The sequence below is a fragment of the Pristiophorus japonicus genome, chromosome 17, assembly GCF_044704955.1.
Source record: "Pristiophorus japonicus isolate sPriJap1 chromosome 17, sPriJap1.hap1, whole genome shotgun sequence".
Taxonomy (NCBI): domain Eukaryota; kingdom Metazoa; phylum Chordata; class Chondrichthyes; family Pristiophoridae; genus Pristiophorus; species Pristiophorus japonicus.
In genome coordinates, this window is record NC_091993.1 from 112,673,836 (window position 1) to 112,962,193 (window position 288,358).

Consider the following 288,358-nt stretch of genomic DNA (forward strand, 5'->3'; position numbering starts at 1 on the left):
CATCTTTCAGATGAGCTGTTAAACCGATGCTCCATCTGCCCTTTCAGGTGGATGTAAAAGATCCCATGGCACTATTTTGAAGAAGAGTAGGGGAGTTATCCCTGGTGTCCCGGCCAATATTTATCCCTCAATCAACATAACAAAACAACAGATTATTGCTGTTTCTGGGAGTATGCTGTGCTCAAATTGGCTGCTGCATTTCCTACATTATGACAGTGACTACACTCCAAAAAGTACTTCATTAGCTGTAAAGCACTTTGAGATGTCCGGTGGTTGTGAAAGGCGCTATATAAATGCAAATCTTTCTTTCTTTCTTTCTCCCTAAAGGATATCGCACATGGAAGCCACCTGGGCCAGATTGTTTTGTGGACATCGGCTAACATTTGTTAGAGGACAACAAAAAACTCACCCGGAGCCCCAGTCTTGTTCTTTCTGCACTTGGCAGGGCTCTGGAGAGATCTAATTCCCTACACCCAACATCAGAGCTGAGGATCTGGGTCTATAGTTCAATGTTTTTTCAATAAAATATTATTTTTAAATGTGTGCAGTTCCCTGGTATATAAAGGAAGGTGAGTTCCTGATCTTAGTCAAAACAGAGTCCACTCAGTTCCCTGTAATAGGAATGGAAATATTGAATGGAAACTTACATCAGGCCACCCTTATGAGCATCCTGCTTCGCTGCAAGGTAGCATTACCAGAGGGTTGGGATTGAGACGTTAGGTCAAAATGGAAACAGAGCACGAACTATTTGAAGGCATCGTGAAAGCCATTATCCACAGCACCAAGGTTGCAGAACATGATATTAATGTATGACTCAGACAGCCAGGTAAAGAATTCCCGGTTACAGACTCTCAAGAATCTATTGAGCAAATCGCGAGGCAAAGGAAGGAGATGCCATGGATCTACTTGTGTCAATTAGTATCTCTATGATGCATTGCATTTACCTGTCTCTGTGATTGATTGGGTAGCCTTGTAATGCAAGGCAGTGGCTTCCCAGGACTTTCCATGTGATACCTGTTTGTGTGTATCTCTAACCTTTACACTGGGAATCCATAACATTTGAAAAATGAACAGAATCACAGAATGGTTACAGCACAGTAGGAGGCCATTCAGCCCATCTAGCCAGAGCCAGTTCTCTGCAAGAGCACCTCAGCTAGTCCCACTCCCCGACCCTTCCCCCGTAGCCCTGCATTTTTTTTCCGTCAGGTACTTATCCAATTCCCTTTTGAAAGTCACAATTGAGTCTGCCTCCACCACCCTTTCAGGTCGTGCATTCCAGATCCTAACCACTCGCTGCGAAAAAAAGGTTTTCCTCATGTTGCCTTTGGTTCTTCTGCCAACCACCTTAAATCTGTGTCCTCTGGTTCTCGACCCTTCCGTAACTGGGAACAGTTTCTCTCTACCTACTCTGCCCAGACCCCTCATGATTTTGAACACCTCAATCAAATCTCCTCACAACCTTCTCCGCTCTAAGGAGAACAACCCCAGCTTCTCCACTCTATCCACATAACTGAAGTCCCTCATCCCTGGAACCATTCTTGTAAATCGTTTCTGCTCCCTCTCTAAGGCCTTCACATCCTTCCTAAAGTGCGGTGCCCAGAATTGGCCATAATACTGCAGAAGTTGATTATAACTTCCTTGCTTTTGTACTCTATGGGGCCAGAATTGCCCCTTTTCTGCGCCCCGTTTGCGCCCCGAGCCAGTGCGCAACAGGCGATGACATCATCGCGTGCACGACGACCTCTCACTGCCCAGCGCCGACCCCTTTGCGGCCCGCAGGGGAAATTGCCCCGCGGGCCGCAAGACTGGTGCGGGCCGATGTCAGCGCCTTAAAGGGGAGGCCGTGTGCGCCCCGGACCACAATTCTATCTTGTGGGCCGCATCTTGGGTCGGCCCGACAGTGGCGGCTCTCGTCTCGACCAGGCCGTCATCGTGCAGCCCGGCACTCCCGTTTTGGGTGCCAGGCCGCTGGCCCAGTCGAGCACGCCCCTGGTAGCACAGTGGCGGCCACCAAAGGGCCTGCAGACTGCACAGCGGCCCTCCCCTTTAACTGAAGGGGAGGGCCGTTGTAATGTGCCAGCGCTATGCGGAGCCTCCGCGTAGTGCTGACCCCTTCAGCGTGGCGCCGAACTCAACACACGCTGATGCCCCGGGAGCGCCCCTCCAATGAGACAGAACACCTGAGACAGTGCTCTGCCTCGTTTGAGGGGCGCAAAGCCCAATTGCATGTCGGAGGCGGGACTTCCGGCCCGGGCGGTAAAGGCTCCGGGTCCAGAAGTTTACTGCCCCCAAGTGGGGCGCAGGGCAATTTCGGCCCCTGTGCCTTTAATTATAAAGCCCAGGATCCCGTATGCTTTTTTAACTGCTTTCTCAACCTGCCCTGTCACTTTCAACGATTTGTGCACACATACCCTCATGATACTATAAAGCGAGTAATCCACCGTATTTAGTTTTTCTCCCCTTAATTTACCCTGTAAAATGTACTTTATGTTGGCACAAGGGACAGGGAGCAACCTACTCTTGTACCTTAGTCAGTGTTGCTGTTAAACATGCATGCTGGAGGGATCCAGGGTAAGTCACTCTTGGCTTGTCCCCCCTTTCGGTGTCTACAACCTGACCTCTTCTGGAGAGAATGGAGTTGCTAGTGCTGTATGTTTGTAAAGTCCGGTATTAAAAAAGCAGTCCTCATTGCATACTGTGCTGAAGTCACTTGCTGAGGTAACAGGTTGAGGTAAGCAATCATGAAAGAACATTGGGACAAGATCTGGTAAAATCAGCTATCGTTGCTTCCAATGGGAAGCCTCGCTCAACTAGAGCCCAAGTCAAAAACAGGCCGAGAACTTTGTAACACTTCCACACTTGCACTCCTGCATAGTGAAGCTGTCCAGTGAGATTACAGGTTTGCTGAATGTAGCTTACTTGATTTGGAATCCGTTGATGCCATCAACCAATCATATCATCATCAGATACATGAATGATGAACCCACAGTTAGTTTGACAAACCCTTTGGGTTTTTTGATTGAAAAATCAAGGTCCCTAATGCAGGACACCAAGACCAGGAGAGATGATGCTTGTCAGTTGATGCCAAGCTTGGGTTTTAACATCCTGTAGGTTTAGAAGGAAGGTAAGCCTGAGGGAGGTAAAGAGTTGTGGGCTAGAAATTCGGTGCATTTGCGCCTCCCATTAGCCTCCCCGGGGGGCGCTATCGGGGCGCTAATACCTTACCGCCCAGACGCAACGCTGACAATGACTCATAGAAACATAGAAACATAGAAAATAGGTGCAGGAGCAGGCCATTCAGCCCTTCTAGCCTGCACCGCCATTCAATGAGTTCATGGCTGAACATGAAACTTCAGTACCCCCTTCCTGCTTTCACGCCATACCCCTTGATCCCCCTAGTAGTAAGGACTTCATCTAACTCCCTTTTGAATATATTTAGTGAATTGGCCTCAACTACTTTCTGTGGTAGAGAATTCCACAGGTTCACCACTCTCTGGGTGAAGAAGTTTCTCCTCATCTCGGTCCTAAATGGCTTACCCCTTATCCTTCGACTGTGACCCCTGGTTCGGGACTTCCCCAACATTGGGAACATTCTTCCTGCATCCAACCTGTCCAAACCCGTCAGAATTTTAAATGTTTCTATGAGGTCCCCTCTCACTCTTCTGAACTCCAGTGAATACAAGCCCAGTTGATCCAATCTTTCTTGATAGGTCAGTCCCACCATCCCGGGAATCAGTCTGGTGAATCTTCGCTGCACTCCCTCAATAGCAAGAATGTCCTTCCTCAGGTTAGGAGACCAAAACTGTACACAATACTCCAGGTGTGGCCTCAACAAGGCCCTGTACAACTGTAGCAACACCTCCCTGCCCCTGTACTCAAATCCCCTCGCTATGAAGGCCAACATGCCATATTGGGCGGGGGTTTAGCAGCGGCGCTATGGCGTTGCGCCCCGATATTCTGTGCCCGGAGATCGTGATGTCATCGCCGTGCGTATCGCCCCATTCACGCCCCGCCTACAGCAGCGGTGGGCGATGACACCGACAGCTGCAGGGGGCGCGTTCCGGCTGGCCGGCCACTACCGGGGTGAAAATTGAAAGAGAAGTGGCCGAGTGAAAAACAAATGTGCCTTTTCGTTGCCGTTCCAGATGCGATTTCTTCGCGGGGTCGTGGCTGCGATCGCTCAGCCTGGCATTCTGCTTGAGTGTTGGGCTGATCGCGTGGCACCCCCCCCTTCCTCGTGGTCCAGGAAGGTCCTTTTTACTTTTGCAGAGTCGGCAGCGTGGGCCTTTCCATTTAATTGAGGGAAGTGCCCTCACAAGTTCCGGGTTTATGTGCATGCTCATCACATGTGGAGACCCGTAACTTGCCGGGCATTTACGACCATGTATTATATAAGTGGAGCTGACTCCCAAAAAATGAACTAATGTTTTGTTATCATTCACAAGGATATGAATCACTTCCGAATGCTTCCTGCTGAATTCCTCTGCCTCTGATCACCATCCCTTCCTTCCTAACCACTCTGTCTCTGACTGCTCTCTCCATTCATTTGCCTGCTCCATGAGAACTCTTTACTAAGTGCTGGCCCTGGTCCCTCTACTCTCATTCAAAGGAAACAGATAAGAACATAACATATTTCTCCTGTGCACTTGAAGTGCTGTAACCTGCAGGGCTACGGACCAAGAGCTGGAAAGTGGAATTAGGTTGGATAGCTGTTTGTCGGCCGGCACGGACATGATAGGTCGAAATGGCCTCCACCCGTGCTGTAAATTTCTCTGAATCTATAATAAGAACATAAGAAATAGGAGCTGGAGTAGGCTATTTGGTCCTTCGAGCCTGCTCTGCCATTCATCAAGATCATGGCTGATCTTCTACCTCAACTCCACCTTCCTGCACTGTCCCCATATCCCTTAATTCCCTTTGTTCCCAAAATTTATCGACCTCTGTCTTGAATATACTTGACAACTGAGCATCCACAGCTCTCTGGGGTGGAAAATTCCAAAGATTTGTGGCCCTTTGAGTGAAGAAATTACCTCTCATCTCAGTCATAAATGGCCGACCCCTTATTCTGAGCCTATGACCCCCGTGTTCTAGATTACACAGTCAGAGGAAACATTTTCTCAGCATTAAGAATTTTATATCTTTCACTGCTTGCCTTTCATTGAGAGAAGAGGGAACTTAGCAAAAGTGGGGTTATCCCAAGTCCCCAATGCTAGGAAATCACTTTATAATGGTATAGGTTGGTGCATGTATTGAAAGATGAGAAAAAAACTTGCATTTATATTGCGCCTTTCATGACCTTTACACTAATCAAGTACTTTAGAAGTGTAATCACTGTTGTCATGTAGCAAACGTATTTAAATGCAATTACAATACTCTATTGATGCCTGTTGTAATTGGAAGAAACAAGAGGGATGACATTTCTCCTGTTGGTAATTTTAATAAAAATTTGGTGTGACCCCCTTGGGCTTTGAGGTCAACATGTCGCTAATTAACCGTGAACCAACCTGCAGAGAATGACAGATAATCTATTAAAGATGAGGAACTAATTCTGCTTGGCTCCTGGAGTCAATGAACATCTTGGATAGATGTAGCAGGTCACTCTATTGGTAGAAGGAATAGTCAGAGCTTCTATTTTGCCAACTGAACAGTTTTGATCTTGGGTATGTGGTCGGAAGTGCTGCTAAGACTAAAATTAGTTGCCAGTTTTGCATATTGGGAAGGGAAATTGGAAAATGAGTAGCCCTGGCTCGCTCTTTTGCGAATATTATCAACCAGTTCCAAAAAGATCTCACGGATGCCTGAGGCAAAGAAGCTCGCTCACACACCAGAAACGGAGCTGTGAATAGGATGAACAGAGAAAATCCGCAGATGTGGAAAAATAATATTGTAAACGGGAAAGCAATAATAAAATTAATTGGCTTTGTTTTCAAGATGCTTCGAAAGATTTGTTTTGGCTATTGTTGCAGACTGACCTTTCCAGCATTTAATTCCCTGTTTATTCAGTGTTAATCTCCAGCTGTTATCGGCCTTAATTAATGCACGCACAAGTTCTCTGTTAAGATCTGATGTCTCTGCTCCAGACCCTACATTCTGGGCATTGTCGTAGTCTCAATGTTGGAGCAGCTTTATTGTGAAGAAAAGACTTGTAGTTTCAGTTACACGGTGTCCACAGGTCATGATCATGTTCTTCCTGTAAACACAGTCTTTTTTTCTTCTCTTATATGTACTTAAGTGAGAGCAAACCAAGCTCGGACTGGAAACAATTAACTTGTTTCCGTACTTTTCCTATTACTTTCTCACTCATTTAGGCACAAATATTTACATCCAAGGCTGTGTGCTGACATTTATCATCACAGGCGGTCCCTCGAACGAGGATGACTTGCTTCCAGAAGAGTTCGCAGATGTTTCAATGAAGGACCCGATGTTCCAGTCCTGAACTCCAATTGAGGGGGTGGAAGGTGCCTGTGCGTGGATTTTTTTAATGTGTGGTGACCGTTGCACACCAGCCACCACACGGGCTTGACAGAGCTAGGTCTTGGTCCAGTGGCAAGGATTTACCAAGACAACTGGAGACCAGCTCTGCTGCACGGACCTAGTGCACACACATATCGCAGTGTGGGCTGGCCCGTGCTGCCCCTGGGCCTTCATCTCTCCTGGGCCCCAAACTCTCGTTTGCCGCACCTCCGTTCCAGAGTCCGGCGCTCCAGCTCTATTTATAACCCCGACCTGCGGTAGTATTCACGCACAGGTCGGGGCAGCCCAGGTCGTGCTGCTATGATTTGGGAGATGTCTGACATTTATAACATACCTGCCTCTCCCTTTTAGTTCAGCTATTCCTCTCTGCTTTTCTTATTCTCTAATTGCTAACGTTTTTCTTTGAGCCTGTTGTATTTCAGCCTCTGATTGTTGTTTGTGTTTCCTTTGCTTTTCTCAGTCCCTGTTTGCTGGAGAGACTTTGAAAGTGCAGGTAGATAAAGTCATAAAAAGACCAGTAGCCTTTCTGAGTTTTATAAATGGCACAGGGGTCGATTTTTGAGGCCTGCGGCCTGGCGGAATTGGAGAGGTAGCACCACGAAAACGGTGGTGAATGACTTGCCGTCCCGTTCCCTGGGCCGCTGCCACTCCAGGTCTCCCCCCGCGCCCTCCTCCTCCAGAGGTCGGACCCCCACCCACCGGAACATCACCACCTGCAACCTCCCCTCCCAGTTACATACCGCCCTGAGTTGGGAATATATCGTCGCTTCATCATCGCTGGGTCAAAATCCTGGAACTCCCTCCCTAACAGCCCTGTGGAAGTACTTTCACCACACGGACTGCAGCGGTTCAAGGCGGCGGCTCACCACCGCCTTCTTGAGGGCAATCAGGGATGGGCAATAAATACTGGCCTTGCCAGCGACGCCCACATCCCATGAACGAATATAAAAATAGCAACCTATCTTCTAGCTTGCAGGCTGGTATGCGCGATTGTGCAGCGGACCTGAGCGTGGGAGGGATGGCTCACTTTCCACCTGCTAGTTGTTGGCCAAATGATAACTGGGCCCAGTGCCCAAAAATGGACTGGCTCTCGGCGGGGCTTTTGGGCTGCAGGCCAGTGTGCTTCACTGATTGGACGCCCGATAGTGACAATCCACCCCAAACACGTTCGAGCCCAGCGAGGGGCAGCGTTCGAGCCCAGTGGGGGGGGGGGCTGGGCGGCGCAGCATTTAATGTTGGTAGGGGCGTGGCCCAGGAGTGGCGCAGCATGTGACATCAGAGGGCTCGTGGCCCAGGAACGGTGCAACATATAACAACAGAGGAGTCGGCGCCCAGGTGAGGCACGACGGAGCTTGGTCTCCAATCGCCTTGGTCAATCCTCTCCACTGGACCAAAGCCTAGTTCTGTGAAGCCCGTGCGGTGGCTGGTGTGCAACAGTCGCCACATGTTAAAAAAAATCCACGCACAGGCATCTTCCACCCTTTAAGATGTAGCTCATTGTAACACCTGTGAGCCCATCTTTTTTTTTTGGTGCGAAGAGCTTCATCCTCGCCACGAGGGACTCCCTGTACTACACTAGAGTACACGAACAAATGAAAGGCAGACTTGCATTTATATAGCGCCTTTCACAATCTCAGGTTGTACAGCCAATGCAGTACTTATTTTGAAGTGCACTCACTGTCATAATGTAGCAAACGCAGCAGCCAATTTGATCACAGCAAGATCCCACAAACAGTAAAATGATAACGACAAGCCGATCTGTTTTAGTGATGTTGCTCGTGGGATAAATATTGGCCAGGACACCGGGGATAACTCCCCTGCACTTCTTGAAAATACTGCCGAGGGATCTTTTACGTCCACCTGGTTTAACGTCTCACCCAAAAGATGGCACCTCTGACGGTGCAGCACTCCTTCAGTACTGCACTGCAGTGCCCGCCGAGATCTTGTGCCCAAGTTGCTGCAGTTGGAATTGAAACAAAGACTGACATTTATATAGCGCCTTTCACAACCACCGGGCGTGCCAAAGCGTTTTACGTCCACCTGAGAGGGCAGACGGAATAATAAGGAAAGAGAAGATAGATTATGAAAGTAAACTAGCAAGAAATATAAAAACAGAAAGTAAGAGTTTCTACAGGTATATAAAAAGGGAAAGAGTGGCTAAAGTAAATGTAGGTCCCTAAGAGGATGAGACTGGGCAATTAAAAATGGGGAACAGAGAAATGGCAGAGACGTTGAACAAATATTTTGTATTGGTCTTCACGGTAGAAGACACTAAAAACGTCCCAGTACTGGATAATCAAGGGGCTATAGGAAGGGAGGAACTTAAAACAATCACTATCACAAAAGAAGTAGTACTCGGCAAAATAATGGGACTAAAGGTGGACAAATCCCCTGGACCTGATGGCTTGCATCTTAGGGCCTTAAAAGAAGTGGCTGCAGAGATAGTGGATGCATTGGTTGTAATTTACCAAAATTCCTTGGATTCTGGGGAGGTCCCAGCGGATTGGAAAACAGCAAATGTAACACCCCTGTTTAAAAAAGGAGGCAGACAGAAAGCAGGAAACTACAGACCAGTTAGCCTAACATCCGTCGTTGGGAAAATGCTGGTCTATTATTAATGAAGCAGTAGCAGGACATTTCGAAAAGCATAATTCAATCAAGCAGAGTCAGCATCGTTTTATGAAAGGGAAATCATGTTTGACAAATTTGCTGGAATTCTTTGAGGATGTAACGAGCAGGTGGATAAAGGGGAACCAGTGAATGTGGTGTATTTGGATTTCCAGAAGGCATTCGATAAGGTGCCACATAAAAGGTTACTGCACAAGATAAAAGTTCATGGGATTAGGTGTAATATATTAGCATGGATAGAGGATTGGCTAACTAATAGAAAACAGAGAGTCAGGGATAAATGGGTCATTTTCCAGTTGGCAAACAGTAAATAATGGGGTGCCGCAGGGATCGGTGCTGGGGCCTCAACTATTTACAATCTACCTTAATGACTTGGATGAAGGGACCAAATGTAATATAGCCAAGTTTGTTGCTGATACAAAGATGCAAATTGTGAGGACACAAAAAATCTGCAAAGGGATATAGACAGGCTAAATGAGTGGGGAAAAAGTTGGCAGATGGAGTATAATGTCGGAAAATGTGAGGTTATCCACGTTGGCAGAAAGAATAGAAAAGGAAATTATTTTTTAAATGGAGAAAAATTTCAAAGTGCTGCAGTACACAGGAACCTGGGGGTCCTTGTGCATAGAACACAAAAAGTTAGTATGCAGGTACAGCAAGTAATCAGGAAGGCAAATGGAATGTTGGCCTTTATTGCAAGGGGTTGGAGTATAAAAGCAGAGAAGTCCTGCTACAACTGTACAGGATATTAGTGAGGCAACAACTAGAGTACTGTGTACAGTTTTGGTCTCCGTACTTAAGAAAGGATAAACTTGCATTGGAGACAGTTCAGAGAAGGTTCACTAGGTTGATTCCGGAGATTAGGGGGTTGACTTATGAGGATAGGTTGAGTAGGTTGGGTGTATACTCATTGGAGTTCAAAAGAATGAGAGGTGATCTTATCGATACATATAAGATAATGAGGGGGCTTGACAAGGTGGATTTCCACTCATATGGGAACCTATGAGGGGGCATAGGCTCAGAATAAGGGGACTGTCCATTTAAAACTGAGTTGAAGAAGAATTTCTTCTCTGAGAAGGTTGTAAATCTGTGGAATTCTCTGCCCCGGAGAGCTGTGGAAGCTGGGTCATTGAATATATTTAAGACGAAGATAGACAGATTTTTAAGTGATAAGGGAATAAAGGGTTATGGGGAGCGGGCAGGAAGAGCTGAGTCCATGATCAGATCAGCCATGATCTTATTAAATGGCAGAGCAGCTTGAGGGGCTGCATGGCCTACTCCTGCTCCTATTTCTTATGTTCTTATGTTCTTATGACGGGGCCTCAGTTTACCGTCTCATTCGAAAGACAGCACTCTGACAGTGCAGCACTCCCTCAGTATTGCATGGGAGTGCCAGCCTAGATGTTTGTGCTCAAGTCTCTGAAGTGGGACTTGAAGCCCCCAACCTTCTGACTCGGAGGTGAGGGTGCGACTGAGTTATGCTTGACATCTAAGAGGTATTTATAAATTTGTACAAAACATTGGTTAGTCCACAGTTAAGTGTATTGGGTGCAGTTTTGGGCATTACAATATAGAAAGTACATTAAAGCGTTTCAGTATGAGCACGATGTAGAATCACCACGAAGGCACCAGTGATGGGAAGCTATAGTTACGTAGAAAACGACTTTATCCACTGGTTGGATATTTAACGACAAAGGGTTACCAATTTAAAATTGTCACTAAGGGAATGATGGGAGGGCTTTGAGAAATGTTTTTATGCCCAGGATTGTTGGAGAGTGCAATCCTTCGCCACAAGGACTGGTTGAGGCAGGGACCATTGCATCATATAAAGGGAAATTGGATAAATATTTGAAGCCGAGGAAGACACATGGCCATGGAGAGAGGGAGAAAGGGCAGAGCAATGGCTTCAGCCAAGAGGAGACACAAATTCTCTATTTTCTCTCAGGATTTCAGTGGCTATTTTTAAAAGTACCGTCGGCAGATAAAATCAGCTGTTGGGTAGGCAGGATTTGGTGATTCTCTATCCACTTCCATACTTTACCAAATAGCAGAATTGCCATTTAGATTTGGAAGTTAAAATCACACCGGCAAAATTGGGAACAGAAAAGGCAGGTACCTCATGACATTCCTTGAAGTGCCGTCATCGACAGGGCTATGGACCACGAGCTGGAACGTGGGATTAGGCTCTTTGTCGGCTGGCACAAACATGATGGGCCAAATGCCCTCCTTCTGTGCTGTAATTTTTTATGATACTATGATTCTAAGACACTTCCAAAAAAGAGTGACATGTAGGATCCTGGTAATATATTATATTTATTAATATATCATTAGCATACACTAGTACTTATCAGTTAAATAACAATTGAATGTATTTCACACTGGAGTGCAACAAAACATTAATTTATTACTTTAATAATTATATACTTCATAACCATGAACATGAAAAAACCCTACCCTATTCCTGTGTTGTCAGTATAACTTCCAGTGAGATGATGCAGCTGTGCATTCAATGCACTTGTGTCACTAAAGGTCGGGGAATGACACAGGAATGGGTTTTGTTTTTCAGAACGAGAGGCAACAGTTTGTTCTACAGGTGGACAGCGAATGACTATGGCGCTTAATTCAGGACCTTCAGAATAGCAGTCACGTTATGTTAAAGGGATGCAGACTGCACCTCAGTTAAGCCATATTCCATTCTTTAAAATGTAGTCTAATTCACCGAACCCAATAACTTAATGGAAAATAAATCGCCCCGTGTTACTTCTTTGTGTCCAGTTGGATGTGTAAAAAAAAATTAAAGCATTTAAACTGCTTTTCTGCAATCATCCTTAATTGCTCTTTTATAGTGGCTCAGAGGATTAAGGCACGATTGTGTTGTATCCATGTTGCTGACCCATACAAACTAAGAAAGTCTCAAGAGTTCGATTCCCACTCTGTCTCTAAGTGAGCTGAGCACATTTGGGGCACTGCATTCAGCTTCAGTGCTTGGGCTAAGGAGTGAAAAACATCAGCCGGGGTTACTGGTCCTTATTGCTATCCACTGACTCCTACTGGAAAGTGCACTTGGGTATCTGTTGTCTCTGCTTCTCTTGCAATGGCACTACATTCTCTGGTACTTATGTCTGCGTGCAGCACAGTGCTTTATCTGACACCCTTAGACTCTTTGGTAAGACTTCACGTCGCAAGTGACCTCAAGCTGGAGTTTTTCTCATGTTTCTGAACACGTCCTAAAAAGACATTAGCATTAAAAGTGGGAGCCCCTACTTTTAGAATTCCTTCACAGAGAGGAGGGGCGCTGACTGCAGCCGGGCTGCTGGCATGGTGAACCGAGCACAATAGTACGTATTCTCGCGTGTGCCGAATCAAGACATTCCACGCGGGTATGAGAAGATGTGTCCAATCGTATTGTGTTTGAAATAAGAAATAGTACACTACAACCGAGAAAAAGATGCACGCTTTAACTAATAACTGGTGTCTGCACACTTATGCCCTTTTCCACATCACTTAGTGTATCAGAAGCCAGTGCAAAGCACTTTACAATACACATTTGCCAAGTTATTTGTTCTGAAAGCTCTTGTGGCTTCGAGTGCAAATCACTTGCTTTTGATCTTCAGTACTTCTCAATTTGTTCATAGAATAGTATGGTCCCCAACACTATTATCAAACATTGTTCCAAACATGACCTACAGGGAGAAGAAAAAAAGAGTGAAGGATTTAAGTATACAATGCTAATTGTCGCGTGATCCTCTTCATTCAACTGGTGCACAATGGATATTCAGTTACGCTCCTTTCTTTGTGAAGGAGACGGAAAAGACGCAGATTATTAACTTTATCTCAAAACTATCATTTAATCATGCAATACGGTCCCAATATCTAAATGCAGTACCAACTGGCAGTCTGTGTCAACGCCCCACTAGCTAATAACTGAACTTACTCTCCGTCTGTATAAATATTCCAATAATACAAAGCATATGGGATCCTACATTTTATAAAATAGGGGCGTAGAGTTCAAAAGTAAAGAGCAAATACTAAATCTATACAAATCGTTGGTTATGAATCTCCTGAACATCATGTGACTGGCTAAGCCACTCACAATGCAGCAGCTCTACTACTATTTGGAGCATAACTTTAAATCAAGTGCCCCCCATTAGATAAAGGCACTAGAACCCACACATTTCCAAATAAAACTTTAAAGGAAATGTAGTTCAACTTAAAATTTGGTTGCCAGGGGTGATGATGGAATTACTGGTTATGACATAGTTGGAATACTGTATCCACTGATAGTCACCCTACTTTAGGAAGGAGGCAAAGTTCATGGAGACAGAAGATTCACTAAGATAGTACCAGGCTTTAGTAATGTAAAAAAAACCCCAGAGAAACTGGTAAAAAAGGTTCAAGGTTAAAATGAGATCTTCCGAGGTATTCAAAATTATAAGTGGCTTTAATAAGGTAAATAGGGAAAATAGTTCCACCTACCAGTGAGTCAGGAACTAACAGGTAGAAATTTAAGATCATCACCAAAATAATAAAAGGAGAAGTTAAAATAATTTTATTTTTAAACAGAGGGTTGCTCGAAGAATGAGAGGTGCTCTCATTAAAATGTACAAAATTCTTACAGGGCTCAACAGAGTAGGTGCAGGGAGTATGTTTCCCCTGACTGGGGAGTCTAGAACCAGGGGTCACAGTCTCAGAATAAGGGGTCTGCCATTTAGGACTGAGATGAGAAGAAATTTTTTCACTGAGGGTGGCGTATGTTTGGGATTCTCTACCCCCAGAGGGCTGTGGAGGCTCCGTCATTGAGTATATTCGAGACAGAGATCGCTAGATTTTTGGATATTAAGGGAATCAAGGGATATGGGGATAGTGCAGGCAAGTGGAGTTGAGGTAGAAGATCAGCCATGATCTTATTGAATAGCGGAGCAGGCTCGAGAGGGCCAAATGGCCTACTCCTACTCCTAATTTTTATGTTCTTACATCAGAAACAGTGGTGGAAGCAGAATCTATATTGCTTTATGTTATGTATTGATGCTTGGGGTCACTAGACACCAGGGGGCGCCACTGGCGGAGGTCTTTGGGCTGTACGCACGTGTGCCCGGGCCCTGGTATATAAGAGTGAGTACCATGTCATGTGCGCACTTTGGGCATGAATAAGGTTGAACCAGGTTCGCACCGGAGTGAGCTTACAGTAACGAGTCTTTCGAATCATTATGTACATTACACTTTTAAAATATAGTGAATAAATATTTTTTTAAATGCAAAATTGAGAAGGATGTTGGGAAAGGGCAGCGGAATGGCACTGAGTGGATAGCTACCTTGGAGAGTTAGTGCAAACGTGTTGTGTTAAATGGCTGCCTTCTCTGCTCTAAATGATTATATCTAACTCTTCTAAACCTGACTTGAAAGTGCTTGATGAAGACACCAACTTCCTGAAGGAAACATGCTCTATTCCCCAGCACTAACAGCCTTCAACTTGAGTTCACACATAAAGAAGAATGTTAATCTCCTATTATAGCTTACTCCCAGGACACCTAACCTGTGGAACTCCATCCCTCCCTCAATCTTCCCTTCCTCCTACAATCTGCCAGCTTTGAAAACTGAGTCCTGGCATCGCCTCATTACATCCTGATTTATGTTGTCTTCTCTCCTGTTATCAACCTCGCTGTTCTCTACCATGGGTCCTGCCCTTCATCTGGCTTTCTGAATAACAACAAAACAATCTCTGCGATTGGAATAAGACAATTAAATATTATCAGTTTACTGAAGATATCCAATTATATACAGTCTTCTGTAAATTGAACCTGAACAGCTAACTGGAGTCAAGCCAGGCACAGTGCATTGGTCAACTAATGCATTGGCCATGAGGTGGCAGGATATGGATTCTCATATGTTACATAAGAACATAAGAAGTAGGAGCAGGAGTAGGCTATATGGCCCCTCGAGCCTGCTCCGCCATTTAATACGATCATGGCTGATCCAATCATGGAGTCAGGTCCACTTCCCTGCCCGCTTCCCATAACCCCCTATTCCCTTATCGGTTAAGAAACTGCCTATCTTTGTCTTAAATTTATTCAATGTCCCAGCTTTCACAGCTCTGAGGTGTAAATTCCACAGATTTACAACCCTCTAAGAGAAGAAATTCCTCCTCATCTCTGTTTTAAATGGGCGGCCCCTTATTCTAAGATTATGCCCTCTAGTTCTAGTCTCCCCCATCAGTGGAAACATCCTCTCTGCATCCACCTTGTCAAGCCCCCTCATAATATTATACATTTCGATAAGATCACGTCTCATTCTTCTGAATTCCAATGAGTAGAGGCCCAACCTACTCAACCTTTCCTCATAAGTCAACCCCCTCATCTCTGATATCAACCTAGTTGATGGTGAGTTTCGAATCTCAGCAAGGCTGCTTGGGGTCACAGTTGAGAAAGAAAGAACATACATTTATATAGCGCCTTTCATGCCTTCAAGATGTCCCAAAGTGCTTCAAGGCCAATGAATTATTTTTGAAGTCTAGTCGCTGATGTTATGTTGGCAAATGCGGCAGCCAATTAGCGAGGTCCCGCAAACAGTGAATGGGATAAATTATTAATCTGTTTTTGGTGGTGTTGGTTGAGAGAGGAATATTGAACAGGACACTGGGCGAACACTTTTTCCTTTTTCGAATAGCGTCATTGGATCTTTTAGGTCTACCTGAACAGACATATGGGGGCCTTGGCTTACTGTCTCATCCGAAAGACGGCACATCCGACAGTGCAGCACTGAAGTGTCAGCCTAGGATGTGTCCTTGAGTCCCAGAGTGGTGCTTGAAACCCCCAATTTCTGACTTGGAGACGAGGGTTCTGCTGATCGAGAAAGCTGACCTTTGAAGTACTTTCTGCGAGAGTAGCAGAAATCAGGCAGTGAGTCAATCTGTACAGCTCTTAACAGCCAGTGTTGAAGCTGCATTAACATTGGTCACCTGCCTGCCCTAGCAACTCAGGAATGCTACTTGGCACTGAGAATGGAAAAACAAAATGTGGCTTAAAATGAATAGCTGGTATGGCAGGGAAAGAAAAACAATGACATATTAATGGCAAGCTTGGCTCAGTTGTTGAATGTTAACTTGTCTGGTCCCTGAGCCAGAAGGTTAAGGGTTCAAGACCACACTCCAGGCTGACCCTTCAGAAGAAGCCCTTGTTAGAGGTGCTGTCTTTCAGAAGAGCTATTAAACCAAGCGCCTGGCTGTCTGTCCAGGAGGATGTTAAAGATCCCATGGCATTTTTGCTGTGTGCAAATCGGCTGCTGCGTGTTCACATATAACAGAAGTGAGCACATTTTAAAAGTACAGGTACAACGTCTCAAATCCGGCAACCTCGGGATCGAGACCGACCCAGTTTTCGGATTTTTCTGGATTGCAGACAAGAAAACAATAAAATGTCCGAAGAGCGTACATATGTTACCAAGACAGACAAAGTACTAATGGTGGCGTGGGTCAGGTCGGGTTGGGCCAGGTCGAGGGTCATTCAGCAAGGCTAGGAACGATCACACTCCACTTAAAACATAGCGGCGAAGCCGATAATTAGTCCGGCCCGCCGGCTTTGGACACTAATTCCGGATTTTATTTAACTGAATATCAACTGGGATTTTCTCAAAAATGTCCTTTTTCGGGACAATTCCAATTTTCGGACAGTCGGATTTGAGAAGCTATACCTGTATTTCATTCATTGGAGGTGAAGCATTCTGGGATGTCACGAGGATGCGGTAAAGTGCCATTAGAAATGCAAATTCTTGAACAGAAACAACCATTTTTTATTTCTAAAGTCAACTACCACGGCATCAGTAATAAGTTATTGGTGTTGAAACAGCTGGCACTTTGCTTTCTTTCACCACTAGATGGTTCCACAGTTTCAGAATAACCATTGAAGAATAATGCTATCGAGAAGGAGAATGTTTAGTGAGGCTGTACCTGACAACACAGAAGGGACTTTGGATAATTGTCTAATTGCCACTAGTGGGTTATAGAATGATAGAATCGTAGAATGATTGTAGCACGGAAGAAGGCCATTCGGCCCGTCGAACCCGTGCCAGTTCCCTGCAAGAGCACCTCAGCTAGTCCCACTCGCTCAGCCTTTTCCCGTAACCCTGCAAATCTTTTTTGTTCAGGTACTTATCCAACTCCCTTCAGGCAGTGCATTCCAGGTCCTAACCACTCGCTGCGTAAAACAGTTTTTCTTCATGTCGTCTTTGATTCTTCTGCTAATCACCTTAAATCTGCGCCCTCTGGTTCTCGACCCTTCTGCCAATGGGAACAGTTTCTCTCTATCTACTCTGTCTAGACCCCTCATGATTTTGAACACCTCTATCAAATCTCCTCTCAACCTTCTCTGCTCTAAGGAGAACAACCCCAGCTTCTCCAGTCTATCCACGTATCTGAAGTCCCTCATCCCCGGAATCAGTCTCATAAATCTTTTCTGCACCCTCTCCAAGGGTTTACGTATTGGACTGTGGTAAAAGTTCGTCCAGTGGATTATTGCAGCTGTTTGAAATACTGCAATACAATTAGTGCAGAGAAGTAAGTAAACCATTAATATCTTAGCTCATTTGAAACTGCTCTACATTAAATTGCAAATCTTGGTGACAGAATGCTGGCCCTGCATCAACATATAATTATATTAATTGTTTGTCTTTGCAAGGTTTGCTATGAACAGATTTCGCAAACAAATAAGAATTGATCTTAAAACAAGTGTGCTCTAAGTTAATTTCTTGCCTCCCATTTTCTCTCTAACGTTCCTCCCTTACTGCTCCTGATAATGGGGACTCTTGGATAGTTCAGTGTCACCCCAACTGCCCCCAGTATGTCCCCCATGTGACCATTCTTTGCATGACCCTAGAGAATAGGGCAGCTTATTCAATGTGCGTGGTGGTGGCGTTGAGTTCGCTGCAAACGGTGATTACAAATGGGAATATTGGTCAATGTTAACCTCCTGAGCTATTCCGCCCACATTGCCACATTAGCTGAGAGCAGCTGATTCAGCAAAATAAACGTGATTATCATCCTGGTCTGCATGTGCTCATTGCAAACCATGTGAGCTGCGTATAGAATCAGAAAATTACGAATTGATTCAGCTCATTGTGTATGATGCTTCCCCTATAAGAGCTATATACTATAATCCCATTTCATAGAAATCATAGCAATTTACGGTTCAGAAGGAGGCTGTTCAGCCCATCATGTCCGTGCCGACCAAATAAGAGCTATCCAGCCAAATCCCACTTTCCAGCTCTTGATCTCTAGTCCTGTAGGTGCAGGCTCAAAGGGCCGAATGGCCTGCTCCTGCACCTATTTTCTATGTTTCATTTTCTATGTTATGGCACTTAAAGTGCATATCCAAGTAATTTTAAATGCAATGTGGGTTCCTGTCTCTATCATCCTTTCAGGCAGTGAGTTCCAGACCCCCACCACTCTCTGGGTGAAAAAAGTTCTCCTCAACTCCTCTCTAATCCTTCTGCAAATTACTTCAAATCTTTGCCCCCTGGTTATTGACCTCTCTGCTGAGGGAAATAGGTCCTTCCTATCCACTCTATCTAGACTCCTCATAATTTTACACACTTCAATTAATTCTCCTATCAGCCTCCTCTGTTCCAAAAGGATATTCAATTATTGGAGTCAATGCAGAGAAGTGGTACACGATTTATCCCAGAACTTCTAAGAAGATTGTATGAGGAAAGATTAACATCCCTGGATGTTTCCTCTCTAGAAAATGAATGGATATGGCAGAAGTGTTTAAAATTATGAAAGGTTAGGACAAATGAGCTTTTCTGTCGTGCACAGAATTTAAGCATAAGGGGTCAAAGTTGCAAATTAAGGACAACAAAAGAAAATAGGAATTGCAGGAGGAACATTTTCATTAAAAGGGTGGGAAGAATTGAATATATTTAAGGTGGAGATAGACAGATTTATGAACGTTAAGGGAGTTGTGGGGAGCAGGCAGGGAAGTAGAGTTAAGGCCAGGATCCGATCAGCATATTGAATGGCAGAGCAGGCTCGAGGGGCCAAATGGCCTACTCCTGCTCCTATTTCTTATGTTCTTATGTTCATGTAAGTATGTGGAATTGATTACTAGAACAAGAAACTTTAATGGGTTTCAAGACGGAACTAGACAGGTTCATGTCAACAAATGGGATTTAGGGTTATTCAAAATGAGCCAAGGAAATATTGTGTGTAGGTGGTCTCGATGCACTCCTGGCGGCCTCCCACATTCTACCCTACGTAAACTTGAGGTGATCCAAAGCTCGGCTGCCTGTGTCCTAACTCACTCCAAGCCCCATTCACCCATCACTCCTGTGCTCGTTGACCTACATTGGCTCCCGGTTAAGCAACGCCTTGATTTCAAAATTCTCATCCTTGTTTTCAAATCCCTCCATGGCCTCACCCCTGCTTATCTCTGTAATCTCTTCCAGCCCCACAAACCTGTGAGATGTCTGCACTCCTCTAATTCTGCCCTCTTGAGCATACGTGATTATAATCGCTCAACCATTGGTGGCCATACCTTCTGTTGCCTAGGCCCTAAGCTCTGGAACTCCCTGCCTAAACCTCTCTGCCTCTCTACCTCTCTTTCCTCCTTCAAGACGCTCCTTAAAACCTACCTCTTTGACCAAGCTTTTGGTCACCTGCCCTGATTTCTCCTTATGCGATTCGGTGTCAAATTTTTTATCCCATAATACTCCTGTGAAGCGCCATGGGAAGTTTCACTACTTTAAAGGTGCTATATAAATACCAGTTGCTGTTGTTGAAACAGTTAGTGTATTTATTCCCCCGCTCTTTGTCTGCCATTTAATATATTTCTTCTTCAAGTGTTATTTCCCTCTTAAATGTACTCATTGACTTTACCTCAATAGCCTCTTGTGGTAAAATTCTTCGGTATAGTTTTTGTCGAAGTAATATAGCAATATTCTACACGGGTTTTAAAAATCAATACAGTGTCAATGGGAGTGTTGATAGACATGAAGAAATCCTTGGCTATAAACTAGCAAAACAAATCCCAAGTTGTGTAATTTTTCCAATTTGAGAATTAGTTGACCTGTTGAAGACATAGGGGTTGATTTTTCCCTCCCATTGGGTACGACTGACAGGGAGGGTCTAGGCCATAGTGTCCAATCATGAAGACATGTTTTGTCATACATATCTCAGCTAATGTAAAAAGGGGACATGATTCTTTCAAGATTTTGAGTTTGGCTCAGGTTTGATATTTGGGCTGGAAAGACCCAGCAAGAATCCTTTCCTTGTGCAGGGCCTGGCAGTGACTTGACATTGCATGTTTGGCAGTCAGCCAAATTTGCTTAAAGCTGGATAATTGTATTTTGTTACCTAATTAAAATTTGTCATGGCAGCCCAGCCTGTTGGCCTATGTGCACGAGTGCCCTCAGCTATTATTATACTCTGAAGTTTGTGTAATGCCAGAAGATTAGCAATCAAAACTCAAATATTAAAATGTTGTAACTGAGAGTGTTTATACACAACAAAACATTTAGACTACTCTACCGACTCTACTCTGTAGGAGTATATGATGGTTTGTAGGCATTTAGAATTTGATCATGTGTCAATGGCAGCAGGACCGTGGTACTCCCACAGCAAACAACGCACCATCGTATCAATTAGACAACCTTCCAGCCTCCGGCAATGCCCCGATCGCAGGCTTTGGGGATCATGAGATCGGGGGTTGGAGACATGGAAAATAAGCATCGCTTTCTACTGGACCTGTATCAGAGACTGGTGGTACAGAGATGTAGTCTAAAGCGGGGCTGGAGGAGAGGGGAAGTAGCACTCGAAGGATGCAAGTCTCTGCTATTTTCCCGCAGACCAAACACCAGAGCGTTTGCCAGTTAGTGAAGTGAGTGGGAAAAAAGTGAATTTGGTAATTCGGGGGACGTGAAAGTCGGAGCTTGAAATATGAATTCGTGAATGCACTGTGAAATTGCACATGTCCAACGGACCATTTATCCTGAAGGGGTTCTGCGGTGCTGGGTGCTGTCCTGCCGCTGTTGCTCATATTGCAAGGGAAAGTTGACTTTTCAACAGCTGTGCAGGCGCAACCTTTTAAAAGTTACCATTTTCTTTGGTGCTGTCCCCTCCCCCTGACGTTAACAAGACTGCTTTGGCCCTCTGCACATTTTGCCCGACTCTGCCCCCAGCCTCGGTGTTTGCACTGGAATGTTGCGGCCACGCGGTAGCGGAGTGGCTGGAAACGCCATCTTGCTGGGTGCGCATGTCTCCCGCGGCAGCTGGCAACATCACATGTCACGGGCGAAAAATTCGGTTGGATAGCGCCACCCCCCCCCCCACCGCGAGCGGCCCGAAAGGGTTAACGCCAGCGAGCGTCGACAGTAGGCAACTTTGGTGTGTCGGTACCTGCGGCGTTGAGGAGTATCGCCCGGGAGCGGAGCGCCGGTGTGCAACGCCCCCCGGTAGCGACACGGAAGCAAACTTCGGTTTGCTCGCCACCCTTAGCGACCCGCGGTGATCTCACCAGAGAAAGCCTGGCGTGCAGAGCTGTCCCGGGCGCTATGGGAATGCATAGAAACATAGAAAATATGAGCAGTAGTAGGCCGTTTGGCCCTTCAAGTCTGCACCGCCATTCAATATGATCCTGGCTGATCCTCTATCTCAAAAACCATATTCCCACTTTTCCCCATACCCCTTGATGTCTTTTGTTTCTCGAAATCTATCTAGCACCCTCTTAAATATATTCAGTGGGTGGCCTCCACAGCTTTCTGTAGTAGAGAATTCCACAGGTTCACCACCCTCTGCGTGAAAACATTTCTCCTCATCTTGTATCAGGTAAGGTTGATTTTTGGAATTTTTTTGTTGGGATTTAACTTTATTTGGGGTGAGTAATGAATAGGGAATGTGTTTTGTGAATTTTGTTGTGATGTTTTTTTTGCTGGGAGACCTCTCTCAGGGCACTACGAAGTTGGCTCTTTAGTGCGGGATCTTCAGTTGCTCACCTGGCCTAGCGCCCTGAGAGAAGTGTGGAATGTCTCCCTTCGCACTCCGCTCCGCTCACAGGGCGCTGAAACTGAATTTTGGTGGGCCCACACTAAAAATCTTCCGGCGCTAAATTTAGTGCCCGGGCAATATTAGCGCCTTAGGAGCCCTTCAGTGGAATTTCTAGCCCCATGTGTTTGCTGCGCATGCCACAGGAGAGTTGGTGGCAAGCTCTTATTATAAGTGGAGAGTAAATGGTCAATGTTTAGGGGGGTTGTAGGGATTGGGAGTGAGGTACACTAGGATCATTTGCTCTGTTCTACCTTCCCGGGGAATGGAGGGATTGACAGTACACGATCGTCAGGTGCAGCTGGCTTCAATGGTTCTTACCTGTTCCAAATCCTGATCGTTATCATTTTCATCACTTGACATGTCCTCATTCATATAGATCGCTGCAGCCCCGGAGACCTAGAGAATATCAAAAGAGAACAACCTTTAAAATTACTGGTGAAACCTTGGCCAGAAAATTTGGGTCCAAAAGTACCTGGTGGTCCCGGGGGAACGTATAATTACGGTCCGAGGCCTAGTTGCGCAGCCCAGTGCAGAGGCCCACACATCCCAGGAACATAAGTGCAACCTGTGATCACATGGGCCTGGACCACCAATAAACATGGAGTATTTTCATTGATAATAATGGTGAGTTCCGAGCTCCCATTATTATCAATGCAAATATCCCCAAAACACATAAACACAACACAATAAATAAAAAAAAACCTCACATGTTTAAAATTAATTGAAACTGAAAAAAAAATTTTTTTGATTTTTTTAAAAATATGTTTTAAAAATAAATTTACCTTAATGGACAGGATAAATTTAATATAATTAAATTTTTCGATGTTTTAAAATGCTTACGCTGGTAAAACTAGGCTATACGCTTGCTTTTACCAGGCGTAACAGTTTGAAGGACATTCGCTGGGCAGGAGTTGGGCAAATAGCCCAAATCTCCACCTGTGTACGTCTTACTCCCGGAGATGTGGACATTTTGACTGATCAATGATATCGTTCTTGGCACATGACTGAGAACCGGCATTTGCGAGACCACTTCAGGTGCGTGCGCACATCGTATGCACCCAGAGAGACCACAATTCATGACCGATTATGACTAACTATTGAATTACATTTGGTAAGACAGTTTGTTGGAGGTAGCTAAATAGATACGTGGGCTGATTTATATTGTACGTTGTCCATATCATCATAGGTGGTCCCTCGAAGCGAGGATGACTTGCTTCCACGACAAAAAAGGATGAGTTCACAGGTGTTTCAATGAAGGATCTATTATTCCAGATCCGAACTACATCGTGAAGGGTGGACGATGCCTGTGCTTGTATTTTTTTTTAACATGTGGTGGCCAGGCTTGACAGAGCTAGATCTTGGTCCAGCGGCAAGGATTACCCAAGACTAACTGGTGACCAGCTTTGCTGCACAGACCGAGCGCGCACGCATATCGCAGTGTGGGCTGGCTCGTGCTATCCCTTGGCCCTCGCCTCTTCTGGGCCGCAGATTCACGCCTCTCCTGGGCTCCAGTCATGATGACATTGCTAAACAATGTGCTATGGCTGCTGGTGCTGTGGAATCCTTTTCAATTGCCTCAAGGCACAGATGTCAGAGACCTGTAAGCAATGGAACAACTGCGCACTAGCTACATTCTGCTCGTGGCTTTTTTGGACCGTGATACTTTCTACAATTTTGGGGGAAGTCTGCACACAAAGCAGAATTCATGTTGCCACCTCAGCAAGCCCATTGCCATCAAAATTAGGTGGCCAGCGCTACTTACCATGTTTGCCATTTGCAATGCAGAAGAAAAAAATATCTCCTAACATGGGCCTCCCTAAAACCAGAGGCACTAACATTGCCTCATTTACCTTACAGAGTTGCCACTAGAAGTGCAATAAATGTAAATGCTTAGTCCAATGCTAATTTCCATTGAGCTGTGGGTTTCAAAGTGCTCCATTGTTCTGGAACAGTAGATAGATTATCCAGTGCTTTGTAAAGCAGGGCATGTGTTCAAATCCCTCCAAGGCCTCGCCCCCCTCCCTATCTCTGTAAGCCCTAAGTGGAGGAAGAGCATCCGGGAGGGTGCTGAGCTCCTCGAGTCTCGTCGCCGAGAGCATGCAGAAAACAAGCGCAGGCAGCGGAAGGAGCATACGGCAAACCAGACTCCCCACCCACCCTTTCCTTCAACCCACCTGTGACAGAGACTGTAATTCCCGTATTGGACTGTTCAGTCACCTGAGAATGCACTTTTAGAGTGGAAGCAAGTCTTCCTCGATTTCGAAGGACTGCCTATGATGATGAAGCTCCTGCAGCCCTACAACCCTCTCAGAACTCTGCGTTCCTCCAATTCTGGCCCTTTGTGCATCCCCGAATTCCTTCGCCCCACCACTGATGGCCGTGTCTTCAGCTCTCTGGGCCGCAAGATCTGGAATTCCTTCCCTAAATCTCTACGTCTCTCTACCTCTCTCCCTTCCTTTAAAACAGTCCTTAGAATCGAGCTGTCTGACCAACGTTTTGCTCACCCGTCCTAATGTCTCCTTCTTTGGTTCAGTGTCAGTTTGTGTCTGATTACGCTCCTGCAAAGCGCCTCGGGACATTTTACTATGTTAAAGGTGCTTTATAAATGCAAAATGCTGTTGTTGACTTGTGTTTGATATCTATATACAGAATTTTACGTTAATTCTATGAAAAATTCTGTAAAAACCTTTGCTGCAGTACTCTGACTTACATTTACCCTTCTCTTGGACTGTTATACATATATTTGTTAATGATTTCACCTTGACACTCGCAGTCTGGCAAATATTACTTCAGTTACCTGATAAGAGGCTGGTACAATTCAAGAGTCGCTGGGTCAGAAGGGCAGTATAAATGTTCAGAAATGTACGAGTGTACACAGTGTGGCACTTCAACATCAAACAGAGGAGTAATATTCCAGAAACACATTGCTTTAAATGGGAAAATACTTCTGTTTACTTTATTAGGAAAGCAATTAGGAAAGCAAATGTTAGCAAATGTTAGCTTTTGCTACAAAGGGATTAGAGTAAAGAAGTCTCACTACAATTATACAGGGCATTAGTGAGGCCACACCTGGAGTATTGTGTACAGTTCTGGCCTCCCTACATAAGGTAAGATATACTTGCCTTCGACAGAGTGCAACAAAGGTTCCCTAGACTGGTTCCTGGGATGAGGGGATTGCCCTATGAGGAGAGATTGAGTAGACTAGGTCTATATTCCCTAGAGTTTAGAAGAATGAGAGGTGATCCAATTGAAACATATAGGATTCTTACATGGCAGGCGATCCCCAGGTGGGCAGAGAAAATGTTTCAAGGACACCCTCAAAGCCTCCTTGATAAAGTGCAACTTCCCCAATGACACTTGGAAGTCCCTGGCCAAAGACTGCCCTAAGTGGAGGAAGAGCATCCGGGAGGGTGCTGAGCACCTCGAGTGTCATCACCGAGAGCATGCAGAAAACAAGCGCAGGCAAACCAGACTCCCCACCCACCCTTTCCTTCAACCACTGTCTGTCCCACCTGTGACAGAGACTGTAATTCCCGCATTGGACTGTACAGCCACCTGAGAACTCACTTTTATAGACTGGAAGCAAGTCGATTTCGAGGGACTGCCTATGATAATAGGATTCTTAAGAGGCTTGACAGGGTTAATGCTGAGAAAATGTTTCCCCTGGCTGGGGAATCTAGAACACGGAGTCACAGTATCAGAATGGACTGAGATGAGGAGAAATGTCTTCACTCAAAGGGTTTGAAGTTATTTTTGTGGGAGCGAGAGGATCAGGCGTGCTCCTCCGAGCCCCCGGGCCACTGCTGTACGAGATTCCCTCAAGCCCCCCCCGAGACCACCCCCTCTCCGGACCTACCTTTTAACGGGCCTGGGGAACAATATAGCCAACATTGAGCCAGTGGCCTGCCACGCGGCACACGTTTTCTGCCTGCAGCCCACCAGTTGCATATTAATGAGGACTGCCCCTCAAAACGGACCGGGTCTTCTGTTGGGGCTGGCGGGCAGCCAGTTGGCATTCTCCACCGGGTGCCCAAACTCCGCTCCGGGGGCAGGGGAAAGGGGGGGTATCCAACTCCAAATCTCCTTCCCTGTTTTATGCCCCTGCTGAGTCTGTCATGTGTGATTAAAAGCAATATCTGACTGATCGAACGATGCATCGAAAAACAGGAAAGTGCTGGAAATACGCAGGGCAGGATCTGGGTTTTTTTTTCCAGATGTTGATGGATCTGCTGTGCAACTCCCAACGTTTTTTTGTTTTCATTTCACATTTCTAGCATTTGAAGTTTAAAAAAAAAATCTCGATTTATGGATGTGTTCCTCTCTGTGCAAACACACTGTCACCAGGACACTGCCGTACAAATACCGAATCAGGACACACAGGCAGATATTGAGTGGCTATATTTTGAGTGCCACTGCCAGTGCAGAATGTAATTTGGACCTTGAGATTCTGACTGAGGCTAATTATTATTTTGCAACGTATATTGACTGAGGAAAACGATTGTAGCAGTTAATCTATTTTCAAGGTGGGCCATATGCATCAGAAAAGTGACTGCACTTCAGAAGTAATTCAGTGGCTTTTCAATGTCCAAGGTTGTGAAAGGTGTTATAATCTTTCTTTCAAATCAGTATAATGCTGGTTAATGGAGATTCAATGCAAATATGTGTGATCAATCCAATTGCACTTTCTTTGCACAGGGGCACATAAACATGAACTTGTTATTTTGCCTTTCAGCAGTAGGTGGCGGTCCAGTTTGGAAGCCTGTGTTGAGGCTGCTCTGTGACCCACGATGGGTTCACAAGATGAGTACAGATGAAGGAGGCCATCTTGGGTCTTATGAGCTACAATCCTAGCATAGCATGGTCCAATAGGTTCTTGAATGAAGACTTTCATCTCCCCTATTGTTGCTGGAAGTCTAATTATTCCTTATCAATTATTAAGTGCCAGTTGTGGCTCAGTGGATAGCACACCTACCTCTTGAGAGTTCAAGTCCCACTTCAGAGACTGAAAAATCAAAAAATCTAGGCTGACACACCAGTGCTGCACTGTTGGAGGTGCTGTCTTTCGGACGAGATGTTAAACCGAGACGTTAAACTGCTCTCTCAGGTAGAAGTAAAAGATCCCATGACACTATTTCGAAGAAGAGCAGGGGAGTTATCCCTGGTGTCATGGCCAATATTTATCCCTCAATCAACATAACAAAAACAGATCATTATCACATTGCTGCTTGCTGTGTGCAAATTGGCTGCTACATTTCCTAAAGTTAAACAGTGACTACACTAAAGCACTTTGTGATGTCCTGTGGTCATGAAAGGTGCTATATAAATCAAAGTCTTTCTCTCTTCTTTCTATGTGTAAAGAAATTCTTCCTGACTGCAGTTTTCAGTCGTCAACTTGAGGCTATGCTACCTTTTCCTACCAGCATGGTTTCTTTTGAAGTAGTGTTTTTCTGTAACAATTTAATATCTTAGTTGCCTGCTTTCAGCACTAGAGAGCCTCAATTACTCTAATTTACCATTAGGGCTCAATCATCTGACACTGGGCTTCAGTCTCGTGACTCTTCTCTCGATTGCTTCCCGGGCTTGAGTATTTCTCTTGTTTCTCGGTGAGCAAAACTGGAAACAGTTCTCAAAGGGCACAAGCCCAGTCAGAACACTGCTCAGTTTTAGCAGGACCTCCTCTAACTGATACTGTACTAATTTGCCAATACACATCCTGTCGCATGGTAGCAGTTGATGATTCTGCTATTCTCAATGACACCTCCTCTGAACCCATCTTGTGCTTCTTTTCTTGTCCCACTACCATCTCCTTTACCGTGTACGATCATACCTGTCGTCATTGAATCTCTCCTGCCTTCCACCCTATCACAGACCTTTCCTTTCCTCCCCTCCCCCCTTTCCTTGTCCCTGCACTTGCTTAAAAACTTGTTACATCTCTAAATTTTCCCAGTTCTGACAAAAGCTCGTGGACCTGAAACGTTAACTCTGTTTTTCTCTCTCTGTTATGTATGCAAACCTCACCAATGTGTAAGAATTGCCACCAGGAAGCACACCTATGAGAGACCTAAGGAGACCTAAAGGAGACCTGTGCACCCTGGGGCAAGCAGGTATAAAAGGTGATTCACCATGCTGCTTCCTCACTTTTGAGTTACATTAAGGAGACCAAGGTCACAATGGTTTGAGCTTACAACACAGTCTTGTGGAGTTATCCTGAACAGGTGCTGCCTGACCTGCTGAGTATTTCCAGCATTTTTCTGAGTTTCTGCCAAAATACTTCCCTTATTGCTGCTCCATGTGCTGGGTATCAAGTCTACCAACAGCTTCAGCTATCTCTCAACCTCAGCGTTAGTTAGCACTACACTGCTTGTAGAGTAGATAGGCTATCCACATTTTCTTACAATGCACAGCACTTTTAAAATTGAGAATGCTGGAAATAATCAGCGGGTCTCAGAAAGGGCTGGCTTATGAGGAAAGGTTGAGCAGGTTGGAGGTTAGAGGGATGAAAGAGGATCTTATTGAAACATATAAGATTCTGAGGGGGTTTGACGGGGTAAATGCTGAGAGGATGTTTCCTCTCGTGGGGGAATCGAGAACTAGGGGACATAGTTTCAGAATAAGGGGTCACCCATTTAAGGCGGAGATGAGGAGGAATTTCTTCTCTCAGAGGGTCGTGAATCTTTGGAATTCTCTACCCCAGATAACTGTGGAGGTTGAGTCATTGTAATATATTCAAGGTGGAGATAGACAGATTTTTGAACTACAGGGGAGTCAAGCATTATGGGGAACGGGCGGGAAAGTGGAGTTGAGGCCAAGATCAGATCAGCCATGATCTTATTGAATGGCGGAGCAGGCTCGAGGGGCCAAATGTCCTACTCCTGCTCCTATTTCTTATGTTCTTACGTTCTTAGATCAGGCAGCATGTGTGGAGAGAGAAACAGACCTGAAACGTTAACTCTGTTTCTCTCTTCACAGATGCTGCCTGACCTGCTGAGTATTTCCAGCTTTTATTTCAGATTCCCAGCATCCGCAGTGTTTTGCTTCTGTTTTAAAATTACCCTGTCCGTTTACACGTTTGACCTAACTCCATGTGGAGCTTCCTGGCTCCCCAGCTTGTCTTGAACTTTCTTTGCCACCCCCCCCGCCCTAGTGTGGTGTCATCCACAAACACTTTAGCACTTTGTGTTGAGTGCCTGAGTTCAGGTCACTGATGTAATCTCAGGGTGAGATTTCCACACACATACCGTTTGCAGTGTTTGTTTTGCACTGGTACACTGTGTGAAATACACAGCTGTGTACAATTTGTCAGTGGCATTCGATGAGATAGTTTTAATGACATTGTGTAGCTCTGCGCTCCAGTATAATGTGCCAGAATGTCGAATTCCATTCACAACACAATAACATTTGTTTATTCCTCGCCAAGTCTGGTACTATGTTAATGTTTTCAGACACTGCTCAGTGTATTGGATTTTTAGGTTTGGTAATGGATAGATTTGTTCTTGGTATAAATTGTTCAGTTTTATATTTTATTTAAATAGTGCAAACACTTTCAGTTCATTTCTTAACCTTTGACTTTTTAAATTAGTTTTAAAGTTATGTTGTCTATAATTGCTAATTTTAGTTAACATTTTTCCATCTGATTGCTGTTACTTTTTTCCTTGCTCTCTCTTTTTAAAAAAATGTCCTACCCTCTCCGGACCCTGGTACACCACATACCAAATTCTCCGCCAGGTGGTCTGGTCCCAGAGCTGTGACAGTGTCTCACTGACTAGGAACGAGGAAGCGTTTAGTCCCCGCCACCTTACAGATCTGTAATCAAGACCTGCACAGACCACTTCCATCCATAGCCTTTTACAAAGAACTTGCTCACATTTATGCCATGCTGATTTAGAAAGAAAAGAAAGACTTGCATTTATATAGCGCCTTCCACGACCACCGCACATCTCAAAGCATTTTACAGCCAATTAAGTACTTCTGGAATGTAGTCACTGTTGTAATGTGGGAAACGCGGCAGCCAATTTGCGCACAGCAAGCTCCCACAAACACCAACGTGATAACGACTAAATAATCTGAGGGATAAACATTGGGCAGGACACCGGGCAGAACTCCCCTGCTCTTCTTTGAAATAGTGCCATGGGATCTTTTACGTCCACCTGAGAGAGCAGACAGGGCTTCGGTTTAACGTCCCATCCGAAAGGCGACACCTCCGACAGTGCGGTGCTCCCTCAGCACTGCACTGGGGTGTCAGCCTAGATCTATGTGCTCAAGTCTCTGGAGTGGGACTTGAACCCACAACCTTCTGACTCAGAGGCGAGGGTGCTACCCGCTGAGCCATGGCTAACACTGTTACACTTTTGTGAAAACAGTAAAAAAAAATTACGATACACTTTAGTAAGAAAAAGAGAATTGCAATAGTGTTTACTCTGACGAACTTGGTGCTAGATTCTGCTTCATAAACAGTTCTTAATGAAAAATCTTCACAAAGTGAAAGTACAAAGGGAAACAATTGGGATTATCTGCTATAGATAAGTGATACCTGGTGAATTTGAGGCAGTAAGCTAATCGGATGAGCAGCATAAACTGAATCCACTGAATTTAGCTCTTGTTGTTCAAGGCATTATCTGATCTGCTGGATTGAATTAGGTGTGACTTTGTTACAAGTAACCGTTGTACAACAATAGCTTGTATTTATATAGCGCCTTTAACGTAGTGAACGTCCCAAGGCGCCTCACAGGAGTGTTATAAGACAAAAAAAATAAATTTGACGCTGAGCCACATAAGAAATTAGGGCAGGTGACTAAAAAAGAGGTGGGTTTTAAGGAGGAAAGAGAGGTAGAGAGGCGGAGCGGTTTAGGCAGGGAGTTCCAGAGCTTAGGGCCCAGGCAACAGAAGGCACGGCAATGGTTGAGTGATTCTAATCAGGGATGCTCTAGAGGGCAGAATTTGAGGAGCACAGACATCTCGTAATCTGTTTATTACTGCGCAAGGATCAAAGCAGTCGTTCATATTTTTAAAAGTAAATGTGGATGCTTAAATATAAAAAGTTCTTTACTTTTTCCTTGGCTGCATCCTGTCTGTTTTCGCTCGCCTTGGCCAACGTATACAGGACTGCGTCGTGCACTGAGATGAAGAGACAACTGCGCTCCAGCCCACCCTCGTCAAACATTCCACCATTCTCGATGTCTTCGTACACTTGATCTGTTGTACGGAAAAAAAACCACACACACACAATTATAAATGGACATCGGGACTATTTCAAAAGCTGTAAAACGAATCCCTCCTGCCTTCAAAAAAATCGACTTTTCTTTTTGACCTTTCCTTATCCACGCCCTCTTGCTGCACAGGTTTGCGGAGAGTGACACTGCTACCTTTTCAGTGGCAGGTGCCACTCTACGATTAACCAACAAGGCCACTGGGCCTAGTGATGCCAATTGGCCGAGGTGGTGAGAAGTAATTCTATCAGATCCAGGCCATGGGAAGTCGTGGTGACTGACAATCTGGAATATTAATCGGACCGAATTTAGTGGAACAATTTGCCGGGGCTGTGGGAAACGTGCAGGGGAGTGGGACTAATTGGTTAGCTCTTTCAAAGAGCCGGGCAAAGCACCATGGGCTGAATGGCCTCCTTCTGTGCTGTATCATTGAACGATTCTAGGATTTCAGCTCAACTGTGGTAGAGCAGAACTAAACTAAAGCTCGGGTAAATTTAGAATCCACTTTTAAATGGTGGGATTCTCAATTAGACTTTCAATTAGACTTTCAATTCAGCTGGCTAGAAATTTGGAGGTGAGCCACGTTTAGTTCTGGCTAGAGGAGAGTAGATTGAATTTCGATGAATTGAGTTGAAATGAACCCAGATCAATATCTTTTATCAGGCAGTTGCACGGGCCCTGAACCTAAGTCGACAGGGTTGTGAAACGAAAGGGTGTCATGCTTCTCAGCGACCCAGCTTCTTTTGCAACTGTAGGCTCATTGTCGATGTTATGTATGTATGTAAACCTCACCAAAATGTAAGACTTGCCACCAGGGGGCACACCTGTGGGAGACCTAAGGGTCACCTGTGCACCCTGGGGCAAGCAGGTATAAAAGGTGGTTCACCATGCTGCTACCGCACTCTGGAGTCTGAATAAAGAGACCAAGGTCACAACAGTTTGAGCTTACAATACAGTCTTGTGGAGTTATTCTGAACATAACAGCCGATGTAACAGGGAAAGGATCCAAGCGGATCGGCATTGTTGCCACAATCACCAGCAATGATTTGATATTTAAAAAGCAAGTTCACAGTTACTGCAAAAGCCTGGAGCCCGTGTGATGCTAACATGATAATGGAATGAATTGTGGCCTCAGGAAGAACATAATATTCACAGCTCTGACCTTCATTGGCCCCTCGTCGCCATGTTGTTTTTAGTGATTGTACCCGCCACTTTTACAAATTGACTGTTGTCGATGAATGAGCTCGGATATAAAGTGGGCAGTTGCCTCGACAATTACCGATTTCACTGCCCAGCCTCTTGTCTTGAGAAGAACTCACTTCAAAAAAGCAAACAGCTGTGACGTGATGAAAGATTGAAAGATATTGAAAGATTGAACAGGCTTGGGATTCTTTGCTCAAGAGAAGAGAAGATTGAGGGCTGACCTGATAGAGATCTCTAGGATCATGAACGGGTTCGATAGGGTAGACGTAGAGAAAATATTTCAACATACAGGGGAGACCAGAACTAGGGGCCATAAATGTAAGATAGCCACCAATAGGGAATTCAGGAGAACCTTCTTTACCCAGAGAGCGGTGAGAATGTGGAACTCGCTGCCACAGGGAGCAGTCGAGGCGACTAGCAGAGATGCATTTAAGGGGAAACTGGATAAACATAGGAGGGAGACAGGAATAGAAGTGTATGTTGATGGGGTTAGATGAAGAAAGGTGGCAGGAAGGATCGTATGGAGCATAAACACCGGCATAGACCAGTTGGGCCGAATGGCCTGTTTCTGTACTGTAACTACCATGTAAAATCCATGGTGTTCCAAGTAATAACAGATACAGCTCTAAATACAGAGACAATCAGCCTCACCTTACAAGTATACAGGTTTTTAAAAAGTTATTATTTGATTTATTTTTGTACTCATCAAGAGATGAGATGTCAGGGCTGGGATGATTACTCTAAGTCAGTATGAAGCACTCCAAGGTTAGGTGTAACACTGCCTCGAGGCAGTGTAAGGCTTTTTGTTCTACAAAGCAATGCACCTTGATTCTTGTTTCAGGCAGGTAACTCTACTGTAACAGTGTGACAGTTCCACGTCAGGAGCTGTTACAACATAATTAACTAGAGAGGACCAATACAATTCTGATGTGAACTTGTTCTCACTGGACTGAATTGACACAGGTCGTCTACAGCCAACAATGGCTTGGAAATATATCGCTGTTCCTTCATCGTCGCTGGGTCAAAATCCTGGAACTCCCTCCCTAACAGCACTGTGGGAGCACCTTCACCACACGGACTGCAGCGGTTCAAGAATGTGGCACACCACCACCTTCTGAAGGGCAATTAGGGATGGGCAATAAATGCTGGCTTTGCCAGCGACGCCCACATCCTGTGAACGAATAAACAAAAATTTAAAAAACACCACTCAGGCTCGATTTACAAAACCTTCTTTACCAAGAGCTCTAGCCACAAGCTTTTGATGCTCCTGAGACTGTACTAAGAGTTTGTTCATAAGCAAGTCTTTTCCAAATGGGGAAATTAAAAAAAAAATTGTTAATGGGATGTGGGCATCGCTGGCAAGGCCAGCACTTTTTGCCCATCCCTAATTGCCCTTGAGAAGGTGGTGGTGAGCCGCTTTCTTGAACCGCTGCAATCCGTGTGGTGAAGATGTTCCCACAGTGCTGTTAGGGAGGGAGTTCCAGGATTTTGTCCCAGTGACGACAAAGGAACAACGATATATTTCCAAGTCGGGATGGTGTGTAACTTGGAGGGTTAACTTGAAGTTGATGGTGTTCACATAAGCCTGTTGCCCTCGTCTTTATAGATAGCAGAGGTCGCGAGTTTGGGAGGTACTGGCGAAGGAGTCTTGGCGAGTTGCTGCAGTGCATCTTGTAGATGGTACACACTGCAGCCACGGGGAGGGAGTGAATGTTGAAGGTGGTGGATGGGGTGCCAATCAAGTGGGCTGCTTTGTCCTGGATGGTATCGAGCTTTTTGAGTATTGTTGGAGCTGCATTCATCCAGGCAAGTGGAGAGTATTCCATCACCTTTCTGACTGTGCCTTGTGAATCTGTGAATATAGCTTAAAGAGCCAGATTATAGTGATGGAGTGGCATGGCATTTCAGGTGTAGCAAGACGCATATATTTGCTACGTAATATATAAGTACGTAATCATTACTCCATTATCAATATTTATTAAGTAATACAAGTATAAACGAGGCAATAAAACGCACTCAGGCTAACACTGTGGTCAAAGGTGTTTAATCAAAGTGCAGAACCCATTTATTGCTGAAGTGTCCTCTGATAACCAGTAGTTACTGCTATTATATAATGTTTAAAATCAAAATCCGCTAACATGTCATAAATCCATTGGTATGAAAAGGTCGAGGGCTGGAAATTGCCCTCGGTTAATGGAATAATGATGACATATTTATACATCACGTAGCAAATATATGCGCCTTGCTACACTGGAAATATCATGTCTTTGGAGCGCTGTTCGAGGCAGTGTGGGGGCGGATTTGCGTCGGGAGCGGGGCGTTGTCCATTGCGCCGAAGCGTAGTAACGTCCCTCCCCTTCACTTAAAGGGGAGGGATGCTTCAAGGCCAAGTGAGACCTCCTTGGCGCCCACTGGGCCAGCAGGGAGGGGTTCAGCCGGGCCAGCGGTCCGACAGCCAAGCAGGGATGCCGGGCTGCCTGCTGGCCACAGCACCCAACCACTGGCAGCTTCCCGCCTCGCCATGCTCCCATGGGGGACAATTTCCCCCTCGCCGGCAGCACGGAAACATGGGGCATGGCGGAAACCCGTTACCTCTCCCTGGCCCGGGGGCAATTGCGGATGTGTCGCATCATCCACCTGCCCCCAGTCAGAAAGGCCTTACTGCTGTGGGCTTTTAAACACGGCGAGATTTCAGCCCCCAAATGCCATGACACTGAACAATGACTCGGTTCTTATATTGTGATTGGCCCACGATTAAATCGTATGCCACAATTGGGTATGCAGCATCTACTTTTTAAAACAAGTAAAAATTAACACTATTTCCTGCGTGTTCAATAGGTCAGTTCTGTTTTAATCGACCAGAGTTTATTTTGCTTCAGATAAGGCCAAATTTCAAATCTGTGTTACAAGGTATGGTGAAAGCATACTATAACAGTTAGCTATTTTTATCCACTTTGACATTAAACCGAGGCCCCGTCTGCTCTCTCAGGTGGACATAAAAGATCCCATGGCACTATTTCGAAGAATTAGGGGAGTTATTCCGATATTTATCCCTCAATCAATATCACTAAAGCAGATTATCTGGTCATTATCACATTGCTGTTTGTGGAAGCTTGCTGTGTGCAAATTGACTGCCGCGTTTCCCACATTACAACAGTGACTACATTCCAAAAGGTACTTCACTGCCTGTAAAGTGTTTTGGGACGTCCGATGGTCGTGAAAGGCGTACGATACGATAAGGAGTAGCAAAGTGGCACAGTATATTGATGCATTTGGTTTCATTTAATTTGCTCTCAGGATGTGGGCGACATTGGCAAGGCCACATTTATTGGCCATCCTTGAGCTGGTGGACAGCCTTCTTCTTCAATTGCGATTATTTCTGCAACTGAGTGACTGGCTAGGTGACTCCAGAGGGCATTGGGAGTCAACCACAAAGTGTGAGACTGGAGTCACGTATGGGCCAGACCGGGCAGAGGTGGCAAGTTCCCTTCCCTGAAGGACATTAGTGAAGCAGTTGGGATTTGATGTCAATCCGCAGCTTTCGTGACCATTTTTTTTGATGTAGTGGTGCCTGCCCACAGATGATTTGATTTACATAATTCAATTTCACAATTTGTCATGGTGAGATTTAAATTCATGACATTCTGAGTTGCTCGACCAATATCATAACCATTACGCTACCGATAAATGGTCCCTGCTGCCCACGTTGCAAGTTCCCAGTCTGGCCCATACGTGACTCCAGGTCTAACCTATGCTGAGTGGAGGTCAACTGTTTCTCTATTGGGAAGGAAGAAAGACAGGAAGGACGTTCTACTTCCACAATGTTAGATGCAGGAAGAATATACCCGATGTTGGGGAAGTCCAGAACCAGGGGACACAGTCTAAGGATGAGGGGTAAGCCATTTAGGACTGAGATGAGGAGAAACTTCTTCACTCAGAGAATTGTGAACCTGTGGAATTCTCTACCGCAGAGAGTTGTTGATACCAGTTCATTGGATATATTCAAGAGGGAGTTAGATATGGCCCTTATGGCTAAAGGGATCAAGGGGTATGGAGAGAAAGCAGGAAAGGGGTACTGAGGTAATGATCAGCCATGATCATATTGACTACCGAGCACAAGACAGTTTCCTTCCTCAATAACAGCAACAACTTGTAGTTATATAGCACCTTTAACATCGTTAAACATCCCAAGACGCTTCACAGGAGCGTTATGACAAAAACTTTGACACCGAGCCACATAAGGAGAAATTAAGGCAGGTGACCAAAAGCTTGATCGAAGAGGTGGGATTTAAGGAGCGTTTTAAAGGAGGAAAGGGAGGCGGAGAGGCAGAGAGGTTTAGGCAGGGAATTCCAGAGCTTAGGGCCTAGGCAACAGAAGGCACGGCCACCAATGGTTGAGTGATTATAATATAGGATGCTCAGGAGGGCAGAATTAGAGGAGCGCAGATATCTCGGGGTGTTGTGGGGCTGGAGGCGATTATGAGATAGGGAAGGGGCGAGGCCATGGGGGGACTTGAAAACAAGGATAAGAATTTTGAAATCAAGGTGTTGCTTAACCGGGAGCCAATGTAGGTCAGCGAGCACAGGCGTGATGGGTGAGCGGGACTTGGTGCACTTTCGGACACAGGCAGCTGAGTTTTGGATCATCTCTAGTTTACATAGGGTAGAATGTGGGAGGCCGGCCAGACATGCGTTGCAGGCTAGAGAAGACCTTCGGTCCATCTAGCCCACCTATCCACAGTATTCCCTTGGTTCATTTCGAATAACCCTCAAATCCCATTTGTTGTCATGAACCTGTCTAGTTCCTTCTTGAAACTCATTGAAGTTTCTTGTTCTGGTGACTGGGAGACAATGAAGATCAGCGAGCACAGGGGTGATGGGTGAACGGTACTTGGTGCGAGTTAGGACACAGGCTGTTGAGTTTTGGATGACCTCAAGTTTACGTAGGATAGAGTGTGGAGAAGCGGCTGGCTTCGAATCAAAAGGCCAAGGTCAGGAACTCACTGTGTAGGGAGCGGTGGCCCTGAAGTCACAGCTTATCACTCCATGTCATACTGGTGCAGTTGAGAGTGCTGTACTGAGCTTGGGTTTAGTCATATTGTTGGAGAAGAGTGGAGGGAAGGTCTACCCATGTTATAACTCAACTGGGAGTGGTTGCCAACGAGGCTGGATACCAGAATGGAAATGTAAAGGACATTCACACCTTGATGAGCACACACCAAACCTGCCAGATGTTAAACAATGCTATGTCTTCATTAACATTTTAGCTGGTGACATTTTAAATGTAGATGATCTCACCCCGTATACCGGTCAGATAAATATTTACACCAATCTTCTTGTAGCTTGAACACATCTGTGCAAACAAAAAGTCACCAAAAATATCAGAAGAGCAAATTCTGCAGAAAGCTAATAAACAGGTCAACACATGAAACGCAAGTTGAAGTGAATTTTGTTTTTGGCGCCCAGCTTAATTTGCATTTTATGTCATCATTTTATCTTTTCGCCTTATTCCCCCCTCAACCAATCCCCCAAAAAAACATTAAACTGGTCATGCATCGCATTCTCTTTGTGAGGTCTTGCTGTGCACATTATGGCTGCTATGCAACTGGACGTCAAAATAACTGGTTGTATGTGAAGTGCTTTGAGGTGTCAAATATAAATGACCACCTGTTTGCCTTTTATATTGCGTTCAAAGTTCGATATTTTTAAAGTTTGTTGTTTTAAAGAAAAAAAACTGTGGAATAAATTGAAAAGCCTTACAGGATGTTTTTTTTTGGCACGGGATCACCAAAAACACAAAAAATATGATTCGCTAAATGGACAGTCTGTCTGAGGAAATAGTTTTCACTGCTCTCCATTAAGCATTGTCATTGGCCAATAACCTCCAGTGAAAGATGTCAACAAGCAGCATGACAGGAGCCACTTTCCACTGCACCAACCACAGCACCCATTTTATTTTTGTAATTTCCTCTATCCTCATGCTGATTTTTCTTGTATATATAACTGTGTTTACATAAGTTTGAGCACAACCAGTAAAAGTCTGGAGAGATTCTTGGAGTTAAGAGAGGGTGGAAAGGAAGATTGCTACCTGGGGTGGGGGAGGGAGGGGGCGGAAGGGGTTGTACTTTGGGGCAGAATCCAGGATCATTAAATTCCATTGGGACGGGTGCAGATTTTCTGCCCACCTGCCATTCACATAAGAACATGAGAATTACGAGCAGGAGTGGGCCACATGCCCCCTCGAGCCTGCTCCATCATTCAATAGGACTATGGCTGATCTTCTACATCAACTCCACTTTCATGCACTGTCCCCATATCCCTTGATTCCCTTGGTGTACAAAAATCTACCTATCTCCATCTTGAATATACACAACAACTGAGCATCCACAACCCTCTGGGGTAGAGAATTCCAAAAATTCTCAACACTCTAAGTGAAGAAATTTAAGCACATAAGAAACAGGAACAGGAGTAGGCCATACGGCCCCTCGAGCCTGCTCCGCCATTCAATAAGATCATGGCTGATCTGATCATGGACTCAGCTCCACTTCCCCGCCCGCTCCCCATAACCCCTTATCCCCTTATCATTTAAGAAACTGTCTATTTCTGTCAAATTTATTCAATGTCCCAGCTTCCACAGTTCTCTGAGGCAACGAATTCCACAGATTTACAACTCTCTGAGAGAAGAAATTCTCCTCATCTCAGTTTTAAATGGGCGGCCCCCTATTCTAAGATTATGCCTTCTAGTGTTAGTCTCCCCCATCAGTGGAAACATCCTCTCTGCATCCACCTTGTCAAGCCCCCTCATAATCTTATACGTTTCTATAAGATCACCTCTCATTCTTCTGAATTCCAATGAGTAGAGGCCCAACCTACTGAACCTTTCCTCATAAGTCAACCCCCTCATCTCTGCAATCAAGCTAGTGAACCTTCTCTGAACTGCCTCCAAAGCAAGTATATCCTTTCTTAAATATGGAAACCAAAACTGGATGCAGTATTCCAGGTGTGGCCTCACCAATACCCTGTATAATTGTAGCACGACTTCCCTGCTTTTATACTCCATCCCCTTTGCAATAAAGGCCAAGATTCCATTGGCCTTTCTGATCACTTGCTGTACCTGCATACTATCCTTTTGTGTTTCATGCACAAGTACCCCCAGGTCCCGCTGTACTGCAGTACTTTGCAAACTTTCTCCATTTAAATAACAGCTTGCTCTTTGATTTTTTTTTCTGCCAAAGTGCATGCCCTCACACTTTCCAACATTATACTCCACCTGCCAAATTTTTGCCCACTCACTTAGCCTGTCTACGTCCTTTTGCAGATTTTTTGTGTCCTCCTCACACATTGCTTTTCCTCCCATCTTTGTATCGTCAGCAAACTTGACTACATTACACTCAGTCCCAGCACTGATCCCTGCAGCACCCCACTAGTTACTGATTGCCAACCAGAAAATGAACCATTTATCCCGACTCTCTGTTTTCTGTTAGTTAACCAATCCTCTATCCATGCTAATGTATTACCACCAACCCCGTGATCTTTTATCTTGTGCAGTAACCTTTTATGTGGCACCTTGTCAAATGCCTTCTGGAAGTCCAAATACACCACATCCACTCATTCCCCTTTCTCCTCAGCTCAGCCCTAAATGGCCGACCCTTTATCCTGAGACTGTGCCCCCTAGTTCTAGACTCTTCAACCAGGGGAAACAGCCTCTCAGCATCTACCCTGTCAGGCCCGCTAAGAATTTTTTATGTTTCAATGAGATCATGAGATTAATGGGGTGTAAATGGGGAGTTCCCAGGTTTCACCACCCATTGGTAGGCCTCAATTACAACTCACGCTCACTGATAGCGGGCGTGGGTCCCATTGAGGCCTTTACCAGAGTAAGGGAAACAATCCGGGAGGGGATCACCTACCTTTAGCCTGGAAGCATAATGGCTGTGCTAGGAGCTGAAGAAATTTTTATTTAAGTTTTGTCTTCAGCTCAGAGATGGCCTTAGGGCACCTGAAGAAAAGTATCTGTGGATCAGTCTTGGGCGTATTGACGTGGGCACTGCTGAAATGCCCTTGCAGATGTGATCCATCCATTGCAGCCATGCAAACGACCGCATCCTTGCCAGTAGGGTTGGAGTGGATGGCTTTGGGCAAGGACGGGCAGGGCTTTCATTCTGCTCGACTTCCGCCAGTGGAGCAGACACTTACGAATTTCAGGGCCTAAATGTTATCGCACCGGTACATGTACTGCAACAAATGATAGGGTTAACTCTGAGCGACCAGAGTGGAAGCAGGGTCGGAGATAGCTCGACAACATTATAGCCATGATTCTCTAAACCACCTTCTCGTCGATCCTGGAATTAGCCCTTATATTTAGAATTTTAGAATTTTAGCTATGAGGAAAGATTGGATAGACTGGGATTGTTTACCTCTGGAACAGAGGAAGTTGAGGGGAGACCTGATTGAGGTGTAAAAAATTATGAGGGGCCTAGATAGAGTGGATAGGAAGGACCTATTTCCCTGACACTTAGGGTCAACAACCAGATTTAAAGTAATTGGTAGAAGATTTAGAGGGGATTTGAGGAGAACTTTTTTCACCCAGAGCATGGTGTGGGTTTCGAACTCACTGCCTAAAAGGGTGGGTAGAAACCCACACCACATTTAAAAAGTACTTGGATAGGAACTTGAAGTGCTGTAACCTACAAGGCTACAGACCAAGAACTGGAAAGTGGGATTAGGCTGGATCGCTCTTCGTTGGCCGGCATGGACACGATGGGTCGAATGGCCTCCTTCTGTTCTGTAAGTTTATATGATTCTATGATTGATAGCTTCAGTTCCCTCTGAGAATAATTTGTTTATTTGGTAGGCTGTGAATTTTTAAAACATTTCTTCCTCCACTTTACCCTATCGTTCTTTCTAACCTTTCCCATTTCCTTGTTGGGTGCCCTATTCTCTTTTCCTTATCGTTACACTGGTCAACTTCCCTGTCCAACACAGAGGTTCCTGCAGTCATGGGAGCAGAGTGATGGGATATGACACGCTGGCGTTTCAGTCGAATAAGGTTACTATTTACCTTTCCGAGTACTTTGATTCCCATAAGATCCACAAAACAAACTCCGCTCATGTCCAAGATAAGAGTGTGAATGTCAATGATGGGATGTGCAAGTTTAATGGGATCTTCGGCATTCTCCAGATCTAGTGTGGATTTCTCCATTCTCTCGTGTAACCCATTGGGAGTGTTGACTGTGATGTAAGATATTCGAGGAGCGTCATCCACTGAGTTATTGTTACAGTCCATGGCGGTTTCAGCCTCCACCTCTTTCACCAGCTCCTGCAGAGACACTTGCTGTAAACGACAGAAGGAAAAGGAGGAAGAGTTTAATGAAACGGAAAAAAAACCACCCAGAAAATGCAGGCAACACACAGCAGACCAGTCAGCGCCTGTGGAGAGAACAGATCAGTTAATGTCTCGGGCATTCATCACAACTGAAAAATTGACGATGAACAAACATTTTAATGTAATCGGAACAAAGGGGAGGAAGAGGGGAGGGGAGAACTGGATTCACGAAGTATCAGTGGCTTTAAAGGAAAACAGGAGATTGTTAGATGACTGTAAACTTATCTGATCGGTTTCTGCTGTGTTTAAAGTTTTTTTTTCTTTTTAAGAGTTAAATAACACTTCTTGATGATGTCATTTTATTTTCCAGTGCTGAGGCACTCATTAAAAAGATTGATGCGAGAGCGATATTTCGAACAGTTAATGTGTACTTTTACAAATTTTGAGCATCTTTACATATCCGGACACTTGTTCCTATTAATGGTGATGAAGGGGATAGTAGACCTGAATTATACTGCACACACTGCATCATTAAAGAAAGCAGTGCTCTATGCTTGTACACATGATGTCACTTCCCTAAGTTCAGTTACTCCTGAATAACACTACAGAGTTGGCATTGCTTTGCTAAGGTTGGAAATTGCTTTGCTAAGGTTGAACTCTGCAGTTCAACCGGCCTTTACTGTTGAACATCGGAGCAGGAGTAGGCCATTCAGCCCCTCGAGCCTGCTCCGCCATTCAATGAGATCATGGCTAATCTGTACCTCAACTCCATTCACCAGGATGCCCAAATTTTAGTCCACCACAATTCCTAGTTTATCACTATTTAAAAAGTACTCTGATTTATCTTTGTGTCCAAAATGGACAACCTCCCACTTCGCCCACAGTGAACTCCATCTGCCATAGTTCTTGGCCACTCACTGAATCAGCAGGAACATGTTCTGGAGAAGGATAGATCAGGAATCTGTTAAATTGTGTAGCTGTGTTATAGTGTCAACTGTGGCTCAGTGGGTGGCACACTTGCCTCTGAGTCAGAAGGTTGTGGGCTCAAAGCCCACTCCAGAGACTTGAGCACATAAATCTAGGTTGACATTGCAGTGCTAAGAAGGTAAGACTGTAAGAGAAGGGATAACCAAGATAAGAGTGCACTGTCGGAGGTGCCGTCTTTCAAATGAGCTATTAAACCGAGGCCCCGTCTGCTCTCTCAGGTGGACATAAAAGATCCCATGGCACCATTTTGAAGAAGAGCAGGGGAGTTATCCTTGGTGTCCTGGCCAATATTTATCCCCCAATCAACATCACAAAGAAAAACAGATTATCTGGTCATTGTTGTTTGTGGGAGCTTGCTTGTGCGCAAATTAGCTGCCGTGTTTTCCAATATTACAACAGGGACCACACTTCAAAAGTATTTCAGTGGCTGTAAAGTGCTTTGAGACATTCAGTGGCCGTGAAAGGCGCTATATAAATCCAAGTCTTTATTTTTTTTTTAGGCTGCTCTGCCTTATCCACCTTCCGAGATGACAGGTCGATCAGAGAGCTATTCTCCATTCGTTTGCTCTCTGACTGCTTAACAGTGGGCCCAAAATTCTCCCAGCTCGGCTCCCTGTAGACAGGTGCCCCACCGAAGACTCAGTGATGTCTAGACCCTATCCAGCGGGCAGTCGCAAAGGTATGAAGGCAGAGTTACGTAAAGTGGACTGGGAAAATACACTAAAGTGTAAGAGGGTTGATGAGCAGTGGCAGACATTTAAGGAGATATTTCACAACTTTCAATAAAAATATATTCCAGTAAGAAGGAAAGACTTTAAGAGAAGGGAATAACATCCGTGGCTAACTAAGGAAGTAAAGGATGGCATCAAACTGAAAACAATGGCATACAAAGTCGGCAAGATTAATGGGAGGACAGAGGATTGGGAATTTTTTTTAAACCGGCAAAGAACGACTAAAAAAATAATAGAGGGAAGATAGATTATGAAAGTAAACTAGCAAGAAATATAAAAACAGATAGTAAGAGTTTCTACAGGTATATAAAAAGGAAAAGAGTGGCTAAAGTAAATGTTGGTCCCTTAGAGGATGAGACTGGGGAATTAATAATGGGGAACAGGGAAATGGCAGAGATTTTGAACAAATATTTTGTATCGGTCTTCTCGGTAGAAAACACTAAAAACATCCCAATAGTGGATAATCAAGAGGCTATATGGAGGGAGGAACTTAAAGCAATCACTATTACTAAAGAAAAAGTAATCGGTAAAATAATGGGACTAAAGGTGGACAAGTCCCTTGGACCTGATGGCTTGCATCCTAGGGTCTTAAAAGAAATGGCTGCAGAGATAGTGGATGCATTGGTTGTAATCTACCAAAGTTCCCTAGATTCTGGAGAGGTCCCAGCGGATTGGAAAACGGCAAATGTAACACCCCTATTTAAAAAAAGGAGGCAGACAGAAAGCAGGAAACTATAGACCAGTTAGCCTAACATCTGTTGTTGGGAAAATGCTGGAGTCTATTATTAAGGAGGCAGTAGCAGGACATTTATAAAAGCATAACACAGTCAAGCAGAGTCAGCATGGTTTTATGAAAGGGAAATCATGTTTGATAAATTTTCTGGAGTTCTTTCAGAATGTAACGAGCAAGGTGGATAAAGAGGAACCAGTGGATGTGGTGTATTTGGATTTCCAGAAGGCATTCGTTAAGGTGCTACATAAAAGGTTACTGCACAAGATGAAAGCTCAAGGGGTTATGGGTAATATATTAACATGGATAGTGGACTGGATAACTAACAGAAAACAGAGAGTCGGGATAAATGGCTCATTTTCTGGTTGGCAAACGGTAACTAGTGGGGTGCCGCAGGGATCGGTGCTGGGGCCTCAACTATTTACATTCTATATTAATGACTTGGATGAAGGGACTAATTGTAATGGAGCCAAGCTTGCTGATGATACAAAGATGGGTGGGAAAGCAAGTTGCGAGGAAACATAGAAACATAGAAACATAGAAAATAGGTGCAGGAGTAGGCCATTTGGCCTTCGAGCCTGCATCACGATTCAATGAGTTCATGGCTGACCATGCAACTTCAGTACCCCATTCCTGCTTTCTCGCCATACCCCTTGATCTCCCTAGTAGTAAGGACTACATCTAACTCCTTTTTGAATATATTTAGTGAATTGGCCTCAGCAACTTTCTGTGGTAGAGAATTCCACAGGTTCACCACTCTCTGGGTCAAGAAGTTTCTCCTCATCTCGGTGCTAAATGGCTTACCCCTTATCCTTAGACTGTGACCCCTGATTCTGGACTTCCCCAACAGTGGGAACATTCTTCCTGCATCTAACCTGTCTAAACCTGTCAGAATTTTAAACGTTTCTATGAGATCCCCTCTCACTCTTCTGAACTCCAGTGAATACAAGCTCAGTTGATCCAGTCTTTCTTGATATGTCAGTCCTGCCATCCCCGGAATCAGTCTGGTGAATCTTCGCTGCACTCCCTCAATAGCAAGAATGTCATTCCTCAAGTTAGGAGACCAAAACTGTACACAATACTCCAGGTGTGGCCCCACAAAGGCCCTGTACAACTATAGTAACACATCCCTGCCCCTGTACTCAAATCCCCTCGCTATGAAGGCCAACATGCCATTTGCTTTCTTAACCGCCTGCTGTACCTGCATGCCAACCTTCAATGACTGATGTACCATGACACCCAGGTCTCGTTGCACCTCCTCTTTTCCTAATCTGTCACCATTCAGATAATAGTCTGTCTCTCTGTTTTTACCACCAAAGTGGATAACCTCACATTTATCCACATTATACTTCATCTGCCATGCATTTGCCCACTCACCTAACCTATCCAAGTCACTCTGCAGCCTCATAGCATCCTCCTCGCAGCTCACACTGCCACCCAACTTAGTGTCATCCGCAAATTTGGAGATACTACATTTAATCCCCTCATCTAAATCATTAATGTACAATGTAAACAGCTGGGGCCCCAGCACAGAACCTTGCGGTACCCCACTAGTCACTGCCTGCCATTCTGAAAAGTACCCATTTACTCCTACTCTTTGCTTCCTGTCTGACAACCAGTTCTCAATCCACGTCAGCACACTACCCCCAATCCCATGTGCTTTAACTTTGCACACTAATCTCTTGTGTGGGACCTTGTCGAAAGCCTTCTGAAAGTCCAAATACACCACATCAACTGGTTTTCCCTTGTCCACTTTACTGGAAACATCCTCAAAAAATTCCAGAAGATTTGTCAAGCATGATTTCCCTTTCACAAATCCATGCTGACTTGGACCTATCATGTCACCTCTTTCCAAATGCGCTGCTATGACAACCTTAATAATTGATTCCATCATTTTACCCACTACTGATGTCAGGCTGACCGGCCTATAATTCCCTGTTTTTTCTCTCCCTCCTTTTTTAAAAAGGAGGACACAAAGAATCTGCAAAGGGATATTGACAGGCTAAGTGAGTGGGCAAACATTTGGCAGATGGAGTAAAATGTGGGAAAGTGTGAGTTTATCCACTTTGGCAGGAAAAAGAAAAAATAAAATTATTATTTAAATGGAGAAAGATTACAAAATGCTGCAGTACAGAGGGACCTGGGGGTCCTTGTGCACAAAACACAATAGGTTAGTATGCAGGTACAGCAAGTAATCAGGAAGGCCAATGGAATGTTGGCCTTTATTGCAAGGGGGATAGAGTATAAAAGCAGGTAAGTCCTGCTGCAACTGTACAGGATATTGGTGAGGTCACACCGAGAGTACGGCGTACAGTTTTGGTCTCCTTATTTAAGGAGGGATATACTTGCATTGAAGGCAGTTCGGAGAAGGTTCACCAGGTTAATTCCTGAGATGAGGGGGTTGACTTATGAAGAAAGGTTGAACAGGTTGGGCCTATACTCATTGGAGTTTAGAAAAATGAGAGGTGATCTTATTGAAACATATAAGATTCTGAGGGGGTTCGACAAGGTAGATTCAGAGAGGATGTTTCCACGCTTGGGGTAATCTAAAACTAGGGGGCATAGTTTCAGAATAAGAGGTCGCCCATTTAGAACTGAGATGAGGAGGAATTTCTTCTCTCGGAGGGTCGTAAATCTGTGGAATTCTCTGCCCCAGAGAGCTGTGGAGGCCGAGTCATTGAATGCATTTAAGGTGGAGATAGGTAGATTTTTGAAAGATAAGGGAGTGAAGGGTTATGAGGAGTGGGTAGGGATTAGGGCAGGTGACCAAAAGCTTGGTCAAAGAGGTAGGTTTTAAGCAGCATCTTGAAGAAGGAAAGAGAGGTAGAGAGGCAGAGAGGTTTAGGCAGGGAGTTCCAGAGCTTGGGGCTTAGGCAACAAAAGGCACGGCCACCAATGGTTGAGCGATTATAACCAGGAATGCTTGAAGAGGGCAGAATTAGAGGAGTGCAGACATCTCGGGGGGTTGTGGGGCTGGAGGAGATTACAGAGATAGCGAGGGGCGAGGCCATGGAGGGATTTGAAAATAAGGATGAGAATTTTGAAATCGAGGCTTTGCTTAACCGGAAGCCAATGTAGGTCAACGAGCACAGGGGTGATGGGTGAGCGGGACTTGGTGCCAAGGCCTGAAGATGTTAAAACGTCATCAACGTCAGACCTCAGCATCCTGTGTTCAGATACGGGTCAGCCTGCTGTGTTTTTCCTGTATTTGCAGCTGTTTTTCTATAGTGTGGAAAGAGTTAGTCACACCGGCACTTACAGGAATCCGGAATTTGAGTACTTCATTGTGCTTGGCAGCTGTCTATTGGTGCAACCTCAGCAGTTCATACCTTGTTGCAGAGATTACTCGGCCTCCTGATATCTATTTCTTGTTCCTCCTTTTTTGCAGCTTTGAGGTACTTCTTCTTGGCTAATAAAACCTTCACTGGGTCAAGTCCCGACTGTAAGAGAGAAAGAATCATCGAGCTGTGTCTTGGCAAGAAGAGACATTGTATGCTTCATTACAGAGGCTATCTTGTTAATGCCAGCTATTCCTTACACACAAACACATGAACACACACACACATGCACTAACATCACTAAAGCAGATTATGCGGCTTAGCTGGGCGCTAATTGGTTGACACATTTCCTATATTACAATAGTGGCTGCACTTCAAAAATACTTGATTGGCTGTGAAGCACTTTGGAATGTCCTAAGGTTGTGAAAGGCGCTATATAAATGCAAGTTGCTCTTTCTTTTCCTTTCATATTTATGTACTGTTCTCTCGTTGATATTATTTTTTCCATGGATTACACAACCAGTTAATGCTTCCTTTCTTTGCTGTGCGTGATGATAAAGCAGGGAAGCCCATTTTATGATCACCTCCCATCTTTTGGCAACAGTGAATTAAGGAATGGTCTCCCATGGTTACGGTCACAGCCAGCCGGAGGATTTTATGTTTTGTAATGTTAGGGTGTTTGTGTCAAGTATGGGATAACATCAGGGCCAATGATTTACAGTGAGTGAATAAGTCGACTATCATTCTTATTGCTAAGTATTCAAGGATTTTAACTAGTGCTTTGGGAATCGAATTTCACAACTCTGTCCATTCATTTTGTGAAACCCATAAATGAGTGCCACTTCCTGCTCCCTCAAGTGGGGAATTGTGGGTTCCACAGGGGACGAACGCAAGGGGTCGTGGGGTCATAAGCATCTAAAATAGAAGAAAAATATAAACTCAAATGCTCTTTAAGATGCCCCAGGTTTCTTGCAAGTAACCTGAAGAAATCCTAAAGGACGAATTCAAAATCCTGTAGGATTGAATGAATTGCGTAGGATCGCCAATCATAATCATAGAATCATAGAATGGTTACAGCACAGAAGGAGGCCATTCTGCCCGTCGAGCCCGTGCTGGCTCTCTGTAAGAGCACTTCAGCTAGTCCCATTCCCCCGCCCTTTCCCCGTTGTCCTGCAGTTTTTTTTCCTTCAGGTACTTATCCAATTTTCTTTTGAAAGCCATGATTAAATCTGCCTCCACCACCCTTTCAGGCAGCACAGTCCTGATCCTAAATACTCGCTGCGCGAAAAGATTTGAAAACAGTGGACACTAATGTTTAGAAAACGCCACAGGGCAACATCTAAAGGATCGAGGAAGCATCTCCAGATGGTATTAATATTAGGGTAGGGTAAACTGTCATGCTAAGGAAAGGGAGCATCGCATAGGATAGAAGATTAGTTAGGGATCGTGCAGTTTTGCTTGATTCACTATTGGAGGTACCAGGGTGCACCTTACAATCCTCTCGAGATCGAGTAGGTTGGGGAGAGTCCACGAGAACTGTGAATGTGTGACGAGCATTACCATAGACAATTTATATGATGTTTACAATGCTTTCTGTGTATTTAGAAGGTTAATGCTCCTATGTTTTGAATTGTTGTAACTTAGATCACCACAAATTCAACATTAAAATGGATGGAGATAATTTACCTTTTTAATCACTTTCTCCCTGAAAAACTCCACATTTGCAAAATACAGCGGGGAGCAGTAAGTTATGATTTTTATTCCACTGATTTCTTTTGCCTGGAAGAGAAATGCAATGATTATTCAGTTACTAATTAAGGAATGTTGTTGGACAACAAACAGTTCAATGATTCAGTCATAAATGCTGTACTTATTAATGGTATATACTTGGGAGAATAAATAGCATTTCTGGTTGTAATGTATTTGCTTCATGGATTCTTTACTTAAGAATTCATAGCAACACATTGCTAGTAAGAACTAGTTGGTTTATTAACAAAGGTTTAACAATCACACTACACATTACCAGTTTATCCACTCGGCTCACAACCACATACCTCATCGTGGATGACCTGGACCCAATTGACTGGGGTTTTATTGAGTCTTGTGAACATCACATGACTGGCTAAGCCACTCTACAAGGCTGTGTGCATACTCACTAATTACTAATTAAGGAATGTTGTAATATATTTGCTTTATGGATTCTTTACTTAAGAATTCATAGCAACACATTACAGTGGTCAAGTAAACCACTGGTAAAAGCAAGTACTCAAAACTCCATGGGTTATCCCTCTGTTATGATTATTGTGATGCGACTATTACTGATGGAGTTTGCTGCATTCAACATATCCAGCAGGTCAAAGAGTGTAACAAGGGATATCACATCAAGGGATTCTGATCATGCCATAATTGTAGCATTGTATTGTCAAGCCCAAACCCCAAGGTGTGTTAACACCAGCAGAAATAGAGCATTCTTTGTAAAAAGAGAAATTATCTTCAATTTTGGGGGTAAAAATGTTGTTGCAACTGAGCAGGGTGGTCATTTCTTAGATTTGAAATCAGTAGGCACATATGAGCCCAATTTTGCTGGCTCACACTTGCAGCGTTTGATGCACACTGCACTGACATGAATGCAAGGTGCTGAAATGCCTTTTAGAATCTGTTTAATAGAAAGGCAGATATTTAGGGTGGAGGCCCTTCACCAGGATCCCACCGGAAACATGAACCTGTATTTTCCCTTTGTGGGTGCCGATGGACCTGTTGTCTATTTCTTACATTCACTGGTGCTTTTCTCAGATTTCTAGGAGTCATCATTTTCTCTTGTTATCTCCACGGTGACAAGCCTGGAAATTTACTGTTGCTGGCGTTACTGGATACTCATTTAACTTACTCGGATGACATTGCTCCATGCTGCTATTATAATACAGACATCGAGTCTTTTTAAATGGGTTAAAGCTGGAACAGCAGACAGAAAATTGCTAGAGAGACCTTTTGTTTAAATTCATTAACGGGATATGTGCATCCCTGGCAAGGCCCGCATTTATTGCCCATCCCTAGTTGCCCTGCCAGGTCATTTCAGAGGGGCAGTTAAGAGTCAAACACGTTGCTGTGGGTCTGGAGTCACATATAGGCCAGAACGGGTAAGGACGGCAGATTTCCTTCCCTGAAGAACATTAGTGAACCAGATGGATTTTTATAACAGCAGCTTTTTAAAAATTTCAAATTTATTTAACTGAATTTAAATTGCCCCAGCTGCCATAGTGGGATTTGAACTCACGTCTCCGGATTATTAATCCAGGTCCCCGGATTACTACATTACCACTATGTTACTGTTCTCCATACTTTACATCTTCATCCCACTAATATTCACAAGAGTAATTTCTAGGTTAGGAACTTTAAGTCATTTAAATGGTAGAAGCCGAGAAGTTACTGGAGCCCACAAACAAATAGCAGACAAACACTTGACGCATGCGTGCATACAACATTTAGTGAAGACAACAACCCGTTTAAAATAAACAGCGGATCGCCCATGTTGAAGCAGTCACATTGACATTTAAGTTTTCATCCACCAATCTCTTCAACCGTCACTTCCAGGCAATAGTGCAATAACCTGCCTGTTAAATATCATAAAGTGAAACACTGATTGAAATAAATATCGTTTGTCCAAGGTGGCACTGCGTTAATTAACATCCTCACCTTTTCATAGACCTTGGGGTTTCTGTAAATGTCACTGGCTCCAATCTGTCCCACGAGATGGCCGTTCCGACTGGGGGAGACGAGCACAGAGAGGAACACATAAGGAAAGGTGAGAGTGGCCCGCCCTGTCCCAACTCTCCTGTAATATCTACACTAACAAGAACAACACACGCAGCCCAAGACCCAAACACACCAACAACATATCTCCGTAAACAGCCACCTGCTTTTGAAGGACAAAAAGAGCTTGCATTTCTATAGCGCCTTTCATGACCTCAGGAAGTCCAAAAGTGCTTTACAGCCAATGAAGTACTTTTGATGTGTGGTCATTGCTGTAATGTAGGAAACACGGCAACCAATTTACGCACAGCAAGCTCCCAAAAAACAGCAATGAGATAAGCGGCCAGATAATCTGTTTTAGCGATGTTAGTTGAAGGATAAATATTGGTCAGTACACTGGGAGAATTCCCCTACCCTTTGAATAGCATTATAGTCCACATTGCAACCAAAAGATGGCACCTCCAACAGTGCAGCGCTCCCTCCGTTCTAGATTATCTGATTAAGTGGGTCTTGAACTCACTTCTGACTCAAAGATGCGATTGCTAACACTGAGCCAATGCTGACACCAAGGGGCCGAAATTGCCCACCGCTGGAAACGGGGCGCACCGCGGTAGGTGAGGTGGCCTCTTGAGCGAAATTCCGCTCTTTGGCTTTTTTTTCAGGCGGACCGGAAGTCACTCTTAATGGGGGCAGTAGTGCGCCGGTGAGCACACTGAAGGGTGTAGTGTCCGACGCGGTCAGTCATCAGCATGGCGCATCAGAAGTCACTTAAAGGGGAGAGCCTGCGCGATTTAAAAAGTTCGGCCCACTGGGCCACCAGGGGGGATTTCGGCCTGGCCAGCCAAGACGGGGTGCCAGGCTGCCTGTTGGCGGCCCGGCCGAACCTGGGGGCATAATTGTTGGCCCGACGTGGCAGTCGGCTGACAAAAAAAAACATGGTGGCAACGGCAGTGCGTCCTCCTCTTTAATGGGAGCCGCACCACCATTTTAGAAGGCCACGGCCTCACTTCACTGTCACCAAAATATAGGTTTTGGCACCGCCCGGCGGGAGGTAGATTTTCTCGGCGTAATTTCACCATGGGGGGGGCAGAGGACATCGGCAGTGTGCACTGTGATGACGTACTTAGAATGTTTGGGCAGCAGCGGAGCGGTAGGGGGAGAGCGGGTCACCACCGGGATACCACAGGAGCGGAATTTTGATAATGGCGGCCATTACAGGAAAAATCGGCGGCCATTGCACTTAAGGGCCTTAAGGGAAGGGGCAATTTAGCCCCCAAAAATTTCTTCCTTACAAATTTCACATTTCAAATCCATGTATTCCCACAAAATTGTTCCCCTCTACACAGGTCCCGTACACAATTAAAAACATCTTTAACGTGTATTCGTGATCCTGCGGCGATGGGAGGATGACAGAGTGGTTCTGTGGCTCGACATGCTCAGTGTTACTGCTGGAGTGTGTTGCCAAGGTTCTTTGATGACTTGTAGTGTCAGCCGTGGCTCAGTGAGTAGCACCCTTCCCTTTGAGTCTGAAGGTTGGTGGTTCAAGTCCCACGCCAGAGACTTGAGCACAAAATCCCAGGCTGACACTCCAGTGCAACACTGAGGGAGCCCTACACTGTAAGATATGTTGTCTTTCAGATGAAAGGTTAAACCGAAGCCCTGTCTGCCCTCATAGGTGGATGTAAAATATCCCATGGCATGATTTGGAAGAAGAGCAGGGGAATTATGCCCAGTATCCTAGCCAATATTTATCCCTTAATCAGATTCATCATCATAGGCAGTCCCTTGTATCAAGGATGACTTGCTTCCATGCCAAAAAAGGATGAGTTCACAGTGCTTCAATGAAGGACCTGACATTCCAGGTCCCGAATTACATGTTGAAGGGTGGAAGATGCCTGTGCGTGGATTTTTTTAATGTGTGGTGGCCGTTACACACCAGCCACCACAAAAGGGCTTTGCAGAGCTAGGTCTTGGTCCAGTGGCAAGGATTTACCAAGACAACTGGAGACCAGCTCTGCTGCACAGACCTAGTGCGCACACATATCACAGTGTGGGCTGACCCGTGCTGACCCTGGGCCCCGAACTCACATCTCTCCTGGGCCCCGATCACGCTGCTCCTGCTATACCTGCCCGTGCTGGGGAATGATGGCTGTGATGAGGGCAACTGGATTACCCGGTCATCATCACATTGCTGTTTGTGGGATCTTGCTGTGTACAAATTGGCTGCTGTGTTGTCTACATTACAGCAGTGACTACACTTCATTGGCTGTAAAGCACTTTGGGATATCCAGTGGTCGTGAAAGGTGCTATATGAATGAAAGTATTATCTCTTTGAGATTTCATCCTGATCAAAGGGACCCACCTTCATCGTATGGTTTGCTGATTGTTAATGAAAAAGTAGCTGCTGAAAATTTCTACTGAATTTCAATCCTTTTTTTGTTAAATTAATTCTCGGGAAGTGGGCGTCATAGCAAGGTTTCTTGAACCACTGCAGTCCGTGCAGCCGAGCGGTTTGACAAAACTCGGTGGTTTGCTAGGCCACTTCAGAGGGCAGTGAAGAGGCAGCCATGTTGGTGTGGGACTGGAGCCACACATAGGCCCGACTGGGCTTACCCGGTGGGTGGCAGGTTTCCATCACTAAATGATCTTACTAAATGGCGGAACAGGCTCGAGGGGCCAGTTGGCCCACTCCTGCTCCTATTGCTTATGTTCTAAAGGACGTCAATAAATCAGTTGGATTTTAAAACTGGACAGCTTTGTGTTCACTTTTACCGTTGGCGTTTTTTTAATTTCTAGAAATTTTTTAAAAAACAAAATTACAATTCCCAGACTGCCATGGTGGGGTTTCAACTTGCATTCTTTATCTTCTTACGGAAGATACGAGTTCTGGGAATACGAGTTCTGTAATGTAACCAATGCACCTATGTTGTATAATGCCACGTGGAAGAGGTATTTTACAAGAATGTGACCGGACCTTTGCAAACAGGGACCTGGGGCTGTGCGGCCTTGGAGGCAATCTGTTCAACGAGTAAACACCTTCACAGCAACTGTTCCTGCCAGTGGAAGAAATTAATTGAGCAGGCTCGTGTACGAAGCCAGTCAGTATTCCTGACTCATCCTTGGTCTCTTTCCTATACGTGGCATGGTATCCTGTCACGGGCGTGCCCATGATGCTGCTCTACGTGACACAGGTCTCCCAATATTGTTTCTGCATATAACATAGTTCCCCCGGTCACTGCTTTCCCTGCACATGACCGTTTCCCCCCCGAGCACTTTTCCTGTCCGTGACTAGTCCCTCCCCCAGTATTTTTCCGAAAATGACACCATTCCCCCAGTATTTTTCCTAGACATGGCACATTTTCCCCAATACTTTTCCTATATAAGACACCATGCCCCCCTGTATTTTTCCGATACATGACAGCGTTACCCACCCCCCGTCCCAGTATTTTTCCGATACATAACACTGTTGCGCTCAGTACTTTTCCGATACATGACACAGCTCCCCCCAGTATTTTTCCTGTACATGACACCATTCCCCCCCAGCACATTTCTTGTACCGAAACAGCTTCCCTTCACGATTGTTCCTATACGTTACATAGTCCCCACTCTATTTTACCTCTGAAGACCTTGATGTTTTTGCCCTGTCCTGTCCTGCACGTGCTGACAAGTTGCAATGATCCATGGTCAGGATGCAAGCAACGAAATCGATCTGCTGATATTTTGCAGAAAAGTAAAAAAAGCTTTCAACCCATAAAACAAATCTGAACTGCTTTGCTCTGCCTATAACATCATTGGTGGGCTGCATGCAGTCATTGGTTCCATCTGTGGAAACAGGACGGAGGCTATTTTGATGTCTGAAAGAAAAGAACAAGAGCCCAAATCCTGTCGATTCTGTACCTTTGCCATTTTCCTTCATTTGTTGAACTTAGTTTTCCCGTAACGCACAGGAATTCTGAAGATACGAGGGCATCGGAATTCCCCTAAAGGCCATAAAAAGTAGCACTGGGACTCTCTCTGACCCATTTTGGAATCACACAGCGCAGTAGGTGGCCATTTGGCCCATCATGCCTTTGCCGGCTCTTTGAAAGAGCTGTCCAACTAATCCCACATGCCTTGCTCCTTTCCCATCGCCCTGCAGCTTTTTCCTTTTTACGTACATATCCAATTCTCTTTTGAAAGTTATTATTGAATCTGCTTCCACCACCCTTTCAGGAAGTGAATTCCAGATCACATAGGATTACATAGGATCATCATCATCATAGGCAGTCCCTCGAATCGAGGATGACTTGCTTCCACGTCGAAAAGTTCACAGGTGTTTCAATGAAGGACCTAATATTCCAGATCCCGAACTACATCCTGAAGGGTGGAAGATGCCTGTGCGTGGATTTTTATAATGTGTGGTGGCCGTTGCACACCAGCCACCACACGGGCTTGACAGAGCTAGGTCTTGGTCCAGTGGCAGGGATTAACCTAGACGACTGGAGACCAGCTCTGCTGCACGGACCTAGTGCGCCCACATATCGCAGTGTGGGCCGCCGGCCCGTGCTGCCCCTGGGCCCTCGCCTCTTCTGGGCCCCGAACTCGCACCTCCCCTGGGCCCCGATCACGTCCCTCTACAATCTCTCGCCGCTCCTTCGCCCCGACCTCGCCGCTCCTGGATGTACGGCACAGAAGCAGGCCCATTGGCCCAACCAGTCCATGCTGGCGTTTATGCTGCACTCGAGCCCCCTCCTGTCTTTCCTCATCAGCATAACCCTCTATTCTATTCTGCCTCTAATGCCTATCTAGCCTCCCCTTAAATGCATCGATACTATTCGCTTCAACCGCTCCCTGTGTTCGCGGGTTCCACATTCTCACCACTCTCTGGGTAAAGACATTTCTTCTGAATTCCCTATTGGATTCCTTGGTGACGATCAACTCGCTGCGTAAAAAGAAATTCTCCCCATCTCCTCATCTTTTGACAATTATCTTCTGTTTATTGAAAAATTCCTTCTTATTGGGGCTCAATAGATCCCATGATGTTTTGCAGCCGTCTGGACAGTTACAACTTGTCTCGAGCAACATGTTCGCTGAGGTTGCTTGCTGAAGCCAACGAAACTAAAATAAACGAGTTCTCGGATCGAACTGATATTTTTTCAGCTTGTCGCCTGGTTTGCAGTTACTTTGTATTTTATCTTGAGGATGCAAGCTACTGAAGGAAGGTGTTGTGTTTTGTACAAGGCTATCACCTAAAAGATTAAAGAAACAAACCAGAAGCTCGGTAGAGTCTGAAGCTGCAGATGAGACTGAGGGGACCTGGACGGGCTATTTGGTTCTTCCTTTGAAACTATTTCCAAACTAAATGCGCCCGTTTCAAACTTTTTAATATTGTTTTAATATCGGAAGAATTACTTTTAAGTAAAAACAAAATGTAAAAACAGCTGGCAGAGGTATTATGAAACGATATATTTTTGTGGGACAAAAAAAATAAATAAATCACCAGATCAGGTTGTGAAGAAATTATGGAAAATTCAGAAGAAACCACATCAAGCTGGAAATGTTCCAGCTGTCAACGTAAGCCCTGTTTGAAGTTTGTTTTCGCAGGGTATTAGACCCAAGTGCTAAATTAATTTCCCTCGGCAGCCATTGCATCAGTCATCGTTCATCCAGCTGGGGCATTTTGTGGATTACAAAGCAGGATCTATCACATTGGGTTCTATCACATTGTTGGGACTTTGGCTTGACTCTCGATGGGGGGAAGCAGTGCCACAGCTCTAGGCCATTCTCAGCTACCTTGACCTGGTGGCCATTCTTCATTCGCGGGATGCAGGCAGCGCTGGCGAGGCTGGCATTTATTGCCCCTTCCTTAGTTGCCCCGAGGAGGGGATGGTGGACCCTCTTCTTGAGCCGTGACATGGTGGTTTCATTTGACTGGGTGGCTCGCTAGGCCACTTCAGAGGGCAGTTAGGAGTCATGCACGTTGGTGTGAGGCTGGAGTCGAAAATATTGGCCAGACCGGGTAAGGACGGCAGGTTTCTGTCCTTAAAGGACATTAGTGAAGCAGTTGGGTTTACGACAATCCGGTAAGTTACTTGACCATGGTGAAGGGAAGCGGAATGAAGGAAATAGGGACAGGAGTAGTCCATTTAGCCCCTCTAGCTTGTTGCGCCATTCAATCAGATCATGGACGATCTGTATCTTAACTCCATTTTCCTACTTTGGTTCCATATCCCTTAATAGCCTTGCCTAAGAAAAATATAGCAAACTCAGTTTTTAATTTTCAATTGACCTCTAGCGTCACCAGCATTTTGGGGAAGAGCTTTCCATATTTCCGCCACCCTTTGTGTGAAGAAGTGCTTCCTGACGTCATCTCTGAATGGCCCAGCTCTAGTTTTAATGTTATACCTCCTTGTTCTATACTCTCCCACCAGAGGAGATAGTTTCTCTCTATCAACCCTATCCTTATTGCAACCAATCCTCGTTCTGTCCTCACACCACCGCGCCCCCCACCGCCAATTCCGCCCCCCCCCCCCCACCCCCCGCGCCCACGCCAAGATATCTACGCTCCTCTAATTCTGCCCTCTTGAGCATCCCTGATTATAATCGCTCAACCATTGGTGGCCGTGCCTTCTGTTGCCTGGGCCCCAAGCTCTGGAATTCCCTGCCTAAACCTCTCCACCTCTCTACCTCTCTTTTCTCCTTTAAGACGCTCCTTAAAATCTACCTCTTCCTGTCCTAATTTCTCTTTATGTGGCTCAGTGTCAAATGTTTTGTCTCATAATACTCCTGTGAAGCGCCTTGGGACGTTTTACTACATTATAGTCGCTATAGAAATACGACTATTGTTGTTGTATCACGAGCACACACATCTACACATGTCTCAGGACGGCAAACAGGAGCCTTATCAGGACCCAACATGTTGTGCTTAAATAAGAGCAACCTAAGATGGGCATTTTTGCATTAGCATTTAAAAGAGAAGAATATTTGGCTGGAGAGACAGCCCATTCTACCAACTAACTATCCAACCCTTTCTGTCGTGGTTTCACCATCAATGTTAGGGGTGTGGTAAGGGATAAAACTGGTGGGGGGAGGGGGGAAATTCGGTATCTTAGCGCTTCCAGTTAGCGCCTGGCGGGAGCGCTAATGGGGCGTTGAGTAAATAGCGCCATGGCGAGGCGAATCCAGCGACGCACACCAAATCCGCCGCCCCCTGTAACACTACGAGTTAGCGCCGAGGACTTCAGCGGCAGGCAGATGGTGACGTCAGTGAGCATGCAATGCTCACTGGGCGCCCGATCTGCAAAATTCATTGTCGCCCCCTGCCTTAATGCCTCGCCCCGACAGCGACAGGGAGAGGAAGCGTCAAGCAGGCGGACGCCGGCTCCAGGGGCACTATGTAAAGGGAACATCACGAGTAATGAGTCACAGCAGTCAGGTCAGTGCTGTTTCACTGCTTCCTTGTCAGTTTGACAATGTGCAACAGTTGAATTCGGTCATTTAAAGGTTGTATAGTCGCCGGAGTGTTGTGGCTACTAAAAATGTGACATTTTTATTTTCACAACGTATCAAAGTGCTACACTACAATGAGGTTCTGCAGCATAAATGAACCCCCCCTTTAAGAACTGGAAAGAGCCTGTGGCAATGGTGACTTGTGATTAGACTGCATCTGATATTGCTTAGCACTTTGAGTGTAACGCCACTGAGCGAGGCCATTAGCGCTTGATGTAGCGCTCCAATCCCTTCTTTGAACAATGAGACTTAATTTTGCATGCAACATGATTCATTAGCGCCTGGTGCTAAATCTCAAACGTTTCTAATGTTACCGCTCATTTCTGGGCTATATTGAATTCCTCCAGCAACCCCCCCCCCCCCCGCCACCCTTTCCAGCAGCCAAATCTGTTTTAAAAAAAAAACAACAAACATGGTCGGAATCACTTGATTACCCTAAAGATCAGGGGGCCGAAATTGATGGCATTACCACCCACTGCTGCCGACTGCCACCGGGATCCGCCGACATTCCTCTCCGGGTTGCGCCCCTGTGCCAGTTTGCACTTGGTCTGGAGCGAGCGGGAGGGGAGGGCCGCCGGGAACCACCCGCTAACGACAGCGGACGGCCAAGTGGCGCAAGTGACCTCCCGCCTGCCGAGATGCCAGATTGGTGCAGGCGGGAGTCGGCGCCAGCAGGGGGAAGGAGCGCCGCGAGCTCTCTCTCCCCCCCCCCCCCCCACCAACGGTAAGCTTAAAAAAACTGAAAAAAAAGGATAGTGAACTTTTTACTAACTTTTTTTTCCCCCACAGCGACTTACCTTAATGGGTTCCCCTGAAGGTCTTCCGGGTCATTTTTTTTTTCCCCCAATCATCTTCATTTGAACGTCTTCGACCCTCCCTGGGCCCGACTCCATCCTCGGCGGCAAGAGCCTTTGCCGCTGAGAATGGGAGCTCCTGCCCGCCCCCGCCCAGTACGTCGCTCGTTTGCTGCCCGCCCAACTTTTACATTATTTTTCATCAATTTCCCGCCCAAAGTGCCGCCCGGTCTCTCGGCGGCATTTCGGGTGGCACTCGGGCGGGACTTGGCCCTCACCAAGTTCGGCCCCCAGATTCTTGACCAAAGTGTCGAACAGGTGTGCAATGCTCCATTTAGACAACAGTGTTGGGTGTTCACAGAAACGGCGCCTCTCATATTTTTCTATAAACTGTTTCATTCACTTCAAGCGTCCAAGACCTTTGAGCTTAATTATGAGATCCAACCCTTAGTGGGTTTTTTTTTTAACGATTACGTAAAATGAGCTTTAAAAACAGAAATGAAAATGCCAACGTACTTACAATTGTGTTTGAAACACAACAACCAGCGCCGAGAATCCAACTCCGACAGCCACCCCATAGGGCAGACCGAGCAGGAACGCGGACAGGAAACTCACCACCCACACGCACTGAGGGGAGAAAGAGAGGGAGTGCAACTTTTACATGAAAGCAGCAAATATTCACCGCAGAAACAAAACTAATATTTCAACTGAAAAGCTGGGCTGGATCAACAGCTGTTGCTTAATGTCGCTTTCAACTAAAGTATTTCAAAAAACCAATGAGGTTGACCTAATCAAGCCATTTATAATCTCTGTTGCAGATTCATATCTCCGGCACTTTCATGTAGGTGTTCTAGTTTTCCCAACTCTTGTGCCTACCGCAATTCCTTTACCACAACCGCTTACCTCCCCCGACACTATTTTTCACTGACCTTCTGTTTGACAGTCTAATTGTGGTTTCTAGTTTGCTCTCTAGAAGCTGCTGAATCATGCTTTGGACCTTGGGTGCCAGCTGCTATTGTGCACCTCTCCTAAGGGCCCATTTTTCATGTGCGCTCCTCGGCAGCTGGCTGCTGGCAAGCTATTAGACCGTGGAAGGCACCACCGTTCAGCTCGATCGTGCCGTTTACCCAGTGTCTGCACTTCCTCACTTACCAGCAGGGGTCACTGCGTAGCAATCAGGAACATGGCGGATGTTCACGCCCCCTCCCACCTCTGTAACCTCCTCCAGACCTACAATCATCCGAGAACTCTGTGTTCCTCCAATTCTGGCCTCTTGTGCATCCCCGATTTATTTTGCCCCACCGTTGATGGTCGTGCCTTCAGCTGCCTAGGCCCTAAGCTCTGGAATTCTTTCCCAACACCTCCCCGTCTCGCTATCTCTCTCCCTTCCTTTAAGACGCTCCTCAGAACCGACCTTTTTGACCAAGCTTTTGGCTACGTATTCGAGTAACCTCCTATGTGGCTCAGTGTCGAATTTTGCCTGATACTGCTCCTGTGAAGCACCTTGGGATATTGTACTGCATTAGAGGCTCTATATAAATGCAAGTTGTTATTGTTGTTGTAAGGACCCAGGGGCAGGACGGGCCCAGCCCGCACTGCGATATGTGCGCGCACTAGGTCCGGGCAGCAGAGCTGGTCTCCAGTCGTCTTGGTTAATCCTTGCCACTGGACCAAGACCTAGCTCTGTCGAGCCCGTGTGGTGGCTGGTGTGCAACGGCCACCACACGTTAAAAAAATCCACGCACAGGCATCTTCCACCCTTCAAGATTTAGTTCGGGACCTGGAATTTTAGGTCCTTCATTGAAACACCTGTGAACTTTTTGATGTGGAAGCAAGTCATCCTCGACTCGAGGGACTGCCTATGATGATGATGATGATGAATCATGTAACTCAGTTACTCATCATCATAGGAATCGAGGAAGACTTGCTTCCACTTTTAAAATGAGCCCTTAGGTGGCTGAACAGTCCAATATGAGAACCACAGTCTCTGTCACAGGTGGGACAGATAGTCGTTGAGGGAAGGGATGGGTGGGACAGGTTTGCCGCACGCTCTTTCTGCTGCCTGCGCTTGATTTCTGCATACTCTCGGCGACGAGACTCGAGGAGCTCAACGCCCTCCCGGATGCACTTCCTCCACTTAGGGCGGTCTTTGGCGAGGGACTCCCAGGTGTCAGTGGGGATGTTACACTTTTTAGGAAGGCTTTGAGGGTGTCCCTGTAACGTTTCTGCTGCCCACCTTTGGCTTGTTTGCCGTGAAGGAATTCCGAGTAGACCGATTGCTTTGGGAGTCTCGTGTCTGGTATGTGAACTATGTGGGCTGCCCAGCGGAGCTGATCAAATGTGGTCTGTGCTTCAATGCTGGGGATGTTGGTCTAGTCGAGGACGCTAATGTTGGTGCGTCTGTCCTCCCAGGGGATTTGCAGGATATTGCGGAGACATCATTGGTGGTATTTTTCCAGCGACTTGAGGTGTTTGCTGTACATGGTCCATGTCTCTGAGCCATACAGGAGGACAGATATTACTACAGCCCTATAGACCATGAGCTTGGTGACAGTTTTGAGGGCCTGGTCTTCAAACATTCTTTTCCTCAGGCGGCCGAAGGCTGCACTGGTGCACTGGAGGCGGTGTTGCATCTCGTTGTCAATGCCTGCTCTTGTTGATAGGAGGCTCCTGAGATAAGGGAAGTGGTCCACTTTGTCCAGGGCCGCGCCGTGGATCTTGATGACTGGGGGGCAGTGCTGTGTGGTGAGGACAGGCTGGTGGAGGACCTTTGTCTTATTGATGTTTAGCGTAAGGCCAATGCTTTTGTATTCCTCAGTAAATACGTGGACTATGTCCTGGAGTTCAGCCTCTGTGTGTGCGCAGACGCAGGCGTCGTCCACATACTGTAGCTCGATGACAGAGGTTGGGGGTCTTGAATCTGGCCTGGAGATGGGGAAGGTTGAACAGGTTCCCACTGGTTCTGTAGTTTAGTTCCACTCCAGTGGGGAGCTTGTCGACTGTGAGGTGGAGCATGGCAGCGAGAAAGATTGAGAAGAGGGTTGGGGCGATGATGCAGCCCTGCTTGACCCCGGTCTGGACCAGGGATCCGGACCGGGGTCAAGCAGGGCTGCGTCATCGCCATCGTCTGAGCCAGGGATCGCAAGGATGTGCGCATCACCCGCGCTATGACAGGAGCTGACGACTGCTGGACGGACCACCTTCTAATCAGATCCATCATTGACATCAACATAGCCCCAAAGCGGAGGGAGCAGCAGAAGCAATGCTGCAAAAAAGTCAATGGCAGGACACTTAAAGTCCCAGCTAAGAGAGCCCTATACAACCAGCGCCTCACAGCTAACCTGGTGTGCCTTGACGACCCCGAGACACAGAATGCCCACAGCACTTGGTCTTCCCTCCAGGCCTCCATAACCAGTGCCTGCAAAGAGACGCTCGGTCACTCAACCAGGAAACACCAGGACTGGTTTGATAAGAATGATCAGGAGATTCAAGAGCTAATAGATCACAAGCGCAGGGCATTTCTGAGCCTTAAACACCAACCCAACTCTGGGGCAGCAAAGCAGCATTACAGGTGGCTCAAGGCTGAGGTCCAACAAAAAACCCGGGACCTAAAGAACAGGTGGTGGATGGAGAAAGCACAGGAGTTACAGCAGCTGGCCGACAGCAATGATGTGCGAGGATTCTTCATCGCAGTCAAGGCCACCTTTGGTCCAAACACCCAAGGCCCCACCCCGCTGCTGGCCAAGAACGGGGAAACACTCATCAAGGACACCGAGGCAGTCAGGGCCCGCTGGAAGGAGCACTTTGAAGATCTCCTCAATCGAGACTCTGCCTTTGACTCGAGTGTTCTCGACTCCATCCCGCAGCATGCTACCCGCCACCACCTCAGTGAGACCCCAACACTGCACGAGGTAGAAAAAGCCACAAGACAACTAAAAAAATAACGAGGCTACGCGTGCGAATGGAATCCCTGCTGAGGCATGAAAGTATGGCGGAGAGGCAGTGTTGGCACGAATACATGACCTCATCTCTCTCATCTGGAGGGAGGAGAGCATACTGTGAGATCTTAGAGATGCAGTGATCGTGACCATCTTTAAAAAAGGGGATAAGTTCGACTGCGGCAACTACAGAGGAATCTCCCTGCTATCAGCCACTGGGAATGTTACCGCTAGAGTCCTCCTCAACTGTCTTCTCCCTGTGGCCGAGGAGCTCCTCCCAGAGTCGCAGTGTGGATTTTGTCCCCTCCGGGGCACAATGGACATGATTTTTGCTGCGCGACAACTGCAGGAAAAATGCAGGGAACAGCACCAGCCCTTATACATGGCCTTCTTCGACCTTACAAAGGCCTCTGTCAACCGCGAGGGTCTATAGAGCGTCCTCCTCCGTTTCGGATGCCCCCAAAAGTACGTCACCATCCTTCACCTGCTCCATGATGACATGCAGGCCGTGATCCTTACCAACGGATCCATCACAGACCCAACTCAGTGTAGGCCTGGAATCAAACCTGGGAAGTGGGATGAATTATTCTGTGCCACAATGTTAATTAATAATTCAAATTCTAATAGATTTCATTAACCCTTTCAGTATCGCAGTTTTTACAGTTTTGAAAATCCTTGCAAAAACATTGGGGGGAAAATTTGTCCCCTTAACGCCGCCCGTTAATGCCAGTAGATGCATGGGAACAGCTGCGGGCTCTCATCTGAGGGCAGCGATCTGCCATGAGGATTTGTAACAATGTGCTCCTTCTCCTTGTCCTTCTTCTTATAGTTGCTGAGCCAACAATGCTGAGAATGAGGTGCTGCTGCATTAATGAACCTTCCCTTTAAATAGTGAAAAAAGCCTGTGGCAATCATGAGTTGCGATTCGCCTGCACCCCCCCGATATTGATCCAGGCTTTAAGTGTAACGCCAATGAGCTTGGGTTTTTAGACTTGATTTAAGACCCCAATCATTTTATTAAGCAATGAGGACCATTTTGCATGCAGTCTAGAGCGTTTTTGCCTGTTGCTAATTCACCATATTTTACATAAGAACATAAGAAATAGGGGCAGGAATAGGCCATTTGGCCCTTTGAGCCTGCTTCACCGTTCAATAAGATCATGGCTGATCTTCTACCTCAACTCCACTTTCCTGCACTATCCCCATATCCCTTGATTCCCTTAATATCCAAAAATCTATTGATCTCTGTCTTGAATATACTCAATAACTGAGCCTCCACAGCCCTCTGGGGTAGAGAATTCCAAAGATTCACTACCCTCTGAGTGAAGAAATTTCTCCTCATATCAGTGCTAAATGGCCGACCCCTTATTCTGAGACTGTGACCCCTGGGTCTAGACTCCCCAGCCAGGGGGAAACATCCTCCCTGTACCTACCCTGTCAAGCCCTGTAAGAATTTTGTATGTTTCAGTGAGATCAGCTATAACTCTAGAGAATATAGGCTTAGTTTACTCAATCTCACCTCATAGGACAATCCCCCCATACCGGGAATCAGTCTGTTGAACCTTCGTTGCACTCCCTCGATGGCAAGTATATCCTTCCTTAAGTCAGGAGACCAAAACTGTACACAATACTCCAGGTGTGGTCTTACTAGGACCCTATATAATTGCAGTAAGGTGTCCTAACACTGACCATTCCTTGGCAGTAATACATTTCTGGCCCTCAGTGATAGGAGCAGAGGTACTACGAGCTGCATGTTGAAGCGTGTGCTTGTACACGCATGTCTTGACACATCTCAATTAACACTTTACATGTGGTTCTCGCATGTATAATAAGAACTTTTCACTCACACAGTCCAGTTTGTTTTTCTTCCACAGGTAGTAGGGGTCTGTGACCTGCATCAAGGTGTTTTTCAGGTTCACTGCTATCAGTGCTCCCAGGACAGACTAGAGACAGAAACAAAGCACTTCTGTGTACATGAGTAATATAAAAAGCTGCTGTAATTTTTTTTAAAGTAAGGGTTATGTAGCATCAAACTGTACACCAGATCTTTGGTATGCTGTCATCATCCATAACTAAGACATAACCAAGACTGCCTATTTCCGCCTCCATAACATCGCCCGTCTCTGCCCTTCCCTCAGCTCATCCGCTGCTGAAGCCCTCATCCATGCCTTTGTTACCTCGAGACTTGACTATTCCAATGCACTCCTGGCTGGCCTCCCACATTCTACCCTACGTAAACTTGAGGTGATCCAAAACTCGGCTGCCCGTGTCCTAACTCGTGATGTAAATATAAATCACTCTTGTTCTCCCAACCCCACCCCCCCACCCCACCTGCTTCCCCCAAGATCCGCTTACCCCTCACGCATCATTCCTGTGCTCGCTGACCTACATTGGCTCCCGGTTAAGCAATGCCTCAATTTCAAAATTCTCATCCTTGTTTTGAAATCCTTCCACGGTCTTGCCCCTCCCTATCTTTGTAACCTCCAGCCCCACAACCGCCTGAGATATCTGCGCTCCTCTAATTCTGCCCTCTTGAACATCCCTGATTATAAGCGCTCCCATTGCTGGCCATGTCTTCTGCTGCCTAAGCTCCAGGCTCTGAAATTCCCTGCGTAAACCTCTCCGCCTCTCTACTTCTCTTTCCTCCTTCAAGAGGCTCCTTCAAACCTACCTCTTTGACCAAGCTTTTGGTCACCTGTCACAATTTCTCCTTATGTGGCTCGCTTTCAAATTTGTTGTCTTATAATAATCCTGTGAAGGGCCTTCGGATGTTTCACTACGTTAAAGGCGCTATACAAGTTGTTGTTGTTTAAAATATTGTCACTTTTTTCCTTCCCTCGTTCTACCTTGATCCACTTTAAATCCCAACGATAAGCACAGATGAGGAAAGCTATTTGGCCATCTAGTTCATCCATTTGTGGAAGTCGAAGTGCCTCTTGAAGGACAACTGACTTTTTGCCTGCACTACTCGCCCCAGAGACCATCCCAGCTCTTAGTCATTCTGTGTGAAGAAGTAAGTTTGCCTTTTACCAGTTTGTACCTCTGCCCCCTTATCCTGCAGTCAAGGAGCTGCTTGAAAGTGAAGCTCAGGATTATCCCTTCCACGCATTGGTTCATTGACAGCACTCTGAACTCTGAGTCAGAAGGTTGTGAGTTGAAGCCACAGTCTGGAGCATCCACACCTGAACCGTTGACTTGTCTGTTCTCTCTGCAAATGTTGCCCGACCTGTCTTTCAGGTGTTTTCTCTTTCTGCTTGGGCACATAATCTAGACAGACACCGAGGGAGTGCTGCATTGCCAGAAGAGCCATATTTTGAATGAGCCGTTAAACTGATGTCCGCCCTCTCAGGTGGCCGTAAAAATTCCAATAGCACTAGTTGAAGAAGGGCAGTGGTCTTCTCCCATTGTCCTGCTCATAAATTATCCCTCAACAACAGCGCTAAAAACAGATTATCTGTTATTTGTCTCATTGCTGTTTGTGGGACCATAGCTGTGTACAAATGGGCTGCCCTGTTAGCTTACATCATAACAGTGACTACACTTCAAAAGTAATTCATTTGCTGTGAAGCGCTTTAAGACGTCCTAAGGACACGAACGACGTTATAGAATGCAAGTTCTTTCAACTGTACGTGTCACTATGTGAAAGGCTCCTACCTTAGGAAGTGGCTCCAAGTATATTCCCAACGCCATAAGTACCACAAACACCACAAGCACTACGCACAGGTTTGCGAACTGGAAAGAAGAGATGACACATCATATTACAAGGTGTATTGTGAGGGCCTGCGGCCAAGGATCAATATTTGTTTTGTGCTCTCAGTCAAAGTGAGCACTGCACTAAACTTCAATGTCAATGAGTTGTTCCGGACAGTTGCAGACATCAAAAAGACCAGCTAGTGTGCAGCTGACCTCAGAGACAGCAGGTGGTCTCTACTGACAAGTATCTGCATTCATCAACTTGCTTTGGAGGCAGTTCAGAGAAAGTTCACAAGGTTGATTCCGAAGATGAGGGGGTTGATTTATGAGGAAAATTGAGTAGGTTGGGCCTCTGCTCATTGGAATTCAGAAGAATGAGAGGCGATCTTATCGAAACGTATAAGATTATGAGGGGGCTTGACAAGGTGGATGCAGAGAGGATGTTTCCACTGATGAGGGAGACTAGAACTAGAGGGTACAATCTTAGAATAAGGGGCCGCCCATTTAAAACTGAGATGAGGGGAAATTTCTTCTCTCAGAGGGTTGTAAATCAGTGGAATTCGATGTCTCAGAGAGCTGTGGAAGCTGGGACATTAAATAAATTTAAGACAGAATTAGACAGTTTCTTAACCGATAAGGGATTAAGGGTTCATGGTGAGCGGGCAGGGGACCTGAGTCCATGATCGGATTAGCCATGATCGTATTAAATGGCGGAGCAGGCTCGAGGGGCCGTATGGCCTACTCCTGCTCCTATTTCTTATGTTCTTATTATCAAGTTCAGCATTGGCATGATTGGCTGCTGAGTTGTGGGTTAATTCTGATGTAACTGTGCTCCAAGAATACACAATGAGGGGACTTGTGTGTTCCTGCCAGCGTACTGTACTAAAAAATGCAAGCCGAGAATGAACTCACATTTAGATCAAAGTCAGTACATTGAGTAAATGAACCACCGTGTAACCAGCACACTCTCGGGAATTCATGAAAAATAGCGCAAGCTAGCGTTTGAAGATGGTGATCTCAGACTGAAGGCAAAAACAGCAAAAGGAATAGGGGCCCTGAAAATCGGCAAGGAGTGGGTGGGGGAAGGGCCTTCCGGTGTCAAGTGCCAGGATGTGGCCACCCGTGGCCTCCGTCACTTTATCCCGCAGGGTCGGGGAGAGGAGCAAGCTGTTGGTGAGGAGCTCATCTATGGTGTCCCCGAGACGAGATATCCGCGTACACGGGCTGAAACTTTCTGGGCTGGTGGAGCGAGGGGCCGGGTCCCCCAATGAGGTGTTGACGCACCCCCACCCGCCATCCCCAGTCCCCCTCCTAATATCGTGATGATGTTCCCCACTCCCCCAATACCCACCCCACCCACACTGTGACTCCCTCTATCAGGGAACCGGCAGCGCTGAGGGAGGGCTGCACTGTCGGAGGTGCCATCTTTCGGATGAGACGTTAAACCGAGGCCCCGTCTGCTCTCTCAGGTGGATGTAAAAGATCCCATGGCACTATTTCAAAGAAGAGCAGGGGAGTTATCCCCGGTGTCCTGGCCAATATTTATCCTTCAATCAGCATAACAAAAAAACAGATTATCTGCTCATTATCACATTACTGTTTGTGGGAGCTTGCTGTGCGCAAATTGGTTGCCGCGTTTCCCACATTACAACAGTGACTACACTCCAAAAGTACTTCATTGGCTGTAAAGCGCTTTGAGACGTCCGGTGGTCGTGAAAGGCGCCATATAAATGCAAGTCTTTCTTTCTTTAACTAAAAAAAAATTATTATACTACCCTGATCTTTGTGGGTCCAGGCCCCAATCTCGACCAGGGCCTCTGGTGAGCCTTGGTTCTGTCAAAGCTACACCAAGTCTTGGCTCCGGGCCGGGGCATGGCAACTCACAACTGCGTGAGTCCTCACCTCTGGCACCGAGCTCCTTACGTTCATGCTATTGTAGGAGCGGATGGAAGCTGTGCATCACGAGGCCGTAAAGGCATCTCAGACATAAGGACTAAAGGGCTAGAAATTCAGTTGAAGACGCTAATATCGCCTGGGCACTAAATTTCACGCTGTAAGATCTTTAGCGCCGGGCCCTGCAAAATTCAGTTTCAGCACCCTGAGAATGGAGTGGTGCGTGAAGGGAGGCATTCCACACTTCTCTTAGGGTGCTAGGCCGGGTGAGCAACTGAATATCCCGCACTAAAGAACCAGCTTCGTAGCGCCCCGAGAGAGGCCTCTCAGCAAAAAAAACATCAGGCCAAATTTCACAAAAAACATTCCCTATTCATTACTCACCCCAAATAAAGTTAAATCCCAACAAAAAAAATCCCCCAAATCAATCTCACCCACCTGATGCAGCCCTGCCTTCCCGTAGCGCCCCGGGACAGCTCTGCACGCCAGGCTTTCTCTGGTGAGATCACCGCGGGTCGCTAAGGGTGGCGAGCAAACCGAAGTTTGCTTCCGTGTCGTTACCGGGGGGCGTTGCACACCGGCGCTACGCTCCCGGGCGATACTCCTCAGCGCCGCCGGTACCGGCATACCGAAGTTGCCGAGCGGCGCTACTGTCGCCGCTCGCTGGTGTTAACCCTTCAGCTCCCCTCGCGGAGGGGCGCTATCCAACCGAATTTTTATCCCAAAGTATCTGGAGTGTCCAGGGCCACGCTGAGTTTGCAGCCATGCTGATAGATTCCTGCCAAAATTGACAGCGGGAGACCTCTGGGAAAGCGTGGGGATTTTGACCCTCTCGGGTAATTGTGGCCGGGATCTGCTCCTGCCAGGGAAACCCGCTTGATGGGCTCGTGGATCGGGCACTGCGGAGACCAGACCTGATTTGCGGGGGACCCTGATTTTCCAGGGATTTATTTTAATGACTAGAAAATTGGGAGTGCTGTGAATCAAGTATGCTAAATGCTTACTTGCCCCTCCCCAAGTGAGTGATGTGCTTAGCCGGATAGACATCAGATTTTGTAAAGAAACTGAATTGTGTTCAAAGTCTTGAACATATGATTGAAGATGAATTTAGACAATCTCCTCCAGTCACAGAGCCAACACCAAAAATATCTGGTTTCACGTCTAAAAAAATCATAAGAACTAATTAAAGTGACATTGTTTGTAGTCAGCTGGGTGTTGAAGAGGTTTGGAAACCCTGTTTAAGAGTCTCCAAACCAAGCTAATGAGTAATCCACACAGGTAGAGCGCCCAATATGGAGTGTGCATGCAATCCCTTCAGGGACGCAACCTTTAAGTCTAGCGAGCTTAGATGCAAACTGGCAGAGAAAAGGCTGAAGGGCCTCCAAGGTATGTATAGGGTCACTGCTGCACTTCATGTATTTAAGCCATGATGAACGAAAATCACACAGCTTACCAGCATTGGTAAGATTCCTGTTGCTTCTCCAATCACGCCTCTCCTACCCATTAGGGCCGTGCTTTACATAGTTACATGGAGCTTGAGTGGGAAGAATTTCCATCCCCAGTGACAGATCGAACCCTCTAGGTCCCATTAATGAGTCAGGCTGGCTGGTCAACTGTTCTCAGTGCACTGCAACACCATCGACTTGCCTCGTTCAAGTCTCAGATCGCCAAGTCTGTCACTTGGATGGCTTCAATTGAATTTTTCAAGACTTAGATCAGTAGATCTTATCTTTGGTAAGGAATCAAGGGATATGGATCAAAGGCAGGAAAATGGAGTCGTGGCATAGATCAGCCATGATCTAATTGAATGGCACAGAAGGCTGAATGATCTGCTCCTGTCCCTATGTCACATCACTGGCTGTTTTGCCTTGGAGCCAGCTTTGTCCTGCTTAACTGCACTGCCTCTCAGGTGGGCAGTCACTGGTTGGCCACTGGACAACCGACAAGCGTACGTTTGAGTCCACGGTAGGTGAACAGCAGGTACCAGGAGACCCTCCTGAGCGCATGGCATGGTGAGCAAGGCAAATGACCACAACGCCCCCTGACCACACCATGCCCAACCATGTGGTAGTTGGGATCCGTAGCTTCAGTGGCGCCTGGAGATAGTGGCAGAGAAATGAGTCATGTTTACCTGCGAGCTTCCACCGCCCGCTACCACAGCCAAAGTGACTGACAACGCGCAGCAGATAACGTGGATGTTGAAAAAGGATCCAAAGAAGTTACCGCAGCCCAGTGCCAACATTTCCTGGAATGTAGAAGAAGCAGAAATTATTACAGCAACAAGGGAGAAGTGGGAGGTTCAAAATCCTGAAAGGTTGTGTAACTGATGGAAATATATATTGGTACAGAGTTACTGCTGCACTCAGGGTGTGTCTCAAAACTTCTGACTCCTACCCAAATATCAGATCTGTTTTTCTCAGGTGGAGGCTATTCATCATCCCTTTCTATTTGGGTCTGACTTTGAAAATAGAACTTAAAAGTGTATATATATGTATATATATATTTAAAAATGCATATATTTATTTTCCTTTATTCTCATTTGGCTTGTCACCTATGTTTCTCATTCAAGATAGCATGGCTGGTGATCTGGTTCCATGTCTCTGCCAATGGCGGACAGAGCATTCGCCTATTAGCTTTCCCTCCCTCTTTGAAAGGAAGCAGCTAGCCCCTGCTTCTTTCTCCTTCCCACTCCACTTCCAGGTGGCTAAGCCAAGATCAAGAACTCTGCAACATATTTTCTACGAGTAATAATGTGGACCCTCCTTGAAGCGATTTCATGCAGGTGCTCAGTATAGCTGAAGCCTCTGTTCGTTTAAGGGCGGCAAACCAGACTCCCCACCCACCCTCTCCTCCAACGACTGTCTGTCCCACCTGTGACAGACTGTAATTCCCATATTGGACTGTTCAGTCACCTGAGAACTCATTTTGGAGTGGAAGCAAGTCTTCCTCAATTCCGAGGGACTGCCTATGACTGACTGACTAGTTTAAGGGCACAGTAAGAAGTCTGGAGCTATATTGTACATTATGGAATCAGGATCAGCCTGAGAAAGGGATGAGAAAACTTAGAATGCCTCCGCAATGAACCAAAGAGAATGAGAAGAGTAAAGTCTGGTTTAGAGTTGAGTTGCCCAAATGGTTGACACTTCTCAGTTGTACCTGTATTGTTCACACAGCACTGCTCGTGTGTGTTGTACAGGGTTAGCATTCTCATTCTAAGTTCCTGTTCCAATTGAAACTTTCGTATTGTGTCAGCTGTGGTGATGCAGAACGGCTCGAGTTCGGACGCTGTGTCATCGTGTGGCAGGCGGTAACTTTGCATCTGAGGAGTTGCCAACAGTTACCTGAGTGACCAGATGAGGCTCAACACTTCCCCACAATGAGGAAGGGGAAAGCAGAGGGTGCCATCACTCTGAGTCACTTTTTGTGTAATTCATTTTAACTGTTAGTATAACTGCATTGGCTTATTCTTTTGCGAGGTTCCAATTCTTTTACTGAAGGGTGAAAGGCAGAGGCTTATAGTACCGGGCATCATTAGAGTTGAAAAGATCGACAATGAAAACAACCTAGGTCGTGATTTGGTAATGCCAAGCTTAGCTTTTCAAAGACTGAAGATTGTAGGCAAGGAGAAAGGATGTGGGAGGTAAAGAGTTCCACAGTTTTGAGGTACTGGCAAAGAATGAGTGAGAATAGGAAACTGAGTCTTGATTTCAATGCAGTGAAAATGTAGGGAAGAGGAAATACACGGAGGATGACATCTTTGTAGCTCAGAAGGAAGAGGAACGTTCAATGGAATAGAGACTGTAATCATGTTAATAAATAGACAAAAAACAAGAAAGATTATGGCCGAGAGAGTGATAAAGACTAGAGATGGAATGGGGGGGTTATTAATTAGATGGTAGTTCTTTCCTGTATCCTATCCGGGAGAGCAGAATGGTTGCTGGAAGAACCTGCCCAGAAACAAAGGCAGTACTTATTGCTTGGATGGACTTGGGCTTTGACAGTAGCTTTGACAGAAGGTACTAATGTAAGGGCAGCAGTACAGTAGTTTAAAAGGTAAGAGGAATTATCTTTCTTCAAGATTGGGTGGACATAAAACGTTGTCCAAGGAGAAAGAAAGGTGGACTGGACCCAAAGATCAAAAACACTAGGGTACCAATTCCACGGTGCCATTTCATTGCTGCAAGTACAGAAGAGTGGACCTTCTGCTTGCCACCTTGACCCCCCAGCAACCCAACTCCCAAATCCTAGGGATAGAGTCGTTTAAGTAATAAGAGTGGGCACCCTGCTGCTCCAAGAGGGAGCGTCAGAGGGTGGGCAGCCTGAAGATTGAGGTAGGCCATAAGTTCTAAGTTAAAGCCCAGTGTGGAGCAAAGATCAATGACTTTTGGCCTTGTCCATTGTTGGAGGCTTCACTGGGCCCAGAATGGAAGCTCTGCTTGCTCACGGGGTACATAGGTCCCATTTAGCCTATCATTGGTGCAACTGGCAGGATTTCCAAGGTAACCCAAGCTCGCACGCCACAAACATTCTTAAACTGATGCCTGGACATGGGGGGGCCGGAAGAATGACCTGTCCCACCTGAATTGAAACTCCCTGCTTAGTGTAAATGGAGCCAAAAACCAGGCATTTCTGGGTTCAGCCTTAAATTCCAACCCCCTCTCTCACAATTGTGCAAGAATTCCATCCCCTCCGCCCTCCCAGTGGGAAGAGTCTCTGTCACTATCTTGAGGACAATGGAAGAGGTACTATCAGGACCACGGGTGTCACTGTAGTCCAGAGCATGGAGGGTCCCATAGATCTGGCGAGGATAATACATGGTTTCAGTTCTAATCATTAAACAGAATAGAGCAATAGACGAAGATTCCTTCCCAATATCATCAAGATTACAGTTGGAGAAGAAAGATAAGGCAAAAGGATAAGCTTTCTTTTTATAACAGTACCACCATGATGGAAGCGAGAGGAGAAGAGGATTGCTACCAGTTCAGAGAGACAGGTTTGACTAAGGGGCAGTTGCCGTAAGGGCGGAAAAACCACCTTTAATCTTTCTGTTCAATAAGGTTGCATTTTTGCAGCTCCTATAATCAATTAACAGACCTCACGATCGGAGATAAAGTAGGCTTAGGCTGCTTAGCTGAATTACTGAGATGATCGGGGCTTTGGGTTGGTTGCTCCCCAAATTGTTTAAGGTCATTCGGGATACAAAGCAATTGGCATTGGTGCTTATGCCAAACTTATCATTACAAAGTTCACAGCAACAAAGTGGTTCATTTTATTGAGGATTGAGGTCTATTTTAAGGAACTGGTGACCGGGGCAATGTTTTTAACAACAAGAGTCTGAGATCAAAAGAGTTTACTGTAACAATGGTGTGATGCAGAATATTGCAGCTAATTTTAAAAGAAGTAACTAATTCCTTGCATTTTTGGATATTAAGGGAATCAAGGGATATGGGGATAGTGCTGGCAAGTGGAGTTGAGCTAGACGATCAGCCATGATCCTGAAGTTTAACTTTTTGCTTTGGCCAAATTGGCTTAGATGCTGAAACTAAAGCTACAGCTATCTGTGGTAAAAATTTCCTTCAACATTGCATAGACTGGGATGTCCAGGCTCAAGGGGCCAAATGGCCTACTCCTGCTCCTATTTCTTATGTTCTTATACTTATGTCAGGCTTTGTACCTGGTTTGCCTGTATGTCATAGCCATGCTTGGCAGAGATTGTCCTCCCGACAGCTAAATTAATGACGTAACCAACGATAGCAAGTGAGAAAGCAGTTCCAATCATTTCACTCCACAGACTGACTTGAGGGGCATTTGGAGCGGGTATCCTGTGAGATAGAAAAAAAAGAAGCGTCAATATTTACTTACTGCTTGAAGTAGGTGGAAGGCATTCCACTGGAAATTAATGGATCACTGGGATAAATCCTCATTTAATCATGGCTACCAAAGTTGTAACTTGATCTGATACAGGAAAAGTGCAATGACCTTCTCCAGGTGGATGGCAATGTAGAAATCTAGCCACTGCCTCCAAATTATGTTCCTTTAAATTGCTTTTACTTATATCCCACTCTTTACTGTAGAACTGACATCCATTGGCTCCCAGTTAAGCAACGCCCCGATTTCAAAATTCTCATCCTTGTTTTTAAACCCCTCCATTGGCTCCCCTCCAGATCTCTGTAAACCTCTTCAGCCCCACAACCCCCGAGATGTCTGTGTTCCCCAAATTCTGCCCTCTTGAGCATTCCCTGATTATAATCGCTCAACCATCGGTGGCCGTGCCTTCTATTGCCTGGGCCCTAAGTTCTGGAATTCCCTGCCTAAACCTCTCCGCCTCTCTATCTCTCTTTCCTCCATTAAGACGCTCCTTAAAACCTACCTCTCTGACCAAGCTTTTGGTTATCTGCCATAATTTCTCCTTGTGTGGTTCGACGTCAAATTTTTGTCTTATAATACTCCTGCGAAGCGCCTTGGGATGTTTCACTACGTTAAAGGCACTATATAAGTACAAGTTGTTGTTGTTGTTGTTGTTGTTGAACTAAAGAATAAAAGGGACTATGCTCCCTTCTTTCAGCTGGGAGGGAAAACAGTCTGTACAACAGATTTTACCAGGGCTGCCATTAATGCCGCACGGTACTGCCAGGCATGGGGTAAGCTGGGCATTTGCGATGCTCCCAGTACTTTGTAAATCATGCAGGGTGTGAACAAAAGAACATAAAAATAGTAGCAGGAGTAGTCCACTTGGCCCCTCGAGCCTGCTCCGCCATTTAATACGATCATGGCTGATCTGATCATGGACTCATCTCCACTTCCCTGCCCGCTCCCCATAAGCCTTTATTCCCTAATCGCTTAAAGATCTGTCTACCTCCACCTTAAATATATTCAATGACCCAGCCTCCACAGCTCTCTGGGGCAGAGAATTCCACAGATTTACAACCCTCCGAGAGAAAAAAATTCCTCCTCATCTCAGCTTTAAATGGGCCACCCCTTATTCTGAGACTATGTCCCCTAATTTTAGTTTCCCCTATGAGTGGAAATATCCTCTCTGCATCCACCTTGCCGAGCCCCCTCATTATCTTGTATGTTTCGATAAGATCACCTCTCATTCTTCTGAACTCCAATGAGTATAGGCCCAACCTACTCAACCTATCTTCATAAGCCAACCCCCTCATCTTCGGAATCAACCTAGTGAACCTTCTCTGAACAGCCTCCAATGCAAGTATATCCTTCCTTAAATACAGAGACCAAAACTGTATGCAGTTCTCTAGGTGTGGCCTCACCAATACCATGTACAGTTGTAGCAGGACTTCTCTGCTTTTATACTCTATATCCCTTGCAATAAAGGCCAACATTCCATTTGCCTTCCTGATTACTTGCTGTACCTGCATACTAACTTTTTGTGGTTCATGCACAAGGACCCCCAGGTCCCCCTGTACTGGAGCACTTTGCAATTTTTCTCCATTTAAATTGTAATTTGCTTTTTTCTTTTTCCTGCCAAAGTGGATAACCTCACATTTTCCCACATTATACTCCATCTGCCAAATTTTTGCTCACTCACTTAGCCTGTCTCTATCCCTTTGCAGATTTTTTATATCCTCCTCACAATTTGCTTTCCCACCCATCTTTGTATCATCAGCAAACTTGGCTACATTACACTCATCCAAGTCATTAATATAGATTGTAAATAGTTGAGGCCCTAACACAGATCCCTGCGGCACCCCACTAGTCACTGTTTGCCAATCGGAAAATGACCCATTTATCTCGACTCTCTGTTAGATAGCCAATCCTCAATCCATGCTAATATATTACCTCCCGCCCCGTGAACTTTTATCTTGTGCAATAACCTTTTATGTGGCACCTTATCAAATGCCTTCTGGAAATCCAAATACACCACATCCACTGGCTCCCCCTTATCCACCCTGCTCGTTACATTCTCAAAGAACTCCAGCAAATTTGTCAAACATGATTTCCCTTTCATAAAACCATGCTGACTCTGCTTGATTGTGTTATGCTTTTCCAAATGTCCCGCTACTGCTTCCTTAATAATGGACTGCAGCATTTTCCCAACGACAGGTGTTAGGCTAACTTTTGGTTTGCCTCCTTTTTTAAATAGGGGCGTTACATTTGCGGTTTTACAATCCGCTGGGACCGCCCTAGAATACAGGGATTTTTGGTACATTATAACCAATGCATCCACTATCGCTGCAGCCACTTCTTGTAAAACCTTAGGATGCAGGCGATCAGATGCTCTGCCTTTAGTCCCATTATTTTACAGAGTACTACTTCATTAGTGATAGCCCCTTGATTATCCACTATTGGGATGTTTTTAGTGTCTTCTACATAGAAACATAGAAAATAGGTGCAGGAGTAGGCCATTCAATGAGTTCATAGCTGAACATGCAACTTCAGTATCCCATTCCTGCTTTCTCGCCATACCCCAAGATTTGAACGCGGATCGCTAGATTCAAAGCCCAGAGTGCTCACCATTACACCATTAAACCAACGTGATGATGGTTACAAAATATTTGTTCAATGTCTCTGCCACTTCCCTGTTCTCCATTATTAATTCCCCAGTCTCATCCTCTAGGGGACCAACATTTACTTTAGCCACTCTTTTCCTTTTTATGTACCCGGAGAAACTCTTATGATCTGTTTTTACATTTCGTGCTAGTTTACTCTCATAATCTATCTTCCCTCTCTTTATGATGTAACGAACAGGGTGGATAAAGGGAAACAAGTGGATGTGGTGTATTTGGACTTCCAGAAGGCATTTGACAAGGTGCCACAGAAAAGGTTACTGCCCAAGATAAATGTTCACGGGGTTGGGGTAATATATTAGCATGGATCGAGGATTGGCTAACTAACAGAAAACAGAGAGTCGGGATAAATGGTTCATTCTCGGGTTGGCAATCAGTAACTAATGGGGTGCCGCAGGGATCAGTGCTGGGGCCCCATCTATTTACAATCTATATTGATTTGGATGAAGGGACTGAGTGTAAAGTAGCCAAGTTTGCTGACGATACAAAGATGGTGGAAAAGCAAATTGTGAGGAGGACACAAAAAACCTGCAAAAGGACATAGACAGGCGAAGTGAGTGGGCAAAAATTTGGCAGATGAAAAATAATATTGGAAAGTATGCACTTTGGCAAAAAAAAATCGAAGAGCAAGTTATTATTTAAATGGAGAAAAATTGCAAAGTTCTGCAATAGAGCTGGACCTGGGGGGTACTTATGCAAGAAACACAAAAGGTTAGTATGTAGGTATTAGGAAGGCCAATGGAATCTTGGCCTTTATTGCAAAAGGGATGGAGAATAAAAGCAGGGAAGTCGTGCTACAATTATACAGGGTATTGGTGAGGCCACACCTGGAATACTGCATAAAGTTTTGGTTTCCATATTTAAGAAAGGATATACTTGCTTTGGAGGCAGTTCAGAGAAGGTTCACTAAGTTGATTCCGGAGATGAGGGAGTTGACTTATGAGGAAAGGTTGAGTAGGTTGGTCCTCTACTCATTGGAATTCAGAAGAATGAGAGGTGATCTTATCAAAACATACAAGATTATGAGGGGGCTTGACAAGGTGGATGCAGAGAGGATGTTTCCACTGCTAGGGGAGCTAGAACTAGGGGGTGTAATCTTAGAATAAGGGGCCACCCATTTAAAACTGAGATGAGGAGGAATTTTTTCTCTCAGAGGGTTGTAAATCTGTGGAATTCGCTGCCTCAGAGAGGTGTGGAAGCTGGATCATTGAATAAATTTAAGACAGAGATAAGACAGTTTCTTAACTGATAAAGGAATAAGGGGTTATGGGGAGCAGGCAGGAAAGTGGGTCCATGATCATATCAGCCATGATCGTATTAAATGGCGGAGCAGGCTCGAGGGGCCATATGGCCCACTCCTGCTCCTATTTCTTATGTTTTTATCATTTTTTTAGTCGCTATTTGCTGGCTTTTAAAAGTTTCCCAATCCTCTGGCCTCCCACTATTCTTGGTCACATTGTATGCCCTTGTTTTCAATTTGATACCATCCCTTATTTCCTTAATTAGCCACGGATAGTTGTCCCTTCTCTTACAGTCTTTCCTTCTCTTTGGGATATATTTTTGTTGCGAGTTATGAAATATCTCCTTAAATGTCTGCCACTGCTCATCAACCATCCCATACTTTAATCTATTTTCCCAGTCCACCTTAGCTAGCTCAGCCCTTATACCTTTGTAGTCTCCTTTATTTAAGCTGCCCTCCTTCCCTAAACGCCACACCATATGGGGCTGGTTCCTTTTGGGATGGTGTGTATCGCTTTTGACATACTCCAACCAGCAGGACTGGTGAAACCTCTTCACTGACAACAGTGAAAATTGAATATCAGTTTGACTTCGGTTCAGATCAGGTTCTCGGTATTGGAAACCAGCGATCTCACACCAGTGCTAATGGATTGGCTCATTCCAAATTATCACTGAAACACAATATGGAGCTGTTTACCCTTCCTGAAGCTTAATATTGTGTTTTGGCCAAATTGGCTTCGGTGCTGAAACTGAATCCACAGCTATCTGTGATAAAAGTTTCCTTCAACATTGCATCGACTGGGGACTACTTAATAAGGTGCTTCATGCACCCAGAGCACTTTGAGAATGATGGACGCCCGGGCTCCACCTATCGCGATCCCGGCATGGAGACTGGGAGTGCATATTGGGAATCTGGGAACGTGCTCATCCTGATTTCCCATCCATTAAAATTAATGGACTGAAAATCACAGGTTTTTCCTATCTGAATTCCCAAAGCATGCTCCCATCAGGTGAAGGGCACATTCACAGAATTATCCCTTGTACTAACCCTTACTTTTTCCTTTTTGAATGGAATAACTGTTGATAAAATCCAGTTTCTTTCAAAATTTGATATTTTTAGATGAGATTTGGTGTACATCACAGTGAGGGGTGTGAGTGAAGGGGAATAAAACAGGTCCCAATTTAGACATGCATTGTCCCACACAGGACAAGGTAGATACAGAGTTAAATTCCTTTTACTCTGCCCAGTGAATCCAAATCTCAGCCGCCCTAACGGGAATTTATTCCATTTCCTATTCAGACCACCGTGTACTCTGACTGAGAATAATTACCGATTTTATACCAGTTAATATGCAGTTGTGGGCACTTTCCTACAGTACAACCGTGGCTACACTCCAAAAGCACTTCATTGGCTGTACTTTCTTTCTTTCTTTCTTTCTTTCACTCTCTTTCTTTCTTTCACTCTCTCACTCTCTCACTCTCTCTTTTTCTCTCTCTCTCTCTCTCTTTCTTTCTCTCTCGCTCTCTCTCTCTCTTTCTTTCTCTCTCGCTCTCTCTCTCTTTCTTTCTCTCTATCTCTCTCTCTCTTTCTTCCTTTCTCTCTCTCTTTCTCTCTCTTTCTTTCTCTCTATCTCTCTTTCTTTCTTTCTGTCTCTTTCTTTCTCTCTATCTCTCTTTCTTTCTTTCTCTCTCTCTATCTCTCTTTCTTTCTCTCTCTCTTTCTTTCTCGCTCGCTATCTCTCTTTCTCTTTCTTTCTTTCTCTTTCTCTTTCTTTCTTTATTGCTGCGTGTCAGTAACAAATTGGATCGCGATTTCCTTAACTCATTTTATGTGGGATCTTTATAGCAATGGACTGAGGAGATTTTCAGCACCTCCTGGATATGTAGCCAGATGTCACTGTGCTTGATAAGTCCCCGAGCAGGTTTGTGTTACAATGTAAACTTTTCCCATGGTGAACAATAGATTGATTTTTTAACCGTTTTCTGGGTCACCAGTGTGATGACAACTTTTGATGGGTGGTTTTGGATTTATTACCAGCTGGTGGCACTGATTAAAATCTGCTTCAAGCCAAAGAACATATTTTCAAACTTCTGGGTGGAAATTCTTGATATAAAAATGTAAGTATTACCACAGAGATTGGACACCAGGGTAGCCACTTTATTATTTGTTTATCAATATTACCACTCCCGTCACATTCTAGTTAGGGTGTTAGAGGGTTGGATTTTATATATTCAGAACATAGGAACAGGAGGAGGCCATTCAGCCCCTCGAGCCTGTTCCGCCATTCAATGAGATCGTGGCTGATCTGGGATCTAACTCGCCTATGCCCCATATCCCTGTAGCTAACAAAAATCGATCAATCTCAGATTTAAAATTAATAATTGACCCTACACCAATGCCCCCCCCCCCCGCTCCTCATCACCACCCGACAGGAAGGGTAGGTCAGATGGGTGGTTAAATATCAAAATAAGCCATTCCTACATGTCCCACGATGTTCTCCGTTAGATGCCCACTATCTGCCCTCTTCACCAGCTCCATTCCGACTTCGGGATAATATTGGGGCCTTTGCAGTTGTTTTTTTGACTTTTTGCTTCCCAAGATTTCCTTTTATTAAATTCCAAGTCATTCTGTTGGATGTTAGGAGGGCAGAACAAATCCACCAGTGATTTCAAGGCCGAGATCTAAGGAATTATTTTCTGCCGTGGGGCATTGGAAATCCCCGTAGTCCTGCAATGTTTTTCCCTTCAGATACTTATCCAACTCCCTTTTGAAAGATAAGATTGAGTCTGTCTCCACCACCCTTTCAGGCAGTGCATTCCAGATCCTAACCACTCGCTGCGTAAAAAATGTATTTCTTATGTCGCCTTTGGTTCTTTTGGCAATCACCTTAAATCTGTGTCCTCTGGTTCTCGACCCTTCTGCCAATGGGAACAGTTGCCCTCTATCTACTCCATCCATGACCCCTCATGATTTTGAACATTTCTATCAGTTCTTCAGAAGCTCCAGAATCAGATAGCGATCATAAATCACTTCAACATTGATGTCGTACTTGATCTAGTTATGCTGTATATCTAATCGAGTTCACCACCAGCAACCTGTTAAAGGAGGCACCAATCTCACTTACCCCAGAGGAATCACTCCGACGATGTCAATGTTATATTTTTCTGGTAAGTTGAGGCCCCCTGAGATTCCCGTGGTAACGATGACCTGAAGGTAAAAACAGATCATTATTCCATTTTTTTAAATTATCGCAATAAATTGATTTCCCCTCCCCTATTCCTAATTTCCTTCCCCCCAGAGTAGTCCTGGCCAATATTTACCCCTCAATCACGTAAGAAAAACAGATTTTCCGGTGATTAGCACATTTGTTTGTGTGAGCTTGCTGTGCATAAATTGGCTGCCGCGTTTCCTACATTACAACAGTGACTAAACTCCAAAACGTACTTCATTGGTTGTAAAGTGTTTTTGATATGTCTGGTGGTTGTGAAAGGCGCTATATAAATGCAAGTCTTTCTTTTTTCTCTGCTGGAAGTGGTGCTTTTTGCAAAGATACAGTGCAACGGCAGTTCTGTGATACTTTGTCCCAGTCAGCATTCGAGTCCGGTTAGTCAGTGTGGGCAGGTTATTCACTTGATCGTTTCTTCACCCAACGCACTTTCCATCAGGGTTGACTGGATAATGACCAGAAGCTGGCCGATATTTTTCCCCTTTTCCTTACTTGGGGATGCTGGGCACGATTCCATTGATTTCGATGGAAATGAAAATTGAGAGGGATGTACGATGGGCGGCTGAATCGATATCACCAGTTTTACGCTATCACCCAGCATCAAAATTGTGCCACTTTTTCCCCCTCTGTGACCAGCAAACACAACATAGGCCAGGGAACAAGGTTATATACACGTTAGGCCAATAAACAATATTCTCCTCGGTCTTGTTTTTCCTCTCTTATTGTCTATTCTATTCAGCCTATTTGGGAAGTCTTATATTTTTTTCCCGACATTTCTTTGGTGGGCCTGGGGCTACAGCCCCATCTCGCCCCGTGGGCAATCCGCCAGTGCCCCCACCAAACAGCCCACCCCCGACAGAATGCAGAATACCTACATTTCAAATAAAAACCAACTGCGATTTCAGAAATGTAAACGCGGTGACTCGTCTGAACATAAATCTACACAAGGCCCAAGAATAGATGTTTTACTTACTACCACGATTTCCATTGGGATGGGGAATGGTAGCTTGTGCTTAAATTTGACGTTCATCTCCTTTACAAAGTACAGGACCACGCTGCTGATCAGGGCGAAGATCAGTGATGCCACATTGGTTTTGGGAAGGTTTTTGCAGATGTCGATGAACGTCTGGTTAAAACAAAAAACCAGATCCGAAAAGTCAAGCCGCAGGCTCAGCACTGACCGATGGTTCAAATACTCCGTTAATAGCTGCCTGTCTGTTACTCACATATATTATTGCCAGTGGGCCACTGTAGGCATGGATAGTCAGACCAAAGATGTATTTCAACACTGAGATGAAGATCTGTAGCCCAGCTGCAGTCATGAACCCTCTGATGAAGGATTCGGAGAGGTAAATGGAAATAAAGCCAAACTGAATGAAGCCTAAGCAGATCTGTTAATCAACAAGAAGCGAGATGTCGATCAGTGCCTTTCCATTTATCGTCGTGCAACATGTAGACTCAACACAATCACAGCACAGAACAAGGCCATGCAGTGCCAGCTCTTCAACTGGACCTATCCACTGCCATACCCTGCCCTTTCCTCATATGTAGAGACATTGGGGCCGAAATTGCCCCTTGCCTGGTATTGGGGCGCACAGTTCGAATGAAAAGGAAACTTAGCATCCGGCGAGACGGGCCACTAATTCTCCGGGAATTGGGCTCTGAGAGCCAAAAAACATGCTGAGGGGGTAAGGGGCATTCCTGGGGTGCTTGCAGGGGGGGCACTTGGGCCGCCATTTCCAGGCACTAACAGGCCTTTTCCAAAGGGTCAATTTAGGCCCCAATTGGAATATAGGGGTATGGAGAGAAAGCAGAAATGGGGTACTGAAATTTTTCTTTTGCTTGGCAAAGTAGTTTGTTATCGGTCGTTGTGAATCAGGTGAAGGGCAGTTGGGATCGCCAACTCCAATTGGATGTATTCCCGGAGGTTTCATCACATGACCACCAGCCTCCAACTGCCCCACCCGGTCAAACAGCCTTTTTCCATTGGGGTCAATCATCTCATCTGAAGGATGGCACCTCCGAACGCGCAGCACTCCCTCAGCACTGCACTGGAGTGTCCGCCGAGATTTGTTGTGCTCAAGTCCCCGGAGTGGAACTTGAACCCAATGGCAATGACACTAAGCCAAGGTCAGGACTCTCGGGCAAATTCACTCATTCCACATTCCCAATGGGGAATCAAGTGCAAAGAGAGTATAGGACAGAGAATCAGCACCACAATGTTCTAGCCCGATTTCCGACGCGTGCTGCCTTTGCGTGTGGCTCCCTCTTTGGGTGCACTATCCGTAAATTTATCGTTGTATTACATTACACTTTCTCAGGAGCTGATATCCATGAATTTACCATTGTATCTGCTGCTGAAACCCTCCTCCCTGCCTTTGTTACCTCTAGACTTGACTACTCCAACGCATTCCTAGTTGGCCTCCTACATTCTACCCTACGTAAACCTGAGGTTATCTAAACTCGGCAGCCCGTGTCCTAACTCACATCAAGTCCCGCTCACCCATTACCCCTGTGCTCGCTGACCTACATTGGTTCCTGGTTAAGCACTGTCTCGATTTCAAAATTCTCATCCTTGTTTATAAATCCCTCCGCGGCCTCGCCCCTCCCTATCTCTGTAATCTCCTCCAGCCCCACAACTCCCCGAGATGTCTGCACTCCTCTACTTCTGCTCTCTTGAGCATCCCTGATTATAATCGCTCAACCATTGGTGGCCGTGCCTTCTGTTGCCTGGGCCCTAATCTCTGGAACTCCTTCCCTAAACCTCTCCGTCTCTCTACCTCTCTTTCATCCTTTAAGACGCTCCTTAAAATCTACCTCTTTGACTAAGTTTTTGGTCATCTGCCACAATTTCATCTTATGTGGCTCGGTGTCAAATTTATTATTTTGTCTTATAATATTGCTGTGAAGTACCTTGGGACATTTTACTACATTAAAGGCACTATATAAATACACTCTCTCGGGAGCTGACATCAGTGAATTTACTGTTGTGTTACACTGTTCCCTCTCAGCAGCTGGACTGATTTTGTTCTTTTTACTCCAGATTTTTTTGTAATAGCTTAAAGTGAAAGAGAGATTAAATCTGCAACTCTCCTTGGAGCAGAAAAATGTTTACAATCCATTTTGCCTTAATGGCTTCCATCTGTCAGAGATGTTTTTGAATTCCTTACCTGTATTATAGCCGTCAAGCATGTCAGTGTTCCTGAAATTCTCAATCGATCAGCATTCATAGTGTCAATATCTGTGATTGTCGCATTCAGAGTTTCATTGAAGTGTTGAAATTTTTCAATGGGGGCCAGAGTTTGAATTACATTCCCGACTATAATACTCAGCACAGCAAAGGTACCTGTGGTAAACATATAAGATGATGTTTAGAACGAGCTGGAGAAACATGATTTTTTTTTCGTCATTCTTAATCTTCTACTCCAACTTTAACAGAATAAAATTACTTAAGAACATAAGAAATAGGAGCAGGAGTAGGCCATACTGCCCCTCGAGCCTGCTCTGCCATTTAATACGATCATGGCTGACCTGATCATGGACTCAGTTCCACTTCTCTGCCCGCTCCCCAGAACTCTTTAATCCCTTATCGGTTAAGAAACTGTCTATCTCTGTCTTAAATTTATTCAATGTCCCAGCCTCCACAGCTCTCTGAGGCAGCGAATTCCACAGATTTACAACTCTCTGAGAGAAGAAATTCCTCCTCAGCTCAGTTTTAAATTCTTCTGGTACCACTCCCCGATGGCACCACCGCCCCTCAACCAAGAAGAAAAACAAATAAAGATAAAGACTTGCATTTATATAGCCCCTTTCATGACCTCAGGATGTCCCACAACGCTTCACAGCCAATTTTTATCAAGTGTTACAATGTAGGAAACGCAGCAGCCAATCTGCACTCAGCAAGCTCCCACCAACAGCAGTGTGATAATGACCGGATAATCTGTTTTAGTGATGTTGATTGAGGGATAAATATTGGCCAGGACACCGAGGATAACTCCCCTGCTCGTCTTCGAAGTAGTGCCACGGGATCTTTTACCTCCACCTCAGAGGGCAGATGGGGCCTCGGTTTAACGTCTCATCCGAAAGACGGTACCTCTGACAGTGCAGCGCTCCCTCAGCACTGCACTGGGGTGTCAGCTGAGATTTTTGTGCTCAAGTCTTTGGAATGGGACTTGCAGCCACAACCTTCTGACACTGAGCCAAGACTGACAACTTACTTTGCTCCCAGGCTCTATAACCAGGCATTGAGAGATGGGAAAAGGACTGGCCCAGTGGGATCTGTCTTCTGATTTTCTCTCCCTTTCATTGCGAGAGGGATGGAGTACAAAAGCAAGGAGGTCCTGCTGCAACTGTACAGGGTATTGGTGAGGCCGCACCTGGAGTACTGCGTGCAGTTTTGGTCACCTTACTTAAGGAAGGATATACTAGCTTTGGAGGGGGTACAGAGACGATTCACTAGGCTGATTCCAGAGATGAGAGGGTTATCTTATGATGATAGATTGAGTAGATTGGGTCTTTACTCGTTGGAGTTCAGAAGGATGAGGGGTGATCTTATAGAAACATTTAAAATCATGAAAGGGATAGAAAAGATAGAAGCAGAGAGGTTGTTTCCACTGGTCGGAGAGACTAGAACTAGGGGGCACAGCCTCAAAATACGGGGAAGCCAATTTAAAACTGAGTTGAGAAGGAATTTCTTCTCCAAGAGGGTTGTGAATCTGTGGAATTCTCTGCCCAAGGAAGCAGTTGAGGCTGGCTCATTGAATGTATTCAAATCACAGATAGATAGATTTTTAATCAATAAGGAAATTAAGGGTTACGGGGAGCGGGCGGGTAAGTGGAGCTGAGTCCACGGCCACATCAGCCATGATCTTGTTGAATGGCAGAGCAGGCTCGAGGGGCTAGATGGCCTACTCCTGTTCCTAATTCTTCTGTTCTTATGTTCTTATGTTCTTTCAAGGTAACATCTTGCCTTCTTTCGCAATCTCCTCCTGTTGGCTCAGCTGAGACCAGGAAGTTGCAGGAAGGGAATTGTGTCAGCAAATCCACAGTATACCCTCCTGACCACTATGTTGGAACGTCAGAAAGTTTTGCCACTGCTCCACATTTATTAGAAATATGGTATTTTTAGGTTAAACTTGTACAATACCTTAATTTGTAGAACATAGAGGTACATTCACTCTTCCTACTCTCAATAACAGGGAGCAATGCTCAAACAGAGCATGGGTTGGAGAATCATTGCCGCAGTATTATAGCCCTACCTTCGACCTGTGCTCCCTTTAAGTGTGGCTAGGAGTGCAGGACCATTGAATATTATTTTAGTTTTGAAGAGTAGACAATTTGAACTTGAATTAATTGGGTGTTCGCTCTGGGAAACAACAAAGACAGAATAAAAGCAGGCCTAGAAATGCTAGATTATGATCAGAATTTGTAACAATGGGGCTCAAATTTGTTTGCAACCAAAATCGTCTGATTCTGGCGTGTGCTAAATTTGTCCTCGGGCCTCACTATCATAATCCAGGTGAGACGCGTGTGGCAATCAGGTGCCACAATGCAGCTCACCTGTTGGGGTCTAACTCGTTTCGTTCAGCGCTCAGTCCCACAGGTAGGTCCGGGGTGGCGGGGGTGTGGGGAGGGGCGGGGGCGGGCGGGGTGAAGCTGTTCTGGAGGGGTGGCTGAAGGCCGGCCAACATCAGCCTCAAATTGCTCTGTGGCGCCAGAAGGAGCTGGCTCGACACGCAGGCCTTTTCGGGAAGTTTTGGGACCGTTTTGTGGACGACCTTAGACAGCTCATGATCTGGAAATACTGAAACACGAGCTTTGACTGGTCAAAACCAATTTCGGCAGCCGGGTTGAAAATGGACGCAGGAGTCTCATTTCAGGCCGGGTGACAAGGTCACAAAGGCCTCAATTTCGGAGCGGCCCCGATGTCATTCCCACCGCGGGCCTCTGCCCTGCGAAATCGGTCATCGTTGTGCACATTTCATGTCTGGCAAAACAAACGCATCAATGTCAGACTCATGGACTGGTCTTGATCGCCTGACGGGGTCGGAGAGGAATTTTCCAGATTTCGTTTTCTCTTATTTGGCCCTGGCTATTTCTGTGATTTGCCTCTCCCAGGAGACCACATACCTGAGAGGGGTTAGGAAACATCCACTCCCGATGCTCCAGGCATCATGAACATGGGGCCGGCTTAATGGATCAGCTAGTCGTTTTTTGTCCGTATGTTTAAATTTAGACCCCAATGATTTTTTAATTAAATGCTCCTGTGTATATTAAAATGTACCTCAGCTCATTTTGCCACACAAGGTACATTTGAATCTAAAATATAATGTCATCCCTATTGACAAACATTGGGCTGGATTTTCGGTTGGAGGATTTTTCGGGCGGTAACGGCAGCGGGGCGTTAAAAGTTTGCGTCTGGGAAATGGTTTGCGTCCACAGCCACAAAATTTAGCAGCTGGGCCCTGAATGTGGAGCGGAGCGCTAAGGGAGGCGTTCCACGCCTCGTTTAGGGCACGAAGCCGGCTGAGCAACTAAAAATCCGTTGCTAAGGAGCCAGCCTCGGAGCGCCATAAGAGACGTTTCCCTGGGAACCCCCCCCACAAAACACACAAAAAACATTCCCAATGCCTTGGCCACCCCCCATTAGGATAAATCGTAAAAAAAAAACGATCAAACTTACCTCATTCATTACTGACTTTGCTCACCGCTGCTGGGACAGCTCTGACCGCCTGGTTTTCCGGGCGGTCCCACCTTGGTGCGCTACTAGAGGGTCGGCCTCAAACAAAAATCGAAGCGTTGTCAAAACCGATGGCGTTCCACGCCAGCTCAACGCTCCCCGGCGGTGCTGCTCAGCGCCCCCCGCACAACCGCCAACTGTTTTCCCGGCGGGTCGCTGGAAGCTGTCCGCCCGCCAGGAAACCATTCCCACCGCCATTACCGCCCCTCCAGGGCTCTAATGGAAGCAGCTACATAAGGAAAATCTAGCCCCATATCTAACGCGGTGCACCAACTACATTCAATCTGTTGAGCAATGGATCAGGAATTATTGGACTTCACTCACGAGATCAAAGGAATCATTAAATAACTCTGTAACCTCCTTCAGCCCGACAGCCAGTTGAGATCTCAATGCTCCTCCAAATCTGGCTTCTTGCACACCCCGATTTTCAGCGTTCTACCATTGGCGGCCATGCATTTAGTTGCCCAGGCCCTATGGTCTACGCTCTGGGATTTCCTCCCTAAACCTCTCCGCCTCTCTACCTCTCTCCCATCCTTTAAGATGCTCCTTAAAATCTATCTCTTTGAGCAAGCCTTTTGACCACCTGTCCTAAGAATGTGGCTTGGTCTCAAATTTTGTTTGAAAATGCCCCTATGAAGCCTTAGGGGGTTTTACAAGGTTAAAGGCACTGTGGAAATGCAAGCTGTTGTTAAATAAATTCCCAGGCCAGATTATCCTTCTATCCACCCTCTTGTGGTCATTTTGGAAATATGTTATGCTGGCAATACAGGGTAGATACGATAGGTCATCGCCCGCTGTGAGCACGCTCCGCTCATCGACCATCCTAAACATCAAAATCTACCCCTTGGTTCCCATTTGCAAGTTCTCACACAAAATAATCCCAATCTCAGTCGTGCTAACGGAGAAGTGTGTGAGGTATTTTCCTGGGTGGGGGGTGGGGAGAGTGCACATATTTAGCAGGCGGGACACTCCCTGATAAAGAGAGAAAACCATGCATGTTAGAAACCTGAGATAAAAAAATAGAATCGCTGGAGATACAGAGCTGCTCAGCTGATGCCTGAAAGAGAACAGACATCTTTTTAGCTGCCACACTTTTTCTGAACTTTTCTTTCTTCTGAGGTTTCACCTGAAACACTGGCCCTGAAATTCCGGTTTGGCCTTCCCACGGGCATTTTAGAGAAAAAATACGCAGCTACCTTAAGCTGCTGCCCACGTTGGACTTTCTGATGCTGAGGCCTCCTTCGACTGCGATTCGCAGCGCGTGCACGTCGGGACATGCGCAGGCCTCGAGCTGGAGTCACATGGCTCTGGCCAGCCAATCAGGTAAAGTATCATTGTAATAGGAGTTCCGCAGGTTCCTAAACTCCTATTACTATGATTGTGATAGAGCCCCAAACACCCAAAACATGAATAAAAAATAGAAAATAATTACACTACATTCATTTAAATTAAAGTTATTAATGTCTTTAAAAAAAATAATTTCCCGAATTTTTAAAAAGTTTTTTAAAATAAACTTACCATTGTGAGGAGGGTTTTTAATGATAAAATATGTTTTAATAACGTTATTTTTATATGTTTTTGTGTTTTTTAAAACACTTGCGCCTGTAAAAGTAGGCTATGTGCCTACTTTTTCAGGCGCAAGATTTTTGCAGACATTTGTAAGCGTAAATATTGGAAATTTCCACTTACAAGTGTCCTCGCTCCCGAGATGCGGCCATCTGTCAAGCCAGAAACTTGGCCGATCGGAAACGCCGGTTTCCAGCGCATGCATTGCGCGCTGGAAACCGGCATTTCCGAAGTCTTCCCGGGTCCGTAGGAACTGCGTACGGACCCGGGGAGGTCGGAATTTCAGGGTCAATAACTTGACTTTCTCTTTCGCTGCTGACTAGCCCATTGTGTAATTACAACATCTTCTGTTTTCATAGCTCCCTTGTTGATTCAAGAGTGACATGTACGGAGGGTCACTTTGCCTGCCTGTTTGACTGGTTTGTTGAGTCGAGCCTGAACTCAAGTGACAATGAATCCCATTGTCACAATGCACGGCAACAGAAATAAAATCACAATTTAAAGAAAAAAACTCCACTCGGTTATCATAAACAAGCCCTGTAAAATATCTTCTGCAATAAAAGATTGCCCTTCACTTTGGGTTATATCATCTTACAATTAAGTGCTTAAAAATACGTGCTGTCCCGTGCTAAGATTAGAACAAAAATTAAGATAGACCAACCTGGGACCATGTGGTGTATGCTTCCAAGTAAGAAGTAGATAAGAAGTGGGAAGAACGAGGAATACAGCCCATTGACTGGTGGGAGACTGGCCAACAGGGCAAACGCCATTCCTATTAAATAAAGCACGTCTTTAATATTACTGTCTGAGGCACCAATAAACCCCCCTGCATATACATTGCTGCAGTTAACAACAGGAAAAAATACTTATTCTTCTCTGATACAATTCATAACGCACCCATAAAATCCTCGTGATAAACTGCACAAGCGACTATCACCCTCCCTCCACTTTTAAAGATTAAAGCAAATTAGAGCAAGCTGGTATAATAATGCATCCTCCATAAATAGACACATAAAACATACAAAGAGAAAGAGCTTTTACACCAGGTTTGATGGTAATTCCCTGAAGTTAAAATCTTCCCTTCCACTCTATTCAATGCAAGATTTGCGGCGACAGATGACTTGCAATCAGGGGTATGGTAGCATAGTGGTTATGTTACTGGACTAATAATCCACAAGCCTTGGACTAATAATCCAGAGATGCGTGTTCAAATCCCACCACGGCAGCTGGGTGAATTTAAATTCAGTTATTTAAATAACTCTGGAGTCAAGAGCTAGTAATGGTGACCATGAAACTACCGGATTGTCGTAAAAATCCATTTGGTTCACTAATGTCCTTTGGGGAAGGAAATCTGCCGTCCTCACCTGGTCTGGTCCATATGTGACTCCAGACCCACAGCAATGTGGTTGACTTTTCACTGCCCCCTGAAATAGCCTAGCAAACCACTCAGTTGTAAAAGGAGGTTCACCACCACCTTCTTGAGGGCAATTAGAGATGGGCAATAAATGCCGGCCTTGCCAGTGATGCCCACATCCCGTGAATGAATAATTAAAAAAAATTACAAGTTGCATCAGAATATTTGCAGTCCAAAGTTAATATTCTGACTACCCAGGACTAGTCCCCTTCCTGAGTTTAAACTGTTCCCTCTTACTATGTTTAACTTGGGTCTCTGAGTTCACTTACGAATATTGCAAAGAATGCATTAATCATACTGAAACCCTACGATAATCATATAGATTAAAAATAAGTTAACTTATATTAATACTTTCATTTATATAGCACCTTATCATATCACAACACCTCGCCCAATGAAGTCCAATGACTTAGGTGTGGAGTGTTTTGAAAATGATGCAACTAAATAGAATATAAAAATAGTTCTACAATAAATTCAGTCCACTGCACGTCTAAAAGGAGACATTTGGAGAAGTAAGATTCTTATTGGTATGCTTAAGCAAACATTGTTAATTCAGGATCAACCAGTTTATATATTATACTGTACTGCCACAAGCATCATGGGTCGTCATTGTACTGGCACAGGCATCATGGGTATTCATTGTAGTGACACAGGAATTATGGGTAGTCATTGTACTGGCACAGGCATCATGGGTAGTCATTGTACTGGCACAGGCATCATGGGAACTCATTGTAGTGACACAGGCATTATGGGTAGTCTTGTACTGGCACAGGCATTATGGGTAGTCTTGTACTGACACAGGCATTATGGGTAGTCTTGTCCTGTACCAGGCATCATGGGAACTCATTGTATGACACAGGCATTATGGGTAGTCACAGGCATCATGGGTAGTCATTGCAGTGCCACAGGCAACATGTACAAAATGAACAAAGGGAGAGGTTAGGAGAATTTTTGTTGTACACAGGAGGTTGCTAGGACATGGAATGGTTAACCAGAAACAATGGTGGAAGCTGAAATTATATCACCTTTTAAAAGGAAAGTGGATACATCTTTGAAAAAGCAAAACGTAACAGGGTATGGGGAAAGGGCAGAGGATTTGGATTAAGTGGCTAGCTCTTTCAGATGATGGTTGTAGGCACTATGGGCCAAATGACCACCCTTTGTGCTGTATAATTCTATGAATGCACCAAAGGCACAAGGGAATTAAAAAATAGTATTTGTCCAGCTGAAAATTCAAAGTGCAGCAAATAGAACAAAAATAACATAAGAAAAAATATGACACTAAAGACTGACAAATCCTCCGGACTTGATGTTTCCACTCCAGGGTTTTAAAGGAAGTAGGTGAGGAAATTGCAGATGCTTTAGCCATAATTTTCCAAAGCTTCCTCAATTCAGGAATTGTCCCTCAAGATTGCAAAATTGCAAATTTAACTCCATTGTTTAAGACAGGTGAGAGAGAGAGACCAGGAAATTATAGACCTGGCAATCTAACATCTGTTGTGGGGAAGATATTGGAATCTATATATTAAGGACAGAGTAACTGAGCACTTTGAGAAATTGGAGCTGATTAAAGAGAGCCAATGTAGGTTGTAAAGGGTAGATCATATCAAACAAACCTAATTGAATTTTTTGAGGAAATAACTAAAATAGTAGACAGGGGAATGTCTATGAATCCAGTTAATTTGGAGTTCCAGAATGTATTTGTTAAGGTTCCACATAAGACACTGTTAGCTAAAATGAAAGCTCATGGAATTAATTGACCTGGTTAGAAGTTAGTTAGAAGGCAGAGAGTAGGGATAATGGCTGTATTCGCATTGGAAGGGAGTGACTAGTGGTGTCCCACAAGGTTCTGTGCTGGGGCCACAACTATTCACTATATTTATTAATGACTTAAGTAAAACAATAGAGAGCTATTTTTCCAAGTTTGCTGATGAACCAATGATTGGTGGCAGAGTAAGTATTGTCGACCAGGCTAACGTCCCCAGTATTGAAGCACTGACCACACTCGATCAGCTTCGCTGGGCAGGCCACATAGTTCGCATGCCAGATACGAGACTCCTTAAGCAAATGCTTTATGCGGAGCTCCTTCGTGGTAAACGAGCCAAAGGAGGACAGCGGAAACGTTATAAGAACACCCTCAAAAGCTTCCCTGGTAAAGAGCGACATCACCACTGACACCTGGGACATCCTGGCCGAAGACCGCCCGAGGTGGAGAAAGTGCATCTGGGAGGGCGTTGAGCTCTTCGAGTCTCAACGCAAAGAGTGTGAAGAGGCCAAGTGCAGGCAGCGGAAGGAGCGCGCGTCAAACCAGTCTCACCCAACCCTTCCCTCGCCGAATGTCTGTCCCACCTGTAACAGGGTCTGTAGCTCTCGTATTGGACTGTTTAGCCATCAAAGAACTCACTTTGGGAGTGGAAGCAAATCTTCCTCGATTCCGAGGGACTGCCTATGATATGATGAGATGGGAGCATATTACAAAGAGACATTGATAGATTCAGTGAGTGGGCAAAACTGTGGCAGAAGGATTTCAACACATGTAAGTGTGAGGTCATTCATTTTGGACCAAAAAAGGAGAGATCCATAGACATAGACATAAACAAGTATGATTTAAATGTGAAAAGCTAGGAACAGTGGAGGTCCAAAGAGATTTAGGGGCCCATGTACACAGATCACTAAAATGTAGTAGTCAAGTCAGGTACAAAAAATAATTTAAAAGGCCAATGGAATGTTAGCCTTCACAAGTAGAGGGCTAGACTATAAAGGAGAGGAAGGTTTGCTACATCTATACAAAGCCCTGGTTAGACCACATCTGGAGTACTGTGTACAATCTGGGCACTGCACCTTAGAAATGATATATTAGAAGGATTGCAACACAGATTCACCAGAATGTTAGCAGAGCTCCAAGGGTTAGATGATGAAGAGAGATAACATAAACAAGGCTTGTATTCCCTGGAATTTGGAAGGTTAAGGGATGATTTGATTGCATTTTTTGGGATTTTGAATCGAATTGATAGGTAGATAGAGAGAAACATTTCCCGCTGCTTGGGGAGTCTAGGACAAGGGGAGATAACCCTTAAAATCAGAGCCAGGCCCTTTAGGGGAGAAGTTAGGAAACACTTCTTCACGCAAAGGGTGGAAGAAGTGTGGAACTCTCACCCACTAAAAGCAGTAGATGCCAGCTCAATTAATAATTTTAAATCTGAGATTGATACATTTTTGTTAGCCAGGGGTGTTGAGGGTGAAGGAGCCAAGGTGGGATGGCATTAGGATACAGATCAGCCATGATCTCATTGAATGGGGAACAGGCTCGAGGGTGCTGAATGGCCCCCTCCTGTTCCTGTGCTCCCATGTTGTTGTGTGGATCTGAAGAATTCAAGTGTGGGAGTCAATAGGATCTCATTGTAATAAAAACAGTGACCACAAGCTTGCTGTGTGGAAACCATTGCCTAATAAAAAGAGAGGATGGAGAGCCTTGATAAAGGACACCAGTTGTAAGAAGCAGACTTCTCTTAGGCAGTCCCTCGGAGTCGAGGATGACTTGCTTCCACGCTAACATGAGTTCTAAGGTGACTAATGAGACCAATGTGGGATCTACAGTTTCTGTCACAGGTGGGGCAAGGTGGTGGTTGAAAGGACGGGTGACGAGGGCAGAACAGGCACTGCGGACCCTCTGTGGCTCCGGTCCACTGGACATCGTCAGGTTGGCTGTGAGGTGCTGACTGAATAGGGCTTTCTTAGCAGGGTCTTTGAGGGCCCCAGCGTTGATTTCCCTGCGGCTGTGTTTCTGTTGCCGCTGCTGTTTTGAGGCTACGTTGATGGAAATAACAGAGCGGATTAAGCAATGGTCTGTCCAGCAGTCGTCGGCTCCTGTGGTGTCGCGGGTGATGCGGTTGTGCCTGCGGTCCCTCGCTCGGACGAATATGAAGTCTAACAGATGCCAGTGCCTGGAGCAAGGGTTTGCCATAAGGCTTTAGACTTGTCTCTCTGACGAAACAAGGTGTTGGTTATGACAAGACCATGTTCTAAGCATTTCGTCAGAAGGAGGGTACGATTGGAGTTGGTTTTCCCTACCCGCTCTCTGCCGATAGCACCTCTCCAGAGGTCTGTGTCCTTTCCAACTCTGGCATTAAAGTCACCAAAGAGGCAGTACTATGTTGGGTGCCGTGAGCTTTGAAATAGAGAGCTTTTATTTCATTTGTACTGTGTCATCTCACAGGCATTAAACTTTTACTGGTCTTCAGCCGAGAGAAGAACGCTTCTTACCTTGGGGGACTTGGATAGTGCCAGCACTGATACCAGCGATGATATCAAAAATAAGATTCTTCTTAAAGTTGTACTTCGGAAGCCATGAAATTATCGGGAAGAGCTGAATGATAGCAGCTTTGAGTCGGGTCGCTGAGCAGCTGGAAAATAGCAAGGAAAAAAATCGGGTCATTTTGTCAAATTGGACTGCCTGAAAATACAGATATTCTCCGAGGAGCAATCAGTCTAACTTACAATGTTTAGAACATTTTAAAGGCCACGACATGTATTTTTACATAATTGCTTGAAATTGTATCCAGAATATTTTATGCGCAAGACTTCAAGACTTTCTGGAGAAAATATATCAGAGCTTTCTCCGCTCCTCAAGCTGTTGACTCACAATAGGATGTGGGCCCCACATTCTTAGGTACTGCATCCAAGTGGTCATTGTTCATATATGTACATAAAATTACACAGAATGTACAGCGCAGAAACAGACCATTCAGCCCAACTAGTCTATGCCGGTGTTTATGCCTCCTCCCACCCCTTTTCGTCTAACCCAATCAGCATAGTCTCTTATTCGTTTCTCCCTCATGCATTTATCCAGCTTCCCCTTAGACACATCCATGCCATTTGCCACAACTACTTCTTGTTTTAGTGGATCTCCACATTCTAACCACTCTCTGAGTAATGAAGTTTCTCCTGAATTCTCTATTGGATGTAAACTTTGACCATGATTGCCAGCAGGCTGTTCAACCAAATATGGTCACTACCGGCTACCGGAAACTGCGCGGGAGTTAGCAGAGGCGCAAAAGCAGCGGTGGTGCGCTCGCGCTGGGAGCGCCCTGGGCCGCTGCGCTGGGAGCGCCCTGGGCCGCTGCGCCGGGAGCGCCCTGGGCCGCTGCGCCTCTGGCGATTATGTCATCGCTGTGCACGGCGACCCCTTTACGCCCCGCGGCAAAAATTGGGCAGCGCCCCGTTAGGCGGCTGCAGGTGATGTCAGCGCCAGCCACGCTGGTCGCGAAAGGGGCCGCACACTGATCGCGGGGCGAAATTTAAAGGGGAGGTGCACGCCGCCATTTTCTTCCCGCCGACCTACCGGTTGGCCCTTTCTCTTCCGATTTCACGGGCTCCGTGCTGCGGTCCTGCAGTCCGGCACTCCATTTCGGTGCCAGGTTTCGGCCATGGCATCCCGCATCCTCGGTGGTGGAGTGGAGGACCACCAGAGGCCCTGCAGAGCTCGCAGTGATCCTCCCCTTTAACGGAAGGGGAGGGCCCATGGGACGCGTCAGCGCTACGCGGAGAACATAGCGCTCTGATGTTTGCACGGGTAGCGCCCCCGATCCCGTCCCGAAATGTCTGGGGTGGTAAGTACAATCTCGCTTCTGGGATGGGAATTTTCCGCCGGGCGCAGAATATTCGGCCTCGGAAAGGTTACCACCCCCAACCGGGGCGAGACACAATTTCGGCCCCCTGGGAGCCAGCCTGGGACCCTCCTTGTCCTTGTTGATGCTGTGAGTAACTGAAGGGAGTCGATGCCAATAGCACCAAGAGACAAACATTCAAATTGGTCAGCAACCCCAACTAACTGGAGGAATACCGGGGAATAGTACCAGAGGCAAGACAAGTATCAGTCAAGTTAGTTGACAGACAAAAATGGTCATTTTAAATGATTTTCTTTACCTGAATAATTTCCGTGCTTTTTGTGAATGGGGGTACGTCCGGACTTTCTTCTGGTACTCTTCATCAAATTCAGGAATGGAATAAGCTGATCGGTCAACAATATAGCGCGGACGGAAATGCATCTTGCCCCTTTTCTTAAACTCTGGAGGAAGAACACAAAGCAGATAATGAGAAACAAGTCAACAACATTTCAGTTCTTCAAGTAACTGCTGAAACCAGACATTGGTTGGACTCGCAGGGGGAGAAATCTGTCTCGGCAGGTGCGAGTCGGCAGATTTTATGCACCGTCTGATTTTCTTTTCCGTATCGCACGAGATCGATTTTTCACTTTCAGTCTTATTGTTGGTGTTACATAACTACAGCACATTCGGCCCAAGTGATCTATGCCGGTTTATGCTCCACATGTTATGCTCCCACCCTACTTCATCTCACCCTATCAGCATTATATTCCCTTCTCCCTCATGCACTTAGCGAGCTTCCCCTTAAATGCATCCACGCTGTGCTCCTCAACAACTCCATGTGGGAGCGCGTTCCATACTATCACCACTCTGGGTAGGGAAGTTTCTATTCTGATTTTGCTCGCCGTGTTTATGTGTGGGGGAACGAAGGTGAATTCTGCGCTCGACAAGACGAGGGGTGTCAGTGCTAGGGAGCGTTAACATCAAAAATTCCCAGCCCCAGTCTAGTATGCGAAAGATGCCACGCAAATCTCCAACAGTGTGCTCCAGTCCCTTCGACACCAACTATTCTAATGGCCTCTTACCGTGAAGTTGGCAATATAATGCTGTTTAATACTATACAGTTGGCCGTGTTGTGCTGCAGTTATGTTCCCATTGGGAGCTAGGATGCGACGCGCCACATTATTTCACATAAATGCCTTGCACCTGTCAATTCTAGTACAATTCTTTAGCTGAGGTGTGCCTCACTGATTTAACGTGATCCTTCACCTTTGCACACTTTGTGCCAAGTAAATAACAATCAACTGTTGAATTTCATTTTACTTTGAATGTTTGCACTGTGCTGTGTTGTAAAGGGCACGCTTCTTAAAACGTCCAACCCTTGTACTAAGCAGTGTCTGGAAAATCTTTTAGTTGTTTACCATTACATATCTGATGCGCTTGTCTTGCTACTGTTGATAATAATTCTCCCTCCCACAAAAAAGTTTGCCAAACATTTTGACATCTTACAGGCAAGACACAACTGCGTCAACGTTTCGGATTAATATTACGGTTCAGGCTTTGAAACACTTCCTCCTGCTCAAATGCTATACATTCGAATGGACAGGAAATCACAGGCTGTGCAGCTGTGATTTCTTCAAGTGTGGCCCCCTGGGGGTGTTAGATTCTGGAATCACTTACTTTCCGACAAATAAAATCGACATTAAATAAAACATTGCGCGGATTGTGATCATTTTGACTCTTTGCGTCGGTGTAAAATGGGTGATAATAAATCGGCAGCCCATTTTACATCTTTACAAACACAAAATACTTCATTGGTAAAATGGCTAGGGACATTCTGAGGTCATAAAAGGCGCTATATAAATGCAAGTCTTTCTTTCGTTTCTCCTGATTTTTATTTCCATTGAAGTTTAAATGCTATCACACAAAGCCAAAGCTACCCCCCGTGGGTTATAAATCATCTTTTCTTTATCATACTTAAGTGCAGCCTAATTAAAGGCTCAAAAAAACAGGAATAAGTCTGTTGGTGGGGATTATAATATATGGACTTGAACCCTGTTGACTAAGCACTGGAGGTTTTGTGCATCGTTTATTTTGGAACGCCAAATGAGTTATTTCACTCCAAAAGTGTGCAGAGCAATAACTACGCAGACAATTGTACAACACATTCCTCCCGCTCTCTGCCGTGTCACTGAAATAAAGGAGTGGATTTTCAACTTGTGACCCGGGCATAAAGCTGGCATTGTTAGGAGGCCGCCTGTTATAGAAACTGCCCCATTCTCTTTTCCGGGAAAGTGGAGTTGAGGTCGAAGATCAGCCATGATCTTACTGAATGATGGAGCAGGCTCAAGAGACCATATGGCCTGCTCCTGCTCCTATTTTTTATGTTCTGAAAGCGAGCGGTTTCTACAACAATATAGGGACAGTGCAGGAAAGTGGAATTGAGGTAGAAGATCAGCCATGATCTCGTTGAATGGCAGAGCAGGCCCGAGGGGCCGAATGGTTTACTCCTGCTCCTATTTCGTATGTTCTTAACGAGCGGCAATCTCGTTAAAAATTAGGACTAAACGGGTCCTTTTCAGAATGGCAGGCAGTGAGTAGTGGGGTGCCGCCAGGGCTCAGTGCTGGGACCCCAGCTATTTACAATATACATTAATGATTTAGACGACGGAATTGAGTGTAATATCTCCAAGTTTGCAGATGACACTAAGCTGGGTGGCGGTGTGAGCTGTGAGGAGGATGCTAAGAGGCTGCAGTGTGACTTGGACAGGTTAGGTGAGTGGCCAAATGCATGGCAGATGCAGTATAATGTGGATAAATGTGAAGTTATCCACTTTGGTGGCAAAAACAGGAAGGCAGAATATTATCTGAATGGTGACAGATTAGTAAAAGGGGAGGTGCAACGAGACCTGGGTGTCATGATACATCAGTCATTGAAAGTCATTGGCATGCAGGTACAGCAGGCGGTGAAGAAGGCAAATGGCATGTTGGCCTCCATAGCGAGGGGATTTGAGTATAGGAGCAGGGAGGTCTTACTACAGTTGTACAGAGCCTTGGTGAGGCCACACCTTGAATATTGTGTTCAGTTTTGGTCTCGTAATCTGAGGAAGGACATTCTTGCTATTGAGGGAGTGCAGCGAAGGTTTACCAGACTGACATATGAAGAAAGACTGGATCGACTAGGCTTATATTCACTGGAATTTAGAAGAATGAGAGGGGATCTGAAAGAAACATATATAATTCTGATGGGATTGGACAGGTTAGATGCAGGAAGAATGTTCCCGATGTTGGGGAAGTCTAGAACCAGAGGTCACAGTCTAAGGATAAGGGGTAAGCTATTTAGGACCGAGAGGAAGAAAAACTCCTTCACTCAGAGAATTGTTAACCTGTGGAATTCTCTACCACAGAAAGTTGTTGATGCCAGTTCATTGGATATATTCAAAAGGGAGTTAGATGTGGCCTTTATGGCTAAAGGGATCAGGGTGTATGGAGAGAAAGCAGAAATGGGGTACTGAAGTTGCATGATCAGCCATGATCATATTGAATGGTGGTGCAGGCTCGAAGGGCCGAATGGCCTACTCCTGCACTTATTTTCTATGTTTCTATGTTTCTATGTTTCTAACACCCAGGCATGCAAGTAAACAATCTACCCTATAGTCTCAGATTCTGACTTAATCTTTCCCAGGACCTCAATATCAAAATTGTTTTTCTCCTTCAGACTTCCCTGGCTCCTACAATCTATGGATGTAAAACATAAGCATGGCCACCTAAGCACTATGACCTTGAAACTCCGAGGGCTGGGAGAGCATTTGCATAACACAACACGAGGTGGGAGGTGCAGAGCTTTGGGGACAGGAGTGCTTCTCTGAGCTTCATAAGAATAATGTAGGCACCTGCCGGTCCCAGGATAATGCCACACGCTCCTCGACCCTCGCCCGTGATCCCACCCTCACCTCGAACACACCTTTCTGTCAGCTAGTGTTACAAAATATTATAATTTATTTACAGCGCAGAAACAGGCCATTCGGCCCAACAGCTCGATGTCGGTGTTTACACTCCACACCTCCCATCCTTCTTCAACCAACCAGTCAACATATCCTTCTATTCTTTTCTCTCTCATGCACTTATCTGGTTTCCCCTTGAATGCATCCATGCTGTTTGCCTCAAACATTCCCTGTAGTAGTGAGTTCCACATTCTAACCACTAGCTTGGTAAAGATGTTTCTCCAGAATTCCCGATTGGATTTATTGGTGCTTATCTTACATTTATGGCCCCTAGTTCTGGTTTCGCCCGCAAGTGGTTTCTCTATGTCCACCCTATCAAACCCTTTCATAATCTTAAGACCTCTATCAGGTCATCTCCTCAGTCCTCTCTTTTCTAGAGAAAATCACCACAGCCTGTTCAATCTTTCCTGATAGCTATAACCTCTCAGTTCTGGTATCATCCCAGTGAATCTTGGTACCATTCTCGTATCATGCCCGACCGCAGACATCAAGCTGCGATAGGGACAACCGTTCAGGATGTGGAGCTCGCTGTATGTACGGTAATGAGGGGCCGGCCCTCGAAATGGACCAGGCCCTCCCATTGGAGGGATCGGGCAGCCAACCAGCGGAGGATTGCTACAATCCCTCCTCTAACATTAATGTTTATCAGATTCCAGATTCCAGATTACACAGGGGTAGGGTCGGCAACTCTGATTGGACGTATTCCTGGAGGTTTCATCACATGACCTCCAAACTCCCCAGCCCATTTTTCCCACCTTTTCACTAATTTTCTAACAACAACATGAACTTATATTTATATAGCGCCTTTAACGTAGTGAAACGTCCCAAGGTGCTTCGCAGAAGTGTTATGAGTCAAATAAATTGACACCGAGCCACATAAGGAGAAATTAGGGCAGGTGACCAAAAGCTGGGTCAAAGAGTTTTAAGGAGTGTCTTGAAGGAGGAAAGAGAGGTAGCGAGGCAGAGAGGTTTAGGCAGGGAGTTCCAGAGCTTGGGGCCCAGGCAACAGAAGGCACGGCCACCGATGGTTGAGCGATTATAATCAGGGATGCTCAAGAGGGCAGAATTAGAGGAGCGCAGATATTTCAGGGGGGCTGTGGGGCTGGAGGAGATTACAGAGATAGGGAGGGGCGAGGCCATGGAGGGATTTGAAAACAAGGATGAGAATTTTGAAATTGAAGCGTTGCTTAAACAGGAGCCAATAACTATAAACCAACTGCAAACAAAAGTGTTGAAAGAAAATGGGGAAAAAAAATTTTAATTGCCCTGTGATATTTTTTCTCCCAGGTTGCTTACAGCAGTGTCCAGGAGATTAATCTTTAATTCAGGGCAATCCTGGAGGTACAATTATTGCACAGTTCGCGGGCACAGGAGGCAAGCCATACTCTGCTTGAATGATCACAACTAGTTTCACGCATACAATTAATTTATCTGCAAAGGAAGTCTCCATTAAAGGTATGTATTTTCCCCTTCATTGCAGAGTAAATGTTAGTGAATGGGAAGGTAGATTTTGATATTGTTCTACACTCCCTTTTCTTTCAGTTTCCACTATCGTTGTAAATATTGTGCCCTCCATTTCAAGTATTAAAATATTTCCCCCGCTTCAATTATTTCCAATGGAGTCAGAGGTCACCAATGAGGAGCTGAATAAAAAGCTTCCAGTTATTTTTTGGATGGAATGCGAAACAAAAACTTGTTTATTTTGCCAATTGATTTAGTAGAGCCTCACGCTGTGCCTGCCATCTGTGCAATAATTGTAGCTTCAGAATCAGCAACAGATGCTTTATCTTTCATCCCATGCTAGTATTCTTGAATTTGAACCATGTTCCAAATGAAAACTACATTTTTACATTTCCTCTGACGTCCGCTGGGTTTTTTTGGGGTCCAATTTTTTCACCCAGAATTTACGGGTGCAAAACCGGCTCAACAGTGGCAAATTTAGCAGCGGAAAGGCCCCTGCCTGATTTTCATATTCTCTGATACACCTTCGATCGCTAGTATTTATCTTGAAAGCCGCCTTGCTCAGAGTAAAACACTTCTGAGCCGCGTTATTGAATAATGTTATTGCATAATGTGCTGCTGCGAAATTCGACTGGGCTTTTCTTTTTAGGCGGCCGTGGCAACCACCTGAAATGAGCGCAGGCCTCATTTCATTATTGGCCCGTTCGCAAAATTGGTTCAAGCGCGTCGGAGTTCGCATCACCGCAAGCTCCGACTACTGTTTCAGGCTCTATAGCGGACGACACAACGGTTCTCAAAGGCCATGGTAAAAGCCTGCAGGCAAGGGCTTTTTTTTAACTTGCCTTAACGCACAGCCAGGAGGAGCAGGAATGTCTCCACATTAAGGCTGCCGGCCGCTCTTGGCTTGCCCTCACCTCCCTTCCAATTGCCTTCCTCTCTCCCAGATCCCAGGTCGGGCCCGGATTGGTGAGCTGAGTGGGTACGCCCGATTGGCACCCGCAGCTCTCCGCAATTCAAATGAGGAGGCCCGATGACCAAGTTGGGACGGGCATCTCCATTTTGATGTCATTGGCTGTGCACCGCACGGGTCATGCCCGGTTTCAGAGGTTAATGAATTTAGGCCCCTATAGCCAGGACCTGAAATACACCCAAAGAACCACGTGCGTTTAAGTTGCCAAATAAAATATGACTTTAACGATCTTTAACCATACCCAACCCAGTTAATCTCCTGCGGGAAAGTTCTGTAAAATTGTGTCCACTGTGCTCCACGTATCCTAGACAGCCCTCTGCACTTCTTCCCACCTCATCAGCTCCCAAAAAGTCCACGACTGCATTTCAATCAGTTCAACAAGCAGCATCACCCGGAAATATTCCAAACAAAAGCACATACTGACTTCACAGGTAGAACCCATACATCTTTAACCACAAGACTTTGCACATAGTTACCCATACCTGGTGCTCTCTTTGAGTATGGCTGTCACCAAAGGCACTGCGAAGACTCTTGCTGGTGTCAGCTACACTGGCAGGGACATCCTCGCACAATATGTCACCGTGCTAGTTACGCCTAGTGTGTGCTTACTTGCTCAGAGATTTTTTTTATAAAGAACTGTAGCAATAAAACCATTTACTGCAGTCAGAGAAGCATGGAAAAACATACCTTATTTGTGGATGTGTTTAGTTAAGTATACTCGTAAATACTGTGATGTTGCTAGGTATGTTTGAAGTCGTTAAAGTCATATATTCCTTTCAATGTTCTCTCAAACTATGCGATAAAGGTGAAATAGGTAACAGCATTATGGAAAGAAAGAATTACATTTATATAGCGCCTTTCACGACCACCAGATGTCTCAAAGCATACTTTTGGAGAATAGTCACTGTTGTAATGTGGGAAACGTGGTAGCCAAATTGTGCACAGCAAGCTCTCACAAAGAGCAACGTGATAATGACCAGACAATCTGTTTTAGTGATGTTGATTGAGGGATAGATATGGGCCAGGACACCGGGGATAACTCCCCTGCTCTTCTTTGAAATTGTGCCTTGGGATCTTTTACGCCCACCTGGGAGGGCAGACAGGGCTTTGGTTTAACATCTCATCCAAAAGACAGCACCTCCAACAATGCAGCACTCCCTCAGCACTGCACTGGAGTATTAGCTTAGATTTATGAACTCAAGTTTCATGGAGTGGGATTTGAACCCACAACCTTCTGAGTGTGCTACCCACTGAGCCACAGCTGACAGTAACGGAAACACACAGCAGGACGAGAGTATCAATATTGTGGGAACACCAAGTTGCATGTCATTCTGACTTGGGTCTATTGGGCTGAAGTTTCCCCAGGAGTTGCTCCTTTTTTTTTGGAGCAACTTGATTTTTCTGGACTATCGTTTTAGTTGCAATTCTGGCCATTTAATTTGCGCCAGTGTAAGTGAGTTAGTTAGGTTTTTTTTTAGTTCAGTTTTTTTTCAAAAGGGGGCGTCCCAGCCACTTACCTCTGTTTTAGGTATTTGGCCAGCAAATAGTTGCTCCAAACTAACTTAGGCCAGCATATATTGCCACTTCTGTCCGCACAGAAAAATCTTACTTACAGTTAAGGAATCGGTGCAAGTAACTACATTTAAAGCACCACCAAGCACCAAACAAAGCACAAAAAGTAATAAGCAATTAATTAACAAATAAAAAATAGAAGGAACCCTGCACCTAAAGCACCAAGACCAAAGTAATAAGCAATCAATCAATAACAAATAAAAAATAGAAGTCCTACCAAAACATGGCCTGGGAGGACAGCGGGCCGCCGATGAGGGAGACCATTTGGCCAGAGCTGGGGGGGTGGGTGGGTGGAGAGGAGTGGGGGGAGGGAGGGGGGAGAGGAGGAGGGGAGGTGGAAGTACCCTCTTGCTCAAATGGTACAAATCCTCTGGAAGGTCTGGAGCTAGCCCCTTGGACTTCAGTATCCTGAGGATCTTGTTCGCCCGAGATATGGTGGATGTTCCCTTCGCTCAGGTGCATCTGTTCCTGCTGTCGGAGCCGCTTACTGGGCTGCCTGCGTGGTGCAGTTACTCCCGCCCTCGCTCACAGAGGGCCTGGCTTCACTTTTGGGGCACTGATCTTGGAGGGCTTTGGTGATGACCGCTTGCTGATGACAAACCCCTTCAGAGTCCTGTAAGAGCTTGGCACGTCTAGACTGATGTCCGGCATGGCATCAAACACCCGCATGAATCCCCGGTTCATCTGGTCGAGAGTTACAAACCCAGACCCCCAGAAACTCTTCAGGAGTTTTACAATCGGGTCAGAGTTGACACAGCTTGCAGAGCACACTCTGGCCGCCGATGAGGGAGCCCATTCGGCCAGGGCAAAGGGTGGCGTGCTTCGGGCCCCTCCCACACAGCCTGCAGCGCACGTTTGCAGAAAGGGCCTGCCAGGAGCTACGGCACATGCGCGCAGACTCTAGCGCGCACGTGCAGAGGTCCCGGCACTGTTTTCAGTGCCGGGACCTGGCTCTGCCCCCAATCCATTGGGCCACGCTACACAATGACCGAAGAGAGGCTGGGGAGCGGTCAGAATACCGACATCTTTTTTCAGCACGCTGGGAGACGGACAAAAACGGTGCACCTTGGGTAAGGGTGCCAGAAAAACAGGTTAGGGAAACTCTAGCCCATTGTTCCTTTGTTGTCACTGCGTCAAAACCCTGGAATTTCCCACCTAACACCGTTGTGGGACTACCATCACCGCAAGGATTGTAGCAGTTCAAGAAGAAGACCCCCCTGTCACCTCAGGGCGATTAGGGGCCAGCACTGCCCATATACCTTGAACAAATAAGTTAAAAATAGGTCTGTCGTCAGTTGAAAAGGGATTTGAATGTTTAAATTGTCTCATGGTTCGATGTAGCTCCTTTGTTAGACTGATAGAGGAAAGTGGAACAGCTTTATAGAACTGATCAAAACAAAAATTGGGAGCCCAGGATGGCGGTAAATGCTCAGATTCCCGAAGTGCTGATGGATAACCGAAAGGGGCAGCGAATGGGATGAAAGAAAGTAAACAGATTTTTTTTAAAGCTGGAAAGAAAGTGAAAAAATGCTTGATGAAGTATCTCATCACAGCTGGGCTTTGGGAAAGCATTAAAAGCTGAGCGAAACCACTCCAAAATAGAAGGAAGCAAAGTGGAATATGAATGAGAGAAGCTGGAGAAAATATGTAAGGCCTGACATCGGTAAAGCCAAAGGGACTGTTCTGTGCGCTAGTAATGTATACATTATCGCTGCTGTATGAAGTTTCTCTCTATCGACCCGAACAAATCCTTTAATCATTTTAAACACCTCAATTAGATCACCCCTTAATCATTGACACTCAAGGGAATACAAGCCCACTCTTAATTAATCTTATACCTTAATTATTATATAATTTTATATAGAGCCACTTTCATGAAAGATAAAAGTGCAGAACTGCAATTGATATCCATTCTAAGGCTGGCACAGACCTTCCCTTTGTTCCTGAAGGTGACACTTTTCCTTTATCAGACCTCGTGGAACAAGCCATGATATTGATATTTGGTTTTGGCCTCATTAATTGGCAGTAAACAGCTCCTCAATTATATTTCCACACTTGTGCATGAAGAGCTCCAGTTTTACCTGACTGGTGCAACTAATTCGCCAGAAGTTAACACTGACGCCAGGTATGGTCTGGCAGCAGGTATCCTTTCACATACTGGGCGAGGGGGGTGGAATAATTTTGATTTGTGCGAGAGCAACGCCTCGATTTCAAAATTCTCATCCTTGTTTGTAAATCCCTCCCTGGCCTCACCCTCCCTTATCTCTGTAATCTCCTCCAGCGCCACAACCCCCCCGAGATGTCTAATTCTGCCCTCTTGGGCATTCCTCTTTATAATCACTCACCCATCGGTGGCCGTGCCTTCTATTGCCCAGGCCTCAAGCTCTGAAACTCCCGGCCTAAACCTCTCTCCCTCCCCTTCCTCCTTTAAGATGCTCCTTAAAACCTACCTCTTTGACCAAACTTTTGGTCATCTGCCCTAATTTCTTATTATGTGGCTCGATGTCAAATTTTTGTCTTATAACACTCCTGTGAAGAGCTTTGGGATGTTTTACTACGTTAAAAACGCTATATAAATACAAGTTGTTGTTGTTGAGTGTAAAATGGGCGATAGCGAGTCGGCAGCCTGTTTTACATCTCCCCCGACTTTTATTTCCATTAATGAACCAGATGTTAGACTTGTTGAACAGCTGTGAATTAAAATAGCCCGTGCTCTCAGTTACACCTTTGCTGGCTTTGGGACATGAAACCGTTGGTGTTAATGGCAGAAAAGTGGCAGGTGAGCCACGAAATCTTACCGCAGAAGGGAGTTGTGAGGAAAGGGTGAAGAAACGAGGGCTGTACTTTCTTAAACTGAAAGGATTGAGGGGGTTATTTGATAGAGGCCTTCAAAATAACGAAGGAACAGGCAAGGTAAACAAAGATAATTTCCAATGGCAGACAAGAGTCCGTGATCTCAAGGTGCGCACTAGATACACAAAATAGGGAGATTAGAAGAGACAATTTAATGCTAAGTTATCGGAAGCTGGATTGCTTTGCCATGGGTGGTGATTGAGGCTAAATCCGTTATTGCATTGATGAAGGGCACTGGACACTGGACAAAGAGTACAAAAGGGTGTGGGAATGTGGGATTAGTTAGGGAAGAAGGCAGGAAGATTGGACTGTGTAAAATCAGCTACTGAGATGGACCTAAACTCACCAAGGGACAAAAAAACCTGCCACGCCTCCTCCTGTGCTAAAAGCACTATGGTCCTGACATTCCACATGCCGCGAGGCCAGCAGTTGCGCCAGGATTGTGCCCGCCGATCGACTCCAGCGTCAGCTGCCGTTGGAGTGGGAGGTTACTAGTTAGGCCACAGCCGGAGTACTGCATGCAGTTCTGGTCACCACATTACAGGAAAGATGTGACTGTATTGGAAAGGGCACAGAGGAGATTTACGAGGATGTTGCCTGGAGAATTTTAGCTATGAGGAAGGATTGGATAGGCTGGGTTTGTTTTTCTTTGGAGCAGAGGGGGCTGAGGGACTTAACTGAGGTGATGTAAAATTAGGAGGGGCCTAGATAGAGTGGATGGGAAGGACCTATTTTCCTTAGCAGAGGGGTCAACAACCGGGGCATCGAGTTAAAGTTATTGGTGGGAGATTTAGAGGGCATTTGAGGGGGGGTCTGGAACTTACTGCCTGAAAGGGCGGTAGAGGCAGACACCCTCACCACATTTTTAGAAGTACTTGGATGTGCACCTGAAGTGCCGTAACCTACAGGACTACAAACCAAAAGCTGGAAAGTGGGATAAGGCGGGATAGCTATTTGTCGGCCAGCGCGGACATGACGGGGCCTCCTTCCGTGCTGTAAATTTCTATGATTCTATGTCACCTCATTTTCATAGGGCAGGTGGGTGCAAGTGCCACCTGGGTGCATCTTTAGCGCCCAGCTGCCCGTGCGCTGGGAGACTTGGCTGCCCCCTGCCCGTGTGAGGGCTGTGCGGCTGAAAAGCCCTTCCCTGCTGACCCATTTCCTGCTCCGGTCGGCTACCAAGCCAAGCCATTGATCCAAGATTTTTTTCTTGATCTGTTCTCTTCAGGGCTTGCCAGGGCTCGACCTCACCAGTTGAAGCCTACACACATTCACCCTTGGCAAGGCTGGTTTGTGTTATCTCTCCTGGTGTAGGGACTGGGATCAAGCTAGGACAGGGGTCTCCAGGCTTAGGGAGTTCTGGCCTAGTGCCTGCCCCCTCCTCCCCATCATTTGCCATTTGCCTTGTAAAGGAGTGGATGGACGTTCTGCCCCAAACAATTCAATATGGAACCGACAGGAACAGCACCCACCCAGCGTAACCGGATCCTCCTATTTCTTGGGGGTCCCTCTGGTCTCCCACTGAATTTACAATTTCTGCATCTGTGCTTCTTGTGCAACATAGAATAATAGAATGGTCATAACACAGTAGGAGGCCATTCAGCCTATCACTTTAGCTAGTCCCACTCCCTCGCCCTTTCTCCATAACCCTGTAAATTTATTTCCTTCAGCTACTTATCCAATTCCCAGTGCTCCTGAGGGAGTGCTGCAGTGTCGGCAGTGCCGTGTTTCGGATGAGACGTTAACCCGAGACCCTGTCTGCCCCCTCAGGTGGATGTAAAAAAATCCCAGGGCACTATTTCAACGAAGAGCAGGGGAGTTATCTCCCCGGTGTCCTGGTCAATATTTATCCCTCAATCAATGTAACAAAAAAACAGGTTATCTGATCATTATCACATTGCTGTTTGTGGGAGCTTGCTGTGTGCAAATTGGCTGCCGCGTTTCCCACATTACAACAGTGACTACACTTCAAAAAAAGTACTTCATTGGCTGTAAAGCACTTTGAGGCGTCCGGTGGTCGTGAAAGGCACTATATAAATCCAAGTCTTTCTTTCTTTCCCTTTTGAAAGCCACGATTGAGTCTGCCTCCACCACTCTTTCAGGCAGTGCATTCCAAACCATAACCACTCGCTGCGTAAAAAAAGTTTTCCCTCATGTCGCCTTTGAATCTTCTGCCAATCACCTTAAACCTGTGTCCTCTAGTTCTCGAGCCTTCCACCAATGGAAACAGTTTCTCCCTATCTACTCTGTCTAGACTGCTTATCACATCTGATTTCCTCACCGCCACACAGCACTGCCCCCCAGTCATCAAGATCCACGGCGCGGCCCTGGACAACTTGGACCATTTCCCATACCTCGGGAGCCCCTTATCAACAAGAGCAGACATTGATGACGAGATTCAACACCGCCTCCAGTGCGCCAGTGCAGCCTTCGGCCACCTGAAGAAAAGAGTGTTCGAAGAGCAGGCCCTCAAAACTGCCACTAAGCTCATGGTCTACAGAGCTGTAGTAATACCCCCATCCTGTATGGCTCAGAGACATGGACCATGTACAGTAGACACCTCAAGTCGCTGGAGAAATACCACCAATGATGTCTCCGCAAGATCCTGCAAATCCCCTGGGAGGACAGACGCACCAACATTAGTGCTCTCGACCAGGCCAACATCCCCAGCATTGGAGCACTGACCACACTTGATCAGCTCCGCTGGGCAGGCCACATTGTCTGCATGCCAGACACGAGACTCCCAAAGCAAGCACTCTACTTGGAACTCCTTCACGGCAAACGAGTCAAAGGTGGGCAGAGGAAATGTTACAAGGACACCCTCAAAGCCTCCCTGATAAAGTGCAACACCCCCACTGACACCTGGGTGTCCCTGGCCAAAGACCGCCCTAAGTGGAGGAAGTGCATCCAGGAGGGCGCTGAGCACCTTGAGTCTCATCGCCGAGAGCATGCAGAAATCAAGTGCAGGCAGCAGAAAGAGCGTGCGGCAAACCTGTCCCAACCTGTCCCACCCTCCCTTACCCTCTATAACTATCTGTCCCACCTGTGACAGGGACTGTGGCTCTTGTATTGGACTGTTCAGCCATCCAAAGGTCTCATTTTAAGAGTGGAAACATGTCTTCCTTGATTCCGAGGGAATGCCTATGATGATGATGATGATGATGAGACCGCTTATCATATCTGATTTCGACCAGCACTATTAACCTTATATATGGCCATGTGGTCACACAACATATTTAAACAACCAGACAGATATATTGACAATCTTCTTGAGTTATTTTGGCGCAGAGAACTGCCAAAGCCTTTCCTCATCGTGCTGCCATGAAAAGATTATTCCCTCTTACATGGAAATTAGTGTTGCTGTGTTACTGGACAGACCCTTTCCCCACTTGCTCTTCGCTCTGCTTTTTTAGCAGCGGGAGTAGCCCATTTAGTATTAATAGGTTAATATCTGAACTAAAATAACACAGAGTGAAATTTAAAATGAGCACATTAACCATTCGTTTGATAACATAGCTGATTGTAATAGCTACCCGTACCATCAGTACATTGCACATGTTGCAGTGTTTACCACATGTCAGCCGTGGCTCAGTGGGTAGTACCTTCATCTCCATAGTTGGAAGGTTGTAGGTTCAAATCCCACCCCAGAGATTTGAGTGTGTGATCCAGGCTGACACACCACAACAAGACTGTAGGAGGTAATGCCTTTTTGGTTGAGATGCTAAACCGAGGCCCCGCCTGCCCTCTCAGGTGGACGTAAAAGATCCTATGGCACTATTTCAAAGAAAGCAAGGATGTTTTATCCTGGCCAATATTTATCTCTAAAATAGATTACCTGGTCATTATCACGTTGTTGTTTGTGAGAACTTGCTGTGCGCAATTTGGCTGCCACATTTCCCACATTGCAATAGGGCAGCCGGGTGCTATATAAATGCTTTGTGTAATGTATGCACCTCCGAGTATGGTCACAGGTTTGTCGAGTTGTGAGTGGCTTAGCCAGTCACATCATTGTCACAAGACTCAATAAAACCCCCGCCAGTTGGGTTCAGGAGATCCACGATGAGGTATGCAGTTGTGAGCCTGGTGGATGAACCGGTAATGTGTAGTGTGATTATTAAATCTTTGCTAATAAACCAACTAGTTCTTAATAGCAATGTGTTGCTATTAATTCTTAAGCAAAGAACCTATGAAGCAAATACATTACACTTTGAATAGTCTTTCTTTCCATTGGAACACGCCTCTTTAAAACTCAACCCCCCCAAAAAAGATCCATGCATTAAAACAGCAGTAACAGCAATATAACGATAAATGCTTTGGGCTTCCATTGAATGTTATGTTTACCCCACAAGTGAGCCGAATGTCACTCGGGGCTTTAGTCAGCCATGTACCCTGGATGGACCAGCCTCACATCCAACAGCCCCAGATGTGCCTCTTGTATTTATCAGGGACTGCTTTCATTCACACACGCTGAAATATTAACACTTCAAGATAGGGAATGAAGAATGTGTTAGGGAACATTTTTTGTATGGCACACCTTGAAGCAGGATACCATAGCTTTAACTGTTTGTAAGAAGACAGGAGGATCATTAGTGTTTGATTTGGGAAGCATAGGGGCGATCCTGTGGTGCTGTGTCAGCTGTGGCCCAGTGGGTAGCACATTCATATCGGCGTCAGAAAGTTGTGGAGTCAAGTCTCACTCCTGGTGTTAAACACACAGGGTGGATATGATATTTATTTAACTTATCTGATCCAGGTAAGATGCACTCCCCAATGCCCGTGTGCAATTATCTCTGTACATGCAGTTATCCAGGGACAAAGAATAGCTGTCCTGTTTCTTATTTGTCTTAATAGAAATCTTTTCAACAACCTTTCTTTATCTTACCAAAACATTCTTAAAACAAATTCTCTGCACCCAGATAAAGATAATTTGAATAACACTTTTGTGTGCCAACAGAGGGAACTAGCAGGGCAGTTTTTACAAGAACAGCACAGCGTTTCTTCATTATAGCTTGCTTAAAATGCTATGCAATGGAATCCCTGACAACTGTAAAGTGTATTGCTTCGATTTCCTGTCTTGACTGTTATGCAGCACTTTATACAGAAATAAAACAAAATCAGTGATGATGTGATTTATTAGGTTGATGTACATTCCTCCAACTTTGGCCAATACTGCCCTGCATTAGAATTTTGTGGAAAATGATTGCTGTAGATAAAGCAGACGTTTCAAATAGCTGAGACTCGGTGTCAGCAATGCTCCCTTTAAGCCGCGCGACTGCGCCAAAATGGGGGCGATAGTCAATACTGAGGAGGACTGCAATAAATGACAGGAGGACGTTAATAAACTTGCAGAATGGGCATCTAATTGGCCAATGATAAATGTGAGGTATTAGATTTTGGTAGGAAGTGCGGGGGGGGTGGGGGGGTGGGTGGGGGGCGGTCGGAACGAAAGAGACTTTCCCATCTCTGGGCCTGTGGCAAGGCTGTAATAATCCAGCCCAGAACCAGGGCTCACAGTCTAAGGATAAGGAGTAAGTCATTTAGGGCTGAGATGAGGAGAAACTTCTTCACTCAGAGAATTGTGAACCTGTGGAATTCTCTACCACAGAAAGTTATTGAGCCAGTTCGTTAGGTATATTCAAAAGGGAGTTAGATGTGGCCCTTACGGCTAAAGGGATCAAGGGGTAGGGAGAGAAAGCAGGAAAGGGGGACAGAAGTTGCATGATCAGCCATGATCATATTGATTGGCGGTGCAGGCTCGAAGGGCCGAATGGCCTACTCCGGCACCTATTTTCTGTGTTTCTATGTTTCTAATCGGGATCCGTAGTGACTCCGCCCTTCAGCCGTGGCTCAGTGGGTAGCACCCTCACCTCTGAGTCAGAAGCCCCACTCCAGGGAGTTGAACACAAAAATCTAGGCTGACACTCCAGGGGAGTGCTGTACTGTTGGAGGTGTGGTCTTTTGGATGAGCTGTTAAACCGAGGCCCTGCCTGCTCTCTTAGGTGGACGTAAAAGATCCCATGGCACTATTTTGAAGAGCAGGGGAGTTGTACCCGGTGTCCATGGCCAATATTTATCCCTCAATCAAGATAGCAAAAACAGATTAATCTGGTCATTATCACATTGCTGTTTGTGGGAGCTTGCTGTGCGCAAGTTGGGCTGCCACGTTTCCCACATTACAACAGTGACTACACTCCAAAAGTACTTCGTTGGCTGTAAAGCGCTTTGAGACATCCGGTGGTCGTGAAAGGCGCTATATAAATGCAAGTTTTCTTTCTTTAGGAAGAATAGGGAGGTCACTTATTACTTGGAGGGTGAGAGTCTAGGTGGGGTAGAGCAACAAAGGGACCTCGGAGTACAAATACACAAACCTCTAAATGTTATGACACAGGTTAGCAAGGCTATAAAAAGCAAACCAATCACTAAGGTTTATTTCTAGAGGTAGATAACTGAAAAATAGGGAAATTATGCTAAACCTGTATTGAAACCTGGTTAGACAACACTTACGAGTACAGGTGCAGTGTCGAAAATCCGGAGTTCCGAATCCAGAGTGTTCCGGAATCCGGACCGATCGGTGGCAGGGTCGTCCGGAATCCGTAAAATGTTCCGAAATCCGGACCCGCTGACCCTGCCGACCTCGGAGCCCCGTCGCTGCCTGACCTCGGTCCTCGCCTCACCGCCGCCGCCCTTACCTCGAGGCCTCGCCCCTGGCCCGCCCGAATACCTCCTCCATGGCGGGGCCCACCGGTCCCAACAGCTCCTCCTCGGCGGGGACCACCCCCTTCTGACGGTCCGAAATCCAGAAATACCCAAACCTGGGCTCGGGTGTTTCCCGAGATTCGTGACGTCAGAAAAATGATTGAAAGTCCGGAAAAGCCTGGAATCCAGAATGGCCTCGTTCCCGAGGGTTCCACATTCTCGACTCTGCACCTGTACTGCATACAGAGCTGGTCGGCATATTATAAAAAGGTTATAGAGACACTGGAGGAGGTGCAGAGAAGATTTACAGGGATGATACCAGAAATGCGAGGGTATACATATCAGGAAAAGATGAACAGGCTGGGACTCTCTTATCTTGAAAAAATGTGGAACTCGCTACTACTGGGAGTGGTTGAAGTGAATAGTATCGAGGCATTTAAGGGGAGGCTAGACAAGCATATGAGGGAGAAGGGAATAGAGAGTTATGCTGATAGATTTCGATGAGGAAAGACGGCAGGAGGCTCGAGTGGAACATAAACACCGGCATGAACTGGTTGGGCCGAATGGTCTGGTTCTGTGCCGTATATCCTGTGTAATCCTATGCAGCTGCCTGGAGGTCCCGCGCAGCTGGCTCACCGGATTTCAAATGGAAGAACCGCGCATACGCGGAAATCTGAACAGGACGCGCAGCACGTTAAAGGGACCACGCATCCAAAACAAAATTAAAGGGAACATTGGCTGACAGGTCCAATAATCAAATGCTTTGATCCAATCATGTTTTTTTTTCCCCCAAAGACAGTCTCCTTGTTTGCATCAGTAGTTTTATCCTCTTGTACATAAGCCATTCGGCATAGGAAAAGCATTCCAGAATTAGTTGCTGCAGGAAATGGGCTCCCCGTGGCTGGAGAACTATCCCATAATCAACAGTGCCACTGAAATTACTGTATCCCATAGGCAGCGCACTCCCGCCTGTGGAGGGGCAAAAATAATGGCAACAGAGGGAGTAAGGAAACAGATTAAGGAGACGCAGAGACTGGAGAAGAAGGCGAGAGATACGGATAGAGAGAGATGAACACACAGACAGAAAAGATGGCAGAGCACCCTAGAAAAGGATAATAGAGACAGAGACACAGAGAGAGAAAGCAGATTCAAAGGGGGATCAAGGCGTATGGCGAGAAAGCAGGAATGGGGTACTGAAGTTGCATGTTCAGCCATGAACTCATTGAATGGCGGTGCAGGCTCAAAGGGCCGAATGGCCTACTCCTGCACTCATTTTCTGTTTCTATTGATGGAGCGAGGTAAAGGACACAGAGACGGAGAGTAAGGAAGCGGAGGGATAAAGAGAAAGGGAGTAGAGGACAGAGGCAGTGAGAGATTAAGGAGGCACAGAGACACAGAGAGGTTGTTTATGTTTCGGTTTGTGTATATCTGTGTCAGCGCCAATAGTACGGATAGATGTTTATTGATGGCCAACATACTGAAGCACTAACAACATGGCATCATAACAAAGTGGCAAGCAGGGTCCGCCCGTCATGCCACTGAGTTGCTGTTCTCAGCTACACGACTGTGGAGTGGGATAGTCAGTCCCAGGTTACTCTTAAGTGCTGCCTAGTGGTGGTGCAAAGAATTGTTAGCGGTTTGGAGTGTCTTCCCCCGCCCACCTTGTTTTCAGATGTTGTAGGAAGCCTACAGAGGATTCATTCTCTCATTATAAAAGGTAAAGAGATCACCATGAGAAAGTATTTTAACAATGGATCATATTTTATGAAACGCCAACATAAGTACATTTTAGTATCTGAGCTCCAACTCCAACCCTAACCCTCACATGAGGTGGCATGGTGATGTGATGGTGCAGTGCATTATGCCGTGCCACAGATTTGATTCTTCATGCAGAAAATACCCAGTCTCGGCCATGCCATCAGGAATGTGATACTGAATGGAAACCATGTGGATAATCATTAGGAGAGTCACCTCAGCCATCCCTTGTTATCATACTAGAGAGCACTCGGAAGCAACTTGCACCTCCCCATAATCATTAGAGGGTGGCTGTATGGCCTGGGGTAACCTAGAATCTGAGGGGGAGACTGTAATGTATGCAGCTTTGACTTTGCTCACAGGTTTGTAGAGCTGTTGCCCGCAGGAGCCGGCGCCTCACTACTTGAGCCGCCTCGGGGAAATCCCCTCCATGCCTTTCAGTTCTGCGCGAAGGGGGTTCCTGTACGGGCTGCTCTTGCACACGCTCCACCTTGCCATCCTCGTCTGCCGTCCGCACACGCCATGGCGTACCATCTTGTCATCCGGAGGAGGCGGGGGTCCCCGATGGAGTGCACTCTACGCGGGAGTCCTCTCTCTATTTATCGGGCACTTGGCCTGGAGGGTGGTGCAAGGAGCAGTCCCGTGCAATAATTTTTAAGTCGGTTCACGGGCTCCCAGGCCGCTTGCAATTTCTGCGTTCTAGGAGTCCGTGTTCCACGTTTTTATTGAATGTGCGAGGTTGCAGCCCCTTTTTCAATATTTGAAGGGGCTGCTCCTCAAATTCTGGTTGCACTTCAGTCCCACACTCCTGATCTTTGGGCACCCTGTGTGGAGGGGAGCGGGCAGGTCCAAGGGCTTCCTCATAGGACTGCTTCTAGGCACGGCCAAGGGTGCCATCAGCCGGTCCAGGCAGTGGGCGGTCGAGGGGGTTGTTCAGCCCGACTGCCTGCCTCCCTTCCGTGGTTACATCCGAGCCATGGTGTCCCTAGAGATGGAGCACGCGGTGTCCACTGGTACGCTTGTGGCCTTCCGTAAGAAGTGGGCGCCGGAGGGATTGGAGTGCATCATCATCCCCTCAACCAAATTTTAATTTGATGTTTTTTGTCTAAAGTTTAATTTCTTTATTGTGCCAGTTTTAGTTCCCCCCCCGCCTTTTAGCCAGAAGGCACTTGTATAATTTGTGTGTTGGTGCCCTCAAAAAAAAACAAGGGGGCACCTGAAAAGTTTTTGGAGTGTGCCCCTCCCTCCTTTAATCAGGGGGCACTTGATTACTGTCTTTAACTAAAATAGTTGTAGAGCTGTTGTATTGTGAGTGGCTTAGCCAGTCACGTGATGTTCACAAGACTCAATAAAACCCCAGTCAATTGAGTCTAGGTCATCCACAATGAGGTATGCGGTTGTGAGCCTGGTGAATGAACTGGTAATGCGTAATGCGTAATGCGTAATGCGTAATGCGTAATGCGATTGTTAAACCTTTGTTAATAAACCAACTAGTTCTTAATAGCAATGTGTTGCTATGGATTCTTAAGCAAAGATCCCATGAAGCAAATACATTACAAAAACGTTGAGACATCTCTCACCTGGCAAAAATGCGGCAGGAAATCGTGGGGAAGACTATAACCGCCCCCTTCCATTGCTGTGGCTGTCGCCGTGTTCCTGGGTGTCCTCGATGGCACAGAGCTGGCGGGCAGTCCTGGGGCATTCGTTTTCTGCCCACCGCCCAGCACCACTATGCTAATGAGGCATCGCTATCCAATGACTGCTCAACGCCGCTATGCTAACGAGGCACCGCTCTCCAATGACTGTCCATTGCCACTATGCTAATGAGGCATCGCTATCCAATGACTGCCCACCACCTCTATGCTAATGAGGCACCGCTATCCAATGACTGCCCGCCAGCCCTATGCAAATGAGTCAGCACTACCCGGTGATTACCCAGCTCTGCGAGCTGGCTGCCCAAAGCCATACGGAGAGAAAATCTACCCCTTAGATTTTTGCTGCACAGAAGGAGATCATTTGGCCCATCGGGCCTGTGCTGAAACAACTGTCCACTTGGTACCGTTCCCCCTTCCCAACAAATGATCCTTTCTTTCCCCATTTTTTTACTTGTAAAAGCTATTATTAATTCCGCCTTGCTTCATATCCCAACAAATCTTTGTGCACAAAACAAACCACCAAACCTCTCTCTTTGTTCTGTTGGCGGTGATCTTAAACTTCTGACATTTAGTTACTGGCTGAATGGCCAGTGGATGGATTTCCTCCTCAAAGGGGTTTGGGATACAAAATAAATAACATTTACAAAAAATGACTGACCAGTGAAATGCCAACTTCGCCGACAAAGAACGGGTCAGAACCACATCAAATACCTGAATGACACAACAACCTTGAACTCCGATTACATGGGGACATTCAGATTACAATGCACTTTAGACTTGGTCAGCAGGTACTCTGGAAATCTAATTCAAATACTGTAGCAGTATTTACCTCCAGGAAATCATATGAAAAACAAACGCATTGCCTGAAAGGGTGGTGGAGGCAGATTCAATAAAAGCTTCCAAAAGGGAATTGGATATACACTTGTAGAGGGCTACGGGGAAGGAGCAGGAGAGTGGGATTCATTGAATAGTCTTTTGAAGGGCCTCCATAGGCAGGATGGGCTGAGTGGCCTCCTTCTGTGTTGTAAGATTATAACAGCATTCAACAGGATATTAAAGATAATTATACAAATATTCTTTCAATAAAATACAACTTTGGACATAAAAAAATACAAAGGAAATTTGGAGCAGGAAATAAACTTTGATGCGTCCCATAGTCATAAAGAGTCCAATTAAATATTTAGAAGAATGAAGGCATTCTTTTCGCTCCCCACCACAAACTCTGGTCCCTAGCCACGAACTCCATCCCTCTCCCCAACATCTGTCTGAGGCTGAACCACACTGTCTGCAACCTTGGTGTCATATTTGACCCTGCAATGAGCTTTCAACCACAGATCCACAGCATAACTAAGACCATCTATTTCCATCTCCGTAACATCGCCTGTCTCCGCCCTTGCCTCAGCTCATCCGCTGCTGAAACCATCATCTATGCCTTTGTTAGCTCGAGAGTTGATTATTCCAACACGCTCCTGGCTGACCTCCCACATTCTAAAGGTGATCCAAAACTCGGTTGTGTCCTAACTCGCACCCATCACCCCTGTGCCTGCTGACCTACATTGGCACCTGGTTAAGCCTCGATTTTAAAATTCTCATCTTTGTTTTCAAATCCCTCCATGGCCTCGCCCCTCCCTATCTCTGTAATCTCCTTCAGGCCCACAATCCCCCGCGATGTCTGCGCTCCTCTAATTTTGCCCTCCTGAACATCCCTGATTATAATCGCTCAACCATTGGTGGCCGTGCCTTCCGTTGCCTGGGCCCCCAAGCTCTGGAACTCCCTCCCTAAACCTCTCCGCCTCTCTACCTCTCTTTCCTCCTTCAAGACGCTCCTTAAAACATACCTCTTTGACCAAGCCTGAATTAATTTCTAATTATGCAGCTCGATATCAAACTTTTGTCTCATAATACTCCAGTGAAGCACCTTGGGACGTTTCATTACGTTAAAGGCGTTATATAAATACAAGTTGTTGTTGTTGTTGTTTTACGGCGCATCTTAAAACTTACCTCTTTGACCAAGCTTTTGGTCACCTGTCCTAAATTCTCCTTATGTAGCTCGCTGTCAAATTTTTTGTCTCATGATACTCCTGTGAAGCGCCTTGGGACGTTTTACTACGTTAAAGGCGCTATATAAATACAAGTTGTTGTTGGTGAAATATCAAATCAATTTCATTTTAATTAACCAGTGGCCAGCTTTCACACCCGACTGTATGAAACTTCGCCAAGATCAACCACTTAATGTTTAATTAACTTTGTACTCCAGCCGGTAACCAGCAATAATATGGAAGATCATTCTATCATTCTCTAAAGAACGAGCACGATCTAGTTTAATTCGAGGAACCTTTTGTTAATCAGCAAGATAACAACTGAACAGCTTCCCCTGGTTTTCTAATCTTACCGTGTAGAGAATTTTAACGGTGCAGCTAATACCCTTGAGGGTGGGGGGAGGGGGGGGGGTGTCACAGGGGTCTGCGGCCTCAGGTTGCTATACTGTAATGGTTCATACTGTGAGCTTTTGGTTGCTTTGTAACACAGAGCTTGTGAATTCCCTCCTCCGCTCAATTCCGCCCCCCCCCCACCCCCTCCCCCGGTCTCATAGACTCTCCTGGACAAATTGAGAATGTAGCCCTTTATTGTGTCAAATAGAACAAGACAGCCATGCCCGTTAAACAGTGCTCCAACACAATCACCTCTCACTTTAACCAATACAACATTCATGCCCTATTTTCTGAACAAAAAATGCCAATTGCGGCCTGACAAACTAAAACAGACAGAGGTTCGATCTGAGTACTGAGCAAAGTTGAGTGCGCAGACCCGGAGTTGGGAAATGTTTGCGTCCGTTACAACAAGGGACAACAATCCACATTTCTTAGCAACTATGAAGAAACAAAGGAGCAGAAAGGAGAACGAGGAAAACAAGGAGCGGACGATTGAGGGAAAAGCGATTAGCCGAAGGGACCTACCTGGTCTGTAGTTTGGGACGATGTGGTAATAGTTCCATGAACCTCCAGAGTCCACCAATCCCTCCTTCAATGGGCTGCTGTCTGAACTGTAAGCAGTCCCACCTCCACTGGAGCTGGCTATCTGTCTGCACTCTATTTTATAATCACAGGCATTAAGGTAGCAGCAAGCCAGAGGTGACGTAGCACCAGAATACCTAATTACCTGAAGCACCTTTGCAGAGGTAAATATTAGTCCGAGAGCTTTGAACCTGTTTAGACTGTCTACAGCAGAAACATTAGTGGACTGTCAAGGCTGAAATTCTTATCACCAGTGGGTAGGCTATTATCAGTCTAATGCTATCTTTATAAATTCCACAATATTCACACACACGTCGAATCGCTACCAACTTTATAAAAATAAAACTGTGATAGGGAAGCATGTGGGCGAGCACTGCCTACTTCTCCCCCAGTTATCATTTGCACCCAAGACAGACAGAAAACAGGTTTGGGGGCATTCTTGTTGTTTTTCTTTCCACATCCCTCCCATAAGAAGCTAGTTGCCCAGGCAGTGCCACAGCTAGAATTGTAGCCAAGAAACTCTCCGTCTGCTCCCTCAACTCATTGATCCTGTTCATTTTCCTCTTTTAAGACGCTCCTTAAAACCTACCACTCTCGATCAAGCTTTTAGTCATCTGCCCTCACATCTACTCGGTATCAAATTTTTTTTTTGCTAACACTCCATGTGAAGCACCTTGAGACGTTTTATTACATTAAAGGCCCTACATAAATATAAGTGGCTGTTATTGCTGTTGTTTTAATCACCGTGGCTGATGAAATTGAGCTGGACCATGTTAGCAATGAATGCATTAATGTGCATATAATCGTCATAGGCAGTCCTTCGGAATCGAGGGAGACTTGCTTCTACTCTTAAAATGAGTTCTTAGGTGGCTGAACAGTCCACTACGAGAACCACAGTCCCTGTCACAGGTGGGACAGATAGTCGTTGAGGGTAAGGAAGGGTGGGACAGATTTGCCGCACACTCCTTCCGCTGCCGGCGCTTGATTTCTGCATGCCCTCGGCGATGAGACTCGAGGTGCTCAGCGCCCTCCCGGATGCACTTCCTCCACTTAGGTCCACAAAGGTCCTCCACCAGCCTGTCCTCGCCGCACAACACTGCCCCGCCAGTCATCAAGATCCACGGCGCAGCCCTGGACACCATGGACCACTTCCCATATCTCGGGAGCCTCTTATCAACAAGAGCAGACATTGATGACGAGATTCAGCACCGCCTCCACTGCGCCAGTGCAGCCTTCGGCCACCTGAGGAAAAGAGTGTTCGAAGACCAGGCCCTCAAATCTGCCACCAAGCTCATGGTCTATAGGGCCGTAGTAATACCCGCCCTCCTGTATGGCTCAGGGACATGGACCATGTACAGTAGACACCTCAGTCCCTGGAGAAATACCACCAACGATGCATATAATGATTTATCTTTGTCTGGTATTTCACTAAAAGCACAAACCCATAGGGATGAACCCTTCACTGAAGACGTGGACTAATGAATTTAATATGAACACGGTAATGCGTTTGTTACCAATATCACACGGCGCAATAAGGTTTGGCTAAAGTGCAAACTGAAAGTAGAAACCGATAAACCTGCCATAATTAGCTGTTTCATCTTTAGTGAATCATCCTCTATTTTAAAATGATTGAATTGTGTAGCTGTTAGGACGGATGCCCCAGAAAGGGAGGGGTGACATTTTAATTCCAGTTATTGGGTAGGACAATGACTTCCATCTAAGCACAAAATGGCCGCCCAGTTGTGTCAAGGTGCTTGCTTCTCATCTGAGTGCAATTAACATTATTCTTTGTTTGGGCTCCAGTCACTTGTGAGAAATGGCATCCTGAAACATGGTACAATTCCATTCTCCCCTAACGTTATGGGCCAGCTCAGGGCAGAGAATCCGAAACTCTCCGAAGCCTGGATTTTCCGATTGGATCTGCACGATTTATGGATGCGAATCGGGCAGAGCTGATTGGAACATCGGAGTTCTGTCAGGCTGGATTTCTGCCATACTCAATTTCCCATGGGCAGAGAATGCTGGGAGCCTCAACTAGGTGGGACTTTTAACCAATAATTTGGAGTCCACGATGCCATTTTAAAGAGTTCTGGTGTGCAGAACATTAATTCAAAATGGCACCCATTTCGACCTGGTAATGGCCATGGAGAACTGTGTTCACAGGACTCCAATTCATAAGACAGCCAGGTCATCATCATCATCAGAGGCAGTCCCTCGGAATCGAGGAAGACTTGCTTCCATTCTCAAAGTGAGTTCTTTGGTGGCTCAACAGTCCAATATGAGAACCACAGACCCTGTTACAGGTGGGACATACATTTGTCGAGGGAAGGAGTGCGTGGGGCTGGTTTGCCGCGTGCTCCTTCCGCTGTCTGCGCTTGACCTCTTCACGCTCTTTGCGCTGGTAGGAAACCCTTGGCTGCAAGGACACCTGCACCTACCACGCGGTATAACGTGGGCACCTTCAGTGACAGTAATGGTCAGCTGTGACCTCAAACACTTCTGCCTTGTTGACTGATGATGCTGAGGAAGGTTTATAAGGAGTGTCTTAAAGGAGGAAAGAGAGGTGAAGAGATTTAGGCAATGCATTCCAGAGCCTAAGGCCAAGGTAGCTGGAGGAACACCGGTCAACGGTGGAGCGACGAAAATAGGGGATGTTCTGGCAAGAAGCCAGAATTGGTGGAGCGCAGAGATCTCGGAAGGTTATGGGCTGGAGGAGGTTACAAAGATAGGTAGGGGCGAGGCCATGGAGGGATTTGAACACACGGATGAGAATTTTAAAGTCCAGGCATGGCTGGACCCTGAGCCAATGTCGGTCAGCGAGCACAGGGTTGATGGGTGAATGGGCAGTTCGGACACGGACAATAGAGTTTTGGATGAGCTGAAGCTTACGGAGGGTGCAAGGTGGGAGGCCGGCCAGGAGAGTGTTGGAATCATGGATGAGGGTTTAGCAGCAGATGAGTTGAAACACTGAAATACAAAATCTCCCCATCTAAAATTGCACGCAGGTTGGCTGAAAGCAAGTATTGCTTTCCCCTCTTTCACAATCCCTTCCTTATTGCCTTCCCCCGAGTCCACATCACCTTCCAATAGGGGATGTGAACCTCTCTGTAATGCCCTTCACTGTGGCTCAATGATGCGTCTCCCGGCTGGGATGTGGCCCTCCTCCCAATTGCTACTAATTTTATCTTAGCCTGGACAGTGAGTTTAAGCACGCCCAGTGCATGGGGAGAATCTTTCCCAGTGGGCACAGCTGGAATCAAACAGCAGTCAAACGGAAGCTGGGTTTTGGCAGTTGCGTGTTCTACCACTGCAATGACCTTTGTGTAAATGGGGCGTGTGTGGGCAGAAGGAAGGAACCTGACAAAAGTAATAGCAATAACGGGGGGGTGAATTTCCAGTGTGGCTTCCCCCACTGTACTACTGTTAACTTCGCTACATTTAGGTGTCCAAACAGAGTTTCCGCCCAGTTTACAGTAGGGTAGCGAGAATATCCCCGAGGTAATTCGCCCCCAGTGTCTTTACTGCGAGTTGCCTCACTATCAATGCTCTCACTATTTATTGGGATGTGCGACCCCCCCTAACGGGCTGCGTGACCCATTCAAATTTCTGCGCATGTGCGGTGTTCCCGTCCAAAAGCCGGTGACCGGTCAGCGTGGGACCTCCAGACCGCTGCGCGGCCGCACGGCTTAACGGGATCGTTGCTGCCGATCCCCTGAGACAGATTCAAACGGGGGTGGCTTGGACTTAGGCCGACAGTTTAAAACGGGCGCTATCGATTCAGCCGCCCATTCTACATCTCTCCCCATTTTCATTTCCCTTGAAGTCAGTGGACAGTTAAACGTTGAACAAAATAAACCCCAAAGTATTTATCACAATAGACTGATGGTAAAGAGCCTGTGACTGACTTCAGATTGGTGCTCTGGGCTTGCTTTGCATGAAACCTTTATCCCTCAATTAACATAACAAAAAAAAAACAGATGATCTGGTCATTATCACATTGCTGTGCGTGGGAGCTTGCTGTGCGCAAACTGGCTACCGCGTTTCCCACGTGACTACACGCCAAAGGTACTTCATTGGCTCTGGAGACATCCGGTGGTCGTGAAAGGCGCTATATAAATCCAAGTCTTTCTTTAAAGAGCGAGCTATCTGGCGGAAGAAGCGTATACGCAGGCTGAGGCAGAGGTCCAGCATTTTTGGCAGTTAACAAAATGTGTAAGTTCCAAAAGTCATTCAGTATTCAAAAGAGTTAATCTGTGCCGTTTTGTTTCAGTGATGTGTGCCAATGGCAAAACACTTGCTTTGTGTTTTCATGTGTGCAGTTCACTGCTGTTGCGATTAATTTACTTTGAACATTCTCGTTCTGTGAATCTGATTGCACGTTAGCAAATCAAGATGTCAAACTTGCATGGCCTTCCCCCATTTCAATTACTCTTATCTCATATAAGAGGCCCTTATTATAACATCTTTCTATGATGACCAGTGACAGCCCTATTGAGAGGGTTTCTAAAGTGTGTAGACAAAAACATCATTTGGGAAACTTTGCTTTTCCTGCAGCGGTCTTTTCACAGCCCCACTCTGTTGCCACAAGTTTACACTAGGTATTAAAGAAAACAATCAATATTTGAAAGATTACATGATACCTGATCTCTGTTTGCTGTCATCTCACTTCAAAGTGAAACGTTCACTGATCAGCATGGCTGGGAGGCAGAGGTGTGAAATTCTCAGCAAGTTGTAAATACAGTAACAAGGAGACTGGAGTCATCAATACTCCTTCTCTCCACCCCCTCCACTAACAGCAGAGCAAATCAGTCCTACGTACGAATTGGATGAACTCTTAGAAGAAGGAGAAATATAAAAGGCACCAAACAGTTTAAAATTAATAATGCTCCAGACAATATTTAGACTTCTTCATCTGTGCTTCTCTCTGTTCTTAAGCAACTACCTTGTGTGTCAGCCAGTGGCTCAGTTGGACTTGAACACATAAATCTAGCCTGCCACTCCAGTGCACTGTTGGAGGTGCTATCTTTTGGATGAGATGTTGAACCAAGGCCTGCTCTCACAAGTATACGTAAAAGATCTCATGGCACTATTTTGAAGAATAGCAGGGGAGTTATCCCTGTTGTCCAGGCCAATATTTATCCCTCAATCAACATAACAAAAACAGATCATTATCACATTGCTGTTTGTGAGAGCGATTGCTGTGCGCAAATTGACTGCCGCATTTCCGACATTATCAACAGTGACTACTTTGGCTGTAACGTGCTTTAAGACATCTGGTAGTTATGAAAGGCGCTATATAAATGCAAGTCTTTCTTTTCTTTAACTATTCATCCAGCTCTTTCTTAAAGGTTCTAATCAATATAGTGTTAACTAATTATTTTCCTTAATCTTTTTCCCGTGCGTGATTTGGAGGTACTTGAACATGGCCTGTTGGGTCAGGTGGAATTGTCTATTAGCTGCTGCTAGGCAAGATTTCCTCTTGTGTGGAACGTGGTCCAACTTGGTATACATTCCGCCTGGGAATTTACTGTTGCAGCTGACTGGAGAAAGGCTGACAGATCTCAAACCTTTAATAAAGTGCGAGTCTCTTTATAGAACAATAACATGACCACAGCTCCTCCTGGTCTCTCACCAGAGTGCACGAATGGTCACTCAATTGGGGAATTGGTGGAGAGGATTCTGTTTCCACACCCAGCTTTGTGGTTTATGCTGAGGATGTCTTCCATACCACATCTCCCCGAAGCTGGGCCAGAGAGTAGTGGTATTCAAGGTCTGGGAGGCCAAGGTCACCCTTAAACTTGGGGAGTTCTGGGCATCTGAGACATTATCCTGGCCATTTGCCTGATTAGAGGAACCCAGATACGTGACTGCCTATATCCTGGAACTGTTGGGCTGGGATTTGAAACAGGAGAAGGAGTCCGAGCAGGGCAGCCATCTTAGAAACATAGAAACATAGAAACATAGAAATTTACAACGCAGAAGGAGGCCATTTCAGCCCATCGTGTCCACACCGGCCGACAAAGTGTCGCACGGCCCTTGGTCAGCAGCCCTGAAGGTTACACATAAACCTACGAACAATGAACAATGACGGAACATAAGAACATAAGAACATAAGAAATAGTAGCAGGAGAAGGCCAAAAGGTCCCTCGAGCCTGCTCTGCCATTTAATATGATCATAGCTGATCCGATCATGGACTCAGGTCCACTTCCCTGCCCACTCTCCATAACCCTTTATTCCCTCATCATTTACGAAACTGTCTATTTCTGTCTTAAATTTATTCAATGTCCCAGCTTCCACAGCTCTCTGAGGCAGCAAATTCCACAGATTCACAATCCTCTGAGAGAAGAAATTTCTCCTCAACTCAGTTTTAAATGGGCGGCCTCTTATTCTATGTTTATGCCCTCTAGTTCTAGTCTCCCCTATCAGTGGAAACATCCTCTCTGCATCCATCTTGTCAAGCCCCCTCATAATCGTATACAGAAACTTGATCGCTTTCATTCTGCAAGACATATTGGATCATAATGTAGTACTCAACATAGATGCTAGTCAAGAAAAAGGTCACTTTTGTCCAGCGATTTTGAGTGTCTAAGGTAATAATCTGTATCAAACAAACTCTCATTCTTCTGAATTCCAATGAGTATAGGTCCAACCTACTCAACCTTTCCTCATAAGTCAACTCCCTCATCTCTGGAATCAACCTAGTGAACCTTCTTTGAACTGCCTCCACAGCAAGTATATCCTTTCGTAAATATGGAAACCAAAACTGCACGCAGTATTCCAGGTGTGGCCTCACCAATACCCTGTATAGCTGTAGCAAGACTTCCCTGCTTTTATACGCCATTTCCTTTGCAATAAAGGCCAAGATTCCATTGGCATTTCCTGATCACTTGCTGTACCTGCATATTAACCTTTTGTGTTTCATGCACAAGTGCCCCCAGGTCCCGCTGTACTGCAGCACTTTGCAATCTTTCTCCATTTAGATAATAACTTGCTCTTTGATTTTTTTCTGCCAAAGTGCATGACCTCACACTTTCCAACATTATACTCACTATGCCAAATGTTTGCCCACTCACTTAGCCTGTCTATGTCATTTTGCAGATTTTGTGTGTCCTCATCACACATTGCTTTTCCTCCCATCTTTGTATCATCGGCAAACTTGGCTACGTTACACTCAGCTCCTTCCTCCAAGTCGTTAATGTCATGTATTCAACTGTCATTGTAACCCATGTATAAGCTGACCTAAGTTTTACACCTTGAGAACACTGACCACAAGGGGTGAACTTGTGGGAGACACTCCTAACCTGGACTTTCCGGTATAAAAGGGGAAGTTCCACCCACCGTCTGTCTCTTGAGGCCTTGGTAATAAAGGTAACTGGTCACAGAGTGATCTTTTCTCAAGTATGGGCCTCGTGTGCATTTATACTGTATAGTAAGGACATATTATTGGCGACGAGAAACTGGGATTTAATCCACGTGAGCATGGCCACTAGCAGCACAGAAGAGAGGTACTGTGTTGATGATGATTGGGACGACTTTATTGAGAGACTACAGCAAAGTTTTGTCACTAAGGAATGGTTGGGACAGGAATCGGCCGACAAACGCAGGGCTCATCTCCTGATGGTTTGTGGATCCAGAACGTACTCCCTGATGAAGGACTTTCTAGCGCCAGAGAAGCCGGCAGACAAGACGTTCGAAGAGCTCAGTAAGTTGATCGGGGAACACCTTAAACTAGCGAGCAGCATGCTCATGGCGAGACACCGGTTTTACACGCACCGGCGGCGAGAAGGGCAAAGCGTTCCAGACTTCGTGGCAGATCTCCGGTGACTGGCGAGCCTATGTAAGTTCCCAGATGCATGCAGAGCGGAGATGCTGCGAGACTTTTTTATTGAGGGCATTGGGCACACTGGGGTTTTCAGGAAACTGATTGAGACCAAAGACTTGACCTTGGAAGTAGTGGCTCTGATAGCCCAGACAATTAGCTCAGGGAAGGAAGAGACCAGAATGATTTATGGTAAACATCTTGACTCAAATGCAGCAAACGACCAGGGAGTCAACATTGTTAACGCGGCACACAGTTCTCTAGGCAGACAAGGGCAATCGGACATGCCCCAGCATGCAGTCGAACCCAAAGGGGGAATTCAACAGAGACAATGGCTAGCTGAACGGCGATTCATGCCATCGCAATGGACAATGCAGCCAGTAATGGGGCCATCAACACCTGTTAATGGTGCGTTTAAGGACAGTTACAGAGACAGAGACGATCGACTGGTAATGGACCTTTTGTTTTCAACAATGGGGCCTCTAGCTCAATGGGGCCTCTAGCTCATGCTCATATCAGCAATATACCTGCAGAAACTACAACTTCAGCAGTCACTTGGTGCGTATGTGCAGGAAGCCTGCAGCCAGGTTGATGTACGAGGAGGACGGCCCTGATGTAAGCCCTACAAGGCCAAATGAATACTGGGGGAAATCGCTGGAAGCTGAAGTTCAGCGAGTTCATGTGGAGCACATATACAGTTCATATACCACGACGCCACCGATAATGATGAAAGTGCTCCTAAATGGCATCCCAGTATTAATGGAGCTGGACACGGGGGCCAGCCAGTCCCTGATGAGTATCAAACAGTTCGAAAGGTTGTGGGTGTCCAAGGCCAGGAGGCCAAAATTATTGCCGATTGACGCACTGCTACGGACATATACAAAGGAGATCATTCCGGTGCTAGATAGCGCCACGGTAGTCGTGACCCACAAAGATTCGGAGAACAGGTTGCCACTCTGGATTGTCCCGGGGGATGGTCCCGCACTACTGGGGAGGAGTTGACTTGCTGTCATGAACTGGAAATGGGGCAATATCAATGCAATTTCTTCCGTGGAGCGAGTATCATGCTCACAGGTCCTGGACAAATTTGACATTATTTCAACCAGGCATTGTCACTTTCATGGGGACCAAGGTAGTGATTCACATAAACCCGGATGCCAGGCCAGTACACCACAAGGCCAGAGCGGTGCCATACGTGATGTGGGAAAAGATAGAATGCGAATTGGACCGCCTGCTGAGGGAAGGCATCATCTCGCCAGTCGAATTCAGTGACTGGGCGAGCCCGATCGTGCTGATGCTCAAGACGGATGGGTCGGTCAGAATATGTGGTGATTACAAGGCCACCATCAATCAGGTGTCATTCCAAGACCAGTACCCGCTACTGAGAGCGGGAGACCTCTTTGCAACGCTATCCGATGGCAAAAACTTTTTTCAAAATTGGACCTGACCTCAGCTTACATGACCCAGGAGCTGGCGAGTGAGTCGAAGAAGCTGACCACCATCACGACACACAAGGGGTTGTTTGAGTACAACAGATATCCGTTCGGGATTCGTTCGGCCGCCGCGATCTTTCAGCGAAATATGAAAAGCCTCCTCAATTCGATTGCAAGGACGGTGGTTTTTCAAGATGACATCCTCATCACGGGTCGCGATACTGAAGAACACCTCCGCAACCTGGAGGAGGTGCTACGCAGACTGGACCGGGTAGGGCTGCGACTGAAAAAGCCAAAGTGCATCTTCCTAGCTCCAGAGGTAGAATTCCTGGGGAGGAGGGTAGCAGCAGATGGGATCAGACCTACTGCGCCCAAAATGGAAGCGATCCAGAGAGCACCCTGACCCCGTAACATGACGGAGCTGCATTCGTTCATGGGGCTTCTGAACAATTTTGGCAACTTTCTTCCCAAATTGAGCACGCTGTTAGAGCCGCTACACGTGCTCCTATGCAAAGGTCGCGATTGGGTCTGGGGGGACAGCCAGGAAAGAGCTTTTGATAGAGCATGCAATTTGTTATGCTCCAACAAACTGTTAACATTATATGACCCGTGTAAGAAACTAGTTTTAACGTGTGATGCGTCGTCCTATGGGGTCGGGTGTGTGTTGAAGCATGTGAATGCCAATGGTCAGTTACAGCCGGTAGCTTATGCCTCCAGAAGTCTGTCCCAGGCAGAAAGGGGCTACGGGATGGTAGAAAAGGAAGCGCTAGCATGTGTATATGCAGTAAAAAAATGCACTAGTACCTGTTTGGCAGGAAATTTGAGCTGGAGACAGATCACAAACCCCTCACGTCCCTTTTGGCCGACAACAAGGCCATAAATGCGAATGCATCGGTCCGTATACAGTGGTGGGCACTTAGGTTAGCCGCCTATGACTACACAATTCGGCACAGACCGGGCACTGAAAACTGTGCCAATGCACTCAGCAGGCTACCACTAGCCACCACTGAGGGGGCAGCTGAGCACGATGCTGAGGTGGTCATGGCTGTTGAAGCTTTCGAAAGCGAAGGCTCACCTGTGACAGCCCGTCAGATTAAAATCTGGACAAATAAAGACCCGCTACTGTCTTGAGTTAAGAATTGTGTCCTGAATGGGGATTGGGCAGCCACGTACGCGGCATGCCCTGAGGAGTTTAAACCGTTTCATAGGCGCAAGGATGAACTCTCAATTCAGGCCAATTGCCTACTATGGGAAACCGAGTAGTCATGCCCCAGATGGGCAGAGTGGTGTTTATCAGAGAACTTCACAATGAGCACCCGGGCATTGTCACGATGAAGGCAATTGCCAGGTCACACGTTTGGTGGCCAGGGATACATGCAGACCTGGAACTTTGTGTTCGCAGGTGCAACCCGTGTGCTCAGCTGGGCAACGCACCCAGGGAAGACCCCCTTAGCCCCTGGTCCTGGCCCGCCAAGCCATGGTCACACATCCATGTGGACTACGCAGGTCCTTTCATGGGAAAAATATTTTTGGTTGTCGAAGACGCCTACTCCAAATGGATTGAATGTGCCATTTTAAATTCAAGTACATCCTCTGCCACGGTAGAAAGTCTACGGGCAATGTTCGCCACCCATGGTCTACCGGACGTCTTGGTCAGCGACAATGTCCTGTGCTTCACAAGCACTGAATTACAGGACTTCATGGCAAGCAATGGAATCAACCATGTCAGAATGGCACCATTCAAGCCGGCCTCAAACGGCCAGGTGGAACGAGCAGTGCAGATAATCAAACAGGGAATGCTCAGAATCCAAGGGGGTTCCCTACAAAGCCGCTTATCACACCTCCTATTGGCCAATAGATCCCGACCACACTCGCTCACAGGGGTTCCACCCGCAGAGCTGCTAATGAAAATAACGCTCAAAACCAGGTTATCCCTTATACACCCTACTATGAAAGAAATTGTTGAGAGCAGGTGTCAGTCACAATGTGACTACCATGACAGGAATGCGAGGGCACAATGAATTGATGTCAATGATCCTGGTTTTGTCTTTAATTACGCTGCAGGGCCCAAATAGCTTGCAGGCACTGTGATTGCCAAAGAGGGCAATAGGGTTTTGGTAGTTAAACTTACCAATGGACAAATCTGCCGCAAACACGTGGATCAAACTAAAAGGAGGTTCAGCAACCCCATAGAAGAAGCAGAGGAAGAACACGACGTAGAGTTTACTCCACCACAGGTGACCGAACACCGGAACCAAGTGGAGGAGAGCCCAGTCACTGTGGGCAGTCTGGACAGGCCTGAGGAACCGCAAACAGCAGACACTCAGGCCAGCGCCCAATAACCGGAGCCCCAACTCAGGCGCTCTACAAGGGAACGTAAACCACCAGAGAGACTTAACCTATGATCCCAATAAGACTTTGGGGGGGAGGTGATGCCATGTATTCAACTGTCATTGTAACCCATGTATAAGCTGACCTAAGTTGTACACCTTGAGAACACTGACCACAGGGGGCGAACTTGTGGGAGACACTCCTAACCTGGACTTTCCGGTTTATAATGGGAAACTCCACTCACCGTATGTCTCTTGAGGCCTTGGTAATAAAGGTAACTGGTCACAGAGTGATCTTTTCTCAAGTATGGGTCTCGTGTGCATTTATACTGTATAGTAAGGACATATTAGTTAATATAGATTGTAAATAGTTGGGGTCCTAGCACTGATCCCTACGGCACTCCACTGGTTACTGATTGCCAACCCGATAATGAACTATTTATCCCGACTCTCTGTTTTGTGTTAGTTAGCCAATCCTCCATTCATGCTAATATATTACCCTCAACCCCATGAAATTTTATCTTGTGCAGTAGCCTTTTATGTGACACCTTGTCAAATGCCTTCTGGAAGTCCAAATACACTACATCCACTGGTTCCCCTTTATCCACCTTCTTCGTTACATTCTCAAAGAATTCTAGCAAACTTGTCAAACATGACTTCCCCTTCATAAATCCATGCTGACTCTGCCTGACAGAATTTTGCTTTTCCAAATGTCCTGCTACTGCTTCTTTAATAATGGACTCAGTGATTCAGGAAAGGAAAAGAACACCCAGCCCAACCAGTCCACCTCACACAATTGCGACACCCCTTATAGTGAAACATTCTGCACTCCACCCCAACCGGAGCCATGTGATCTCCCGGGAGAGGCAAAAACCAGATAAAAACCCAGGCCAATTTAGGGAGAAAAAAATCTCGGAAAATTCCTCTCCGACCCATCCAGCTGATTGAAACTAGCCCAGGAGATTCGATGTGCTTGCTCACTGGAGGAATCGTGTGGACAGACTAGCTCAGTGAGAATACTTGGCAAGAGTGGGATATAGTTCTTTTAAACAAGGTCGAAAGTGAAGGGACAACAGTTGCACCCAGATATCTGATGCTCATATCTGGCCAAGTAAAGTGATGAAATTCTCATTTGTGTGGGGGCATATTGGCTTGGAATTTCCTGGAATGGCACTGTATGCCATTAATTATGCCGTTTATTGCCTCGATCTTCCGGTTCCAAATTTCCTGGAACAGTAATTTAAATACACTTCAGCCAGAATAATATTGAACCAGGGACCTCAGAAGGAGAGCAGTCAATGGTTTACCTCCCGTCAGTGAACTTATTAATCGTGTCAATATTAGCACAACCCAAGTCATTGAGATCAGAATTTCAAATCATTTCACTCTGCTCAAGTGAATCATTTGTGAAAAATTGTTTGCGTTATGGACACACCCTGCTGCTTTATTCAGTTTACTCAAACACAAATGGGCAAAAAGGTTTAATTTTGGAGGGCTATGTCTGACGGCATATTGACACACGAAACTAGTCTCATAAAACACATGCTCGACTCAGAGCTCCGACACGGCAAGCGAGCCCCAGGTGGGCAGAGGAAATGCTTCAAGGACACCCTCAAAGCCTCCTTGAAATAGTACAACATCCCCACCGACACCTGGGAGTCCCTGGCCCAAGACCGCCCAAAGTGGAGGAGAAGCGTCCGGGAGGGCGCCGGTCACCTCGAGTCTCTTCGCCGGGAGCACGCGGGAAGCCAAGCGCAAACAGCGGAAGGAGCGTACGACAACCCAAGCACCCCACCCACCCGTCCCTCCAACCATGACTTGCCTCACCTGTGACAGAGACTGTAGGTCCCGCATTGGTCTCATCAGTCACCTGAGAACTCATGTTAGTGTGGAAGCAAGTCTTCCTCGACTCTGGGGGACTGCCTAAGAGAGAAGCTTGACTCAGGCAATATTCAGGGATCTCTGATGGCAACCTTAAACAGGCGTTAAGCCCCAATCATATGCTAATCAGGAGCCTAATGTCTGTATGAGGGGTCCCCTCTTTGAAATTGGTTTGAGGCTCAGCGAAGCATTCCGGTTCTTCCTGCGGCCTGACCAGAGTTCCTCTGGAGGCCCCCTACAGAGAGGTATGCTTTTTGTGTTTGTATACTTACCTTAACGTGGAGCCAGGATGAGCAGGGTATGAGCCCTGGGCCTCTGGCGCATTCTGTTACTGCGCCGCCCATTTCGGGCCCATAGACGGGCCAAAGTGAAGTTCTTCCCCACTCTCCCTCTCATCAATTCCAAGTGCAGGCATTTCAGTGTCACACAACATCCATTAAATCTAACAAACAACAACGAAGAATAAGTCTGTTCTGATGAAGGGTCACCGACCTGAAAGGTTAACTCTGTTTCTCTCTCTGCAGATGCTGCCTGATATGTTGAGGGGATATCCAGCATTTTCTGTTTTTTGATGAAGAATAAGTGTTTTTTTGGGGGGGGGAGGCTTTCGGCTAAGAATTAAAAATATGAAGAGCCGAGATTTTATTTGACTTTAATCAATTATTTTGAATGTAATTACATGCACCCGCTGCATTATTTTTCAGTCTAACTGGCTGCGTCTGAGAAAACCGCGTAAAGCCAGGAAATTCATGAGTGTCGTGGACTTGACTGGGGTTGTGGGGTGGAGCACGGTTTTGGCGAGGTTATTGACGGAGTGGTGCAATCGTCCCTGGAAATGACGGCGTGAGTAGTGGCGTAACTCACTTGCTCCATCATTTCCTGGGGCTGTTACGCTGGAACGCTGAAGCCAATGCTGCAGATGTGTCCCTTCAATGGCGCCGGCCTCCAGGAAACTCTGGACCACGATGTGAGCAACAAGCTCTCTGCTTTAGCTGATTTTAAGTTAGCAATCCAAAAGCTGAACAAGGGTCTTGCTGCCTTCAAAATTGATGATAATGAGGTATATAAACCATAGAACAATCTTTTTCTTTAAAGAATTTTCAAAAAATAGATTTTTATACCTTAATCAGTCCGTGCCTAAACCTCTCCACCTCTCTATCCCTCTTTCATCCTTTAAGATGCTCCTTAAAACCTACCTCTTTGACCAAGAATCTGGTCAACTGCCCTAATTTTTCCTTATGTGGCTCAGTGTCAATTTTTTGTCTTCTAATACTCCTGTGAAGCGCCTTGGGATGTTTCACTACGGTAAAGGCGCTATATAAATACAAGTTGTTGTTGTTGTTAAAATGTTTGATTTTGTGTGGTTCTGTAATATGAACATATGAAAATGACGGGCAGGAATCGACTAGCTGGTCTATCAAGTCTGCCCCCACACGCACGATGGATCATGACTAAAACTTCTTAATCCCACTTAAGTAAGTAATTTCCTGGGGGAGGCAATAAAAAACAGAAAAACCCAGGTTCAATAAGGGGAAAAAATATCTGGAAAATTCCTCTCCGATCCCCCCAGGCGATTGAAACCAACCCAGGAGAGTGCATTCACCATGCGTACATTAACTATTAATCCACTAACCTTGCATATGCTGCAATTTCAAATAACTAGTTTCATGGAAAAAGTGCCCAAAAAATGTGCTTATACACTATAATATCATTCATGATGAGCTAAGGGAAGTATAGTGTTTCTTCCTATTGGAGGTAAACAAGACTGACTGTTCAGGTAAAAAAAAATTCTGACTTTCCTGAACATTTTGGTCATGTCAGACTTGAACTGTCATCATCCTAAGACTGCCTATTTCCACCTCCATAACATCGCCTGTCTCCGCCCTTGCCTCAGCTCATTCTCTGCTGACGCTCTCATCCATGCCTTTGTTAGCTATAGATGTGACGATTCCAACACACTCCTGGCTGGCTTCCCTCATTCTACCTTATGCAAATTTGAGGTGATCCAAAACTCGGTTGCCTGTATCCTAACTCGCACCAAGTCCCGCTCAACTTTCTCTCTTGTGCTCACTGACCTACATTGGCTTCCGGTTAAGCAATACCTTTATTTCAAAATTCTCATCCTTACTTTCAAATCCTTCTATGGTCTCGCCCCTCCCTATCTCTGTAATCTCCTCTGCCCCAAAACCACCCCGAGATATCTGCGCTGCTCTAATTCTGCCCTCCTGAGCATTCCTGATTATAACTGCTCAACCATTGGTAGATGTGACTTCTGTTGCCTATACCCCAAGCTCTGGAATTCCCTCGCTAAACCTCTCTACCTCTCTTTCCTTCTTCAAGATGCTCCTTAAAACATACCTCTTTGACCAAGCTTTTGGTCACCTGTGCTAATTTCTACTTATGTGGTTTGGTATCAAATTTTTATCGCATAATACTCCTGTGAAGCGCCTTGGGACGTTTCACTACGTTAAAGGCGCTATATAAATGCAAGTTGTTGTTGTTGTTGTTGTCCCAATAAACAACTGGGGAAAACCTGAAGCTAGCGGATCCTGTGAGAGCTATCCAAATGAGCATGGCCTAATGACCCAATAGCAGCATTGGATTCAGCCATAACAAACCCCTCAGATATAGACTGGGACTAACTTAAAAAAGTAGAGACCAGAAATGACTATTACTAATAATAATGAACAAATGCATAATGTGTTCGAAAGACATTCCACTGTCTTTTATTTAAAATAATTGAGTTAGCGCCTCTATTAAAATAGTGGTCAGAAGAATATCATATGCTCACCCACTAATATTATCAACACTAATTTCTGACTTTCTACATATTTACATTGAAATTCTGACTAGAGTCATGAAAGAAAGTGCCTTTCATGACCACTGGATGTCCCAAAGTGCTTTACAGCCAATTAAATATTTTTTTGATGCGTAGTCACTGTTGTGATAAAAGAAAAAAAAGACTTGCATCTATATAGCGCCTTTCACGACCACCGGATGCCTCAAAGCACTTTACAGCCAATGAAGTACTTTTGGAGTGTAGTCACTGTTGTAATGTGGGAAACGCGGCAGCCAATTTGCGCACAGCAAGCTCCCACAAACAGCAATGTGATAATGACCAGATAACCTGTTTTTGTTATGTTGATTGAGGGATAAATATTGGCCAGGACACCGGGATAACTCCCCTGCTCTTCTTCGAAATAGTGCCATGGGCTCTCTCAGGTGATAGAGAGACCAGACCGGATCTCGGTTTAATGTCTCATCTGAAAGACGGCACCTCTGACAGTGCAGCGTTCCTCAGCGCTGCACTGGAGCGTCAACCGAGGTTTATGTGTTCAAGTCCCTGGAGTGGGATGTAGGAGGTGCATGAATGAAGGTCTGTTAACTATCTTATACAAGTTTTGGGTCCAGGGCCATAATATACTTGAGACCTTAGCACTCTAGTATTGTTCCATTGGGTCTGCTTGTACAGATATTGTATTTGAATGGAGTCAGTGTTCAATCTCTATATCTACAGCATATCAGTTCATAGAAGCTGGTAAAAACTCTGAGCAATCACTTAACCTCCAACTGTCTGTTACACTTGCACTTGCCCACAGACTTTCTATGGGCTTTTGCATTGGAAGTTCCTCTCAGCCAAGTATCCAAAAAGTGCAGCGCATTTGGGACCTGAGTGAATAGGACAAGCAACTGTGTGTCTCCTTACCCAATCAGATTGAAGAATCGTTCATGAGCATCGCAGAGTCTGAACCAGGAAGTTTCAGTTAGAATATTGAATTCAATGTCAAATCAGGGACACAAAGCAAAATAAAGAAAGGGAAAGAAAGATTGGATTAAGAGAGAGAGATAAAAGAGACAGAAATTATTGAATTATTATTTTTTATTCTTTTAAATCTCTAACAATAATTAAAATCCACACTTGTTAAAGTTAATTTTCAGTGCCAGAGAAGTTGTTTGGCAGTATTTAAGTCTTCATCATCATAGGCAGTCCCTCGAAACGAGGATGACTTGCTTCCATGCCAAAAAAAGAACGAGTTCACAGGTGTTTCAATGAAGGACCCGAACTACATCCTGAAGGGTGGAAGATGCCTGTGCGTGACTTTTTTTTAACATGGGGTGGCCGTTGCACACCAGCCACCACACGGGCTTAACAGAGCTAGGTCTTGGTCCAGTGGCAAGGATTCCCCAAGACAACTGGAGACCAGCTCTGCTGCACGGACCTAGTGCGCACACATATTGCTGCCCCTGGGCCCCTGACCCCGAACACACGCCTCCCCTGGGCCCCGATCACATTATTAAAAGGGTACTTACACTGGAATGGACAAGCCCTAACTTTTTCTGACAAGTTTAGTGTGTATATATCAGGTAAATACCGCAACTTCACATCATTCGATGTATTTCAATGGCATGTCTCTCGGTGAGATACCGTTAGCGTGCAACTTCTGGAGGAGCAAGGCATCTCCGACAGCAATTTCCTGATTTACACATTTATCTGCGCATGTGCGGTCACTGGAAGTTGCTGTCCGATTTAAATATTAATAATGGCGAGCGCTGTTTGCCTCACTGTTATTTTCCTGCAAAATCCAACCCAACGAGTTACATTTTTAAAGCAATCCAGGCTTATTTGGGGGAAATAATACAAACGGAAAATAGAACGGAGAGAGGAAGTTGGAAACTGGTTGAAGGTGAGGGTGTCAAGTGTCAGTGAGAGGGAGTGGATTGAGGATCAAAGATAAGGTCAGTGACAGCAGAGCAAGAGGAGAGGAGGATACAGGGGTTGAGAAGGTACTTCAACGGGGAAGAGATAGAGGTGGTCAGGGTAGTAAGAAGGAGGTTGAGTAGTGGGATGGTGAAAGGGATTGGGGATATATTAGGGGTGGGGTAGCACAAGTTATTAGGGAAAGGAATTGCATCAGACTTTGCTGAGGGCTACATTTTCTCTTGTTGCTAATCTGCAATAGCTGGGCAGCAAGCTGTATATCTTTCCCAATAGCTCTGGGCTAGGGTAGGGAAAGATTAGTCATTCTGCTCTGCTTAATTACCATCCAGTGCTCCCTGCTGAAGAGTGTGTGGATATCGGAGAGGTCCAGGCTCAATTGTTATACTCCCAGGGGACAAATAGCCAACCAACCTGGACATCATCTAGCCTCACACCTGAAGAACGGCTACTAGGGCGAGTCATCATCGTCATAAGCAGCCCCTCGAAATCGAGGAAGACTTGCTTCCACTCTAAAAGTGAGTTCTCAGGTGACTGAACAGTCCAATATGGGAATTACAGTCTCTGTCACAGTGGTTGGAGGAAAGGGTGGGTGGGGAGACTGGTTTTCCGCACGCTCCTTCCGCTGCCTGTGCTTGCTTTCTGCAAGCTCTCGACGACGAGACTCGATGCACTCAGAGTTATTAAAGGATTGACTGTATGCATCAAACTATGCCAACACATGTCTTCGCCTCCGAGGAAGGAGGGGGAAACCCATGATTGAGTGGGTGGTAAGGTTTAGGAGCATTGTTGCTGCATTATTGTAAATAAGGAACTTGCAAAATTTTGGATCCAATCTTGAGTCAACGGAGATCATTGAATTGCTACAAAATTGTTCTAGATATTTCTACAAAAGGTCCTACCTGGAGCCTGACTTGTAGGCGTGGGTGTCTCAATGGGGTAGTACACTGTTTTTTTTGCAAGTCTCTTATTTCTGTTGTCTACAAGAATCCCATGTGGGATAAACTTGGACAGTATTAAATTTGTTCCTAGTGGACATGGTCCTGCAGCACTAAAGCTACCTGTAATCTTATACATGAACATCAACCTTTCTCAGAATGGCCATAAGGCATTGAAAAGAGAAAAAGAAAGTCTGATTGTTGCAGTAGGGGGCACTCTTCTGAGGTTGGGGCTAAGGCACATTGTTAGAACAGAGTAGAGAGAACTTTGCAGTGTACCTGGTTGTGACAACTTTACCTGGGAGTGTTTAATGCTGATATTGGGTGCCAAAAGTAGAACGGATGTTCCATTTCCCCACAAATGGAACCCCTCAATTCGCTAAGAACAAAATCCGCCAGAAAGATTTAAGAAGAAAATAAATTTAAAAACCCGAAGGCTATCTATCTTTCCAATGGGATGGCTTAAAGGAGAGCGTCTTCACGGAAAGGTATTTGTTGACCCTTCTTGGTTTATAAATAAAGGCTGGATACAAAGTCATAAATCACAATGAAACATACACTTGCATCTTTAGTGCGCAAGATCAATTTGATAAAGATAAGTTGTGACTGTTCTCAATCCTTCCCAAGCCCAGAAATAAAGCTTTTCAAAAGCGCTCTCATTCACGATGTTCCCATTGAGATCCTTTTTTGAACTTAAATATTAAAAGGTTTCCTCCTGCCACTCCTCGTAACTTGCGGCATTTTAAGGACAAGAAGCAGGATGGGTGAGCTCGTCCCAGCGTGTCTTCACTGCTGTCTCCGCACTGGCTGGCAACCCGATTGCTGGTTTCAGCCTTATCTCCCTACGTGCAAATACCTTATTATCTCAACCTCCCCATCGAACGGCATGGCCAGTATCAGACACTCACTGTATGGTGGCAGAGATTTGTGCTCTATTATTATATAGAACAACATATCGCTAACTGGTGCCACTTGCCTGCATTTCTATCCGTTCAAATTGGAAAATACCATTTCAGCATTTAAGCAACAATATCTGTAAATATTGTGAATAAAATATACATTCATTCATAGGCAGTCCCTCAAAACGAGGATGACTTGCTTCCACACCAAAAAAGGATGAGTTCACAGGTCTTTCAATGACAATAAAGAGGAACCATGGCTATCTAATTATTATTATATTTCTCGGCACACGAGTACAATACACATACTCCAAAAGTTAATGAAGCTTTATCACCAAAGCCTAGACCTGATGCAAAATACAGTTCAGAAACTAAATTCTAGTTGACTTTGGCTGCTTATATAAAAATAGTTATAATATTGGTATAATTGATATAATCAATATAAAATATAATAAGCAATAAAAATATTTAACAAATTAAGTTTTTTATTTTTAAAAAGACACAAAGAACCTGCTTACCTCAGAACACTGACAAGTACTGCTGGAGTATGTCTGTTCCCTCAAGTGTTACTAACTTGTGTGCATTACCTCTGCACAGACTAGTGGTTACTGCTTAAATAGAGAAATGAGTCATCGGGTGCAGTGACAGTGTGTTGCTTATACTGTAGTTTGAGAATGATTTGCTGATTTTATTTAAATGACAGTCTGCGTTGGACTACAGTAGAAAGGACAAAACAACTGCATAACCAATACGTGGCGAGAAAAAGAAAAAAACATTGCATTTATATACTTAGTGACATTCTTTGCAGTGAGTTCAGTAAAACCCCTTGATAGTTCAGCATCAGAAAACTTTTAGGGAGCTCCAAACTATTTTAAGACTGTGAAGAATGTCATCTACTTTGTGCTCATTATCTACTTCAGACAATTTAGCTTTCCTGATAATTTGTTGAAGAAAGTGGTTTAGTATATGCAGAAATACTAAAAGTAGGAATTTGTAGACATATATATTTTTATATAGATGGATAGATGTTCTTTTTTGGGGGGATATTACCAATATTTTGTTTTGTGATCATTTTTTAAATAATTCATTCTCGGGGTATGTGTGTGTCACTGGCAAGGCCGGCATTTATTGCCCATCCCTAACTGCCCTCAGCCGAGTGGCTTGCTAGGTTGCTTCAGATAGGCAGTTAACAGTCAACCACGTTGGTGTGAGACTAGAGTCACATATAGGCCAGACCGGGTAAGGACGGCAGATTTTATTCGCTAAAGGACATTAGTGAATCAGTTGGGGCTTTTATCAAAATCTGATAGCTTCACGGTAACTTTTCCATATTTAAAAAAAAATGAATTCAGATTCAAACTGCCTTGGTGTGATTATTAGTCCAGCCCTCTAAATTACTAATCCACTAGGCCACCATACCCGGCACATGGGTTATATAATATATAACACTATATTTAACCATGAAACGAACAGATTGTCGTAAAAACCCCTCTGGTTCACTAATGTCCTTCAGGGAAGGAAATCTGCCGTCCTTACTCGGTCTGGCCTATGTGTGACTCTAGACCCACAGCAATGTGGTTGGCTCTTACCTGCCCTCTGAAATGGTGGCTCACCACCACCTTCTCAAGGGCAATTATGCCGGGCAATAAATGCTGGTCTTGCCTGCGATGCCCACATCCCATGAACGAATATATTTTGTAAACTATATAATGTACCATCTAGTGTCTATGAAAACCATAAGAAAACTTCGTACTTTATTAGGGGTTCAGATGAGGTGCTCACAATGATGATACCAAATGTTTCTGCTCCAATGCGAGTGGGTTTACTGGTTCCAGTTCACCACATAGCAACTTCACTCTGTTCACTTTGCCAGCAAGTTAAGAGGCGGACAAATTCACGTTTCGTTTCCCTGTGTCTTCAGGTGGGGAAAAAAGCAGGCAAGGAGGTGGATCACCCAACTATCCGCTTGACGAGGAAAGAAATGAAATAATTTCAGAAGAACTCCAATGCCAAGTTCACGGTGCACAGACCTATCAGCGTATCAATGAACTGTATTTAATCTGTTTTTTCATGGCATGCATCATAAAATTCTGCTGTGGTCGGATGAAATTTGAACTTTGAACAAAATATAAGAAAACCTCATATCTCATATGTCTTTCATTGATCAGGTATTGTGGATTAGGTGTTATCAGCCATTTACTTTTGGCTTTTAGATTTGATTGGCTTCAAGTGAATGCATGCATAATAGCACCACATTTTCGTGGTGCCACACATTATGAGTAGATGAATGTGTCTTGCTGTGAATCTGGTAGAGGGAGGAGGACCAAGAAGCTGTTGGATTGTTATACATACCCAACCGGTTCACTAATGCCCTTTAGTCAAGGAAACCTGCCTTCCTTATCCGGTCTGGTCCATACATGTGACTCCAGGGCCATGCCAACATGGTTGACTTTTAATTGCCCTTCAGAAGTGGCCCAGCAAGCGACACAGTTGTATCAAACCACTACAAATGCAGAAGTTGAAGAAGGACGACCATCACCAAACCTCTCAGGGCAAATAGGGGATGGGCAATAAATGCCAGCCTTGCCAGCGACGCCCAGATCCCAAGAATGAATTAAAAAAAAACAATTCACACACATTGAAGACACAGCTTAACCGTGTGAAAATCTTGCTTATCGAAGCAATTATAAGCAATTGATGGCCCGATGATCAACATTAATGATTTCTGCCACCTTTGTGGACTTTGTTTCTCCCAACAGTTGTTAACCAATCCACATAGAATGAGGTCACAAAACTCCCTTTGAATGGCATCTACATAGTAAACAAGGGCCGGAATTTTTACTTTTGAGTCGGGTTGGGCTTGTGCGGGCCGTGTAGCGGGTCGGGAATGTGATGTTCAGAGTGTCTTTAACTTCATGAAAGAAAGAAGGTATGACTTACGTTTATATAGCGCCTTTCATGACCACCGGACGTCTCAAAGCGCTTTACAGCCAACTAAATACTTTTGGAGTGTAATAACTGTTGCAATGTAGGAAACGTGGTGGCCAATTTGTGCACAGCAACTCCCACAAACAGCAATATGATAATGACCAAATAATCTGTTTTTTTGTTATGTTAATTCAGGGATAAATATTGGCCAGGACACCGGGGATAACTCCCCTGCTCTTCTTCAAAATATTACCATGGGATCTTTTATGTTCGCCTGAGAGAGCAGACAGGGCCTCGGTTTAATGTCTCATCTGAACGACGGCACCTCTGACAGTGCAGTACTCTCTCAGCACTGCACTGGAGTGCCAGCCTAGATTTTTTTGTGCTCAAGTCCCTGGAGTGGGACTTGAACCCACAACCTGACAAGGCATGTGTGATTTAGAAATAGGCAAGACCTAGTTCCCCTGTAAGAAGGGAAGCTGTAAGTGTTTTTGTTAAAAGTGTCGGTAATTTTAATTTATTCATTTACATGATGTGGGCGTCGCCAGTAAGGCCGGCATTTATTGCCCATTCCTAATTGCCCTTGAGAAGGTGGTGGTGAGCTGCCTTCTTGAACCGCTGCAGTCCGTGTGGTGAAGGTACATTCATGGTGCTGACTTTGTCGTAGCGGTCTGGTACAACTGAGTGGTTTGCCAAGCCATTTTAGAGGGCAGTTAAGAATCAACCACATCGCTGTGGGTCTGGAGTCACATATAGGCCCAGACCGGGTCGGGACGGCAGGTTTCCTTCCCTGAAGGACATTAGTGAACCAGATGGGTTTTTAATGACAATCCGATAGTCAACATTACTGATACTAGCTTTTAAAAAAAATTCCAGGTTTATTTAATTAACTGAATTTAAATTCCCCAGCTGCCATGGGGGGATCATTAGTCCAGGCCTCTGGATTAATAGTCCAGAACATAACCACTGTGTTACCGTACCCTCGAGTGTGAGGCCATTGTATTTTCAAATAAGCTGGTGCCCTTTCACTTCTCTCTCTTGGTGGGGGAGGGGGGAGGCAGGGTGGAGGGGCGGGGGAAGTGGGGGGGTGGGAGGCCAGGGGGGAAGAGGGGGCGATGGAGTGAGCCTGGCGGTGTTCATCATAGAAATGGAAATACGTTAAAATACAAGTCTGAGAAATTCTTGTCGCGAAAATGTGACAATTTCCTTGTCTCCCGTTAGGGCACTTTCTTGCCTGGAATTGGCTGGAGAAAACCGGGACCGTTGCGAAGGCCCCGCTGATTTCTGTGCCCCACTCTCTGGTCAGTGCTGCCGTTGAGCCTCGTGCAGGAAGCGTTGATTCATTATCCTTTAAATCAAAGTTAAAGAGAAACCCAATGTCTTTCTTGGATTCTTGCACCACAGTTGCTGTGGGCTGACTTTGCCCATTTCAAATGGGTGTTAAAAGTTCGCTAGATTCTCACCTGTCTGGAACTGATCCCTTGCAGCTACACTGTTCATATGTTTGCCATTCAATTGCAAGCTATGGGGATTTCTTTCAGTTCTCCCCACTCACCGAGTATAATGAAAGGGAAGGAAGAAGAAGGACCAAGGAAGGGTGCCAGAGCTATCAGATGGAACTGGGGGTGGACTGGCTGTACCTGCCATTTTGTCACCAACTGTATCTGCAACCAGTAAGTGTAGTGCAGGAAGCTCTTCATCCAAGAGACATTCTGCTAAGTATCTGAGCTGCCCATTTAAGAAACCCCTGTCGACAATGCACTGAGAAAGAGGCTCCAAGCAAAGCCTGCACAACTCTTACTTCCTCAACTGACATCAATGGCCTTTGCTTTTCTTGGCTGCTAGCTTGTTCTGCACTATCAATACGAAACTCAAATACAGTCCAATCAATTTATTGACATACTTGTGTCATTTTTCAGTAATGTTAATGTCTTTTCTCACAGTGCTTCCCCTTAGTATTGATATACTGTGTGAAACTTCTAATCCCTAACCCTTGGCTTCTTCGAAGTGATGGCGGGTGGCTGATCACTTCAGCCGTAGCCAATTTAGATTGCGGTGCCCTTGTATCACCTCGCACTGGTTCCTGAGAAGACCCTGTATCTGTTGCGCCCACATGTTGCGTTGGCTGGCCCTGGGCATATCTGCTGTCAGGAGCATAGGAGAGCTGAGTGAGCTGGATACGATGTTGCCTCTCCAGGCATGCCCCTACTGTTGGACACTCCTTCAGCGTGACCACTAATCAACGTTGGGCCCGTAATGGGATCTCCGAATCTCTGCCTCATTCTTATTTTATTCTCAGTCTGTGCCCATTCCTAGTTGTTCTGAGAATGTTGTTGGTGGTGGGTCCTCCTTGAATCACTGCAGTTCAAGTCAAGGTGGTGGTGGCTTGGAGGGAAACTTGGTGGTGACAATGTCGTTGCTGGTTGTGTCCTTCTTGTTGGTAGCATTCATGGGAATGAGAGACGACGCTGAAGCAAGCTTGGTGAGTTGCTGTGGTGAATCCTGTGGATAGAATACACTGCGGCAAAAATGCACTGATGGATATTATATCCAATGGCAGGGGCGCCAATCAAGTGGATTGTCCTGCTTTGGATGGTGTTGATCTTTTTGAGTGTTGTTGCAGTTGGGCCCATCCAGGTGAGTGGTGAGCATTCCATCACTCTCTGACTTGAACTTTGTAGCTGGTGGAGAGACCTTAAGTGGTCAATAGATGAGTAACCCATTGCAGAGTACCCAACCTCTGCCCTGCTCTTGTAGCTGCAATATTGCTAGGCTGGCACAGAAAGTATCTGCTCGATGGAGACCCTCAGGATGTTGATGTTGGGAAACTCGGCAATAGTGATGCTGTTGAGGATCAGGGGGCAGTTGGCTGGGCTTTCTCTTGCTTGAGATGGTCTTTACATGGCACTTGTCTGCCCAGGCTTGGATGGTGTTGAGGTCTGGTTGCAGGTTGGCATTATTAGCAGAGGAGCTGTGAATAGAGCTGAGCACCATGAGACCCTGAGCAAACAGCCCCATTCCTGATCTCATGACAAATTCAGAGGGGCCTCTGTTTAACTTCTTTATTACTTCAGCCACCTGGTGTTATTAGACAACCCAAGTAAACAATTTCCCATAACGTTCACGCTAAAGTCATTTTTTGGGTGATCCTCTTTCTTTGTGGTTACCTTCATCTCCTTAGCATTTATTTTCAATTTATGTTCCACATGTGTAATTTACCTCCTCAAGTACCCTGTAACATTGGTTTTGTTTCTGCAATCAATACTGTATCAAAGCAATTGCAGCATGATGGTGCAGCAGATAGGACCTTTGCTTTCAAGTAGGAGATGGGGCTTTCTAGGTATGACTAGCTATATGCTGAGCTTCTACTCTTGGCCATACTGAAGCGGAGAGCTGGTTAAGCAACACCTTGATTTCAAAATTCTCAAACTTGTTTTCAAATCCCTCCATGGCCTCACCCCTCCCTATCTCTGTAATCTCCTCCAGTCCCACAACCTCCCCGAGATATCTGCGCTCCTCTAATTCTGCCCTCTTGAGCATCCCTGATTATAATCGCTCAACCATTGGTGGCCGTGCCTTCAGCTGCCGAGCTCCTAAGCTCTGGAACTCCCTACCTAAACCTCTCTGCCTCTCCACCTCTCTTTCCTCCTTCAAGACACTCCTTAACACCTACCTCTTCTGCCCTAATATCTCCTTATGCAGCTCGGTGTCATATTTTGTCTGATAATGCTCCTGTGAAGGGCTTTGTGACGTTTTACTGCGGTAAAGGTGCTAGATAAATACAAGTTGTTGTTGTGGCAATCTGCACTGCCCAATGCAAAATGGGGTGGAGTGATGTAAAATGCACTGTCAGCATGAGCAAGGGACATTACAATAGTTGTCTTATCTGTTAAAAAAAAACACAAGCCTTTTGTTCAAGCAGTAAGGTTAATCTTTAATTATATTGTAATGAAAAGAAACCGCAAAGAATATTTTACTGACAGTATCCAATTCTTCTTTTAGGTGAAATAAGCTTTTGCTGCCGCCCGAGCAATTTATGTTAAAATATATTGGTGGTGATGTCAAAAGAAGTTCGGCATTTTGTTCTGCTGGCACGTGGCATGTTCCTTTTAGACAATATTTTGACCAGCAACAGAACTCTATGACCCCAATATTTGTGGTGTAGACACCTCTCATTGCCCAATCCTACAACCTCGTGTATATATTAGTTTGTAGATATAAAGTGGATATGTCAACTGGTGTCAGATTGAAGGTATTTGAAATAAAATGTGATTCTGATTATATAATAATATTAGAGGAGCTGTATCGAGTCACGTGTTGTTTTGGATAGCTTGTTTCATTTGGTGGATGTTGAATGTCAACTCCTTAGCTAACAAATCACAAAACAATTTTATCTTGACTGATATGGAAAAAGACCTCACCTCTTTTTCCCTTGGCAAGTCTGGGTGCCATTTCCAAATGCCCGTGGAGTTTAAAATTGATACAGGTTGAGCGTCCGAAACCCGGAAACCTCAGGACCAAGGCCGTTCTGGATTCCGGGTATTTCCAGATTTTGGAACGTCTTTGCCTGGGCCGAGGTAGGTGGGGTCGGGCAGCCGAGGTAAGGGGGCGAGGTCGGCCCGCCGAGGTAAGGTGGAGTGGGCGGGGGAGGGGGGGAGACGAGGTCAGGCCACCGAGGGCCGGAGTGAAGTCGGGGCGGGGCGAGGTCGGGCCGGAAGTCGGGCCGCCGAGAACCGGGGCGCGATCGGGCGGCCGAGGGCTGGGGCGAGGTCGGGCGGCCAAGGGCCGGGGCGAGGTCAGGCTTCCGAGGTAAGGGGGCAAGATCGGGCCGCCAAGGCCGGGGAGTCCAGATTTCGGAACATTTTCTGGTTTCCGGACAACCCCGCCACGGATCGGCCTGATGTCTGGATTCCGGAACATTCCGAATTTTGGAACTCCGGATTTCGGACGCTCAACCTGTACTAGGAAATGGAATCCAGCCTCTTCAAAAAATGACCAGTTTCTTTCACTTTGAATACTGAATTGAAAAGTTTTGGAACTAATTTAAACATTTTCACTTCAAAATAACTACAGTTGAAAAGACTGTGAAGAAAAAAATGGAAATTCCTAGAAATTGGATGACTACTCTGCCTGAAATCTAGTCGCCATCATTCTTTAGATTGTTATCCTCCACAGAGCCCTAGTCATGAGGCACAGTACCTGGGGAAACTACATAGATGCTTGGAATGAGGATTGGGAGTGGATTGTATTGAATGTGGTTAAGGAGCATTAAGTGTAACTACCAAAGAGAGTCTTAAAGTCCTGTTACAATTGCTGAATACAAGATTCTGTTGGGGATTGACAGGGTAGATGCTGAGAGGTTGCTTCCCCTGGCTAGAGAGTCTAGTCCTAGGGGGCACAGTCTCGGGATAAGAGGTCGGCCATTTAAAACAAAGATGAGGAGGAATTTCTTCACTCAGAGGGTTGTGAATCTTTGAAATTCTCTGCCCCAGAGGGCTGTGGATGTTAAGTCTCTGAATATATTCAAGGCTGAGATAGATTTTTGGACTCTAGGGAAATCAAGGGATATGGAGATCGGGCGGGAAAGTGGAGTTGAGGTCGATTATTAGCCATGATGTTATTGAATGGCGGAGTAGGCTCGAGGGGCCGTATGGCCTACTCCTATTTCTCATGTTCTTATGTAAGTTATCTCCAATTGTGGATACCCAACCCTTGGTATGTGGAAAACAGCAGGTGAGATATGTGCTATTTTGGGCTGCCAACAGTCCCGTTGTATTGTCTAAGATTATTAAAAAACTGAAACGTGAGAAAAAGCCATCAAAGCTCATCTTCTAATACCCTAACTGCCCCATCATAATATCCAGCTGTATTTTCAACACCCCCAATGTTTTTGCCTCCACTAACTACCCCACCTGCAGATTATTCCAAAAACACCAGAGAATCAAAACGTTTTTCGTGATATCTGTTTCAAATTTAAATGTCACAAATTTCCACTTACATCCCCTGGTCCTACTTGTTGGGATTATTTTGAAGTAATCACCTAGATTTATTTTATCTATATGCCATTTAATATTTTTTACTTCAGCAAGGTTTGGGCTTTAAGTGTCTTATTTCTAGTCTGTAAAGGTTATGCGTTCTTAACCTTCCCTCACAGCTCGCCCCTTTTACTTTGAAAATCCCCTAGGCTTCACTTTAGCAGCAAAGTAGTCAGCCATCAAGGCTTTGCTTTCTGGAATTCTCTTCCAAAACTCCTTTGACTTGCTGCATCTCTTCTCGCCTTAACAAGCTTTCTGAGAACCTACCTCTTTGATCCAACCTCCACCAACTCTTCTGCCAATTGCTGTACAATGTCTGAAAACGACCCTCCTCCCTATTCGCAGTAAGTGTGTCAGGATATTTCACTACTTACATTTAAAGCACTCCCTCAGTGTCAGTTTCTATTATCTTGTACACATTGTAATCTTAAAATAAGTAACTTTAAAGTAATGGTGTATTTTTTAAATTAAAACTCATATGGTCAACTGAGGTCTTTAGTCAGAAGTATTCCTTTAAAAACAACTGATTAAATTCTCCCGATGGCAAACAGACTTTGTGCTGTGCTACAAACCAGTATGGGGTTGTGCTGAGTTAACCATCCAAGCTTTGCTGAGGCAATATAATTGGACTCCATGTTCCTGGAATAGAGAAGGGGGCATTCAGCTATCCATTGACTCCAACTGTAAGTATAGATCCGCGAACATCTGAGGAGAACAGTCAGATTCAGCAATGATTGGCTCCATGTTTGACTAATTGTTACCTTCTATCTTGTTACCTTGTTCGAGTGTCAGCTGTGGCTCAGTGGGTAGCACTCTCATCCATGCATCCGAAGGTTGTGGGTTCAAGTCCCACTCCAGAGATTTGAGCACAAAGATCTAGGCTGACACTCCAGTGCAGTGCTGAGGGAGTGCTGCACTGTCAGAGGTGCTGTCTTTCGGATATTACACCGAGGCCCCGTCTGCTCTCTCAAGTGGACATAAAAGTGCTCATGGCACTAATTTGAAGAAGAGCAGGAGACTTGTCCCTGGTGCCCTGGCCAATATTTATCCCTCAATCAACATAACAAAAGCAGATTATCTGGCCATTATCACATTGCTGTTTGTGGGAGCTTGCTGTGTGCAAATTGGCTGCTGCGATTCCTACATTACAACAGTGACTGCACTCCAAAAGTACTTCATTGGCTGTAAAGCGCTTTCAGATGTCCAGTGGTCGTGAAAGGTGCTATATAAATGCAAGTCTTTCTTTCTAGTAGGAGGTGCATGACCTGATGTCTGTGAAACTCCACCCCGGCAAGAGTAACTGTCTTCAGAGGGAGAAGGAAGGAGGTCATTAGTGTGGGCAGTGGAGATTTATTTGAAATAAACTTACAAAGTAAGATATATAGTGAAATTCCCAATCATATCATTTCTTTGATCTTTTAACAAGCTTTTATCATTGTTACATAAAAAAGATTTCTAATTAAACTAAAATCCACAGGCATCTAGGGTGCAACATGGAACTGGATAAGAAGGTGGTTAAAAAATAGACAACAGAGAATACTTGTGAGAGATATGAGGGCCAAATTCAGCCTCCCGAAAAGGCTTCTTACTGTCAGAAAGCGGTGGGGAGTTGAATGGCCGCCGATTTGGGGTCGAATGGCCGCCGCCAGCGAACTTCACCTCGGGGGGCTTTTCCGGCAGTCCCCACTTCCGTCCCGCTGCTGCCGACCCATCCTAAGTGCGCAATCGGAGTGCGCACCGCCAATCTCCCGCACCTCCAACCAAATTCACCGTGAAAAATCTTTTATCCGCCACGCGATGTCCCCGCCAGCTTTTTCTGTCGGTGCACCTTGCTTTCAGTGTGTGAGACATGGCGGCGCGATGGCTATTCAAGGGGAGGGCGCACTGCCGCAACCGCCAAGTTTTTTTTTCCGACCGACTGCCAGGTCGGGCCGACAATTATGCTGCCGGATTCGGCCGGGCCGCCAACAGGCAGCCTGGCATCCCCTCTTGAGTGCCAGGCCGCTGGCCCGGCCGAAACCCTCCCCGGTGGCCCAGTGGACCGAAGTTTTAAAATGGCGTAGGCTCTCCCTGTTAAGTGAAGGGGAGAGCCGTGGTGACGCACACGCGTCATGATGTCATCACCCCTCCGCTGATCAATGACAGCGGCAGGGACTCCGTCCAGCCTCCACTTCCGCCCCTCTCGCTGTCGATCTTCTGCTCAGCAGCTCACTTCCGACCCCCATTATGACCGACTTCCGGTCCGCCTGTAAAAAAATGACAAAGAGCTAAATTTCGCGGGGGAGGCCACCTCATCCAGCGCGGCGGAAAAAACACTTCAAAAATGGTAGGTGCGCCAGGTTTCCGACAAGCTTGAATTTCTATCCCGTAGAGTCGTGGAGAGTGCCATGCATCTGATCTGCATTGATGATCGAGAGACTGACCCCAACTATAAGATGGCCAAATACGTTTACAGCACTAAAATAGGGAGAGCACCAGAGACAGGGGATGGAGCAAAAGATTTGCAAAAGCATTTAGATCAGTTATGCAATTGTGCAGAAAAATTACAAGTTTAATTGTGAACAATGTAAAGGATTGTACATAGGTCAAGAAATGTGGGACATCAGTGAACCCTGACAAGAAGATTTAAAAGGGGATCTGAGTTCGATAGCAGGCACATCACTTCCAAATGCCCAAACAATGCAGTGATGCAATTAATATTGAATTCCAGGCTATATAGTCATAACTGTACACTACAGAGGTTATTTTAAGGTTTTACTATGCATTGGTCCTGGCATTGTGTTTATTTCTGGTCATCACCACAAATATGCACTAGGAAGTTACAGCTAATGCAAGAAGACTTGAGGGTTAGTGAGCCATGAATGTTGGGGAGGACATGTTTGACAGGTGAGCAGAACTTGGTACGTTCTGGATGAGTGGAGTTTGTATAAAGTGGAATAGGGAAGGCTATCAAGCAGGACATTGTAAGAATGGAGAAGACGGAGGTATAGAAGGGTTGCTCACTGGGGTAAATTTAAAGGGTGTGGCCACTTAAATATGAGTGTCATCATATGGGGGATAAAAATGATGTTAGGCTTTGCAGAAGCTAATATTTCTGATGCATGTGTCAGTCTGTGCTAAGGTTTTGGGGTAACAGGATTGCTTGGTATAACCCAATAGTGTGTATAATAAATATTGAGGCAGGAAGCTGAGTATGTGGCTAAGAGATGGAATGGCTGAACACTTGTACGCCTTATTTGAGGAGTAGTGAAGTGATGGATGTAATGTATTTGCTTCATGGGTTCTTGCTTAAAAATTCATAGCAACACATTGCTATTAAGAACTAGTTTGTTTATTAGGAAAGGTTTAACAATCGCACTACACATTACCAGTTCATCCACTGGGCTCACAACTGCATGCCTCAACTGACTGGGGTTTTATTGAGTCTTGTGAACATCAAGTGACTGGCTAAGCGACTCACAATGCAACAGCTCTACAAACCTGTGAGCATACTCACAGGTGTATACATTACAATGATGGTGCAGAATGAAGTCTTGATGAGGAGGATGGCCATGTTTGGCACTCCAGAGTACCATCCCCATCAAAGCGTCTTGCAGCAAGGAAGGAAGTAGAACGAGAGGAGTTGCGGGCACAACTGCACTTGACTGCCACTAGCAAAGCCAGCCCGATGAAGCATGCTCGGTACAGCTAGGTACATGCTCCGCACTTGCAGGAAATGACTCCGCTCTGCACCTGATTTTCTACTCACCCTGAACCTGTATTGCCAGTTCTGCAGTTTTATTGCCAGGGAGGTGCACCTCTGTCCGAAAATGTGGGTGCGACAGATTTATGGGAAAAAGGAGCAAAGTCTACCTCTGGTGCAACCTGTTGGCATCTCTTCATTCCTCCTTCTTCCTGAAATCAGAAGGAGGTTTTCGATTGGGAATATTCAAAATTACCAAATAGGTTCACTGCTAGGGCACTTGCCACAAAATTTACGAAGCAACTAAGTGCAAACAGGAAACAAAAAGAAACCATGGCTGTAAATAACACAGGCCGCAGCCCAGGGTTTTCCGTGTATTTAGGCAGATAGATGTTCGTTCTTCCCCTCCCCCTTTCAGTGCTCCTTAAGAATCTATTCTAGCCAGTTCTGACGGAGGGTCATCGACCCGAAACATTAACTCTGTTGTTCTCTCCACAGATGCTGCCTGACCCACTGAGATTTCCAGCATTTTATTTCAGATTCCAGCATCCGCAGTATTTTGCTTTTGTAGATGGAGATTAAGACTGGCCCTGAGTTATTGTGCGTAGATGTCTAAATTATGTCTGCATACAATGTTAATATACGTGATTGAAAACTGACAGGTACTTCTGGTGACAATACATGTTGTACATTGTATGGGGTGCTAATTGGACAGATAGATATCTGGTGTAATGGACCAATGCCTGCTAAATGCCTATTACCAATCGGACAATCTAAGCGCAAAGTCTAGGAAACAGCATGGAAATAGTGACTGTGATCATGAAGCCAATTGTACCTATTTTAACAAGTTACAAAACATGCATTAAATAGACAAGGTTCATCCCTTGAAGGAACATACAAAGATACATTCAAAAGGGCAAGGATTGGCCGGTGTATTAAATGTAGCAAAATCATAAATTCATTCTTTCTAAATAAATATGTTTCATCCTGGAGTATTTTTTTAACTCTATCCATGTTTCTTGATTTCAAATTTCTCAATGCTTTGCTGATGGTTCAACGTACAAGTTCATTATCCATGAGGCATTGGGTGACTACCTCGACTGAGGCCAGTCTAGCTGATTGAAGACCAGGGGATGGAAATTCGGTCTACTGCCGCCCCTCTTAGCGCCCCGGAGGAATCGCAATGGTGGCGGAAAGCACCTGCGCCCGGGGGGCCAGCTTCCAGTGCCACGCCGGGATATTCGGCGCCGGTATCGACGGGGCGGGGAGCAGTAGCGCCCGGGAGAGGCGAGCCGGTGTGCAACACCCCTGGTGGTGACACCGGCTCGATTTATATTTGCCGCCCGACCCGGAGCGCTCCGTAGTGCCCCCTGGTGGGAACGCTTGTGAAAGCTGGCGGTCTGAGCTGTAGCCACTGCTGTGAGGTAAGTAAATGCCGATTTCAGGTAAGTGTGATTGGTTTTTTTTGTGGGATTTATGATGTGGTGGCATGAGTTATGTATTGGGAATGTTTTTGGTGGGGGTTTTTTTTTCAGGTTTCTTTTCCCCCAGGCCTCTGTTACGGTGCTCCGGGGCCAGCTGTTTAACTCAGGATTTTCCCTTGCTCAGCCGGCCTAGCGCCCTAAAAGAGGCGTGCGACGTCTCTCTTAGCGCCCTGCTCCAAACTCCGGGCCCAGCTGATGAATTTTGCGACGACAGACGCAAACCATTTGCTGGCGCAAAATTTACCGCTCCGCCCGGGAAACTGCCCCAACTGAGGAGCAGCCGAATTTCCAGCCCCAGGTGCTTCCTTATTTGGTGGGGAGGGATTGAGATTCAGATGGCAACTCTCTTCTGTGCTTTCAGTTCAAGTGTTATTGACTGAGGTTAGGGTGCAGCTTGTGTACTGACATTCGTAGTTGGCAAAGAGAGAAGGGCTTGCATTTATATAGCACCTTTCACGACTTCAGGATGTTCAAAAGCGCTTCACAGCCAATGAAGTATTTTTGAATTGTGGCCTTTTCCTCTTCGTTCCCAGTTATATTGTCATTGTCATCTCCAGGAGCGAAGCCAGAGCCATCTTCTTTCTCTCCATCGGGGTGAAGTTCACTTCGTTCCGGGAATCCTGAAGCCTTGAGGTCATTGTGGTGGTTCTTTTCGGAAACCATCTCTCTTTGTGTTGTGACCGAAGAAATGTCCAATATGGAAACCATAAACAACATCAGTAGCGCCCTGATGTTCAACATTTTTTTTTTTGAACTTTCCGATAAAGCCTCCTGAACGTTAATGTGGGAAATGCGACAGCCAATTTGTGCACAGCAAGCTCCCACAAACAGCACTCTGAGTATGCCCAGATAATCTTGTTTTAATGATGTTGGTTGAGGGGTAGATATCAGCCAGGACACCGGGGATAACTCCCCTGCTCTTCTTCAAAATAGTGCCACGGGATCATTTACATCCACCTGAGGAGGCAGACTAGTATCATCTGAAAAATATAAGTGGTGTATGGCCTAGGGATACCTAAAAAAAGACTGAAAAATACAATGGGGTATAAATTCAGGCCGTGGCAGATTTTCTATTGCCCATTTTACGTTACCATACAAGACACATTTATACCCCAATAAATCTAAAAGGAGAAAAGATATTTGAAAAGTTTCCGTAAACAGGATCATAGAAAAGTGCTTTTGCAGGCTTCAGAATAAATAGGTTTACTGTTTATGGAGAGAGGGCGTAGAGCATCAGAAATCATTTTGTACTTTATTCCAATTTTACCTTTGCAATGTTCGTCGATAGAAATGTGAGGATTCATGTTTGCAGTCTTTACATGAGTATACATTCCATCTTTCGGGTGAGACGTTAAACCCAGGCCCCATCTGCTCTCTCAAGTGGACGTAAAAGATCCCATGGCACTATTTCGAAGAAGAGCAGGGGAGTTATCCGCGGTGTTCTGGCCAATATTTATCCCTCAATCAATATAACAAAAACAGATTATGTGGCCATTATCACATTGCTGTTTGTGGTCGGTGATTAGAGTGAAGGCAGGTACAGCAGGAGCGGTGAGGTCGGGGCGAAGGAGCGGCAAGAGTTCATCGAGGGATGTGATCGGGGCCCAGGAGAGGTGTGAGTTTGGGACCCAGACGAGCCGAGGGCCCAGGAGCAGCACGGGCCAGCCCACACTGTGATATGTGTGCGCACTAGGTCCGTGTAGCAGAGCTGGTCTCCGGTCGTGTTGGTTAATGTAAAGTCCTTACTCTACGGCATGAAACCAAACCAGGGACAAGGCCACTCTGTGACCTTAGCTCTTTATTACAGGACTCCAGAAGTGATGACCCTGCATGGGACCTCCCTTTATATACCTGTGTGATCAGGTAAGGAGTGTCTCCCACAAGTTCACCCTCTGTGGTCAAGATGTGCATCTAAGTTGAATGATATATAGTGGTGTTACATTGTGGTTACAAACATGACATCACCTTCCCCCCCCCCCCCCCCCAAGTCTTACTGGGATCATAGGTTTAGTCTTTCAGGTGGTCTACGCTCCCTCGTGGAGCGCCGCAGTTGGGGCTCTGGTTGTTGGACGCTGATGTGAGTGTCTGTCACCTGTGGTGATTCCGGCATGTCCGGGCTGACCGCAGGGACTGTGCATTCTTCCGATTGCTCTTGTTGCATGTTCGCTGGAGGTAGTGTGAGCTCCATCTCATGGTCTTCTTCAGGTTCCTCCCTGTCCATGCTGAACCTTTTTTTTACTTGGTTCAGATGCTTACAGAATATCTGGCCATTGTTGAGTTTTACCACGATGATCCTATTCCCCTCTTTGCAAATTACAGTACCCTCAAGTAATTTGGGCCCCATGGCGTGATTGAGGACGAATACAGGATCATTTATTTCTATACATCTCTCCCTTAAATTACGGTCATGGTACTCGTTTTGTGACTTGCGCTTGCCCTCAACTATGTCGGTCAGGACTGGGTGAATGAGGGACAACCGAGTTTTGAGTGTCCGTTTCATGAGTAGCTCTGCGGGCGGGACCCCCGTGAGTGAGTGCGGGCGGGATCTATAGGCCAGCAGGAGGCACGATAGGTGACATTATAGGGAGGGTCCTTGAATCCTGAGCATACCTTGCTTAATGATTTGGACTGCCCGTTCCACCTGACCATTGGAGGGCGGCTTGAACGGCGCAGTCCTGACGTGATTGATGCCATTGCCCGACATAAACTCCCGGAATTCATAGCTCGTGAAACATGGGCCATTGTCACTAACCAGGATGTCCGGCAAGTCATGGGTTGCAAAGATCGCACATAGGCTTTCCACGGTGGTGGATGACATGCATGAATTCAGGATGATGCACTCGATCCATTTCGAGTACGCATCTACGACAATGGGAACATCTTCCCCATGAACGGGCCTGCGTAGTCAAAGTGAATACGTGACCATGACCTGGTGGGCCAGGGCCACGGGCTGAGCGGGGTCTCCCTGGGGTCATAACACAGCTGGGCACAGGTCGTGCACCTGCGAACACAGAGTTCCAGGTCTAAATCAATTCCAGGCCACCAAACGTGTGACCGGGCAATGGCCTTCATCATCACAATGCCTGGGTGCTCGCTGTGGAGTTCCCTGATGAACGCCTCCCTGCCCTTCTGGGGCATGACTATCCGGCTGCCCCATAGTAGACAGTCGGCTTCGATGGAGAGCACATCCATCCGCCTGTGGGACGGTCTGTCCTCCTCAGGGCATGCTCCGTGTGCGGGTGCCCGATCCCCAGTCGGGACACATTTCTTAATCAAGGATAGGAGGGGATCTTTGTTTGTCCAGATTTTGATCTGGCAGGCTGTGATGGGGGAGCCTGCACTGTCAAAGGCATCGACAGCCATGACTATCTCAGCGCTTTGCTCAGCTGTCCCCTCGGTGGTGGCCAGTGGGAGCCTGCTGAGTGCGTCAGCGCAGTTTTCAGTGCCGGGTCAGTGCCGGATGGAGTAGTCATAAGCAGCTAGTGTGAGGGCCCATCGCTGTATGCGAACTGATGCGTTGTCATTGACAGCCTTGCTGCCTGATGACAGGGATATGAGTGGCTTGTGGTCCGTCTCTAATTCAAACTTCCTACCGAAGAGGTACTGATGCATTTTTTTTACACCATAGACACATGCAAGCGCTTCCTTCTCGACCATGCCATATCCTCGTTCTGCTTGAGAGAGCGACCTGGAGGCATAAGCCACAGGTTGTAGCTGACTCTCAGCATTACCCTGCTGCAACACGCACCCAACCCCATAGGACGATGCATCACAAGTCAGAACTAAATGTTTACAGGGGTCGTACAGGGTCAACAACTTGTTTGAACAAAGTAGGTTTCGCGCCCAATCAAAAGCCCGTTCCTGACAGTCCCCCCCAAAACCAATCGCAACCCTTACGCAGGAGCACGTGTAGCGGCTCTAACAATGTGCTCAAGTTCAGCAGAAAGTTCCCGAAATAGTTCAACAGTCCCAGGAATGAACGCAGCTCTGATGTGTTGCAGGGCCTGGGTGCTCGTCGAATCGCCTCTGTTTTGGATTCGGTGGGCCGAATCCCATCTGCAGCAACTCTCCTGCCCAGAAACTCAACCTCAGGAGCTAGAAACACACATTTAGACTTCTTGAGTCGCAGGCCTACCCGGTCCAGTCGGCGTAGCACCTCCTCCAGGTTGTGGAGGTGTTCCTTGGTAACTCGACCCGTGATGAGGATGTCGTCCTGAAATACGATCGTTCCCGGAATGTATTTAAGTAGGCTTTCCATGTTACGTTGAAAAATCGCGGGCGCTGATCGAATGCCAAACAGGCACCTGTTATACGCAAACAGTCCCTTGTGTGTGGTGATGGTGGTCAGTCGTTTGGATTCGTCGGCCAGTTCCTGGGTCATATAGGCTGAAGTTTGGTGAACAGCTTGCCGCCTGCCAGTGTGGCGAAGAGGTCCTCCGCTCTTGGGAGCGGGTATTGGTCTTGTAGGGATACCCGATTGATGGTGGCCTTGTAGTCGCCACAGATCCTGACAGAGCCATCTGTTTTTAGAATGGAAACGATGGGGCTCGCCCAGTCGCTGAATTCAACAAGTGAGGTGATGCCCTCTCGCAACAGCCGGTCCAATTTGCTCTCGATTTTTTCCCGCATCACATACGGCACTGCTCTGGCTTTGTGGTGCACTGGCCTGGCGTCTGGGGTGATGTGTATCACTACTTTAGTGCCTTTGAAAGTCCCGATGCCTGGTTGAAATAGTGACTCGAATTGTTGTAGGACTTGTGAGCACGAACTTCGCTCCACCGAGGACATTGCGTGAACATCCCCCCATTTCCAGTTCATCTCGGCTAACCAGCTCCTCCCCGACAGTGCGGGACCATTGCCCGTGACAATCCAGAGAGGCAGCCAGTTCACTAACCCATTGCGTGTGACAGCCATCATTGCACTGCCTAGCACCGGAATGATTTCCTTGGTGTAAGTCCGTAATTGTGTCTCAACACATTCTAATTTGGCTTTGAGTGGCCATAGCTTCTCGAATTGCTGAACGCCCATGAGAAACTGGCTGGCCCCAGTGTCCAGCTCCATGCATACAGGGATACTGTTCAACAAAACCCTCATCATCATTGGTGGCGTTTTGGTGTATGAACTGTGAATATTCGCCACATGGACCCGCTGAACCTCGGCGTCCATCGATTTGCCCCAAAAGTCATCCTGCCTCACAGAACCCTCTTCTGGTCCATCTGTCTCATATATCAGTCTGGTTGCAGGTTTTCTACACATTCGAGCTAAACGGCCACTGAGATTGCGGTTTCTGCAGACAAAATGTTGGAATCTGCAAGATCTGGCTGAGTGTATTCTCCCACACCTCCAGCATGAGTTAAAGTTTCCATTGTTGGGAACAAAGGGACTATGGCCAGGAATTCCGCACTGACTGTCCCTTTGACTGCTCTTAAGTACCCTATTAGTAGGTGTCAATGGCCCCATCCCAGGCCACATTGTCCACTGTGATGGCATGAACGTCCATTCAGCCTGCCATTGTCTCTGTTGAGATCCTGCTCTGGGATCTATTGCTGCCTGGTAAATGTCGGACTATCCCTGCCTGCCTGCGGGGCTCTGAGTAGCATTGATGATGTTGACTCCCTGATCTATCGCCGCATTAGAGGCAGAATTGCACGCGTAAATCATTTTTGTCTCTTCCTCCCCCACCATGGAAGTTTGAGCTAACAACGCTGCCGCTTCCAAGGTCAAGTCCTTGGTCTCAATTAACTTGCGAAAAATTCCTACATGACCAACACCCTTGATGAAGAAGTCCCTTAGCATCTCCCCCTTGCAGGTGTCTGTGAACTTACAGAGGCTGGCCAAACGCCGGAGGTCCGTTACAAAGTCCGGTATGCTCTGTCCTTCACGACGTCAGTGGGTGTAGAACCTGTGTCGAGCCATATGTATGCTGCTCGCCGGTTTGAGGTGCTCCCCGATTAATTTGCTGAGCTCTTCAAAGGTTTTGTCCAACGGCTTTTCGGGTGCCAGTAAGTCCTTCATGAGCGTATAAGTCTTTGGCCCGCAGCTAGTCAGGAGATGAGCCCGTCGCTTGTCGGCCGCTGCATCCCCCAGCCAGTCTTTAGTTACGAAGCTTTGCTGAAGCCTCTTGACAAAATCGTCCCAGTCTTCCCCAACACAGTTCCTCTGTGCTACCGGTGGCCATTCTCGTGGGTCGTGAATTCCCGTTTCTCGTCGCCAATGTAAAGTCCTTATTCTACAGCATGAAACCACACGAGGCACATTCCAGGGATAAGGCCACTCTGTGACCTTAGCTCTTTATTATAGGACTCCAGAAGTGATGACCCTGCTTGGGACCTCCCTTTATATAACTGTGTGATCAGGTAAGGAATGTCTCCCACAGGTTCACCCCCTGTGGTCAAGGTGTGCATCTAAGTTAAGTGTATACAGTAATACAGTGGTGTTACATTGCAGTTACAAATATGACAGTTAACCCTTGCCATTGGACTAAGACCTAGCTCTGTCAAGCCCATGTGGTGGCTGGTGTGTAACGTTAAAAAAATCCACGCAACAGGCATCTTCCACCCTTCAAGAAGTAGTTCAGGATCTGGAATATTAGGTCCTTCATTGAAATACTTGTGAACTCATCCTTTTTTGGCGTGGAAGCAAGTCATCCTCTTTTTGAGGGACTGCCTATGATGATGATGATGGCTGTTTGTGGGAGTTTGCTGTGCGCTAATTGGCTGCCGCGATTCCTACATTACAACAGTAACTACACCCCAAAAGTATTTCATTGGCTGTGAAGTGCTGTTGAGACTGGAAACAAGGACTAAACGGTGGCACAATTGAGGAACAGTGGAGGACTTTTAAGGAGCTCTTTCATAGTGCGCAACAAAAATATATTCCACTGAAAAAGAAGGGCGGCAAGAGAAGGGATAACCAGCCGTGGATAACCAAGGAAATAAAGGAAAGTATCAAATCAAAGACCAATGCATTTAAGGTGGCCAAGGTTAGTGGGAAACTAGAGGATTGGGAAAATTTTAAGCAACCGCAAATAATGACTAAAAAAGCAATAAAGAAAGGGAAGATAGATTACGAAGGTAAACTTGTGCAAAACATAAAAACAGATAGTAAAAGCTTTTACAGATATATAAAACGGAAAAGAATGACTAAAGTAAATGTTGGTCCCTTAGAAGATGAAAAGGTGGATTTAATAATGGGAAATGTGGAAATGGCTGAGACCTGAAACAATTATTTTGCTTCCGTCTTCACAGTGGAAGACACAAAAACCATGCCAAAATTTGCAGTCCACAGGAATGTGGGAAGGGAGGACCTTGAGATAATCACTATCACTAGGGGGTTAGTGCTGGACAGGCTAATGGGACTGAAGGTAGACAAGTCCCCTGGTCCTGATGAAATGCATCCCAGGGTATTAAAATATACATAGATGACCTAGAAGAGGGGACAGAGTGTAGTGCAACAAAATTTGCAGATGACACTAAGATTAGTGGGAAAGCGGGTTGTGTAGAAGACTCAGAGAGACTGCAAGAAGATTTGGATAGGTTAAGCGACTGGGCTAAGGTTTGGCAGATGGAATACAATGTCGGAAAGTGTGAGGTCATCCACCTTGGGAAAAAAACAGTAAAAGGGAATATTATTTGAATGGGGAGAAATTACAACATGCTGTGGTGCAGAGGGACCTGGTGGTCCTTGTGCATGAATCCCAAAAGGTTAGTTTGCAGGTGCAGCAGGTAATCAGGAAGGCGAATGGAATGTTGGCCTTCATTGCGAAAGGGATGGAGTACAAAAGCAGGGAGGTCTTGCTGCAACTGTATAAAGTATTGGTAAGGCCGCACCTGGAGTACTGCGTGCAGTTTTGGTCACCTTACTTAAGGAAGGATATACTAGCTTTGGAAGGGGTACAGAGACGATTCACTAGGCTGATTCCAGAAATGAGGGGGTTACCTTATGATGATAGATTGAGTAGACTGGGTCTTTACTCTTTGGAGTTCAGAAGGATGAGGGGTGATCTTATAGAAACATTTAAAATCATGAAAGGGATAGACAAGATAGAGGCAGAGAGGTTGTTTCCACTGGTAGGGGAGTCGAGAACTAGGGGGCACAGCCTCAAAATACGGAGGAACCAATTTAAAACCGAGTTGAGAAAGAATTTCTTCTCCCAGAGGGTTGTGAATCTGTGGAATTCTCTGCCCAAGGAAGCAGTTGAGGCTGGCTCATTGAATGTTTTCAAGTCAAAGATAGATAGATTTTTAACCAATAATGGAATTAAGGCTTACTGGGAGCGGGCGGGTAAGTGGAGCTGAGTCCACGACCAGATCAGTCATGATCTTATTGAATGGTGGAGCAGGCTCGAGGGGCTAGATGGCCTACTCCTGTTCCTAATTCTTATGTTCTTATGTTCTTATGAGTCATCCGGTGGTCATGAAAGGCGCTATATAAATTCAAGTCTTTCTTTCTTTAAAACGGATATTATGAAAACTGGCAAATGCAGTCGGTACTGAAAGGGTTTGAAACATTTGTAGAATCTGGCTGAGTCACAAGTTAAGTAGCTCTGCCAAGTGAAATACCCCATTGTAGTGCTAGTTCAGGCAAATTAAGGTGGCTACATCCACAAATTGGCTTCATTGAAACTCAAAGACATGGCAGACTGCACAGCGAATAAGTTGACAGATGAAATGTTAAATTCTGAGTCTAAGGACCCAAAATTGGTGAATTTATTGCCCACTGCTGCCGACATTCCTCTGCAACATCCACCCGCAGTGCCACTTTTGTCGTGGCCTAGAGCGGGTGGGAGGGGAGAGCCGGCAGGAAGTGCCCGCCGACATCAGCGGACGGCCGAGTAGCGTAAGTGGACTCCCGCCCGCTGAGATGCCATATTCATGTGGGCGGGAGTGGGCGGCAGAACGGGGGTGGACCGCTGGCTGGAGGCTGGTCTGTCCCCAACAGTAAATCGGAAGATCGTGGAAAAAAGGTTCGTGAACATTTTGTTGTATTTGTTTTTTTCCACAGCGACTTGCCTTGATGGGGCCCCCTTCTGATAGTTTTTTTTGACATTTTTTGCTAATGATTATTATTTTTCAGTCTTCGACCCTCCGTGGGCCCGAATCCACCGTCGGCACTTGGGCGGCAAGCGCCTCTGCCGCCGAGAATGAGAGTTCCCGCCCGCTGCTGCACAGATTGGCGGCGTAAGTCCGTCATCTGCCGCCCGCCGAACTTCGAGGGACCTTGGTGATGGAAATCCCGCCCAAAGAGCCGTCAGGTACCTCGGCGGCCATCGGCGGTCCTATGGGCGGCACTTGGGCGGGCGGGGGCCTTCACCAATTTTGGACCCTAAAAGTGTCAAGAAATATTTGGAAACTAAAAGTAAGTTTGAACCGAGTTGCAAGTTCTACCCAGCCAGGTATGTTGCAACTCCACCCCAAATGTAGGTTCATGCAATTTGGAAGACTGCCACATTTTAAACCCCTTTATTGATTGATTGCATTTATATCAAAACCTTTGGTACTGTGCTATAAATTGTTGCAGTATGAGCACCTATAAATATCTCTTTGTGTTGTTATTTGACTAATAATTAATTTTTGTTATTTTATTTCCATTGCCTGTTGGACTGGGCTAATTGAGATGCTGCAGACACAGAGCCAATTTCTTATGCTAACTTGACTTAATTCTCTGGGACAGCAGAAATAGGCAATTGGCAAGACCAGATCTATGCTACAGAATCCAATAGACAATATAGAGGTAAGTTGATTACTGTTATTGTTGTATTGTTCCCTAAATTACATTTGTAATCATCATCACATGTATACCCGCGGGTCCCCAGAAGGGCTGGAGATAAAAAAAAATAAGAAATCAATATTTCAATAAATGGCTGTGTAGATTTGGTTCTTCCCTTTCTCGATCGGAGTGGTTAACCTTCTGTTTTGTTCATGGTGCCCTTTACTACAGCTGTATTTATTATTACATAAACTATTTAAACATTCTACTGTTATATATGTTAAAGTAAATATGTCAATATTTTTCTGTATACTTTTGGCTTTGCCATACATCACACGCCTATTTTATTGTATTTGTAGTAATAACATTTCTTGGTATTCAAACTGTGATTCGGAATGAAGTGAATTTTTCGAACCATTCTGTGAATTAAAACAGGAAGTTGCTCTGCCCAACAATGAGCCCTGTGGGACTCCACCAACTACTCTCTGCTTCATCCCTTCGAACTAGTTTCCAGTTCGCTATCCTCCCTCCTAAGCCCATATTCCTTAATGCTTCTCCGTAGTCTTCTTCCCATACCCTGACTCTGACTTACTGCAAGTCCATGTACATCACATCACCGTATTTCCTGCACCCACCATATCTGGAACTTCCTCGAAGAACTCGACCCAGTTTATCAAGCACAATCTACCTTTCAGAAAACTGTATTGGCTACTTCAAGTCTCTTTCTCTTGATATTTAGTAATTTAATCTTTAATTAAAGATTCCAATATGTCCTCTCCCACAGGTATTGAACTTACTGGCCTGTAATTACCTGGCTTAGCTCTCTCTCCTATTTTGAAGACGAGTATTACGTTGGCCATTCTCCAATCCTCTGGCACATACCCAGCATTAATGGAATCCTGAAATATATTTTGGAGAGTTTCCATTATTTCTTCTCTCATTCTTTCCTCTTATTTATTATAGTATCTCTTATCTCACTTTGAATCTATTTAAGATTTACCTTCTCCCCCATATCCTTCTCTTTTGTAAACACAGCTGAGAAGTACCCATTAAATATCCTTGACTATCCTTTATTAACTCACGATCTTCTCCACTCAGGGGTCCCACCTTGCATTTAACAGTTCTCATTTCCTTAATATATTTGTAGAATACTTTATTCTTTTTAATGTATTTTGTGTTTCTCTCCTCATACTCCCTCCTTACCTTCCTTATCCCTCTCTTAACCCACATTACAACAGTGACTACTCTTCAAAAAGTACTTCATTGGCTGTAAAGCGCTTTGTGACATCCGGTGGTTGTGAAAGGCACTATATAAATGAAGTCTTTCTTTTTTTTCTTTTAACCTATTTCCGTATTTTCTTGTATAATTTTTTATCATGGATATAGACCCCATATATCCTTGTTTTCAACTTAAGTTTGTTTCTAAGCTTTTTACTTATCTATGGCACGCTCACACTTGAAGTGCTTTCCTTTTTTGATGTGATATCCTGATTCTGCATTTTTTAAATTCTCTTTTTGATCTACAATCCTGTGTGAAAAATTTTCTATTCACCTTACTTCAGCTAGAACCATTCCTCAGCTTTTTAAAATCTTCCCTATCCCGATATGGTGCCCTCGATTTTGTACAAACTTTCCCCCTGTTATTTGCACCTTAAATATTCTGGTCACAACTCCCAAGGTGCTCTCCCACATTTAACCCCTCTACTTAGTTTCTAAAATTATACCTGATTAAGTGGTGGTTACAGATTCAATAGTAGCCTTCAAAGGGGAATTAGATAAATGCTTGAGGGAGAAAAAAATTGCAGGGAGATGGGGAAAGAGCGGGGAAGTGGAACTAACTGGATTGCTTTTCGAAAGAGCCGGCACAGACTTGATGGCCGAATGGCCTCCTTCTGTGCTGTACTATTCGCTGATTATTCATAACTAGATCTAACAAACATTCTCCTCTTGTAGCCATACAAACAGAATTATCAAGGAAGGAGTCCTGCACACATTTTAGGACTCATATTCGCTTTTCTCTATTTACTCCCTCCTTATCCCAATGAGTGGCTAAATAAAATCTTTAAATATTCATCTCCCTGACCTATCTACAGATTTTCTCTTCTATTTCCTTCCCACAATTAGGGTTATGTAGTACAACCTCTCTGTCCTTCCTTAATGTGTCAAATTGCCACTAACTCTACCTTAGGTTCCTGTGCCGCTAATCTTACTATGCATATTAGTTAAGCTACAGTTAAATTTTAAGTTTCTATGCTTTACTTACATTTCAATTAAACTACTCTGCTCTTCTTCACATTTCTGCTCCTAATTCTCACTTTTGTCAAATTCCCGTTTTGGAAGTATTGTTCTCAATCTGTCCGCTCCGCATTCCATTAACCAGCTCTACCCATGATGCACTCTCCACTCAAACAGGGATAGCTAAAGAGAGCGTCTTATTGGTGATTCATTTCAGGCTCCACTAAAACAAAAAGGAGGAAAATTGGCTGTGCAAAAACAATTTATTTCAAATTACAACTAGGTGCTGGTTAAAAGCATAATAAAAGTAATTGATTCGTTGAACATTTAATTGCCTTTTCCCTCCAATATGGCACAGTTTCCCCCTACATCATTCAACAATTTCACTCAATCACCATTACCCTTTGGGGTGTTGGGAAAGTCATAAGATGAGAGCTTTTCAATGACCAATTCTGTGATCAGAGAACAATGGTTAAGGAATGAGTAGTGGGATGTTCTTTTCTGTCATCGTGTTCATCTATACTTACATGAATTACATAGAACGTACAGCACAGAAACAGGCCATTCGGCCCAACTGCTCCGTGCCGGTGTTTATGCTCCACACGAGCCTCCTCTCACCCCTCTTCGTCTAACCCCATCAGTATAACCTTCTATTTTCTCCTTCATGTGATTATCTAGCTTCCCCTCTAATGCATCTATGCTACGTGCCTCCAACTATTCTTTGCGGTAGCGAGTTCCACATTCTAACCACACATGGTCCAAATCGAAAAAAAGTATTATTATAGCTTTAGAGCTCAAGTATTGGAGCTTTGAGCTCCCAGTCAATGGTCAATCGTTAGTGCAGAATTACGATACTAGATCCTTTTTCACCATCATGAACTGTTTTGTTGACTCTCATAAGAAAACTATCACAATGCATTCATTGTGACATCCAGTTCTACACAACAGAAATGGAGGGACAAAATACCTAACTTGCGTATATGACTGAATTGCTCATATCATTACCAACTTAGTAAACATCAAAACTGAGACTCCATTGTAATTTATATGCCCCAGGACACATCAATCTGCTAATATCAATATTTGGAATAAGTATCAAATCAAATTCATGAGCCTGAAGTGACTAGACTGAGCCAGTTTTTATTTTTTTAATGCTATCAGAATGTTGCAACATTCGGATACTTTGGGATCAGATTGGGCTGTTGGTTTCAAAGTAGAAACATGCTGGCAGCTTATAGGAAGAGAGAATATAGCCTGCTGTAGACATGTACTCCAATTTTACATTGTCCGGCCTAGGTTTTCCTGCTGATGCAGATAGAGAAGCAAATACGTTTCTATTATCATTGAATGTAGCCACATTTTTTGTATTCGTTCATGGGGTGTGGACATCGTTGGCAAAGCTTATCCTTAATTGCCCTTGAGAAGCTGGTGCTGAGCCACCTTCTTGAACCACTGCAGTCAGTGTGGTGAAGGTACTCCCACAGTGCTGTTAAGGAGGGGGTTCCAGGATAATGATCCAGCGACGCTGAAGGAACAGCAAAATATTTCCAAGTCAGGATGGTGTGTGACTTGGAGAGGATCTTGGAGGTGATGGTGCTCCCATGCACCTGCTGCCCTTGTCCTTCTAGAAACACAGAAACATAGAAAATAGGTGCAGGAGTAGGCCATTCAGCCCTTCGAGCCTGCACCACCATTCAATAAGATCATGGCTGATCATTCACCTCAGTACCCCTTTCCTACTTTCTCTCCATACCCCTTGATCCCTTTAGCCATAAGGGCCACATCTAATTCCCTCTTGAATATATCCAATGAACTGGCAAATGTGTAACTGTGAATTCTTAAGCAAAGAACGCATGAAGCAAATGCACTACACCTCTGTACTCCCCACCCCCACCCCCCCATACTAACTGGTTTGCCGCACGCTCTTTCCGCTGCCTGCGCTTGATTTCCGTATGCTCTTGCCGATGAGACTTGAGGTGCTCAGCGCCCTCCCGGATGCACTTCCTCCACTTAGGGCAGTCTTTGGCCAGGGACTCCCAGGTGTCAGTGGGGATTTTGCACTTTATCAGGGAGGCTTTGAGGGTGTCCTTGAAACGATTCCTCTGCCCACCTTTGGCTCGTTTGCCGTGAAGGAGTTCCGAGTAGAGCGCTTGCTTTGGGAGTCTTGTGTCAGGCATGCGAACAATGTGGCCTGCCCAGCGGAGCTGATCGAATGTGGTCAGTGCTTCAATGCTGGGGATGTATGGCTCAGAGACATGGCTCAGAGACATGGACCATATACAGTAGACACCTCAAATCACTGGAGAAATACCACCAACGCTGTCTCCACAAGATCCTGCAAATCCCCTGGGAGGACAGACGCACCAACGTTAGCGTCCTCGACCCGACCAACATCCCCAGCATCTATGATGTAGCGCCTTTCATGACCATTCGATGTGGTGGTTGTGAAGAGGGAGGGTTAATGGTTTAATTTATGATCGTGTGCATCTATATATTGTGCATGCATCTTTGGTCTCATTGAACGGCTGAGGCTGAGAGTTCTTGACTCTGTGACCAGCTGATTGTGAAATGAAATTCTGACTAACGTGCATCAACCCAGCAAAGACAAACTGGATGTTGTGCTTTTGTTTGGCAATAAGAATATTTATTTTTACACTATTTACAGTCTGTTGTGTGTAACCATATTGGATCAGAAGGGCGCAACCAGGGTCTGCTTATCATCTGCAATAGCTCAACTTGACACCCTCCTTTTCATTCTGAGCACAGGAACAAATGTAACCAGCTAAACAAAGAGTGAATCACTTGAGATTGAATTTGTTTTGAAAATAGATCAACAGTAATGATAACAGCAGCTGGCGAAACTAGTTCAGCTTTGCAACTCAAATAAAAAGAAAGCAAAGGGAGGTGGTCATTTTTCTTTTTCAAAGCACGGCAAAATATTATAAATACCACTGAAATATTGGGGAGAAAGGGAACGGGTGGGATTAAACAAATGACGAAAGATCGGACGCAACTGCTCAACTGAGGCAGTGTTTTTTTTTTCTGTTCAACCAGCTGCTAGCAGTGAGCATAAGAAAATATGGAATGAGATAAGGCCAGCTGGTTCATTGAGCCTATTCCTTCCAGGGACCACGTACAATTGCCTGTTGTGGACGCTCCTCTGTTGATTGAATCTCCTGAGGGAGGTGAATAACCACAGGTAAAATTTCCAAGATAAAGCTCTGTGAAAGTTATCCCTGACACCCTAAGGTAAACATAGCAAAACTCTAAGATTTAAGGCTAAAATTACAATCAGCATTATTCAACCCTTGCCAATTGCATTCCACGAGTGACACTTTCTTGGTCCCAGCAGCACAGAAGCCATTGTGTTCCAGAGAGTATTTGGATACCTGTGTCACCCTCATAACCTTCAACGTGGTTCTTAGATACTTATCCAGTAATTTTTTTTTCCGGGAAATTAATCAAGATAGCATTAACTGCTTTTTGATGGAAATCCAGTTCACATATATTCTCTGTGGGAAGCGAGCAAATCTAATTTCTAGCTTTGCCTAAGGCTTTTTAAAGTTGTACGACTGTGATCACAGGTTAAGTAACTCCATGTATGAACATGATCCATCCCTTCCTGCCTTTGAAAGATCGGGATCATGTGCCGCCTTAATCTTCTTTTCTGTAACGGAAACAAATTCAATTCCACAAGCCTTTCTTCCGACTTTAGAGTTTTAAGTCCTGGCATCGTCCATGTCGCTCTTCTCTGAACTTTCCTCCGCTACCTCAATGTCCTATTGTAGGGCGGCCAAATCTGAGCACAGTACTCCAAGTGTGATCATAACCATAAATTAAACAAGATCAAAATAACCTGTTACAGCTCATAAACGCAAGTGAAACTTGGGTATTGATGGAGCTCCGACAATATTAACCAGACCCTTCCCTATTTCCTCTCTAATCTCAAGGAGGATTCTAATGTGTATCCCATTGGATTCAGGTAGGCTTTCAATATTTCATCATTATCATTATAGGCGGTCCCTCGAAGCGAGCATGACTTCCGCGTCAAAAAGGACGAATTTCACAGGTGTTTCAGGATATTCCAGGTCCCGAACTACATCTTGAAAGGTAGAAGATGCCTGTGCGTGGATTTTTTTAACGTGTGGTGGCCGTTGCACACCAGCCACCACACGGGCTTGACAGAGCTAGGTCTTGGTCCAGTGGCAAGGGTTACCCAAGACGACTGGAGACCAGCTCTGCTGCACGGACCGAGCGCCCACACACATATCGCAGTGTGGACTGGCCCGTGCTGTCCCTGGGCCCTCGCCTCTTCTGGGCCCCAAACTCACGCCTCTCCTGGGCCCCGGTCACTTCCTTCTACAAACTCTTGCTGCTCCTTCGCCCCTCCTGCTGTGCCTGCCCGCACTGCAATCAGCGACCGGACTTCGCAGCCGTCGCCCTCCTGCAGTGGTATGCCGCCGCACGCTGCTCCCTCTGATGGCCCTGGCTTGCTGATGGTCTTGCAGGCCGGGACCTCGCCGATTTCAGGGCCGGGCCGGGCCACCGCACGCTGCTCCCTCTAATGCAGCCTTTCAATCACAGTAAACCCTCTTCAATTCACTAACGTAGCCTTTAGCGGGCGGTGGGATACATTGGGGTATTTAGACGAAGAGAGGGTGAATACCCCCGGTGGCCTGGCCAACTTCTCTCCCTCAACCAACCTCACTAACAAAAATCAGTTTATCTGGCCATTATCTCATTGCCTTTTGTGGGATTTTGCCGTGCACAAATTGGCTGCCACGTTTCTATATTACAACAGTGACTACACTTCAAAATGCTTAATTTGTTGCAAAGTGCTTGGGATATCCAGAGATCGTGAAAGATGTTATATAATTGCAAGTCTTTCTTTCTTTTTTTTTCTCTCTTTTGGACATCCACTTACTGTCCAGCCACAATTACAGCTTATTCTGTTACACAGCGTCTGTCATCAGTAAGTCAAAACAGTCAAACAGATCACATTAAGGTTGACTGAAAGGTTGAGCAGGTAGAGCCTATACTCATTGGAGTTTAGAAGAATGAGAGGTGATCTTATTGAAACGTATAAGATTCTGAGGGTGGATGCTGAGAGATTGTTTCCCCTTGTGGGGGAATCTAGAACTAGGGAGCATAGTTTCAGAATAAGGGGTCGACCATTTAAAATGGAAATGAAGAAGAATTTCTTCTCTCAGAGGGTTGTGAATCTTTGGAATTCTCTTCCCCAGAGAGCTGTGGAGGTTGGGTCATTGAATATATTTAAGGTGGAGCTAGACAGATTTTTGAACGATAAGGGAGTCAAGGGTTATGGGGAGCGGGCAGGGAAGTGGAGTTGAGGCCAAGATCAGATCAGCCATGATCTTATTGAATGGCGGAACAGGCTCAAGAGGCCAAATGGCCTACTCCTGCTCCTATTTCTTATGTTCTTATGTACTGCTTCAGTGAATTAATGGGGAACTTGACCTATTCTGATGAAAGTGGCATTCTACACTAATGGCCACAAAGGCCACAACATGGAGGGCGAGAGACAGTAAAAATAAGGAATATGAGACATTCATTTTTACTTTGGATCATTTAATTATTTTACTGAATGATGATGACTTGATTGGGGCCCTGTTTGTGGTGTTTGGAAGTTGCACAGACAGAAGGTGTGATTTCTGATTTTTTTCTGAATGAAACAATCTAGCAGTGTTTTTATCTGCCAAGATATTTGCCATTGTCCATTATATCTTTCAAATGCAACCTTGTTAAGTTTGGCTGTAAACCCTAACTTGAAAGGAAATGTTAAAGTACATTAGAGCTGAACTATTGCTTCACGTCATTATTTCCTCCTGAAGCCGAAGACCACTTCAGAAAAGAAACTGCATGACATAAGAACTGGCAGTACGTACATCGCTGTTGAAGTTCCAGTTAATCCAAACACTATAAAGAGAATGAGATTGCTATGTTATTTGCAAACGTCCTTCCAAAAACTTCGAGAAAAGGTTTGTTCTTTTGGGATGTGGGCGTCGCTGGCAAGGCCGGCATTTATTGCCCATCCCTAATTGCCCTTGAGAAGGTGGTGGTGAGCCGCCTTCTTGAACCTCTCTAATGGGTATTTGATCCCTTGCTGAACATTGTTCATCTGAGTTCTGTGTTTTATTGTAACGTCAGCAACAACCAATAATAAATGTGTTTGAAGTATGACTCAACTTGATTCTTGTCTCTGGTTCAGTCGGTTAGGAGTTTCTAACTACACCCCAGCACTTGAGCGCGTAATTTAAGGCTAACATTTCAATGTGGCAAAAAGGAAGCACTGCATTGTCAGCGATGGTGTTCTTCAGATAAGATGTTAAAACAAGGTCCTGACTACCTAACATTAAAGATTCCATAGCGCTATTTGAAAAAAAGCAGGGAATTGTTCTGGTCAATATTCTGCCCTCAACCAATACCAGCAGAAATAGATTACCTGATCATTTATCTCATACCTGTTTGTGGGATATTATCATGTAAAATAAATTCACTGATGGTAAGCAATTCAAGGATTTTAATGCAGTGTGAGGGGAAGGTCATTGTAAGGGCTGACTTGCTGAGTACAGCTGTCCAGCAATCCCCTTCCACTGGATCTGAGCACTTCCCCTTGGAGCCCTCCACCTGTCCATACCAAGGAGACTCTATGGCCTAACCGCCTGTAGCAGCACTTTCACATTCTAGTCTGCCAAGGTGTGATCTCCGTAGCCTCCATCAAACCTCTCCGACATTTGAACAATAATAATTGAGCTTCCTACAGTCAAAACTGGCCTTTAGCCCCAGCAGCACCATGCTAATTCCTACCCTTCCACAGTAGGCAAAGTCCCAATCAGAGGCATGCATCAGGAGTTCACCCTATTAATGATGCGGAATTTATGATGGGGTCAGCCCAGCACTCAATGCCATGTTGTAAAGTCAAATGGAATGTTGGCTTTTATTGCAAGGGGGAGGGAGTATAAAAGTAGGGAAGTCCTGCTACAAATGTACAGAGCGTTGTTGAGACCACACCTGGAGTACTGCGTACAGTTTTGGTCTCCTTATTTAAGGAGGGATATACTTGCATTGGAGGCAGTTCAGAGAAGGTTCACTCGATTGATTCCTGAGATGAAGGGGTTGTCTTATGAAGATAGGTTGAGCAGGTTGGGCCTATACTCATTGGAGTTTAGAAGAATGAGAGGTGAGCTTATTGAAACATATAAGATTCTGAGGGGGCTTGACAGGGTAGATGCAGAGAGGATGTTTCCCTTTATGGGGGAATCTAGAACTAGGGGCATAGTCTTAGAATAAGGGGTTGCCCATTTAAAACGGAGATGAGGAAGAATTTTTTCTCTCAGAGGGTCGTGAGTCTTTGGAATTCTCTACCCCAGAAAGCTGTGGAGGCTGGGTCATTTTATATATTTAAGGTGGAGATAGACAGATTTTTGAGTGATAAAGGAGTCAAGGGTTATGAGAAGTGGGCAGGAAAGTGGAGTTGAGGTCAAAATCAGATCAGCCATGATCTTATTAAATGGCGGGGCAAGCTCAAGGAGCCAAATGGCCACCCCTGCTCCTATATCTTATGCTTTTATGTTCTTATGTTCTATGGTATTATCTCCTCCTATCTGCTCGTTAATGCTCACCAGAGTATTAGCCCTCCTCTCTCTCTCTCTCTCCAGGTCTAGGTTAGATGAATCCTAATTACTGTTATTGGGCAAGAATTTTCCATGGAATGCTCTTGATCTCCATCGAGAGAACCCTTGTGGAAATGCCAGGTGATTCTATTTAGCTTCCAATAAGCAGACCAGCCGTATTTCTACTAGAGAAAGCTGCCCGCATGCATACAAAGTCGATTCCCTCCAGTAGCCCTTGAAGTCAATGATACTACTCCATTTCTCCGTTGCCCCAGATAACACTGGAAGCAATCCAGATACCACCACCTTTGCACTTCACTTTTCAACTTGTGCATCATACCTTTGCGTTCCTTCTTTGCTTCCAATCTACATTGTTCAACCCTGACTAGTTGGATTGATGGATAATATTTCCATGGTCCCAATAGGACTGGGACAAGTGTTCTAGAGGATATTTGATTCTCTACTTCTAAGCCTATGCTTCTAACTTTTAATCCCGTTCTCAACGTGATGTTTATCCAGCTCATTTTCAAATGTTAATCAACAAAGCCTTACATGCTTTTTATTGGAGTCCATGACACATATCTATTACTCTACGGGCGAAAAGATCTCTAATCTTGTTTGAGGTTTGCCAGCTTTGTGCTGGTGTTTTCAAGCTGTGCAGTCACGGTACAAAAGAAATTGCCTGCTTATAGCTACATTATCGACATACATCAAATAAAGTTTTCGATGGGTGGCAATCATGCAAAGACAAAGAAGTAGGGACCAACAGTGACATGAAGCAGCAGTGTTTTGACTTGGATCCAATACGTCTTCCTGGCATGGGTGGGATTGTGACACAGCTGTACAAAACTCACAGAAACACGTAACGATAACGAGTCATTGAAAGCCTGATCTGGTGCATGACCTGAAAACAAGGAACAAGATTATGGGGACAAGTTTTAAAGGGCACAGTATTTATTTTCCATTAATCATCAGGTTGCCTCTGATTGATAACAAAATTTAGCAATCCTTGAGCTCAGCAGCAATAAACAGATCTTGATAGACCTGATGAATGATTACTGTTATTTTTCAATATTAGCTTGTAGTGTGATGGCAACAACACGCATTCATATAGCATCCAAAATGTAGTGAAATGAGCCACGCCAATTTACAGAGGGAGAGGTTGGCATCAAGCAGGTTGTATGAGAGAAGTTATTGGAGACGGCCCAAAGGATGGTAAGTTTCGAGGTTCTTTTTGAGGGTGTAGAGTGTGTCGAAGAGGGTTAAGAAAGGCATTGCGATGTTTAGCAGCTGAAGGCTGTACCAACAATTTTGGGGCAGGAGTGGGTTTGCGTAGACCAGAGTTGGCAGAGTGGAGGGTATTGCTGAGACATGGGTCTAGAAAGTAGTGCAGAGATAAGGCGGAGTCGGGTCATGGAGGATTGGAAGGTGAGGATGAGGATGTTGAAGTTGATGCACTGGGGGACAGGTGGATTGATGTATGTGTAGAGTGTGGGACACGATATGGGTTGTAGAGTTGAGGACAAGTTGTGGAGCTTGTGTTGGGCTGAGCTGTTGACACTGGCAAAGCGAGTGTCGGAGATGTCGAGCTTGAGGCAAGGAAGTTGAGGGTGGAGAGTTCTGGTGAAGCTGGGTGCGATGTCGGGGCATAGGGGAATGGTGTTCTGGCGGTGGAAGTAGGCAGCCTTGGTCATGGACCAGATGTGGGATTTGAAGTCCAATCCAGGATTAGCAGGACATTGAGGTGGTAGACCTGCAGGTTCAACCTGAGCAGCCGGGGAGTGAGCTGGAAGCAACACCTGAACCATGAAATTTCTTCAGAATGCTCATCAGAACAGGTCCAGTATTGCTGAAATTGAGCTGGTTCATTCAGGACTTCATGTCAGGCAGGTAGTAAAATAGCAGAGCAACAGTTGAGGAATGAGGTGTGGAGGTGGCGAGGCAGAGCTGGGTGTTATCATTGTACGTGTGGAAGCCGAGCCTGTGTTTGTGGATCCTGCCAGCCAACTAGCAACAGCAACAACACCAGATAAGGAACGGGAGGTAGTTGAGGAGCAAGGCTAGAAGCACACCAGATATAATTGCGTGACTGGCAGCAGAAACTATTGGGAAACATGAATACTGACTGTGTTGGAATAGGTAGAAACAAAACCAGAGAGGATTCTGCCACAGAGTTGAAGGATGGAGGAGAGGGTGTGGAAGGTGAAGGAATAATTGACTGTATTATAAGAACTAGGAGCAGGAGTAGGCCAGTAGGCCATCCGTCTCTCAAGCCTGCTCCGCCATTCAACATGATCAGGTCTAAACTTCGACCTCAACTCCACTTTCCTGCCTGATCCCCATATCGCTTGATTCCCCAGAGTCCATTGAAACATAGAAACATAGAAAATAGGTGCAGGAGTAGGCCATTCGGCCCTTCGAGCCTGCACCACCATTCAATAAGATCATGGCTGATCATTCAGCTCAGTACCCCTTTCCTGCTTTCTCTCCATACCCCTTGATCCCTTTAGCCGTAAGGGCCACATCCAACTCCCTCTTGAATATATCTAGCGAACTGGCATCAACAACTCTCTGCGGAAGAGAATTACACAGGTTAACAACTCTCTGAGTGAAGAAGTTTCTCCTCATCTCGGTCCTAAATGCCTTACCCCTTATCCTTAGACTGTGACCCCTGGTTCTGGACTCCCCCAACATCGGGAACATTCTTCCTGCATCTAACCTGTCCAGTCCCGTCAGAATTTTATATGTTTCTATGAGATCCCCTCTCATTATTCTAAAGTCCAGTGAATGCAGTTCCAGTCGATCCAGTCTCTCCTGATATGTCAGTTCTGCCATCCTGGGAATCAGTCTGGTGAACCTTCGCTGCACTCCCTCAATAGCAAGAATGTCTTTCCTCAGATTAGGAGACCAAAACTGAACACAATATTCCAGGTGAGGCCTCATCAAGGCCCTGTGCAGCTGCAGCAAGACCTCCCTGCTCCTATACTCAAATCCCCTAGCTATGAAGGCCAACATGCCATTTGCCTTCTTCACCACCTGCTGCACTTGCATGCCAACCTTCAATGACTGATGTACCATGACACCCAGGTCTCATTGCACCACCCCTTTTCCTAATCTGCCGCCATTCAGATAATATTCTGCCTTCGTGTTTTTGCCACCAAAGTGGACATTTATCCACATTATACTGCATCTGCCATGCATTTTCCCACTCACCTAACCTATCCAAGTCACCCTGCAACCTCTTAACATTCTCCTCACAGCTCACACTACCACCCAGCTTAGCATCATCTGCAAACTTGGAGATATTACTCTCAATCCCTTCATCTAAATCATTGATGTATATTGTAAATAGCTGGGGTCCCAGCACTGAGCCCTGCGACACCCCATTAGTCACTGCCTGCCATTCTGAACAGGACCCGTTTGTCCCAACTCTCTGCTTTCTGTCTGCCAACCAGTTCTCTATCCATGTCAGGACATTACCCCCAATACCATATGCTTTAATTTTGCACACCAATCTCTTGTGTGGGACCTTGTCAAAAGCCCTTTGAAAGTCCAAATACACCACATCCACTGGTTCTCCCTCATCCACTCTAATAGTTACATCCTCAAAAAATTCTAAAAGATTTGTCAAGCATGATTTCCCTTTCATAAATCCATGCTGAATTGGACCAATCCTGTCACTGCTTTCCAAATGCGCTGCTATTTCATCTTTAATAATTGATTCCAACATTTTCCTCACTACTGATGTCAGGCTAACCTGTCTACAATTCCCCGTTTTCTCTCTCCCTCCTTTTTTAAAAAGTGGTGTTACATTAGCTACCCTCCAGTCCATAGGAACTGATCCAGAGTCGATAGACTGTTGGAAAATGATCACCAATGCATCCACTATTTCTAGGGCCACTTCCTTAATTACTTTGGGATGCAGACTATCAGGTCCTGGGGATTTATCGGCCTTCAATCCCATCAATTTCCCTAACACAATTTCCTGACTAATAAGGATTTCCTTCAGTTCCTCCTTTTCGCTAGACCCTTGGTCCCCTAGTAATTCCGGAAGGTTGTTTGTGTCTTCTTTCGTGAAGACAGAACCAAAGTATTTATTCAATTGGTCTACCATTTCTTTGTTCCCCATTATAAATTCACCTGATTCTGACTGCAAGGGACCTACATTTGTCTTCACTTATCTTTTTCTCTTCACATATCTATAGAAGCTTTTGCAGTCAGTTTTTATGTTCCCAGCAAGCTTCCTCTCATACTCTATTTTCCCCCTCCTAATTAAACCCTTTGTCCTCCTCTGCTGAATTCTAAATTGCTCCCAGTCCTCAGGTCTGCTGCTTTTTCTGGCCAATTTATATGCCTCTTCCTTGGATTTAACACAATCCCTAATTTCCCTTGTTAGCCACGGTTGAGCCACCTTCCCCATTTTATTTTTACTCCAGACAGGGATGTACAATTGTTGAAGTTCATCCATGTGCTCTTTAAATGTTTGCCATTGCCTATCCACCATCAACCCTTTAAGTATCATTCGCCAGTCTATTCTCGCCAATTCACGTCTCATACCATCGAAGTTACTTTTCCTTAAGTTCAGGACCCTAGTCTCTGAATTAACTGTGTCACTCTCCATCTTAATAAAGAATTCTACCATATTATGGTCACTCCTCCCCAAGGGACCTCACACAACAAGATTGCTAATTAGTCCTTTCTCATTACATATCACCCAGTCTAGGATGGCCAGCAAAAATCTTTATATCTCAGCCTTGAATATACTCAATGACTGAGTCCTCTGGGGTAGAGAATTCCAAAGATTCACAACTCTCTGAGTAAAGAAATTTCTCCTCATCTCAATCCTAAATGGCTGACACCTTATCCTGAGATATACTCCCTAGTTTCAGTCTCTCCAGCCAAGGGAAGCAACCTCTCAGCATCGTCCCCGTCATCCCCCCTCAGAATCTTGCATGTTTCAATGAGATCACCTCGCTTTCTTCTCATCTCTAGAGTATAGGTCCATTCAACTCAATCTCTCTTCATAGGGTAACCTTCTCATCTCAGAATCAGGCGAACCTCCATTGCAGCGCCTATATCAAAGGCCACAGAGGCTCTTAGGAACAGGGGTAGGTTATTCAGCCCCTCGAACCTTTACATAGAATGTACTGCACAGAAACAGGCCATTCGGCTCAATTGCTCCATGCCGGTTTTTATGTTCCACACGGACCTCCACCTCACCCTGTCCATCTCACCCTTTCAGCATATCATTCTATTCCTTTCTCCCTCATATGTTTATGTAACTTCCCTTTAAAAGCATTGATACTATTCGCCTCAGCTACTCCTTGTGGTACCGAGTTCCACATTCTCACCACTCTCTGGATAAAGATGTTTCTCCTGAATTTCGTATTGGATTTATTAGTGACTATAAACGCTCTTCTCAAGGAGAGTTTTTATTCTTATGCAAAAGAATTTTTTAAAATCACTGAGTTCAATCGTACCAATAACTAAAGCATTACAAAATACCCTGTTCTTTGAATCAAATCATAACTAGACATGAGGAGACCTTAATGCTCCAACATCTCCTCTTGGATCCAAAGATACAATAATGGAACAACAATGCCACCCTACAGCTATCTCCCGGCTTGACATTATCCGTCTTCTTCGCATGCATTCCCTCGGAGTGAAGGGTGACTTGCTTTCAAACTAAATGTGAGTTCTCAGGTGACTGATGTCCAATGCGGGACCTACAGTCTCCGTCACAGGTGGGGCAGATGGTGGTTGAAGGGACGGGTGGGTGGGGGGCTTGGGTTGTCGTGCGCTGCTTACACCTGGCCTCCGCTTGCTCCCGGCGAAGAGACTCGAGGTGTTCGGCGCCTTTCCGGATGCTTCTCCTCCACTTTGAGCGTTCTTGGGCCTGGTGTGGTGGTGATGTTGCACTTTATCAAGGAGGCTTTGAGTGTCCTTGAAGCATTTCCTCTACCCGCCTGGGGCTCGCTTGCCATGTTGGAGCCCTGAGTAGAGGAGCGCTTGTTTTGGGAATCTCGTGTTGGGCATGCAGACGATGCGGCTCATCCATCGAGCGTGGTCAATGCTTCAATGTTGGGGATGTTGGCCTGAGTGAGAACACTGACGTTGGTGCACCTATCCTGCCAATGGATGTGCAGGATCTTGCGGAGGCAGCGTTGGTGGCACTTCTCCAGTGTTTGGAGGTGTCTGCTGTACATAGTCCATGCCTCTGAGCCATACTGGAGGATGGGTATCACTACTGCTCTGTAGACCATGAGTTTGGTGCAGGGTTTGAACTTCAAACACTCTCTTCCTCAGCTGACCGAAGGCTGCACTGGCACACTGAAGGCGGTGTTGGACTCCGTCATCAATGTCTGCCCTTGTTGATGGTAGGCTCCCAAGGTTTGGAAAATGGTCCACATAGTCCAAGGCTTTGTCGTGGATTTTGTTAATCAGGGGGCAGTACTGTGTGGCGGGGCAGGTTGGTAGAGGTCCTTTGTCTTCCGGATGTTTAGTGTAAGGCCCATGCTCTCGTATGCTTTGGTGAAGCTGTTGACAATGGTTTGGAGTTCGACCTCTGAGTGTGTGCAAACGCAAGCGTCATCTGCATACTGTAATTCAATGGCAGAGGATGGGGTGACCTTGGATCTGGACTGGACTGGAGGTGATGGAGGTTGAACAATTTCCCGCTTGTTCTGTAGATTTGCTCCACTCCTGTGGGGAGTGTATTGAGGGTGAGATGGAGCATTACAGCAAAGAAGATTGAGAAGAGCGTTGGTGCGATTACACAGTCATTTAACAATTTAACAAAGGTGTTTACTATCTGTCAGAAATATCCGGTTTGATATTTTATGTAGCATATTTGATATATGAGATCATGGCTGATCTGCACCACAACTTCATCTACCTGCCTTGGTTCTGTAATCCCTAATACCCTTTGTCGAACAACGATCTATCGATCTCAGTCTTGACATTTTCCATTGATCCCCAGCCTCAACAACCGTTTGTGGGAGAGAGTTCCAGGTTTCCACCACCCTTTGTGTGAAGAAATGTTTCCCGACATCAGCCCTGCATGGCCTAGCTCTAATTTAAAGGAAGGATATGTTGCATGCTGCAGTCACACAGAATGATTTTGATGACATGTATTAATGTGCTTTTTTATCAGCGAAAATCCATCACAACTGCTAGCAGTTCGTGCAGGAGCAATCAGTGGGGGGAACTCATGCCCAGGCCAATCCATTGACATGACAGGTACACGATCACAATTTACGCCAGGAAACAGGGATTGCTTGCACTGTAAGGGCTGGATTTGCGGGTCATCTGTGACCCGGGTTTTGCCGGGTTTTGAACCTCCGCGGCGGAAAATGTGGCAGTGGGCTGTTTTGCGTCCGGGCGCGATCCTCGGGTCGGGTTTTTGCGGCGGCGCTTGGAATCACCGGCGGGGAGAGCTGCGCCGGGTATGCAACGGCTCTCCCGGCGACACCGGCAGAGGGTTCGACAAACGTCCGACCCGTACGCCCCGAAACCCGCCCCGCGATGGCCCCCAGGAAAACACAGCGGGCCAGCCCTGCCGGCGGCGGTGAGGGGGATGAAAGGTAAGTTCCAGTGTTTATTGTTTTATATTTTGTGTTGTAAGGGTGTGGGAAATGTTTTTTGAATGTTTTTGTGAATTTTTCTTCCCCTCTCAAGGCCTCTCTCGGAGCGCTCCCAGCCCCATACTTTAGTTGGCGAGGTTCCCGATTTTGCGCCATGAAAGTCGTACAACGCCTCCCTTTGGCGCAAGGCCCAAATGCTGAAAATGACTCCACACAGCGCAAACATTAATCGGGTGGTAACTTTCCTGCCCCGCCTCCGTTTTCCCCCCGAAAACAGCAAAACCAAAAATGCAGCCCATATTTCCCACTGTGAAAGCCTTACCCAACGATGTTTTGAAATACATTAAGGGTATATTTTCCTCTTGTTTCATTTAAGTGATAGAATAGCAAACAAGATGGAAGAAAATGATCACAGACAGTCCCGCTGCCACTGCAAACACAGTGACTGAAAACTAGAGGTAAAATCAGCAACAAAGGAGAGGGAGGAATGAAAAGTGAAGCTGGACATTAGTTATTCAAAGAACTTGATTTGAAAGTGCCAATCCAGACCATTTATTAGCTAAAGTTTTAGGAATTTGCAACCCCAGCACGAACCACCACCCACCAGAAGCACTTAGCAAAATTCAACGGAGACCCCGGATTTCCTGTCCATTAAAATAGATTGATTAAATGTAGAGTTTAATATTGGAATATAATTAGTGATGAGCCGTGTCCTAACTCACACCAAGTCCCGCTCACCCATCACCTCTGTGCTCACTGACCTACATTGGCTCCCGGTTAAGCAATGCCTCGATTTCAAAATTCTCATCCTTGTTTTCAAGTCCCTCCGTGGCCTCGCCCCTCCCTATCTCTGTAATCTCCTCCAGCCCCACAATCCCCTGAGATATCTGCGCTCCTCTAATTCTACCCCCTTGAGCATCCCTGATTATAATCACTCAACCATTGGTGGCCATGCCTTCTGTTGCCTGGGCCCCAAGCTCTGGCACTCCCTGCCTAAACCTCTCCGCCTCTCTACCTCTCTTTCCTCCTTCAAGACACTCCCTAAAACATACCTCTTTGACCCAGCTTTTGATTACCTGCCCTAATTTTTCCTTATGTGGCTAGGAATCAATTTTTTTGTCGTATAATACTTCTGTGAAGCGCCTTGGGACATTTTACTATGTTAAAGGCGCTATATAAATACAAATTGTTGTTCTTTCATTTATCAATCCTGCTCTGTAAACAGCTGCTATGAGATAACGTTGGGGTGGCTTGTCTGATTTCTCTGTTGCTTTCTCTCTGGGAAGGACGCTACTGTACACAGCCTTGCTCCATCACCTTGCCGGTATGTTCAGGATAAGAAGCTCACTAAATATGGAAGTAAGACCTATGTTCAAGCACATGGTACATCGATATAGCACACTGCTGTCAATCAGAATCATTGGGGGCCATTTTACCCTTACCCACCTGTCAGGAAAGTGAAGGGATCGGGTGCATTGCTGGTTTTACATCCTGCCTGATGAAGTCAATGAGAGTAACATTGGAAATAAAAGCAGGGATTGCTGGAAATACTCAGCAGGTCAGGCAGCATCTGTGGAGAGCGAAACAGAGTTAACGTTTCAGGTCGATGACCTTCCGTCAGAACGAGGGTAATATTGGGCAGGGAGTAAGACCAGTGTTCCACTCGATCCCGTGGGTTACCCACCTGACGGTTTAGGTTAAAATTACCCTGGCGATGAAACACATTGTGTGAGGCTCATAGTTGCTCACTGGTAATCAAGAAAGTGTTTAAATAACCACTTGGATGTGCCAAAAAACACAAAGCATCACTCTAACTGATCCAAATTGGCACTTTTTGGGTTAAAATAGAAAAATGTGGAAATATTAAAATGGTTCTGTACCATTTGAGTAAATTGTTCGCATGCAATTACAGGATCATAAAAAGGAAAGAAAGACTTGCATTTATATAGTGTCTTTCACGACCACCGGACGTCTCAAAGCACTTTACAGCCAATGAAGTACTTTTGGAGTGTAGTCACTGTTGTAATGTAGGATGCGCCAGCCAATTTGCACACAGCAAGCTCCCACAAACTGCAATGTGATAATGACCAGATAAGCTGTTTTAGTGATGTTGATTGGGGGATAAATATTGGCCAGGACCCTGGGGATAACTCCCCTGCTCTTCTTCGAAATTGTGCCATGGGATCTTTTACATTCACCTGAGAGAGCGGACGGGGCTTCGGTTTAACATCTCATCCGAAAGACAGCACCTCTGACAGTGCAGCGCTCCCTCAGCACTGCAGTGTCAGTCTAGATTTATATGCTCAAGTCCCTGGAGTGGGACTTGAACCCACGACCTTCTGACTCAGAGGTGAGGGAGTGCTACCCACTGAGCCACAGCTGACAATAAAAGTCTCTCTACTCATGCACAATCGTGCTTACAGATGTTTGATTTGTGTTTTCCCATCATCCACGTGTTGCACTCACATAGATCCAACATTCTTCATTGGAACAGATTAATTCTGGCCACCAAGTGGATCTTGAGGTAATTAAATTGACAGGTTGATTGCTTCACTTTTGAGTATCTGTTTTGATAAAAGATGGTATGATAAAAGGGTGTGTTGACTGTAAACCTCTGTTGAGCTAAGCATGTTTAAAGGTTGGGATCATCTTATAATGAAATCGTGCCACACGTTTTATCAATTAAGATAGGTAATCTTAATTATTCCTGGCAATTCAAAACCACCAATTTAAATGTTAGAGTATGAGATTGAAAAATCTTCAATTATTAAAACTATTTTCCAATTATTTGCTTCTTTGTGCAAGGCTCTCTGTATGCTCGATTCACCTCCAAGCGGAATGCTGGGCAGTCACGATCTCTCGGGTCACACCCATGTTGCCGTGTATCTGATTCAAGTGGAAGAAATTGGACTTGCTCATCCACTTTTTTCCCTTCTTCCTTCAGGGGAACTGCTCTGTTTCCATTCTACTCTCTTGGGAACGACTGCAATGGAAGTCAAGGAACCTGTTTTGTAAAGAGTTTGTGAATCTGTTACTAAGACGATCTTAATTGGGGAAAATCATCAAAGCAATGCCTGATTTCCAGGAACCAACTTATTTAAAATGATAACAATTAGGTGCTGGTTTCACAGCTCAGGATTTTCATTTTGTTTTATGTGACTGCTTTGTGGGCCTGGCAAGAAAATACTATCGCTGATCCAATTCAGACTGGCACCAAAGTTGGAGAGTTAAATGATAGTAAAAGTATTGATGAAAAACGTGAGCATAACATAAATGACGTTGCTAATGATGCACTAACACGTGAAAGAGTCTTTGTCAACTGTGCTTGTGGGAATGGCTCCATAGACTACTGCTCGAAACAGCTTCGTCACATGTATGACACACTCATTGTTGCCCAATTGCCAACTGTTGCTGGCTGACTTCTCCTTATTGTTCCACTAACATTCTGTTGGCTTCAAAATGCCGGGCACCATTCCTCGTGGCGATTACCCAGGCAGCTCCATCTTTGGCTGAAGTTCCCCATACTTAAGGATGAATGTCACACTCCTTAAATCGTCACTTCTTCAGTTTATCTGTGAAGCATTTCTTCTGAACCCCACATGGCCCTTTTCTCCAATCAACCGGCTGTGGAATAGTGTGTTCAGAAGTTGTTCGTCCGATGTTTCGGTGAGGGCCCAGAAATTCGTCTCGGGCGGTGGTGAAAGACGGCGGCATATATTTTTTTTATTCCATCGGGATGTGGGCGCTGCCGGAAAGGCCAGCATTTATTGCCCCTCCCTCATTGCCCTCGAGAAGCTGGTTCTGAGCTGCCTTCTTGAATACAACTGAGTGGCTTGCTGGGCCATTTCAGAGGTGCAGTTAAGACATTGCTGTGGGTCTGGAGTCATATATAGGCACGCTGTAATAGTATGCTCGCTGTACCTTGCAGTGGCATGCCGCCACACTGTCCATGGCTGTCGCTCCTTTTATGACCTCGACCTGCCGCTGAGCCGGTCCAGGAGGGTGGCGGCTGTGAAGAGGGCGACTGGATTGGACGTCACTAAAATCCAGGTCACTGATTGGAGCATGGGCAGATACAGCAGGAGCGGGGAGGTTGGGGCGAAGGAGCGGCGAGAGATTGCAGAGCGACGTGATCGGGGCCCAGGAAAGGCGTGAGTTCGGGGCCCAGGGGCAGCACGGGGCGGCCCACACTGCGATATGTGCGCGCACTAGGTCCGTGCAGCAGAGCTGGTCTCCAGTTGTCTTGGTTAATCCCTGCCACTGGACCAAGACCTAGTTCTGTCAAGCCCGTGTGGTGGCTGGTGTGCAACGGCCTCCACATGTTAAAAATTCCACGCACAGGCATCTTCCACCCTTCACGATGTAGTTCAGGACCTGGAATATTAGGTCCTTCATTGAAATACCTGTGAACTCACCCCTTATTGGCGTGGAAGCAAATCATCTTCGATACGAGGGACTGCCTAAGAGAGGCCAGACCAGGGTAAGGATGGCAGATTTCCTTCCCTAAAGGACACGAGTGAACCAGATGGATTTTTATGACAATCCGGTAGTTACATGGTCGCCATTACTGATACTAGCTTTTTATTCCAGATTTATTTTTAATTGTATTTAAATTCCACGGGTGCTGCGTTGAACTCCTATCTGCAGATCATTAGTCCAGGGCTACTGGATTACTCGTCCAGTAACATAACCACTATGCTGCTATTGATCGGCTGCCCATTATGCGCAGTGCCCGATATTCAGTTCCATTGCACCACCACCTGAGACAAATGTCTCGGCCAACATGTTTCACCCTCCAGAGCTGCATTTGTAGAATCATTACTTCTGCGTTCGTCGTGTTAGTGCATTGGATCACTTCAGTGATTGTCACCCTGCCTTGCCGCTGAGCTTTCGTGAGAAGTCAAGTATACTTTGGTGGAATCTTTCACGCTGCTTCACATGCCAATGACAAAGAGTTCAGGGGTCACAGCATGTAAAGGTGCAGTGAGCACAACTGCACTGTATATCTGTAGCTGTGTTTTAACTTCAGACACTGTTGGTCCCAAGGACAATGGTACAGAGGGCTGTATGTTGCCTGGCCTTTTTCACCTGACTGTTTAATGATGTAGAACTATCCATGGCATTTAGCTGTGCGCTCTCTGTGACGATCTTGGGTTCATCCTAAGGTTGACCCGGGGCAAAATGTTACAAATCTTCGGTCTCTTTAATTTTAGTCGACCAACAACACGAGGCAAACTCAGTGAACTGATGCACGAAAGGCTGTCGCTCAGCTCCACAATGGGCAAGTACAGCTCAATCAACAGAAAATGGCAGTTTTGATATTTATTCGTCTGCTGTATGTCAGCTGTGGGCAGCACTCTCACCTCTGAGTCAGAAGGTTGTGGTTCCCACTCCAGAGACTTGAGCGCATAAATATAGGCTGAGACTCCTGTGCAGTGCTGAGAGAGTACTGCACTGTCAGAGGTGCTGTCTTTTGGATGAGATGTTAAACCGAGGCCCCGTCTGCTCTCTCAGGTGGATGTAAAAGATCCCATGGCACTATTTCGAAGAAGAGCAGGGGAGTTATCCCCGGTGTCCATGGCCAATATTTATCCCTCAATCAACATAATAAAAACAGATTATCTGATCATTATCACATTGCTGTTTGTGGGAGCTTGCTGTGCGCAAATTGGCTGCCGCGTTTCCCACATTACAACAGTGACTACACTCCAAAAGTACTTCATTGGCTGTAAAGTGCTTTGAGACGTCCGGTGGTTGTGAAAGGCACTATATAAATGCAAGTCTTTCTTTTACAGTGTAATGTATGCCCCTGTGAATATGCTCACAGCCTTGTAGAGCTGTTGCATTGCGAGTGGCTTAGTCAGTCACAGGATGTTCACAAAACTCAATAAAACCCCAGTCAGTAGGGTCTGGGTCATCCACGATGAGGCAGGTGGTTGTGAGTCTAGTGGATGAACTAGTAATGTGTAGTGTGGTTGTTAAACCTTTGATAATAAACTAGTTCTTAATAGCAATCTGTTGCAATGAATTCTGAAACAAGAACCCATGAAGCAAATACATTACATATGAGAACATAGAAGCAGGAGGAGGCCATTCAGCCCTTCGAGCCTGTTCTGCTTTCAATTAGATCAGGGCTGATCTATACCTCAACCCCATTTACCTGCCTTTGACACATAGCCTAACAAAACTCTACCGACCTCAGTCTTGAAGCAACCTTTTGGGAGAAATGGCTTTTGCGCTCTGAATGAGAAATATTAAAGCTGTGCAAGTAAATTGGGGAGAGCATGGTTGCTTGGGAAACAGAATGAAAGACTTGCATTTATATAGCACCTTTCACAACCACCAGACGATAAAGTACTTTTGGAGTGTAGTCACTGTTGTAATGTAGGAAACGTGGCACCCAATTTTGTGCACAGCAACTCCCACAAACAGCAATGTGATAATGACCAGATAATCTGTTTTCGTGATGTTGATTGAGGGATAAATATTGGCCAGGACAGTGAGGATAACTCCCCTGCTCTTCTTCCAAATATTGCTGTGGGATCTTTTACGTCCACTTGAGAGAGCAGTCAGGGCCTAAGTTTAACATCTCATCCTAAAGATGGCACCTCCGACAGTGCAGCACTCCACTGGAGTGTCAGCTTAGACTTTTTGTGTTCGAGTCCCTGGAGTGGGACTTAAACCCGTAACCTTTTGACCCAGAGATGAGGGTGCTGCCCACTGAGCCGCAGCTGACTGAATAAGGTGAAATGTGTAACCTGACCCCAAATCTTCTGCGTAGGATGGGCGCTTTTCTGTTTTTTTTTAGGTCTCCTTCCCCTCATGCGTATTGTCAGTTTTTCCTGTCCCGACATTTGACTCCAGCCCAGCTCCTGGGGTGAGAGCCGAAGAAATGGGCAGGGCTGTGCCTAGCAGATTTAAGAGTGTCGCGCCTTGCTTTAGTGACAAATGGGAGCCATGATAGTGAGAGATGCGGACTGGGATAAAGAAAGCCCTGCCCATTTTCTTTTCGACACGGCTATAAGAGAATGACATCGGGTAAGTGGGGTTCACAGTGCTCAGCAGGAAATCAGACCCATTGCTCGCGAAACTGCTGTGTTACACTGACATGAGGTATGAACAAAGTATGTTGTCCAACAGGAGCCTCTGAATACTCAGGTGCTGTGCCCGAGATATTTACAGAATGGCAGGGTGGCAACTAGTTCGCACTCACAGTATAAGAACAATGAAAGCAGATTGCCTCTGGTCACCGTGTGTTACTGAAATCATAAATGCAGCAAGAAAGTTGCCTCTGATCACTATTTCTGGCAGTATCTGGAACTATTAGCACTATTTCACCAGAAATAGCGAAGAAAAGGAATCTCCCCGCTATGGTTACAATATGCTGACACGTGGTGGTCAGAGCATCACTCCCAGGTATTCTTGTATGCTATGGGCAGGGGTTCCATTGGAGGTTGTGGGTAGCAAGGTATTCGTTCTAATGATATTATGGGGGGGGGGGGTGGGGAGTCTGAGTCTGTTGCAGACTAATTGATAGAGATTAATTGCTATGATTAAGAAAGAATGACTTGCATTTATAAAGAATCACTTATAAAGGAGCATCGACCCAGGCTGATAGCCCCCTCTCCCCACTTCCTCCTTAGCCCAGGAGAAAGACTTGCATTTATATAGCGTCTTTCATGGCCTCATGAAACCCAATGCACTTTACAGCCAATGAAGTACTTTATGAAGTGTGGTCGCTGTTGAAATGTAGGAAACACGGCAGCCAATTTACGCACAGCAAGCTCCCACAAACAGCAATGTGATAATGACCAGATAATAGGACGGATTTTCGAGAGGTTTGCGACAGGGTTTTCACCCCGACTTGACCCTCCGCAGCGAAAACCCAGTAGCAAAGCCCGGGCGGGATCCTCGGATACCTGTTTGCGGTGGCGATAGGACGTGCCGCCGGGGAGAGGAGTGCCGACGTGCAACGATGCCGATTGCGTTTGCGTCCAACTTTTGGCTCTCGCCCGACCCGTACGTGGCGCCCAGAATAGCGACAGCTCAAACCTGTCAGTGCAGCCCTGCCAGCAGTGGTAAGTATGACTGCTGGGCCAGGCTGCCAGGCTGCTCCTTCCGCTCCCTGGCCTGCTCCGATGGTGCTCGCAGGCCGGGGGGGTGGGGGGGGGGGCCGCGTCGAATGCCGGGCCAGGCTGCCACACTGCTCCTTCCGCTCCCCGTCCTGCTCTGATGGCGCCCCCCCCCCGGCCTGTGAGCACCATCGGAGCAGGCCGGGGAGCGGAAGGAGCAGCGTGGCGGCGTACCACTCCAGGGAGCAGCACGTGCTGGAGCAGGAGAGCAACGGCGGCGAAGAGGGTGACCGGATTGGACGCCACCCAGATCCAGGTCGCTGATTGGAGCGTGGGCAGGTACAGCAGGAGCGGCGAGGTCGGGGCGAAGGAGCGGCGAGAGATTGTCGAGGGATGTGATCGGGGCCCAAGAGAGGCGCGAGTTCGGGGCCCAGGAGAGGCGAGGGCCCAGGGGCAGCACGGGCCCAGCCCACACTGCGATACGTGTGCGCACTAGGTCCGTGCAGCAGAGCTGGTCTCCAGTCGTCCTGGTAAACCCTTGCCACTGGACCAAGACCTAGCTCTGTCGAGCCCGTGTGGTGGCTGATGTGCAATGGCCACCACACATTGAAAAAATCCACGCACAGGCATCTTCCACCCTTCGAGATTTAGTTCAGACCTGGAATATTAGGTCCTTCATTGAAACAGCTGTGAACTTTTTGGCGTGGAAGCAAGTCATCCTCGACTCGAGGGGCTGCCTATGATGATGATGGGTAAGTATGAAAACCTGCAAAAAAGGTAAGTTAAAGTTTTTATTTTTTAATTTTCTTTGCAGCGATTACAAAGTTAAGGGTTTTGTGAATGTTTTTAGAATGCTTTTTGCAATTTGTTTTCCCCCTCCCAAAGCTTCTCTCGCAGCGCTCCCGCCCCCGGACTAAATTTGGTGAAGCTCATCTTTTTGCGTTGCGAATTCTCGTGCAACACCCCGCCCCCACCGCCAATCGTAAAACCCGAAAGTTCGGCCTAAAAGCGGTAGCGCAGCAAAAACGTTTCACATACCCCTGCGCCGTTTTCGCCGAAAAAAACCAGATAGCCAAAAATCCGGCCCAATCTGTTTTAGATGTTGATTGAGGGATAAAGTTTGGCCCAGGACACATTAGTTATCAATTCCATTCTCGTTGTATCATGCGACTACCAGGATTGCACTGGGTGGACTTTATGACCTTGGTCTCTTTTCGTCTATCAATTCCTTTGTATCGATGTATCTGTCTCATTTTCTTTGATATTTCAGTTGTAATTCCTGGAAGTTACCACCTTAAGCTCCAGACCTAAGTCGCTTGGCCTCTACGAGTGTTTCTTCTCGCCTATTCCGCACCGGTGGTCAACAGAGGAAATGGGCATCCACCAAGGACTGGTGGCAAAAAACGTTAAATCCCCACCTTGGCATCACCAGCTCTTAATATATATCACGATTCATCTTTAGACATAGACAGGAACCAAAATGGCCATCATTGGGAAACTTTGAAATTGTCAGAATTTATTGCATAAAATATCACCAAAGTTTCTCACTGATCAAAGAGCTCTTCAAAGAACGCAAATGGTTTCTGACCTAAAGTTGGGCAAGATAAAAACCACCCACACCATGGAGACATCAACATCGTGAATGATAAATAGTTGGCTGTTGCCTTGTACGTGTGACTGACTGTGCCCCTGTTGTTCAGGTCAGAAGACAGAGCTTGGGGGTAATGTTAACGCGGCCAAGTCAGCACTCATGATGTAACGGCCTCAAAATCAGGTTGGTAGACCCATCGCCCCATTACCAGCGACTGGAAAACACCCACCTGTTTCAGGGGGTTGGCCCTGTTAAAGTGCAAATTGTAAATCCTCACCATAGGCAGTCCCTTGGAATCGAGGAAGACTTGCTTCCACTGTTAGCATGAGTTCTTAGGTGGCTGTACAGTCCAATACGAGAACCACAGTCTCTGTCACAGGTGGGACAGTGGTTGAATGAAAGGGTGGGTGGGGAGTCTGATTTACCACACCATCCTTCCGCTGCCTGCGCTTGGTTTCTGCATGCTCTCAGCGACGAGACACGAGGTGCTCATAGAAACATAGAAAATAGGTGCAGGAGTAGGCCATTCGGCCCTTCGAGCCTGCAGCACCATTCAATAAGATCATGGCTGATCATTCCCTCAGTACCCCTTTCCTGCTTTCTCTCCATACCCCGTAAGGGCCATATCTAACTCCCTCTTGAATATATCCAATGAACTGGCATCAACAACTCTCTGCGGCAGGGAATTCCACAGGTTAACAACTCTCTGAGTGAAGAAGTTTCTCCTCATCTCAGTCCTAAATGGCCTACCCCTTATCCTAAGACTGTGTCCCCTGGTTCTGGACTTCCCCAACATCGAGAACATTCTTTCCGCATTTAACTTGTCCAGTCCCGTCAGAATCTTATGTTTCTATGAGATCCCCTCTCATCCTTCTAAACTCCAGTGTATAAAGGCCCAGTTGATCCAGTCTCTCCTCATATGTCAGTCCAGCCATCCCGGGAATCAGTCTGGTGAACATTCGCTGCACTCCCTCAATAGCAAGAATGTTCTTCCTCAGAATAGGAGACCAAAACTGAACACAATATTCCAGGTGAGGCCTCACCAAGGCCCTGTACAACTGCAGTAAGACCTCCCTGCAGTTGCAGTTGCTCAGCGCCCTCCCGGATGCACTTCCTCCACTTATGGCGGTCTTTGGCCAGGGACTCCCAGGTGTCAGTGGGGATGTCGCACTTTCTCAAGAAGGCTTTGAGGGTGTCCTTGTAACGATTCCGCTGCCCACCTTTGGCTCGTTTGCAGGGGCCGAGTTCCGAGTAGAGCGCTTGCTTTGGGAGTCTCTAATCTGGCATGCGAACTATGTGGCCTGCCCAGTGGAGCTGATCAAGTGTGGTCCATGCTTCAATGCTGGGGATATTGGCCTGGACGAGGACGCTGATGTTGGTGCGTCTGTCCTCCCAGGGGATTTGTAGGATCTTCGTTGACATCGTTGGTGGTATTTCTCCAGCGACTTGAGGTGTCTACTGTACATGGTCCATGTCTCTGAGACATACAGGAGGGTAGGTATTACTATGGCCCTGTAGACCATGAGCTTGGTGACAGTTTTGAGGGCCTGGTCTTCAAACACTCTTTTCCTCAGGTGGCCGAAGGCTGTACTGGTGCACTGGAGGCTGTGTTGGACCTCGTCGTCAATGTCTACTCTTGTTGATAGGAGGCTCCCAAGATAAGGGTCGTCGAGCTACAGTACGCGGACGACGCCTGCGTCTGTGCACACACAGAGGTTGAACTCCAGGACATAGTCGACGTATTTACTGAGGCATACGAAAGCATGGGCCTTACACTAAACATCAGTAAGACAAAGGTCCTCCACCAGCCTGTCCTCGCCGCACAGCACTGCCCCCCCCCAGTCATCAAAATCCATAGCGCAGCCCTGGACAATGTAGACCACTTCCCTTATCTGCAAATCCTAGGACCCAGATGTCAGCTGTGGCTCAGTGGGTAGCACACTTTCCTCTGAGTCCAAAGGTTGTGGATTCAAGTCCCACTCCAGGGAATTGAGCAGATGAATCTAGGTTGACGCTCCAGTGCAGTGCTGAGAGAGTGCAGCACTGTCAGAGGTGCTGTCTTTCTGTTAAGACATTAAACCGAGGCCCCATCTGATCTCTCCAGTGGACTTAAAAGATGCCCTGGCACTATTTCGAAGAGGAGCAGGGGAGTTGTCCCCGGTGTACTGCGTGAGAGCACCAGCGCAGGTTGGGACCATAAAAGGCGCGGAGGTGCGGTGCCTGGGAGCAGCGAGAAGGCATACTGCTTCAGGGAGCAGCACGAGCTGCGACGGCAGCGAAGAGTGACGTCATCATGATCCCGGTCAGTGATTGGAGCGTGGCTCTGATAGAGCAGGAGCGGCGAGGTCGGGGCGAAGGAGCGGCGAGGGACTGTGAAGGGGCCAGAGGCCCAGGGGCAGCAGGGGCCAGCCCACACTGCGATATGTGTGTGCACTCGGTCCGTGCAGCAGAGCAGGTCTCCAGTCGTCTTTTCACCCTTGCCACTGGACCAAGACCTAGCTCTGTCGAGCCCGTGTGGTGGCTGGTGTGCAACGGCCACCACACGTTAGAAAAATCCACGCACAGGCATCTTCCACCATTCATTATGTAGTTCAGGATCTGGAATATTAGGTCCTTCATTGAAACACCTGTGAACTCATCCTTTTTTGGCGTGGAAGCAAGTCATCCTCGTTTCGAGGGACTGCTTATGATGATAGATGACTGGCCCATATTTATCGCTCAATCAACATAACAAAGAAACAGATTATCTGGCCATTATCACATCGCTGTCTGTGGGAGTTTCTTTGTGCACAAATTGGCTGCCACGTTTCCCACATTACTACAGTGACTACACTCCAAGAGACTTCATTGGCTGTAAAGCGCTTTGAGACGTCCGGTGGTTGTGAAAGACGCTATATAAACACATGTCCATCTTTCTTTCCGATTGTCATTTTAAGACAGAACTGGGCCGAGCTGTGATTGCTGCAATCAGTTTTCACCGATGGTGTGTCCGAAGTAAATCAATAAAGGTAACTCTAATATTATTTTTCTGGGGCTGCGCATGCTCCTGTGGGACCCACAAAAAAATGATCTGGGCCGCCACCGCCCCGGGCTCTCCCCTGCATTCACGTGCACCCCCTGCCCCCTCCCCCATCTTCAGGGGCTTACATTTCTGCCGATCAGCCGCTAAGCGCCTTGGGACGTCCGGTGGTTGTGAAAGGCGCTATATAAATGCACGTCTTTCTTTCTTTTTCAATCGTTTTTTTTTCAGGTTTTATTCTTCATCTACACACATTTCATATATCACCCCAGCAACCGACTGTAACTTCATTTGCGCTTAGTCAGGCCGCACTAAAAGCTTACGTGACTGTCAACATATCTATATTTGGTTATCCTGTGCAAATATTTTTTCAATAAATAATGACTCATCTCGTGCAACAAAAAAGTTCGCTTAAGAATGAAGTGCAGCCAGAACCTGTTCCATTAGCAAGTATTGTGTATCTGTTGTGGTCATTTTTATTAGCACAGTGGGAGCTATGAATCAGATTTTATTGTGGAAGCAAAATTGGTTAAAGCGCTCAAGAAAGAGCTGCAAATATGTAGCACGCAAGAAGACGAGGAAGTACGGATTGAGCTAGTGACCAATCATGCTTTCTGACCAATCGTAACGAGAACTCTTGACATTGAGATCTTCAATCTCTCTCTGATTGTCCACCCGTTGATCTTGGAGATGTCCCAACTGTAGGGTTTGGACTGAGCGCCCTGATGAAGTGCTTACAGTTCATCATCATCATTATAGGCAGTCCCTTGAAATTGAGGAAGACTTGCTTCCACTCTAAAAGTGAGTTCTCAGGTGACTGAACAGTCCAATACGGGAATTATAGTCTCTGTCACAGGTGGGACAGACAGTCGTTGGAGGAAAGGGTGGGTGGGGAGTCTGGTTTGCCGCATGCTCCTTCCGCTTGTTTTCTGCATGCTCTCGGCGACGAGACTCAAAGTGCTCAGCGCCCTCCCGGATGCTCTTAGGGCGGTCTTTGGCCAGGGACTCCCAGATGTCGGTGGGGATGTTGTATTTTATCAAGGAGGCTTTGAGGGTGTCCTTGAAACGTTTCCTCTGCCCACCTGGTGCTTGCTTGCCGTATAGGAGTTCCGAGTAGAGCGCTTGCTTTGGGAGTCTTGTGCATACGAACAATGTGGCCTGCCCAACTGAGCTGATCATGTGTGGTCAGTGCTTCGATGCTAGGGATGTTGGCCTGATCGAGGACACTAACGTTGATGTGTCTGTCCTCCCAAGGTATTTGCAGAATAATACCTTTAGTACTCATCATTATTGCACTTGTTCTCTTCAAATATGACAGGGGCGTTACCTTCATGGTCCTCACGTTAGAAAGAAAGACTTGCATTTATATAGCGCCTTTCACAACCACTGGACGTCTCAATGCACTTTGCAGCCAATGAAGTATTTTTGAAGTGTATTCACCATTGTAATGTAGGAAACGCAGCAGATAACTTACGCACAGCAAGATCCCACAAACAGCAATGTGATAATGACCAGATAATCTGTTTTTGTTATGTTGATTGAGGGATAAATATTGGCCGGAACACCTGGGATAACTACCCTGCTCTTCTTCGAAATAGCGCCATGGAATCTTTTACGTCCACTCGAGAAAGCAGACGGGTCCTCGGTTTAACATCTCGTCCGAAAGACGGCACCTCTGACAGTGCGAACTACAGCATTTATTTCATCCCATCGTTTTTCTCACAAGTGAATCATGCAACTTGCAAATTTCTATTTCCAAGGACTCCAAACTTGTATTGACAAATGTTGCACCTTAAAGCACCGTAGTTATCAAGATAGGTTAAAATAGTTGGGACTCTTGAGCTTAGAGCAGCGTAGACTTAGGGGAGATATGATTGATATTTATAAGATAATGAAGGGAATAGACGATGTTCCAGCTGACAGTTTATTTCAATTAAATAGGTTAGGCAGGACCAGGGGGCACAAATTTAAGTTGTATAGGGCGAGATCTAGGTTAGACATCAGGAGGTGGGTCTTTTCCCAGAGAATAGTAGACTTCTGGAACAAACTGCCCTCTCATGTGGTGGACGCAGACTCACTGAATTCCTTCAAGCAAAAATTGGATCTGTTTCTGGCTGTGGCGGAGATTAACTCTTACAGAAGGTAGGTACTGCAGGGAATTTAATGGCCAGAGTGATCTCCTGGACTAGTTTCGATTGCCTAGATGGGTCGGAGAGGAATTTCCCAATTTTTCCCCCCCAAATTGGCCTGGGTTTTTAAATCTGTTTTTTTGCCTCTCTCAGGAGATCACATGGTTTGGGGTGGGGTGGAGTGTATAAGTTGGGATACACAAGGTATCGCAATTGTGTGGGACAGGCTCAATTGACCAGATACTCTTTACCTGTCCGCCATTGTTCATATGTTCGTATGTACCTGTACAGGAAAAATATCCTGAGCAAATACCTTACGGTGGAAACATTTTGCCAGCTTATTTGGAGAATTCTGTGATTAAAAATATATATTCCATGCCTCTGTCTATTTCTGTTTTTTCACCCATTCCCGTAGAACCTACAGAATGATTGAGTGGAAAGCTGCCTAGGACACGGTTTCAAAGGATTATTAATCAAGAGCAAAGGTTGGAATTTTAACCCTTAACCTTTTTGCTGACAAAACATTTCTAATTGCAGTAAACAACGGGACCGCTTGTCTACACAACACGAGGTGAAAAGAAATGGCAAACACAAAGAAGGAAACAGATACCAAGGGCTCTGCGGGCCTGCGAATAATTGGAATTTCTGCATAATTAGGAATGAAAAGAACAACTGCATCCTTCGTGCTCTTTGCGATTGTTTTAAATGTTGTGCTCACCTTCTCCCAAAGAGTAAACTGACACACAGTGACTTGCATTCTGCATAGCGGTATATGCAAAATAAACACATCTGCTGCATGGATTGCTCTAGGGCAGGATATTGCTTTGCGTTTGAACGCTGAAATCAGCAGATATTACATTCCTGTGAATGCTGTTTTTACACAAGCCTTAACCTGATACTTTAAATGGCCGACCAGCTGTGTAAAAATGCCTTAGACAGGAGTGTAGTGCGACATGTTGTATGTGAAGTTCACCATTCAGAATTTCTACTTGTCTAATTGTGTATATATCAGTAAAAGAAAGAAAGACTTGGATTTATATAGTGCCTTTCACGACCACCAGACATCTCGAAGCGCTTTACAGCCAATGAAATACTTCTTGAAGTGTAGTCACTGTTGTAATGTAGAAAATACAGCAGCCAATTTGCGCACAGCAAACTCCCACAAACAGCAATGACCAGAGAGTCTGGGTTTTTTTTGAGTGATGTTGATTGAGGGATAAATATCGGCCGCAGGACACCAGAGACAACTCCCTTGCTCTTCTTCGAAACAGTGCCACGGGATCTTTTACGTCCACAGGAGGGAGCAGACGGGGATTTGGTTTAACGTCTCATCCGAAAGATGTGGAAAAAGTGGAGAAGGAATGGGCAGTGGTGGAGCTGGCAATGGGTTGGTGAGAGACATTCTGGTCATGAGGTGAGACAGCGGTAAGCATCATTGCTCCAGCTCCTGCTGTTTCTGGACTGGTTGGTCCAAAGGACCTGTTTCCATGTTGAAACTTCTACGTCCTTCTATGTAAATACCTACCTCCAATTGGTACATGTTGCCTACAATCTTGTTGTATATCCTGGGCGATAAAGCCTTAAATACATGGGTAAAGGAATATATCATATTAATCATATTAATCACTGATTTACAGGTTTCTTGGGAAAATGTGACAGAATTGTAGAATTTGATCCCCAAAACACTGGTAAAAATTGCAGAATACTGTGTAATAAAGATGCAGTTCGGCTTATTCAGTCATTGTAAATCACCGATAACGGATTATACTTTACACAACATACTAGCTCAGCCTCTATTCCTACTCGCCTTTGAGTTGTACCATGGGAGGTCTGTTGCTGTATAGAAAATGTTGAATCCATCCCATCACATTTTTTTAAATAAAAATTACCACTCAATACTCTTGAAAAGCTTACTAAAAGAGGAAGAAAGTTGATCATTAGGCCCTGCTTGATCTCAGGATGTGACCAACAGCAACTGGCCTGCAGTCGTCCTCAGAATGTGCCGATTTGCTGCAATTCGCTCCTGTGGCCTTAAAAGAACAGGCTGGCGACTCAGAGAGAATAATACCCCGGACGGGAGATGACCTCTGTGGGAACTCCACCGGGATTCAGGTGGAAACTCCGCTTACCTGACATCACAGCAGCGGAGCAGCAGCAGCGCCTGTAACAGTGCCTGTAACACGGAATAATGCTCCTGTCATTGTATACAACAGTGCACCCTCCACTTTAACAGGAGCGCTGCCAGTTTATAATCGTTCTGTTTCTCAACGGAATCTCGAGGAACAGCACCTCCTCTTTCGACTCTTTATCCTTCTGGACTCAACATCGAGTTCAACAATTTAGACCAATGATATGTCCTTACTATACAGTATAAATGCACACGAGGCCCATACTTGAGAGAAGGTCACTCTGTGACCAGTTACCTTTATTACCAAGACCTCAAGTGATGAAGGTGGGTGGAGCTTCCCCTTTTATACCTGAAAGTCCAGGTTAGGAGTGTCTCCCACAAGTTCGCCCTCTTGTGGTCAATGTTCTCAAGGTGTACAACTTAGGTCAGTTTATACCTGGGTTACAATGATAGTTGAATACATGACAACCATAACAATGTATGCACCTGTGAGTATGCTCACAGGTTTTTTAGGGCTGTTGAGTTGGGAGCGGCTTAGCCAGTCACATCAGTCAAGACTGAATAAAATTCCAGCCAATTAGGTTCAGGGGATTCACAATGGGGCAATGGTTGTGAGCCTGGTGGATGAACTGTAATGTGTAGTGTGATTGTTAAACCTTTGCTAATAAACCAACTAGTTTTTAATAGCAATGTGTTGCTATGAATTTTTAAGCAAAGAACCCATGAAGCAAATACATTACACTCCCCCTAATTTTTCTTTTCACATGGCAGTTGTTGGTGATTCTGCCATTCCCATTTACACCTCATCTAGACCCATCTTTTGTTTCTTAACTTGTCCCAATACCATCTCCTTTTGCCTTGCACTATCATCCCTTTTGTCATTTAATCTCTCCTGCTTTCCACCCTATCACAGACCTTCCCTTTTGTTCTTTCTTCCCCTCCCCACTTTCCCTGCCTCTGTACTTGCTTAAAAACCTGTCACATTTCGAACTTTTTCCAGTTCTGACAAAGGGTCATGGACCTGAAACGTTAACTCTGTTTCTCTCTCCACAGATGCTGCCCGACCTGCTGAATATTTCCAGCATTTTCCGTTTTTATTTCAGATTTCCAACATCCGCAGTATTTTGCTTTTGTCATCACAGGCGGTCCCTTGAACGAGGATGACTTGCTTCCACAAGAGTTCACAGATGTTTCAATGAAGGACCCGATGTTCCAGTCCTGAACTCCAGTTGAGGGGGTGGAAGATGCCTGTGCGTGGATTTTTTTAACATGTGGTGACCGTTGCACATCAGCCACCACACGGGCTCGACAGAGCTCGGCCTTTATCCAGTGGCAAGGGTTAACCAGGACGATGGAGACCTGCTCTGCTGCACGGACCTAGTGCGCACACATATCGCAGTGTGGGCTGGCCCGTGCTGACTGCCCCTGGGCCCTCGGCTCTTCTGGGCCCCGTACCCACATTCGTCGCACCTCCGCCACAATGTTCCAGGGCCTGGCGCTCCAGCTCTATTTATAGCCCTGACTTGCGATGGGTGGTGTTCTCACACAGGTCGGGGCAGCCCACACCGTCATAATGTATCTGTAGACATTCTCACTCCCTCAATCTTCCCTTGCTTCTCCACTCCACAATCGACAGGCTTTTAATTCCCTACTACTCCCTTTATTATCTTCCCTCTCCTCGTGCTCGTTTGACCCGTGGCAATATCCTGCACTGTGGAATTTTTAATAAATTGATTCAGAGAAAAAATGATGAATTTGCAGTAAAATAACCTTTGAAGTTTTAAATTGCATCATACTTTTGGATGATTTTTTAACGTGTGTAATAACACTAAAATTGCAGTTCTCATCAATCTATTATTGAGATCCCCTTGCTCTTGTGATATCAGTATCAGGACAGATACTGTAAATATTTAATAAAATGTGAAGTGTTGCGAAAGGTTATCTACAGCAATCCCTGTATATCTGAGAGCTCTGTGGTAATGAGACTACATCCTAAACTTTCACCAGTTGCTGATTGCGATCAATTTTTACGATAATTTAGGCCTGGACTTATAATCCGGAGATGTGAGTTCAAATCCCACCGCGGCAGCTAGGGAACTTAAATTCAGTGAATTAAATAAATCTGGAATATAAATCTAGTGTCAGTAATGGTGACCATAAAACTACCGGAGTGTTGGAAAAACATGACACCTTCACTAATGTTCTCTCGGGAAGGAAATCTCCCACCCTGACCCGGTCTGGGCCTATATGTGACTCCAGCCCCACAGAGATGTGATTGACTCTAAACTGCCCTCTGAACTGACCCAGCGAGACACTCAGTTGCACCAAACCACTGCGACAAAGTCAGCACTGTGGGAGACTGCAGCGGTTCAAAAAGGCGGCTCACCACCACCTTCTCAAGGGCAATTAGGGATGGGCAATATGATGGCCTTGCCAGCGACGCCCGCATCCCATGAACAAATAAATAATTATTTTTGAAAAATTGGGCAGTGCAATAGTTTAGATCCTGGGCCTTTCTCCTCTGGGACCTGTATAAGCATCTTTTATGAGTTTGGACAGTCTCAATCAATGGATGCTTAGCACAAAACTGTCTGTAATTAAGCATTAATTAGGGAAACTCATTTAAAGAGGCCCTAAGGATGGCTGCTAATGGAAAAATATCAGACTGTTGCAGTCAGGGGGCGCTCTTCTAACGTTAGGATGGAGGAACCTTAAGAACATAAGATATAGGAGCAGGATTAGGCCATACGGCCCCTCGAGCCTGCTCCGCGATTTAATAAGATCATGGCTGATCTGATCATGGACTCAGATCCATTTCGCTGCCCACTCTCCATAACCCCTTATTCCTTTATCGTTTAAGAAACTGTCTATTTCTGTTTTAAATGTATTCAATGTCCCAGCTTCCACAGCTCTCTGAGGCAGCGAATTCCACAGATTTACAATCCTCTGAGAGAAGAAATTTCTCCTCATCTCAGTTTTAAATGGGTGGCCCCTTATTCTAAGATCTTGCCCTCTAGTTTTAGTCTCCCCCATCAGTGGAAACATCCTCTCTGCATCCACCTTGTCAAGCCCCCTCATAATCTTATACGTTTCGATAAGATCGCCTCTCATTCTTCTGAATTCCAATGAGTAGAGGCCCAACCTACTCAACCTTTCTTCATAAGTCAACCCCCTCATCTCCAGAATCAACCTTGTGAACCTTTTCTGAACTGCCTCCAAAGCAAGTATATCCTTTCATAAATATGGAAACCAAAACTGCACGCAGTATTCCAGGTGTGGCCTCACCAATACCCTATACAACTGTAGCAAGACCTCCCTACTTTTATACTCCCTTTGCAATGAAGCCAAGATTCCATTGGCCTTCCTGATCACTTGCTGTACCTGCACACTAACCTTTTGTGTTTCATGCACAAGTACCCCCAGGTCCCGCTGTACTGTGGCACTTTTGCAATCTTTCTCCATTTAAATAATAACTTGCTCTTTGATTTTTTTCTGCCAAAGTGCATGACCTCACACTTTCCAACATTATACTCCATCTGTCAAATTTTTGCCCACTCACTTAGCCTGTCTATGTCCTTTGGCAGATTTTTTGTGTCCTCCTCACACATTGCTTTTCCTCCCAACTTTGTATCATCAGCAAACTTGGCTATGTTACACTCGGTCCCTTCTTTCAAGTCGTTAATATAGATTGTAAATAGTTGGGGTCCATCACTGATCCCTGCAGCACCCCACTAGTTACCCGTTCCCAACCAGAGAATGAACCATTTATCCTGACTCTCTGTTTTCTGTTCGTTAGCCAAACCTCTATCCATGCTAATATATTACCCCCAACCCCCTGAACTTTTATCTTGTGCAGTAACCTTTTATGTGGCACCTTGTCAAATACCTTCTGGATGTCCAAATACACCACATCCACTGGTTCCCCTTTATCTACCCTGTTCGTTACATCCTCAAAGAATTCCAGCAAATTTGTCAAACATGACTTCCCCTTCATAAATCCATGCTGACTCTGCTTTTCCAAATGTCCTGCTACTGCTTCTTTAATAATGGGTTCCAACATTTTCCCAACCACAGATGTTAGGCTAATTGGTCTATAGTTTTCTGCTTTTTGTCTGCCTCCTTTTTTAAATAGGGGTGTTGCATTTGCAGTTTTCCAATCTGCTGGGACCTCCCCAGAATCCAGGGAATTTTGGTAAATTACAACCAATGCATCCACAATCCCTGCTGCTACTTCTCTTAAGACGCTAGGATGCAAGCCATCAGGCCCAGGGGATTTATCTGCCTTTAGTCCCATTATCTTACTGAGTACCACCTTCTTAGTGATTGTGATTGTGTTAAGTTCCTCCCCCCCCTATAGCCCCTTGACTCTCCACTGTTGGAATTGTTAGTGTCCTTTACCGTAAAGACTGATACAAAATATTTGTTCAGAGTTTCTGCCATCTCCATGTTCCCCATTACTAATTCCCCGGTCTCGTCCTCTAAGGGACCAACATTTACTCTAGCCACTCTTTTACTTTTTATATACCTATAGAAACTCTTACTATCTGTTTTTATATTTCGTGCTAGTTTACTTTCATAGTCTATCTTCTCTTTCTTAATCATTTTTTTAGGTCATTCTTTGTTGGCTTTTAAACGCTTCCCAATCTTCTGTCCTCCCACTAGTTTTGGCCACATTGTATGCCCTTGTTTTTAATTGGATACCGTCCTTTATTTCTTTAGTTAGCCACGGATGGCTATCTTTTCTCTTACGCCCTTTCCTCCTCACTGGAATATATTTTTCTTGAGAGTTGTGAAATATCTCCTTAAATGTATACCTCTGTTCATCAACCGTCCTACACTTTAACCTATTTTCCCAGTCCATTTTAGCCAACTCCGCCCTCTATTCTTCATAGTCTCCTTTATTTAAGCTTAGTACATTGGTTAGAGATCCAACTTTCTCACCCGCCATCTGAATTTGAAACTCAATCATGCTATGATTACTCATTCCAAGGGGATCCTTTACTACAAGGGAGATTGTCTCATTACACAGGACCAGATCTAAGATAGCCTGCCCCCTGGTTGGTTCCGTTACATACTGCTCAAGGAACCCGTCCCTTATGCACTCTATGAACTCTTCCTCAAGGCTACCCAGACCAATTTGATTTGTCCAATCAATACGGAGGTTAAAATCACCCATGATTATTGCTGTTCACTTTTTACAAGCCCCCACTATTTCCTGGTTTATGCTCCGACCAACAGAGTTGCTACTGTTAGAGGGCCTATAGACTACGCCCACCAGTGACTTTTTCCCCTTATTATTCCTTGTCTCCAGCCAAACTGTTTCAACCTCCTGATCATTTGAGCCAATATCATTTCTCACTATTGCAGTGATTCCATCCTTTATCAATAGAGCTACCCCACCTCCTTTACCTTTCTGTCTGTCCTTCCGGATTGTCAAATACCCCATAATATTTAATTCCCAGTCCTGGTCACCTTGTAACCACATCTCTGTAATGGCTATCAGATCATACCCATGTCTCAATTTGTCTCAATTTGTGCCGTCAACTCATCTATTTTGTTATAAATGCTACGTGCATTTAGACAAAGTGTCTTTAAATTTGTTTTTTTATGCTTTTTTTCCTGCTTGTTTCCTCTCTCCTTCAAATTCACTTTCTTTATTTTTGCTTTCTAATTCCAGCTTTACTCCCCTCCCTACTGAATCTATTTTCAGGTTCCCATCCCCCTGCCAAGCTAGTTGAAACCCTCCCCAACAGCACTAGCAAACCCCTCCCCGCCCCGTGAGGATATTGGTCCCGGTTTTGTTGAGCTGCAACCCGTCCGGCTTGGACAGGTCCCACCTCCCCCAGAAGCGGTCCCAATGCCTCAGAAAACTAAAGCCCTCCCGCCTGCACCATCTCTCCAGCCACCTATTCATCTGCTCTATCCTCCTATTTCTGTTCTCACTAGCTTGTGGCACTGGGACTAATCCGGAGATTACTTCCTTTGAGGTCCTGCTTTTTAATCTCTCTCATAACTCCCTAAACTCTGCCTGCAGGACTTTATCCCACTTCCTACCTATGTCATTGGTACTGATGTGGACCACGACCTCTGGCTGTTCACCCTCTCCCCCCAGAATGCCCTACAGCCGCTCAGTGACATCCTTAACCCTGGCACCAGAGAGGCAACATACCATCCTGGAATCACGTCTGCGGCCGCAGAAATGCCTGTCTGCTCCCCTGACTATTGAATCCCCTACTACTGTAGCTCTTCTATTCTTCTTCCTCCCCCGTGCAGCTGAACCACCCGTGGTGCCGTGGACTTGGCCCTGGCAGCACTCCCCAGAGCCACCATCATCCTCACCGGTGCTCAGAAGAGAATACCGGTTGGAGAGCAAGATGGACTCGGGGGGGGGACTCCTGCACTACCTGCCTAGTCCTTTTCTTCTGTCTGGCGGTCACCCACTCCCTCTCTGCCTGCACACTCTTAAGCTGTGGGGTGACCGCCTCTAGAAACGTGCTGTCCACGTTGCTCTCAGTCTCACGGATGCACCGCACTGACTCCAGCCTCCGCTCCAGCTCCAAAGCACGGAGCTCGAGTTGGTGCAGCTGGAGACACTTCCTGCACACGTGGTCGCCCCGGCTGCGCAAAGCATCCAGGATTTCCCACATGCCACAGGATGGGCAACCCACGGGACTGAGCTGCCCCGCCACCCCCTCTAGTTACACTCGCAACTATCGAGTAGGACTAAACTCTAAACCTTAGCAAAACACACCCAGCCGCTACTCAGCAAACAGCCGATTTAATTTGCAGTTCCTAACTTACAACAATGCCAAAGGTTTCTTAAAAAAAAAGAAAAATACTCACCAATCCACCGGCCAATCACTTACCCGCTTGGCTGTGACGTCACACTTCGATTTCGATTTAAAAACATTTTTTGGTCCTTGCAGCAGCTGGCTCCTCCCGATCTGCCACACCCTTTTATCTGGGCCTCGCTCCTCCCGTTCCTGGCTGTGGGGGAGTAAAGGAAGAAAGAAAGACTTGCATTTATATAGCGTCTTTCATGACTTCAGGATGTCCCAGAGCGCTTTGCAGCCAATGAAGTACTTTTGAAGTGTAGTCACTGTCGAAGTATAGGAAACGCGACAGCCAAATTGTGCGCACAGCAAGCTCCCACAAATAGCAATGTGATAATGACCAGATAATCAGTTTTTGTGACATTGAGTGAGGGATAAATATTGGTCAGAACACCAGGGATAACTCCCCTGTTCTTCTTTGTAATAGTCTCATGGGATCTTTTACGTCCACCTGAGAGAGCAGACGGTTTAACGTTGGATCGGAAAGACGGCACCTCCGATGGTGCCACACTCCCTCAGCACCGCACGGGATGGAGGAAGTTATGCGCTCCAGCTTGGAGTGATCTGCCTGACGCTGACACTGACTCGCTGGAATGGGAAAGTGGTTTATTCCCTAACGCTAACATATCTCACCTTGAGGAGTATAAAACCCACCAAAAAATGTATACGTCTACATTAATATTGGTGAGTTATCAATAGAATTGTCCTTTGCTTAACTGAATCATGTGCTGTGGAGAAATTAAACTCTTCATTTTTTCACTAGAATGGAGCAACATTATTTTTTGTTCCTGATGGTCTTCTAATCTAAGTTTGCTGTTTTTCCCCATTGAAATTTGTTTTTGCAGCCTCCACATTCTACCGTACATAAATTTGAGGCCATCTAAAACTCGGCTGTCCGTCTCCTAACGCGCACCAAGTGCCGCTCACCCATCACCCCTATGCTCGCTGACCTACTTTGGCACCTGGTTAAGCAACGCCTCAATTTCAAAATTCTCGTCTTGTTTACAAATCCCTCCATGGCCCTGCCCCTCCCTATCTCCGTAATCTCCTCCAGCCTCACAACCCCCCCGAGATATCTGCGCTCCTCTAATTCTGCCCTCCTGAGCAGCCTGCTTATAACTGCCCAACCATTGGTGGCCGTGCCTTCAGCTGCCTGGGCCCAAAGCTCTGGAACTCCCTCCCTAAACGCCTCTCTGCCTCTCTACCTCTCCTTGCTCCTTTAAGATGCTCTTTAAAACCTACCTCTTTGACCAAGCTTTTGGTCATCTGCTGTAATTATGTGGCTCGGTGTCAAATGTATTTGTTTTGTCTTATAACACTCCTTTTACTACGTTAAAGGCGCTATATAAATGCAAGTTATTGTTGTTTGTTGCGTTCCCCTAATGTCACAGTTGGTATCTGATAAACATAAGAAACATAAGAAATAGGAGCAGGAGTAGGCCACCTGGCTCCTTGAGCCTGCTCCGCCATTCAATACGATCATGGCTGATCTGATCTTGGCCTCAGCTCCACTTCCCTGCCCGCTCCCCATAACCCTTGACTCCCTTATTGCTCAAAAATCTGTCTATCTTCACCATAAATATATTCAATGTCCCAGCCTCCACAGTTCTCTGGGGTAGAAAATTCCAAAGATTCATGGCCCTCTGAGAGAAGAAATTCTTCATAATTTCCGTTGTAATGGATCATGTGTCACATGACATATTACTTCAACTTCTTCAGCTACAGACCATGAACTAGGCCACTGGATGTGTCGTGGTGCACAAACAATTTTGAGTCCAATTTTGGGAATGTCGGGATCGCTGGCTGAATCACTGGCGGCTATTTAGCGCTTGATTTGAATTTACCCCCCTGATGTAGGAACAGAAGAAAGAATTGCATTTGCAAAGCGCCTTTCATGGTCTGAGGATGTCCCAAAGCGCTTTACAGCCAATGAAGTACTTTTTGAAGTGTAGTCACTGTTGTAATGTGGGAAACGCATGTCGTCATGGAGCAGGCGGAGGATGGTGACAAACTTTTGGGGGCTCATGTTTTGTCTTATAACACTCCTTTTACTGCGTAAAAGGTGCCATATAAGTACAAGTTGTTGTTGTTGTTGGTTGTTGAGTTCCCCTAATGTCACTGTTGGTAAATGGAAGCCAAATTTGTTCCAAGGTCTGTGTTGAAGGAGCTGATCTCAGCTGGACTGTTAATAGTAAACAGGTGCTACAATTGTCTTTCGTGAAGAAAGGGGCTTGGGAGGAGGGTGGGGAAGTGAAGCAGCCAGGAGATAAGTTTCTCTAGTATCTCGTGACACCCCCTTCCCCCTGACGGAAGGTGTACATGTGTGAATGCCAGGGGAGAACAGGATAGGACATCACTGTAAGGGGCCAGATGGTCTATTAACCCTCTGCAGCTCAGTGCCCAACCCTGTAGATAAAGTACAGCCATATGGTGATGTACAGTAGGGTAGTCAGTACCTGATGAATTATACATGAGTCAGCACCTTCAAGAGACGAGGGGAGAGAATCGGGGGAGGAGGAATTATTTTCTGAATGAGATGTAAAAGATATGATTAGAAAGTGCTGATCCTATTAATAGCCTGGATGATGGCATTCTGTCCTGCCCACGCATACACATACACTCAAGTTACACCGTTTTACTCTCCCAATTATTTCCACGCAAGCTGTTCTTAACTAAAGACCACCTGGCCAAGACAAACCACCTTTGTTCTCGGTGAAAGTGACACTGTTGTCAGCCTCCCCATGACACGCATCTTCTCGTTCATTTCAAAGAGGATGGTGGGGGTAAAATAGAACTTAAGTGGGAGCGCTGAGGGATTTAAACCCGCCCATTATACACCCAGCCCAATGACCTCGGTTAAATGGGTGACTGGGCAGCATGTATCGGGCACTAGTAAACATAAAAGTTGCAGAATACTGTGTAATAAAAATGCAGTTTGACTTATTCAGCGTAAATCATTGGCCTTGATAAACATAAGAAACATAAGAAATAGGAGCAGGAGTAGGCCATACGGCCCCTCCAGCCTGCTCCTCCATTCAATAAGATCATGGCTGATCTGATCTTGGCCTCAACTCCACTTCCCTGCCCGCTCCCCATAACCCTTGACTCCTTTATCGTTCAAAAATCTGTCTATCTCCACCTTAAATATATTCAATGACCCAGCCTCCACAGCTCACTGGGGCAGAGAATTCCAAAGATTCACGACCCTCTGAGAGAAGGAATTCTTCATAATTTACGTTGTAATGGATCATGTGTCACATGACATATTACTTCAACTTCTTCAGCTACTCATCATTATCTAGGCCACCGCATGTGTCATGGTGCATAAAAAAGTTGAGTCCAATTTTGGGAATATCGGGATCAGGCGGCTGAATTACTGGCGGCCATTTAGTGCTTGATTTGAATTTACCCCCCTAATGTAGGAACAGGAGAAAGAATTGCATTTGCAAAGCGCCTTTCGTGGCCTGAGGATGTCCCAAAGCACTTTATAGCCAATGAAGTACTTTTTGAAGTGTAGTCACTGCTGTAATGTGGAAAACGCATGTCGTCGTGGAGCAGGCGGAGAATGGTGACCAACTTTTGGGGGCAGCCGAAACAGAGGAGGACGCTCCATAGTCCCTCACCGTTGACAGTATCAAAGGCCTTTGTGAGGTCAAAGAAAGCCATGTACAAGGGTTGGTGCTGTTCCCTGATGAAGAAGTTGAGGTAATATATCATTTGACGTATAATCCATTACAATGGAAATTATGAAGAATTTCTTCTCTTAGCATCGAAGCACTGACCACACTCGACCAGCTCCGCTGGGCAGGCCACATTGTCTGCATGCCAGACACGTGACTCCCAAAGCAAGCACTCTACTCAGAACCCCTACACGGCAAGCGAACCCCAGGTGGGCAGAGGAAACATTTCAAGGACACCCTCAAAACCTCCTTGATAAAATGCAACATCCCCACTGGCACCTGGGAGTCCCTGGCCAAAGACCGCCTAAGAGGAGGAAGAGCATCCGGGAGGGCGCTGAGCGCCTCGAGTCTCATTGCCGACAGCATGCAGAAACCAAACGCAGACAGCGGAAGGAGCGTGTGGCAAACCAGACTCCCCACCCACCCTTTCCTTCAACCACTGTCTGTCCCACCTGTGACAGGGACTGTAATTCCCGTATTGGACTGTACAGTCACCTGAGAACTCACTCCAGGACAAAGCATCCCGCTTGATTGGCACCCCACCCACCATCTTCAACATTCACTCCCTCCACCACCGGCGCACCGTGGCTGCAGTGTGTACCATCTACAAAATGCACTGCAGCAACTCACCAAGGCTTCTTCAACAGCACCTCCCAAACCCACGACCTCTACCACCTAGAAGGACTAGGGCAGCAGGCTCATGGGAACACCCCCACCACCTGCAAGTTCCCCTCCAAGTTACACACCATTTAAACTTAGAAATATATCGGCCGTTCCTTCATCATTGCTGGGTCAAAATCCTGGAACTCCCTCCCTAACAGCACTGTGGGAGCACCTTCACCACACGGACTGCAGCGGTTCAAGAAGGCGGCTCACCACTACCTTCTCAAGGGCAATTAGGGATGGGCAATAAATGCTGGCCTTGCCAGCGACGCCCACATCCCAGGAACGAATAAAAAATTATATATTTAAAGGCTTCTTGGAAATCAGCATCAACTGTAACATAGAAATCTCAGTGAACTGAAGAGTATATTTAGGGTAATGACAGAACAAGTTGCAATGCAGAACAGATTACTGTCAGTTTCATTTGCTTTTCCTACTGTGTATTGGGATCTATGCTAGTTAACAAATTTCAACGAAGACCAAGGCCTAGAAAGTAGTCAGACCCTGTTTGTCGGGCCCAGACTCGCCGCTGAGCTGTGGGAGTGCTGCGAGGCAGTGCCATGCGAGTGGCAGTGACTCCATGGGAGAGGCACATACTGCCCTCTCACAGGATGGCAGTGCACTCACTCCCCTACCAGCCCTTCAATCAGCGCTCTGCTGGTACTAGCCAGGCATCTGGGCCAGGCAGCCTCAGCTGTCACCGAGTTGCTGCAGACTGATCCTGTAAGGCCAGAGCTCCTTGAGCTCATGCACCACGGCCATCTCGCGTGTCCTCAGCAGATGTAGCCACTCGAGTAGCAATTCGTATTAGGCAAAAGAACGCTTCAGGTACTAGGGGTTTGCACAAGGGTGACCTTTAGTTTTTCACTTTGTTTGTTTCCAATTCGAAAATGAACTGTTTTGAACCGGTTTCTTGTTATGCAGAGATTCTTTTGATTGGTGATTGTTTGACCTTGCTTCGTGAAGGGATAGCAATACCCATGCTGGTGTTGAATTTACATAAGAACATAAGAAATAGGAGCAGGAGTAGGCCATTTGGCCCCTTGAGCCTGCTCCGCCATTCAATAAAATCATGGCTGATCTGATCTTGGCCTCAACTCCCCTGCCGCTCCCCATAACCCTCGCCTCCCTTATCGCTCAAAAATCTGTCTATCGCCACCTTAAATATATTCAATGACCCAGCATCCACAGCTCTCTGGGGCAGAGAATTCCAAAGATTCACAACCCTCTGGGAGAAGAAATTCCTCCTAATTTCCGTTTTAAATGGGCGACCCCTTATTCTGAAACTATTCTGAAACTGTTTCTAGATTCCCCCACGAGGGAAAACATCCTCTCTGCATCTACCCTGTCAAGTCCCCTCAGAATCTTATACGTTTCGATTATACGAATTTGAGGGCATTAATCTGGTAGGACTGGGTCTGATGGTAGGAGGAACATAGAAACATAGAAACATAGAAAATAGGTGCAGGAGTAGGCCATTCGACCCTTCGAGCCTGCACCACCATTCAATATGATCATGGCTGATCATGCAACTTCAGTACCCTATTCCTGCTTTCTCTCCATACCCCTTGATCCCTTTAGCCATATGGGCCACATCTAATTCCCTTTTGAATATATCTAATGAACTGGCCTCAACAACTTTCTGTGGTAGAGAATTCCACAGGTTCACAATTCTCTGAATGAAGAAGTTTTTCCTCATCTCCTAAATGTCTTACTCCTTATCCTTAGAACTGCTGGTGCAGGCAGGGAGAGGAGGGATCATTCAACCAAAGCATTCCTTGACGATCTGTTGCCGTACAGCTTTGGTAGCTGGCAGGATTGGTGGGCCTTAGCTCTTCCTCGGCACCCTTGGCATTCATGGTGTAAGGCCTCCTGCTCCCGCCCTTCCTTCGTCCTCTTCTCCCATCAGCTGCTGGTCTCTGCACTCTTATTTGCCGTGACCTCCACCCCACAAAATGGACCTCTGACCTTCCCAATTCCTGCCCCCAACCAAGCTTCGGATCACCCGCCATCTCTCTTCTCGGTGCCGAGCTTACGTCCGATATCTCGCATTAGGCAATTAGGCTCATACAGCAGAGCCTGGTCTCCAGTCACCTTGGACCCCCTTGCCACTGCACCAAGACCTTGCTCAGCCACGCCCGTGTGGTAACCGGTGTCCCACGTTAAAAGAATCTTCCACCCTTCAATTTTCTGCATTGGTCCTCCCAGCCCTAATGGTGGACCAAGCAGGACAGCCGTGTTGCCGGAAGAAGTTTGGGCACAAATCCATGGCCAGAGTTTGTCCCGCGGCTCCAGAAAACTAACTTTCCACAAATGTTCTAGTCAGCTACAGCGGCCAACACAGCCAGAAATAGGCAATACAAACCCACTAAAACAAAACCTGAAAATACTGGAAATACTCAGCAGGTCAGGCAGCATCTGTGGAGAGAGAAACAGAGTTAACGTTTCAGGTCGATGACCTTTTGTCAGAACTGGAAAAAGTTAGAAGATGTGACAGGTTTTTAAGCAAGTGCAGAGGCAGAGAAAGGAGGGAAGGGGGGAAAGAACAAAAGGGAAGGTCTGTGATAGGGTGGGAGATTAAATGACTAAAGGGATGATGGTGCGAGGGGAAAGGAGATGGTAATGGGACATGTAAAGAAACAAAAGTTGGGGTTAATAATCATAACCACTACTGTTGCTAATGATTCTGCTATTCCCATTTATACTTCCTCCAGAGCTTTCTTTTGTTTCATTGACCCGAAACGTTAACTCTGTTTTTCTCTCCACAGATGCTGCCTGACCTGCTGAGTATTTCCAGCAATTTCTGTTTTTATTTCAGATTTCCAGTATCCGCAGTATTGTGCTTTTGAATTAAAAACCCACAGACATTCTCAGACGACTGGCCAGATGCTTACCTAAACGCAGCTGGAGATCCCTTTGAATAGCGCTGATGCAGCCTTCTACCCGACTATTGCTGCCAAGTGTTTGTTGACAGATTTCGGAATGAATCAATCCAGCCCTCCCATAGTTCAATTTGACAAATGAGTCCTTAACCTGCCTCAGGACCCTCATTTACATATATTTATTAGCCCCCCCCCCCCCCCCCCCCCCCGCTGCTGCTTTTGGGCGGCCGTCCATAATTTGGTGGTATCCCTCAGATTCAGCTGAGTCAAAGGAATGTCCAATGGTCTTCCTGCACAGGGCTGGGCCACTGACCTATACAGGGCTGTCGCTTTCAGTCAGAGGAGAACACGTGATGGCTGCTTAATTTTTTTTCACAGTTATTTATTCCTATTTATTTATTTAATGAGCATTGCAAAGAACAAACAGCTTGAATCTTCGATTAAAGGAATGAAGGACACGCAGACATTTATTACATTGTAGATTTTATTCCTTCATTACTACACGTTGGATTTTATTCTGGACCTGACCAACTGGAATCTCCATATTTCTCCAGCTCCGTCTTCCCATTGAATGTTGCAGCATTTCATTCAATGCAGACCATCATTTTCAGAATTGGCATTGAACTCACAGAACTCAATGGGTCAGAATTTATTATAGCTGGCGATAAACTAACAGCCCTTGCCCATTAAGTTTCCATGAGGTTTTGCCTTGCTGTGAGTGGGTGATCTGGGGCATTTGATTCCGATGTGTACAGGGAAAGCCACTGTGCCTCTCCTTAACCAATCAGATTGCAGGATTATGAAATGAGCAGCACAGGGTCTGAACCAGAAAGTGTACGTTTGAATACTTAATCCACCATCAAATCAGGTAGAGAAAGCAACGCAAACAGAGGGACAGAAAGATTGAATTAAGAGAGAGAGATAAAAGAGACAGAAAGAAAAAAGTAAGAAAAAAATGTTTTAAATCTCCAACAACAATTAAAAACTAAAGGAATGAGACTCCATACTTGTGAAAGTTAATTTTCAGTGCCGGATAAGTTTGGCAGTAATTAAGACTGCCGTTAAAAAGGGTACTTGGACTGAAATGGACAAGCCCTAACTTTCTGTGGTGAGTTTAGTTTGCAGTTACTGTGTAAGTACTGGAACCTAAATACTGGGGATGTTAGCCTGGTCGAGGACACTGATGTTGGTCCGCCTGTCCTTCCAGGGGATTTGCAGGATCTTGCGGAGACAACATTGGTGATATATCGCCAGCGACTTGAGGTTCTTTCTATACATTGTCCATGCCTCAGATCCATACAGGAGGGCGGGTATTACTACAGCCCTGTAGACCATGAGCTTGGTGGTAGATTTGAGGGCCTGGTCTTCAAACACTCTTTTCCTCAGAGGGTCGAAGGCTGCACTGGCGCACTGGAGGCGATGTTGAATCTCCGCATCAATCGACGAATGTCTGTCCCACCTGTAACAGGGTCTGTGGCTCTCGTATCGGACTGTTCAGCCATCAAAGAACTCATTTTGGGAGTGGAAGCAAAACTTCCTCGATTCCGAGGGACTGCCTATGATGATGATTACTGGAACTTCATACCATTCAATGCTTTTCAATGGTGAGTCCGACAGTGAGATGTCTTTTTCACAAAGCTAATGGCAGAAACTTCCGGATTTTCATTTAATCGCGCATCTGCTCTCGCCTGAAATTGCTGTGTGATTCGTGCATAAATAATTACCCTCACCGTTATTTTGACAGGAAAATCTGGGCCCCTGGTACAGCTGTATACATGATTTCATTCATACAATATCCCAGAAAAGTGTTAACCCATTTAACCCAGCGTCGAGGAGGTGTGTGGAGAGGCGTGAGTTCCGGGGTCGGCGAGAGGCCTATAAAGGCCCAACGCGGCGGCAATCGGGAGCAGCGTCGAGGAGGTGCGTGGAGAGGCGTGAGTTCCGGGGTCGGCGAGGAGGTGCGTGGAGAGGCGTACCGGTGCAGCTACAGGGAGAAGGCAAAAAAGAAATAGAAAGAAACAGAAAGGTGACGTCACAACCAAGGGGGTAAGTGATTGGCTGGTGATTGGTGAGTAGTTTTTCTTTTTTCTCTTCTATAACAGTGAGTAAACTTTAGCATTGTTGTTGCTTATCAAAGGGTTCAGTCATGGCAGGACAGCTCGGTCAGGTGTTATGCTCCTCCTGTACCATGTGGGAACTCAGGGACGACACCAGTGTTCCTGACGACTACGTGTGCGGGAAGTGTGTCCACCTCCAGCTCCTGACGGACCACGTTGCGGAGTTGGAGCTGAGGGTGGATTCACTCTGGAACATCCACGATGCTGAGAATGACGTGAGTAGCACGTGTAGCGAGTTGGTCGTACTGCAGGGAAAGGGTCCACAGCCAGATAGGGAATGGAAGACCAGCAGGAAGAGCAGTGCAAGGAAGGTAGTGCAGGGGACCCCTGTAGTCATCCCCCTACTAAACAGATACACTGCTTTGGGTACTGTTGGGGGTGATGACTCATCAGGGGAGGGCAGCAGCAGCCAAGTTCATGGCACAGTGGCTGGCTCTGTTGCACAGGAGGGCAGGAAAAAGAGTGGGAGAGCGATAGTGATAGGAGATTCAATTGTAAGGGGAATAGATAGGCGTTTCTGCAGCCGCAACCGAGACTCCAGGATGGTATGTTGCCTCCCTGGTGCAAGGGTCAAGGATGTCTCGGAGCGGGTGCAGGACATTCTAAAAAGGGAGGGAGAACAGCCAGTTGTCGTGGTGCACATTGGTGCCAACGACATAGGTAAAAAAAGGGATGAGGTCCTACGAAACGAATTTAAGGAGCTAGGAGCTATATTAAAAAGTAGGACCTCAAAAGTAGTAATCTCGGGATTGCTACCAGTGCCACGTGCTAGTCAGAGTAGGAATCGCAGGATAGCGCAGATGAATACGTGGCTTGAGCAGTGGTGCAGCAGGGAGGGATTCAAATTCCTGGGGCATTGGAACCGGTTCTGGGGGAGGTGGGACCAGTACAAACCGGACGGTCTGCACCTGGGCAGGACCGGAACCAATGTCCTAGGGGGAGTGTTTGCTAGTGCTGTTGGGGAGGAGTTAAACTAATATGGCAGGGGGATGGGAACCAATGCAGGGAGACAGAGGGAAACAAAAAGGAGACAAAAGCAAAAGACAGAAAGGAGATGAGGAAAAGTGGAGGGCAGAGAAACTCAAGGCAAAGAACAAAAAGGGCCACTGTACAGCAAAATTCTAAAAGGGCAAAGGGTGTTAAAAAAACAAGCCTGAAGGCTTTGTGTCTTAATGCAAGGAGTATCCGTAATAAGGTGGATGAATTAACTGTGCAAATAGATGTTAACAAATATGATGTGATTGGGATTACAGAGACGTGGCTCCAGGATGATCAGGGCTGGGAACTCAACATCCAGGAGTATTCAACATTCAGGAAGGATAGAATAAAAGGAAAAGAAGGTGGGGTAGCATTGCTGGTTGAGGAGGAGATTAATGCAATAGTTAGGAAAGACATTATCTTGGATGATGTGGAATCTATATGGGTAGAGCTGCAGAACACCAAAGGGCTAAAAACGTTAGTGCGAGTTGTGTACAGACCTCCAAACAGTAGTAGTGATGTTGGGGAGGGCATCAAACAGGAAATTAGGGGTGCATGCAATAAAGGTGCAGCAGTTATAATGGGTGACTTTAATATGCACATAGATTGGGTTAACCAAACTGGAAGCAATACGGTGGAGGAGGATTTCCTGGAGTGCATAAGGGATGGTTTTCGAGACCAATACGTCGAGGAACCAACTAGGGGGGAGGCCATCTTAGACTGGGTGCTGTGTAATGAGAGAGGATTAATTAGCAATCTCATTGTGCGAGGCCCCTTGGGGAAGAGTGACCATAATATGGTGGAATTCTGCATTAGGATGGAGAATGAAACAGTTAATTCAGAGACCATGGTCCAGAACTTAAAGAAGGCTAACTTTGAAGGTATGAGGCGTGAATTGGCTAGGATAGATTGGCGAATGATACTTAAGGGGTTGACTGTGGATGGGCAATGGCAGACATTTAGAGACCGCATGGATGAACTACAACATTTGTACATTCCTGTCTGGCGTAAAAATAAAAAAGGGAAGGTGGCTCAACCGTGGCTATCAAGGGAAATCAGGGATAGTATTAAAGCCAAGGAAGTGGCATACAAATTGGCCAGAAATAGCAGCGAACCCGGGGACTGGGAGAAATTTAGAACTCAGCAGAGGAGAACAAAGGGTTTGATTAGGGCAGGGAAAATGGAGTATGAGAAGAAGCTTGCAGGGAACATTAAGATGGATTGCAAAAGTTTCTATAGATATGTAAAGAGAAAAAGGTTAGTAAAGACAAACGTAGGTCCCCTGCAGTCAGAATCAGGGGAAGTCATAACGGGGAACAAAGAAATGGCGGACCAATTGAACAAGTACTTTGGTTCGGTATCCACTATGGAGGACACAAACAACCTTCCGGATATAAAAGGAGTCAGAGGGTCTAGTAAGGAGGAGGAACTGAGGGAAATCCTTAAGAGTCAGGAAATTGTGTTGGGGAAATTAATGGGATTGAAGGCCGATAAATCCCCAGGGCCTGATGGACTGCATCCCAGAGTACTTAAGGAGGTGGCCTTGGAAATAGTGGATGCATTGACAGTCATTTTCCAACATTCCATTGACTCTGGATCAGTTCCTATCGAGTGGAGGGTAGCCAATGTAACCCCACTTTTTAAAAAAGGAGGGAGAGAGAAAACAGGGAATTATAGACCAGTCAGCCTGACATCGGTAATGGGTAAAATGATGGAATCAATTATTAAGGATGTCATAGCAGCGCATTTGGAAAGAGGTGACATGATAGGTCCAAGTCAGCATGGATTTGTGAAAGGGAAATCATGCTTGACAAATCTTCTGGAATTTTTGGAGGATGTTTCCAGTAGAGTGGACAAGGGAGAACCAGTTAATGTGGTATATTTGGACTTTCAGAAGGCGTTCAACAAGGTCCCACACAAGAGATTAATGTGCAAAGTTAAAGCACATGGGATTGGGGGTAGTGTGCTGACATGGATTGAGAACTGGTTGTCAGACAGGAAGCAAAGAGTAGGAGTAAATGGGGACTTTTCAGAATGGCAAGTAGTGATTAGTGGGGTATCGCAAGGTTCTGTGCTGGGGCCCCAGCTGTTTACACTGTACATTAATGATTTAGACGAGGGGATTAAATGTAGTATCTCCAAATTTGCGGATGACACTAAGTTGGGTGGCAGTGTGAGCTGCGAGGAGGATGCTATGAGGCTGCAGAGCGACTTGGATAGGTTAGGTGAGTGGGCAAATGCATGGCAGATGAAGTATAATATGGATAAATGTGAGGTTATCCACTTTGGTGGTAAAAACAGAGAGACAGACTATTATCTGAATGGTGACAGATTAGGAAAAGGGGAGGTGTAAAGAGCCCTGGGTCTCATGGTACATCAGTCATTGAAGGTTGGCATGCAGGTACAGCAGGCGGTTAAGAAAGCAAATGGCATGTTGGTCTTCATAGCGAGGGGATTTGAGTACAGGGGCAGGGAGGTGTTGCTACAGTTGTACAGGGCCTTGGTGAGGCCACACTTGGAGTATTGTGTACAGTTTTGGTCTCCTAACCTGAGGAAGGACATTCTTGCTATTGAGGGAGTGCAGCGAAGGTTCACCAGACTGATACCCGGGATGGCGGGACTGAACTATCAAGAAAGAGTGGATCAACTGGGCTTGTATTCACTGGAGTTCAGAAAAATCAGAGGGGACCTCATAGAAACGTTTAAAATTCTGATGGGTTTAGACAGGTTAGATGCAGGAAGCATGTTCGCAATGTTGGGGAAGTCCAGAACCAGGGGACACAGTCTAAGGATAAGGGGTAAGCCATTTAGGACCGAGATGAGGAGAAACTTCTTCACCCAGAGAGCGGTGAACCTGTGGAATTCTCTATCACAGAAAGTTGTTGAGGCCAATTCACTAAATATATTCAAAAAGGAGTTTGATGAAGTCCTTACTACTCGGGGGATCAAGTGGTATGGCGAGAAAGCAGGAATGGGGTACTGAAGTTGCATGTTCAGCCATGAACTCATTGAATGGCGGTGCAGGCTAGAAGGGCCGAATGGCCTACTCCTGCACCTATTTTCTATGTTTCTATGTTTCTATGTAAAGTTGGCTTAGTTAAAATTGCAAAGGAACTTCATGTGAATGTGGTAATATATTAATTACTGATCCCACCTCCCAACCTCTAGTGTCACAACAACGACTTACATTAGTATAGCACCTCGAATGCAGAAAAGCATCCCAAGGCGTTTTACAAAGGGGTAGGCAAAAATGTCAGTCATAAAATTAGTGGGGTTTAATTTCCTTTGGGTGCACACTGGTTCATGGGTTCACGTAAAATTCCTATGCTTACTGTTTTAACCAGTTTCTTGGAATGCGTTAATAATAACATTAAAATAACACATAGAAGAATTTAATGCAGATGATTTAACCAGTGTTTAAAAACAGAAAACATTCAATGGGTCAGACAGTATCTGTGGAGAGTGAAAAAGAGTTAACCTTCCTCCGTAAATGCTCAGAGACAGGAAGCAAAGGGTCATGGTCGACGGGTACAAAGCCGCTTCCAGTGGGGTTCCGCAAGGCTCAGTACTGGGTCCTTTGCTATTTGTGGAATATATCAATGATTTAAACTTCAATGTAAGGTGCATGATTAAGAAGTTTGCAAATGATACAAAAATTGGCCGTGTGGTTGATAGTGAGGAAGAAAGCTGTAGACTGCAGGAAGATATCAATAGACTGGTCAGGTGGGCAGAAAAGTGGCAAATGCAATTCAATCCGGAGAAGTGTGAGGTCATACATTTGATGAGGGCTAACGAGGCAAGGCTGACACTCCAGTGCAGTGCTGAGGGAGCGCTGCATTGTCAAACGTGCCGTCTTTCGGATGAGATGTAAAACCGAGGCCCCGTCTGCTCTCTCAGGTGGATGTAAAAGATCCTATGGCACTATTTCAAAGAAAAGCAGGGGAGTTATGCTCGGTGTCCTGGTCAATATTTATCCCTCAATCAACATAACTAAAACAGATTATCTGGTCATTGTCACATTGCTGTTTGTGGGAGCTTGCTGTGTGCGTTTCCCACATTACAACAGTGACTACACTACAAAAGTACTTCACTGGCTGTAAAACATTTGAGATGTCAAGTGGTCATGAAAGGCTCTAAATAAATGTAAGTCTTTCTTTTTTCTTTAAGGGCATATACAATAAAAGGTAGCATACTGAAAAGTGTAGAGGAATAGAGCGACCTTTGAGTGCCTGTCCACAGATCCCTGAAGGTAGCAGGCCAGGAAGATAAGGTGGTTAAGAAGACATACGGGATGCTTTCCTTTATTAGCCGAGGCATAGAATACAAGAGCAGAGAGGTTATGTTTGAACTGTATAAAACACTAGTTAGGCCACAGCTAGAGTACTGCGTGCAGTTCTTGTCACCACATTACAGGAACGATGTGATTGCTCTAGAGAGGGTGCAGAGGAGATTAATGAGGATATTGCCAGGACTGGGGAATTTTAGCTATGAGGAAAGATTGGATAGACTGGAACAGAGGAGGCCGAGAGGAGACTTAATTGAGGTGTATAACATTATGAGGGGCCTAGTTAGAGTGGATATGAAGGACCTATTTCCCTTAGCAGAGAGGTCAATAACCAGGGAGCATAAATTTAAAGCAATTGGCAGGAGGTTTAGAGGGGAGGTGAGGAGAACCTTTTTTCACCCAGAGGGTGGTGGGGGTCTGGAACTCACTGCCTGAAAGGGTGGTAGAGACAGAGATGCTCATCACATTTAAAAAGTGCTTGGCTGTGCACTTGAAGTGCCGTAACCAAGTGGGCTATGGATCAAAAGCTGGAAGGTGGGATTAGGCTAGGAATCGCTTTATCGGCTGGCGCAGACACGATGGACCAAATAGCCTCCTTCTGTGCTGTAAATGTATATGATTCTATGCGATGTACTTCCAGCATTTTCTGTTTTAATTTAAAATTTGCAGCATCCACTGTATGTTGCTTTTGCATTAGTTATTGCATTGTCACAAGAAATTATCCCCTTCTGTCACAAAAAAAACTCATAAAAAAGGAAATAATTTCTATACATTTTATTTGTTAATAGGATAAATGTAAAAACAATTATTACAATAACAGCATACTATTCTAAATTTTACATTTTCAATATAATTTTTGCAGCAATTTTTGTACATTCTCTTGACTTTGGAAAATTAAAATCAAGTTAACCGTCAATCAGTGATTTATTGAGATATTCAGCAATTTCCTTGTCCTTGACCAACACTATTTTTCACAACACTACAGTACTGTACCCGCACAGCCAAAGCAAATATTGCACAGTTAGGACATACCACAGGTACCTGGATTTTCCCGGGAACTGAGTATTTGGCAGAAATAATAACCTTAACAACTACTATTATGCGGTATTGTTTAGGTAGCAACTTATCTTGTTTAAGTCAACTTGGGAGAAGCACTGGTCTCGTGAATTGGACTATTATTTATTTATTTGTGGAAAAAATATTTACAGTCAATAAGTACAAATGAATGTCATACTCTCCCAATGCATTGGCCACTGGTCTGTAAGCTTGTCTGAGATTGTGCAATGTCTGGGCGTTACTCTGGCAAATCGTCCAGGAATAAAGTGGTTGGTACAACGCAATAGTTAGACTTTAACAATGCAGGGACTGTGGAAATGTGGGGACTGTGGGAAGGGATTCAATTCCCTGTCTGACCTGGAAATTCATCGCCGCAGTCACACCGGGGAGAGGCCGTTTACCTGCTCTCAGTGTAGGAAGGGATTCACTCAGTCATCCAACCTGCTGACACACCAGCGACGTCACACTGGGGAGAGACTGTCAACCTGCTCTGAGTGTGGGAAGGGATTCATTCGGTCATCCCACCTGCTGACACACCAGCGAGTTCACAAGTGACTGCAGGGGTTGAATTCTGCTGTTCTCTGTTTTTGCTGCTGTTATTCACATCCCCATTGAATCGTGTTCATTCTGTTAGTTGCCATTTGTTTCTGTTCAACTTGGCTGGAGTTTAATATTTTGATATTTCAAATAACTGTGTTGATATTTGATGTCTCCAAAATAAGAGGAGACTAATTGATGTCCTGTTACTGACTGCTCCATTTTTGATCGGGGCGGAGGAGCGGTGAGAGTTCAGGGCCCAGGGAAGGCGAGGGCCCAGAAGTGGTGAGGACCCAGGGCAGCACGGGCCAGCCCACAATGCGATCTATGGATAGTAGGAGCATGTGCACGCACTAGGTCCGTGCAGCAGAGCAGGTCTCCAGTCGTCTTGGTTAATCCTTGCCACTGGATCAAGACCTAGCTCTGTCAAACCCATGTGGTGGCGGGTGTGCAACGACCACCTCATGTTAAAAGAATCCATAAACAGGCATCTTCCACCCTTCAGTATGTAGTTCGGGACCTAGAATGTCAGGTCCCTCATTGAAACACCTGTGAACTCAACCCTTTTTGGTGTGGAAGCAAGTCATCCTCGATACGAGGGACTACCTAATTCGATATTGTACTAGACTTTAACAGAAAACCAGCTCCTCTGAGTTAAAAGCTAATGGAATCATGGAGGAGGGTGTGGGAGGTCGGGACTGGGGGGTATGTTTGACATTCACTGTGAGTTCCCTGCCTGTTATTGAACCCACCTCAACCCTTCATGGAATGAAAATTGGGCGTGTTCTACATCAGGTGGTTGATCCGCTCTGCAATTTGACCGACCAAAGTGGCGAATGTGAAAATACCCTCCCTGGTTGGACACTCGAACCTAAAAGCTGCAGTTCCAGCAGAGGCAACTCTCATTTAAGGGAACAGCCAGGTTCTTGCAAGAGGTTGAGGGACCATCAATAATTATTTGGTCACAAAATTAGCTTCGCCTTGCGAAAGTGCAAATGATGAAAGCCAATTGTGTACATAATGTGTATATAAAGCGAGGCCCCTCTTAACCCCTGAAACGCCTCGATTTCAAAATTCTCATCCCTGTTTACAAATCCCTCCATGGCCTCGCCCCTCCCTATCTCTGTAATCTCCTCCAGCCTCACAATTCCCCCAAGATAGCTGCGCTCCTCTAATTCTGCCCTCTTGAGCATCCCTGATTATAATCACTCAACCATTGGTGGCCGTGCCTTCTGGTGCCTCAGCCCAAAGCTCTGGAACTTCCTGCCTAAACCTCTCCGCCTCCCTACCTCTCTTTACTCCCTCAAGACGCTCCGTCAAACCTACCTCTTTGACCAAGCTTTGGTCACCTGCACTAATTTCTACTTATGAGGCTCAGTGTCAAATTTTTTAATCTCATAATACCCCTGTGAAGCGCCTTGGGACATTTCACTACGTTAAAGGTGCTATATAAATACAAGTTGTTGAAATACTTGGCATCCTCTGGAAAAATAATGGCAATTATAGATGGTCCATAATAGGCACCTCTTACCTTTTGATGTTGTTCTCATATCCTGTGTAACCATATGGATGCAGGTGAATTGGATAGGAAAAGCATTTATGTGATAATATCGCTTAATGTAGTTTCCAGGCTTATATCATTAGCTGATAGTCTAAGTGCAAAGACTTTAAAAAGAATATTCATGCCTTCTCCAGCAACTCCATGGAGGTTCTTAGAACTATTTACACTTGGTCCCACAGAAGCTGCCAGTTTTGATCTTTTACCCTAGTGAGCCTGCTACATTTATAATGTTATATTTTGTTAAATTCTGCATTGTGCCGATTGCATTTTAGAACTCTGGGGGTGGAGGTGTTGAATCATTTGAACCTAACCTGCCCAGCGGGAAACTGAGACAATCGGATCAGCCACCCATTTTATACCCCCTCCCAATTTTACTTTCCAGTGACGTGAATTGGATTAAAGTCATTGGCCAGTACATTTGGACAGGGTGTAAACCACGCATCTGATCCAATCCTCTCAGTTTCCCATTGGGCAGGGTAGGCTCAGATCATCCACTTGAAATCTAGTCTATGCAGTTCAGCAAATACCCTATCCCCACCAGGCACTATAAGGACCAATAATGGCAGAAAATCTATTGGAGATAATAGTCACCAATATTGTCAACATTTTCTTTAGTCATGGCATATGTAATTATTACATTAGCCCTTTGAAACATATCTTCCAATGAATATTTGAATACCCTATAATACAGGGTAGCTTTAACTGGACATTGGTACAATTTTGTCCTGAATTTACAACAGCCTGTGTTAAAATCTTCCTCATGCTAGATCCACTAACCAGATAGAACCGACCCACACATGATGATTTAAGTATCATTAAATGAACTATGTATGTACAGTACGACCCCCCCACTTAATCCCTTGTTGAGTAACTGAGTAATAATGAATACAATTCCAAAATGAGTTGATGCTTATTCACAGATCTATATACCCGTGTGTCAGTGGATCCCCTTAACTCCTTTATCTGCCTCAGCATTAGCCGCAACCTTTGATGTGGGGCCGGTAATTGCAACTGGCAGTGATGTTAACCCATGTCAGTCTTTGTGCATCTTTCTGTAAGACTTTGTGACTGAAGGGACACTGGTGCTGATCTGATTTAACGTATATTGTCGTTTCTTGATGCAAATTTTTTTTTCTAATTGACAATGAAAAAAAGGTTCCCAGAGACCAAAATCCAGCCACAATGATTCTACAGGACCAATGTTTTATTGGCTGCTTTGACTTCTGAATGACATCCATGAAGCCTAAAATTGGCACGTGTTTGATTTCTGGCACTTTTCCAGGACTGGAAATCAGGATTTGTGGAATTGTGAGGAAAATCACGGATTTTCTATTTGGAGATGGAAAGCATTATGTCTGAAGCAGTAAGGAAGGAGCTTGGTGCTAATAGAGTTTGCATGAGTTTCTGATGCTGAATTAGATGAATGGCCCATTCCTACCTGTATCACCAACTGACGTTGCCACATTTTAAAGGGCACAAAACATCTGGATTGTAGCTAAATCTGTTCTCCTCGCACCCAAGTCAGCAAAATCAAAGAGAAGAGGTTTTATGGTACAGCTGTGAGGCTACTTTCAAAATCTAGTTTCTGAATGTGGACTCTGTTGTAACCATGGTAAGGAGCCGAACTAAAAAAACAACCCTTATCTTTGTCCAAAAAAATATATTTTGCTTTGGATTCTGACAGCTCCTTTGCTTGCAATCTGCTTTCGAGGACCATTCCTCTCCTGTATAACCTGTTGAATTGTGATAAGGCAGTGTAAAGTAGTGTAAAGTACGACAAGCTGTATTACCAGGAATCTGCGAGGGATGTTACTTCACTGCGGCCCACACAGGGAGATTCCACACTTGCACCTGTTAGCGTTGCAAGTTCCCGTCATGACCTGAGTCAGTTTAAACACAAGTGCGTCCAAGTACCAAATTAAATGAGCCTTGGCATCGATCAAACTTTCATAATACAAGCCTTAAGGCTCTGAGTGTCTTTTCTGTCTGACCATATGTGCCAAGGCATCTCATATTAAAAACTAAAGGTACCTGAGAACAAGTCCAAATCCAGAGCACCTCCTGAATGAAAAAAAAAACGAATGTCTTATTATAAATAAAAACAGAAAATGCTGGAAATACTCAGTAGGTCAAGCAGCATCTGTGGCGAGAGAGACAGAGTTAAAGTTTCAGGTCGACGACTCTTTGTCAGAACTGGAAAAAGTTAGGGATGTAAAGCGATCTGCAGAACACCTCCGTTCAGTCCGTAAACATGACCCCGAGCTTCTGGTCGCCTGTCACTTTAATTTGTCACTCCACTCCCACTCTGATCTCTCCGTCCATGGCCTCCTACACTGTTCCAAGGAAGCTCAACGCAAGCTCGAGGAATAGCACCTCTGATTCTGCCATTCCCATTTTCACCCTATCTAGACTCATCTTTTGTTTCTTAACTTGTCCCATTACCGCCTCCTTTAGCCTTGCACCATCATCCCTTTTGTCTCTTAATCTCTTCTGCCTTCCACCCTATCACAGACCTTCCCTTTTGTTCTTTCCTCCCCTCCCCCCTTTCCCTGCCCTTACACTTGCTTAGAAACCTGTCACATCTCTAACTTTTGCCAGTTCTGATGAAGGGTCATCGACCTGAAACGTTAACTCTGTTTCTCTCCACAGATGCTGGCCGACCCGCTGAGTGTTTACAGCATTTTCTGTTTTTATTTCCGATTCCAGCATCCGCAATATTTTGCATTTGTATTAATGGCTTATTATATTTGCTAGAAATTGAACAGCAGGTTTTCCCGATCCTTAGAAAAATAAATATTTGTGTAAAACCACAGTTGTAGGCAGAGCACATGCCAACATATCATGAAAATGGCCACCAAACATTGGCTTTCCATGTCTGATCCAGTCACGAGTCTCAGCAGCAGTTTTGTCTCTCCGACATTTTGTTGTCTCCCAGGGAGATGGAGTTTGTCAAATAACAATCTTTCCCTTCTGAATCCTGAAGAGGAAGAAAGGGGGAAAAAGTTGTTCATAGACTCAAATGAAAATAGTTTGCCAGGAATCTCCATGTTAAGAGACCATGAAGACTCACCTCAAGCTGAAAGTGTGATAACAGAACAATAAAGAAGAAGAAAAAAAATCAGGCAATGAAAAAGGGCCATTCAGTCCATCAAATCAATTTTTTTCCCACAGGGGAACCTGTTTTTTTTATTGATTCGTGGGATGCAAGGCCAGCTCTAATTGACTTTGGTGGTGAGCTGTCCTCTTGAACCGCTGCAGTGCGTGTGGTGAAGGTGCTCCCACAGTGCTGTTAGGTAGGGAGTTCCAGGATTTTGACACAGCGACGATAAAGGAACGGCAAAATATTTCCAAGTCAGGATGGTGTGTGACCTGCAGGGGAACTTGTGCCTGCTGCCCTTGTCTTTCTAGGTGGTAGATCGTGGGTTTGGGAGGTGCTGCTGAAAGAACCCTTGGCGAGTTGCTGCAGTGCATCTTGTAGGTGGTACACACTGCAGCCACAGTGCACCGATGATGGAGGGAGTGAATGGTTAAGGTGGAAGATGGGGTGCCCACTCTATCGTGGACTCTACTCAGCAAAAGAATCTCATGGGGAGAGGTTCTAAAAAGTTCTCCCTGCCCGCTGTTCCAAAGATGAAGCAAATACAGCTCACAAGTACCTACCTAACCTAACTTCCTAGACCAACTTTCTTCCTTCGTGTATTTCCTTAGCTCCAGTAATTGAGGAATCATTGTATTCCATACAGTATTCCACCATCTATATTTATGCCAATCCTTATAAACCCTCAATCCTGTTCCAATACATGTTTTACCCCCCTCCCCTTTAGGTTTGGTCTTGTTGTTTTCGCCTCCTGTTCAACCCATGGGTCATCCAAACTATTTCCCACACCTCTGCTGCCCTATGACTAGCTTCTGGGAATTGTACAAGAGCAGACACACGGTGACTCTCCCCCTGAAGGCTGAAAGGAGAGAATTATCCATTGCTACTCATTGTCAATCTACATTGAACATCCCTGCACAACACATGTAAATTTGGAGTGAGATTTTGATTTCCTTCAGGAGCAAGGGAGCAAACTTTAGAAATCTGTGAAGTTGAAATTGCAGATTTCAGCCCAATCTCTAAATAAAAAGACTTGCATTTATATAGCGCCTTTCGCAACCTGAGGACGTTCCAAAGCACTTTACAGCCAATGAAGTACTTTTGAAGTGTAGTCACTGTTGTAATGTGAGAAACGCGGCAGCCAATTTGCGCACAGCAAGCTCCCACAAACAGCAATATGATAATGACCAGATAATCTGTTTTTAGTGATGTTGATTGAAGGATAAATATTAGGCAGGACACTGGGGAGAACTCCCCTGCTCTTCTTCAAAATAGTGCCATGGGATCTTTTACTTCCACCTGAGAGGGCAGATGGGGCCTCGGTTTAATGTTGACTATTATTGAATATTATCACAGTATTATGGGGGGAAATGAACAAAACTGACTAGTCTACTGCCAAATATGGCTAAAGTGATACCCGCCCTCCTGTATGGCTCAGAGACCATATACAGTAGACACCTCAAATTGCTGGAGAAATACCACCAACGATGTCTCCGCAAGATCCTGCAAATCCCCTGGGAGGACAGACGCACTAACGTTAGTGTCTTCGATCAGGCCAACATCCCCAGCATCGAAGCACTGACCACACTCGACCAGCTCCGTTGGGCGGGCCACATCGTTCGCATGCCTGACACAAGACTCCCAAAGCAAGCGCTCTACTCAGAACTCCTACACGACAAGCGAGACCCAGGTGGGCAGAGGAAACGTTTCAAGGACACCCTCAAAGCCTCCTTGATAAAATGCAACATCCCCACCGACACCTGGGAGTCCCTGGCCAAAGACCGCCCTAAGTGGAGGAACAGCAACCGGGAGGGCGCTGAGCACCTCGTGTCTCGTCGCCGAGAGCATGCAGAAAACAAGCGCAGGCAGCGGAAAGAGCGTGCGGCAAACCAGTCCCACCCATTCTTTCCTTCAACAACTATCTGTTCCACCTGTGACAGGGACTGTAATTCCTGTGTTGGACTGTTCAGTCACCTATGAACTCACTTTTAGAGTGGAAGCAAGTCTTCCTTGATTTTGAGGGACTATGATGATGATGATGACATTAGAGGGCTATGGTAGATCCATGCATGCTCCATCACTGGGTTACTGGGCATCAAATTCCCCCAACCAGATCAAAGGCAAACCTTGTGCTGGTACCAGCATTGGCCATGATAGGATGTCCTGATTGGCAAAAGCAGTGTCAGCATCACTGGTCGCACAGTTTCAGAATTAGAGATGTTCCAAAAGCAGGACCATGGAGGTAACCGACGAAAACTGTAAGAAACGGTTGACTGCAATTGCTTTTCTCCATCCAAGCCGCAAATGATAATCACTTGTGGCTTGGATGGAGAAAAGCAATTGCATTTAAAAACAAAGTTGTATTTTTTTTTGTGACTCATCATGGTGAAGGATTTTTTGTGCTGGGAAATGAACCATGTTTCATTTTGAACACTTTTGGCTGAGATCGCTAGGTTTTTGGACTCTGGGAGAAAATCAAGAGATCGGGCGGAAAAGTGAAGTTGAGGTCGAAGATCAGCCAGGATCTTATTGAATGGCGGAGCAGGCTCGAGGGGCCGTGTGGCCTGCTCCTGTTCCTAATTCTTAGATTCTTAAAAAAAAAATGCCATCATTATAGCACAGTCAGATGCAAAGCCAGAGGTTCCTCTATTCTGTCCCAAAAATGTTCCTGAGCTCTGACCTCAGAACAGGACTGCCTTTTGCGCATGTTTTCTGTTTATCATATTTGTCATCTTGCAGCCTCTCTGAATGAGATTATCAATTTAGTGCCAGTTTTGTAGGAACTGGATTGAGACGTTCAAATTCATTTTCACCTTGGATCCTTACAACCATCTGGCAAAGGAGTTTTCCATCCTATCTTTCTGCAGCAACAACTTGCTTTTGTTATAACACACCTCACAAGAGTGGGGTAAGCAGACATGCACAGACGTGAGGAAAGATTTAGTGGAAGGGACAAGTATGGATGAAGAGGTAGGCCTTGAAGGTAAGTGTCTTTATAAACAACACTTAGCCCATGTGATCGCCTGGGCAAGTTTTGATCTCCCAGGGGAGCCAGAAAGGAATTTTCCTGAGAATTTTTTCCCTTATTGGTCCTTGTTTTTTTTCTCTTATTTTTGCCTTTTCCAGGAGATTATTTGGCTAAGGGGTGTAACGGTTGCACCTGTGAGTGTCGAACTGTTGCATTGTGAGTGGCTTAGCCAGTCAGGTGATGTTCACAACACTCAATAAAACCCCAGTCAGTTGGGTCTAGGTCATCCACGATAAGGCATGCAGTTGTGAGCCTAGTGGATGAACTGGTAACATGTAATGTGATTGTTAAACATTTTGTTAATAAACCAACTAGTTCTTAACAGCAATGTGTTGCTATGAATTCTCATGCAAAGAACCCACGAAGCAAATACATTATAGGGGGAGAGAGGGAGGGAGGGAAGAGGGAAGAGAGATCCTTCAGCCAACATGGGCATGCTTGATGGACCAACTGGTCTTTTCCAGCCCGTCAATTTTGTATGTTTGGGGCTTTGGCAAGGGAATATTGGGGCAATAGCTGAAACTTGGGCTGAATATTATATGTGCTACATAGTTGGCTTGTACTTTGAATGAAAAGTGCTCCTCTTGGACTTTCCTTCCCCTTTAAGAAGAATTTCTAAAATTGCATAAAAATGGAATGCAGTCAAAAAGAACATGACACAATCCAGGAAAAGGTTAGTAGATAGATCTGCTTTAGTTACAGTTTCTAAACATAACTACTCCCACACTCGCTATCGCACCACAACTCCTGATTAATTCTGCAGCTCAGAAAACATTCCAGCCACACGTTCTGTCTCATTGCCACCACAGCCAACATGCAAGCCAAGCCAGAGGCCATTTCGAAGGGCACAAGTTATTCTGCTTCCTTCTTGCGCGACTCTGTTCACTGGCAAGTTTGCATCTCTCGCTAATGGCTCTTGGCGCTCCCTGGTCAGTACTAATCAGAGGAAACGTTGCTCTCCAGCCTGTGCTCCTATAGACAGGGAGGCAGCGGTACAAATCAAAATCCAACACACGACAGAGAGATTCATCTAAAATCAAAAATACATGAGCGGGGGCGTGGGAGGGGGCGGGAGTGCTAGCTCTGCCCCAAATTATAGCTAGGATCTTTGTTCATCCTTTAAATAAGAGGAAATAAAGGGAACTTTTCAGCAGTGTAGGGAAGTAGGTCAAGTGCTCTCTGTACTCTGCTATTTCACAAGGCAGAATTTTAAAAGTACATCGTGTAGATGACTTTGCATCACTGATAAATCCCATTTAGATATAATTTAAAGAGCGTGGCCAAGTGTATTCCTTTACACCAAGGTAACCGTTTATCGTGAAAGGTTTATCAAGCAGTGTGACACGTTAAGGTGTATTATTGTCTCCGGTGCGGTGCCGGGCTGAATTGGGCTTTCTGTGATAAACAAGGTGTGACTATACCCATGTTTCAATCATCCCGGTGGAACTATCAAAGTACTTTCTCAATAGTGATAATAATGTGACACTTGAGCCCTGCCTACCCTTACACTATTGATTTAGACTCAGAGATATATATGGTTCTCAGCTTGACATACAGTGAGATGGGGGTAATAGGCGTTCCAGGTAACAAGCCAGTGTTCTCCACGTGTAAGGACTTTGGGTGAGGGGAAGATCCATAGCTATGATGTTCTTCATGATCAGACAAGCCATTTTGTAATGTATTTGCTTTATGAGTTCTTTGCTTAAGAATTCACAGCAACACATTGCTATTAAGAACCAGTTGGTTTATTAACAAAGGTTTAGCAATCACACTACACATTACCAGTTCATCCACCAGGTTCACAACCATCTGCCTAGCCGTGGATTCCCCGAACCCAACAGGCTGGGGTTTTATTGAGCCTTGTGAACATCACATGACTGGCTAAGCCATTCCCAACTCAACAGCTCGACCAGTCTGTGAGCATACTCACAGGTCCATTACATTACATTACACCATTGACTCTCACAATCTAGGCTCACAGATCCAGGTTGGGTGAGGGACAGGCGGGCTGTCAATAAAATTCCGGCTTCCCTGGGTCCGTACGACGTGCGCACGGACCCGGCGAGGCCTCGCAAAAGCCGATTTTTGGGGTTTCCATCTTTTCTGATCTGTCAAGATTTGACAGATCCTCTGCATCCCCTGGAGAAGGACATCCGCGCGGGAGAGATTGGGCTATTTGCCCAACTCATGCCCAGCAACTGTCCTTCAAACTCTTATGCCTGGTAAAAGCAGGTGCATAGCCTACTTTTACCAGCGTAAGAGTTTTAAAACATATAAATATTAAATTTAAATACACATTTTTGTAGTTAAAAACCCTGTCCATTAAGGTAAGTTTATTTTAAACCCGATTAAAACACTTTAAAACTAATTCCACAAAGTCTTTTTTTCAAAAACATTTAATTAACTTTAATTTCAATTAATTTTACATATGTGAGGTGCTTTTTTAATTTATTATCTTGTGTTTCTTGTTACAGGGGGATAGTGTAGTGATGGGAACTCAGGGAAACGGGGTGCCCATTATTATCAATGAGAATACTGCATTGTGATTGGTGGTCCAGGTCCATGTGACTTCAGCATTTCCGTACGTACAGGGAAGTCATCGCCCCGTGTGCTGTACTTCGAATGAAGGCCTCCGAACGGAATTGGGGACTACCAGGTATTTTCGTTAAAAAAAATTTGGGTCTGAAGGAAGCCATTTGACCGGAATTTTCCCTTCCCTGTCTATCGAACTAAGGGTGGGGGGGGGGGGGGGGGTGGTGGGAGGGAGGGGGGCATTGATAAAGGAAGCGAGAATGTGCACACAAACATAGCGTGGGTCGGAGATCAGGGCTAGATTGTTTTAACTCTACCTCTGACCACAGTTGGCATCAAGCAAGGCCCTGCACCAAGAGTGGATCCTCTCGACATTACCACTAGGAACTGTGCCTCCCGGAGTCACAGTGCAGATTTCGTCCCCTACGGGGCACAACGGACATGATTTTTGCAGCACAACAGCTGCAGGAAAAATGCAGCGAACAGCACCAGCCCTTATACATGGCCTTCTTCGACCTTACAAAGGCCTTTGACATTGTCAACCGTGAGGGTCTATGGAGCGTCCTCCTCCGTTTCGGATGCCACCATCCTCCGCCTGCTCCACGACGACATGCAGGCCGTGATCCTTACCAATGGATCCATCACAGACCCAATCCGCATCCAGACTGGGGTCATCGCCCCAACTCTCTTCTCAATCTTTCTCGCTGCCATGCTCCACCTCACAGTCGACAAGCTCCCTGCTGGAGTGGAACATAACTACAGAACCTGTGGGAACCTGTTCAACCTTCGCCGTCTCCAGGCCAGGCCCAAGACCACTCCAGCCTCTGTCGTCGAGCTACAGTACGCGGACGACGCCTGCGTCTGCGCACATACAGAGGCTGAACTCCAGGACATAGTCGAGGTATTTACTGAGGCGTACAAAAGCATGGGCCTTACGCTAGAAATCCGTAAGACAAAGATCCTCCACCATCCCGTCCTCGCCGCACAGCACTGCCCCCCAGTCATCAAGATCCACTGCGCGACCCTGGACAATGTGGGCCATTTCCCATATCTCGGGAGCCTTCTGTCAACAAGAGTAGGCATTGATGACGAGATCCAACACCGCCTCCAGTGCGCTGCCTGAGGAAAAGAGTGTTTGAAGACTTAACCTGTGATCCCAATAAGACTTTGGGGGGGGGAGGTGATGTCATGTATTCAACTGTCATTGTAACCCATGTATAAACTGACCTAAGTTGTACACCGTGAGAACATTGACCACTAGGTGGTGAACTCGTGGGAGACACTCCTAACCTGGACTTTCAGGTATAAAAGGGGAAGCTCCAACCACCTTCATCACTTCAGTGCTGGCTAATAAAGGTTACTGGTCACAGAGTGACCTTCTCTCAAGTATGGGCCTCATGTGCATTTATACTGTATAGTAAGGACATATTAGTTAGTGTTCTCGAACAGGCCAACATCCCCAGCATTGAAGCACTGACCACACTTGATTAGCTTCGCTGGGCAGGCCACATTGTTCGTATGCCAGACACGAGACTCCCAAAGCAAGCGCTCTATTCGGAACTCCTTCACGGCAAAACGAGCCAAATGTGGGCAGCGGAAACGTTACAAGGACACCCTCAAAGCCTCCCTGATAAAGTGCAACATTCCCACTGACACCTGAGAGTCTTTGGCCAACGACCGCCCTAAGTGGAGGAAGTGCATTCGGGAGGGCGCTGAGCATCTCGCGTCTCATCGCCAAGAGCATGCAGAAATCAAGCTCAGGCAGCGGCAAACCAGACTCCCCGTCCACTCTTTCCCTCAACGACTATCTGTCCCACCTGTGACAGAGACTGTGGTTCTCCTATTGGACTGTACAGCCACCTAAGAACTCATGTTAAGAGTGGAAGCAAGTCTTCCTCAACTCCGAGGGACTGCCTATGATGATGATGATGATGAGCCCCCTCACCTCTGAGTCAGAAGGTTGTGGGTTCAAATCCCAGTCCAGAGACTTGAACACATTAACCTAGGCTGACACTCCAGTGCAGTGCTGAGGGAGTGCTGCACTGTTGGAGGTGCAGTCTTTTAGATGAGATATTAAGCAGAGGCCCTGTCTGCCCTCTCAGGTGGATGTAAAAGATCCCATGGCACTATTTCGAAGAAGAGCAGGGGAGTTATCCCCGGTGTCCTGACCGATATCCATTCCTCAATCAGCATCACTGAAACAGATTATCTGGTCATTATCACATTGCTGTTTGTGGGAGCTTGCTGTGCGCACATCGGCTGCTATGTTTCCCACATTACAACAGTGACTACACTTTAAAAATTACTTCAAAGTGCTTTGGGGCATCTGGTGGTCATGAAAGGCGCTGTATAAATCCAAGTCTTTCTTTTCTTTCTTGGGAGGGAACAGATTTTATGGGTGTCTGCTGCCCTGCCGCCTTGCCCAGAGGTACTCGATGGGAGCCAGGTGTGGGGTGAGGGCAGAGATAGTGTCAGAGGCTCGGTGTTACAGTCTAGCAACCCCATCTCCAACCCGTGCTCGCTTTGAGTGTAGCTTCTTGCTGGGGGGTGTGGGATCAGTGAGTTTACAATGGAGAGGAGTTTTTGACGGGGCATTAATTTTGCTACCTCCACTGCCAAATAACTCAGTTTTGATGCCTCACGCGGTTTTCTTTAAAGCTCAGTCCGTATGGGACTCAAACGGCTCCTCCAGCTGCCTCAGTGTTAAACGCAGCAGTAGACGTGGGTGGTACTGATCGCTACGGACCAGGACAGTCCCAGGTTTGATCCGTAGTCCGCCATGAGTAGTTGTAGTGGGTGCTACAGCTGGTCTCAACACCTTTTTGCACTATGGAGTGAAAAAGACCAGTGGCACGAAACTGCGTAGGGCCCCGTTTGGGGGCGGTAACAGCTGTGAGGTGGGACTTCCAGCAGCAGGCACCGCGAGCTAGATTGGGCGCACCGCGAGCTAGATTGGGCGCACCGCGAGCTAGATTGGGCGCACCGCGAGCTAGATTGGGCGCACCGCGAGCTAGATTGGGCGCACCGCGAGCTAGATTGGGCTTGCCGCCCCCGAGAGAAAGTGGAGCTCAAAACCGTAACATTTTTAACATTTCCAGCGTCACACCGCCCCTTTAATTCTCGCCCCGCGTGCGGCCTACAGTCATTGGCCATGGCAGCCCCACGGGGGCGCTACTGAATTTTCACTCCATGGCGTAAACGGGTCGCTGCGCACGGTGATGATGTTGTCATCGTCGGCACAGTGACCCGGGGTGCTATCGGTTAGCTCCGCCGCTAAACCCCCGCGGATTTTCACGGGAGTCGGTCGCGGTGTTACGCCCGGGCGAAAAGTTGCTTACGCCCCGTTAGCATCCCCCCCCCCCCCCCGGATAACCCGAATTTTCCCCTCCTAGTTTTCTGCTTCTCATTATTATTCAGTGGCCCCCACCCCCTGCACTCCCCACCCCATCCCTGCTAGAAAGTGAACTGAGTCGATGTCGGGAAGAGGAGAGGAGAGGGTTTGGGTGTGACTCTCTCCCTGCTTAAGGTGCCTCCTGATAGTTGAAGGCTGATTTTATGAGTCTGCGCGAACAGTGGTGAAGCACCCCTCACCCCACCCACCCACCCACCCAACCGCAGCAACGCACAATGAAGCGGTGGGCGGGGGCAGCGCTGGCCATGACTTTCCGATCATGGGCAGCACGCGCCCAATGTTCTGATATACACTGCCAAGTGGGCGCAGGTATGGAGGGAAAATCCCACTCATGGAACTCCCCCAGCACCACCCCCCCCCCCCCCGCCCCCCGCTTTACTAGCTTCGCCTGTGACGCAAAGAATGCCCATTTGGGTGAAGTGCCGGAGGGCTTCGAGCACTGGTGGAACCGAACCCCCAACGCAAGTCAACAGGCATTGGGACAGGAGTGGAGAAAGGGTGGGGGTGGAGGGGTGGAATCTGAATCAAAATGGAAAATACTGGAGACCCTCAAAAGGTCATCTCATCAAAACTCACGACATGTACTGAGAAAGACTATCATAGAATCATAGGATGGGTTACAGCACAGAAGAAGCCCATTCGGCCCTTCGAGCCCATGCCGGTTCTCTGCAAGAACACCTCGGCTAGTCCCACTCCCCCGCCCTCTCCCCGTAGCCCTGCAAATCTTTTTTCCTCAGGTACTTATCCATTTCCCTTTTCAAAGCAGTGATTGAGTCTGCCTCCACCACCCTCTCAGGCCGTGCATTCCTGATCCTAACCACTCGCTGCATAAAAACGTTTCTCCTCATGGTGCCTTTGGTTCTTTTGCCAGTCACCTTAAATCTGTGTCCTCTGGTTCTCGACCCTTCTGCCAATGGGAACAGTTTCTCTCCATCTACTCTATCCAGACCCCTCACGAAACTGAAGTCTCTCATCCCTGAAATCATTCTCGTAAATCTTTTCAACACCTTCTCTAGGGTCTTCATGTCCTTCCTAAAGTGCGGTGCCCAGAATTGGTCACGATACTCCAGTTGAGGCCGAACCAGTGTTTTATGCGGGTTCATTTAATTCCACACTTTTGTACTCTGTACCTCTATTCATGAAGCCCAGGATCCCGTAAGCTGTATAGCTGAAACTTCAACTGTCTCGTGTTTTCCCGACGGATGCTGCCTGACCTCCTGAAGTCTCTCCAGTGTGTTTGTTTTACCTGGCATGTTATGGGACATGAGGACACAATGGGGCAGCAATAGCTGGAGTGGGACATCTTGCGATTTGCATAGCTTGTGAGACTTTTTCCCTTCCCCTTCAGCTCGAGACATTTTTGCTCTGCAAATCGCTGGAAGTGTGAGCTGATAACGAGGGCAATGGTCTGGGTCCTCGGTGAACAATAGGACCATCATTCTAGCTCCTTAACCAATGAGATTTAAGGATCGGAAAAGAAACAGAGAAACAGCGGAGAAGGAACTAGGGTGAATTAGCGTCAAATTAGATAGCTAAAAGAGAAATAAGGAGAGGGAAAGAAATGTTGGAATAAGCGAGAGAGAAAAAAAGAGACAGAAAGAAAAAGTAAGAAAAATATTTAAATTTAAACTCTCTAAGAACAGTTTACTACCTGTTGGAATGAGACTCCACAGTTTGAATTGTTTGGTTTCTGTGCTGGAGAGGTTGAGTGGCATTTCAGGAACATAAATCTCCTCATTCAAAAGGTGCTTATGTTGTTAAGTACCAGCCCTAACTTTCTGCGGCGAGTTTAGTGGGCAATTAGTGTGCAAATACAACAATTTCTCACAACTCGCGGGGAGGTTGAAGGCGAGCTCCCGTTGTCGCAAGGCTAATGGCGGAGCGACGCGAATCGTCCAGCAACATGTGGTGATTGGCAACTCACGGGCGATCTCTTCCCCGCCACAAATTGCCGGGTTATTCACACACCAATAATGGCGGGCGCATTAAACTCATCGTTGCAGTACCAGCAAAATTTGGGCCTTGATCTCTTTTGGGCAAAATAGTGAATTTGTTCTGTTTTCAATAAGCGATGTAATCTTTACCTGCGATAAAGCATTTCTGGTGATGTTCTCGAAGGCGTGGTCCACATTGATATCCTGTTTTGCGCTCACTTCGAAGTAAGGAATGTTTCGAGCCGTGCACCAAGCTTCTGCCTCATCACTTGTAACCTGCAAGAGGGAGAGGAAAGCAGGAGTGATCATAATGCAGAGTCATAGCCTACAAGATTGGTCACCTGTCTGCTGAGAATATTTGACAACTTTTCCCGAAGATGGCCCGAGTCCTGTGTCTCGCCGGCTCGCCATCCTGGAGCTGTTGACACACGTCTCTCAAACTCGGTTGCCAATAAAGAACGACTTGCATTTATATAGCGCCTTTCACGAACACCGGACATATCAAAGTGCTTTGCAGCCAATGAAGTACTTCTGAAGCGTAGTCACTGTTGTAATGTAGGAACGGCAGCAGCTAATTTGCGCACAGCAAGCTCCCACAAACAGCAATGTGATAACGACCAGATGATCTTTTTTGGTATGTTGGTTGAGGGATAAATAGTGGCCAGGACACTGGGGATAACTCCCATGCTCTTCTTTGACATAGTGCCATGGGATCTATTAGGTCAACATGAGAGAGTAGACGGGGCCTCGGTTTAACATCTCATCCGAAAGACGGCGCCTCTGACAGTGCAGCACGCCCTCAGCACTGCGCTATAGTGTCAGACTAGATTTATGTGCTCAAGTCTCTGGAGTGGGACTTGAACCCACAACCTTCTGACTCAGAGGCGAGAGTGCTGCCCACTGAGCCACGGCTGACAGTAATTGGTTGAAAAAAGAGTCATTGTTCAGCCAATTAAGAGAGTGGACATTAGGCTTTAACCTGACCATGTCACTGAAGGGCCACGTCAAATCTTTCTGCATTTTTGAGCTGATATTCCAAGTCTGACACAACTGACAGGCAATTCATTGGCATCCATGTTGTTGATACTGGAGCAATTAAAGGGACAGGGTGACCTCTGACAAGTGATTCATGCACCATTTTATGTCAATTTGTCAATGTGCGTATCTCTGTCAGAAATTGTGGGCATATTGTCATTGTGACATAAGTGGCAGATAATTTCACTGATTGGTTCATTTCCCTAAAAAGAACAAAAGAAAGATTTTCATTTCTAAAGAGCCTTTCACAGATGTCTCCAAGCGCTTTACAGCCAATGAAGTACTTTTGGAGTGTAGTTACTGTTGTAATGTAGGAAACGCGGCAGCCACTTTGCGCACAGCAAGCTCCCACAAACAACAATGTGATGATGATCAGATACTCTGGTTTACAGATGTTGGTTGAGGGATAAATATTGGCTAGAACTCCAAATAGTGCCATGGGATCTTTTACGTCTGGAGAGCAGGCTCAGTTTAACATCTCATCTGAAGGGCAGCATCGCTGGAAGTTATAGTGCCAGCTGTGGCTCAGTGGGTAGCACTCTCATCTCTGGGCTAGAAGGTTGTGTGTTCAAGTCCCACTCCAGAGGCTCGAGCACAAAAATCTCAGCTGACACTGCAGTGGAGTGCTGCATTGTTGGAGGTACTGTCCTTTGGATGAGATATTAAATCAAGGCCCTGTCTACACTCTCAAGTGGAGATAAAATATCCCATTGCACTGTTTTGAAGAGCAGGGGAGTTGTCCCCAGTGTTCTGGCCAATATTTATCCCTCAATCAACATAACTAAAACAGATTATTTGGTCATTATCACATTGCTGTTTGTGGGAGCTTGCTGTTCCCAAATTGGCTGCCGCATTTCCTACATTACAACAGTGACTACACACCAGAAGTACTTCATTGGCTGTAAAGCACTTTGAGATGTCTGGTGCTTGTGAAAGACGCTATATAAATCCAAGTCTTTCTTTCTGGAGTGTTGGCCGAAAGAGACAACAATCGCTCTTTAGATTTTTTTAAGCTGCACTGCAAAAGTTTAGCGTTGGGACCAACTCCAGAATCTAGCCCTCTCAGATGGAGCAACCGTTACAGGGGAAACTGCATCTCAGAAAATCAAGGGCCGCCTGTGGGAGCCGAGAGTGTCGGTCATGAAATCACCAGTGCAGTGCCGCAGATAGATGGCAGCAATTAGCGTTGCCCATATCAGCGGTCGCACACTTAACCTCTTACAATTTCGATTTTAAAATTCTCATCCTTGTTTACAAATCCCACCATGGCCTTGCCCCTCCCTATTTCTGTAATCTGCTTCAGCCTCACAACCCCCCCAGATATCTGTGCTCCTCACAATCCGCCCTCTTGAACATCCCTCATTATAACTGGCCAACCATTGGTGGCAGTGCCTTCAGCTGCCTGGGCCCCAAGCTCTGGAACTCCCTCCCTAAACCTCTCCGCCTCTCTACCACTATTTCCTTCTTTAAGACGCTCCTTAAAACCTACCTCTTTGACCAAGCTTTTGGTCATCTGCCGTAAATTCTTCTAATGTGGCTCGGTGTCAAATTTATTTGTTTTTCTTCAAACATTCCTGTGAAGCGCCTTGGGACATTTCACCACGTGAAAGGTGCTATATAAATACAAGTTGTTGTTGTTGTTGTATGACATTCCTCTTCCCATAATGCTAATGCAGACCTTGTCCTCTATGTCTTAAATGGACTAAGGCCTTGTCTAAATAATGACTAAAGGAAGGCCGAATGAAGTTGTCAACTGTTTATCCAATAATAGTCATTTCTGGGCTATAGTGTCCATCAACAAGACAGCGTTTGAGCAGTCTTCCTGATTATCACAGTGACTTGGCCTGTCTGACAACTCACCAACATTCCTTTAGTCTTTCACTAACTTTGAATTCCTGGTGCTCACGTGTCCTCTGTGATACCATGCAACCCAGTAGAGGCCGTTCAGTGAGATCCTTGTTCATTGAAGTCACCCAGTTTGAGAGATCAAAAGAAAATATAGCTCAAATTCATAAAAAACCTAACCCATTTTTAACGAGAACCAACACCTTGCACCCTCTGTAAACTTGAGGTCACCGAAATAAACTTGAGGTCACCGAAAGCTCAGCTGCCTGTGTCCCAACTCGCTCGTTCCCAACCCGTTCACCCATCACCCCTGTGCTTGTTAACCTACATTGGCCCCTGAATCGCCAAAGCTAAGATTTCAAAATTCTCATCCTTGTTTTTGAATCCCTCCATGGCCTCGCCCCTTCCCTGTCTCTGTAACCTCCTGCCGCCCCACAACCCCCCGAGTTCTCTGCATTGCTCCAATTCTGGCCTTTTGCATATCTCCGATTTCCTTCGCTCCACCATTGGCGGCCATGCCTTCAGCTGCCTCGGCCCGAAGCTCTGGAATTCCCTCCCTAAACCTCTCCGCCTCGCACTCCGCCTTTAAGAAGCTCTTTGAAACTATGTGCAGAGCCTGTGGCTCAGTGTGTAGCAACCTTTGCTTCTGAATCAGAAAGTTGTGGGTTCAAGTCCCACTCTAGAGACTTGAGTGCAAAAGTCTAGGCTAGCACTCCAGAGCAGTGCTGAAGGCATGCAAAGCAGCTCATTGGCAGAAGGGTCAAGAACCAGAGGACACAGATTTAAGGTGATTGCCAAAAGAACCAAAGGCGACATGAGGAAAAACTTTTTTTACGCAGCGAGTGGTTAGGATCTGGAATGCACGGCCTGAAAGGGTGGTGGAGGCAGACTCAATCATGGCTTTTAAAAGGGAGTTGGATAAGTACCTGAAGAAAAAAAATTGCAGGGTTACAGGGAAAGGGCAGGGGGAGTGGGACTCGCTGAAGTGCTCTTGCAGAGAGCCGGCACGGGCTCGACGGGCCGAATGGCCTCCTTCTGTGCTGCAACCATTCTGTGATTCTATGTCTTTCACCAAGCTTTGGTCACCTGTCCTAATATCTCTTTATGTGTCAATGTCAAATTTACTTGATTACGCTCCTGTGAATTGCCTTGGCTGTGTTAAAGGAGCTATATAAATGTATGTTGCTGTTGTTGGAGAGGATTCCCCTAACAGGGAAGAGGCAGTCCCTCAACGACTGGCTGCTAGTCATTCTTTTCATGCCAACAAACAAAGCAGCATCTCCTGGGCCACAGATGTGTCTTAATCTCTCCATGGCCAACATTAATGTCATTCCATGAGAACTGATTGGCAGACAGGAAGCAAAGAGTGGGAATAAACGGGTCCTTTTCAGAGTGGCAGGCAGTGACTAGTGGGGTGCCGCAGGGTTCAGTGCTGGGACCCTAGATATTTGCAATATACATCTATGATTTAGACGAAGGAATTGAATGTAATATCTCCAAGTTTGCAGATGACACTAAGCTGGGTGGCAGTGCGAGCTGCAAGGAGGATGCTAGGAGGCTGCAGGGTGATTTGGACAGGTGAATGGGCAAATGCATGGCAGATGCAGCATAATGTGGATAAGTGTGAGGTTATCCACTTTGGTTGCAAAAACAGGAAGGCAGATTATTATCTGAATGGTGACAGATTAGTAAAAGGGAGATGCAACGAGACCTGGGTGTCATGGTACATCAGTCATTGAAGGTAGGCATGCAGGTACAGCAGGCAGTAAAGAAGGCAAATGGCATGCTGGCCTTCATAGTGAGGGGATTTGAGTATAGGAGCAGGGAGGTCTTACTGCAGTTGTACAGGGCCTTGGTGGGACCACACCTTGAGTATTGTGTGCAGTTTTGGTCTCCTAATCTGAGGAAGGGCGTGCTTGGTATTGAGGGAGTGCAGCGAAGGTTCACCAGACTGGTTCTGGGATGGCAGACTGACATATGAGGAAAGACTGGATCGGCTAGGCTTATACTCACTGGAATTTAAAAGAATGAGAGGGGATCTCATAGAAAGGTATAAAATTCTGACGGGACTGGACAGGTTAGATTCAGGAAGAATGTTCCCGATGTTGGGGAAGTCCAGAACCAGGGGACATAGTCTAAGGATAAGGGGTAAGTCATATAGGACCGAGATGAAGAGAAACTTCTTCACCCAGAGAGTTGTGAACCTGTGGAATTTTCTGCCACAGAAAGTTGTTGAATTCAGTTCATTGGACATATTCAAAAGGGAGTTAGATGTGGCCCTTATGGCTAAAGGGATCAGTGGGTATGGAAAGAAAGCAGGAATGGGGTACTGAAGTTGCATGATCAGCCATGATCATATTGAATGGTGGTGCAGGCTCGAAAGGCCTAATGGCCTACTCCTGCACGTACTTTCAATGTTTCTGTTTCTTTGAATATATAAGAATAAATTGGATAAGATATGTAATTCGGCAGGACAATCGCAGATTTAATGCAGACAAGTGTAAAGTGCTGCACAAAGGAAGGAAATCGAGCCTACATTGACGAATTATGTTGGCATAGCTAAGGATGGAGCTTGGTGTCAGTACATCGGCCACACCTGCCCAAGGTGCATATTTATGCTTATGCCTGTTTCAGGGCACTGTGGTTCAATTTAAACAAAATATATAGCCTGAGAAATAATGGATATCCAGTAATGATTAATGGTAATCACCATATCGCGGCTCAACTGAAGTCAGAACCAGAAGAACAAACAGTTTTGTCTGGGGGGAGGGGAGTATTTGAGTGAAAAGGTCAAGGGTTCAAGTCCCACTCCAGGAACTTGAGCACCAAAATCTCGGCTGACACTCCAGTGCAGTACTGAGAGAATGCTGCACTGTCGGAGGTGCCGTCCTTCAGGTGAGATGTTAAACCGAGGCCCCGTCCGCTCTCTCAGGTGGATGTAAAAGATCCCATGACGCTATTCGAAGAAGAGCAGGGGAGTTATGTCCTGCCCAATGTTTATCCCTCAACCAGCACCTAAAAACAGATGATCTGGTCATTGTCACATTGCTGCTGGTGGGAGCTTGCTGTGCGCAAATTGGCTGCTGCGTCTCCTACAATACAACAGTAATTGATTGGCTGCAAAGCACTTTGGGATGTCCTGAAGTCATGAAAGGTGCGAAATAAATGGAAATTCTTTCTTTCGAGTGGAGAGTGGGACAATCACCGCATTTCCTTTCGCTCCCTGTGGCCATTTACAGAGCGGCTGCAGTGAAGGTCGAGGTGCAGATCATCTGCCCCACGCATCATGATGGAGGAGACTCTAGGTGCAAAAAAATGGTTCAAAGAGAAAACATTGCATGCACCATCCCCCTAACAGAAAGGAACACGGAGGCCTCAGGATGGCTTTAATCTACCGTCAACAGTGTAATTTCCTTTAGCTTGTAATTTGTGCAGCAATAGCAACATGTATTTATATAGCAGCTTTAATGTATAAAACGTCCCAGGGGGCTTCCCAGGGGTGTAATCAGACAAAACATGACACCGAGCCAGAGACATTAGGACAGGCGACCAAACGTTTATTCAAAGAGGCAGTTATTAAACAGCGTCTTCCAAGTGAAGGGAGCGGTGGAGAGGCGGAGAAGCTTGGGGAGGGAATTCCAGAGCTTGGGACCTTGGTGGCTGACGGCACGGCCGCCAATGGTGGGGTGACGGAAGGGAAGGATGCACAAGAGGTCTGAGTTGGAGGAAGGCAGAGTTCTCAGGGGTTGAGGGCTGGAGGAGTTTACCGAGATAGGGAGGGGCGAGGGTATGGAGGGAAGAGAAGACGAGGATGGGTCATACGCCGCAGCATATTGTGAATTAAAGCTCCACAAAAGTGCTTCCCAATGGCTTGGTGCATTTACCCAGTGAGTATCTGAGTTGTTTGTCCTTGAGGCTGGATTGCTATGGGCATCTCAAATGGGTGTGAGATGTTTTCCTGGAAGAGCGCTCTCACCTTCGACCTTTCGGGCATTCAGTAGTCTTCTGATTTGTACCGTCACTATTTCTACACTGATGCCCACCCAAAACCACTCTGTGCCAATGCAGAGAGGACAGTACAAATGCCGTCTGAATCTCTTTCCCGGGCAGTCTGTTGTAGAGATTGGATTCCTTCAGCCAGTTAAACGATAGTAAAAATATTTTATATATTTCTTTTGTCATTTATCTGGCTGGGGGAATCCAATCTGGACAACAGATTATCAAAACAACCAGTTTTGATCTGAGTCTGTGTAAACCAGCTGCCTTGGTGCCTCAGAAGCAAAGTCTCTTCAATAAGCAGGGGAGTGGGACTAATTGGAGAACTCTTTCAAGGAGCCGACACAGGCACGATGGGCCGAATGGCCTCCATCTGTGCTGTAGGATTCTATGATTTATCATCATAGGTCCCTCGAATGAGGATGACTTGCTTCCACATGGGTTCACAGATGTTTCAAAGAAGGACCTGATGTTCCAGTCCTGAACTCTAATTGAGGTGGTGGAAGATGCCTGTACGTGGATTTTTTTAATGTGGGGTGGTCGTTGCACATCAGCCACTAAACGAGCTTGACAGAGCTAGGGTCTTGGTCCAGTGGCAAGGGTTAACCAGGACGACTGGAGACCTGCTCTGCTGCATGGACCTAGTGCGCATACATATTGCAGTTTGGGCTGGCCCGTGCTGTCCCTGGGCCCTCGGCTCTTCCGGGCCCCATACTCTCATTTGCCGCACCTCCGCCACGATCTTCTGACGCTCCTCCGCCACAAACATTCGCTGCACCTCATATTCCTCATATTCTATGATCTATAATAGTCACGGAGACCAAGAAGGTCCCATGTTCCAGCCCTGGTCTGCACTGAATTAACTGGTCTCAGCCCTTGCAGTGTTTGGAATGCGACAACTGGCCTCCTTGGAAAATCAAGCAGGGTTCCCACCACCAATGCCTGTGGGTGACGGGGGAGAATCGGGCTGGTCTGTTGTGACCTGCAGCCAAGAAACCTGGCAAGGCCCAGCGCGAAGCGAACACGAGGCTAACCGCCACTTGGCTGAGCTTCCAGAGTCCACGGAACCAAACCCCAGCAAGGAATCAACATCTTCAGGAGATAAGCGGACAACGTTGGCAACGGAGCACAAAAAGAAATCAATGAAACAAAACTTGAACAAAAATAGATCCAGCCCTGCCCGTCAGGTGGCTCATTGCAGGGAAACCGTTTGAATAAATTTCAGTAAAAACAGGAATATCACAAATAAAAGCAAAAATTAAATCAGGGGCCATAAATATTAGATAGTCACTAATAAATCCAATAGTGAATTCAGGAGCAATGTCTTGACCCAAAAAGAGGTAGGAATATGGAACTCGCTACCACATGGAGTAGTTGAGGCGAATAGTATAGATCCATTCAAGGGGAAGCTTGATAAAGGAGAGAGGAATAGAAGAAAATATTTATGGGGTTAGATGAAGAGGGGTGGGAGGAGGCTCGTGTGGAGCATAAATGCCGGCCTGGATCAGTTGAATGGCCTGTTTCTGTGTGCTACTCGCGATGTAACTATGTAAGTCGAGAGTATCTGGAAGGCTGATGCATTAGAATCATTGAATCATAGAAATTTACAGCACGGAAGGAGGCCATTCGACCCATCGAGTCCATGCCGGACGACAAAGAGCTATCCAGCCTAATCCCACATTCCAGCTCTTGGTCCGTCGCCCTGTAGCTTACGGCACTTCACGTGCACATCCAAGTACTTCTTAAATGTGGTGAGGGTTTCTGCCTCTACCACCCTTTCGGGGAGTGAGTTCCAGACCCCCGCCACCCTCTGGGTGAAAACATTTCCCCTCAAATCCCTTCTCAACCTCCTGCCAATTACATTAAAACATTATATAGTTTCCCACAATGGGAGTGTTAGAGAATGCAAGAGGTGGTGGTGGCTGAATCTCTCCTTCTGTTCTCTGCACAGAAAACTCCTGGAGACGGTGCGCCCTCTGTCTGTCGGAGGAAAGAGTACAAACAGCAGAAGGTGGGTCCAGCAGCTGCCCTTGTGCACCACCTACTGGCCGATTCAAGAACCGCAGAGCTGCCACAGGGGGATTCGGGACAAATTCTGGCCTGTTCAAATGGAAGCTCAGCATCCTGTCTCTTCCTTCCCTTCCTCTACAGTCTCCCTCCGTCTTTCAACCCTACCCCATTCGGGCACAGAACGTGGCTAAAAAAACAATTACTTTTATTTCCCACTGAGCTGAATTCACCGAGCCATCCACCACTACAATTATGAAATAAGAAAGACTTGGATTTATATGGCAGCGTTCACGACCACCGGACGTATCAAAGCGCTTTACAGCCAATGAGGTACTTTTGGAGAATGGTCACTGTTGTAATGTGGGAAACGCGGCAGCCAATTTGTGCACAGCAAGCTCCCACAAACAGCAATGATAACGACCAGATAATCTGTTTTCATTATGCTGGTTAAAGGATAAATATCAGACAAGACACTAGGGTAACAATCTTCTTCAAATTAGTACCTTGGGATCTTTTACATCCACTTGAGAGAGCAGACAAGGCCTTGGTTTCACATCTCATCTGAAAGACAGCACATGTGACAGTGCAGCACTCCCTCAGCACTGCACTGCAGTGTCAGCCTAGATTTTCTTTTGTGCGCAAATCTCTGGAGTGGGACTTGAACCCACAACCTTCAGACTCAGAGGTGAGAGTGCTACCCACTGAGCCACAGACAATAAATAAATAGCTAGAAAATAGGCATTTTCTCTGCAAAGTGAATGCCCCAAATATTAAACACATTGCTTTACAATTACTTCCATACTTCTTGCATGGCTAGAAGAATAAAATATAATGTTATGATCAAAATGAACACAAACGATAATAACTTTCGGACAGAGAGGTGCATCCAGGTCCCTTTCCTGGCAATTGTCAAATAAACAGACTGTTCCATTGGGTTTGATTTGGAGGTAATTTTCCCGTTAAGCTGTGCAGCCATGCAGCGGCCTGGAGGTCACGCGCAGGCCGTTCGTCGGTTTTACAACGGAAAAAACGCATGTGCGCGGAAATCTGAATGGGCGGTGCAGCCCGTTAAAGGGGCCACGCACCCAAAAAGAATTAAAGGGAACATTGCTTGGAGGGTATAAGAACATAAGGAATAGGAACATAGAAGCATAGAAAATAGGTGCAGGAGTAGGCCATTTGGCCCCTCGAGCCTGCTCCGTCATTCAATATGATCATGGCTGATCTGATCTTGGCCTCAACTCCACTTCCCTGCCTGTTCCCCATAACCCTTGACTCCTCTATAGTTCAAGAATCTGTCTATCTCAGCCTGAAATATATTCAATGACCCAGCCCCCACAGTTCTCTGGTTTCGAGAATTCCAAAGATTCACGACCCTCTGAGAGAAGAAATTCCTCCTCATCTCCGTTTTAAATGGGCGGCCCCTTATCCTGAGACTGTGCCCCTCGTTCTAGAGTCCCCCACGAGGGGAAACATCGTCTCAGCATCTACCCTGTCCAGCCCCCTCAGAATCTTATATGTTTCAATAAGATCGCGATTTTGATTTTATAATGAGAATCAAAAACCCGAATCTTAAATATGAAACTCGCTTGCAACTTTCCTTCGTCACCAAATATCTCGGCATCAGCACTCACTGTTACCCAAGAGCTTCTGCTTATATCACATGTCGAAGTTTCATCTTGAGTGGTCCCTGGAAAGGAAGGCTTGCTTCCTCACCAAAAAAGGATGAGTTCACAGGTGTTTCAACGAAGGGCCTAATATTCCAGGTCCCGAACTACATGCTGAAGGTTGGGAGATGCCTGTGCGTGGATTGTTTTAACGTGGGGTGACCGTTGCACACCAGCCACCACACGGGCTTGACAGAGCTAGGCCTTTATCCAGTGGCAAGGATTAACCCCCAATTCACTAAATATATTCAAAAAGGAGTTAGATGAAGTCCTTACTACTCGGGGGATCAAGGGGTATGGCGAGAAAGCAGGAATGGGGTACTGACGTTGCATGTTCAGCCATGAACTCATTGAATGGCGGTGCAGGCTAGAAGGGCCGAATGGCCTACTCCTGCACCTATTTTCTATGTTTCTAACCAAGACGACTGGAGACCAGCTCTGCTGCATGGACCTAATGCGCACACATATCGCAGTGTGGGCTGGCCCATGCTGCCCCAGGGCCCTCGCCTCTTCTGGGCCACAAACTCACTCCTCTCCTGGGCCCTGGGTCTAACTTTATAGTATGACTGTCTCCAACAGGACCTTAGGAGATTTACCAGAATGGCACCAGAGATGAGGGACGTCAGTTATGTGGATAGACTGGAGAAGCTGGGATTGTTCTCCTGAGAGCAGAGAAGGTTAAGGGGAGAATTAATAGAGGTGTTCAAAATTATGAGTTGTTTTGATAGAGTACATAAGAACATAAGAAATAGGAGCAGGAGTAGATCATCTGGCCCCTCGTGTCTGCTCCGCCATTCAATAAGATCATGGCCGATCTGATCTTGGCCTCAACTCCACTTCCTTGCCCGCTCCCCAAAAACCCTTGACTCCCTTATTATTCAAAAATCTGTCTATCTCCACCTTAAATCTGTATACTCTCCTGACAGTTGAAACAGTTTCTCCCGCTCTACAGCAGGACCTGGGGTACTTGTGCATGAAATGCAAAAGGATAGCATGCAGGTACAGCAAGTGATCAGGAAGGCCAATGGTATCTTGGCCTTTATTGCAAAGGGGATGGAGTATAAAAGCAGGGAAGTCTTGCTACAGCAATACAGGGTATTGGTGAGGCCACTTGGAATACTGCGTGCAGTTTTAGTTTCCATATTTACGAAAGGATATACTTGCTTTGGAGGCAATTCAGAGAAGGTTCACTAGGTTGATTCCGGGGATGAGGGCGTTGAGTTATGAGGAAAGGTTGAGTAGGTTGGGCCTCTACTCATTGGAATTCAGAAGAATGAGAGGTGATCTTATCGAAACGTATAAGATTATGAGAGGGCTTGACAAGGTGGATGCAGAGAGGATGTTTCCACTGATCGGGGGAGACTAGAACTAGAGGGCGTGATCTTAGAATAAGGGGCCGCCCATTTAAAACAGCGATGAGGAGGAATTTCTTCTCTCAGAGGGTTGTAAATCTGTGGAATTCGCTGCCTCAGAGAGGTGTGGAAGCTGGGACATTGTATAAATTTAAGACAGAAATAGACAGTTTCTTGAGCGATAAGGGGATAAGGGGTTATGGGGAGCGGGAGGGGAAGTGGAGCTGAGTCCATGATCGGATCAGCCACGATCTTATTGAATGCCGGAGCAGGTTCGAGGGGCCGTATGGCCTACTCCTGTTCCTATTTCTTAAGTTTCTTATGTTCTTAAATATACTCAATGACCCAGCCTCCACAGCTGTCTGGAGCAGAGAATTCCACAGATTCACGACCCTCTGAGAGAAAAAATTCTTCCTCATTTCCGTAGAGGGGGAAAAACTGTTTCGACTGGCAGGAGAGTTGGTAACCAGAGCACACAGATTTAAAATAATTGGCAAAAAAGCTAGGGGTGAGATGAGGAGAACTTATTTTACGCAGCGAGTTGTTACGATCTGGAATGCACTGCCTGAAAGGGAAATTCATAGGTTCTTTGCTTAAGAATTCATAGCAAGATATTGCTATTAAGAACTACTTGGTTTATTAACAAATGTTTAACAATCACACTGCACATTATCAGTTCATCCAGTAGGCTCATAACTGCATACCTCATCGTGGATGACCTAGACCCAACTGACTAGGGTTTTATTGAGTCTTGTGACTATCATGTGATTGGCTAAGCCACTCACAATGCAACAGCTCGACAACTATTTTAGTATAACGTAAAATGAAGTGCCCCTTTTTGGCAAGGGCACCAGAACCGACAAATTTCCAATTAAACTTTTACAGTAACTTACATCAAATTAAAATTTGGTTGCCGGGGGTGATGATGCAGTCCAGCCCCTCCGGCGCTCACCTCTCGCGGAAGGCCGCGAGCGTACCGGTGGACACCGCGTGCTCCATCTCCAGGGACACCCTGGCTTGAATGTAACCGTGGAAGAGAGGCAGGCAGTCGGGCTGAAATGACCCCCTCGACCGCCCACTGCCTGGATCGGTTAATGGCCACCTTGGCCATGCCCAGGAGCAGGCCCTCCGACTTGCCCACTCCCCTCCACACAGGGGTGCCTAAAGATCAGGAGCATGGGTCTGAAGTGCAACCAGAATTTGAGGAGCAGCCCCTTCAAATATTGAAAGAGGGGCTGCAACCTCGCACATTCAACATACACATTGAACACGGACTCCTCCAGACCGCAGAAATTGCAGGCGGCCTGGGAGTCCGTGAACCGACTTAAAAACCTATTGCACGGGACTGCCCCAACAGCATGCTCACAGGTGCAAACATTACAAACGGTGGAAGCCAATTCGATAGTAACTTTCAAAAGAGAATTGAATAAACACTTGAAAAGGAAAGAACTAACAGGGCTATGGAGAAAGAGCAGCGGAGTGGGACTAATTGGATAACTCTGTCAAAGAGGCATGGCAGACATGACGGGCTGAATGGTCTCCTTCTGTGCTGTATGATTCTATGATTCTATATGACTTACCTCTCTATCTTCAGTTAAATCAATCTTGTTGCCTAAAACTACGAAAGGGTAATCGTCACATCCCATGTTCCCCAGTATCTCTTTCCTCCAGCCTTCCAGGGCATAGAAAGAATCCTGATCGGTCACATCAAATGTGAGCACACAGCCATCTGACCCTTTAGAGTAGGAGGACACCAGTGCCTTGAAACGCTCCTGCCCGCCAGTGTCCCAGATCTGCATTGAAGAACAAAAGGCATTCAGTAGATATTGGATCAAATGGCTGCCTCACTGGAGGCCCATAGCCATTCAATAAACCGTCACTCACTTGTCAATCCGGCAAAGAGTGAAGGTGGATCACGCTTGTAAGTGCTGTTGGCTTAATTTCAGGCTCAGAGACCTGCGTTCCTTTTGCAGGTCTCTGCGGCCTATTCACAGCGGTTGTCTCTAGCCGACATTGCAAACCACGTGCCCCAAACTGGCTTTCTACAGGTAGCACTCTCACCTCTGAGTCAGAAGTTTGTGGGTTCTAGTCCCACTCCAAGAGACTTGAGCACAACAATTTAGGCTGACACTCCAGTGCAGTGCTGAGGGAGCGCCGCACTGTCACAGGTGCCGTCATTCAGATGAGATGTTAAACCGAGACCCCATCTGCTCTCTCACATGGGTGTAAAAAAATCCCATGGGACTATTTCGAAGAAGAGCAGGGGAGTTATCCTCTCTGTCCTGGCCAAAGAACATAACAAAAAACAGATTATCTGATCATTATCACATTGCTATTTGTGGGAGCTTCCTATGCGTAAATTGGTTGCTGCGTTTCCTACATTACAACAGTGACTGCATGCTAAAGTACTTCGTTGGCTATAAAGCACTTTGAGACGTCCAGTGGTCATGAAAGGCACTATATAAATGCAAGTCTTTCTTTCTTTCATTGGCTGTAAAACGCTTTGGGACGTCTGGTGGTCGTGATAGGCGCTATTTAAGTCCAAATCTTTCTTTCTCTCTTTCATTGGCTGTAAAGTGCTTTGGGACGTCTGGTGGCCATGAGAGGCAAGTCTTTCTTTTATCAAGAGGAAAGAGTCCCTTACTAAAGTGTCCTCAGTGGGAGCCAGAGGTGCCCAACTTTCCTCGCTTTTGGAGGGCAATTGTGCTTCTTGTACAAGGATCTATGGAGTGTTCCCCTGGCTCCCCCGAAATAAAGTCCTTACTCTACAGTATGAAACCACACGAGGCACATTCTGGGGACAAGGTCACTCTGTGACCTTAACTCTTTAATCACAGGACTCCAAAAGCGATGACCCTGCGTGGGACCTCCCTTTTTATACCTGTGTGATTAGGTAAGGAGTGTCTCCCACAAGTTCACCCCCTGTGGTCAAGGTGTGCATCTAAGTTGAGTGTATACAGTAATACAGTGGTGTTACATTGTGGTTACATACATGACATTACCTTCCCCCCCCCCCCCCCCCAAAGTCTTATTGGGATCATAGGTTTAGTCTTTCAGGTGGTCTACGCTCCCTCGTGGAGCACCGCAGTTGGGGCTCTGGTTGTTGGACACTGACGTGAGTGTCTGTCACCTGTGGTGATTCCGGCCTGTCCGGGCTGACCGCACGGACTGTGCATTCTTCTGATTGCTTTTGTTGCTCGTTCACTGGCGGTGTTGTGAGCTCCATCTCATGGTCTTCTTCAGGTTCCTCCGTGTCGATGATGAACTTTCTTTAACTTGGTCCAGATGCTTACGGCATATCTGACCATTGTTGAGTTTTACCACGATGATCTTATTCCCTTCTTTGTCAATTACAGTGCCCTCAAGTCATTTGGGCCCCATGGCGTGATTGAGGACGAATACAGGATTATTTATTTCTATACATCTCCCCCTCGAATTACGGTCATGGTACTCATTTTGTGACTTGCGCTTGCCCTCAACTATGTCGGTCAGGACTGGGTGAATGAGGGACAACCGAGTTTTGAGTGTCCGTTTCATTAGTAGCTCTGTGGGCGGGACCCCCGTGAGTGAGTGCGGTCGGGATCTATAGGCCAGCAGGAGACGCGATAGGCGGCATTGTAGGGAGGGTCCTTGAATCCTGAGCATACCTTGCTTAATGATTTGAACCGCACATTTTGCCTGGCCATTGGAGGCCAGCTTGAACGGCGCAGTCCTGACGTGGTTGATGCCATTGCCCGACATAAACTCTTGGAATTCATAGCTTGTGAACCATGGGCCATTATCACTAACCAGGATGTCCGGCAAGCCATGGGTTGCAAAGATCGCATGTAGGCTTTCCACGGTGGTGAATGACGTGCATGAATTCAGAATGATGCACTCGATCCATTTCGAGTACGCAACTACCACAATAAGGAACATCTTACCCATGAATGGGCCCGCATAGTCAACATGAATGCGTGACCATGGCCTGGTGGGTCAGGGCCACAGGCTGAGCGGGGGCTCCCTGGGGGCATTACCCAGCTGGGCACACGTCATGCACCTGCGAACACAGAGTTCCAGGTCTGAATCAATTCCAGGCCACCAAACGTGTGACCGGGCAATGGCCTTCATCAGCACAATGCCTGTGTGCTCGCTGTGGAGTTCCCTGATGAATGCCTCCCTGCCCTTCTGGGGCATAACTACCCGGCTGCCCCATAGTAGGCAGTCGGCTTGGATGGAGAGCTCATCCATCCGTCTGTGGAATGGTCTGACCTCCTCAGGGCATGCTCCGTGTGCGGGCGCCCAATCCTCAGTCAGGACACATTTCTTAATCAGGGATAGAAGGGGATCTCTGTTTGTCCAGATTTTGATCTGGCGGGCTGTGATGGGGAGCCTGCGCTGTCAAAGGCATCGACAGCCATGACCATCTTGGTGCTTTGCTCAGCTGTCCCCTCGGTGGTGGCCAGTGGAAGCCTGCTGAGCACGTCAGCGCAATTTTCAGTGCCGGGCCGGTGCTGGATGGAGTAGTCATAAGCAGCCAGCGTGAGGGCACATCGCTGTATGCGAGCTGATGTGTTGGCATTGACAGCATTGCTGTCTGACATGATGGTAATGGCTTGTGGTCCGTCTCTAATTCAAACTTCCTACCAAAGAGGTACTGATGCATTTTTTTTACACCATAGACACATCCAAGCGCTTCCTTCTCGACCATCCCATATCCCCGTTCTGCTTGAGAGAGCAACCTGGAGGCATAAGCCACAGGTTGTAGTTGACCCTCAGCATTGCCCTGCTGCAACACGCAACCCACCCCATAGAACGATGCATCACATGTCAGAACCAATCTTTTACAGGGGTCGTACAGGGTCAACAACTTGTTTGAACAAAGTAGGTTTCGCGCCCGATCAATAGCCCGTTCCTGACAGTGCCCCCAAAACCAATCGCAACCTTTACGCAGGAGCACGTGTAGCGGCTCCAACAACGTGCTCAAGTTCGGCAGAAAGTTCCCGAAATAGTTCAACAGTCCCAGGAATGAACGCAACTCCGATGTGTTGCAGGGCTTGCGTGCTCGTCGAATCGCCTCTGTTTTGGGTTCGGTGGGCCGAATCCCATCTGCAGCAACCCTCCTGCCCAGAAACTCAACCTCAGGAGCTAAGAACACACATTTAGACTTCTTGAGTCGCAGGCCTACCCGGTCCAGTCGGCGTAGCACCTCCTCCAGGTTGTGGAGGTGTTCCTCGCTGTCTCAACCCGTGATGAGGATGTTGTCCTGAAATACGATCGCTCTAGGAATGAATTTAAGCAGGCTTTCCATGTTTCGTTGAAAAATCGCGGCCGCTGATCGAATGTCAAACGGGCACCTGTTATAAATGAACAGTCCCTTGTGCGTGGTGATGGTGGTCAGTAGTTTAGATTCGTCGGCCAGTTCCTGGGTCATATCGGCTGAAGTGAGGTCCAACTTGGTGAACAGCTTGCCGCCTGCCAGCGTGGCGAAGAGGTCCTTCGCTCTCGGGAGCAGGTATTGATCTTGTAGGGACACCCGATTGATGGTGGCCTTGTAGTCACCACAGATCCTGACAGAGCCATCCGCTTTTAGGACGGGAACGATGGGGCTCGCCCAGTCGCTGAATTCAACAGGTGAGATGATGCCCTCTCTCAACAGCCGGTCCAATTCGCTCTCGATCTTTTCCCACATCACATACACCACCGCTCTGGCTTTGTGGTGCACTGACCTGGCGTCCGGGGTGATGTGTATCACTACTTTAGTGCCTTTGAAAGTCCCGACGCCAGGTTGGAATAGTGAATCGAATTATTGTAGGACTTGTGAGCACGAACTTCGCTCCACAGATGACATTGTGTGAACATCCCCCCATTTCCAGTTCATCTCGGCTAACCAGCTCCTCCCCAACAGTGTGGGACCATTGCCCGGGACAATCCAGAGCGGCAGCCGATTCACTAACCCATTGTGTGTGAAAGCCAACATTGCACTGCCTAGCACCGGAATGATTTCTTTAGTGTGAGTCCGTAATTGTGTCTCAATACGTGCTAATTTGGGTCTATTGGCTCTAACTGGCATAGCTTCTCAAATTGCTGAACACCCATGAGTGACTGCTGGCCCCAGTGTCCAGCTCCATGTGTACTGGGATACCATTTAATAAAACCTTCATCATCATTGGTGGCGTTTTGGTGTATGAACTGTGAATATTTGCCACATGGACCCACTGAACCTCGGTGTCCATCGATTTGCCCCAAAAGTCATCCTGCCTCAAAGAACCCTCTTCTGGTCCATCCACCTCATATATTAGTCTGGTTGCAGACTTCCTGCACAGTTGAGCTAAGTGAGATTGCAGTTCCTGCAGACAAACTGTTGAAATCTGCAAGATCTAGCTGAGTGTTTTCCCCCACACCTCCAGCATGAGTTAAAGTTTCCATTGTTGGGAACAAAGGGACTATGGCCAGGCATTCCACACTGACTGTCTCGTTGACTGCTCTTAAGTACCCCATTGGTGGGTGTCAATGGCCCCATCCCGGGCCGCATTGTTCACTGTGATGGCGTGAACATCCGTTCAGCCTGCCATCGTCTCTGTTGAAGTCCTACTCTGGGGTCTACTGCTGCCTGGGGAGTGTCAGACTGCCCCTGCCTGCCTGCGGGGCTCTGAGTCGCATTGATGATGTTGACTCCCTGATCCATCGCCACGGTAGAGGCAGAATTGCGCACGTATATTATTTTCGTCTCTTCCTCCCCCGCCATGAAAGTTTGAGCTATCAATGCCGCCGCTTCCAAGGTCAAATCCTTGGTCTCAATTAATTTGCGGAAAATTCCCGCATGACCGATGCCCTTGATAAAGAAGTCCCTTAGCATCTCCCCCCTGCAGGCGTCTGTGAACTTACAGAGGCTGGCCAAATGGCGGAGGTCCGCTGCGAAGTCCGGTATGCTCTGTCCTTCCCGACGTCGGTGGGTGTAGAATCTGTGTCGGGCCATATGTATGCTACTCGCCGGTTTGAGGTGCTCCCCGATCAATTTGCTAAGTTCTTCAAAGGTTTCGTCCGCCGGCTTTTCGGGTGCTAGTAAGTCCTTCATGAGCGCGTAAGTCTTTGGTCCGTAGCTTGTCAAAAGACGAGCCCTTCGCTTGTCGGCCGCTGCATTCCCCAGCCATTCTTTCATAACGAAGCTTTGCTGAAGCCTCTCGACAAAATCGTCCCAGTCTTCCCCAACACAGCACCGTTCCTCTGTGCTACCGGTGGCCATTCTCGTGGGTCGTGAATTCCCGTTTCTCGTCGCCAATGTAAAGTCCTTACTCTACAGCATGAAACCACACGAGGCACATTCTGGGGACAAGGTCACTCTGTGACCTTAACTCTTTATTCACAGGACTCCAAAAGCGATGACCCTGTGTGGGACCTCCCTTTTTATACCTGTGTGATCAGGTAAGGAGTGTCTCCCACAAGTTCACCCCTTGTGGTCAAGGTGTGCATCTAGGTTGAGTGTATACAGTAATACAGTGGTGTTACATTGTGGTTACATACATGGCAGGCTGTAAAGTGCTTTGGGACATCTGGTGGTCATGAAAGGCAAGTCTTTTATCAAGAGGAAAGAGTCCCTTACTAAAGTGTCCTCAGTGGGAGCCAGAGGCACCCAACTTTCCTCGCTTTTGGAGGGCAATTGTGCTTCTTGTACAAGGATCTATGGAGTGTTCACCTGGCTCCCCCGAATAAATAGCTGATTGGATGCACTTTCTTACTCTTTCTGTCTGATTTGTCCCCCAAGATTGCTCTGAGTCAGGCACCTTCCAGGCCTGTATGGATTACTGGGCCAAACCTTACTGCTAAAATACCGGTGGGTTAACGATGCACGTTGCTATTAATGCACAAATCAACCCAGCAAATTCAGGGGATGGAGAAATACGCCACGAACTTGCTGGTCGATTTTCACCACCCCGCCATTAGCTTTGCACAAACAACACCTCGACCTTAGCCTCCCTATTATTTTGGATTTGCATATTAATTAAACTCCCCACAGAAAGTAATAGCGCAAGCAATTAACAGTGTAAGTACCCTTTTAAACGACCTAATAATTGTTACTTCAATGCCAATCAACCGCTCTGGCCCAAAAAAGGAACAATTTAAACTGTTCAGTCTCATTCCTGCATAAAGTCAATTCTTTTTAGAGATTTAAAACATTTAAAAATTTTAGATATTTTTCTTACTTTTCTTTTCTGTCTCTTGAATCTTCTCTGAACTGCCTCCAATACGTATATCCATCCTTAAATAAGGAGACCAAAACTGTACACAGTACTCCAGGTGTGGTCTCACCAATGCCCTGTACAGTTGTAGCAGGACTTCCCTACTTTTATACTCCATCCCCTTTGCAATAAAGGCCAACATTCCATTTGCCTTCCTAATTACTTGCTGTACCTGCATGCTAACTTTTTGTGTTTCTTGTACAAGGACCCCTAGATCCCTCTGTGCATTTTGTAATCTCTCCCCATTTAAATAATACTTTGCTTTTTTATTTTTCCTACCAAAGTGGATAACCTCACATTTTCTGACATTATACTCCATCTGCCAAATTTTTGCCCACTCACTTAACCTGTCTATATCCCTTTGCAGATTACTTGTATCCTCCTCACAACTTGCTTTCCCACCTATCTTTGTAATCATCAACAACTTTGGCTGCAATACACTTGGTCCCTTCATCCAAGTCATTAATATAGATTGTTAACAGTTGAGGCCCCATCATTGATCCCTGTGGAGCCCCACTAGTCACTGTTTGCCAACCGGAAAATGACCCATTTATCCCGACTCTCTGTCTTCTGTTAGTTAGCCAATCCTCTATCCATGTTTTCTTTCTTTAAATCTCATTGGTTAAGGAGCTAGACTGTTGGTCCCATCGTTCACCGAGGTCCCAGATGCCCCATTGCCCTCACCGCGTCATTATTAGCTCACACTTCCAGCAAGTGTCAGCGCAAATATTTTTTGAGCTGACGGGTGCAGGAAAAGGTCTAAGTAATGGTAAATGCCGTGAGGCACCTCACTCCGGCAAGCTTTGGCCCAATATTGCAGTTACACATTGAACCCTCAAGGAAGCCCAAATCTCTCCCTGTCTGATGATACATGTCCCCTGGAGTGTTGAACTCAGCTGTGTTCAACACATAAAAACTGACAAGAACTTTCATTTAAATAGTGCCTTTCATGATCTCAGGACATCCCAAAGCTACAACCAATGAAATATTTTTGAAGTGTATTCACTATTGTCATGTAGGATCCGCGGCAGCAAACAGCAGTGAGATCATGACGAGATTATCTGTTTCAGTGATGTTGGTTGTGGAATAAATATTAGCCAGGGCATCGGGGATAACTCCCCTGCTCTTCTTCGATTAGTGTCATGGGACCTTTTACATCCACCATGGCAGACAGGACCTAGGTTTAACATCTCATCTGAAAGATGGCCACTCCGACAGTACAGCACTCCCTCTGTACTGCACTGAAGTGTTAACCTGGATTATGTGCTCAGGTCTCTGGAGTGGGACTTGAACCCACAATCTTTTTAAAAAATTCATTTATGGGATGTAGGCATCGTTGGCAAGGCCAGCATTTATTGACCATCTCTAATTGCCCTTGAGGTAGTGGTGAGCCGCCGCCTTGAACCGCTACAGTCCCTGTGGTGAAGGTACTCCCACAGTGCTGTTAGGGAGGGAGTTCCAGGATTTTGACCCAGCGATGATGAAGGACCGGTGGTATATTTCCAAGTCAGGATGGTGTGTGACTTGGAGGGGAACGTGGAGGTGGGGGTGCTCCCATGCACCTGCTGCCCTAGTCACTTTAGGTGGTAGAGGTCGCGGGTTTGGGAGGTGCTGCCGAAGAAGCCTTGGTGAGTTGCTGCAGTGCATCTTGTAGATGGTACACACTGCAGCCACGGTGCGCCGATGATGGAGAGAGTGAATGTTGAAGGTACTCAGAGGCAAGGGTGCTACCACTGAGCCATGGCTGAGGCACATTAGTATAGGAGTAGAGAAAGATCGGGAGAAGGGAGGGAGAGGAATTAAAAGTATTACTCAGTGCTGATGCTTTCCTCAATGGAAGACCACTACAAGACCCCCGTACGTTCATACAGCTGCTGGACGAGAGCAAGCCATATGAAATATATGCCTTTGTTAGTCGAGGCATGGAATACAAGAGCAGGTAGGTTACACTTGAACTGTATAAAACACTAGTTAGGCCACAGCTGGTGTACTGCGTGCAGTTCTGGTCACCACATTACAGAAAAGATGTGTTTGCACTGGAGAGGGTACAGGGGAGATTTACGAGGATGTTGCCAGCACTGGAGAATTTTAGCTATGAGGAAAGATTGATAGGCTGGTTTCGTTTTCTTTAGAACAGAGGAGGCTGAGGGGAGACCTCATTGAGGTGTATAAAATGATGAGGGACCTAGATAGAGTGGATAGGACGGACCTATTTCCCTTAGCAGAGGGGTCAACAACCATAGATTTAAAGTAGCTAGTAGAAGGTTTTGAGGGGAAATTTCTTCACCCAGAGGGTGGGGGGAGGGGGGGGGGGGTCTGGAACTCACTGCCTGAAAGGATGGTAGAGGCAGAAACCCTCATTTAAAAGGTATTTGGATGTGCACTTGAAGTGCAGTAATCTACAAGGCTGCGGACCAAGAGCTGGAAAGTGGGATGAGGCTGGATAGCTCTTTGTCGGCCGGCGCAGACACGATGGGCTGAAATGGCCTCCTTTCGTGCTGTAAATTTCTATGATTCTATGATTCGATTCTTCTCACGTGTACAGTGCACGTGATGAAGCGAGACAAGCATTGCCCACCTGTAGCTTCACTGACATATTGTCCACTTCGATCTGCTTGGTAAGAATGTTCGCTCCCAGCGTCATACGGTACTCCTCAATGAATCTGTTGTTGACGTACCTGTACAGAAGGGAGGTTTTACCAACCCTGCATCGAAGGAATCAGGAAAAGACAATCACTAATTAACTTCATTTTTAGAATTTAAATTTAAGCCCGCTCCAACTAAAATGATGCGGATATAGTGAAATTCATAGGACATGCACTCCCACGTCCCTTTGTTCCTCTACACTTCTCATGAGGAAGAGTCATGTGACTATGTAGGTCCCTGGATTTTCTTTACCAACATGGCTGCCCAGTCGCTAAGCGACTCTTCAAATTCACTGCCCAGATCAGCCTGAGATTGTGCGGTTGGCAGGTGTCCCCTGCTGCCGCAGTGTCTTGGTGCTGATCATAAGCCAATTATTTCAATACTTACACAGAAAATACAGCACAGATACTAATCATTCAGTCCAACTGCTCCATGCAGTTTAAGCTCCACACAGGCCTTCTCCTACCACTTCATCTAACCCTATCCACTTATCCTTCTATTCCTTTCTCCCTCATGTACTTATCCAGCTTCCCCTTAAATGCATCGATACTATTCGCCTCAACTATTCTGTGTGGGAGCGAGTTCCACATTCTCACCACTCTCTTGGTGAAGAACTTTCTCCTGAATTCTTTAAAGAAACACTTGCATTTATATAGCGCCTTTCACGATGACCAGATATCTGAAAGCGCTTTATAACCAATTAAGTACTTTTGAAGTGTAGTCAACGTTGTTATGTAGGAAACGCGGCAGCCAATCTGTGCATAGCAAGCTCCCACAAACAGCAATGTGATAATGACCAGATAATCTGTTTTTTGTCATGTTGATTGAGGGATAAATATTGGCCAGGATACCGAGGGATAACATCCCTGCTCTTCTTCGAAATAGTGCCATGGGATCTTTTACGTCCACCTGCGAGAGCAGACGGGGTCTCTGTTTAACGTCTCATCCGAAAGACGACACCTCCGACAGTGCAGCGCTCCCTCAGCACTGCACTGAGTGTCAGACTAGATTTTTTTGTGCTCAAGTCCCTGGAGTGGAACTTGAACCCATGACCCTCTGACCCAGAGTGCTACCCACTGAGCCATAGCTGACGCTCTGTGACACTTTATTGAATATATTGACTATCATCTATTTAAGACCCCTTAGTTATGGACTCTCCTACAAGTCAAAACATTTTCTCTAGGTTTACCTTTATCAAACCCTTTGATAATTTTAAAGAACACCATTAGGTCACCCCTCAGCCTTCTTTTTCCGAGAGAAGAGGAGACCCAGCCTGTCAGTCTTTCCTGACAGTTATAACTTCTCAATTCTGGTATCGTCCTTGTAAATCTTTTTTGCACCTTCCCTAGTGCCTCTATATCCTTCATGTAACATGGAGACCAGAACTGTATGCAGTACTCCAAGTGTGGTCTAACCAAGGTTCTATGTAAGTTTAACATAACTTCCCCACTTTTCAATTCTATTTACTGAGTGCGGCCAGCAGATGGCAAAACTTGCTTGTCAGTCAGTCAGTGCGCGGAGGTAAGTTGTTGCGTTGGTGTGAGGGCAACGCTGTCTCCGCAAGATCCTCCAAATCCCCTATTTATAATCTTCTAACAACACGGGGGAGGTGTTTGTCTCGAGCCTTCCGCAGGAAAACACTGCAATGGCCTTGGCAGGCAGAATCTCCATTTACTGTACAGCGCTGTGCCCATGGTGTCAGCCTCAGTGGTAGCCCCACTCCAGAGACTTCAGCACAAAACCTAGGCTGTGGGAGCACTGCACTGTCGGAGGTGCCGCCTTTCGGATGAGACGTTAAACCGAGGCCCCGTCTGCCCTCAGGTGGATCGTAAAAGATGCCATGACGCTATTCGTAGAAGGGCCGGGGAGTTCACCTAGTGTCCTGGGCCAATGTCCGAGCAGAGAAGACTGAGGAGATTTGATAGAGGTTTTCAAAATCATGAGGGGTCTGGACAGAGTAGGTAGAGAGAGACTGTTCCCATTGGTGGAAGGGCCGAGAACCGGAGGACACAGATTTAAGGTGATTGGCAAAAGAACCAAAGGCGACATAAGAAAAATCTTTTTTACGCAGCGAGTGGTTAGGATCCGGAATGCACGGCCTGAGAGGGTGGTGGGGGCAGATTCAATACGGGCTTTCAAAAGAGAATTGGATAAGTACCTGAAGGAAAAAAAATTGCAGGGCTACGGGGAAAGGGCGGGGGAGTGGGACTAGCTGAGGTGCTCTGGCAGAGAGCTGGCACAAGCTCGATGGGCCGAATGGCTCTGTGCTGTAACCATTCTCTGATCCTAAGCAATGTTTATCCCTCTTGAAAGGTGCTATATAAATGCAAGTCTTTCTTTCGTTTTTGGATTCTGTTGGGCGGATTCCATCAGCGGCAATCCTTCTGCCCAAAATTTCAGCCTCGGGCGCGAGAAACAGACACTTGGATTTCTTAACTCTTGGGCCTACCCGATCCAACCGCTTTAGTACTTCCTCCAAATTGCGGAGATGGGAGTCGGTGTCCCTGCCTGTGATAAGTATGTCGTCTTGAAACACAACCGTCCCCGGGATGGACTTGAGCAGACTCTCCATGTTGCGCTGGAATATGGCAGCTGCCGACCTGATGCCGAGTGGGCATCGATTTTATATGAATAGGCCTTGATGTGTGTTGATGGTGGTGAGTAGCTTAGACTCTTCGGTCAGTTCTTGCATCATGTACGCAGATGTGAGGTCTAGTTTCGAGAAAAGTTTTCCTCCAGCCAATGTGGCAAATAGGTCCTCCGCTCTGGGCAGTGGGTATTGGTCCTGTAGGGAGACTCTGTTTATGGTAGATTTGTAATCCCCACAGATTCGTATGGATCCATCAGGCTTCATGACTGGGACAATGGGACTTGCCCAGTCGCTAAATTCCATTGGTGAGATAATGCCTTCCCACAGAAGCCTGTCCAGTTCATGTTCAATCTTTTCCCTCATCACATAGGGCACAGCTCTAGCCTTGTGATGGACCGGTCTAGCATCCTGTGTGATGTAGATTTTAACTATAGCCCCTTTGAAGGTGCCCACACCTGGCTGAAAGAGATGTTCAAATCGACTTAGAACTGTTGAGCAGGAGGTCCGTTCCTCTGACGACATGGCGTGAACATCATCCCATTTCCAATTTAGTTTTGCCAGCCAGCTTCTCCTCAGCAGTGCTGGGAGATCTCCGGGGACAATCCAAAGGGGAAGTCGGTTCATTGTCCCTTTGTGTGTAACTGAGAGCATGGCGCTGCCAAGGACTGGGACGATTTCTTTGGTATAGGTCCTTAGTTTGGTGTCGATCCTTGTGAGTTTTGGTTTGTTGCTTTTGTGCGGCCACAGCTGTTCAAATTGTTGAGCGTTCATGAGAGATTGACTCGCTCCCGTATCCAGTTCCATGTTGACGGGTGTCCCGTTGAGTAGGACCCTCATCATTATTGGAGGCGTCTTGTTGTAATAACAGTGGCCATTGATTGTGTTGACCCGCTGTACCTCGGTGTCCCAGTCACTGTCCCCACTGTCTTCTGGTCCGCTTTCCGACCCTTCCGATTTGTACACCAGCTGAGCTGCCGTTTTTCTGCACATGCGGGCCAGATGCCCTGTATAGTTGCAGTTTCTGCAAACAGCATGCTGAAATCGACACCCCCTTGATGAGTGCCTTCCCCCACATCTCCAGCACAGACCACTTCCATTGTTTCCAAAGGATGAGCTACGTCTGGCTGATCTCTCTTGAGCTTCTCTCAGTTTGTAGTTGATTGCTCGCATTGTGGGTTGATGAGGTGTGAACGGCCGTTCATGTGGCCCTTGAAGGCTTCTGGCACCACTGCCTGCTGTTGAAGGCCTGCTCTCCTGCCTTTGTCTGTGTGTAGGGGTAGCGGCTTGTTTCACGCTGTGAACCCCTTTTTCCGATGTTTTGTTAATTGTTGTACCCGCAGTGTAGATCAACCTCATTTCTTCTTCTCCTGCCAAGACTGCCTGTGCAACCAATGCTGCTGCCTCTAGGGTCAAGTTCTTGGTCTCTATGTGCTTTCAGAATACACCTGCGTGGCCTATTCCTTCAATAAAAAAGTCTCTCGGTACTTTTCTCCTTAGTTCATCGGAGAACTCACATAAACTAGCCAGCCTCCGAAGTTCTGCCACAAAGTCGGGTATGCTCTGGCCCACAGAGTGTCTGTAGTTGTAGAACTTGTGTCTGGCCATGTGTAGGCTGCTCGCTGGCTTCCAAGTGGTCTATTACCAGTGTGCTCAACTCTTCAAACAACTTGCTTGCTGGTTTCTCGGGTGCCAGCAGGTCCTTCATTAAGGCGTATGTTTTCGAGCCACAGCTGATCAAGAGATGGGCTCTTCTCTTGTCTGCCTTATTGTCGCCTAATCAGTCTTTGGTTACAATGCTTTGCTGGAGCCTTTCTATAAAGTCCTCCCAATTATCTCCAACATTGTATTTTTCATCTGAGCCGTTGGTCGCCATTCTGTGGATTCTGCAATCCCATCCTCGTCTCCACTGTAAAGTCCTGTCCCTGCAGTACAGACTCAGACGAGGCACATGCTGAAGTCAAGGTCACTCAGGACCTGCACCTTTATTTCACAGCTCCCGAATGCCACACTTGCCTGAGACCTGTCATAGAAACATAGAAACATAGAAAATAGGTGTAGGAGCAGGCCATTCGGCCCTTCTACCCTGTACCGCCATTCAATGAGTTCATGGCTGAACATGCAACTTCAGTACCCCATTCCTGCTTTCTCGCCATATACCTTGATCCCCCTAGTAGTAAGGACTTCATCTAACTCCTTTTTGAATATATTTAGTGAATTGGTCTCAACAACTTTCTGTGGTAGAGAATTCCACAGGTTCACCACTCTCTGGGTGAAGAAGTTCCTCCTCATCTCGGTCCTAAATGGCTTACCCCTTATCCTTAGACTGTGTCCCCTGGTTCTGGACTTCCCCAACATTGGGAACATTCTTCCTGCATCTAACCTGTCTAACCCCATCAGAATTTTAAACGTTTCTATGAGGTCCCCTCTCATTCTTCTGAACTCCAGTGAATACAAGCCCAGTTGATCCAATCTTTCTTGATAGGTCAGTCCCGCCATCCCGGGAATCAGTCTGGTGAACCTTCGCTGCACTCCATCAATAGCAAGAATGTCCTTCCTTAGGTTAGGAGACCAAAACTGTACACAATACTCCAGGTGTGGCCTCACCAAGGCCCTTTACAACTGTAGCAACACCTCCCTGCCCCTGTACTCAAATCCTCTCGGTATGAAGGCCAACATGCCATTTGCTTTCTTAACCGCCTGCTGCACCTGCATGCCAACCTTCAATGACTGATGTACCATGACACCCAGGTCTCTTTGCACCTCCCCTTTTCCTAATCTGTCACCATTCAGATAATAGTCTGTCTCTCTGTTTTTACCACCAAAGTGGATAACCTCACATTTATCCACATTATACTTCATCTGCCATGCATTTGCCCACTCACCTAACCTATCCAAGTCATAGCATCCTCCTCGCAGCTCACACTGCCACCCAACTTAGTGTCATCCGCAAATTTGGAGATACTACATTTAATCCCCTCGTCTAAATCATTAATGTACAGTGTAAACAGCTGGGGCCCCAGCACAGAACCTTGCGGTACCCCACTAGTCACTGCCTGCCATTCTGAAAAGTCCCCATTTACTCCTACTCTGACAACCAGTTCTCAATCCATGTCAGCACACTACCCCCAATCCCATGTGCTTTAACTTTGCACACTAATCTCTTGTGTGGGACCTTGTCGAATGCCTTCTGAAAGTCCAAATATACCACATCAACTGGTTCTCTCTTGTCCACTCTACTGGAAACATCTTCCAAAAATTCCAGAAGATTTGTCAAGCATGATTTCCCTTTCACAAATCCATGCTGACTTGGACCTATCATGTCACCTCTTTCCAAATGCACTGCTATGACATCCTTAATAATTGATTCCATCACTTTACCCACTACTGATGTCAGGCTGACCGGTCTATAATTCCGTTTTCTCTCGCCCTCCTTTTTTAAAAAATAGGGTTACATTGGCTACCCTCCACTCCATAGGAACTGATCCAGAGTCAATGGAATGTTGGAAAATGCCTGTCAATGCATCCGCTATTTCCAAGGCCACCTCCATAAGTACTCTGGGATGCAGTCCATCAGGCCCTGGGGATTTATCGGCCTTCAATCCCATCAATTTCCCCAACACAATTTCCCGACTAATAAGGATTTCCCTCAGTTCCTCCTCCTTACTAGACCCTCCGACCCTTTTTATATCCGGAAGGTTGTTTGTGTCCTCCTTAGTGAATACCGAACCAAAGTACTTGTTCAATTGGTCTGCCATTTCTTTGTTCCCCGTTATGACTTCCCCTGATTCTGACTGCAGGGGACCTATGTTTGTCTTTACTAACCTTTTTCTCTTTACATATCTATCGAAACTTTTGCAATCCGTCTTAATGTTCCCTGCAAGCTTCTTCTCGTACTCCATTTTCCCTGCCCTAATCAAACCCTTTGTCCTCCTCTGCTGATTTCTAAATTTCTCCCAGTCCCCGGGTTCGCTGCTATTTCTGGCCAATTTGTATGCCACTTCCTTGGCTTTAATACTATCCCTGATTTCCCTTGATAGCCACGGTTGAGCCACCTTCCCTTTTTTATTTTTACGCCAGACAGGAATGTACAATTGTTGTAGTTCATCCATGCGGTCTCTAAATCTTTGCCATTGCCCATCCACAGTCAACCCCTTAAGTATCATTCGCCAATCTATCCTAGCCAATTCACACCTCATACCTTCAAAGTTAGCCTTCTTTAAGTTCTGGACCATGGTCTCTGAATGAACTGTTTCATTCTCCATCCTAATGCAGAATTCCACCATATTATGGTCACTCTTCCCCAAGGGGCCTCGCATAACGAGATTGCTAATTAATCCTCTCTCATTACACAACACCCAGTCTATAATAGCCTCCCCCCCTAGTTGGTTCCTCGACATATTGGCCTAAAAAAAACATCCCTTATACACTCCAAGAAATCCTCCTCCACCGTATTGCTTCCAGTTTGGTTAGCCCAATCTATGTGCATATTAAAGTCACCCATTATAACTGCTGCACCTTTATTGCATGCACCCCTAATTTCCTGTTTGATGCCCTCCCCAACATCACTACTACTGTTTGGAGGTCTGTACACAACTCCCACAAACGTTTTTTGCCCTTTGGTGTTCTGCAGCTCTACCCATATAGATTCCACATCATCTAAGCTAATGTCCTTCCTAACTATTGCCTTAATCTCCTCCTTAACCAGAAATGCTACCCCACCTCCTTTTCCTTTTATTCTATCCTTCCTGAATGTTTAATACCCCTGGATGTTGAGTTCCCAGCCCTGATCATCCTGGAGCCACGTCTCCGTAATCCCAATCACATCATATTTGTTAACATCTATTTGCACAGTTAATTCATCCACCTTATTGCGGATACTCCTTGCATTAAGACACAAAGCCTTCAGGCTTGTTTTTTTAACACCCTTTGTCCTTTTAGAATTTTGCTGTACAATTGCCCTTTTTGTTCTTTGCCTTGGGTTTCTCTGCCCTCCACTTTTTCCTCATCTCCTTTCTGTCTTTTGCTTTTGCCTCCTTTTTGTTTCCCTCTGTCTCCCTGCATTGGTTCCCATCCCCCTGCCATATTAGTTTAACTCCTCCCCAACAGCACTAGCAAACACTCCCCCTAGGACATTGGTTCCGGTCCTGCCCAAGTGCAGACCGTCCGGTTTGTACTGGTCCCACCTCCCCCAGAACCGGTTCCAATGCCCCAGGAATTTGAATCCCTCCCTGCTGCACCACTGCTCAAGCCACGTATTCACCTGCGCTATCCTGCGATTCCTACTCTGACTAGCACGTGGCACTGGTAGCAATCCCGAGATTACTACTTTTGAGGTCCTACTTTTTAATTTAGCTCCTAGCTCCTTAAATTCGTTTCGTAGGACCTCATCCCTTTTTTTACCTATGTCGTTGGTACCAATGTGCACCACGACAACTGGCTGATCTCCCTCCCTTTTTAGAATGTCCTGCACCCGCTCCGAGACATCCTTGACCTTGCACCAGGGAGGCAACATACCATCCTGGAGTCTCGGTTGCGGCCGCAGAAATGCCTATCTATTCCCCTTACAATTGAATCCCCTATCACTATCGGTCTCCCACTCTTTTTCCTGCCCTCCTGTGCAACAGAGCCAGCCACGGTGCCATGAACTTGGCTGCTGCTGCCCTCCCCTGATGAGTCATCCCCCTCAACAGTACTCAAAGCAGTGTATCTGTTTTGCAGGGAGATGACCACAGGGGACCCCTGCACTACCTTCCTTGCACTGCTCTTCCTGTTGGTCTTCCATTCCCTATCTGGCTGTGGATCCTTTCCCTGCGGTACGACCAACTCGCTACACGTGCTACTCACGTCATTCTCAGCATCGTGGATGCTCCAGAGTGAATCCACCTTTATATACCTGTGTGGAACAGGTATGCAGTGTCTCCTGCAAGTGCACCCCTGGTGGTAAGGTATGCTTGTGGTTACAGGTCATATCTAGTTACAGTCATGTGTAGCATGGTAAGATAGTTATGTACTGTAATGTGAGATACATGACATAATTGTTTCCTCTTCTAAATCCAAATGAAAAATACAGTTCACTGTTGTCATATTTCTACGAGTGAACCCTATGTGGCCCCAACATGTGACTTACAAGGCAGGGTTGTTGAGATATAGAACTTGATGACTTTACTTGATGATGTTTTAAAATCATTTTGTTTCATCCCCCCTGCCCCCACACCTCTTTTCCCGACTTCTCCCGAGTGTCTCTGAAGAACATTAGAAGTCTGTAAGATATATTTTTAAAGGTTGCGATTGCTGCAAACGAACCGGAGGTAGTTCCAGTGTTTGGCGTGTTTGTTGTCACCGGAGTAACCAAGATGAGCAATAAAGAAGTGGATTTAGAGAATTCTGTTAGAAGTGTTAATTTTAAATAAAATTTGAACAGTGAGTTTATTTTTTAAAGTTGTTGTTTGTCCTATTGGACAGCGGTTCATAAACTGGAAAAATCGGCAGTAACATTCACCCAACCGAGTAACATTAATGAAACTTTATTAGTGACGTGCTTCAGCACCTCTCCGATCCTCCGTCTGTTGCGGTGATCGTTATTTTTTTAATTTTGGGAACTGACAGTTATGCGCAGAATGCTTCAGCACAGCTTCCGGTAGCTTCCGGTTCATTGGCAGGAGTTGCTCCGATTTTGAAAAGATATGTTGCTGCTTACCCAATGGAACCAATGATAATTATTTTCAAGTCCACTCTCTTGTTGCTGCTCATCTATGTTACCTGCAAAACAAACATAGGAAAATATTTTGTCCTCACTCAACTGACGGAATATTAACGTGTCCACAATGCTTGTGGCCTGAGGCGCTTGTCCGGGGCAGCTCCCCAAAGGGTTATGGCTCTGGTGTCGCCTTGTTTAAAAATTCAGTCATGGAATGTGGGCATCACTGACAAGGCCAGCATTTATTGCCCCAACACTAATTGCCCTAGAGAAGGTGGTGGCACTTAAGAGTCAACCACATTGCTGTGGATCTGGAGTCACATATAGTCCAGTCCGGGTAAGGCTTGTACGAGTTTGTTAAAAAAAAGTTCATTATCATTCATTAAGATATCTCCAATGGAAAACTCAGCAGGTCAGGCAGCATCTGTGGTGAGAATGACATACTGTATGAGAATGGCACAGACCAGTTGGGCTGAATGACCTGATTCCGTGCTACAAATTCTATGTAACTATCAGTGTAAATTGTAAAGACGTATAACACTCTTATATATCTATAATATATTTAAAGTCCTGCGTCTGCACATAGTTTTTGTCTTACTTCCTGTTGTCATGATTTTGTTACACTGTTGTGTCAACATTTTCCATTATAGATTGCGATAATAGAATCTTGATAATCGGAATCTGCCAATGTAGCGCTGTAATTGCACCCTCCTGCCAGAGGTGGTGCTGGCAGCTTTCCATCTGCCAGCTCCTCGGCCCGTACTGCAGAGCAATTCCAATACCGTGATCAATCCTACTTCTCTACCCTCAAAATGCAGCAGATTTTGGTATTTAACTATAAATAATATTAAATCAAAGCATTGTATAAAAATATACACACAGCGTATAACTTTAAAACAGGGCTGAATTCTGTTTGTGCAACCTAGTCCTATTATCCCACGCCTTCCATCTCCTCGTCATCTAAAGGCTACACTTGGTCTTGACTTAGTTTTGAATGTTTATAAATGATCCATATTTCTGCGCACTAGATACAGAATTTCCCAGGAATCAACTGCAGTTGATTTCCCAATAAAAATGTGAAAATTTTACAATTATTCTTTCTTCTGTCTGATCATCACAACACAACGACATGAATTCTACAAGTGTATTGTACTGCCACCATTGCCCCTTTTTGACTGGGTCTCCAGCACAAAACAGGCCCACGAAACCAAAGAAAGCTCCCCAGAAAAACTGCACTAATGCTTTGTTACTAACACAGCCACCATTTGGGTCATGGTATTTGAGAGCTGTCAGTGTCTGTTGAACCGTAACCCAGTTTGGGTCAGTGCCTCTCGGAGAGGAGCAGAGAATAGAGAAAGCTGGGAGGAATATGATAGCCTGCCTATTTGGGTGATAGATGGACGATAGCCCAGCGATCATCAGTGGAAAGTCTAGCCCCCTATATTTAAAAAATATATTCTGGAATGTTCTCATGACAGTAATCTTAGAAGTCAAAGGACAGCTATAAACCTCTTGAGTTTTGCTTTCACACTTTATAACATCATCTCAACCCTTTAATTGGAATACAGCTTTGTGAACACTTGTGGGTTCCATAAGCTCGCTACATTTACAGCATTACTGCATTTTATCATTTGAATGGCCAAACAGATGTTCATTATTGAAAGCAATTCTACTGATGCTATTAAACAGCCAGAATTGTTGTTAAAAGAAGACAAGTTTGGTATTTTGCTAATTATTAATAAGAGATATTCAGGATGAATTAAGAATAGAACATTTTAATCTAGGGGCAGTTTTGGTTTTTTTTTGGGCACTAAAATCAAATTTTCCTTTTTCCAGTGCCCCCTATAAAAGGGGAGGGGGACACTAAAAGCACCGGCAATTAAAACAAATTAAACTTTAAAACGTAAAATCAAATTAAAATTTGGTTGCCGGGCGTGATGATGCACTCCAGTCCCTCCGGTGCCCACCTCTCGCGGAAGGCCGCGAGCGTACCAGGGGCAGTTTTGGTATTGAAAGCACTGCAGTCAGCTGTGGCTCAGTGGGCAGCACTCTCTGGGTGGGAGGGGCTAGGAGTGAGCAGGTGCTCCTGATCACTGCAGGAGTTGGAGTGAGTTTATAAAAAGTTGGTGGTGGAATTTTGGGTTTTTTCCCCTCAAATTTTAGGGCCTTTTTGGCCCATAAACATCAGCCAGGTGGCTGCTGAGGGGCTTGGAGTGCCAGGGCCCTCAGAGGACAATGCTCCCAGTGTGAATTTAATCAGGGGAGAGAGAATGTCTTGAGAAGGGAGAATAAAAGGCCCAAAGATTTGGGCCGGGACCCCAGGAGTTTAGGAAAAGAAAACACGGTGGTGGTTCAGAAGATAAGGAGATGCGAGCTTGGGATATTATCCAGGGCAGAACATGAGGACTGCGGTGAGGGAAGTTGCTTTGCTTGCCGACCAAAGCCGAATGTTGGATTGGAAGTGACGGTCAGTGGCCGAGAGGAGGTGGAAAGACATTTACTGAGCCTGAAGGTTGGTGAGGCGTACTTGGATGTATCTTTGCTGTATTCTGAGAGGTGGAAGTTTCATTCTTAAACCTGCCGGTTTATGTTGAGGACGATGTGCTGATAAAAAAGTTGGAGTCATGGGGACATTAAACTTTGTTCAGTAATAAAGAGGAGATACTATCCTGGAACGCGGGTAGCCGATAGAACCCATTGTTTAAAAGTGCAGTTCCCAGAGGGGATGAAGTCATTACCCAATAGCATGAAATTTGAGACAATTTATTCTAAAAAAAAGTATTTTTTAGTGACCATTTGGCTTTGGTTCTTAAAATTAGGAACAGCAGAGTTAAGATCAGTCCAGTGGTGTGGATTTTAAACGATCAGTACCTGAAAGAAATTGCTTTTAAAGAAGGGATTTTAAATATAATAAAGAATGCTCGGAATGAACCTTTATTCTTCAAAGAAAAAAAGAGTTGGTGGGACAATTTCAAATATAAAGTTAAAGTTTTTTCGGTACATTATGGGAAAGAAAGAAGAGAATATAAACAGAAGGTTTACAGATATCTGTAAAGCATTTGACAGAGGGAATAAGGGAGCAGAGACTAAGTGGAAGGTATTAAAGAAATAGTGGGAATTATTGCAAGCTGAAAAATGCAAGGGAATAATTCTCTGTGCAAAGTCTAAAGATGCATTGGAGGCAGAAAGAGGCACTAGATATTTTCTAGAGCAACAGAAGTTGCGACAAACTGTATCATTAATTAGAGAGTTGAAGGTTGAGGAAAAGATCATCAATGAAAGTGAGGAGATTATGGAGGTGGCTAGTAGCTTTTATCAAGAGTTATATACAAAAGAAGACATTTCCAAATTGGCAATGGAGAAGGTTATTGCTTTTATTGAAGAAGGTTTAAAAGAGGATGAGAGAAGCATGTGCGACAAAGAAGTAGGATTAGCGGAAATAAAAGTAGCAATAAGTGGAATGAAGGAGGGTGGGGTCCCGGGGTCCCAGGGTCCGATGGACTAAGTGCAGATTTTTATAAAGAATCTTTAGAGAAGTCCATTGGTCTTAGAGGTTTTTAAGGAGATTAAAATTGAGGGAAGCCTGGCCCCATCTATGAGGAGAGGTATCATAAGTTTAGCTTATAAAAATAAAGGGAATAGAAAGGATCTGAGGAATTGGAGGCTCATCACATTATTAAATGTGGATTATAAGATCTTGGCGAGGTTTATGGCAAATCGTATGAAGGAGGTGATGCCGCAGATAGTTTTGCCCTCTCAGTCCTATGGAGTTATTGGCCAGGACATCGCTGACTCTGTGGTCCCAATCAGAGATGAGATAGAACTCATGGAAGAGAGTGGGAGAGAAGCTTATGTGCTAAAGATGGATCAAGAGAAAGCCTTTGATAGAATCTCTCATGAGTTTTTATTGATGGTTTTGGAAGCATTTGGTTTTGGGAAAAATTTCATTGAGTGGATAAGGATTTTTTATTCAAGCACATTTAGCTGTGTTAAATGTAATGGTTTTTTCGCCAAGTATTTTCCAATACAGAGATCAGTGAGACAGGGTTGTCCCCTGCCCCCATTGTTGTACACATTGGTAGCAGAACCTGTCAGTTACATGATGCGAAAGGAACAAGGTGTTGTCAGGATTGCGGTTCCCAGTCCCGGGCAAGTGTTGGTGATACACCAATATACAGATGACACGACCTTAACGTTGAGAGATGGGGAGTCAATGAGGAAAGCTATGGGAGTAGTGGAGGAGTATTATAGAGCTTCAGGAGCCAGAGTAAATTATAGTAAGTTCCAATGCCTGGTTGTGGGAAGGAGTAGGGGAGAGTGGTTGGAGGAAAGCCCTTTTAAGGTGGTGGAGGTTTTAGAAGTTCTGGGGGTGCACATGGGGTGCAAGAAGGATAGGGATGAAGTGGATCGACTAAATTGGGAACTGAAGATAATGAAAATTAAAAAGATTTTGGGAAGGTGGGAAAGAAGGTGGTTGAAAGTGCAAGGAAGAGTGACAGTGGTGTCAACTCTCCTGCTATCTAAACTATGGTACTTATTGATGGTGGAGGATATTCCTGAGTAGGCAGTAAAGTCTATCCGAGAGGCTTGTGTGAAGTTTTTATGGGAAGGGAAACCAGCCTTGGTTGCTTACAACACCATCATTGGACAGCGAAATCAGAGAGGACTCAATTTCCCAGATATTGATTTGAAGAAGAAATCCTTTAGAATTAAATGGGTGAAGAGATTTCTTCAGAAGTTAAATACAAGTTTTTGGAAGAATTGTTTCCAGCATTGTTTAAAATTAAGTGGGATAGGAGGACAGGGAATATTTTATATGAAATACAACAAGATGTTTTTGAAATCAATTAAACCTCTCCCTAGGTTTTATAACGGGGTTGTAGACACTTGGACACAATTTTTAAAAGTGTGCAGTTTATGGCCAAAGGTGCTGAGGAATTTTTAGAACAGCCCTTATTTTTGAACAGGTGGATCAACATTGAAGGAGAGGTATTATTTAATCAAGCTTTTATAAAAGCTGGTATATATGTGAAAGATGTATTATCTGAGGTAATTCCAGGTTGGTTGCCTGAAGCGGTAGTGAGGGACATGGTTTGGGAGGAGGATCAGGAGGTAGAGGAAAAAGCAATTATGATCATGTGTGAGAAGATTGTGAGGGCAATGCCACAGGATTGAATGGAAGAAATAAATATGCAAATCTCCAAAGGAGGTATAATACGTCCCGCTTTTCCAAGCTTTCTGCTGGAGAAAGGGGAGGAGTTGGTCCAAGTTGACAACTGTAACACTCGAGATTTCTATGGGGTATTTAGAGAATGGAGATTTATGACACCTGCTGGTCAGGAGTTTTGGCACAATATAAACCCACAGCTGGACTTCAACAGGATTTGGAACGGAGTGTGGGCGAATTTTAAATGTCCAGAATAGATTGAACTGGATTTCAAATTGGCTCATAACTGGATTTTTACCGTGATAGTCTTATGTAAGATTGGGCGAGTAGAGGTGGCAACTTGCCCTGTGTGTGGGACGCGGGATGAGACTCTGTCCCATTTGCTGGAGTTATGTCCACAGTTAAAGGATTTTAAGTGCTATGTTCGACAGTTGTGTGAGGTTTTCTTGCTGGGTGAGGACCGAAGAGCAAGAATGGGAATCCCGTGGGATTCAATTTTGAGATGGGCGTTGTAGGAGCGGCAATTAACTTAATGTTCAGTTTGGCTAGATTTGTGATTATACGAAGAAGGAATGCTCTGTTTTTAAGAGGAGAATAAACCTAAAAGGGTATTTTAAATATAAACTAAAAGATCATTAAAAGATAATTATTCAAAATAGTATTTTATGATCAATTTGAAAAAGTACAATAGATTATTATATGTTACAGGAGACAAATTAAACTTTAGGTTTTGATGTTAATATGTGTTGGAGGAACGGCTGTGCAGAGGGGCAAAATGGATTTGTATGATGCAATGGAATGATCACAATGTTGTAAATGTTCTTAATGTTCAATAAATATTAATATTTTTTTAAAAGTGGGTAACACACTTGCCTCTGAGTCAGAAAGTTGTGGGCTCAAGTCCCACCCCAGAGACTTGAGCACAAAAATCTAGGCTGACACTCCAGTGTAACGTAGAGGGAGTGTTACACTGTCGGAGGTGCCGTCTTTTGGATGAGAAGTTAAATCGAGGCCCCGTCTGCTCCCTCAGGTGGATGTGAAAGATCACACAGAACTATTTTGTAGAAGTTAGGGGAGTTATACCCGGTGTCCTGGCCAATATTTATCCCTCAATCAACATCACTAAAACAGTTTCTCTGGTCATTATCACATTGCTGTTCATGGGAGCTTCTGTCTGCAAATTGACTGCCGCATTTCCCACATTACAACAGTGAATACACTCCAAAAGTACTTAATTGGCTGTAAAGTGCTTTGGCACATCCGGTGGTCGTGAAAGGCACTATATAAATGCAAGTCTTTCATTTTTTTTTATCCAGTTATGGACTGTTTGAACTTTTCAATACTGTATTTTCATTCTCAATCTGTTAAGATGTCACTGAATGGTGTTAAAGATTGGCACCATTGGTAATTTGTTTTATAAATTTGTTACATTTCAAAGGTCAGAATGCCATTTTTTTCCCCATTTTTATAACTAGTTTGTTGTTTGAACAGAGTTTATTAAACAATCAAAAGTCAAGGGCTGGACTCTGCTGAGCTTGTCCAATGAATGGTCAAATATAAGACCCGGTGGTATTTAATCATTGCTAAAAATTTACACTGGCCTTTTTCTATACCAATATCTGGTGCTACACACAAGACCAGACTTCTGTCTGAATCACCATGAATCCATTTTCATCCTGTTACAGCTGATTTACTGACTCTCAGTCGCCTGCAATGGTTCAAATTTAGCTTTCCGTAAACATGTATAGATTTGGCTTGCAAAATGTTCTTTGTGGGAGTTGACTGCTCCCAGGTAAGAATATTATATTCAAAGTACTAGAAATGGATAGATAAAGCATTTTTTAAAGAGGAATTTGTTGCAATCTGGAGTCAATTATGTGCTGCGTAGGACACAGGAAATACAGTTTTGGTTATTATTCAACAATATGGTGTGGCTCTTGTGGTGGTAACCAATCGGGGCACCATTTAAAAATGTAGCCACATGATGGAAATTTAAGGGCCATTTGTCTTGTGTCCTGTGACACACAAACATTCCACGGGTGCAAAGCAGAATTAAGAAAAAAAAGACTTGCATTTATATAGTGCCTTCCGCAACCTCAGTACGTCCCAAAGCACTTTATAGCCAATGAATTACTTTTGGAGTGTAGTCACTATTGTAATGTAGTTAACCCAGCAGCCAAGTTGTGCACAGCAAGCTTCCACAAGCAGCAATGTGATAATGACCAGATAATCTGTTTTAGTGAAGTTGATGATAAATATTGGCCAAGACACCAGGGATAACTCCCCCTGCTCTTCTTCAAATAGTGCCATGGGATCTTTTACATCCACCTGAGAGAGCAGATGGGGCCTTGGTTTAATGACTCATGTGAAAGGCACCAGTCCCTCAGTACGGTACCGAAGTGTCAGCCTAGCGTCCCACGAGCGACCTACAGCCCCCTGAGGTTGTCGCTGCCATCGCTCAGTGCAGCTTCAGGGGGCGCTCCTGAATTTTTGATCCGGGGCGAAAACAGGTCGTTGCACACGATAATGACGTCGTCATTGTCGGTGCAGCGGAGCGGCGCGCTACCGGTTACCGCCACCGCTAAACTCCCGTGGAATTTAGCGGGAGTCGTTAGCGGCGCCGGGCCCGCGCAAAGAGAAGCAACCGACCCCAATTTCTCCCCCCTGATCTGCAAACCCCTTCACGTTGCCACAGTACTTGCAGACTTTCCCCTGGTGGGTGGGGGGGTGGAGGGGGGGGCGGAGAATGTGGGGGGCGGGAGGAGGTGGTGTGCAGAACACTTGCTCCGAGAGAAGGCACAAGCATGATAATCCTACGCTATGAGGCAGGAATGATGTTTCTTTGGACTTTGCTTGGCAGACACCCTATTGTTTCGGGTGCCCACTTATTGGCCTTACTCCTTATGCGCAGTCTGTTCAGAGTGGAAGATCGCAGAGGCAATCTTTTCAAGACCATTAGAAGGCAAGTTGTTTTCTTTCCACAAGCCCAGCAGGATGGATCCAGGTGGTGGGGATCTTCTGGCTGCTCTCCGACCTGCAGTGAGTGGCTCTCTTCCCCCCTGTCCGGGTGTGAGCACCTTGCCGAGTTGTGTTCCCACACCTGGAGTGTCTCTGACGTCTGGCGATCACCTGAACTTGGGAAACCTAGTGGGTTCCGGGCAGATGGGGCGCACCTGACCCAGGCGGAGGCGAGGGAGGAACATCGGCCCTGTGGTGTTTCCAATTCCCCATAGGGACACCACAACCAGTGGCTCGATATCTAACCCATCTCCTTGCTTTGAACCTGGCCCTGGCTTCAAGGGTTTTATGTGAAATGAGCATGAACCTTTTCATCTCAGTTCCTGGGCCAACACCAAGCTTAATGCAGCACTGAATTGGCAACCTCATTGATAGAGGCCACAGGGTGGGCTGGTAGGGAAAATGTTGCACTGGTGTGCCATATCTGCTCCTTAATGCTGATGCTGGGGCGAAGGTTTATGAAAGAGGCAGTTTTACACTATATGGAAAGAGTGCGAGCAATTGATGCTAACACATGGGCCTCGATATTAACCCCCTTCCCCATGATGGGAGGGAAATGGTCATGGAGAGAAGGGGAAATATTAGAATAAAATGAACCATAGAATGGTTACAGCACAGAAGGAGGCCATTCAGCCCGTCGAGCCTTGCTGGCTCTCTGCAAGAGCACCTCAGCTAGCCCCACTCTCCTGCCCTTTACCCATAGCCCTGCAAATGTTTGTTTCCTTCATGTACTTATCCAATTCCATTTTGAAAGCCACGATTGAGTCTGCCTCTGCCACCCTTTCTGGCAGTGTGTTCCCGATCCACTCGCTGAGCAAAGATAGTTGAACCTCAGGTCGTTAAATGGGAAACGCTTGCCCAACCCGGCGCGCACGTGCCTGCCTCCATTGTCACTGCGGCGGGTTTCGTGGTGTGTGCGTGTCCCGCCGTGCAGAGGTGGTGCACTCATTAACATATTTAAATCAGGCTCCCACCATGCAATGGGGAGCCTACTTTAAAAGTTAACAGTGGCTGCCCTGGCTTTCTTGTGAAACCTGCCATTAAAAGGATGGCAGGAGCTGTCGGCTGAAGAAGGTAAGTGCCTTTTATAACACTCCTTTTGGGCCAGAACGGGTAGGAGTGCTCCCCCTGGCCCGTCAAGGAAGCCTTCAGTCTTGCTTTCCCCCCCCCCCACCCATCCCCCCGCCACAATCACAGACCTCCCCCCACCCCCCCACCCCCACCACTCCCTAAGCACTGATCTCCAGCCTTCACACCCCCCCACTCCCAATTGCCTCTCTCTTCCCCCTCACCAAGCCCCACAAGAAAGGACAGCTGAGCCTGTTGACAGAGCCCTGTAGAAGCTGATTAGACCATTTTCACCTTACTCCTGCACTGGCACCAATGATCAGTTCCCTCAAACCACATTACGCAAGAGATTTCTATGGCCGAGCTCACAGTCGTTGCAATGGATGGCACGTTAATCCACACGTTAATCCACACGTTAATCCACACGTTAATCCACACGTTAATCCACACGTTAATCCACACGTTAATCCACACGTTAATCCACACGTTAAATTCTGACGGGTTTAGACAGGTTAGATGCAGGAAGAATGTTCCCAATGTTTGGGAAGTCCAGAACCAGGGGTCACAGTCTAAGGATAAGGGGTAAGCCATTTAGGACCGAGATGAGGAGAAACTTCTTCACCCAGAGAGTGGTGAACCTGTGGAATTCTCTACCACAGAAAGTTGTTGAGGCCAATTCACTAAATATATTCAAAAAGGAGTTAGATGTAGTCCTTACTACTAGGGGGATCAAGGGGTATGGCGAGAAAGCAGGAATGGGGTACTGAAGTTGCATGTTCAGCCATGAACTCATTGAATGGCCTACTCCTGCACCTATTTTCTATGTTTCTATGTTGATCTGCACGTAATCTACACATTAATCTACACGTTAATCTACACGTTAACAGCTCCAAGTTTGCAGAAGTCCGAACACTTTTAGTCACATTTAGTCTGAGCTTTTCATGAGTTTACAAATCGTATTTCCTCATTCGCTTTTGGTTCAGCGAATTTTCCCCATCAGTTCCTTCAATTTTAAATTTCTCATCCTTGTTTTCAAATCCCTCCATGGCCTCGCCCCTCCCTATCTCTGTAATCTCCTCCAGCCCCACAACCCCCGAGATCTCTGCACTCCTCCAATTCTGGCCTCTTGCATGCCCCCAATTTAAATCGCTGCACCATTGGTAGCCGTGCCTTCAGCTGCCGAGGCCCTAATCTCTGGAATTCCCTCCCGAAACCTTTCTGCCTCTCTTCCCTCCTTTAAGACGCTCTTTAAAACCTACCTCTTTGTCTAAGATTTTGGGCATCTGTCCTAATAGCTCCTTTTGTGGCTCGGTGTCAGGTTTTGTTTGATAACACTCCGTTTCACTACGTTAAAGGTGCTATATTTTTGTAGTTTAGTCATTTTCCAGTGAATGACAGATTTGCTCCGCATAGCTTTTTGGTTTAAGGTGCCATTCTACTTGTCTTTCTTTGAATCTGTTCCAATTGTCTTTATTATCTTTTTTGCAGTTCTGATGAACAAAAGTAGGCAAACTGCTTCAAGTTTGAGCTCACCAGTGCTTTGTTCCAGTTTTACGCTACTGCCATACTATGTGGTAATCCTATCTGTGTTTGTTCAACTAGTCTACCCAAATATTGGTTCTACTGCACTTCCGGGAGGTGCTAACTGGCCTTTCCCAAAGGGGCAATTCACCCCCATTATGTTTGGGGGCGAATAACCTCACATTTCCCCACATTATATTGCATGTGCCACCTTATTGCCCACTCACCGATCTTCAATCGCGTTTTGCCAGCACGGTGCCTGTTGCTCTCCGCATCCCACTGGCTCGATGTAAATGAGGCGCGAGGCCCAATATTGTGAGTGCCTCAGGCCTCATCATTTAGGCACAGGAATCTATCTCTGCGACCCCCCCCCCCCCCATCCCACCCCCACCGTGTGCGGTCAAAAAATGAGTGTGCCTGAATTTAAGGCCCATAAGGCAGCACTGAATAGTTGAGATCAATATTACATTAATACACATTCCTAAGTAATACTTATGCCCCACCTTCGAGTAACCCAATTTAAAATAATTGAAAATAATTTTTGTTTTTACATTGTATTGAACTATTTAATGGTTTCATCAGTGTAAACACTAACCAGAATTAAATATTTTTCATATGAAAACACGTGCCTACCGATGTTCCCTTCAATTTATTTTTTATGCACAGTCCCTTTAAATCACTGCTCGGCCCATTCAACTTTTGCACAGGTGCTGTTTTCGCCAGGCAAAAGCAGGTGAGCTCATACATACTGCGCAGCCGCACAGCTTCGAGGGAGCCGACTCATGCCCGTGCGCCTAAGAAAACGTATGCCATTTGAAGAGCCTTCCCGAACCAGCAGTAACGGCGGAATTGGAGCGGGCGGGGGGGAACATGGCCAGCACTGTGGGCGGGGCCTGGCGCGGGCGAATTAAATCTTGACCCGGTGTAAAAGATCGCGGAAAACACGAACGTAAGTAGAGTCTTTTCCATAGCTCACTTAAGTTTAAAATTCCCCAATCTTTTGCGCTGGTTCGACCGGTTTCGCCCGGGTTGCGCTGATGTTACTAACGGGAACAAGCAGAAAATGTACCCCCCCACATGACCTTTTAATATTGATGCCGACTATCTGGACATTTTCAGGTCAGGTTCTGTCAGTGAAATTATCTGTACAGAGGCAGCCCAGTAACACAGGCACTGCCACGAAGAGTTCCAGTAACCGCCAACACACTCAGTAAGATCGTCAGGCATAAAGTGACAGATAATTTCTTTTTATGACTGACACCAGCTCCTAAAAAGGAAATACAAGTGGGAGAAAGTGAAGTTTGAAAGAGCCCTGCTACCGAATTACAAACCAGGCCGAGAATGGTGAAAGTAACAATTTCTTAAGGTTGTTCTGTAGCTACTTACAGTTTGGCTCATTCCCACTGCTTCCCTCGGCAGGCAATGAAGAGGTTACACCCAGCACAGATATCTACAGCCGCACATCGCAATCTGATACCTCCAGTCCCATTTTACTTTCAGTTCATCTCGTGGGGTGCAGGGGCAATTATCACTCAGCAGCTAGCACCCAGATATCGAAGCTCTGTGTGTCAAACAAAGCAACTTCTCAAAGTGACTACAAAAGCCGGTTTGTTCAGATTCAGATGACACGGACTTGCATAGCAACCGGGGTGTTTCCCACCAGGCAGCTGCTGAAACACTACAGCAGGGTGGAACAAAACCGTCACTGGCTTATTCACTGCAAGATTTGACTAATGCCCTGTTGGGCAATCTCTGATGCAATACGCACTTAAAAAAAAATGACTTGCACTGATACAGCTCTTTGCATCACCACCGGACGTCTTAAAGCGCTTTACAGCCACTGAAGTACTTTTGGAGTGTAGTCACTGTTGTAATGTGGGAAATGTGGCAGCCAATTTGCGCGCAGCAAGCTCTCACAAACAGCACTGTGATAATGATGAAGTAATCTGTTTTTGTTATGTTGATTGAGGGATAAATATTGGCCAGAACACCGGGGATAACTCACCTGCTCTTCTTCGAAATAGTGCCACGGGATCCTTTACGTCCTGGTTCTCTTAGCCTAGCATTCAATTGCATTTTTGAATATCCCAATTTCCTTGCGTTTAGTACAATGCCTTGCAAATAATTCCAAACATTTGTCATCCTTTGAATAGAGAAATAGGGGTCAAAAATCCACAGGTCCAACAGCCATGTAAGTGCCAGGATGCACCAGGTCATGACCTCCAGTGCTGACCCCGCCAAAGTATGAGGGGTGAGGGGAAGGTACCTCATTTAAATTTGCCTGGTGGGTGCTTAAACCACCAGAGGCTCATCTTGCCAGATAGAGAGGCTGAAAGATGCGATGATGACTAGCTGCCCTGGGAGACTGAGAGCCTGAATTTGATGAAGGCCTCCGCCGGCCCAAGTCAAAGCCCTGGTTAGACCACACCCGAATTACTGTGAGCAGTTCTGGGCAGCACACCTTAAGACTAATGGCTTTGGATGGAGTGCAGCATAGGTCTACCAGAATGATACCCGACTCCAAGGGTTAAATTACGAGGAGAGATTACACAAATGAGGGTTATATTCCCTAGAATTTAGACGGTTAAGGGGTGATCTGATCAAAGCTTTCAAGATATTAAGGGGAATAGATGGGGTAGAGAAAGATAAACTATTTCTGCTGGTTAGGGATTCTAAGATTAGGAGGCATAGTCTAAACATTAGAGCCAGGCCTTTCAAGAGTGAAATTAGCAAACACTTCTACACACAAAGAGTGGTAGAAGTTTGGAACTCTCTTCCACAAACGGCAATTGATGCTAGATCAATTGTTAATTTTAAAATTGATAGCTTTCTGTTACCAAGGATATTAAGGGATAGGGGCCAAAGGATATGGAGTTAGGTCATAGGTCAGCCATGATCTGATTGAATGGCGGAACAGGTTTGAGGCGCTGAATGGCCTCCTCCTGTTCCGATGTTCTTATGACAAGCCGCCTCCAACCGTTCCACCATTGGTCGCCCGACCTATCCATCATCACGGTCCATCCCCTTCCTGCACCAATTGGATAGCGAATAGACTCTTCATCAGCCGATTGGATGATTCTTCACTGTCAGTCAAAAGCCATTTTTTTTTTACTCATGTCTGGTACTTTTATAGCTAATAAATAAAAGTATTCACAGAAAGTTTTAGAAAGACCATTTTTTATTGCCCCGATGATTTTTTTCTCGGGTTGCTCGAAGCAGTGTCCTGGAGATGAATCTTTAATTCACGGAGACTCCAGGCCAATCCTGGCGGGCGGGCAACACTGAGTGAGCTCCAGTGCAAGCGTGTAAATGATACAATGAGGTTAAACGTCTTACTTCAGCTGTTACACATTTCCATCACATTGTGCACAATGCTCCATGTTGTCCCTTGAAGATATTGAAAGGTAGGAACAAAAGTTAATGGTTAATGCCAGTTCACTGGATGGCAATCCAGATTGTCAGGGTTGAGGAAGATGTTGGCATTTGTACTGGATCAGCAGAAATTTTCCCCAGTTGAATACTGGGAAGACCGAAGTCCTTGTTTTCGGTCCCCGCCACAAACTCCATTCCCTAGCCATTGACTCCAACCCTCTCCCCAACTTCTGTCTGAGGCTGAACTAGACTGTTCGCAACCTTGGTGCCATATTTGAAATGAGCTTTCGACCACATATCCGCAACATAACTAAGACCGCCTATTTCCACCTCCGTAACATTGCCCGTCTCCGCCCTTGTCTCAGCTCATCCGCTGCTGAAGCCCTCATCCATGCCTTTGTTACCTCTAGACTTGACTATTACAACACACTCCTGGCCTGCCTCCCACATTCTACCCTACGTAAACTAGAGGCAATCCAAAACAAGGCTGCCCGTGTCCTAACTTGCACCAAGTCCCGCTCACCCATCACCCCTGTGCTCGCTGACCTACATTGGCTCCTGGTTAAGCAACGCCTCAATTTCAAAATTCTCATCCTTGTTTTCAAATCCCATTCATAGCCTCACCCCTCCCTATCTCTGTAATCTCCTCCAGTCCCACAAACCCCCCGCCCCCCCCCCCCGAGATGTCTGCGCTCCTCAAATTCTGCCCTTTTGAACAACCTGAGTATAATCGCTCCATTGGTGGCCATGCCTAGGCCCTAAGCTCTGGAATTCCCTGCCTAACCCTCTCTGCCTCTCTACCTCTCTTTCCTCCTTCAAGACGCTCCTTAAAACATACCTCTTTGACCAAGCTTTTGGTCACCAGCCCTAATTTCTCCTTATGTGGCTCGGTGTCAAATTTTTAATCTCTCAATACCCCTGTGAAGCGCCTTGTTGTTGTTGTTGTTGTTGTTTGTTAACAACTGAACTGGGAGCCAAATCTGAGTGGAGGTGGCCATTGAAGATGGAAAGCAATCCCATTCCAACCATACGCAGTGACTTAAAAGATCTTCAAAGAAAGCTAAGATCATGAAAAAATAATCACGAGGCCAAGTCTGAAGGAATTTAGGGAGAAAAACAAAGTTTAGCAAAACTAGGATGTGCTCCAAACCTGTGGGAGAAAATGTGCAGATGTCTGTGTTTTGGTCAGGAGCTCAGTTGGCCTCTGGTCTTGTTTTGAAATATGTAGAAAGTTACACAATTTTGTATACTATAAAAGCTGATTTATGGTATTAAGGTACAGGCCAATAAGAGAGACCTGGGATGATATGCTGTCTGTCTATCCTAGCTTCCCACGAGAACCTTGTTACGAATTCAGGAATGGCGGGTTCAGCATTGTCAGTCATTCCTTAAGAGTTCTGGTCACCTGTTCCTTCCGAAGTTGACTGCCACTGCCCTATAGTATTAGGTGGTCCCTCGTATCGAGGGTGACCCTTTTCCACACCAAAAATAGATGAGTTCACAGGTGTTTCAACGCGGGACCTGACAATCTAGGTCCTGAACTGCATACTAAAGGGTGGAAGATGCCTGTGTATGGATTCTTTTAACGTGGGGTGGCCGTTGCACACCAGCCACTACATGGGCTTGACAGAGCTAGGTCTTGATCCATTGGCCGCTGCCCTATAGCTGCGAGTGGGGTACTAGGACATGGGGGTGTGGCAATCAAACTCCTGTGTGTTCTGGACCAGATCGCTGTGTCTTACACACGTATACTCGTTCACTCTCTCTGAAGGCAGACCAAGTTAGCATTGGGCGAGATGGCATTTGGTTCGATTCGTAAACTGCTTTGTTGCACGGTAGGCAAAGGATGCAGAGCGCTGAGTATGGGGAGAGACAATAGGCACAATCAGTGTAACTTTGGTCCACGTGCTATAACAAAAATAAAGAACACAGTGGGTGATAAATCAACATTGGGAGGGGTGTAAAAGAGGCGCTAGCGGATTGGCCACCCCTTGCACACCCTGCCCACTCTTCCTTCTATTTGCCATTGTATGTCAGCAGCGAAAATGCCTTCCGCCCCCAAGTGTTCTTTATAGCCAGCTTCAGATACGCCCTTTACTTAATGTAAAAGCTCAACCCCTCCCTGACCCCAGGGCAGAGGTTCTCCTACTACAGCTTGCTGCTGCCTCCCTTTTTGTTGTTTGACCCAATCTTCAAAAGCCTCTGAGATCAAAAGTGATTGTCCACACCAAAGTGCGAGGTGTCTTCCTGAACGGCCACACTTTGCCAGTGAATCATCACATCATCATAGGCAATAGTGTAGCTCGACGACAGAGGATGGGACGGTCTTGGATCTGGCCTGGAGGCGACGAAGGTTGAACAGGTTCCCACTGGTTCTATAGTTTAGTTCCACTCCAGCGGGGAGCTTGTTGAGTGTGAGGTGGAGCATGGCAGTGAGGAAGAGCGAGGCTCCACCTCACACTCACCAAGCTCCCCGCTGAAGTGGAACTAGCCAGTGAATAGCGATTGTTTGGTGTCTGAATGAAATGCCGTTCCACCTCACATATTGATTTGATTATCTGTGGAATCACAGCTCAGTATGGGGCTGTCCCAGAAAGCTAACAGGGTAGACTTTGGTCTGGGCTCGTTAGACTCAGCACTGGGTGACCAGCGTGCGCCCAGACCAACAGGCCCTAGGATCGATGGAAATTGTTCCTCGAGGCTTGTCAAACATACTCGGCGTTGTCAAACATATGTGTTGACACTGCTTGTGCCTCCACAGGCAGCTTGTCCGAGCAGAGACAGCAGTGAACCTCAGGTAAGTCCCGGGAGGGGCTATTTGAGCAAGTTACGGTAGGGGCCATGTCACCACTCCTTGTAGAGTCAGAGGACCACTCCAGCTCACCCTGGCTCCATGGGGCAGCTGAAGAACCCTGAGCGGGGCAAGCATCGGCCAGGAATTTTGAAAAGGGATCCTTTAACAGACAGTACATCCCTTATTCAGATATTTAAAAAGCTACCGCCTGCTTTAGATATCCGCCCAAAAATAGGGCCCCACGAATTTAGCAGTCAGACCAACGCCTACACAGATTGGGTGCAGGCTGCCCTTGCTAAATTGGTATGCTTTGCACCCGTGGTAGGCCCAAAAAATGGATGCAACTCATACTCATTTCTATCCCAATATCTCTAAGGCAGTTTTTGTTCAGAATAGGATAGCTTGGGGGAGAAATTCACATAGAAACATAGAAACTAGGTGCAGGAGTAGGCCATTCAGCCCTTCGAGCCTGCACCGCCATTCAATAAGATCATGGCTGATCATTCACCTCAGTACCCCTTTCCTGCTTTCTCTCCATACCCCTTGATCCCTTTAGTCGTAAGGGCCATATCTAACTCCCTCTTGAATCTATCCAACGAACTGGCATCAACAACTCTCTGCGGCAGGGAATTCCACAGGTTAACAACTCTGAGTGAAGAAGTTTCTCCTCATCTCAGTCCTAAATGGCTTACCCCTTATCCTTAGACTGTGTCCCCTGGTTCTGGACTTCCCCAACATTGGGAACATTCTTCCCGCGTCTAACCTGTCCCATCCTGTCAGAATCTTATATGTTTCTGTGAGATACCCTCTCATCCTTCTAAACTCCAGTGTATAAAGGCCCAGTTGATCCAGTCTCTCCTCATATGTCAGTCCAGCCATCCCTGGAATCAGTCTGGTGAACCTTCGCTGCACTCCCTCTACAGCAAGAACGTCCTTCCTCAGATTAGGAGACCAAAACTGAACACAATATTCCAGGTGAGGCCTCACCAAGGCCCTGTACAATTGCAGTAAGACCTCCCTGCTCCTATACACAAATCCCCTTGCAGTCACTGTTTGGGACACTCATTTTTAAAAGT

At 45.9% G+C, this 288,358-nt stretch overlaps 2 protein-coding genes across 5 annotated transcripts; both read right to left on the reverse strand.

Annotated features, from left to right (window-relative positions):
- Positions 1-11,405: 11,405 nt before the first annotated feature.
- Positions 11,406-142,026, reverse strand: LOC139228270 (solute carrier family 26 member 9-like). 2 transcript variants are annotated; one of them, XM_070859452.1, is made up of 22 exons: positions 141,981-142,008; positions 121,388-121,519; positions 97,787-97,928; positions 96,125-96,264; positions 91,109-91,219; positions 85,313-85,488; positions 83,369-83,533; positions 83,116-83,268; positions 82,041-82,123; positions 74,823-74,970; positions 71,280-71,393; positions 67,217-67,294; positions 65,410-65,505; positions 60,145-60,251; positions 51,286-51,355; positions 49,279-49,371; positions 47,644-47,754; positions 41,603-41,875; positions 37,840-37,894; positions 31,179-31,324; positions 22,451-22,528; positions 11,406-12,785 (listed from the first exon to the last, which is right to left on the reverse strand). In XM_070859452.1, exons 3-22 carry the CDS (start codon positions 97,906-97,908, stop codon positions 12,732-12,734), a joined length of 2,373 nt encoding a protein of 790 aa, XP_070715553.1. In that variant the 5' UTR covers positions 97,909-97,928; positions 121,388-121,519; positions 141,981-142,008; the 3' UTR covers positions 11,406-12,731. The 2 variants fall into 2 exon arrangements, with proteins under 2 accessions (XP_070715553.1, XP_070715554.1); XM_070859453.1 differs by lacking the exon at positions 121,388-121,519 and having other exon boundaries at positions 141,981-142,026.
- A 79,898-nt stretch (positions 142,027-221,924) lies between these two features.
- LOC139227934 (ras-related protein Rab-7b-like) lies at positions 221,925-282,818 on the reverse strand. Of its 3 annotated transcripts, none has more exons than XM_070859089.1 (6): positions 282,503-282,818; positions 270,343-270,404; positions 260,988-261,087; positions 251,771-251,983; positions 238,436-238,561; positions 221,925-227,259 (listed from the first exon to the last, which is right to left on the reverse strand). In XM_070859089.1, the coding sequence occupies exons 2-6, from the start codon at positions 270,393-270,395 to the stop codon at positions 227,176-227,178; spliced, it is 576 nt and encodes a 191-aa protein (XP_070715190.1). In that variant the 5' UTR covers positions 270,396-270,404; positions 282,503-282,818; the 3' UTR covers positions 221,925-227,175. The 3 variants fall into 3 exon arrangements, with proteins under 3 accessions (XP_070715190.1, XP_070715189.1, XP_070715191.1); XM_070859088.1 differs by having other exon boundaries at positions 260,988-261,114; XM_070859090.1 differs by lacking the exons at positions 270,343-270,404; positions 282,503-282,818 and adding an exon at positions 263,505-264,112 and having other exon boundaries at positions 260,988-261,114.
- Between the last annotated feature and the right edge of the window lie 5,540 nt (positions 282,819-288,358).

Coding starts and splice junctions, on each gene's coding strand:
- LOC139228270 (XM_070859453.1), bottom strand. CDS start 97,908: ATGCATTTCCGTCCGCGCTATATTGTTGACCGATCAGCTTATTCCATT. Junction 85,489..91,108: donor CATACACCACATGGTCCCAG/GTTGGTCTATCT, acceptor TGTTTACCACAG/GTACCTTTGCTGTGCTGAGT. Junction 82,124..83,115: donor TCCCAATGGAAATCGTGGTA/GTAAGTAAAACA, acceptor TTTTACCTTCAG/GTCATCGTTACCACGGGAAT.
- LOC139227934 (XM_070859088.1), bottom strand. CDS start 270,395: ATGAGCAGCAACAAGAGAGTGGACTTGAAAATAATTATCATTGGTTCC. Junction 251,984..260,987: donor ATATGTCAGTGAAGCTACAG/GTGGGCAATGCT, acceptor TCTTCAATGCAG/ATCTGGGACACTGGCGGGCA. Junction 227,260..238,435: donor CCAGAAATGCTTTATCGCAG/GTAAAGATTACA, acceptor CTTCCTCTTCAG/GATTCAGAAGGGAAAGATTG.